Source organism: Tachyglossus aculeatus, chromosome 3 (genome assembly GCF_015852505.1).
Source record: "Tachyglossus aculeatus isolate mTacAcu1 chromosome 3, mTacAcu1.pri, whole genome shotgun sequence".
NCBI classification, from domain to species: Eukaryota; Metazoa; Chordata; class Mammalia; order Monotremata; family Tachyglossidae; genus Tachyglossus; species Tachyglossus aculeatus.
In genome coordinates, this window is record NC_052068.1 from 21,689,059 (window position 1) to 21,977,416 (window position 288,358).

The following is a 288,358-nucleotide window of genomic DNA, read 5'->3' on the forward strand; positions in this document are numbered from 1 at the left end:
CATGGCCACACTTTTGGGGATCTGGCAGGAACTTCATTGACTCTACTGTCTCCTTGGAGGTGAGGGGTCTGTCCTGGGATGCCCGGGTTCTCTCTGACCAATGGGAGTTTAGCCCTGGGTGCTCTTCATTAGTGTACAGTCTTAGAGGATGCTACTCAATTCTAAGCTTCTTCATTAGTAGACATGATCCCTGCTGTTGAGGAGCTTCTGATCCAGTGTGGAAGACAGATACTAAATTATAGGTAGAAGGAATAAAGAGATGGACTCAAGTGAATAGCTAAGTCCTTAGGTGATGAGGAAGTGCTGAAGATGCAGAAGTGGGTCAAATAGGGTCGGGAGATGACAGAATAACTGAGGAAGGCCTCCTGGAGGAGGTGTGATTTCAGAAGAGCTTTGAAGATAGTAAAAGCAGTGGTCTGACAGTTGTGAAAGGGGAGGGAGTTTTTATGACTCCCCCAGACTGACCCCCCTCCCCCCAGACTGAGCCCCCTCCTTCCTCTCCCCCTCATCCCCCTCTCCATCCCCCCGGTCTTACCTCCTTCCCTTCCCCACAGCACCTGTATATATGTATATATGTTTGTACATATTTATTGCTCTATTTATTTATTTTACTTGTACATATCTATTCTATTTATTTTATTTTGTTAATAAGTTTGGTTTTGTTCTCTGTCTCCCCCTTCTAGACTGTGAGCCCACTGTTGGGTAGGGACTGTCTCTATATGTTGCCAACTTGTACTTCCCAAGCGCTTAGTACAGTGCTCTGCACAAAGTAAGTGCTCAATAAATACGATTGATTGATTGATTGATGGTATTTATTAGGTGCTTACTATGCACCAGGCACTGTACTAAGCACTGGGATGGACAGGTACAAGAGCATCAGGTTGGATCAAGCGCTTAGTACAGTGCTCTGCACACAGTAAGTGCTCAATAAATACGATTGAATGAATGAATACAGTCCATGTCCCACATGGGACTCGCAGACTTAACTCCCATTTTACAGATGAAGTGAAAGAGGCAGAGAAGTTAAGTAACTTGCCCAAGGTCACACAGCAGACAATAGGTGGAGCAGGGATTAGAACCCAGGTCATTCTGACTCTCTGGCCCGCAATCTATCCACTGGGCCATGCTGCTTCTCAACTGCTGAGATTGTTGAATCAGTTTCTTCACTGGTCTCCCTACCTTCTGCCTCTCCCCACTTTGGTCTTTATGACACATTACTGCATGGATCACTTTCCTGCACGCAACTGTATGCTCAGCACACAACTCTCAACTCCTTAATACACCTTCAGTGGTTACCCATCTCTCTTCATATCAAGCAGAAACTCTTTGCCATTGACTTCAAGGCTCTCCAGCAATCAATCAGTGGTATTTATTGAGCACTCACTGTGTGCATTGCACTGTACTAAGCACTTGGTAGAGTTGATAGATGTGAGTTGGTAGACGTGATCCCTGCCCAAAAGGAGCTTAAAATCGACATGGGAAACTTAGAGCCTACTAAATCTCTCCATCTTACATCAATCAATTGTATTTATTGAGTGCTTACTATGATCAGAGCACTTTATTAGTGCTTGGGAGAATACAGTACAGTAGAGTTCCTTGTCCACATCAGTTCTATTCACTTACTAGATTTTTTGCTTACTTCACGTTCACATAACTGTACCTCACACTTGAGTTTCACATCTCCAACCCTTCACTCATGCCCTTCAAGCCTGAAATTCCCTCCATCTCCTTAATCACCACTCTCCCCATCCTCCAAGCCCTACTAAAATCTCACAAGGAAGTCTTCCCCGGTTGACTCACAGAACCCGGTCACGTCAACCCACCCCTCCACGCTTACATATTTATGCATATTTTTATTTGTTTATTCAACTATTTAATCAAAAATTTCACCCTGATCTATACATAGCACTTCCTGTTATCTCCTTATTCTTCCTCCTTCACCCAGTATTTGTAAATTACTTTGCCCATCCATCCTATTACACTGTAAGCTCTTGACAGGCAGCGATAGTGTATCTTGTTCCTCTTGAATTCTTCCAAGCATGCATATAGCACTCAACAAATATCACTGGTGATCATGATGCTAGCTGTTAGTGATGGGGGCAGGGGTGTCCTGGTATGAGAGGGGTGACGACCTCTGGGATTTTGGACAGGATGGGGAATAGGGTAGAAAGTGCCTCTACCTTGCCGACTTCATCTCCGGCCCCAACTCTCTCCTGACCCATCGAAATGACCGAAAGTTGCCCGAACTTCCCCTACTCCCCTACAGCCCATGGACAGCATTTGGATACCTGCCATCTCACAGGCCAACATTTCTTAAATATCCTGTGCAGAGCCACTCAGATCCTATTATAACCCTCAGTTTTCACTCCATCAGAACTTTCTCATTTTCTTTTCAAGTTTGCTCTTTCATATTTGATCTCAGCTCAAAGGACAATTTGTTTAGAGTTGGAATATAAACTTGATGGTGCACTCTGGGGCGATTGCGAGTTGGAAAATGTCACTCCCATCTATAAAACTTTCAACTTGGCATCAGCTGCTCTCAGTGAAGATTTCTCACTTCATCAAGTTTGGCAAATAACACGAAAGGGATAACTGGTGTAAGAGCTCTTAGCAAGTAAGTTGTTCCTGTGAGAGAGGGGATTCCGGGAAGGGTCTAGTTAAGTCATGGCCCCAGGGAGTGTGGCATGAGCAGTGCTTGCAAAAGCCACAACCTATGCTTCCAGTTTTTCTGCCTCTTCTGAGCAGTGTGAAAATGGACACAAAAAACTTGGGGCAACTTTGACATCTCTCTGCCTCATCTTCCCATTTTTCCTTCTAAAAATGGAAATTACAGGCCTAAACCTTTGCAAGGAAACATTCAGATTCAGAATTTTGAGCACCCCTCCCCGGAACCCAGCAAGTGTCATAAGCTACTGAATGCATGTGCAGCATCACCTTTACCTCCTCACATTTTCAGATTTTAAATTTGTGGGTCTCGAATTAGCCTTTAGCAGCTGAAGTGGAATGGAATATATAACTTGCTCAGACATAACTTTGAAACGACTGTGTTCTGAGAATAATGAGAACTGAGAAGAGAAGATCTCAAATCAGAGTTACCATGCAGTTGGGATGCCTCTGAAGGCAGACTGGTTCTTCCCAGATCCCAATTTAAGGACTCTCTTGGGCTTTATCACACCCAAACCAGAGCCAGAGGTCCAGGCTCCCACACCACCTTCTCCCCCTCACTCTCCTGCAATGAAGGCTCCATGCCGTAGCTTCTCAGCTTTCATTTCTTTTCTCCAAGCCAACGACTTCAGGGACTCCATTTTATTCCATTTCTCCTAATTATACCCTCTCATGTCATGCACAGCGCTTTTTGCTCCCTCGTTGGACTTATCCACCCCAAAAGACATGCCCCCAATTATCACAGTCCCATTCACTCAGAGGATGTGTGTGTGTGTGCGCGCGCATGTGCGTGTGTGTGTGTGTGTGTTTGAGAGAGAGAGAGAGAGAGAGATATTTAGTTCTTTTCATCTTTTCTAATTTTGCATTGTGCCTGCTGGTACCTCAGAACAGTGCTTTGCACATAGTAAGCACTTAATAAATGCCATTATTATTATTATTATTATTATTACCTTGTTTTGGCATTTCATCTCCAAATTTCCTCCAACCTAAGGTGATCTTTCTGGTCCTGTGGCTGCCAAAAAAAAAAAGACTGTGACATTTTGGTGAGATCTCTTCAGAAACAGACAGAGAGACTGACGAGCCTCTGGTCTGAAGGAAAAGTAACATCACCCACAATGACATGATCAACCCTAGTAAGACTGCCCTCTCCATTTAGTTTCTTTAGCCCCTTTTAGGTATTCAGGAGATAAGGGCTCTCTGGCCCTTCAGACTGTTAGATAAGCTACCCCCAACAAGCTCTCCACTTTTTCCCCCTCCAACGTGGCTTGTGCCAGGACAGCCTGCTCTCCAACAGTGCAGCAGATGGACGGGAGAATTTACATGCTGCAAGTGGTTCTTTCCTGCTCTGCCCTTGGCATGACCCTGTCTTGCTCAAGATATCCTAGGCACCTTCTGCATCCTTATGAGCTCACTCTCTCTGCATACTGGGGCGAGGTGGAGGGGGGTGGAAGGAAAAGCAGGACAAAAGCAGGCTCATTATCTCATTAATTTTCACCACCACCCACTCACTAATCCTTAAAGCAACTGGAGACAACAGCGTCAGTCTGCTCAAGGTGGACTGAGGAGAAATTCCAGAATATTTAACTCCTAGTCCAGTGTCACACCCTCCACCCCCAGTTTATTATTCACCTCCCCACCAGCCCTGCCACGTTTTCACTATTCAATAGCATCCTGAATTCATGCCTCATTCCCAAGAGCTTCAGTTTCACTTAGCTCAGCCTTTCGAAACAGACAACCCTTTCTCATTAATTTTTGTCAGGTTGGATTAATGGCATTTTCCCTTTCTGCTTCGCATTGTGAACTATCTTGCTTATATTTTCAACTGCTCTTGGTCCCCTTGAATTCATTCCTCCGTCCTTCCTGGCAATTATAGCACTTCCAAATTTAGTATCATCTACACATCTCACCCTCACGGATGTTCACAACATTCCTTTCACATCTCGTTAATGAAGATGATAAATAGGACCAGACTCAGACTCCCATCCCCTGGCAGCCCTTATAAGGCACCCTTTATTGTCCCCTGTGTACTACCCTCCTGCCAGATTTCTGTTCCATGGCAGTCCAGACTCACTCAGACTTCTGGGGGATTTGTAGATACCGCAGATCTCTTCCCAATTGTTTTTTTTTTTTTTGCCTTGTGTTTTGTTTTTCAGCGACTCTCTTGGGTTTCAGATGTCTATTGAACGTGTTTGTGCATCTTGTTTCAGTGCCTTAGGGAAGTCCTGTTGGGTCTGGCAGGAGGGGTATCACTGTATCACTGCAGGAAAATAACCTGGGGGTGTGTGTGTGTGTGTGTGTGTGTGTGTGTGTGTGTGTGTGTGTGTGTGTGTGTGTGCGTGTGTATGTGTGTCCCCAGAAAGCTCATTCTTCATCCTCTTGGAAGAGTTCAGTAAATCCACAATCAGACCACAGAGTTTCAGGCTCTCTCGCCACATTTTTCCCTTCCCTCACATCCGCTCTGCTGTTTGTATTCTTTCAGTCCTGACTACAGGAAGTCCTCCCTCTCCTCACTCTTTCCTCTTTGTTCATTCCTCTTTGACTTGCACTGCCTTTTCCCCTGTCTCCTTTTCAGGGTGTGCAGGATCGTTTTCTCTCATCTCCTTCCAGAGCTCATGCTTTCCAACTGTTCCAGGGGTCCTTTTCTTCCTGCTACTGTGGCTCTGTCTTTGGAAATTCTTGAATTGGTCCCAGATTGGAGAAAGAGAGCCCTGAATCACTTGGTGGATTTGCTTTGATGTCATTTTGTAAGTCAATTCAGATAAATCAGAACACTCATGGATTTATGACAAAAGCATCAGAGCCAGACATTTGTACAAGCCCTGGATTGTCCCAGAGCCAAATGGGGTTGGATCATCATCTTTAGTCCTCTCAACCCCAAACATTAGAGCCAATTACCACAGTATTTCTTTGAGAACATTCACATCCCATAACATTCCATAGAAAATTTTGTCCTAAAAGCAAAATAACTTGGATTCACACTAGTTCTTTCTTGCTAAGAACTCCTTGAATTTTCACACATTACCACAATTTATCCACTCATCATTATTATTCCTATTTTCAGGTTGGAGAAATTGTGGTGAGTCTGAGGGCTTTGCTAGTAGGCACATGACCAACAGGACCAGCTTTGGTAGAAAAACCCAGGCCCTGTGATTCCAAATCTAGCGCTCTTGCCACTGAGCCTTTTTTGCCAGAAAGAGCAATTCGTAGTTCTCTTTTCTCCACTCTAAGTAAACATCGGAGGAAACTACCAGGCCCCATCACAACTTCATCCAGTCAGGAACAAAAGATGCTTACAGGTCGTTACCTGATGCCAAATCACTGTACTCTTTCTGGTCCTCAGTTTCCTCATCTGTAGTTGGAGAAGCAGCGTAGCTTAGTGGAAGGAGCAGGGGCGTGGGAGTCAGAAGTCGTGAGTTCTAATCCCAGCTCTGCCACTTGTCAGCTGTGTGATTTTGGGCAAGTCACTTCACTTCTCTGTGCCTCAGTTACCTCATCTGTAAAATGGGGATTAAGACTGTGAGCCCCACGTGGGACAACCTGATCACCTTGTATCTACCCCAGCACTTAGAACAATGCTTGGCACATAGTAAACCCTTAACAAATACCCTAATAATTATTATTATCTGTAAAATGGGACTAACAATATCTGTAACCAACCCACCCACATGAAGGCCTGACAAGAGGAATAAAATAATGGTCTGAAAGAGTATTGCTGTTAGCTCCTCATACTAAAGATAATCACTGCCTCACTAGAAATGCCAGTTCTTGGCTGGTATTTTTCAGGGAAGGGAAAGTGATGCTTGGGCTATCCTAGTGGAAAGTGTGGCATCAAAAGTTGGAGTTATTGCCCGGTGAGATTCACAGGGCTCCCAGATTTACATATCTCTAATTAGAATGCCTTTTTCCTTTAGTACAAGCTCTGCAGAGTCACAGACAGGTATTGATTAAGCATCAGCAATTCTGACTGTGTGTGTGTGTGTTTGTGTGTGTATGTGAGTGAGTGAGAGAGAGAGAGAGAGAGAGTATGTGTGCGAAAGAGAGCAGGAGAGAGAGCCTCCATTTCCCAGGGGTGTCAGAGCAGAGAAGATCTCAGACGAAGGACGTGTGGAAACTGCAGGAAGAGGGGTTCCAATCCGAACACGAGACGGTGTCAGCATTAGAGTAATGATGCTAACCTACTGGTTTAACTTCTTTAAGCTATCATTTACCAGGATGATCCCCGTTAGGTTATGCGTGGTGAGCCATGGGGAGCGGGAGTGAAGAAATACAAAAGGAAGAGGGGACATTGGTGAGACAGAGAGAGGAGAGACAAAAGCTAGAAAGAGGAGTGAAAGCGGAGAGGTGAGGGTCGGCAATAGCCCAGAGGCCTAGAGACCACTGGGCGCTCTTCCTCCCGCACAGCGCTTAGGGCCCCGCAAGCTCTGACCCCGGGTGTCCCCAGACCCCCAAGTAGTTTTCTCTGGGCTGTCGCTGAGTCGGGACAGGATCGGGGCAGGGGCAGGCCAGGGTCAGGTCAGGGCCGGGGCCGCCTCCCGGGAGAAGCAGCGTGGCTCATTGGAAAGAGCCCGGCTTTGGGAATCAGAGGTTGTGGGTTCTAATCCCGGCTCCGCCACTTGTCAACTGTGTGACTTTGGGCAAGTCACTTGACTTGTCTGGGCCTCAGTTACCTCATCTGTAAAATGGGGATGAAGACTGTGAGCCCCACGTGGGACAACCTTATTACCTTGTATCTCCCCCAGAGCTTAGAACGGTGCTTGGCACATAGTAAGCGCTTAACAAATACCATTATTATTATTCTCCCCCGGGACTCGGTGCGGAGGAGGAGCAGGCGGGGCCGCCGGGCGGGGCGGGGGAAGCTCTCTCTCCTCGGCTCACCGATCCCCTCCCCCGGGGCTGGGGTGGGGAGGGGGGCTTCTGGAGTTGCTGAGTCTGGGGGCTGGGACGTCCAGGCCCCTCCTCCTGCGGCCGCCGCAGCTCTTCCAGCTCCTCGGAGCTCTGCGGCGGCCAGGAAACCGGGCGCCGCTGCGGGCTGCGCCCCGCAAGCTCTCGTTCCCGGGTCCGGGCCAGGATCAGAACTGAGGACAGAGCCACCAGCACCGCGGAGAGCATCCTCCAGCATCCTCCCTCATCCTCCAGCATCCTCCAGCATCCTCCAGCATTCTCCAGCATCCTCCCACATCCTCCAGCATCCTCCAGTATCCTCCAGCATCCTCCCACATCCTCCAGCAACCTCCAGTATCCTCCCGCATCCTCCAGTATCCTCCCTCATTCTCCCTCATCCTCCCGCATCCTCCAGCATCCTCCCTCATCCTCCCTCATCCTCCAGCATCCTCCCTCATCCTCCCACATCCTCCAGCATCCTCCCTCATCCTTCCACATCCTCCAGCATCCTCCTTCATCCTCCCTCATCCTTCAGCATCCTCCTTTATCCTCCCGCATCCTCCAGCATCCTCCCACATCCTTCAGCATCCTCCCGCATCCCCCAGCATCTCCGCAGAGCTGGTCCTTGGCCTGTCCAGCACGACGGACAGCGTCTAGCTCCGCTCCGCCCGAATATGGCCACCGAGGTAAGGGGAGATGAGCCCCCTCGGCCTTGCCCACCGCCCCGTCCCCCCGCAACCCCTTCCCGGGGCTGGGGTGGCACTCAGGGACAAAGCTCGGGCCTCGGGGCTGACTTGGAGGGAGGGGAAGGGAAGGAAAACCGCCGGCCAAAGGCGGAGGAAGGGGTGGAGAGAAAACCAGAGAGGGAACCCCCACCTCAGCATTCCCCCGTTCCCCGGGGGTTCCGCCCCCGAGGAGTCCCACACCTCCTCCCTCACCACTTGTTGGCAAGGGAACCGCCGACTGTCGCCTCTTCCAGGGTCCCCGGCTTGGCTTTCCAGGAGAAAGGCTGCAGGAGCTGCGAGCGAGGTCGAATAATAATAATAATAAGAAGAAGAGTAGTATTTGTTAAGCGCTTACTATGTGCCAAGCACTGTTCTAAGCACTGGGGTAGATACAGAGTAATCGGGTTGTCCCACGTGGGGCTCACAGTTTCAATTCCCATTCTGCCGATGAAGTAACTGAGGCACAGAGAAGTTAAGTGGCTTGCCCAAGGTCACACAGCAGACAAATGGCAGAGCCGGAATTAGAACTCTCGACCTCTGACTCCCAAGCCCGTCTCCTTTCCACTAAGCCAGGGTATTTGTTAAGCACTTACTCTGTGCCAGGCACTGTACTATGCGCTGGGGTGGACATAAGAAAATCGGGGTGGACACAGGTCCTGTCCCACGTAGGGCTCATAATTTCCGTGGCTTAGTGGTAAGAGCACAGGCTTGGGAGCCAGAGATTGTGAGTTCTAATCCCGCCTCTGCCACTTGTCAGCTGTGTGACTTTGGGCAAGTCACTTAACTTCTCTGTCCCTGTTAACCTCATCTGTAAAATGGGAATTAAAACTGTGAGCCCCACATAGGGCATCCTGATTACCTTGTATCTTCCCCAGCGCTTAGAACAGTGTTTGGCACATAGTAAGTAAGAGCTTAACAAATATCATTGTTATTATTATTATTATTATTTTACAGATGAGGGAACTGGAGCACAGAAGAGTGAAGTGACCTGCTCATGGTCACACAGCAGACAAGTGGTCAAGCCAGGATTAGAACCCCTGATCTTCTCACTCCCAGACCTATGGTCTATCCACTATGCCACACTCCTTCTTATTTCTGGCCTCGGATGAGAAGTGGGGGAGGAAGGGGTGCGGGGGAGGGGAAGCAGGGCTCTCCATCACCAGTAGCCAGGCTTACCTCCACGCGTTGCTATGCGGTGTACTCGCCCATGGGCTCAGTCATTCTGAAGTTGTTCCAAGAGGAAGCTGTCTCTCAGTACCTTTTCCTGATCTTTTGAGAGGGGCAGGGATGTGGGGAGGAAAGGAAAGTTCAGAGAGCCCCCAGCTTGAGAGCCAAAGCTTCAATTCTCAGGGGTAGAATTCCAGGGGGAAAGGCCTTCTGCACTGCCAAATGCCACCCTAGCCTGTTCCTGCCAGGCAGTCCCTCCTGAGGAAATTTCTCCCTTTCTATCCTGCCCTTCACCGACTGGCAGCTCCATGGATGCAGTTCTAGGACAGCTGGGCGGTCAGCCCCAGGGGGGCCTCTGTGAGATCGATTCCCCAGCAAATGAGGTGAAGTTGTCCTCCTCCCTAGGCAGAACAGAGTCTGCTGCATCTCTAGGCCAAGGGAGGACTTTGGTGTCCAGAAGGTTCGCTTATGCACATTACCCCTCTTCACCTTCACTCATTCCAACCTATAAGCAAACTGGCAATGTAGTCTCCTTCCTTTGTGGGTTTGGAAACTTAGGCACAGGAAAGTCCCTTCCTCAGGTTGTACCAATGAGTCAATTCCAGACGTTCCCTTTTGCCATTCCAGCTTCCGGTGAGTCCAAGGATATCAGGATTCTGAGATTCTCTTCCTGGTTCTCCACTGACCTAGAGAAAACCACGTGCCCCTGTCTCTCTAGCCCTGGGTGGGTTCCCGACTTTGGGGAGGCTTGGGAATTAATGTGGGAAGACACACTGGGCTGTGCCGGTAAGGAGTGAGGCGTCAATACTAAATGTGATTCATATTATTCCTTGCAGAATGAGGTAGATGCAGGCCATGGCTTTTGGGGGACAGTTTGGTGAGGATAAAGGCAGTCCCTTGATGAGGGACTATGACCCCAAAGAAAAGCTGAAATCAGAGGGAGCATTGGAAGTGGCCTCAGGAGGAAATGACGGGGACGATGTCTTGAGGTGTGACTTGGAGGATTGGAGGGAGAAGCACCTCTACATTCTATGAACACCCCAGGACACACCCCCAAACCTTAGTTCTAGGCTACCAATGGAGGAAATGAAAATATCAGGAAAACATGGCGGGGCTAAATGTGGAGGTTAGTCTGTCCTTTGGTTGGACAGTCAGAGCTGGCCGGAGGAATTACGATAGAACCCCAAGAGCCCTGGCAGGCAGCTTCAGGGAGAAGGGTTGGATAAGAAATGGCTTGGGTGGGAATGTCTCCTCCGGTCTTTGAGTCCCTGTACCTTGGCTGGTGGGAGGGGTTATAAGGAAGCATGAGGATGGGGGAAGGGAGACAGTGGAGGAGAGGGATGGGAAGAGTCCTCTGCTTTAAATTGACCTGATTAAGGAGGAATTTAATGAACACATTTCAGTGCAGCAAACTGCAGTGAATGTATGTCATGGGCAGTCGGGGCCCTCCCTGCTGAGTAAGAGAGTAATGAACTGTTGCCTCTGGAGAGAACAAGGAACTGTGGTGAAGCCCCTCTACCCAATTTCCAAAAGTCTTGTGAGATCTCACAATATTCTTTCTTTCTTTCTTTCTTTCTTTCTTTCTTTCTTTCTTTCTTTCTTTCTTTCTTTCTTTCTCTCTTTCTCTCTTTCTCTCTCTCTTTCTCTCTCTCTTTCTTTCTTTCTTTCTTTCTTTCTTTCTTCCTTTCTTTCTTCCTTTCTTTCTTCCTTTCTTTCTTTCTTCCTTCCTTCCTTTCTTTCTTCCTTTCTTTCTTTCTTTCTTTCTTTCTTTCTTTCTCTCTTTCTTTCTCTCTTTCTTTCATTCTTTCTTTCTCTCTTTCATTCTTTCTCTCTTTCTCTCTTTCCTTCCTTCCTTCCTTCCTTCCTTCCTTCCTTCCTTCCTTCCTTCCTTCCTTCCTTCCTTCCTTCCTTCTTATCATATTTATTGAGTGGTTACTGTATGCAGAGCACTATACTAAGCGCTTGGGAAAGTACAATACAACAATAAACAGTGATATTCCTTGCCCACAACCAGCTCACAGTCTTAAGTTGAGAAGACAGACATCAATACATCTAAATAAAATTACAGATATGTACATATGTGCTTTGACGCTGGGAGGGGGGAAGAGCAAAGGGATAAATAAAATTACAGATATGTACATAAGTGCACCCATACTTGTCACCATATCTGACACCAAAAGTCACCAATCAATCAATAAATGGTATTTATTGAGTGTTTACTATGTGAAGAGCACTGTACTAAGTGCTTGGGAAAATGTGAGACAACAGAGGTGGTAGATATGATCCTTGCCCACAAAGACCTTATAACTTACAGGGGAAGATAGATATTAAAATAGATTAGGGAAGAGGAAATAGTGGTGTATAAGAATATTTACAGAAATATTGTGGGGCTGGGGTGAGCATCATCATTACTACCACCACTACAAGCATTTTTTTACTGCTTGCATTATAATAATGATGGTATTTGTTAAGCACTTACTATGTGCCAAGCATTGTGGAAAACCTTGCGCTAAACTCTGGGGAGAATACAGAGAAATAAATTAAGGCCCGACTCTCAGCATACAGAGGAGAGGGCCAGGCACAAAAGGAAAGATCAGTGGATACTGTCCCTCTAAGCTGATCCATCTCAGTCTCCAGGAGGCCCTGGTGTTGCGCTAAACACCACCCCCATTCACTCCTTCAGTTGGATGGAATGGAATAGTTTTCTAATGAGCTTGGGATTGGAAGTTCGTTCATGCATCCTGTCTGACTGCACCAAACCCTGCTGCTGGGGGATGTCCATTAACTCCAACCCCCTAGAGTCCAAACCTGCCTCCAGTTCATGCTTTCCTTGTAACAGGATGAAGTTGTGGATGTGTAACTCACAGGGCCAGAGATCCGGGATACAAGCTGCCTTCCCCAGGCTAGACAGCTTCCCAACCCTTCCTTCCATTCACACCCTCCCAGGCCCTGCCGCCTGATAATTGGTGCTAACAGACTTCTTGAGGTGTTTTTCCTTTCTATTTCAGGCTAATTGCTTCAAGGCAATGCTCTTGCTCAGCTAAGAGCCCAGGGGCAGGTGGGAAGTCTGGCCTGTAAAGGTCGGTGAGAGATGAGAGGCTCAATTCATGGTGTCAGCTATAAACCTCTCCCTCAGGAAAATCCAGGAATGCTCTCCAGAGCCTCCTGCCACAACAGTGGGGGCTGCTCTCATGGAAAGATGTTTGAGGGGAGATGCAGAGATACATAATAATTGTGGTATTTGTTAAGCAGTTAGTATGTGCTAAGCACTGTACTAAATACTGTGATAGATTCAATATAACTAGGTCTACTTGGGGCACACAGTCTAAGTAGGATGGAGAAAAGGTATCGAATCCCCATTTTGCAGATGAGGTAACAGAGGCACAGAGAAGTTAAGAGACTTGCCCAAGGTCACAAAGCAGACCAGTGGCAGAGCCAGGATTAGGACCCAGGTCCTTCTGACTCTCAGGCCTGTGATCTTTCCACTAAATCACACTGCTCCTCCAAGGTAATCAGGGTGGACACAGTCCATGTCCCACATGGGGGCTCACAGTCTTAATCCCCATTTTACAGATGAGGTAACTGAGGAACAGAGAAGTTAAGTGATTTACCCAATGTCATATTGCACAATAGCTCAGTGGAAAGAGCCCGGGCTTTGTAGTCAGAGGTCATGGGTTCAAATCCCGGCTCCGCCACTTGTCAGCTGTGTGACTTTGGGCAAGTCACTTCACTTCTCTGTGCCTCAGTTACCTCATCTGTAAAATGGGGATTAAGACTGTGAGCCTCCCATGGGACAAACTGATCACCCTGTAACCTCCCCAGTGTTTAGAACAGTGCTTTGCACCTAGTAAGCGCTTAATAAATGCCAGCATTATTATTATTATTAATGTCCGTCTCCCCATCTAGACTGTAAGTTCACTGTGGACAGGCAGTGTGCCTGTTATTTTGTGCTATCCCAAGTGCCTAGTACACAATAAGCACTCAATAAATACAAATGACTGACCAGTGGTGGAGTCAGGATTAGAACCAGGTTCTTTTGACTTTAGGCCCCAGGCTCTTTCCATTACTTTGAACCTGGCTGTCTGCCAGGCCAGGGCTAGAGATAGGAAACAGTCCGTGTCGCCTGCAGCCCACAGTCTGGTTGTGTATAGCAGGAAAACTCTGAATTCCTGATCCATGGAGTCTCCCTGCTCTCCATACCCCACAACTTCTACACTGGGCAATGCAGAGAACTGCTGGGACTGGCTGAAAGTAATATCAAATAACTGAGGTATTTGTTAAATGCTTACTATGTACCAAGCATTGGAGTAGAAGCAACATTGCCTAGTGGAAAGAGCATGGGGCTGGGAGTTAGAGGACCTGAGTTCTAATCCCTGCTTTTACCATTCTTCTGCTGTGTGACCTTGGGCAAATCACTTAACTTCTCTATGCCTCAGTTCCCTCATCTGCAAAATGGGGATTTAATACCTTTCTCCTCCCTCCTACTTAGAATGTGAGCCCATATTGGGACCTGATTATCTTGTATGTATCCCAGCCCATAGTTCAGTGCTTGGCACATAGTAAATTCTTAGCAAATGCCACAATTATTATTATTATTGTGTACAAGTTAATCAGGTCAGGCACAATCCCTGTTCCACATGGAGCTCACAGTCTAAAGGGAAGGGAAAACAGGTATTGAATCTCCATTTTACAGATGAGGCAAGTGAGGCCCAGAGAAGTGAAGCACCTTCCCCAAGGTCACACAACAATAATAATGGCATTTATTAAGTGCTTACTATGTGCAAAGCACTGTTCTAAGCACTGGGGAGGTTACAAGGTGATCAGGTTGTCCCTCGTGGGGTTCACAGTCTTAATCCCCATTTTACAGATGAGGTAACTGAGGCACAGAGAAGTTAAGTGACTTGCCCAAAGTCACACAGATGACAAGTGGTGGAGCTGGAATTTGAACCCATAATCTCTGATTCCAAAGCCCGTGCGTTTTCCACTGAGCCATGCTGCTTCACTGCCACAAGCCAGTGGCACATCAGGGATTAGAACCCAGATCCTCTGACTCCTAGGCCCACATTCTTTCCAATAGACAACACTGATCCTTGCTGCTTTTTTCTGTTCTACTAGTAGGAGGCTCTCCAGAGCCTCCTGCCACAACAGTGGGGGCTGCTCTCATGGAAAGATGTTTGAGGGGAGATGCGGAGATACATAATAATTGTGGTATTTGTTAAGCACTTAGTATGTGCTAAGCACTGTACTAAATACTGGGATAGATTCACTATAACTAGGTCTACTTGGGGCACACAGTCTAAGTAGGAGGGAGAAAAGGTATCGAATCCCCATTTTGCAGATGAGGTAACGGAGGCACAGAGAAGTTAAGTGACCATTTCCCTCCTGCAATTTTCCTGGACAAACTCACTCTCTACTCTCCCCATCCCTCCTGGAGTCATCCTGCCCTGTCATGATTCCCAATTAGCCAGATCGCAACTCCTCTCCTCACCCAGAGCTGGCTTGGGACAGAAGCCAGTAGGAGATGTTGGGGTGGGGGAACCAGCGATAGGGAAAGAGCCCCCCTTCCTCCACCCCAAAAAAGAGAGCCAGCCCTGCCGGGGAGATCCTGTCCCTTTCTCTGAACGGTGTTGTTCACTTTGGATTCCCAGGCTTTTACTTCTGAAGCTGTGAGCCCGCTGTTGGGTAGGCACCATCTCTATATGTTGCCAACTTGTACTTCCCAAGTGCTTAGTACAGTGCTCTGCACACAGTAAGCGCTCAATAAATACGATTGAATGAATGAATGAATGAATGAAGTTTGTGACTCTGTCCTCCGGTGGTGGTTAGCATAAACCCGAATGGCTCATGGAATATTTAATGGCAAAGCAATAGGCTCAGAGTCGATATTACAGCTTGAATTTATGCAGGGGGTAAACTGAGTTATTAAGTGTGAGGGGGGAGGGAATGGGTTTCCCCAGGGTGAAGAGTGAGCATCATTCTCAATCTGGGTTACTCTAGTTCTGTTATACGTGTGTCTTCATGGGGTGTGTTGACACACCAGTCTGGTTGCCTGGGCGGATGAGGTGGGAGGTGCAGAGTTGTGTGAGCGCCTTTGCAGAAAGTGTGTCAGGTGTCTGGGTGGTTCATCCGACCTCTGTGATGACTGCTCAGGCCTTCAGCAATATCACAAGGTGTGGTAAGCGGGATGTTTTGCACATAGTAAGTGCTTAATAAATGCCATCACTATTATTATTATGATAATAATTGTGGTATTTGCTAAGTGCTTACTCTGTTCCAGATGCTGTTCTAAGTACTGGGGTTGATACAAAATAATCAGGTTGGACATAGTCCCTGTCCCACATTGGGCTCATAGTCTTAATCCCCATTTTGCAGATGAGGGAACGGAAACGCAGAGACGTGACCTGCCCAGGGTCACACAGCAGAGAATTGGCGGAGCCAGGATTAGAACACAGGTCCTTCTGATTTCCAGGCCTGTGCTTTCGGGAATCGGCAGTGGTATCCCTGGTTCACCCTGTCCAACCTCTTCATCCTCTCCTCTCCATGGCTCATTCCTTCTCAACATGTTTCCCTAGAATGCAGAGTTCTCAGTTGGGCTGGGCATCTCCAAAATTTGGTAGAGAAGCAGCGTGGCTTAGTGGAAAGAGCATGGTCTTGGGAGTCAGAGGCCATGGGTTCTAATCCCGGCTCCGCAGCTTGTCAGCTGTGTGACCTTGGGTAAGTCACTTCACTTCTCTGTGCCTCAGTTACCTCATCTGTAAAAAGGGGATTAAGACTGTGAGCCCCACATAGGACAACTTGATTACCTTGTATCTCCCCCAGCACTTATAACAGTGCTTGGTGCATAGTAAGCGCTTAACAAATACCAACATTATTATTATTATTTGGTGTTAACTTTCGGTCTGCTCCTGAGTCCTGTTCAATATGCCAGGGGTCACCCCTACCCACAACAGAGGTTCCCTATCATAGCAGCTTCCCAGTTCCCAGGATTGGTCTTCTTACACCTGAACCCTCAGTGAATGACCAATTGGTCCCTGCTCATGGCGTGCACTGCCGAGGGTGTGCACTGCTGAAGGCATGCACTGTCAGAGGTGTGGAGGGTGTGCAAAGCCATGGGTGTGCATTGCAGAGCATAGATGCTTTGTTTTATAGTCTGTCTCCCCCTTCTAGCCTGTGAGCCCACTGTTGGGTAGGGATGGTCTCTATATCTTGCCAACTTGTACTTCCCAAGCGCTTAGTACAGTGCTCTGCACACAGTAAGCACTCAATAAATATGATTGAATGAATTAATGAATGTAGCTAGCTTTTCTTCTGGCCCCTTCTCGGGTGCAAATTTCAACAATGGAACCTACCAGTTTCCAGCAAGGCAATGGGGCTTTGTCTCGGGTCTCTATATGTTGCCAACTTGTACTTCCCAAGCGCTTAGTACAGTGCTCTGCACACAGTAAGCGCTCAATAAATACGATTGAATGAATTAATGAATGTAGCTAGCTTTTCTTCTGGCCCCTTCTCGGGTGCAAATTTCAACAATGGAAACTACCAGCTTCCAGCAAGGCAATGGGGCTTTGTCTCGGGTCTCTATAGGTTGCCAACTTGAACTTCCCAAGTGCTTAGTACAGTGCTCTGCACACAGTAAGCACTCAATAAATACGATTGAATGAATTAATGAATGTAGCTAGCTTTTCTTCTGGCCCCTTCCCGGGTGCAAATTTCAACAATGGAACCTACCAGCTTCCAGCAAGGCAATGGGGCTTTGTCTTGGGTCTCTATATGTTACCAACTTGTACTTCCCAAGCGCTTAGTCAGTGCTCTGCACACAGTAAGCATTCAATAAATACAATTGAATGAATGAATAGATGTTTTGTTCTGTAGTCTGTCTCCCCCTTCTAGACTGTGAGCCCATTGTTGGGTAGGGACCGCCTCTATAGGTTGCCAACTTGTACTTCCCAAGTGCTTAGTACAGTGCTCTGCACACAGTAAGTGCTCAATAAATATGATTGAATGTATCAATGAATGTAGCTAGCTTGTCTTCCGGCCCCTTCCCGGATGCAAATTTCAACAATGGAACCTACCAGCTTCCAGCAAGGCTTTGTCTTGGGCTGGGTTGCCAGGGGAAAGATGGAGGAGGTCTCTGGGGCCAGTGTGACACAGAGGCCGGCCCCCAGAGACCTCCTCCGTCTTTCCCCTGCCAACCCAGCCCGTGTGGCACAGATGAATGTGGTCATAAGTAGACTGTGGGGGACCCAGTTTCCAGACCCCCAAGGAAAATCAGGGGCAGCTCAGTCCCTCCCCTGGTAAGAAGGATGATTTACCCTGGGTTTGGCTCTGGGTCTTTGTCTCCCCCACATCCCCAGTGCCGCTAACCTCCTCACTGTACCTCATTCTCGCCTGTCCCGCCGTTGACCCCCGGCCCACGTCCTTCCCCTGGCCTGGAATGCCCACCCTCCCCACATCCTCCAAGCTAGCTCTCTTCCTCCCTTCAAAGCCCTACTGAGAGCTCACCTCCTCCAAGAGGCCTTCCCAGACTGAGCCCCCTTTTTCCTCTCCTCCTCCCCATCCTCCCCTCCTTCCCCTCCCCACAGCACCTGCATATATGTTTGTACAGATTTATTACTTTATTTATTTTACTTGTACATACTTACTATTCTGTTTTTTTTGTTAACGATGTGCATTTAGAGAAGCAGCGTGGCTCAATGGAAAAGAGCACGGGCTTTGGAGTCAGAGGTCATGGGTTCAAATCCCGGCTCTGCCAATTCTCAGCTGTGTGACTTTGGGCAAGCCACTTAACTTCTCTGTGCCTCAGTTACTTCATCTGGAAAATGGGGATGAAGGCTGTGAGCCCCACGTGGGACAACCTGATCACCTTGTATCCTCCCCAGCACTTAGAGCAGTGCTTTGCACATAGTAAGTGCGTAATAAATGCCATTATTATTATTATTATTTAGCTTTAATTCTATTTGTTCTGACGACTTGACACCTGTCCACATGTTTTGTTTCATTGTCCGTCTCCCCCTTCTAGACTGTGAGCCCATTGTTGGGTAGGGACCGTCTCTATTTGTTGCCAACTGTACATCCCAAGCGCTTAGTACAGTGCTCTGCACACAGTAAGCGCTCAATTAATACAATTGAATGAATGAATGAATGAATGCAGTGGCATTTCCTGGAACCTGGTGCCTTGAGCAGCAGCGTGGCCTAGTGGAAAGAGCATGGGGCTGGGAGTCAAAGGATCTGGGTTCTAATCTTGGCCCTGCCACAATGACTCATTCAATCATATTTATTGAGTGTTTTATTTATTGTGTGCAGAGCACTGTACTAAGCTCTTGGAAAGTACAATTCAGCAACAAATAGAGGCAATCCCTGACGACGATGCCTGCTGTGTGATGTTGGGCAAGTCATGTAACTTCTCTGTGCCTCAGTTCCTTCATCTGTAAAATGGGGATTAAGACTGTGAGCCCCATGAGGGACAGGGACTGTGTCCAACCTGATTATCTTGTATCTACTCCAGTGCTTAGAACAGTGATTGGCACATAGGAAGCGCTTAACAAAATGCCACCCCAATTACTGAGCAAGAGACTTCGTTTAATGGATCTTCCTTAAGCTCCATCAGGGCTAGTGGAAAGATGTGGGTTTAGGTGTCAGGAGAACAAGATTCTAGTCCCAGCTCTGCCACAGGCCTGCTGGTTGACCTTGGGTGAGTCACTTAGCCTCTCTGAGCTAGAAAAGGGGTTAAGATCCCCACCTTTTAGGCTGTAAACCCCTGAGCAAGAGGGACTGTGTCTAATTTGATTATCTAGTATCTGCTGCCACACAGAGTTCCTAGCTCATGGTAAGTGCTGATCTCTTGCTGTAATAATGATATCTGGGGCAATTTGTTGAGCGCTTACTAAGTGCAACACACTGTACTAAGCTTTGAGGAAGATACAAGCAAATTGGGCTGGACACAGTCCCTGTCTCGTGTAGAGCTCAGTCTCAATCCCCATTTTACAGATGAGATAACTGAGGCACAGAGAAGTGAAGTGACTTGCCCAAGGTCACACAGCAAACAAGTGGCGGTGTTGGGATTAGAACCCATGACCTCCTGAGTCTTGGGCCCGTGTGCTATCCACTATGTCATGCTGAGATTACACTGAAGCAGCATGGCTCAGTAGAAAGAGCACAGGATTTGGAGTCAGAGGTCATGGGTTCAAATCCCAGTACTGCCAATTAATAATAATAATAATAATAATGGCATTTATTAGGCACTTATTATGTGCAAAGCACGGTTCTAAGCACTGGGAAGGCTACAAGGTAATCAGGGTGTCCCAAGCGGGGCTCGCAGTCTTAATCCCCTTTTTATAGATGAGGTAACTGAGGCACAGAGAAGTGAAGTGACTTGCCCAAAGTCATACAGCTGACAAATGGTGGAGCCGGGATTTGAACCCATCACCTCTGACTCCAAAGCCCGGGCTCTTTCCACTGAGCCACGCTGCTTCTGTAATTATCACCTGTGTTACTTTGGGTAAGTCACTTAACTTCTCTGTGCCTTCTGCAATTGTCAGCTGTGTTACTTTGGGTAAGTCACTTAACTTCTTGGTGCCTCAGTTACCTCATCTGTTAAATGGGGATTAAGACTGTGAGCCCCCTGTGGGACAACCTGATCACCTTGTCCAGCGCTCAGAACAGTGCTTTGCACATAGTAAGTGCTTAATAAATGCCATTAAAAAAATCTCAGGCCCTGGTTTATTGCCACCACCTCCTCCTCCTCCTCCTCCTCCTGCTCCCCTTTCTCCTCCCCCTGCTCCCCTCCTCCCCGCTGTCCCCACAGGCAGCTCACACCTCCCGTTGTGTGTCCCAAAGGTGCACAACTTGCAGGAGCTCCGACGCAGCGCCTCCCTCGCCACCAAGGTCTTCATCCAGCGGGATTACAGCGACGGGACCATCTGCCAGTTCCAGACTAAATTCCCCCCAGAACTGGACAACCGGGTAAGGAGGTAGGGGGATGAAGGCCCGGTGGAGTGGGGTGAGGGCCTGCTAGAACCCCCTGAAGTCCCCGGAGCCTGTGCCTTCCCCTTGGGTCTGAGCAGATCCCAATTAGCCTGGGCAACAAGGGGCAGGTCACGGGACCCTCAGAGAGGCTCCAAATCCCCCCTGGGATCCCTGTTCCTCGTGGGGCTGGTGGAAGGTCAGTCAGCTATTCCCAAATTTGCTAAAGGGAGTTGCCCTCTCTGTCCCCCTCCCAAAGCCTCGGAGTGGACTCTGACAGTCCCGCTGGCTGGCCCCTTTGGCCACAGGCCACAGGGAGGGATCACTCAAGCTGAGAAGGCAGCCCTGCTCTGCTGCTCCATCCTTTTGACTCGGGGTTGTCTGATCCAGGGCATTTGGGGACCCCCATCCCTTTGAGTCTGTTGCAGATCCACCTTCATCCTCCCTAAGTAGCAGGAGGGAGTGGGGCTGAGGGGGATGGGGAGGGGATGGGTGGTATTGGCAAGTGGGGGCACTAGCTGGCCATGTGGCCACACTAGTAGGCCCCATGGGCTTTTTGCTGACTATAATTCTGAAAACTCTGCAAGGTGGATCTGGTCCAGCCCCCTGCCCTCAGGCTGGCCAGCACCATAGCCAACCCTAATGGGTTTGGTTCTGTTCTGTTCTTTCCCTAAGGGCCCCATTACAGTATTTATTGAGTGGCTACTGTGCGCAAAGCCCTGGCTAAGTGCTTGGGAGCTCCTAATAGAAGTGGATCTTGGGCAAGCCACTTAACTTCTCTGGGCCTCAGTTCCCTCATCTGTAAAATGGTGATTAAGCCTGTGAGCCCCACGTGGGACAACCTGATTACTTTGTATCTCCCAAGCTCTTAGAAAAGTGCTTTGCACATAGTAAGCGCTTAACAAATACTATCATTATCATTATTATTAGAAGATGGGGTCTCTGCAGGAGAGACAGACAATATAGTAATTTCAAGATACGAACAAGAAGGAGAGTACCACAGCTCTCTCCCCTCAGTAATAATAATAATAATGATGGCATTTTTTAAGTGTTTACTATGCTAAGCGCTGGGGAGGTTACAAGGTGATCAGGTTGTCCCACAGGAAGCTCACAGTTTTAATCCCCATTCCCAGATGAGGTCAATGAGGCACAGAGAAGTGAAGTGACTTGCCCAAAGTCACAGAGCAGACAAGTGGCGGAGCCAGAATTTGAACCCATGACCTCTGACTCCAAAGCCTGGGCTCTTTCCACTGAGGCACACCCATTTATTCTTTTCCCAGGATTCAGTTTCCATGAAATACGCCCACTATATGGGGCATTCTTCCTCGTCTCACTCACAGGTCACCCGGGCTTCAAGCCCATGCTGCCAACTCACCTGCCCACCCTCAATTCATGAAACCCACCCCGGTGTAATCCATGCTTCGTGGACTTTGGGCCCCCCAGACCATTCATGCTTCTCTTCCTCCAGATTGAGCGGCAGCTGTTCGAGGAGACGGTGAAGACGCTGAACAATTTCTATGCCGAGGCTGAGAAGATCGGAGGCAGCTCCTACCTAGAGGGGTGTCTGGCTTGTGCTACGGCCTATTTCATCTTCCTCTGCATGGAGACCCACTATGAGAAGGTGCTTTCTGATCCTCCCCCTGCTCCCCTCACCTTTCTCCCTGTCATTCATTCATTAATTTAATCAAAAGTATTTATTGAGCGCTTACTGTGTTCAGAGCACTGCACTAAGCGCTTGGGAAGTACAAGTTGGCGACATCTAGAGATGGTCCCTACCCAACAACGGGCTTACAGTCTAGAAGGGGGAGACGGACAACGAAACAAAACATGTGGACAGGTGTCAAGTCGTCAGAATAAATAGAATTAAAGCTAAATGCACAACATTAACAAAATAAACAGAATAGTAAATATGTACAAGTAAAATAAATAGAGTTTTAAAACTGTACAAACATATATACAGGTGCTGTGGGGAGGGGAAGGAGGCAGGGCCGGGGGGGATGGGGAGGAGGAGAGGAAAAAGGGAGCTCAGTCTGGGAAAAAGGGGACCGCATCAACCCCTCACATCCCTTCCTAGCCCCTCATTCCTCAGTCTCCCCCTGTATTTCCCTGACCCTCTCTTCTTGCTCTCTTAATAATAATAATAATAATGGCATTTGTTAAGCGCTTACTATGTGCAAAGCACTGTTCTAAGCGCTGGGGGGGGATACAAGGTGATTAAGTTGTCCCACGAGGGGCTCACAGTCTTAATCCCCAGTTTCCAGATGAGGTCACTGAGGCTCAGAGAAGTTAAGTGACTTGCCCAAGGTCACACAACAGACATGTGGTGGATCTGGGATTTGAACCCATGACCTCTGACTCCAAAGCCCAGGCTCTTTCCACTGAGCCACGCTTCTTCTCTTCATTTTCCCATCTCCTCTGTGTCCATCTCAGAGCCCCTTTCTCCATCCCCTGAGCTGCAGTTTCCTGTTCCTGCTTCAGCTGTTTGGGCTCCTCCTAGCAGGCCCCTCCCAGGTTCAGATCCCATCTCAGAGGAACTCTCTCTCCCTCTGTCTCTCTCTCAAATGTATTTATTGAGTGCTCACTTTATGCAGAACACTGTACTAAACACTTGGGAGAGTACAATAGAACAATACGACAGAAGCATTCCCTGCCCACAGTAATAATGATGGTATTTGTTAAGTGCTTACTATGCGCCAAGCACTGTTCTAAGCGCTGGGGTAGATACAAGGTGATCAGGTTGTCCCACGTGGGGCTTACAGTCTTCATCCCCATTTTCCAGATGAGGTCACTGAGGCACAGAGAAGTTAAGTGACTTGATCAAAGTCACACACCTGATAAGTGGTGGAGCCAGGGTTGGAACCCACGACCTCTGACTCCCAAACCTGGGCTCTTTCCACCAAGCCATGCTGAGGGGACTCAACCCCCTCCCACCAGTGATTCCCTCAACAGCTGCCGCCCCTTCTCCCCCTCACAAACACACACCCTGGTTCTGCCAGCTGGACTCCCTGAAGTCGTCTCCTCTGCTCCTCTGGCAGGTCCTGAAGAAGATTTCCCGCTACATCCAGGACCAGAATGAGAAGATCTTTGCCCCTCGTGGCCTCCTCCTCACAGACCCTGTGGAACGGGGCATGAGGGTGGTATCCTTCTCAGTTGTGGTGGGAGGGACTAAGAGGGTTGAGGGCAGCAGCAGGCCGGGGTCCCTTTTGGAGCATGGGCTGGGCTGGAGCTGGTTTGGTCTCCTCCATGGAGGTGCAGGGAGAGGGGCAAGCCCGCATGGGATGGATCATAATGATTGTGAAGAAATCCCTGTGGAGGCCTGCTGGGATTTCTTTTAGTCCCAGCAACTTACTTGAACAACCAGACAAGGACTCTGCCCTGCAACATGTTCAGACTGTGTCTTTGTGGGTATTTGTCTTTGTGTGTGTGTGTGTGTGTGTGTGTGTGTGTGTGTGTGTGTGAGGTGGGATGAGGCCTTGACCGTCTCTATATGTTGCCAACTTGTGCTTCCCAAGTGTTTAGTACAGTGCTCTGCACACAGTAAGCGCTCAATAAATGCGATTGAATGAATGAATGAGGCCAGGAATCCATTAGAGGGCAAGTCTATCCTGTGGAAACCCAGTTTGGTCCTCGGGGCCCTGAGCAAGATGTGGTGGCCCCAGTTCCTCCACCGGGGCCACCAGTGGAAGCTTCTCCTTCCACTGAGAAGCAGCGTGGCTCAGTGGAAAGAGCCCGGGCTTTGGAGTCAGAGGTCATGGGTTCAAACCCCGCCTCTGCCAATTGTCAGCTGTGTGATTTTGGGCAAATCACTTGACTTCTCTGGGCCTCAGTTACCTCATCTTTAAAATGGGGATTAAGACTGTGAGCCCCCCCTCCGTGGGACAACCTGATCACTTTGTAACCTCCCCAGCGCTTAGAACAGTGCTTTGCACATAGTAAGCACTTAATAAATGCCATCATTATTATTAAAGGGGAGGGAAGGAGGGTGAGGAGGTCCTTTGGAGGAACTGTCCCCAAAATGGTTAATAACTCTGAGCCCTCATATTGGAGAATCCCCCAAGGAAAAGAGGTGTGGGACCCCCAGGGGACACTGCTGAGTGGCTTCCTTGGGCTTGGAGATCTGCCATGAGTTCATTCATTCATTCTTTCAATCATATTTATTGAGCGCTCACTGTGTGCAGAGCATTGTACTAAGCACTTGGGAAGTACAAGTTGGCAACATATAGAGACGGTCCCTACCCAACAACGGGCTCACAGGCTAGAAGGGGGAGACAGACAACAAAACAAAGCATATAACATCTCTGATTACTGGGTTTCCCTGGATTCCCTGCACCCTTGAAATTCAGCTCTCTCCACTCACCACAGGCCTCCAAGTCCAGCCCGGGAAGGAGTTGGAATTCCAATCAATCATTCGATCAGTGGTATTTATTGAGTGCTCACTATGTGCGGAGCACTGTATTGAGCGTTTGGGAGAATACAATGCAACAGAGTTGGAAGACCCATTCCCTGCCCATAAGGCGCTTCCAGTCTAGAGGGGGAGAACTTGGACCGCTACAAGTTCCTACCCACCGTGGATCCTCCGTTCCCTACCCAAACCCAGCAGCATGGCCTAGTGGATCGAGCACAGGCCTGGGAATCACAAGGTCATGGGTTTTAATCCTGCCTCCTCCACTTGTCTGCTGTATGACCCTGGGCAAGTCGCTTCACTTCTTTCTCCCCCTCCTAGACTGTGAGCCCGTTGTTGGGTAGGGACCATCTATACATGTTGCCAACTTGTGCTTCCCAAGCGCTTAGTATAGTGCTCTGCACACAGTTAGTGCTCAATAAATACAATTAATTGAATGAATGAATGAATGAATTGGCTTCAGTTCCCTCATCTGTAAAATGGGGAATAAGACTGAGTCCCATATGGAACAGGGACTGTGTCCAAGCCAATTACTTGCACCCACTCTAGCACTTAGTACAGTGCCTGGAACATAGTAAGCACTTAACAAATACCATTATTATTATTATTGCAGCATGGCATAGTGGTTAGAACATGGGCGTGGGAGTTAGAAGGTCATGCATTCTAATCCTGGCTCTGCCACTTGTCTGCTCTGTGAGCCTTAGGCAAGTCATTTCACTTCTCTATGCCTCAGTTTCCTCATCTGTTAAATCTATGAGCCCCATGTAGAACAGGGACTGTGTCCAACCCGATTTGCTTGTATAATAGTAATAATAATAATTGTGGTATTTGCTAAGTGCTTACTATGTGCCAGGCACTGTACTAAGCACTGGAGTGGTTAGAGAAGCAGCATGACCATCGTGGAAAGAGCACAGGCTTGGGAGTCAGAGGTCATGAGTTCTAATCCTGGCTCTACCACTTAGCTGTGTGACTTTGGGCAAGTCACTTCGCTTCTCTGGGCCTCATTTACCTCATCTGTACAATGGAGACTAAGACTGTGAGCCCCTGGTGGGACAACCTGATAAACTTTTATCTCCCTCTATGCTTAGAACAGTGCTTGGCACGTAGTAAGCACTTAACAAATACCATCATTATTATGCAAGCAAATCGGGTTGGACACAGTCTCTGTCTCACGTGGGTCTCACAGTCTTAATTCCCATTTTACAGATGAGGGAACTGAGGCCCAGAGAAGTGACTCCTGTGAGATCACTCAGCAGGTGGCGCTTAGGACAGTCCCCAGTGTGCGTAGTAAGCATTGAATGGATTTTTATTTATTATGGTACTTGTTTAGCCCTTACTATGTGCCAGGCACTGTACTAAGCACTGGGGTAGATACAAGCAAATTGGTTTGGACACAGTCCCTGCCCCATGTGGGGCTCAGAGTCTCAATTCCTATTTTACAGATGAGGTCACTGAGGCCCAGAGAAGTAAAGTGATTTGCCCAAGGTCACATAGCAGACAAGTGGCAGAGACTGGATTAGAACCCACGACCTTCTCACTGCCATACCTGTGCTCTATCCACTATGCCATGCTGCTTAGTGAAGCAGCGTGGCTTAGTGGAAAAAGCCGGGGCGTGGGGGACAGAGGTCGTGGGTTCAAATCCCAGCTCCGCCACTTGTCAGCTGTGTGACTTTGGGCAGGTCATTTAACATCTCTGTGCCCCAGTTACCTCATCTCTAAAATGGGGATTAAGACTGTGAGCCCCAAGTGGGATAACCTTATAACTTTGTATCTACCCTAGCGCTTGGAACAGTACTTGGCACATAGTAAGCAATTAACAAATACCAAAATTATTATGATTATTATTCTCCTAGCGGTCATTGGTCTGATTGTAGCTATTGCACCGGGTGCGGCATCCCTATGGCCCTTAACGCGGTGGGGTCAGATGGAGATCTCCATCTACGAGGACCGGTGCAGCAGCGGCAGCTCCAGCAGTGGCAGCAGCAGTGGCAGCAGTGGCAGCAGTGGCGGGGGCGGCGGCAGCAGTGGCTGCAGCAGCGGCGGGGCCGGTGGCGGGGCCGGGGGGTCCGGTGGCGGTGGGCCCGGGGGGCGGTGACTGGCCGAGAGTCCCTGCAGGGAGCTGTACTGCCGGGACGAGGGCCTGTCTGAGCTGCGCCGGCTGCGCTACCAGAGTACCCGCTTCTGACTCAGATGCCGCCCCTGGGGAGGGGGAGAAGGGGAGCCCCTTCCCCACCCATCTCCCTCTGGCCCTGTCCGGCCCTGTCCTTCCCTCAGCCTCCACCCGCAGACAGTCTTTTTCCAGCTCTCTCTCCGCAGAGAGCAGCCTTCCCATGCTCCCAGCGCCATGCCCTGGCCTGAGGGGTGCAGGAGGGGATGGGGGGAGGTCAGGGGGAGCCCCCGGAGCAGGGGCGTAGGGGAAATGTCCTATGGGGTGGCTCTCCAGCTGCAGCAGCAGCAGCATCTAGCCCCCCAAAAGCCTCAGGCCTGCTGCACGATACCTCACCTACCTGGGCTTCCAACTGCCAGGCTCGGTGGTCCAAGGCCCAGACGCCCTTTGCGATGCCATTCTCGCCCCGCTGGCTGCGGAGCAATTCCCGTCTCATCTGCTCTCCCACTTTCCACTTTATGCCCACCCTCCCTTGCCTACTTCCCGCCACATCCCCCTGCCTGGGTGAGTGAGGGACCTGGCCCTGGGTGGCCCAGGGACTATCCTCAGGGGCAGAGGGGCATTTGGGGCATCTGGAGGTGTTGCCCTCCCTCCCCAGGGACTCTTCCCAGCCTCCCCTCCTGCCCCTCTCTTTCCCTCCTCCTCCTGTTGTTTGCTTTACCATCCCTAGCTGGGGCACCAGGAGGCCTCTGCTGGACAGGATGAGGGTCTGGGCATCCCTGAGAATGGACTGGGGTGGAAACTGACCTCAAAGAGTCAGCTGCCAGGATCTGCCGGCAGAGGCCACAGTATCCTTTCTGCCTTCCCAACTTCCACTCCCCCTACTCTTGGCACCCAGGGCTGTTGGCCTGGGGTCCCTAGAAATTGGGGTTTGAGGGGCTTGGCTCTGGAGTGGGGGCTCCCTTTTAGAACAGGGAACCAGCTGGGTCAGAGATTGAGGCAGGGGGAGGGGCCCAGGGAGGGGCCTGAATCTGGGAAGCCAGATTCCCAGAAGTGGGAAGGGGGACGGGGTGTCAGAGGTTAACTGGCAGATAGGGCAGGAGCCTCTGGATAAGGAAACTGGGGGAATCTCAGTGGAGAGAGAGAGAGAGAGAGAGAGAGAGAGAGAGAGAGAGAGAGAGAGAGAGAGAGAGAGAGAGAGAGAGAGAGAGAGAGAGAGAGAGAGAGAGAGAGAGAGAGAGAGAGAGAGAGAGGAACAAGGGAAAGTAGTAGCAGGGGTCAGTATGTGAGAATGAGCCCCATCCCTTGCCCCCCCACCCCCACCCTAGACCCCCTTTTCCCTGCTGCCTCTCACCTCCCACCCTACCTCGGGAGGTGGCAGAGGGAGTGTCGGGTGGGGAGCTGCTGAGGCCTCCTGGGGTCTCCACTAATTCCTTCCTGGTGCTCTGCTCTGCCTGTGACTGTTAAGAGTACCCCCCATCCCCACCCCATTTGCATGCGTCCCTGGTGAAACTTTCTACCCGGGCTCCTCAGTAGCCAAGGAATCGGGAGGGGTGGGGACACTAGCCACGATGCTGTCTCCTTGTCTCCCCTTTCCAGTCCCAGCCTGCTTCAGAGACCCCATCTTCCAGCCCTATCCCCTACCTAAGGGGCAGCCCCTCCCCTCCCCTCCTCACACATCCATGCGACCACTCTAGAGTGGAGGTCTGCCAGTTGGAGCCATCTCTCTTGTGGTGAGACCTGGGGCCTCCCTGCTGCCCATCTCGTATGGCGCTTTGTGATGAGGCCCTCCTCCAGGCTGGGTGGCAGTGATTTGGTGGTTCAGTGACTCGCTGGCATGACACTAGCCAGAGGCCTGTCCGACCCTCAAGGTGCTTCCTGGACAGTCTTCCTGACCTCCGCCCGCTTTCTCCAGCCACTCTATCCAGAGGGCATTGCCAGACGCAGGGCGCTGCCCCCCGGGGCCTCCTATCCTGACATGGAGAGGAACTGGCTTTGAGCCCACGTGGGGAGTGGCGAGCCACCCTGCAGCTGATGGCAACAGGACAAAGCTCCTTCGGCAGCTGCAGTGGCAACAGAGACTGGGGGACTGTGCCACGCCCCTCCACCCCGTCCTGCCAGAGCTGGCGAAAGATGCCCCAGTCTGCAGGGAAACACTGCAAGAGGACATTTCTACTCTGCTCCTCGGGCCATAATAATAATAATAATAGTAATGATAATAACTGTAGTATTTGTTAAGTGCTTACTATGTGCCAGGCACTGCACTAAGTGCCGGGTGGATACAACCAAATCAGGTTGAACCCAGTCCCTGTTCCATATGGGGCTCACAGTCTTAATCCCTCTTTCACAGATGCGATAACTGAGGCACAGAGGAAGTGAAGTGACTTGCCCAAGGTCACACAGCTGGCAAGTGGCGGAGTTGGAATTAGAACCCAGGTCCTTCTGACTCCCAGTCCCACGCTCTATCCACTAGGCCATACTTCAGAGTTGGATTTGAGAGGCCCAATACATAGCACAGTGCTTGACACTTTGAAATGGTTTAACAGACACTGCAGCTACTATTATTAAAGAGATAGCTCTACCCCTTCAGCAAGGGGTGCCAGAGGTATCTAAAGAGGGGCAGATTCTGTTTCTGTCATCAGGGGTGTTCCCAGCTGGATCACCATTCCTATGAAGCTGAGAAGCAAGGGGGCTTCCAAGAGAGTTGGGGCTGCCAGTGCCTTAGCCAATCCCAGACTGGGACCTCCCATCCTCTTCCCATCCTCCCCAGTTAAGGGAGAAGATGATTGTGTCCTGGTCCCTCTTTCCCATCAAAGTTCTGTCTGTGCTTTCCTACCAATGTCTGTCGCCCCGCGTGTGTTCTGAAATGTCTTTGCGTGGGGAAAAAAGAAGCCTTTGACAGATAAAGGGAACTGTGGGTCTGCCTCTGTCCCCTCTGTCTCCTGGCCCAGGGTTTCTGGGATTTCATTGTCCCTGACTCACCCCCTCAGGTGGAGCCAAGTATCCCCCAGATGGTGAGATTTTTCTCACCAGATCTCAGGCAGAGGCTTTGACTTAGCCCTTTGACTACCTCCATCGGGGCAAGAGTCACGCCAAGCACCTAATTGTCTTAGCCCTTGGCCCTGAGCTCTGGGTGGGGACCCTGTCTTCTCCCCTGGCCAAGTGTTAACTTCCTCAGGGACAAAAGCAGCCAGGGTCCCTTTGGAGCTATGCCTGTTTCTCCTGCTTTCCCTCCCCACCCTCTCCTCAGTCTCCAGCTGGCTGCCCACAACTCTGTCTTTGGACTCTGCTGGGAGAGAGGGCTCAACCATGCTGTCTGTCCGGGGCCAGATGGGTGTGTCTTCTAGCCAGGGTCTGTCTTCCAGGCACCAATCCGGGGGAGAAATGCTAGGGATCCCTGCTAAGGGACAGATCAGGGTCTGGAGATTATCCCAAAAATTTCCTTATTAGTGGCCTGGACACATAGGGCCTGTCCTGGAACAGAAAAATGATACATCTCCTAGCCAGGGTCCGTCCAGCTACAGGCCAGGGAGAAATGCTGGGGGACAGACCAGGGTCTGGAGATTGTTTGAAGCAGCTGCCTTCTTGTGTTCTGGATACAGAGGTGCTGCCCTGGGGTAGACCAGAGCATCTTCTAGCCAGGTTCTGTCCAGGCCCTAGGCCTGGGAAGGGTGAGGTAGAGGGATGGGAAAGAAATGCCAGGACACAAGTGGGGAAAGCCCAAGTTCTGACGATTGTCTGAGGATGCTTGCTGTTAGTAGCTGGGTTGCAGAGTGGCTGTGAATTTCCTCCCTCCTCTTCCCTCTGCAGGGCACTTTGAGATCCAGAGGCACCTGGTCCCAGCTGAGACCGACCCCCAGACCCAGTCTCTCCTCCTATCTAGGACATTAGAGGGGTGCCCGGGAGGTAGAGGGGGGAAATGTCACAAACACCTCAGCCCTCGGGATCAAGATGAAGCCAGCCTGGGCCAGAGATGTAGCCTCACAGGGAGCTGGAATCCGCCAAAGGTAGGGTCCAACCCCTCCTCACCTTCCCCTCTTCTCTTCCTTCAGGGCTTGATGGATAGTGCCCTGCTAACCCCCCAGCACCCCTGGCATCTTCTGGCTTAGAGAACTGCCAAGGGAGGAGGGCCAGGGGTCTGGAGAGGAGTGGGCAACGTTCCACCCCAAGCTTGAGTCACTGTACCCTTCGGGCCACAAACATCATATGGCAAAAAACGGCTGGAGCCAGACTTCCTGTCCTGCTGTGTCATCAGAGTCACAGGAGAAGGCTCGGAGCCAGAGGAGACAGAGGGCACTGGCAGAGGTCTAGCACAGCATGCAACCCTAAAGTGTGTGTGTGTGTGTGTGTGTGTGTGTGTGTGTGTGTGTGTGTGTGTGTGTGTGTGTGTGTGTGTGTGTGTGTCCTTGGTTTTCTGCACTGCGGTACCAAGGGCTCCCCCCTACCCAACCAGGGACCAGTCTGTGAGTGGGGTATTTGTGTATTTGATGTATGAGTGTGCACATATTTGTGTGTGTGTGTGTGTGTGTGTGTGTGTGTGTGTGTGTGTCGCCTGTCCCGCCGTCGACCCCCGGCCCACGTCCTCCCCCTGGTCCGGAATGCTCTCCCTCCGCACATCCGCCAAGCTAGCTCTCTTTCTCCCTTCAAAGCCCTACTGAGAGCTCACCTTCTCCAGGAGGCCTTCCCACACTAAGCCCCCTCCTTCCTGTCCCCCTCCTCCTCCTTCCCATCCCCCCCCCCGCCTTACCTCCTTCCCCTCCCCACAGCACCTGTATATATGTATATATGTTTGTACGGATTTATTACTCTACTTATTTATTTTATTTGTACATATTTATTCTATTTATCTGATTTTGTTAACATGTTTTGTTTTGTTGTCCGTCTCCCCCTTCTAGACTATGAGCCAGCTGTTGGGTAGGGACCATCTCTATATGTTGCCGACTTGGACTTCCCAAGCGCTTAGTCCAGTGCTCTGCACACAGTTAAGCGCTCAATAAATATGATTGAATGAATGAATGTGTGTGTGTGACAGAGAGAGCTCTGGGCGGAGGGTTTGTATGGGAGCTGAAGAAGACAAAGATGAGTGATGACCAGGACTTGCTGTGGTTCCTGCTGGGTGGAGTTGCCTGGGAATCCGGGGCCTGGATCTTTGGGGAAGCCTAGAGCCTCCCGGCTACCATGGTCCCGGGGGAGATCTGGGCAGAGCTTGGCCCACCTCCACGGAACGGCCTGGGGAGCCCCTTGCCAAGGACCAAGTAGGTGTCGGGGCTGAGTCCCCCAGGAAGTTGGACAGCTCAGCTCTCCGAAACTTCATCCAGGACAAGGCTTCCCGACCCAATGGAGCAGCCAGAAGACAGGGGTCTCAATGGAATAGAGAAGCAGCGTGGCTTAGTGGAAAGAGTACACGGGCTTCAGAGGTTGTGGGTTCTAATCCTAGCTCCGTCACTTGTCAGCTGTGTGACTTTGGGCAAGCCACTTAACTTCTCTGTGCCCCAGTTACCTCATCTGGAAAATGGGGATTTAAGACTGTGAGCCCCATGTGAGACAACCTGATCACCTTGTTTCCCATCCAGCGCATAGAACAGTGCTTCGCACATAGTAAGCGCTTAACAAATACCATCATTATAACGGAAAATCCCCTTCTCCTAATTGCCCCCTTAAGATGCTCCTTTGTCTTTCTCTGGGCAGCCCCAGGGCCTTCCCTGCTGTCTCACTCCAGGGCCTTCCCTGCTGTCTCACTCCAGGGCCCTGGGCAGGAGTCCCCCATTGCAGCCGCTGTTCGCCCCGGGGATCTTTGTGGCCCAGGATGGTCCCCGTGGCTTCCCCGGCCCAGGAGCCACTGCTCCACATTGGATTTTCAAATGGGTTTTGGCACAACCAAAAGCAGCTCAGAGGTCTTTCCCTGGGACCATCCCCAAACCCCGGGGCTGTGGGATACTGGGACTTTTTTTTCCACATTTTAAATAAAAGTAATAATGGCATTTATTAAGTGCTTACTAAGTGCAAAGCACTGTTCTAAGTGCTGGGGAGGTTACAAGGTGATCAGGTTGTCCCACAGGGGGCTCACAGTCTTCATCCCTATTTTACAGATGAGGTCACGGAGGCCCAGAGAAAGGAAGCGACTTGCCCAAAGTCACAAAGCTGACAATTGGTGGAGCCGGGATTGGAACCCGTGACCTCTGACTCCAAAGCCCGGGCTCTTTCCACTGAGCCACACTGTTTCTCCATCTCTGGCCTTGGATTTGCAGCTGCAAGGTTGTCTCCATTTGTAAAAAATGTTTACTTGTTAAACGCTTAATATGTTCCAGGCACCATACAGCGTGGCTCAGTGGAAAAGAGCTTGGGCTTGGGAGTCAAAGGTTCTAATTCCAGCTCCACCACTTGTCAGCTGTGTGACTTTGGGCAAGTCACTTAACTTCTCTGGGCCTCAGTTCCCTCATCTGGAAAATGGGGATTAAGACTGTGAGCCCCACGTGGGACAAGCTGATTACCTTGTATCTCCCCCCAGTGCTTAGAACAGTGCTAGGCACATAGTAAGTGCTTAACAAATACCATTATTATTATTATTATTATCATTACAAGCTAATCAGGTGGGACATGGAGCTCATAGTATTAATCCTCATTTTACAGATGGGATAAATGAGTCGCAGAGAATAATAATAATAGCAATGTTGGTATTTGTTAAGCTCTTACTACATGCCAAGCACTCACTGTTCTAAGCACTGGGGGGGATACAAGGTAATTAAGGTTGTCCCACATGGGGCTCACAGTCTTAACCCCCATTTTACAGATGAGGGAACTGAGGCACAGAGAACTGAAGTGACTTGCCCAAAGTCACACAGCAGACAAGTGGCAGAGTTGGAATTAGAACCCAAGTCCTCTGACTCTCCGGCCCGTGCTATAGCACCGTTACTCCTGACAGTAAAATGCCATATCATCTAGTCACACATAGCAAGTTCATCTGGCAGAGCCACCTCCTAGCAACAGTGGGAATCAGCCAGCACAGCTGCCTTTCCCAAGAGCTACATCAAAATGTAAAATACGGATTTCATTTCTTAACTGCAAAACTGAAAAGGCAATCCCAGGGATTTCAGGGCTAGGAGCTGCCAGTGCCAAATATGCCAAGGGCTTTAAGCTTCCGATCCCAGAGGTGCTGGGGCTACGTGCTGCCATTCATTCATTCATTCATTCATTCAGTGGTATTTATTGAGCGCTTACTGTGTGCAGAGCACTGTATTAAGCACTTGGGAAGTACGAGTCGGCAACATAGAGAGACGGTCCCTATCCAACAACGGGCTCACAGTCTAGAAGGGGGAGCCAGAGAACAAAACAAAACATGTAGACAGGTGTCAAAATCGTCAGAACAAATAGAATTAAAGCCATATGCACATCATTAACAAAATAAATAGAATAGTAAATAAGTACAAGTAAAATAGAGTAATAAATCTGTACATATATATATAAATACATATACAGGTGGTGTGGGTAGGGGAAGGAGGTAGGGCAGGGGGATGGAGAGGAGGAGAGGAAAAAGGGGACTCAGTCTGGGAAGGCCTCTTGGAGGAGGTGAGCTCTCAGTAGGGCTTTGAAGGGAGGAAGAGAGCAAGCTTGGTGGATGTGCGGAGGGAGGGCATTCCAGGCCAGGGGGAGGACGTGGGCCGGGGCTCGACGGTGGGACAGGTGAGAACGAGGTACAGTGAGGAGATTAGTGGTAGAGGAGCCATCCCAATCCCAGAGGTGCCAGGATTATGAGCGGCCAATTCCAGAGGTGCCGGGGTTGAGCTCTGACATGCCCCGGCACTGATTAAACTTTGCTAGATTGTGAAGGGAGGGCGTTTGCTACCAGTAATAGGAAACCATGCACAGAGACGGGGTGTGATTCAAAGTCACACAGGGAGTCAGGATTTTAGCCCAGAGATCCTTATTACCACCATTCTTGCCATTCCACCTGTTATTTTGGGACTGGGGGGTTATGTTGCCAACGTGTACTTCCCAAGCTCTTAGTACAGTGCTCTGCACACAGTAAGCGCTCAACACATTTGATTGAATGAATGAATGAAGAGGGGAGGGGTAGATTAAAAGTCCACTGTAACTTTTCAGGCACTAAGGTTTGGCTGCTGCAGAACACCATTTTACAGCCCTCTAGTCCACAGCTATTGAATCAAGGCCAGCTTCTTATTCCTACCCAAACTGGCCTTCAGAGTCTGGTCCACCCTCTAACCACCCCTCACCCCTCCTAAATCAGTTCCCTCTCCAGACCCCACTGTGGCCTAGTGGATAGAGCACTTGTCTGGGAATCAGAGGACCAGAGCTCTAATCCCAGGTCCATCGCTTGTCTGCTGTGTGACCTTGGGCAACTCACGTCACTTATCTGTGACTCAATTCCCTCATTTGTAAAATGGAAATTAAGACAGTGAGCCCCATGTGGGACAGGGACTGTGTCCAGCCCAATTTGCTTGTATCCGCTCCAGTGCTTAGAACAGCACTTAACAAATACCTCCACAGTTGAACTAGTCCAAGGTGAGAGCTGCCAGTGAAATGGTCATAGTACTGGCACCAGTGGATGGGCGGGATAGAGTCAATCCCAAGGTGTTGATAGCCATGATGGCAGTGTCCACGAATCCAGATTCCCTCCTCCCATTTGAAACCCCGACCAGAAGATGACCTCATGAGGTTCTCAGTGGCTAAACTGGCTCTCATGCTGAACTGAGGGACAGCTGTCTGCAAACGTTTGCCTAGCTGTGCCAACTCCAGGGTGCCCTCGCATGGGGTGGTTGTGCCCATGACCCTTCATGGGCACAGGTTTTGACTGGTTTGGGAAGGGGCCTCATCTTCTCTTGTTCCTTTCCTCTTCTCTCACTCCCTTCTGCATTGTCCTGATTTGTTCCCTCTATTCATCCCCCCTTCCAGCCCCACAGCACTTATGTACATATCTGTAATTTATTTATATTAATGTTTATTTCCCCCTCTAGATTGTAACCTCACTGTGGGCAGGGAGTGTGTCTGTTTATTGTCATATTGTACTCTCCCAAGTGATTAGTACAGCGCTCTGCACACAGTAAGTGCTCAATAAATATGATCGAATGAACAGAAATCCTGAAAAATTGCTACCTAAAGTGGATGGCGTAAATCGTAAACCATAAACTCCCTGCTTGGGTCAGAGCACTAAGTGGGTCCTGTACATAAAAAAAAAAATCCTTCCCAGACACTTTGCAATGTGTGGCACCTCTGCCAACTACCCACGTGATGCACTATGTGCCTCAGATGAATGATGATTGGTAGGGAAACTGGCACTGCACAAACTACAAGCCCTTATCATGAATTCCTCCCCACAGGTTCTAGGTTCTGAAATCTCAGGACCGAGGCTCATCTGTCTTTCCTGACAGGAGACTCCATCTTCATTATCTTCTTCTCCCCCAGTTTCGAGATTCTGATGTGTCTTTGCCTCTGTTCATTTCACTCTCATGCCTTCAGGGTCCCTGATTTGGGGTCTGGTGCTCGCCACGGTGTCCTTGCCCCCTTAACAAAGGCATGGAGGAAGGGGAGAGTAGGGAAGGGTCTCGGCACACAGCAGGAACCTGGAGGCAGTGGAATGTGCCTTCTAGACTGTGAGCCCACTGTTGGGTAGGGACTGTCTCTATATGTTGCCAACTTGTACTTCCCAAGCGCTTAGTACAGTGCTCTGCACACAGTAAGTGCTCAATAAATACGATTGATTGATTGATTGGATTGGAAAGCAGGTGAGGGACCTTGAAGTTGGGTGGTCTAATGGGAGACCACTCTATGGGATAAGCAGTGTGGCTCAGTGGAAAGAGCACGGGCTTTGGAGTCAGAAGTCATGGAGTCTAATCCCAGCTCCGTCAACTGTCAGCTGTGTGACTTTGGACAAGTCACTTAACTTCTCTGGGCCTCAGTTACCTCATCTGTAAAATGGGGATAAAGACTGTGAGCCCCCCGTGGGCTTGTAACCTTGTAACCTCCCCAGCACTTAGAACAGTGCTTGGCACAGAGTAAGTGGTTAATAAATGCCATTATTATTATTATTATTATTATTATTATTCTTAATGGAAAAAGCACAGCCTGGAACTCAGAGGGCCTGTGTTCTAGTTCCAATTCTGCCACTTACCTGTTGTGTGACCTTGGGCAAATCATTTAATTTAGCTAAAATCCATCCCTTCTTCTCCAACCAAACTGCTACCCCATTAATCCAGGCACTTATCCTATACTACCTTGACTACTGTATCGGCCCCCTTGCTGACCTCCCTGCCTCTGATCTCTCCCCACTCCAGTCCATACTTCATTCTGTTGCCTGGATCATTTTCCTATAAAAACATTCAGACCATCTTTCCCCACTCCTTAAGAAACCCTGATTGGCCACCCAACTCCCATCAAACAGAAAAGCCTCGTCGTTGGCTTTAAAGCACTCAATCACCTTGCCCTCTCCTATCTCACGCTACCTGAGAAGCAGTGTAGCTAAGTGGAAAGAGCATGGGCTTTGGAGTCAGAGGTCATGGGTTCAAATCCTGACTCGGCCAACTGTCAGCTGTGTGACTTTGGGCAAGTCACTTAACTTCTCTGTGCCTGTTACCTCATCTGTAAAATGGGGATTAAAACTGTGAGCCTCCCGTGGGACAACCTGATTACCTTGTAACCTCCCCAGCGCTTAGAACAGTGCTTTGCACATAGTAAGCGCTTAACAAATACCATCATTATTATTATTACCTCACTTCACTGCTCTCCTACTACAACCTAGCCCTCACACTTTGCTCCTCTAATGCTAATCTTCTCACTGTGGCTCATTCTTGTCTGTCTCACCACTGACCTCTCGTCCACATCCTGCCTCTGGCCTGGAATGTTCTCCTTCTTCATATCAGATGGACAATTACTCTCCCTCTGTTCAAAGCCTTATTGAAGGCCCATCTCCTCCAAGAGGCCTTCCCTGACCAAGCCCTCTTTTCCTCTTCTCCCACTCCCTTTTGCGTCACCCTTTCTTGCTCCTTTATTCAGCAGCACGGTGTAGTGGATAGGGCATGGTCCTGGGAATCAGAAGGTCATAGGTTCTAATCCCAGATCTGTCACTTGTCTGCTGTTTGATCTTGGGTAAGTTACTTCACTTCTCTGTGCCTCAGTTACCTCATCTATAAAATGAAGATGGAGACTGTCAGACCCACGTGGGACAGGGACTGTGTCCAATTCGATTTGCTTGTATCCCCCCCATGCTTAGTACAGGGCCTGACACATAGTAAGTGCTTAACAAATACCATCATTATTATTAGTATTAATATTATTTACCCTGCTCCCAGCCCCACTGCACTTATAATAATGATGGCATTTATTAAACACTTGCTCTGTGCCAAGCACTGTTCTAAGTGCTAGGGAGGTTACAAGGTGATCAGGTTGTCCCACGGGGGGCTCACAGTCTTAATCCCTATTTTACAGATGAGGTAACTGAGGCCCAAAGAAGTGAAGTGACTTGTCCAAAGTCACATAGCTGACAATTTATGCACATATCTGTAATTTATTATTTATTTATATTAATATCTGTCCCCCTTCTGGACTGTGAGCTTACTGTGGGCAGGGAATGTGTCTGTTTATTGTTATATTGTACTCTCCCAAGTGCTTAGTACAGTGCTTTGCACAAAGTAAGCGCTCAATAAAGACAACTGAATGAATGAATGAATGAATAGTGCTTCGGTTTCCTCATCTGTAAAATGGGAATTCAATACATGTTCTCCATAGGCTTCAGTCTCACTGTGGGACAGGGATTGGGTCTGAACTGATTATTTACATCCATCTCAGCACTTGGCACACAGCAAGTGTTTAGCAAGTACCATTATTATTAGAAGCTATGTGTCAAACAGTCAATTCCACCACTCACCACCTTCAAAGTCCTTCTAAAATCACATTGAATAACAATAATTATGATGGCATTTATTAAGTGCTTACTATGTGCAAAGCACTGTTCTAAGCACTGGGGAGGTTAATAATAATAATAATGATGATGGCATTTGTTAAGTGCTTACTATGTGTACAGCACTGTTCTAAGCTCTGGGGGGGGATACAAGGTGATCAGGTTGTCCCACGGGGGGCTCACAGTCTTAATCTCCATTTTACAGATGAGGTAACTGAGGCACAGAGAAGTTAAGAGACTTGCCCAAAGTCACACAGCTGACAACTGGCAGAGCTGGGATTTGAACCCATGACCTCTGACTCCAAAGCCCGGGCTCTTTCCACTGAGCCACGCTGTGAGGGGCCTTTCCTGACTTAAGCCCTCATTTCCTTTATTTTCCCTCACTTCTGCATCACTTGTGCACTTGGGTCTGTACCCTTCATGCATTTTTATTCTCACTCCACACCAGTCCCAACAACACTTACCAACGTATGTGTAATTTATTTTAATGTCAGTCTCCCCTCCTTGACTGAAAGCTCCCTGTGGGCAGGAAAGGTGTCTACCAATTCTCTTCTCTCTCCCAAGCGTTTAGCACATTGCTGTGAACACAGTAAGCTCTCAATAGATGGATTGATTCCCCAGGCTTCTACGGTGGGGATTGCCTAAACTGTGGGAACACTGATCTCTAAACTGTTGAAACTGCAGCTTTAATTCTACAAATCCTGACCACTTGTGTAGGTGTAGATGAGGGGCAGGTCCTGCTGACCCCTCCTTCATGTGATAAGGTCACTGAGAGCTCAGCAAGCTGAGATAATAATAATAATGATATTTGTTAAGCGCTTACTATGTGCCAAGCACTGTTCTAAGCGCTAGGATGAGAGCCCAGTTAGCCAGACTCCTGCTCCATTAACATTCTGGGTGACAGTCAGAGAGGACAAACTAATGAAACTTCCCTGGATCAGACTTCCATTTAGTCTCCAACAGAGTCCTGCCCAGAAAGAAGTATTCATAGATTCCCAGAGATATATAGAAATAGATTACCCTTTCAGGTGCATACGGCAATCAGTTATTCTGCAGTCATACTGGCTATCGATTTCTGGAATGGAAGAGTGATTGGATATCAGCCACATGAGAGAGTTGCAGAGAAACCAACAAGGGGGTGGCAGGAACAGGAGTCTGGATCCTTCTATTAAATATATAAAGGAAAATTTATAGACTGTGTAAAGGATTATAATAATAATTATTATGGTATTCATTAAGTGCTTACTATGTGTCAAGCACTGTTCTAAGCACTGGGGTAGATACAAGGTAATCAGGTTGTCCCATGTGGGGCTCACAGTCTTAAATCCCCATTTTATACATGAGGTAACTGAGGCACAGAGAAGTTAACTGTAGAAGCAGTGTGGTGTAGTAGCTAGAGCACGGGCCTGAGGGGTCAGAAGGTTAAGGGTTCTAATCCCAGCTCTGCCACTTTGTGCGACCTTGGGCAAGTCATTTCAATTCTCTGGGCCTCAGTTCTCTCATCTGTAAAATGGGGATTGAGACTGTGAGCCCCACATGGGGCAGGGACTGTGTCCAGACCTATTTGCTTGTATTCATCCCAGCACTTTAATAATAATAATGGCATTTATTAAGTACTTACTATGTGCAAAGCACTGTTCTAAGCACTGGGGAGTTTACAAGGTGATCAGGTTGTCCCACGTGGGGTTTACAGTCTTAATCCCCATTTTGCAGATGAGGGAAATGAGGCACAGAGAAGTTGAGTGACTTGCCCAAAGTCACACAGCTGACAAGCGGCGGAGCGGGATTCAAACCCATGACCTCTGACTCCAAAGCCCGTGGTCTTTCCATTGAGCCACGCTGCTTCTCTAGCCACGCTGCTTCTCACATAGTAAGTGCTCAACAAATACCATCTGTCTCGCCTCTTCTAAACTGTAAGCCTGGTGTGGGCAGGGATTGTCTTTATTACTAAATGGAACTTTCCAAATCCTTAGTACAGTGCTCTGAACGCAGTAAGTGCTCAATAAATACGACTGATTGAATGAATTTTTTAGACTGTGAGCCCACTGTTGGGTAGGGACTGTCTCTATATGTTGCCAATTTGTACTTTCCAAGCGCTTAGTACAGTGCTCTGCACATAGTAAGCGCTCAATAAATACGATTGATGATGATGATGAATTAATAAATGAATGAAGGATTAAATATACAAAAGCCCTAAATCCCTGAGTCATTTAGACAGCAGGTATGAAGCAGTGTGGCCTAGAGGAATGAGCGTGGGCCTCGGAGTCAGAGGAACCTGGTTCTAATCCCAGCTTTGCCAATTGCTTGCTGTGCGACCATGACTGAGCCCTGGATCGCTTCCCTTGAACCTGGCTGGCCTGAGGAGTTTCGCAGCTCCTTTCTGTGGCAAATCCAGGGTCTTAGGTAGGCTGGAACGCACAGATCGGAGTCAATCAATCAATCAATCAATCGTATTTATTGAGCGCTTACTATGTGCAGAGCACTGTACTAAGCGCTTGGGAAGTACAAATTGGCATCACATAGAGACAGTCCCTACCCAACAGTGGGCTCACAGTCTAAAAGGGGGAGACAGAGAACAGAACCAAACATACCAACAAAATAAAATAAGTAGGATAGAAATATACAAGTAAAATAAATAAATAAATAAATAAATAGAGTAATAAATATGTACAACCATAATAAATATGTACAACCATAGTCCAGATGCTCAGCTCAGTTTGTGACGTAATGGCTTTCTGGAGCATCTCAGGAAATGACAAAGGGTGAGCGTGGCTAGTGAAACGGCCATGAGACCAGAAATCAGAAGGCCCGATTCTATCCCTGGTCCTGCCACTGGCTCTCTCAGTCTCTGTTTCCTCATATGACGATGATGGCATTTATTAAGCCCTCACTGTGTGCAAAGCGCTGTTCTAAGCGCTGTGGAGGTTACAAGGTGATCAGGTTGTCCACCGGGGCGCTCACAGTTTTCATCCCCATTTTACAGATGAGGTAACTGAGGCACAGAGAAGTGAAGTGACTTGCCCAAAGTCACACAGCCGGGATTTGATGTTAAATGGAAAAGAGATACATGCTTCCCTGACCTTTCCTGACCTACTGCAGAGCACACAGTAAGTGCACAATATATATAATAATGATGGCATTTGTTAAGCACTTACTATGTGCAAAGCACTGTTCTAAGTGCTGAATGAATGAATATTGTACTCTTCCAAGCGCTTAGTACAGTGCTTTGCACACAGTAAGCGCTCAATAAAATCGGTTGAATGAATGAACAAATCTTTCCCAGAGTTTAGTACAGTGCTCGGCACAGAGTAAGAACTTAATAGAAACCAAAATAAAATGAAAATCAAATAATAAAATGCATACGCCGAGAGGAAGAGAGTCAAATGTGACCTGGGACAGTCCATGTCTATCCTGAGGTGGTCTGTGCTGAAAAAAATTGATCCCTTGTTCAGGGTAAACCAGTTAAATGTAATAGACCATTCTTTTCCTAAGAGCAGGCATGTCCACTGACTGATTCCACCCTTGCCCTTTCTGGGGTCCCTTGTGTTCAATTCAACTTTCCAGGTTGTACCATCCAGTGCGGGAGTTAATTGTTGTCTCTTGTTTTTCCACTCTTTCCCTCTTGTTGCCTTTTTGGCCCACCCAGGGAAGGACCCACTGAACCTAACTGGATTTATTGCTTGAAAAAGTTGTGTAGAGAGCAGTGGCTAAGAAGAGGTGTGGGATGACATTAATCCATGCTGTCAACACAGAGACCTGAGACAACTGTGTTTCCTTCCTTCCACATTCCCCACTTTTTTTCCCACTGTTGTTTGGACCACTTACCCTGGCTTTTCACCGGGTGGGGGGATGGGAGTAGTCATTCAATCATATTTATTGAGCGCTTACTGTATGCAGAGCACCGTACTAAATGCTTGGGAAGTACAAGTTGGCAACATATAGAGACGGTCCCTACCCAACAGTGGGCTCACAGTCTAGAATGGGACTGAAGAGCTAGGAGAAGCAGTGTGGCTCAGTGGAAACAACCCGGGTTTGGGAGTCAGGGGTCATGAGTTCTAATCCCGGCTCCACCACGTGTCTGCTGTGTGACCTTGGGCAAGTCACTTAATTTCTCTGTGCCTCAGTTCCCTCATCTGTAAAATGGGGATGAAGGCTGTGAGCCCCACATGAGGCAACCTGATCACCTTGTATCCCCCCAGTGCTGAGAAGAGTGCTTTTCACATAGTAAGCACTTAACAAATGCCATTATTATTATTTTATTATTATTAACTCTAAGGCCGGTGGGGGAGGCATTTGGGGTGGGGTGCGGGAGGGATCTTCTAGACTGTGAGCCCACTGTTGGGTAGGGACCATCTCTACATGTTGCCAACTTGTACTTCAAGCGCTTAGTACAGTGCTCTGCACACAGTAAGCACTCAATAAATATGATTGAATGAATGAATGAATGAATCTCTGCTGGACTCCTGGGCATGATGCAGAGAGAGAGAGAGAGAGACAGAGAGAGAGAGAATGTGTCCTTGTACTTGCAATAAAATCAGCTGGGGAAGTTTTATCTACTTTTGGAGAAGACAAAATCATCTCCCTCCTGTTTCTGAACTGTCCTCTAGACTGTAAACTCGTGAGCAGGGAACACATATACCAACTTATTTATATTGTACTCTCCCACGCACTTAGGACAGTACTCTGCACAGAAGTGCTCAATAAATATGATTTAATTCATCGATTGATTGATTGAACAAAGCCCGAGTTTCCCACTTGGGAGCAGAAGGCAAGCTTTTTTACTATGTGGGATATTCAGGTCTGGGGCTACGCTGGGCTACGCTGGGCTGATGCCGAGACAGGCCAAAGACAATGCTATCCACATCTTGGTCTCAGTCCCTAGAATCGCACTGTCCTTTAGGTGCAGGGCTGGGGGTGGGATGGGGTTGGAAAAGATCCAGGTGGGCGTTGATGGCCACAAGACTCACTTTACTGTCTTCTCTATCTCCGAAGGCAGGCAAATCATAGTCATTCATTAATTCAATTGTATTTATTGAGCGCTTAATGAGCGAAGCACTGTTCTAAAGCACTTTGGAGAGTACAATATAACAGACACATCCCCTGCCCACAGCGAGCTTACAGCCTGGGGTGTGGGGGACAGCATTAATATAAATAAATTACGGATATGTACATAAGTGCTGTGGGGCCTGGAAGGTGGCGATGAATAATGATCACTCTGGCTCTCAGTGGGGACGAGCCCCAGACTGAGACTTGTGACCATCAGTCACATGGTCATTACAAGGACCATCACAAAGACCATCACAACTCACAAGGAGAAGCAGCGTGGCTCAGTGGAAAGAGCACGGGCTTTGGAGTCAGAGGTCCTGGGTTCAAATTCCGGCTCTGCCAATTGTCAGCTGTGTGACTATGGGCAAGTCTTCACTTCTCTGGTCCTCAGTTACCTCATCTGTAAAATGGGGATGAAGACTGTGAGCCCCCTGTGGGACAACCTGATCACCTTGTAACCTCCCCAGCACTTAGAACAGTGCTTTGCACATAGTAAGCACTTAATAAATGCCATTATTATCAGTCTCCTCTTCTTGCAGCCGCAAGCTTAAGCTGGTTCCTAATCAAGTGAATATTCAAACTCTTTGCTTTATGTTCTTGTCCAACATCGATTCAGCTGTCCGTATGCCTCCATTTCCCATCTTACTGTGTGAGATCCCTCAGGGGAGGGATGGCGTGCATTGAGAAGCAGCGTGGCTCAGTGGAAAGAGCCCGGGCTTTGGAGTCAGAGGTCATGGGTTCAAATCCCAGCTCTGCCAATTGTCAGCTGGGTGACTTTGGGCAAGTCACTTCACTTCTCCATGCCTCAGTTCCCTCATCTGGAAAATGGGGATTAAGACTGTGAGCCCCACTTGGGACAATCTGATCACCTTGTAAACTCCCCAGCGCTTAGAACAGTGCTTTGCACATAGTAAGCGCTTAATAAATGCCATCATTCTTCTAGACTGTGAGCCCGCTTTTGGGTAGGGACTGTCTCTATATGCTGCCGACTTGTACTTCCCAAGCACTTAGTACAGTGCTCTGCACACAGTAAGCGCTCAATAAATACGATTGACTGATTGATTGATTTAATCCATTTTGGATAGTGTGCAGTGTACCCTGTTGAGTTAGTTCATTGAGAAGTGGTTTTCTTAGTGATGAGGAGTTCCTCTCTCCTCCCCACCGCCATATGTGAACAGCTCTAAACGTTTCAGTTTGTGTGGCCAACTGGACAGCCCTTTGACCTTGCAGCTGGGAGCCCTTGGCTCTGCTTGAAGGATGCTGGGAGACTTTGAGCCATCAATTTCATCATCTGCACCTCAATTCCTCTATCTAATAATAATAATGATAGTAGTTTGCACTTACTCTGTGCCAAGCACTGTACTTAGAGCTGGGGTAGGTGCCAGATGATTAGGTTAGACACTTCTAGACTGTGAGCCCGCTGTTGGGTAGGGACCGTCTCTATATGTTACCAATTTGTACTTCCCAAGTGCTTAGTACAGTGCTCTGCACACAGTAAGCGCTCAATAAATATGATTGAATGAATGAATGAACAGTGCTTTGCACATAGTAAGTGCTTAATAAATGCTATTATTATTATTATTATTACTATTCTATTTATTTTTTAATGATGTGCATTTAGCTTTAATTCTATTTGTTCTGACGACTTGATACACCTGTCCACATGTTTTGTTTTGTTCTCTGTCTTCCCCTTCTAGACTGTGAGCCCGTTGTTGGGTAAGGACCATCTCTTGGGCAAGTTAAGTGACTTGCCCAAGGTCACACAGCTGACAATGGGCAGAGCCGGGATTTGAACCCATGACCTCTGACTCCCAAGCCTGTGCTCTTTCCATTGAGGACACGTGGGACAACCTGATCACCTTGTATCCTCCCCAGTGCTTAGAACAGTGCTTTGCACATAGTAAGCGCTTAGCAAATGCCATCATCATCATCTATATGTTGCCGACTTGTACTTCCCAAGCGCTTAGTACAGTGCTCTGCACATAGTAAGCGCTCAATAAATACGATTGAATTAATGAATGAATGAATGAACATCTGTCCCAATTGGGGCTCACAGTCTGAAGGAGAGAGCAGGTAATAATAATAATAACTGTGGTATGTGTTAAGTACTTACTATGTACCAGGCACTGTACTGGCAAATGAGGTAACTGAGGCCCAGAGAAGTGAAGTGACTTGGCCAAGGTCACACAGCCGACAAGTAACAGAGTCAGGATTAAAAACCATGACCTTCTGACTCTCAGGACTGTGCTCTATCCACTATGCTATGCTGCTTCTCAATGGATCACCAATCTCCCCAACCTCAAAGCCCTAACAAAACCATATCTCCTCCAAGAAGCCTTCTGAGGTTGGCAAGAGCCTGGACTGTCTCTATATGTTGCCAACTTGTACTTCCCAAACGCTTAGTACAGTGCTCTGCACACAGTAAGCGCTCAATAAATACGATTGAATGAATGAATGAAAGAGCCTAGTGGCTTTGGGAGTCAGAGGTCGTGGATTCCTAATCCCGGCTCTACCACTCGTCTGTCGTGTGACCTTGGCAAGTCACTTCACTTCTCTGGGCCTCAGTTACCTCATCTGTAAAATGGGGATTGAGACTGTGAGCCCCATGTGGGACAGGGACTGTGTCCAACTTGATAAACTTGTATCTACCCCAGAGCTTAAAACAGTGCTTCACACATAGTAAGCACTTAACAAATACCATAATTATTTATAATTATTATTATTGCTCTGCCCACAGTAAGTACTCAATAAATACCATTGACTGATTAAACCCCTATTTGTGCAGATGAAAAAACTGCGGCATAAAGAAATTGAATAACTTGCCCAAGGTCCCACAGCAGGCAAGATATGGAGCTGGGATTCAAATGCCGGCTCCAGAGTGAGGTCTCTGTGTTTTCCAGTAGGAACATTCTCTTCAAATAGGCAGGGAGAGGATTGTCCCCGGCTGACTTCACTGGGGCTTGGAGTGGGAGGAAGGAGATGAAGGAATCCTCAAGAGCTACTCTTCCCTGGGGCCTGCGAAGACCCTCTCTCTTCCCACCCGGTAAGGGAGCAGGAAGCACCAGTTCCTCAAACACTAGATGATGATGATGATGATGGCATTTGCTAAGCGCTTACTATGTGCAAAGCACTGTTCTAAGCGCTGGGGGGGATACAAGGTGATCAGGTTTTCCCACGTGGGGCTCGCAGTCTTAATCCCCATTTTACAGATGAGGTAACTGAGGCTCAGAGAAGTTAAGTGACTTGCCCAAGGTCACACAGCAGACATGTGGCGGAGCCGGGATTCGAACCCATGACCTCTGACTAGAGGTCTTGTGGCTAGACTGTGAGCCCACTGTTGGGTAGGGGCTGTCTCTACATGTTGCCAACTTGTACTTCCCAAGCACTTAGTACAGTGCTCTGCACACAGTAAGCGCTCAATAAATACGATTGATTGATTGATTGATTAACTTGTTACTGCACCTCCTTAGACACCAGAGAAACCCTGGGGTTATCCGGAGCTGTCTGCTCTGAGCATACTTTGGCCATTGTTTCATTGGCTTGGGAGGAAGCCATTCTGCAGCCTTGCATCATCTCAAAAGGACCGATGTAGCACTGAGAATTTCCAAAGCCCCAGAAGGAAATCGGCTGCTGGTCGGAGACATGACAGAGACCAGGGCTTCCTGACAAGGGGCCTGGTCTTCATGGCTTTGGCCAAATCTCACTCCACACCCCTCTCCCGGCACAGAATCCCTAGCCAGCCTGCCAGATCCTCCCATTGTTGTTCAGGCCTGGAAGAAGGACCAAAGTTGGTTTCCTCAGTAAATACGATCGATTGATTGGTCTGTGGTGTGACTCTGGGCAAGTCACTTCACTTCTCTGGGCCTCAGTGACATCATCCGTAAAATGGGGATTGAGACTGTGAGTCCCATGTGGGACAGAGACTGTGTCCAACCCGATTTGCTTGTATCCACCCCAGTGCTTAGTACAGTGCCTGGCATATAGTAAGCGCTTAAATACCACATTTATTATAGATTGATTGCTTGGAGCAGGCTAGTGTGCCCACCTACTCCCAGGGAACTCCCAGGCCTGTAATTGCAGAATTGGATTAGTGGGTTAGTGAGCTCCAGATTGGCTCCCCGACTGACTCCTTCTGTGGCTTTGTCCTCTCGGCTCCACAGTCAAGCCAACTTGTGCTTCCCAAGCACTTGGAACAGTGCTCTGCACACAGTAAGCGCTCAATAAATACGACTGATTGATTGATTGATTGATTGGGAAGGACAACCTCGGTCTCCCCTGCTTGTCGATGGATTCTTTGGATGAACACGAGAGGTCAGTGACGGTTTCCCTGTGTAGACGTAGATAGATCATTTGATGCCCCAGAAGCATTTCACCAGCTAGGCGCTAATGTACAGGATATAGTTTATTGGCATCATTTCTCTGAAGAAGGGGCTGGAAGACTTAGCAGGTTAAAACTTTAACACTTTAAAAATCAAGAAGTCCAAAGAATTCTCCCCTCCCCACCAAGACAATCCCAAACACCTGAAGTACGGGGTCAGGCAGAAACAGCACAGGCCAAACCAGCAGGACCATGGTACATCATCAAGTCAATTGAGCAAGCCGCCACCTGGGAGCCACCATCTTTGTTAAGGGCAAAAAATCGTACGGAAAAAGAGAAAGTTGACAACACTGACCAATACAGATAAACTAGGGCCGCCTTGGGATCTGGGGGAGGGGTGGAGAGGAGTCCTCGTTCTGTTTTCTCAGAAAACATGCAAAGAAAGAATTCACAAACAACTCTGTTTACGAAAATATCATCGACTTCCAAGCTTCTCTTTCCCTTTCCAAAGATGGCCGCCCGGCTGTTCAGTCAGTAACTCTGAGGGGCCATTGCAGCTACTGGATGTGGAGAGTGAGAGAAACAGGCAGAGGGAGAGAGATTCAGTTTCCACAAAGGTTGTTAGTTTTTCTTTATTGTCGGGATTTAAAGTGCATATAACTGAAGGCAAAGTCCAAGGCCTAAAAAAAAATAGGAGGCTTGAGAGAGAAACTCAGAGATTCTAATGGCGGCAGAGGGATATCCACCCAAAAAGGCCACTTGAGCTGCAGAGGGAGAGAGGGGTAAGAGAAATTGAGAGAAATGGAGAAAGAGAAAGGAAGGGAGTACAAGAGGGAGAAGAGAAATACCAGTTCAGGCAGAGGTTAACAAGAGTTAATTTATTTCCCAGCTCGGAGCAGGCCGGCTGAAATGGACAGGAGCACGTTCTTTGGAAGAAATCATTTTTTAGGCAGATCCCGGTGCAGTTAGCTGCTCCGACCAAAGGACAATGTACAGCTAGGCTCCTGACCGGCACGGCAGGGAGAACTGCTGCTTGCTCCTTCTCCCTCCTCCCGCCACCCTCCAACTTCCGACGTCAACTGGGGGGCATCTCCTCGGCATGGGGACCGACCATGCCCTTTTGGGGAATGATCTAGGGTGACCCCCCGCCCCCAGACTGTAAGCTCGTTGTGGGCAGGGTACGTGTCTGTTTATTGTTGCATTACACTCTCCAAAGAGCTTAGTACAGTGCTCTGCACACAGTAAGTGCTCAATAAATACAACTGAGTGAATGAGTGAATGTCCTCCCATCACCTTGCAAAAGCAGTGTGAGGTGGGGGTTCCCTAATCCACAGCAATTCCTGGAGGTGCTCTCAGTTCCGTTTCCCTTCTGGCCAGGCTGCCCCTGGGGCTCCGAGCTTCATCCCCGGGATCCTGGAGCCCCCACTCACCCACACAGGCAGTGCCATCCTCGTTGGGCTCGTAACCCCGACTGCACCTCTTGTTGGCACGGCAACGGTAGCTCCCGTAGGTGTTGATACACACTGGCTTGTCCCTGGGGCACACGAAGGGGAACTGGATACACTCATCGCTGTCTGAAAGCAGAGAGAAGCTGCTCTCTGGTGCTGGGGGCCAGGTGCCCCTGTTGCTGGGGGGCTCAATACACAGTCACTGGATGAACAAACAAATAAAGGCTTCTTTGGCCCATCCTGATCTGGGCTAGGTGGCTCAGGTCTGATCACCGTTATCACCAAATGACAGGCCCTGGGCTTGCTAAGAGACTACTAACAGCCCAGACTTCCTGTTCTCTGTCCTCTGTGAACGCTCTCCATCATCACCATCATCCTCACCACCATCACGTCATCATCTTCACCATCACCATCATCATCGCCATCACTAAGAACACCCCAGCCTTCTGAGCAAGTACCTCGCTATAACCAAACTTTGTGGCTACCAAGAAGACATCAACAAGCATAGTTCAACGATCACTTTAAAGATCAAAAAAGAGCCTGTCCAATAAATCTCACTCAGGTCACCACTGTGAGGGGTGGCAACCCTCAAGCAGCTCAAGAAGCCCCCAGAGAAGCCAGCTAGCCCCAAGGGACCCCCAGAAACTCCACCTTGATCAGGGCCTAGGGCTGGATGCCCCATCTCGACTGAGTTTCCAAGCTATTGTTCTTTCGGCTGTTCAATCAGCTATTTTATTGGGGTTCCCTCCTCTTACTAAGTGACTTCTTCCCTGGAATCCCGGCTCTGCCACTTGTCAGCTGTGTGACCTTGGGCAAGCCACTTAACTTCTCTGTGCCTCAGTTACCTCATCTGTAAAATGGGGATTAAAATTGTGGGGCTCACCTTGTGATCACCTTGTATCCTCCCCAGCGCTTAGAACAGTGCTTTGCACATAGTAAGCGCTTAACAAATACCTTCATTATTATTATTATTATGGTGACTCTCTGCACTCCCTCACCTGTTACCTCCACCTAAGCTGTCTCGGTAAGGATGCTGTCCCCTTCAGGTCAAGGTCACTGCTTGGAATCAAGGGGACTGTAGGGATGGGGAGATAGTGTATGTGTGTGGTGGGGGGCATTGGGTGTGTTGTGTGTGTGCATCTCTGCACATGTGGGTGCCCTTTTGGAGGTCTTGTTGTCAAGTCCCCAGGCAGTCCCAACCTTCCTTGCATGGATAATAATAATAATAATAATGGCATTTATTAAGCGCTTACTATGTGCAAAGCACTTGTCTGGCTTCCAGGTCTACCCTCAATCCAAGTAACCCTCCTCCCAGCTCTTGGCTCGGGCGGCCCCGATCCCTGCCTTCCTTGCAAGGCCGGACTCTCATGGTCTCCGGGACCTGCCGGCAACTCACCCCTGCAGCGTCCATTTTCTTGCTGGGCGAATCCCTGGCCACACTGCGTTGTGGGAGAAAACAGAGGCACTCGTGGGTCACGTTACCCCCATGCTGCCCCTTTGCAAGACCCCAGGCCAAAGGAGCTGCCCTGCAGGCCCCGGATCTCAGGTGGCTAATCTGAGGAACGGCTGGAGACGGCCTGTTCCTGCCCAGACTCCACCTGGGAGGGATTCAACATGAGCAAATTTCAGTCTTCCTCAGAGTAGGATTGGAGAGCCAGGAACAGGAAACCCAACTGCAAGGCTCTCTTTCCTCTGTCCCCGTGGCCCTCTTCCCCAGTCTGGGCTCCACACTGAGGGAGGATCGCCACGGCTTCAGTCTTACAGAGCAGAGGGTTCCCAGCAAGCCTGGGCCTCAGCCACTTGCTCCACGTGAAGGGAGAAATTGCCAGAGGTACTGCTTTCTACTCAGGGCCTGGTGTCAGTGGGGAATGGAACATGGGGCCCTGTCTGGTCGGGGGCAGGCTCCTATTGAGGACAAATATGACCTGAGCCCCCAAGTCGGATCCTGGCCCCCTGGCCTCTCCCCAACTCCCTCCCCGGGGAAGGCCAGAATGGATTGGGCCCAGACCCCAGCGCCCACCTCCAGGGTGACGGGCTGGGGGAGCTCATCCTCTTCTGGCGGGTAGGGGATCTCCAGCACTGAGTTCCTCTCGTTCTTGGCCACTGCACGGCTCACAACCCTGCCGTCGGGCCATGTCACCTCCACACTGCTGGCCTCGTCCTGCCCTGAGGGGAAGACACAAGGGAGAGGTGACTAGGGCTGCTCCCCCATCCCTACACCCACTCCAAGTCTGCCCAGCTCACCTCCACACTGGGCTCAGCCTGCAGAATTTGGGGCACCTGGGACAGTCTTAGGGGTGCAGCCAAGATGCCCCATAGTGGTATGGACAGATGAACAGCTCTCTGCCCAACCGCTGACTCCCTACTCCCCCAAAGAATTCCAACTCTGGCCGCAGGCAATTAAGGAATTCCACTGAACCGCAGGCTTGGCCAATAGGAAAAGAAAACAGGTGAAGAGTAGAAATGTGCAAGGGGACATTTGCCCCCGGATCACCGCCAGTAGTAGACTTGATGCCACAGTGGGAGAGAGAATGGATAAAGTTGAGAACAATGGAATGCTGGAAAAGGGGCAGGGATGGGCTGGCTCAGGGGCAAAGGTAATAATAGTAATAATAATTATGGTATTTGTTAAGCACTTACTATGTGTGAGGCACCGTACTAAGTGCTGGGGGGATGCAAGAGGTGGGAGTATGGTTGGAATAAAGGAATGGAGGGCAGGGGAAGGGCAGGGCCAAGGCCAAGGCAGGGCAAGGACGAGGGATGAGGCAGGGGCAGGGAAAGGAGCAGGGGCCGGGCCTGGGAAAGGGGGGTCAGCTCCTGACTGCCACCTCCACCTGGGCCAAAGGGATTTGGAATTCATCAGACTAAACCAAGAGAGATTACATGAGAAGCAACAAGACCTAGTGGCTAGAGCATGGGCCTGGGAATCAGAAGGACATGGGTTTTAATCCTGACTCCACCATTTGTCTGCTGTGTGACCTTGGGAAAGTCACTTAATTTCTCTGTGCCTCAGTTCCCTCATCTGTAAAATGGGGATTAGGACAGTGAGCCCTATGGGGGACATGGACTGTCCAACCTAATTATCTTGTATCTACCCCAGTGCTTAGAACAGTGCCTGGCACATACTAAGCGCTTAACAAATACCACGGTTATTATTACCATAATATCAAGCTGAGATGATTTTCTCACCCTTCAAATCCACCAGACCACCCCTCTCCCCATCTTCAAAGCCTTCCTAAAATCCCACCTCCAACAAGAGCCTTCCTCATGTCCAAACACCCTGTGACATCACCCCAATAGCCACCTTCAGCACTTATTCATTCAATAGTATTTATTGAGGGCTTACTGTGTGCAGAGCACTGTACTAAGCGCTTGGGAAGTACAAGTTCACAACATATAGAGATGGTCCCTACCCAACAACAGGCTTATATTATGAATGTATCCTATTTGATAATTTATTCTTATTCATTCATATTTATTGAGCACTTACTGTGTGCAGAGCACTGTACTAAGCACTTGGGAAGTACAAATAAGCAACATATAGGGACAGTCCCTACCCAACAATGGGCTCACAGTCTAGAAGGGGAAGACAGACAACAAAACAAAATGAGTAGACAGGTGTCAATACCACCAGAATAAATAGAATGATAGCTAAATACACATCATTAATAAAATAGAGTAATAAATATGTACAAATATACACAAGTGCTGTGGGGAGGGGTAGGAGGTAGGGCAGAGGGAGGGAGTTGGGGTGATGGGGAGGGGAGGAGGAGGAGAAGAAGAAAAGTGGGGGCTTATAGTAGTCATATTATTTCATCCTCGTTCTTCCTCCAGCTTCTGCTACTAGCCAACACGATTTGTATTGCTTCCCAGCTGAATTAGAGTCATAGTATTTAGTAAGCACTGATAATTTGCAGAGCACTGTACTAAATGCTGGGTAAGAATTCACAGGTGGGAATTAGAGCCCCTCAAGGGGCTCATGATCTAAAAATATAACGGGAGAGGGGACTGAAGTCAGACACACATGGAGTGATGAGACAATAGAACAGAAAAATGAATTCAAAGACAAGCACACATTCATTCATTCATTTGTTCATATTTATTGAGTGCTTACTGTGTGCAGAACACTGTACTGAGTGCTTGGGAAGTACAAATCAGCAACTTATAGAGACAGTCCCTACCCAACAACAGGCTCACAGTCGAGAAGGGGGAGATACAAGTTGGCAACATTTTTCATGCAAAAATGAAAACAAAAATCGGTAGGGTGCTGGGCTAGAGGAGAAGAATTTCAGGTTCTTTGTGACTCAGAGCCCAAGGTGCAGCTGTAGCCTCCAAGAAATTATAAGATCCTTGAGGTAGGAAATGTTTGTTTGGCTTCTGTGGCATTTTCCTAAGAGCTTAGTACAGAGCCTCACATTAGTGCTCAATAAATACCAGTGGTGGACAAGGGCCTGATATGAGCCCCTAGAGCTCCCTTCTCACTAACTGCAGGGGATAATGGGATAATGCCACCAGGAGCTGGAGTGCACAGTCTCAGGTGGTTGGAAAAGGACAAAGGCAATCAAGACAAACAGAATTGCTCTTTTCAGAAGAATTACAAGCAAAGCAGACAGAGGGAATAGAGTCGACGGAATATTTTTGCACTTTAATAAAGCAATTGGTATGTGGACCACCGGATTTCCCTTGCTCAAATGAGCCCTGGCTTGAATACACACCCTCGTCTTGCAAATAACAGAAAGAGCAGACACAAAGGGCACTCGATGTAAATGTCTCTGGTGAGGGAAGATTTGGGTGAAGAGGCCAGGGCGACAGGGGTGGTGTGGGGTTGATGAGTGGGGATTATTTAGCACCTACTTAATCTCATTTCTCTGTTCGCCATCAGCTCCACGGCAGCTCCCCTGGATCAGAGCTTTTGACCAGAAAATTCTCTGTCTGCAGAATAATTGCAGGTAAACCATTCATTCAATCGTATTTATTGAGCGCTTACTGTGTGCAGAGCACTGTACTAAGCGCTTGGGAAGTACAAGTCGGCAACATATAGAGACGGTCCCTACCCAACAACAGGCTCACAAAATGTATCCCTGTAGCCTTTAGAAGAAAACGTTTGGAGGCCTCAGAGGAGAGAACCCCAAAGAGGAATTCTTACATTAGAAGCATGGCCTAGTGGAAAGAGCCCATGCCTGGGAGTCAGAGGACCTGAGTTTTAACACTGGCTCTGCCACTTGACTGCTCTGTGATTTTGGGCAACCCACTAAACTTCTCTATGCCTCAGTTACTTCACCTGTAAAATGGGGACCAAGACTGTGAGCCCCACGTGAGACATAGACTATCTCCTACCTGATTATTGTGTATCTGTCCCAGCACTTAGTGCATTGCCTGGCATATAGTAAGTGCTTAAGATCTGCTAATTGTCAGCTGTGTGATTTATTACACTATTTATTTATTTATTTTACTTGTACATATCTATTCTATTTATTTTATTTTGCTAATATGTTTTGTTTTGTTCTCTGTCTCCCCCTTCTAGACTGTAAACCCACTGTTGGGTAGGGACCGTCTCTATATGTTGCCAACTTGTACTTCCCAAGCGCTTAGTACAGTGCTCTGCACACTGTAAGCGCTCAATAAATACGATTGATTGATTGATTGATTTGGGCAAGCTACTTAACTCCTCTGTGCCTCAGTTACCTCAGCTGTAAAATGGGGATTAAGGCTGTAAGCCCCCTTTGGGACAACCTGATCACCTTGTAATCTCCCCAGCACTTAGAACAGTGCTTTGCACATAGTAAGTGCTTAATAAATGTCATTATTATTATTATTTAGACTGTAAGCTCATTGTGGGCAGGGAATGTGTCTGTTGCATTGTTAAACTCTCCCAAATGATTAGTACAGTGCTCTGCACACAATAGGTGCTCAATAAATACAACTGATTGAATGACTGATATCCAATCCTGAGCTCAAGCTTCTGGGAGCCTTGGCAGGGTGGCTGTTTCCCGAGCTGGGCAAATTCTATTTATTCTGATGACTTGACACCTGTCCACATGTTTTGTTTCATTGTCTGTCTCCCCCTTCTAGACTGTGAGCCCATTGTTGGGTAGGGACCGTCTCTATATGTTGCCAAGTTGTACTTCCCAAGCGCTTAGTACGGTGCTCTGCGCACAGTAGGCACTCAATAAATACGATTGAATGAATGAATGAATGGTGGGAGGCTGACAGTAGCAGCAGCAAGGAGTGGGAGAGTCTCATTCAGAAGCCAGGCGGTAAGGTAGGGGTGGCCAAAGAGGCTCAAATGTCCTCTCCTAGGAGCTCCGCGTAGAGTAAGCACTCAATAAATATGATCGATCACTTCACTGACTGAAACACGTTGAGGAGAATCAGACCTCCCTTGCTCTCTCTCCTTCTGTGTCTGTCACCAGTTCATGCTCCCCCTTTTCATTTTTAGATTGTAAGTCATTATATTCAGGGAACATAGCTGCTAATTCTGTTGTATTGTACGCTCCCAAGTGCTTAGTATGTGCTCTGCAAATAGTAAGCACTCAATAAATACGATTGATTGACTGATTGTGAGTTCAACCGAGAGACAGGGTCTGTGTCTAATTCTCACCTGTGTGTTCTTTCCCAGTGCTTACTTCAGCGATCTGCACACCGTAAGCACTTAAAAAATAGTACTACTCATGGATTCTAATCCCGGGTCCACCACTTGTCTGCTGTGTGACCTTGCGTAAGTCGTTCAACTTCTCTGAGCTTCAGTTACCTCATCTGTAAAATGGGGATTGAGACTGTGAGCCCCACGTGAGACAGGGACTGGGTCCAACCTGATAAACCTGTATTTACCCCTGCACTAGTACAGTGCTTGGCACAGAGAAAGCACTTGACAAATACCACAATTACTATCATTATGAGAGGTGGCTTGGCCTATGTGGATAGAGCACAGGCCTGAGACTCAGAAAGACCTAGGTTCTAATCCTGGCTCCACCACCTGCCTGCTGTGTGAACATGGGCAAGTCACCTCACTTCTCTGGGCTTCAGTTACCTCATCCGTAAAATGGGGATTAAGACTGAGCACCACATGGGACAGGGACTTGTCCAACCCAATTTGCCTGTATCTACCCCACTGCTTAGTACAGTGCCTGGTAAAGAGTAAATGCTTAAAATTACCAAAGTTATTAAATATAACAATTACTACTTCTACTACTACTACTACTACTACTACTACTACTACTACTACTACTACTACTACTACTACTAGTCTGGGACTCCCTATGCCTTCCACCTCTACCCCAGGGTTGCTGAGCTGAGAGAAATGCTGGTATTCACGGGCAGAAATTCTGGCATTTCCTGCTAGGTCAGCTTTTCCTCTGCCTCTTCTCCATCATCATCATCAACATCTCTCTCTCTCTCTCTCTCTCTCTCTCTCTCTCTCTCCCTCTCCCTGACCCCATCTCTGATCCAATCCCTGTCTTCATTTCCCCTGCAGCATTCATTCTCCTCCCTGAATGCCTTCCCCGCACGCTCACTGCTTTGTCCAGCTGCCTGCACCAGTCTCATTTCCAGTGACGTGTTCTCCCAAACCAGCTTGGACTCTTCTTCCTTCCCACCCTCCCACTCCCCTATTGTCCAACTTCCCTCCCCCTCTATTTCTTTTCTCTTTTCTCTCCACTTTCCCACCCTGACCCTCCTGGGATCTCTTTTTTTTCACCCAACCTCAGTCTTCCCAAGATCTCTGTTTCAGCTCTTCTCCCCATTGTTTGAATCCCAGCCACTCTCTCTCTCCCTGTTCTTCAGGGTCTCCATCAGCCTCTTCCCTTTGCCTCTTCCTTCCCATCTTTTATCCCTTCTCCTTCTTTATCCCCGGGCTTCTCTTCTTTTATTTCTTCTTGCTCCTATTTCTTTATTACACTACCTCTTCCTGTCCCCTCTTTCTCTCATCCTTCTCCACTTCCTCCCAGTCTCTTCCTTCTCTTTCTGCCTCTCCTCCCACAGCCCAAGACCCTGTCTTGTGAGTATTTCTCATTCTCATTCTCTATCACTCTTTCTCCTCCCTGTCTCCCTCCTCTCCATCTCTCTCTCTCTCCACTCTCTCCTCTCTGGCTCTCTGTCTTTCTTTCTCTCTGCTCCCATCAATCAGAAAGCCTTGATTTCCTCCCCCTACTCGGCCTGCCCATCCCCACCTGCTTGTGAAGGTGACACTCTGGGGATCGATGATGGCCTCAGAGTTGTTGGGAGGAGGATGCTTTACCCTCCTTGTGTGCTTGTGGGAGTCACTGTCTGCTGAGCTGACTTGGAGGGTGTCACAGATGCCAGACTAAGCCTGGAGCAGACCCGGGGGTGTTCCAGGGACAAAAATAACAGCTCTCATCATGGCAAGACTTCTCAGCTCAGACACCTAGACTGCTCCCTTCTGGGCTGTGGGCTCGTGTGGCACCCTGCCATTTGAGAAGGGGCCCCCGGGTAGTCTTCCTATGTTGGGGGAGTAGATTCAGAGAAAGCATCTTGGGCTATTTGCAGGGCTCCTCACAGGCCCAGTGAAGCCTGTTCCACTCCCCTTTCCCCCTCAGAACTCCCCTCCCAGCTGCCCCTGGGAATCAATCAGTCAATCAATGCTATTTATTGAGCACTAACTGTGAGCAGAACACTGTACTAAATGCTTGGGAGAGTACATTACAACAGAGGTGGTAGGTGCGTTCTCTGCCCACAAGGAGCTTCCAGTTTAGAGGGAATGAATTCAGCGGACATGCCTGACAAGGAAATCACTCAACCACTTTGGGCAGTGGAGAAGCTGCTGGACAAGGTGGAGAGTATGAGCGGATGGGGTCTCAGAGCTGGCTGGGTTGGGGACACGATGGCTTTGACTCCTAGGCATAAGGGGAAGTCCGCCGCTCTGATGGTGCTGGGCACTGGCACCTGCCCATTTTTCTGGATGAGCCACTGTCTCAGGCCACTATTATTTAAACAGTCTGGAGCTGGGGGAGAGGACAGCTCAGTTCCAGGTGGGGGGTCCTGCTTGACTTCTAGGGGCCCAATCGCAATGGGAGCACACACATCTCTTAAGTTAGCCATCACCTCAAACAGAACCATGAATGGGGGCGAGGTGGCATCAAGGAAAGTCTATTAGGTTCTGGCATGTCTGTCTCCTGCCTGGGGAGGAGGAGAGTTAGGGGAGGCTTTGGAGGGGATGGCAGTGACTGAGAAGGCAGTCAGGATGAAGGAACTGGAGTGACTGATAGGGGAGGGAGCAATGGAGGTGGGGAGGAAATCTTGTAGACAGGGTGAAGAAGCTGCAGACAGGGTGAAGACCAAATAATAATAATAATAACTGTGGAGTTTGTTAAGCGCTTACCATGTGCCAAGCACTGTACTAAGTGCTGGGGTAGATACAACATAATCAGGTCCATCATCAGGTCCCTGATTCCTCCTACATGCCAAGTAGGAGGAAGAAGAGGTATTGAATTCACATTTTGCAGATGAGGGAACTGAGACAGAGAGAAGTTAAGTGACTTGGCCAAGGGCACGTGGTGGAGCTGGGATTAGAACCCAGGTCCTCTGATTCCCAGGCAGAAATCTGCCGACAGGGTGGAAACCCTGCAGACAGGATGGAAACTCCATAGATGAGTGGAGACCTCAAAGGTAGAGTGGAGACCCCCTAGGTAGAATGGTGACCCCCATAGTCAGGGAGGAAATCCCACAGCTAGGGTGGCGTCCTCGTAAACAGGGAGAAAGCCCCGAAGGAATAGGAGGAAAAGTGGCATCAATTATGAAGACATCCCAGGTGAGAAGGGAGGGGTCCCAGAAGCAAAGAGCATCCCAAGCTCACCAAACCCTTAATATGCCCCTGGTTGCAGGCCTTGTCTGCTTAGCAAGACTCAGGAGACCTAGGACAGAGTCAACAAAGCAGCCCCATAGACAGCATCCCAACCTCCCAACAATTTCTCCTCCAGGCTCAATCAACCAATCAACTATATTTATTGAGCGCTAACTGCGTGCAGAGCATTGTACTAAGCACTTGGGAGAGTACTATATAACAGAGTTCGTAGACACGTTCCCTGCCCAATCAATCATTTGTACTTATTGAGCGCATACTATGTGCAGGACACTGTTCTAGGCACTTGGAAGAGTACAATACAAGGGAATTAGCAAACGCACAAAGAACTTCCTGTGAGTCCCAAGGGGAGGGGTCCCTGGCCAGCAGCGGGCAAAGACAGTAAAGGATAGTGAGGGTAGAACACAGAGAGACCCCCTAGATCCCAGATATCTGGCTACATGTTTTGTTGTCTGTCTCCCTCTTCTAGACTGTGAGCTCGTTGTTGGGTAGGGACCGTCTCTATATGTTGCTGACTTGTACTTGCCAAGCGCTTAGTACAGTGCTCTGCACACAGTAAGCACTCAATAAATATGATTGAATGAATGAATGAATGAATGAATATCCTACCGGCCTTGCCCAGTTCTCTAAGCCACAAGGCAATCACATTGCCCTGTCATAGCCCAAACAGAGCAACAAAGCCCAGGCCTCAGAATGCGATTTGCCTGCCCTTTCACCACCCCACCTCGCTTAGGATCACTGACCACCCGCCCTCCTAGACTCAATTATCTCCCATTCCCCTCACCACTGCTTCTCCACCTCCGCTGCTGGACTCACCCAGGCCGAAGTGCGCCACGGGCTCCATCTCACACAGGTAGCCCGAGCCACCGTCGATCACTCTCAGTTGCGCGCCACTCCTCCTCGTGAAGAGCACCACCTTGGCCCCTCGGGCGAAGGCTCCGAAGCGGGTTCGCGGCACCACTCGCAGCCAGTTGTTTTTGAAGCCCTGATGGAAAGGGAGATGGCGGGGCGGGGGAGGGGGCTCCGATCTTCATCCCCAGCAACCAGCCCCGGTGGGAGGGAGGGAGGGCTGCAGGGTCCCAAGGGGGAGGGGAGGAGGGGCCTGGGTGCGTGGCGAGGAAGGGAAGGAGGAAAGGAATGGTCAGAGGTGAGAGGAGGGTGAAATGAGAGAAGGAAGAGGAGCAAAGAAGAAGAACCCTGGCTTGAGGATGTGGAAGAAGGACAAGAGCTGAAGTGTAGGAGGAAGGGCAGGGTGAGGAGGCAAAGCGGAAGGAGAGAACACTGGGCCCAGAAGACAGAAGAGAGAATGGAAGGCTCTAAGAGGAAGGGGTGGGGCTCCTCGAAGGCAGGCCTCAAAGCTTTAATTACCCTTTAATTCTTTCAGGGTCCAGGATCCCACTCCCTGCCAAGTCAATTCCCCCCAAACAGCTCTGGGAATTCTCATCCAGGTCAGAATTGGACCTTGGATGTCCCCTCCGTACCTGGTTCCCTCTGAAGACCGACAGAGGCTGCGCCATGGACTCCCCGTGGGATAGGATCAGGTCCAGCACCCCATCTCCATCAAAGTCTGTCACCACACCCCCTGCAACAACAGACACCTCACCTCCCTGCCCCTCACTTGGGTGGCTGGGGCGGGGGTGGCACGGCAGGGTGCTGAAAGCCTCAAGGACTTTGATATCTTGGGCCAAACTGTTGAGGACTGCAGTCACAGACAATGCACGTAGCCCTGAGAAGCAGTGTAGCCTAATGATTAGAGTACAGGCCTGGGGGTCAGAAGGACTTAGGTTCTAATCCTGGCTCTGCCACTTGTCTGCTGTGTGACCTTGGGCAAGTCGCTTCGCTTCTCTGTGCCTCGGTTACCTCCTCTGTAAATGGGAATTAAGATGGTGAGCCCCATGTGGGACATGGACTGTGTCCAACCTGATTACCTTGTATCTACCCCAGTGTTTAGAACAGTGTCTGGCACATAGCAAGTGCTTAATGAATGCTATTAAAAAAAAAAGTAGCCAGTCAACCCAGTGGTCCAGGGGCGGATCTGGTCTGAAGCTTCACTGGAGAGTTGGGGGAGTTGTTCAACCAAAAATTTGGGAGGGGCAAAACGGGAGACTCTGGATTTGAAGACCCTGCGTTCTCCCAGACTGAGCACCCTTTTTCTTCTCCTCCTCCCTATCTCCCCCTGCCCTACCTCCTTCCCCTCCCCACAGCACCTGTATATATGTTTGAACAGATTTATCACTCTATTTTACTTGTACATATTTACTATTCTATTTAGCGTGGCTCAATGGAAAGAGCACGGGCTTTGGAGTCAGAGGTCATGGGTTCAAATCCCGGCTCTGCCAATTTTCAGCTGTGTGACTTTGGGCAAGTCACTTAACTTCTCTGTGCCTCAGTTGCCTCTTATGTAAAATGGGGATTAAAATTGTGAGCCTCCCGTGGGACAACCTGATCACCTTGTGACTTCCCCAGCACTTAGAAAAGTGCTTTGCACATAGTAAGCGCTTAATAAATGTCATTAATATTATTATTATTTAGCTTTAATTCTATTTGTTTTGACAACTTGACACCTGTCTACATGTTTTCTTTTGTTGTCTGTCTCCCCCTTCTAGACTGTGAGCCCGTTGTTGGGTAGGGGCCATCTCTATATGTTGCCAACTTGTACTTCCCAAGTGCTTAGTACAGTGCTCTGCACACAGTAAGCGCTCAATAAATACGATTGATTGAATGAATGAATGAATGCTGCGAAGAGCTCAGCAGGTGTTCAGGGCATCTGGGAGGGACTGCTAGCTCACTGACCCTCTCAGACCCAAATACTTCATTCATTCATTCATTCATTCACTCACATTTATTCATTCATTCATTCAATCGTATTTATTGAGCGCTTACTGTGTGCAGAGCACTGTACTAAGCGCTTGGGAATTACAAGTTGGCAACATATAGAGACGGTCCCTACCCAACAGCAGGCTCACAGTCTACAAGGGGGAGACAGACAACAAAACATATTAACAAAATAAAATAAATAGAATAAATGTGTACAAACAAAATAAATAGAGTAATAAATACATACAAACATATATCCATATATACAGGTGCTGTCGGGAGGGGAAGGAGGTAAGGCGGGGGGGGATGGGGAGGGGGAGGAGGGGGAGAAGAAGGAGGGGGCTCAGTCTGGCAACTGAGTCCCTGGAGGTGGAGATCAATGAGGCTCAGTCTAGACGAGGCTGTCTAGGAGTCCCAGAAACAGATCTCCCACTTATTCCTCTTCGTGTCGGCCAAACCTATCCATCCCAGGCAGGCTAGGTGACCCGGAGGGGGCTGACCCTGCTGAGGTACTCTGGACTATTCATTAATTCAGTCATATTTATTGAGCGCTTACTGTGTGCAGAGCACTGTACTAAGCGCTTGGGAAGTACAAGTTGGAAACATATAGAGATGGTCCCTACCCAACAGTGGGCTCACAGTCTAGAAGACCACTGTCTTCATGAGAAGACACAGGGAAGGGAGATGCAAACCGAGTAGGGTAGGTGTCTCAAGACCCCTCTCTCACCTGTACCCCGGCCCTCGGGCTCCAGGGCATCCCCGGGATTGAGCTCTTCGATGAGGGGGTCTGCATGTTCCCGGCGGATGACCCTGTGGGAGAGGAGATGAGGAAGCATCAGCAAAATCAGCCCCCTCCCCTGCTTACCACGAGCCCCCACCCCCGCCCAGCATCCACTGTTGGGTAGGGACCGTCTCTATATGTTGCCAACTTGCACTTCCCAAGCGCTTAGTACAGTGCTCTGCACACAGTAAGTGCTCAATAAATATGATTGAATGAATGAATGAATCAGGCACCCCTAGGCTGGTTGGGTCTCCCCTTCTCCCTACCCAATCCCTAGTCCCCAGAGGGACAGGAGTGGTCTCTAATTCCCACTTGTGCATCCTTTCACAGTGCTTGGTAGAGCTCTGCACATAGAAAGCACTTAATAAATTCTAAGACAACTCATTGTGATCAGGGAATGTGTCTGTTTATTATTATATTGTACTCTCCCAAGCACTTAATACAGTGCTTTGCTCACAGCAAGCACTCAATAAATACAACTGAATGAATAAATGAATGAATATCTAATAATAATAATAATAATAATAATAATAATAATGATGGTTTCTGTTAAGTGCATACTATGTGCCAAGCACAGTTCTAAGCACTGAGGGTATATACAAGTTAAGCAGGTTGTCCCCAGTGGGGCTCACAGTCTTAATCCCCATTTTATGGATGAGGTAACTGAGGCGCAGAGAAGTTAAGTGATATGCCCAAAGTCACACAGCTGACAAGTGGTGGAGGTGGGATTAGAACCCATGACCTCTGACTCCCAAGCCCGGGCTCATTCCAATAAGCCACGCTGCTTCTCTACAAGCACTTAGTACAGTGCTCTGCACACAGTAAGTGCTCAATAAATGACTGACTGAATGAATGAATATCTAGTGACAAAGACAGTAATGTTCCTTCCAACGGCTCCAGTGTGTCATCTTTCCCGACCCTGGGAAAGAAGGGCTTAAGGTTTGTGCTGTGGGCACACACATACTGCAGATCAGAAATAATAATAATAATAATAATAATAATAATGGTATTTGTTAAGCGCTTACTATGTGCAAAGCACTGTTCTAAGCGCTGGGGAGATACAAGGTGATCAGGTTGTCCCACAGGGGGCTCACAATCTTAATCCCCATTTTCCAGATGAGGGAACTGAGGCCCAGAGAAGTGAAGTGACTTGCCCAAAGTCACACAGCTGACAAGTGGCGGAGCTGGCATTTGAACCCATGACCTCTGACTCCAAAGCCCGGGCTCTTTCCACTGAGCCACGCACCCCGCTTAATTTTTCTGTTTTTATAGAAATAGTGAAAACCTCCTGCTGGTCCAGCAGTAGAAAGAGCCCAGCTCTGGAATTAATAAACCTGGATTCTAATTCCAGCTCGGTCTGTTGGGGCTACGCCATCAGTGATGAGGGCTTCTAACCAAAGAGGCACCTAAGTTATTCCGCCAGTTGGATAGGTCCAGGGGGAATCCTGAAAAATAGCTGGCTAATGTGGGCAGTGAGGACTCTAGAGGCTACCAAGGGTTAACAATCATTCAATCAATCATATTTATTTAGTGCTTTCTGTGTGCAGAGCACTGTACTAAGCGGTTGGGAGAGTACAAGAGAAGCAGCGTGGCTCAGTGGAAAGAGCACGGGCTTGGGAGCCAGAGGTCAAGGGTTCTAATCCCGTCTCCACCACTTGTCAGCTGTGTGACTTTGGGCAAGTCACTCAACTTCTCTGGGCCTCAGTTCCCTCATCTGTAAAATGGGGATTAAAACTGTGAGCCCCACATGGGACAACCTGATCACCTTGTATCCCCCCCAGCGCTTAGAACAGTGCTTCGCACATAGTAAGCGCTTAACAAATGCCATCAGTATTATTATTATTATTACAATAAAATAGAGTGGGTAGACACAGTCCCTGTCCATAACAACTTCCAGTCTAGAGGGGTGACAGACATTATAATATTATTATTATATTGTATTATTGTTATATCTATTTATTTACTTATTTGCATTAATGTCTGTCTCCCCATCTAGACTGGGAGCTCACTGTGGGCAGGAAGTGTCTGTTGTCACAGTGTACTGTCCAACGTACTTAGTACAGTGCTCTGCACACAATAAACACTTAAATACAATTGAATGAATAAATATGACTGAGTGAATGAATGAATGAATTACGGATAGAATAATGATTATAGTAATTATAGAACTTGTTAAACCCTTACTATGTGCCAAGCACTGTTCTAAACGCTGGGGTAGGTACAAGGTACTCAGGTTGTCCCACATGGGGCTCACACTCTTAATCCCCATTTTACAGATGAGGGAACTGAGGCCCAGAGAAGTGAAGTGGCTTGCCCAAGGTCACACAGCAGACACATGGCAGAGCCGGGATTAGAACCCATGACCTTAGCCACTTAGCCCCTTAGCCACACTGTCCAGTGCTTAGAACAGTGCCCAGTGCTTAGAACAGTGCTTTGCATATAGTAAGTGCTTAATAAATGCCATTATTATTATTATTATTATAAGTTCAGAAGTGGGGCTGAAGGTGGAATAAATCAAGGGTTCTAGTGCAAGGGTCACTCAGAAGGAAGCGGGAGAAGAAGAAATGAAGGCACGATAGGGGAAGGCCTCTTGGAAGAGAAGCAGCATGGTCTAGTTGACAGAGCATGTGCCTGGGAGTCCTAGGTCCTGGGTTCTAATCCTGACTCTGCCACTTGTCTGCTGTGCGACCTTGAGCAAACCATTTCACTTCTTTATGCGTCAGTTGCCTCATCTGTAAAATGGGGATGAAGACTGTGATTCTCATGTGGGACAGGGGTTGTGTCCAACCTGATTACCTTGTACCTACCCCAGAATTTAGAATAGAGCCTTCTACGTAGTAAGTGCTCAACAAATATCATAAAGAAGAAGAAGGAGGAAGAGATGTGCTTTTAATGAGATTTTGAAGGTGGGGGGAATGATCGTCTGCCCCCCTCTAGACTGTAAGCTCCTCCTCTAGATTGCAAGCTTAATTTAGGCGGGGAATGTGTCTGCTTATATTGTACTCTCCCAAGTGCTTAGTACAGTGATCTGCATAAGGTAAGCACTCAATAAATACGGTTGAATGAATGAATGATATGAAGGATATGAATGTAGGATATGAAGAGGGAGCATCGGCTTTATGCTGTGGCCACTTGCACTGCAAAAAAAGCTACACAGGGATTTTGCAAAGTGTGACACTGCCCAGACTGAGCCCCCTCCTTCCTCTCCCTATCCTCCCCCTCCCCATCCCTCCTGCCTTACCTCCTTCCCCTCCCCACAGCACCTGTATATATGGATATATTTTTGTACGGATTTATTACTCTATCTTATTTGTACATATTTATTCTATTTATTTTATTTTGTTAATATGTTTTATTGTCTGTCTCCCCCTTCTAGACTGTGAACCCACTGTTGGGTAGGGACCATCTCTATATGTTGCCAACTTGTACTTCCCAAGTGCTTAGTACAGTGCTCTGCATACAGTAAATGCTCAATAAATACGATTGAATGAATGAATGAATGAATGACACTCCTGCTAGCCTACGCATGTATTGCGCTCCAGGCCCCAGCAGGATCACGACCGGCAGGGATGAGAGAGTAAATGGCACTGCTCAGGCCAACAGCACTTTCATTCATTCTTCTCTCTGTGAAATCTCAGGATCCTGGCTAGTCCAACACTTTTTTTTTATGGCATTTAAGTGCCTACTATATGTCAAACACTGTTCTAAACACTGGGGTAGATACATGTTAATTAGGAGGGACACAGTCCTTGTCCCTCATTGGGCTCACAGTCTAAGTAGGAGTGAGAACAGGTATTTAATCCCCATTTTACAGTTGAGGAAACTGAAGCACAGAGAAGTTCAGTGACTTACCCAAGGTCACAAAGCAAGCAATCGGCAAAGCTGGGACTAAATCCCAGGTCCTCTGAGTCCCAGACCCAGGCTCTTTCCACGCTGCTTCTCTTGATAGGAAATTCTATAATTTGGATTGAAGGGACGGCAACTGGCTGAGAAGACTGGGGGAGGGGGACGGAGAGCCTTGACTGTTGTGCTGACCTGTGGACACCCATTCTCAGATGGGGCCACCCAAGGGCAGTCTGGACTCTTGAGCAATTACCCAATTAATTTGCTCCAAAGAGAAACCCAAAAGGATACTTTAGGCTCCCAAAGAGGGATTTGGGTCTGAATTATTAAACTGGGCTCCTCCATGGAACAAATCAGCAGGACAAATGACCAATCTTCCATTGGTCCTGTACTTCGTGTGAGAGGTGCCAGCCACTGGGACAAATCAGGTAACATGAGCCCCAGATGGAGGGAAGGAACCTGATTAGCTTGTATCTACATCAGTGCTTGACACATAGTAAGTAGTCGGGGGTCATGGGTTCGAATCCCGGCTCTGCCAATTGTCAGCTGTGTGACTTTGGGCAAGTCACTTAACTTCTCTGTGCCTCAGTTCCCGCATCTGTAAAATGGGGATTAAGACTGTGAGCCCCCGGTGGAACAACCTGATCTCCTTGTAACCTCCCCAGCGCTTAGAACAGTGCTTTGCACATAGTAAGTGCTTAATAAATGCCATTATTATTATTATTATCAAATGCTATTATTATTATTATTAGACAAGGGAATGAGGCTGATGGGTCAGAGAGGAGGTTACTGGCTGGGGTGGATCCAGGAGGGGATGAGAGTTTGGGGGATTCTGCAGCTCAAGGATGCTGAGTTGCTCCCATTTTGCTTTGCCAAATAGGGTTTGTGTGTGTGTGTGTGTGTGTGTGTGTGTGTGTGTGTGTGTGTGTGTGTGTGTGTGTGTGTGTGTGTGTGATTCTGAGGTATGTCTGTGCCTACGTAGGTGGAGGTGAAAGGGAACCATTGCCAATTACAAATATGAAGCCCCCACAGGGTGCTTGATAGACGAATGATTTACTGTTTGGGGAGTGGGGATTGGAGCTAATCTCTGCCCTAGAAAAGCAGTTTGGAAAACCCTGTTGGTTGACTGAGTCTCTGGAGAGCCTTGAGGAGGAATTTGATGTGGCCCAAACCACCTGCTCAGTGAATGAACATGGAAGACAGATTGGAGGGAAGACAGCCTGGCTACAGGCAGGGCTGGGGCGGGAGTCTGGGAATCTCAAGAGGAGGAACGTGCAGCCGTTCGGGCAGGAAGTGAGGAGGGCCTGGGCAGGATGTTTGGTTGAAGGAGAAGAAGGAGCTGTTTTGGAGGAGCGGGCTTCCTGTGGCAGTGATTGAAGGAATTTGAGAATAATAATAATAATGGCATTTATTAGTGCTTACTAAGTGCAAAGCACTGTTCTAAGAGCTGGGGAGGTTACAAGGTGATCAGGTTGTCCCACGTGGAGCTCACAGTCTTAACCCCATTTTACAGATGAGGGATGAGGCACAGAGAAGTTAAGTGACTTGCCCAAAGCCACACAGCTGAAAAGTGGCGGAGCTGGGATTTGAACCCATGAATTCTGATTCCCAAGCCCAGGCTCTTACCAGTGAGCCACGCTGCTCTTTCAGAGAAGGGACCAGCGGTACGTTTGTGGGACTGTGTCATGCTTGTACATCCTCAGCACCTGGGTGTGGACCTGGGCACGGACCCCAGGCTGGGAAGTGAGCTGGAAAGGGTACGTGGGGGTGCTTGTGGACTCTCTGTAAAATCATTGCAATCCCTTCCCTGAAACATGCCTGTCACCTGTGTCTGGTGCCCTGCTCCTAGTGAGGTGAATAGGTCTAGGGAGGCGACCCCAATTTCAGTGATACCTGGGAAATAGGGGGTCAAGAGGACTCCCAGTAGGAATCTTGTCATTCTGGGAACCTTAAAATGGAATCGAGGGACCCAGCCCGGTCACACGGGCCGGACAGAAAAGGGTTAAGGCAGCCCCAAGCAGCCAAGCTGTGGGGCAGCAGCCCAGTTGTTAGCTCTCCTCACTGCCTGTCACTGTGTGCTCAAAGCCCACCATCTGCCGTGGGGACCTTGGGAAGCGCCAGAGTTGCCCGTGCCAAGACTCAGGGTGGTGCCCCGGAGACCTGAGTAAACACACCAAATTGTGCCTGAGAATCGGGGGCCTCGTTTAATCTGCTCACTGCCAGCAGCTCAATCAGCCAGGGCCCCTGAGGGAAGGGGATGGGGAAGCTGTCACTGAACTGGGGATGGGACGGTCTTCTGTGGGGAGGAGGGGGGGCAGGGCTCCGGCCGGGGAAGGGGGTAGCCAGGTTCTGGAGAAGCTGCTCCCAGCACGGCCCTGGCCAGCCTAGTAGGGCAATGCTCAAGTTCTGGGGTCCTGGGGAGATGAGGGAGAGACACATCTCAGTGATCAGAGGCCCAAGGCAAGTGATACTTTATTAGCCAGAGAAGAAAAGTAGAGCCTCTGTTAACGAGCAATTGATCTTCTGCAATTAATCTGGAAGTCGTGAATAAGCTTTTTGCAAGGCACCTAATTAGTAAATCTGGTGCCTTCAAGGGGTGATTACATACGGCAGGATTGATGCTTTTGTTAATAATTATATTTTAAAAGACGCTCAGTCACAGCTCTCGCCTTTTATTAAGAGTAGCTGGAGCGTTCCTGGGGCAGGACTGAGGGGTTCTGGGAACTAAGCAATTAGGTAGGATATTTCCAGGGACCAGAAAGCCCTTGCCCTTCCTCCCCATCCCCTCTGGCTGAGCCAGCTGTCCTGGTCATTCCAGGACCAGGGCTCTTCCGGGCCTAGAGACAGCTCTCCCCTAGGAGAATTTACCTCCAGCCTCCTTTCCCTCCTATCAGCCCCTTTTTTGAGCACTTAAGAAGGGCAGAGCACTGTGTTGGGCATCGAAGGATGAAAGTCAGTGCTACGTACTGACTGTGGGCAGAGCACATACTAAGCTCTAAGTGGTAAGTGGTATTTGTGGTATCTGTTAAGTGATATTTGTTAAATGTTTACTAGGTGCCAAGCACTGTGTTAGGTGCTGGGGTAGATACACTACCATCAGGTCAGACACAGTCCCTGTCCCGCACGAGGCTCACAGTCTCAGTAGGAGATAAAACAGCAATAAATAATAATTGTGGTATTTCTTAAGCACTTGCTAGGTGTTAGGCACTGTACTAAGCACTGAGGTAGGTATGGAATAATTATAGTGGACACAGTCCCTGTCCCACATGGAGCCCAAAGTCTTACAGGTATATCATCACCATTTTACAAATGAGGAAACTGAGGCATAGAGAAGTGGAGTGACTTGCCCATGGTCCTAGAGCAGGCAAATGGCAGAGCTGGGAGAAGGACCCAGGGTCTCTGACTCTCAGGCCCCTGTTTTTTCCACTAGGCCTGCTGCTTCCCACTCCATCTGATATTTTGGAAGCTTCTTACTTGCTCACACTCTATTTCTCCTTCTTCTTCCTACCTCCTTCGCCCTAGCATGAACCATCAATCAATGGTATTTACTGAGTCCTTACTATGTGCAGAGCACTGTACTAAGCATTTGGAGAGTACAATATAACAGACTTAGTAGACACATTCCCTGCCTGTAACTAGCTTACGGTCTAGAGGAGGGAACCATGCCATCACTGGGTCAGACCAGTGGTTCACGGAGCCCAACGCTTGCAGAAACTGTGTGATTATGATGGCTCTTCTTGATTTTAGTTTGGGAGAGCACCTCCTCCCTCTGAATCTCTCCTGAGCTCTCACCTCTCCCTCCCAGCATGCCTTCATCTCCTGGCTCGTTATCCTCAGAGAAGGGGTGTCGCCCTGTTTTCCTTGGTCAGGGATGGAGTTGCGGGAGACACCAGAGCCTACAGAGGAAGGGGAGATACCCACCGGAAGAGGCGGTTGATGGAAGAACCCCGGGAGGCAATGTTGTTGAAGAAAACCTCCAGCTCTTGGTCGTTATCGAAGTCGGCTGCAATGACGGTGCGGACTGGAGAGGGCATGGAGAATTTGGGGGTGGCGATGTCCTGGGCAGGCAGAGAGGGGTCACGGGTCAAGAGGGTCCAAGGGGGTCCCTCTCCCACCCACCATCTCTAGCAACAGGGCACCAGTGGCCCCTTTACCCTTGTTAACGAGCTGGGGCAAGATGAGATTACAAAGTTGTCCCCTGCCCGCTTGAGGAGAGGGTGAGCTCTTTTCTTCCCTGGATCCCTGACCTGCCCTCTGCCAGAGAGGTGGGGGAATCTCGTCCCCGCTCAAGGGGTGGGGACCCTGCAGAAACCAGCCCCTGCCACCTCAAACTGGGTTTTCTGCAGGCTCTGTTTGGGTCTCACTCAGTTTTCTTTTGTTTTCTTTGGCTGGGTCACTTGGGATGAGCACCAGTCCTGCCCCATGGGGCAAGGCCCAGGATGTAGAATAGCCGAGTTGGGATACCAGAGGTCTGGGAGAACCAGCCCAGGCGCTGGACGGGGGGAAAGCTGGACTCTGGTCGAGGGGAGTCAGCACTAGAAGACTGATGGGTCTTCATGGCATCTCAGTCCCGGATGCCCTCTGTCCCAAGACGGCCATTTCCCTGAGGAAATCTCCAGGTGATCGAATCCCACCATGGGGCTCAGTGGAGCTCAAGTCTACAGACTCTCTGCAAGCCACTTTGGAGTAGTGCTAAATGCAACCCCTCCCAGGCTTTTCCTCCTTGGGCTCCTCTTCTGCTCTGCTGCTCTCTCTGATGGCCACTCTAATGAGCCTGAGGCGGGGATAGCTGGCAGTCTTCCAGCCAGGGGAAGGCGGGACCCTGCTGGGAAGGCCAGGGGAAGAGGTCACCCTCCATCAGCCTGGTAATGAGGCTTATTGAGAGGTTTGGGGCTTCCAGCAGGGAGAAGACTGGTCAGGGCCACAGGAGGCAATGAGCTGGATAACAGGCAGCCCCCCCACAGCAGCCATTCTCCCCTGCTCTGGCTCTTACCTCCATGGATGCCTCCTGCCCACCCTGGCGGCCCCTTGGGCTCGTTTCCCAGAAATCTGGCCCAGTCTCATGGCCCAGCAATGCAGATGCCCTTCCAGCTTCCAGGAGTCCAGATGGGAAATGCAGGAGAGGGTGGGAACAGTGGCTTCTGCAGCCTCAGTCCTTGCTCCTGGGAACTAAGCCTCTCTGAAGATTGCACTCAAAGATGCCTTACTGAATGGGTGAGGACATAGTGTGATGGCTACTGTTGAGGTCTCATTGATTATCTGCTCTGAGAGAGTGGTTGCCTCCTCCTTTCCCTACCAGTTATCTGGCAATGTCGGCCACTGGGCACAGGAGGGCTGGGTGAGAGAGTGTGGATAACTCAGCACAAGCCATCCCCACTACTACAAAAACAATTCAAGTGTATGCCCTGCTGGCTGTGGGGCATACTTTTACTCTTTTAATCACTTGTGTTGGAGAAATGCTCACCTGAATGGCAAGGGACTAGAAAAGAGACCAGCTGTATTTTCATGGGCACTGTGCGCCCAGAATTCTCCCTGCGTGATACAGTTCTTGTGTCAGTAGTGTTATCTTGGAACTGAAGGGCAACGCTGGTATTGAACTGTGGGTTGCTTCCAGAGCAACCTCCCATCAACTCCCCACTCCCTTCCCCCGCCCCACCCGGCCCCAGGTTCTCTTTTCCCTCCAGCTGTCCCTGCTGTCCCTGTAGGATGGCCTGTAAAACTTCATGATTCAGATGGAATCCAAGTCCTGACATCCTGCCCAATGCTCCAGGCCACTGGTTTTCCAAATGCATTCCAAACAGTGATAGAACGTGCCTGAGGAAGGTTGCAGGAAAGTGGACCCCCTCCCCTGGGTCAGCAGACTGCCCCACACTCAAGTCTGCCCAGGGACCTTGGTGGGGCAAACCTTTGGAAAACTGGCATCAAAATGTCTCTGGTTCCACAGGCCTGGGGAACAGCCAGGCCCTTTCTCAGTCCCCAGAGCAGGTAGTGGGACTCTAATATTCTCACCCCACTAGAGAGGCTTGTGGGACTGACTTTACCATTCTCAGGCCCCAGAGAAGGAAGTGGGACTCTACCATTCTCAGGTGGGGTAATAGGGTGAGGGAGGAGAGAAGAGGAATCCAGAAAAAGGGAGGTCCGCCTTCTTACCCGGAAGCGGGCTTTCCCGTGGCTGCTCATCTGCAGGAAGAGGCGATGTGGCCCATTCCAGTTGCCATAGACGATGTCCACTTTCCCGTCGCGGTTAAAGTCGGCCAGTGCCACCCCTCTTCCATGCTGGTGAGGGTCATCTACCCCTGGAGGGGATAAGGGGGAGGGATGGGGAATCCAGGACAGGAGTCTTTATGTATTATACATGTTTTGGACAGAATCCTCCTGACATCTCTGCCGCCAGGCTGGAGAACAAGTCTCCCATGATGCAGTTTATCCCAGAGGCGGGGCCTCATTCCCAGTAGCTAATAATAACAAAAATAATAATAATAATAATGATGGTATTTGTATGGTGCTTACTATGTGCCAAGCACTGTTCTAAGTGCTGGGGTAGATATAAAGTAATCAGGTTGTTCCATGTGGTACTCACAGTCTTAATCCTCATTTTACAGACTAGATAATGTAGGTATAGAGAAGTTATATGGCTTGCCCAAGGTCACTCAGCAGAAAAGTGGTGGAGCCTGGATTAGAACCCACTTCCACTGACTCCCAAGCCTGTGATCTTTTTACTAAGCCACGTTGCTTCTCAGCGTGCCCATCCTAGCTCTGCTTCCTCATCCAGCAGCAGGACAGGGACAAAGAGATGGGAGTGGGCACAGGCTACCAGAGTCCCCAACTCTGGTGCCTTTGGAGAATCTTTGGAGCCTGAAGAGGCAAGTTGATGACAGAACCAGGTGAAGGAAATGGGTAATAATAATAATTGTGATATCTGTTAAGCCTTACTCTGTGCCAAACATCATGCTAAACCCTGGGGTAGAGTCGGGAGAATCAGACAGATAACCAGTTCCTGTCTCACTTGAGGCTCACAGGCTAAGGGGGAGGGTATTTAATCTCCATTTTACAGATGAGGAAACTGAGGCACAGAGAAGTTAAGTGACTTACCTAAGGCCACACGGCAGGCAAGTGGCAGAGCCAGAACTAAGGCCCAGGTCTCTGCTATTCTCAGTGGGCTACTGAATAACAATAATAATAATGATGGTAATTGTTAAGTAACTGAAGTAGTTACTACAGTCAGACCAGGTACAGTTCTTGCCGACACGAGTCAACCAGCAGTTCCCTGGAGAGCCTGGTCAGCATTTTAATCAATCAATCAATAAATAAATCAATCGGATTTATTGAGCGCTTACTGTGTGCACAGCACTGTACTAAGCGCTTGGGAAGTACAAGTCAGCAACACATAGAGACAGTCCCTACTCAACAGCAGGCTCACAGTCTAGAAGGGATTTTAAGGGATCTATAGTTCACCTATTCACGCACTGGTGTCCTATAAAATATAATAATAATGATGATGATGGCATTTATTAAGTGCTTACTATGTGCAAAGCACTGTTCTAAGCGCTAGGGAGGTTACAAGGTGATCAGGTTGTCCCATGGGGGGGCTCACAGTCTTAATCCCCAATTTACAGATGAGGGAACTGAGGCTCAGAGAAGTTAAGTGACTTGCCCAAAGTCACACAGCTGACAATTGGCAGAGCCGGGATTTGAACCCTTGACCTCTGAGTCCAAAGCCCGTGCTCTTTTCCACTGAGCCACGCTGCTTCACTAGACAATGAGAAGTGCTTCACCTGTCCCAGAACTTGTAAACTGCTCTGTAAAGCTGTTATAGTGGTGTCAGTCTCCTCCTCTAGCTTGCTGTGGGCAGGGAACACATCTACCAACTCTGTTGCATTATACTCTCCCAACCACTTAGCACAGTACCCTGCACACAGTAAGTGCTCAATAAATACCACTGATGATGATGATAAAGCCCTAGGACCGGCCTGTCGGAATTATGTCAGCTGGTGAATAGAATGCACCCTTCTAGACTGTGAGCCCGCTGTTGGGTAGGGACCGTCTCTATATGTTGCCAACTTGTACTTCCCAAGTGCTTAGTACAGTGCTCTGCACACAGTAAGCGCTCAATAAATACGATTGAATGAATGAATCATGGAACTGAACCAATGCCTGTTCAGTAAGTGGGTCAGCAGCATGGCATAGTGGTTACAGAGCACGGGTCGGAGAGTCAGAAGGTCATGGGTTCTAATCCTGGCCCCGCCACTTGTCTGCCGTGTGGCCTTGGGCAAGCTACTTCACTCTTCTGTGCTTCAGTTACCTCATCTGCTAAATGAGGATTAAGACTGTAAGCCCTATGAGGGATAGAGACTGTGTCCAACCCGATTTGCTTGTATCCACCCCAGCGCTGAGTACAGCTCCCAGCAAATGCCATAATTATTATTATTATCATTGAGTCATGAGGCTGGAGGCAGACAAGAATATAAAACACCTGGGGCAGGAAATAATGATAATTATGGTATATATTAAGTGCCTATTTTCTATGTGCCAAAGCACTATGCTAAGTACTGGGATGGATACAAAATAGATAGAATCCCTGTTCTGAATGGATAGAATCAGGTAAAGTGTGTATCTTATCCCCATTTTACAGATAAGAAAACCAAGACTTGGAGAGGTTAATGACTTGCCCCAGGTCATACAGTTGAACAGTGGGATTAAACTCAGGTCTTCTGTGTCCAGCTCCCATGCTCTTCCTCCCCCTCCCCATCCCCATCCCCCGCCGCCTTACCTCCTTCCCCTCTCCACAGCACCTGTATAGATGTATATATGTTTGTACATATTTATTACTCTATTTATTTATTTTACATGTACATATTCATTCTATTTATTTTACTTTGTTAATATGTTTTGTTTTGTTGTCTGTCTCCCCCTCCTAGACTGTGAGCCCGCTGTTGGGTAGGGACCGTCTCTATATGTTGCCAACTTGTACTTCCCAAGCGCTTAGTACAGTGCTCTGCACACAGTAAGCGCTCAATAAATACGATTGAATGAATGAATGAATGAATGCTCTTTTCACTAGGCCACAGAAATGAAGCACAAGGCTACTGTGAGGTAAACGGCCAAGGGTGACTGCTTTAGAGGAACTAAAGGTACTGTGGTCAGATAAGATTTCAGAACCTGGACTCAAGCTCAGGCTTGGTTACAGAACCAGGGCGAGATGAGGGTTTCGTATCTGGATTGGATTTTATCCTCTTTTGACCCTGATTGATTCAACCTTGTTATGTAACGTCACACTGTTCAATTCCAATTACTGTTTATGATTTTACTTCATATTTGAACAACCTTTCTTCAGCTTTTGTAAAATTGTTTTCCTCTCCCTTGCAGGGAAGCCTGCACATCTTATGTTCTTAGAACTCCCAACCAAATCGGGGTCCCACTATCCAGGGACGTCATGAACGATGAAGTTCTGGGACATAATCAGTCTCCCGGTATCAAAGCTATGTTCACCTCAACACAGCTACCCTGTGTGGGACAGGTGAGTTGAATGAGCAGAAGCAGGACACCCAAACAACGACTATATGGAGAGCTGAAACTGGGAAACAGAAAGTAAGCAGGAGGGAGGAACTGTTCTAAGGACAAGGTAAAACAAAGCCTCAATCAATCATATTTATTGAGCGCTTACTGTGTGCAGAGCACAGTACTAAGCACTTGGGAGAGTACAATAAACAGATTTGGTAGACATGTTCCCCGTCCACAAGGAGCTTACAGTCTAGAGGGGACAATGTTGCATTCCAGCTGAAAACTGGGTGCCAGTTGTTGAGAATAGATCAGCATGATAGGGCACAATGCTACCAAGGAAGGAGTGACTCTTTTTTTGAGCAAAAACTTGGTAAGGGGTGAGAGACGAGACGAAAGGAAAAACAGAACCAGTCTCTGCAAGCAACTAATATACCAACACAACAAGGGGTGATCTTTTTGTGTACACAGTGTGGCCGGGAATGTGACTGCCACATTGAACTTTTCAGCCTCACGCACATTCATAGGTGAATTTCAGTCAGTAGTGTCTTTGAATATGAAGTACAACTGAATATATATATACATATATATATAACTATATATATATGTATATATATATATATATATATATAGTTTCTCTCTCTCTCTCCATATATATACATATATATTTATGTCTAAGGAAAAGTTAGGGTTCAGTCTCAGCTTTCCAGGCACAGTTGTCAGCCCCACTGAGGAGCAGGGCCAGACAGCAGAGCCTTAACTGATTCCAGGGGCTTGAGGGGGCACCAAACTTGGAACCAGAATATGGTGGTTGCCATCTGCCTGTGTAATCTTGGGGAGCTCTAGCAGGCACAGATTCCTGCAGGAATGTGGGAGGCTGGAGATCCAAAGAGTACAACACACCCCAGTGGTTTGAACAGAGGTGTTGTTGGCTGCCGTAGGCAATAACAAGCCTTGGCAAACTGTAGGAGAGCCCTTTGGGAAGGGTGGGAGGAATGTTAGCCGAAGGATCCCTGGATTATGGCCCAAACCGCCTAAGCAGATGGCTTAGAGAAGCAGTATGGCCTAGTGGAAAGAGCTTGGAGTCAGAGGACGGGGATGGCTAATTCTAGTTCTGCCACTAGCCTGCTGTGTGATCTCAGGCAAGTCACTTAACTTGTTGGTGCCTCAGTATCCTCATCTGCACAGTGCCTCTTCTTCCTCTTTCTTAGACTGTGAGCCCCATCTGGGACAGGGACTCTGTCCGACCTAATTTTCTTGTACCTATCCTGTGCTCAGTACATAGTAAATGCCTAACACATGCCGCAATTACTATTATTATTATAACTTGAGGATAGAGCCAATTGAGTGAGATGGATTTCAAAGGGCTCTCTCTCTCCGGGTTTCGGGGCCCTTTGAAAGAAAGCACGAGCAGGAAAGGGGGAGGCTTGTAGGTATGGGAGCCTTAAGGTCAGATGGGCTGCTAGGATCGATGGGGACCCACAGACTTCGGGGGCAGAGCTACAAATTGGAACCAGGATCTGGAAAAGCCAAAGGCCTCGTGAGCCACAGAGGTGAAGTGATACCAGGGGTGATACCAGGGGACAGAACAGTTCACTCAGGGGTGGTAGGAACAGCACTGGGGAAAACTAAACAGCAGGGAAGCAGAGTGGCCTAATGGATACAGCATAGACCTGGGATTCAGAAGGACCTGGGTTCTAATCCTGGCTCCACTACTTGTCTGCTGTGTGACCTTGGGCAAGTCACTCAAGTTCTCTGTGTCTCAGTTCCCTCATCTGTAAAATGGGGATTAAAACTGTGAGCCTTATTCATTCATTCATTCATTCATTCATTCATTCATTCAATCGTATTTATTGAGCGCTTACTGTGTGCAGAGCACCGTACTAAGTGCTTGGGAAGTACAAGTTGGCAACATATAGAGACGGTCCCTACCCAACAGCGGGCTCACAGTCTAGAAGGGGGAGACAGACAACAAAACATATTAACAAAATAAAATAAATAGAATAAATATGTACAAATAAAATAGAGTAATAAATATGTACAAACATAAATACATATATACAGGTGCTGTGGGAAGGGGAAGGAGGTAAGGCGGGGGGATCGGGAGGGGGAGGAGGGGGAGAGGAAGGAGGGAGCTCAGTCTGGGAAGGTCTCCTGGAGGAGGTGAGCTCTCAGTAGGGCTTTGAAGGGAGGAAGAGATCTAGCTTGGCGGATGTGGAACAGGGACTGTGTTTAACCGGATTATCTGGTATTCATTCATTCATTCAATTGTATTTATTGAGCACTTACTGTGTGCTACTAGGCACTTGGAAAGTACAATTCAGCAACTAACAGACACAATCCCTGCCCACAACGGGCTCACAGTCTTGTATCTATTCCGGTAATTAGTACAGTGCCTGGCACATTTTAAGCACTTAACAAATACCATAAAAAACACCAAATTTGCCAGGAGGGCTTGCAATGAGGAGAGAAGGAGTGCATATAGTCTCCAGGATTAATATCCCGTTCTTTCTCCAGTGAAATTTCCCAGCCCCAGTGTCTGTGGCCTTCTGCGCTGGCCCATTTCTCTCCCATCTATGAGGCACTCTGACAAGGAGATAGGTCCCTTTCACGGGAATAATAGGTGCCAGGGCTGCACTTTGCGGCAGCATCTGTTTGGGTGATAAATGCCCTCTTGACATGTCTTGTTAAAGCCCTGCAATCATTCTGACTTTCAATTACGGGGAGAGCACCTCTCTCTTCCTCTCCCCTCACTCTCCGCTGCCTGGCCTGGTTCACCGCTCGCCTCTGTTCTCAACTCTTTAGCACCCTTAACCAAATCTCCTGGGGTCTGGGAGCGGGTTTTATGATTTTTGGGAAGCAGAAGAATGAGCTGTCAAAGGAAAGAGCTGGATGAGTTTCTTCAGCAGGAGAATGAGGCTCTAGCAGGAGGGTTTGGTGATGAGCTGTGGGAGAACTCTTAGATTGTGAGTAGGGTGGCCATTTGTCCAGTTTTATACCAGATGGACTGGTTTTCAGACAGTCTGTCCCCTCAGCAGCCACCCTAATTGTGAACTGCATGTGGTTCAGGGACTGTGAGCCCACTGTTGGGTAGGGACCGTCTCTATATGCTGCCAGCTTGGACTTCCCAAGCGCTTAGTACAGTGCTCTGCACACAGTAAGTGCTCAATAAATACGATTGATTATCTTACATCCACCCCAAAGCTTAGCCCAGTGCTTTGCCCTTAGATAGTGCTTAATACTTTCTTGAAGAAATCAGGGGCTGGGTCAGGTCTGCCTTCTCTGGCTTTGCACAGAAGTGGAGATAGAATGGCAGGTAGGAGGGAGAAAGCTGGGCCTGGGAACTTTTTGAGGGAGGAGAGTCCCACCATAATAATAATAATGATGGTATTTGTTAAGCGCTTACTATGTGCAAAGCACTGTTCTAAGCACTGGGGAGGTTACAAGGTGATCAGGTTGTCCCACGGGGGCTAGGGATTGTGGATTCTGGGGGCATGAGTTGGCCTCTCTCCCTACAAGCCCAACATGCTCTTCCTGTTGCTTCAGGTCAGCAGCTGGGTCCCTGCTGCCAAGAAGGATGAGAAATGGGGAGAGCAGGAGGGGCAGGACCAGTGGTTAGGGGAGGGAGAGGGGGTAGAGGGAGGTGGGCACTAGGGGACACTCACCGACACTAGCAGCCACATCGACGAAGGTGCCATCCCCCCGGTTGCGGAAGAGGAAATTGGGGCCGTTTTCATTGTCACAGAAGATATCCGAAGCGCTGTCGCTGAGGATGGGGCCCACGCTGACTCCACGACCTCCTGGGAGACAGCAGAGGGTCCCAAACTGAGAGGTAAAAACTTCGCTTTGGCCCCCACGTGGAAAAGAGTTTCAACTCCCTTCTTCTCCCGGAGTCAGCACACGAGTACCCACAGAGTCAGCAAACAAGTACCCACAAGGCCATCAAGGAGGTTTTCTCCAGTTGGGCATCACTGTGGGGTGCTCTCAGCTGAGCAAACACTGTGGGAATCAGCTGAGCCCGGGAAAATCATCCCAGCCTGGGCCCTGCTCCACCCCACCTCAGAATTTGGGAAATGGAGCTGTCTGGCTCATTAGTACAGGTAGCCCACTTCACCACTGTTCTGGTGAGGAATCTAGACAAGTCTTAGAACCATAGGAGCATTAGCCCACACAGGGCCTCCCCTCCCCCTCCAAAATTCCCCAGCTTTCCTCCATCATCCCTCTCAGAGCTGGAGTGGAATGTTTCCTTGGCCAACAGTGGGTGACTGGTTGTACTGGCCAATACCAGCACCACAGATGCCAGATATAATAATAATAATAATAATAATAATAATGGCATTTATTAAGCGCTTACTATGTGCAAAGCACTGTTCTAAGCGCTGGGGGGATACAAGGTGATCAGGTTGTCCCACGTGGGGCTCACAGTCTTAATCCCATTTTACAGGTGAGGTAACTGAAGCACAGAGAAGTTAAGTGGCTTGCCCAAGGTCCCACAGCTGACAAGTGGCAGAGTCGGGATTCGAACCCATGACCTCTGACTCCAAAGCCCGTGCTCTTTCCACTGAGCCACGCTGCAACCCAGGTCACAGGAAGTCCTGGTGCTCCCAGGTACATGGGCCCAGATCAAAGTGGGCCTGAGAAGAGTGTGGGACAGCCCAGAGCCATCCTGGGAGATGTATCTGAAGGTCTGTTTGTGGAGGGGGAAGGAAAAAGAGAAGGATTTCCAAATCTTTCATAAACAAGAGCTCAGAGCCCTGGCTCTGGGTCACCCCATCCTCTACATTTGGAAAAACTGAAGTGCCCAGTGGGGGAGACGTCTTGCTTAAGGGGACTACAAGCAATTGCAAAAAGAACAGAAAGAGGAGCCAGTGTGGTCGATCTAGCCAAACACTACGCTTCATTGTCCACCATCTCCCCAGGTGGGGAATTAGGGAGGAAATTGGGGAATTGATGCAGGAAAGAGCTGAACCCACTCTTGGGTTCCTGGCAAAAAGCACCCATCAAGGCTGCCCACCTTGGGGGCTCAGATGCATCTGGGATGGAAGGGCAGATCAGCCTTCAATGCTCTCCAGGGAGGCTCTCAATCACTATCTCCTCCCTCACCTCCGCCCTTCCCTATCCCTCCCAACCTTGCCTTTCCTTGCTCAGAGACATGGTGGGCCATCAAGGGGGCCACTGACTGATCCCTTTTCCCTCTCTGCCCTTCCCTCTTCCCTCTTGTCTCTCTGTCTTCTTTTTTCCCCATCACTTTTCTGTCTTCCTCTCTTCCCCCTTGCCTCTTTTCCTTCCTCTCTTCATCCTTTCTTCCCTTTCCCCTCTCTTCCCCCCTTGCCTCTTTTCCTTCCTTTCTTCATCCTTTCTTCCCTTTCCCCTCTCTTCCCCCTTGCCTCTTTGCCTTCCTCTCTTCATCCTTTCTTCCCTTTCCCCTCTCTTCCTTCTTACCTCTTTTCCTCTTCCCCCTTGCCTCTGTCTTCCACTTTCCCCCATTGCTTTTCTGTCTTCCTATACCTTCCTCTCTTCCCCTTGCCTTTTTGCCTTCCTCTCTTCTCCTCACCTCTCTGTTTTCCTTTCTTCCCTTTCCCCTCTCTTCCCCCTTGCCTCTTTGCCTTCTTTTCTTCCCCCTCTCCTTTCTGCTTTCCTTTCTTCCCTCTCTCCTCTCTGCCTTCCGCTTTCCTCTTTTACCTCTCTGCCTTCCTCCCCTGAATTTATATGAATGCTCGTGGAGGCTTGAACTCTCTGGTGCCTGGACTCAGAAAGTAGAGTGGAAGTCTTAGCCTTACTTAGACCCTCTGAAATCCTGGTGGCACCCAGGGACTATGGGCACATAAAGACATTATTTCTGCATCCTCCTGCATCTTCCAATTTCCTCTATGCTACTGGTCCCAAGCTGGGATGCAGTCTCTTCATTCTCTGCAAAGCAGGTTATTTCCCTTTTGAACAAATTTCTAAATCTCTCTAATTAACTAATTGGGTTGGGTTGAAGACTCCTGCCATTCATAAGCTGTAATTACTGGAAATTGCCATGGTAACAACACTACTAATTAGTGGCAATTTATTGCCATAGAAACAAGACCACAACAGAGATGTTACTCACAATTTATTCATTCATTCATCCAATCATATTTACTGAGTGCTTACTGTGTGCAGAGCACTGGACTAAGCACTTGGTAAGTACAAGTCGGCAACATATAGAGACGGTCCCTACCCAACAACGGACTCACAGTCTAGAAGGGGGAGACAGACAACAAAACGAAACATGTAGATAGGTGTCAAAACCGTCAGAATAAATAGAATTACAGCTATATGCACATCAGTAACAAAATAAATAGAATAGTAAATATTCAATGGTATTTATTGAGCACTTACTGTGTGCAGAGCACTTTACTAAGCGCTTAGGAATTCTGTTTTGGAGAGTTCCAAATGGGATCAGGGAGCAAGTGAGTTTGAAATTCTCAGATCCGGAGGTCCTCCCAGGCTGGAGGAAATGGGCCTGAGTTTTTCTAGGAGTCGTGGCTGATCTGACCCATTTCCTCAAGGGCAAACTAATCAAGGGAAACTCAAATTTCAGCCAAAGCCCTGCCCATACTCTGAAGCCTCTGTTTCTCACAGAATCCTCAGGGAGCAAGCCTACTGTCCCATGGAAATAAACCTCATGGAAGCCTAGCGGGATCACGTTAGGAAGGCTTCTACTTCTGGTTCACAATGTAGCACTCTAGGACTCAAGGGCAGTAGTCTTGAGTTAGTTCAAACAGGATAGTTTTTCTAAGAGATTAAGGGAACTGTGGCCTCAGGGCAAGGGTAAATCAGGCTCCTCTTCCTCCCCCAGTCACCACAGTGGAAAGAGGAGCTGCTCTGCTCTGTGAGGGTAATGGCAGTCATCTCCAGGTTGCAAGGAGGAGGAGGAGGATGAGGAGGGGCCACAGGGGAGAAGGAAGTGCCTGCATCTTTTTTGGGGGTTGGGACCGGGAAGCTGCGTGGCCTGATGGAAAAAGCATAGGCTTGGGAATCAGAAGACCTGGGTTCTAAACCCAGCGCCACCACTTGTCTGCTGTGTGACCTTGGGCAAGTCACTTAATTTTTCTGAACCTCAATTCCCTCATCTGAAAAATGGGGATTAAGACTGTGAACCCCATGTGGGACAGGGACTGTCTCCCACCTGCTTATCTTCTAGACTGTGAGCCCACTGTTGGGTAGGGACTGTCTCTATATGTTGCCAACTTGTACTTCCCAAGCGCTTAGTACAGTGCTCTGCACACAGTAAGTGCTCAATAAATGACTGACTGAATGAATGAATGAATCCACCCCACTCTTAGTACAATGCCTGGCATATAGTAAGACCTTAACGAATACTATTGAAAACAAAAAGGAGTCCCTAGAAACCATGCTTGGGCCAGCCATGGTTCTGCCAGACAGGTTGCCCAGTTCACCACTGAGAGGCCATACTCCAGAGGGCTTTTTGACCTCCCTGTGAGTCAGTCCAATCTCTGGGAGCCATCTGCGGGTGCTGAAGCACTGCACTGTCCTCCTAACCTGGCAGAGTCCCACTGGGTCCGAGAGGCAACCCAGGGCATGGCATCGGGGGCCGGGGGATCAGGACCAGTGTTGGAAAAGTCGGAAACACCATCCAACAGGCAGAAAGACAGACTGACATCAGGGACCCCAGGGAAGGCTGAGGAGGGCATCTCGAGGTATGTGTGGCTCCACTCCGAGCCACCTGCTCCCCGCTTTCATAAATTGAGATTGGGTGTGAAGTTTGATTCTGGTAAACCTGGCCAAAAAATGGAATTATAACAGGAAAATTAACTTTAAAATCGTTAAGTGGTTCAGTCAGACGTAGCCAACTGCAGACTCCTTCATTTGACTGGAATCTTTGGCTAGAGACTTTCCTCCTACACGTTCACATTAAGAAAAGGCCAGACTCAGCTACTGGTCAGTCAATCAATCAGTCAATGGTATTTTTTGAGCACTTGTCTGCCCAGGACTAAACTTAGCTTGAGACAGTACAACAGTGTTGGGGGACACGATCACTGCTCTCAAGGAGTTTATAATCTAGTGGGGGCGCGCACACACACACACACACACACACACACACAGAATTTGCAATGATTTCTACAAGGTTAACAGCACAAAACACAACTTGGAATTCGTCATCCAATTAACAGCATTTATTGAGCATTGCTCCTGTGCATGTGTGTTTACCCCAGAACAGTGTTCACAACACAGTCATATATAGTCCTCTAGACTCTACACTCATTTTGGGCAGAGAATGCGTTTACGGACTCTGTTCTTGTGTACTTTCCCAAGTGCTTAGCACAGTGCTCTGCACTCAGTAAGCGCTCAAGAAATACCACTGATTGATATAAATACAGGACCGGTTATAAGCATGTGCATACACAGAGTCTGCTTCACATATACGTAGCCATGCACACAGAGGGAATGACACTGCAGTAGAACATAGAATTGACAGCCCCAGGAGGCTTTGGCTCACAGGTGGAATGGTAAGGGCAAGCAAGGGTCTGGGGGCTTCAGGCAGGGTCAGAGGGCTTTGGGGCTTTTAGGAATGGCTTGTTGGGGGACCCCAACTTGCTAGAGTCCTGGGCTCCCCAGGGGAACAAGGACCTGGAGGTGGCCTAGTGGAAGGAGATGGGTAGCTGAAGGGGGAGGGTTTGGAGGGGAGTTAGAAGGCTGGGAAGAAGTGGGTAGGAGACTGTGATCCTGTTGTTGGGTAGGGACTGTCTCTATCTGTTGCTGAATTGTACTTTCCAGGTGCTTAGTACAGTGCTCTGCACCCAGTAAACACTCAGTAAATACGATTGCATGAATGAATGAATAAATGAAATGCAGCAGCAGCAGCAGGAAATTCCCTGGGCAGGGAATTGCAGCGATGCAATGTCTCTGCTGCCAGGGCCTCTGTGAATTCATCCTAGCGGGCCCAGTCTGGTTTCAAGACAGCAGAGCAATTTAAAGACCAAAGACATTCCTTCTATGTCCAGGCTCCAGAACCCAAGCCATCCAAGCATGGGCGTATCTCAACAATCACCACTCATCTCACCTTCCCCATTTCTGGCTTCTGCGGGCGGCCCAGGAAAAGCTGGGGGAAAGGGGAAGGTCTCTGCCATTACCTCCTCTTTCCTCCTTCCTTCCGGACTCTGCAGCATCTTTCTGCCGTACCTGACTGCAGTGGCTGGGAGGAGCAGGGGAAGGGACCTCTCTTTGATGCCTTTCCTGGACTCAGCTGCTGTTTGGCAGGTACGAGGGGAAGAATCTTTTCCAACGTTTCTCTGCCGTGGTGGACGAAGGGGTTGGGAGACAAGAGTCTTACCCCATCCCTACTCCCACCTTCAGCACCCTCCTCCCCAGATCTTCACATCTGCCTGAAGAATAAAGGAGAGGGTCCCTGATCTCTTGGGGCCCACCCCTACCTCTCTCTGCTGAGTCTTCCTTGCGCATCCTCTTTGCCTCTGCCCTTGGTACCTCCCCGGAGTGACATTGACAGGGAGCGGCAGGGAGGCCCCAGCTGGGGCTGTGCACATCTCTGACTCCTGGCATAATGACTTCCTATAAATCAGGCCCGGTCGCCCCTTTGTTCTGCTTCGCTCCCAGCCAGCAGCTCAACGCCCCGCCCGACACCATAAATCCACCTTCATTTTCTTTCTAAATTTCTTTTAAGGCTTCTTTAATCACCGCCTCGCAGCTGGGACAGATGCTTCTGGAATGGAGGGTGCCCAACCCCTGCTGCTCAGCCCCATCCTCGGGTGTGGGCAGGAAGAGTGTGGGGATACAGGTCTTGGTCAGTGGATACTGGGGTGCGGGGACCTTGGAAGACTGATAGGGCGTGAGAGGGAGGGATAAGTCAGTCGGTCATCTTATTTATGAAGCGCTTACTGTGTGAAGGCCCTGCTGAGAGCTCACCTCCTCCAGGAGGCCTTCCCAGACTGAGCCTCTTCCTTCCTCTCCCCCTCGTCCCCCTCTCCGTCCCCCCCATCTTACCTCCTTCCCTTCCCCACAGCACCTGTATATATGTATATATGTTTGTACATATTTATTACTCTACTTATTTATTTATTTATTTTACTTGTACATATCTATCCTATTTATTTTATTTTGTTAGTATGTTTGGTTTTTTTTTTCTCTGTCTCCCCCTTTTAGACTGTGAGCCCACTGTTGGGTAGGGACTGTCTCTATATGTTGCCAATTTGTACTTCCCAAGCGCTTAGTACAGTGCTCTGACATAGTAAGCGCTCAATAAATATGATTGATTGATTGATTGATTGAAGAGCATTGTACTAAGCGCTTGGGAGAGTACACTATAACACTAGACACAGTCTCTGCCCACAGTGAGCTTACATTCATTCACAGAACAGTGCAGCGCAGTGCATTGCACATAGTAAGCGCTTAATAAATGCCATTACAAAAAAATTCGTAAAGCGTTCCATATTTTTACGATCGAAGGAAGTGAATTCTTCCCTGGGGCTGGGGGCTTTTCCATTTCTGTGGGGCCCCTGCAACCCTTCTAGACTGTGAGCCCGCAGTTGGGTAGGGACCGTCTCTATATGTTGCCAACTTGTACTTCCCAAGGGCTTAGTACAGTGCTCTGCACACAGTAAGCGCTCAATAAATACGATTGAATGAATAAATGAATTCATTCAATCGTATTTATTGAGCGCTTACTGTGTGCAGAGCACTGTACTAAGCTTACAGTCTAGAGGTATAATAATTGTGGTTTCTAAGTGCTTACTACGTGCCAGGCACTGTACTTAGCGCTGGGGTGGATTCGGGCAAATCAGGCTGGACCCAGTCCCTGTTCCACGTGGGGCTCACCGTGGTAATCCCCATGTTACATAAGAGGTAACTGAGGCACAGAGAAGTGAAGTAACTACCCAGGGTCACACAGCAGAGCTGGAATTGGAACCAGGTCCATGCTTTATCCACTACGCCACGCTCAGTGGAGGGTTTCTGGCTGTGAAGCCAGAGGAGGAGGGAGGAGGGAGTGTTCCTAAACACGCCCCTACCCCCCAGCAGAATCCCCACCTTGGACACCCCACATTGTCACTGCGGCTTAGTGGAAAGAGCACGGGCTCGGGACTCAGAGGACGTGGGTTCTAATTCCGCCAACACCACTTCTCTGCTGGCCACTTAACTTCTCTGTACCTCAGTTACCTCATCTGGAAAATGGGGATTAAGACTGTGAGCCCCATGTGGGACAACCTGATTGCCTTGTATCTACCCCAGCCCTTAGAACTGTGCTTGGCACATAGTAAACGCTTAACAAATACGATATTATTATTATCATCATCACCATCACTATTATTATTATTATTATTATTATTATCCCGGAGGACTTGGGGTGCTGTCTGCGCTCAACGTCCCTGGAGGATGCTCGGCGGTTGTAGGAGGGTCGACTGGGTTTTCATTCTAGAGAAGCAGCGTGGCTTAGTGGAAAGAGCCCAGGCTTGGGAGTCAGAGGTCATGGGTTCTAATCCCGGCCCCGACACTTGTCTGCTGTGTGACCTTGGGCAAGTCACTTCACCTCTCTGTGCCTCAGTTACCTCATCTGTAAAATGGGGATGAAGCCTGTGAGCCCACGTGGGACAACCTGTTCACCTTGTATACCCCCCAGTGCTTAGAACAGTGCTCTGCACATAGTAAGTGCTTAGAACAGTGCTTTGCACATAGTAAGCCCTTAACAAATACCAACATTCTTCTTCTTCTTCTTCTTCTTCTTCTTATTATTATTATTATTCTAGACTGTGAGCCCGGTTCCTTCTCCAGCCCAGTCCGCACCCTCCACTCCTCTGCAGCTAACCTCCTCACTGTGCCTCATTCTCGCCTGTCCCGCCGTCGACCCCTGGCCCACATCCTCCCCCTGGCTCAGAATGCCCTCCCTCCGCACATCTGCCAAGCTAGCTCTCTTCCTCCCTTCAAAGCCCTACTGAGAGCTCACCTACTCCAGGAGGCCTTCCCAGACTGAGCCCTCTTTTCCCTCTCCTCCTCCCTACCCCCCATTCATTCATTCATTCAATAGTATTTATTGAGCGCAATATTGTGCAGAGCACTGTACTAAGCACTTGTGAAGTACAAGTTGGCAACATAACCACCTCCTTCCCCTCCCCACAGCACTTGTATATATATTTGTACAGATATATTACTCTATTTTACTTGTACATATTTACTATTCTATTTATTTTGTCAATGATGTGCTTCTAGCTTTACTTCTATTTATTCTGATGACTTGACACCTCACCACACGTTTTGTCTTGTTGTCTGTCTCCCCCTTCTAGACTGTGAGCCCATTGTTGGGTAGAGACCGTCACTGTATGTTGCCGACTTGTACTTCCCAAGCGCTTAGTCCAGTGCTCTGCACACAGTAAGCGCTCAATAAATACGAATGAATGAATGAATGTTGGGTAAGGACCATCTCTCTTTGCTGCCGACTTGTACTTTCCAAGCGCTTAGTCCAGTGCTCTGCACACAGTAAGTACTCAATAAATATGATTGAATGAATGCAAGAATTATGGCTGGAATGTTTCTCTGGGTGCCTTACTCTTAAAATCCTGAGGTCCGGATGCAGATTTGTGTCTCATAAATGGGAAGCTTTGGTTCCTCAGTACTTGAGGAAAAGAGGAGGAAAGGAAGACTCCTCTCCTGCTCCAAGTCACTAACAGTCAATCAATTGATGATTTTTATTGTACTCTTACATTCTGGGCAGAGCATGGTACTAACCGCTTGGAAGAATAGAATAGAATTGATAGACACAATGCCTGACCTGAAGGAGTTGACTATCTAGTGTGCGGGGGAAGGAGCTGGGGTGGGTGGGGAGGGGGAGAACAGATAGATAGATAGATAGATAGATAGGTAGATAGATAGATAGATAGATAGATAGATAGATATTCATTCATTCAATCTTATTTATTGAGCGCTTACTGTGTGCAGAGCACTGTACTAAGCGCTTGGGAAGTACAAGTTGGCAACATATAGAGACGGTCCCTATCCAACAGCGGGCTCACAGGAGAGAGAGAGAGAGAGAGAGAGAGAGAGAGAGAGAGAGAGAGAGAGAGAGAGAGAGAGAGAGAGAGAGAGAGAGAGAGAGAGAGAGAGAGATTGAATCTAAATTTCAATCAGAGAAGCAGTGTGGCTCAATGGAAAGAGCATGGGCTGTGGAATCTGAGGTCATGGGTTCAAATCCCGGCTCCACCAATTGTCAGCTGGGTGACTTTGGGCAAGCCACTTCACTTCTCTGTGCCTCAGTTCCCTCATCTGTAAAACGGGGATGGAGACTGTGAGCCCCCCGAGGGGCAACGTGATCACCTTGTAACCTCCCCAGCGCTTAGAACAGTGCTTTAGCACATAGTAAGCGCTTAAGAAGCAGCGTGGCTCAGTGGAAAAGAGCCCGGGCTTTGGAGTCCGAGGTCAGGGGTTCAAACCCCGGCTCCGCCAATTGTCAGCTGGGTGGCTTTGGGCAAGTCACTTCACTTCTCTGGGCCTCAGTTCCCTCATCTGGAAAATGGGGATGAAGACTGTGAGCCCCCGGTGGGACAACCTGATCACCTTGTAACCTCCCCAGCGCTTAGAACAATGCTTTGCACATAGTAAGCGCTTAATAAATGCCATTATTATTATTATTATTATTTATTATAAAATGTTCTTTCCCAGGCGTTTGGGATGGCCACCCGAGGGAGCGCATTCCCCCGAGAGTTAGCCGGATGGCCACTAGATGGCACTGTGACCCAACTGTGTGGCTCCCGGCGGCCTGGCCTGGCCTGGCCTGACGGGCAGCTGCCTCTCTCATTCATTCATCATGGCATTTATTAAGCGCTTACTATGTGCCAAGCACTGTTCTAAGCGCTGAGGAGGTTATAAGGTGATCAGGTTGTCCCACGGGGGGCTCACTGTCTTCATCCCCATTTCACAGATGAGATCACTGAGGCGCAGAGAAGTGAAGTGACTCGCCCGAAGTCACACAGCTGACATTGGTGGAGCCGGGATTTGAACCCCTGACCTCTGACTCCAAAGCCCGGGCTCTTTCCACCGAGCCATTCATTCAATCGTATTTATTGATCGCTTACTGTATACATATCTATTCTATTTATTTTATTTTGTTAGTATGTTTGGTTTTGTTCTCTGTCTCCCCCTTTCAGACTGTGAGCCCACTGTTGGGTAGGGACCGTCTCTAGATGTTGCCAATTTGTACTTCCCAAGCGCTTAGTACAGTGCTCTGCACATAGTAAGCGCTCAATAAATACGATTGATGATGATGATGATGCAGAGCACTGGACTGTGAGCCCACTGTTGGGTGGGGACCATCTCAGCACCGGCTTTGGAGTCAGAGGTCAGGGGTTCAAATCCCGGCTCCGCCACTTGTCAACTGTGTGACTTTGGGCAAGTCACTTCACTTCTCTGTGCCTCAATTAACCTCATCTGTAAAATGGGGATGAAGACTGTGAGCTCCCCGTGGGACAACCTGATCACCTTGTAACCTCCTCAGTGCTAAGAACAGTGCTTGGCACATAGTAAGTGCTTAATACATCTGTACTAATATATATACAAGTGCTGTGGGGAGGGGAAGGAGGTGGTTATGTTGCCAACTTGTACTTCCCAAGCGCTTAGTGCAGTGCTCTGCACACAGTAAGCACTCAATAAATACGATTGAATGAATGAATGACGAAGCACTTGGGAAGTACAAGTTGGCAACATATAGAAACGGTCCCTACTCAACAACAGGCTCACAGTCTAGAATGGGGAGACGGACAACAAAACAGAACAAGTAGACAGGTATCAAAATCGTCAGAACAAATGGAATTACAGCTATATGCACATCATTAACAAAATAAATAGAATAGTAAATATGTACAAGTAAAATAAATAGAGTAATAAATCTGTACAAATATATGCAAGTGCTTTGGGGAGGGGAAGGAGGCAGGGTGGGGGGTGATGGGGAGGAGGAGAGGAAAAAGGGGGCTCAGTGTGGGAAGGCCTCCTGGAGGAGGTGAGCTCTCAGTAGGGCTTTGAAGGGAGGAAGTAGAGCTACCTTGGCGGATGTGTGGAGGGAGGGCATTCCAGGCCAGGGGAAGGATGGGACGGGCTCCATCACGGGGGAACTGGATGGGATGTCCACTACAGCGACCTGCGCAGCTTGGACGGGCTCTCCAGCTGGATGCAGGGGTCAGGAAGAGCCCAGCAAAAGGTTCCTTCGGAGGGAAGACATCCCACTGAGAGGGAGTCATGGTGTAGTGGACAGCGCATGGGCCTGGGGTCAGAGGTCATGATGATGATGATGGCATTTGTTAAGGGCCTACTATGTGCCAAGCACTGTTCTAAGCACTGGGGGGATACAGGTAATGAGGTTGTCCCACATGGGGCTCACAGTCTTCATCCCCATTTTCCAGATGAGGTAACGGAGGCACAGAGAAGTGAAGTGATTTGCCCAAAGTAACCCAGCTGACGGTGGCAGAGGTGGGATTAGAACCCATGACCTCTGACTCCCAAGACTGTGCTCTTTCCACTGAGCCATGCTGCTTCTCTTAGGTCATGGGTTTTAATCCCTGCTCTGCCACATGCCGGCTGTGCCAGACCTTGGGCAAGTCACTTAATAATAATAATAATAATAATAATAATAATAATAATGGTATTTAGACTGTGAGCCCACTGTTGGGTAGGGACTGTCTCTATATGTTGCCAACTTGTACTTCCCAAGCGCTTAGTACAGTGCTCTGCACACAGCAAGCGCTCAATAAATACGATCGATTGATTGATTTGTTAAGCACTTACTATGTGCAAAGTACTGTTCTAAGTGCTGGGGGTGATACAAGGAGATCAGGTTGTCCCACGTGGGGCTCACAGTCTTAATCCCCACTTTACAGATGAGGGAACTGAGGCACAGAGAAGTGAAGTGACTTGCCCAAAGTCATACAGCTGACAATTGGCGGAGCCGGGATTTGAATTCACAAACTCTGGCTTCCAAGCCCGGGCTCTTTGCACTGAGCCACGCTCCTTCTCTTACTACTCTGTGCATCAGTCACCTCATCTGTAAAATGGGGATAAGAGTGTGAGCCCCATGTGGGACAGGGCCTGTGTCCTGTGAGCCCGTGTTGGGTAGGGATTGGCTCTATCTGATGCTGAATTGTACTTTCCAAGTGCTTAGTACAGTGCTCTGCACACAGTAAGCGCTCAATAAATACGACTGAATAAATGAACCTAATATGTACTACCCCAGTGCTTAGAACAGGGCATGACACATAGTAAGTGCTTAACAAATACCATCATTATTCGACTGTGAGCTCTTTGTGGGCAAGGATTGTCTCTCTTTATTGCTGTATTGTACTTTCCCAAGTATTTAGTACAGTACTCTGCACACAGGAAGTGCTCAATAAATATGATTGACTGACTGAATGAATGAATGAGTCATCCCAGAAGAGATTCTAAATCCCCAGGGACCTACTCCTCAATTCTCCTAGGCAGATATCATTATTCTCATTCTTTTTATCATAGTATAGTATAATAATAATGTTGATAATAACAGTCAGTAATAATAGTCAATAGCCAATAATAATAATAATAACAATGGCATTTATTAAGCGCTTACTATGTGTAAAGCACTGTTCTAAGTGCTGGGGAGGTTACAAGGTGATCAGGTTGTCCCACAGGGGACTCACAGTCAATCCCCATTTTACAGATTAGGTAACTGAGGCCCAGAGAAGTTAACTGACTTGCCCAAAGTCACACAGCTGGCAACTGGTGGAGCCGGGATTTGAACCCATGACCTCTGACTCCAGAGCCCATGCTTTTTCCACTGAGCCATGCTGCTCTTATTATAATAATAATTATGGTATTTATAAGGTGCTTACTATATGCCAGGCACCATACTAAGACTAGGGTAGGTATAAGCAAGACGGGTTGGACACAGTCCCTGTCCCACATGGGGCTCACAGTCTCACTCCCCATTTTACAGATGAGGTAACTGAGGCCCAGAGAAGTAAAGTGATATGCCCAAGGTCACACAGCAGACAAGTGATGGAGCCGGGATGAGAACCCAGGACCTTCTGACTTCCCATGCTCTATTTATTCTGATGACTTGACACCTGTCCACATGTTTTATTTTGTTGTCCGTCTCCCCCTTCTAGACTGTGAGTTCATTGTTGGGTAGGGACCATCTCTATATGTTGCCAACTTGTACTTCCCAAGCGCTTAGTACAGTGTTCTGCACACAGTAAGCGCTCAATAAATATGATTGAATGAATGAATAGCCAATAATAGTCAATAGCGTAGAAAAAGGATCTGGGCAGCAGAGTGAAGTATGGACTGGAGTGGGGAGAGAGAGGAGGCAGGGAGGTCAGCAGGGAAACTGATGCAGTAATCAGGATGGGACAGGATAAATGTTTGGATTAAAATGGAGAGCAAAGGGTGGATTTTAGCAAGGCTGTGAAGGTTGAACTGACAGGATTTGGTGACAGACTACGTAGGCTGAATTGAGGGAGATGAATTGAGGGTAATGCCAAGTTTACGAGCTTGTGAGGAAGGGAGGATAGTGGTGCTGTCTACAGTGTTGGGAAAGTCATGGGGAAAACATTGTTTGGGTGGGAGGATGAGAAGGTCTGTTTAGGACATGTTAGGTCCAAAGGGGTATTTGTTAACTACTTTCTATGTGTCAAACATTGTGCTAAGCACAGGTGTAGATGTAAGATAATCAGGTCAGACACAGTTCCTGTCCCACAATGGGGCACAGTCCATGGGGGAGGGAGTATAGGTATTTAAGCCCTATTTCGTAGATGAAAAAAATGAAGTACAGAGAAGTAAAGTGACTTGCCCAAGGTCACACAGCAGGCAAGTGGGGGAGCCAGAAGAAGGACCCAGGTCCTCTAACGCCCAGGCCCGTTCACTTTCCACTAGACTACACTGCTTCTCAACTCTCCTCAACTCCCACCTGACTAGAAGTGGGTTGTTTTGCTCCTGTAAATTTGGGATTGCTTCATTTTATTGCCAAGGCCTGTCTCCCCAGAGATGTCGGTCAGAGGGAGTCGTGGGATTACTCCGGGAGTGGAGCCTGAGCCTACCTCCCTGCAGCAGCCGAGGGTGGGAGAAATCGTATTCCCAAAGGCCCAAACTGGAATCTGGGACCCCTCCCCAGCTACAGGAACAGTGGCACTGGGAACAAAGGTGGGCCACTGCAAGCCTGTGGGTGAATGACTTTTTTGAGCCCTATTTGCCAGGGGCTGAAACTTGTACTCTGAACATGATGATGATGATGATAATGAGGATGGTATTTGTGAATAATAATAATTATGGTATTTAAGTGCTTACTATGTGCCAAGCACTGTTCTAAGTGCTGGAGTAATTACAAGGTAATCAGGTTTTCCCACGTGGGGCTCACAGTTTTAATCTCCATTTTACAGATGAGGTAATTGAGGCACAGAGAATAATAATAATAATAATGGCATTTGTTAAGGGCTTACTATGTGCAAAGCGCTGTTCTAAGCGCTGGGGGGGATAAAAAGTGATCACGTTGTCCCACGTGGGGCTCACAGTCTTAATCCCCATTTTACAGATGAGGTAACTGAGGCTCAGAGAAGTTCAGTGACTTGCCCAAGGTCACACAGCAGACGTGGGGGAGTGGGAGTTTAAGTGACTCACCTAAAGTCACACAGCTGGTAAGTGGCGGAGGTGAGATTGGAACCCCTGACTTCTGACTCCCAAGCCCGGGCTCTTTCCACTAAGCCATGCTGATAAGGACTTACATCTCCAGCTGCCCCTCCTGCACCAATCAATCAATCCATCAGTGGTGTTTACTGAGCGCTTACTATCATCATCATCATCATCATCAATCGTATTTATTGAGCGCTTACTGTGTGCAGAGCACTGTACTAAGTGCTTGGGAGAGTACAGTACAACAGAATTAGTGGACACGTTCACTGCTTACAGCCTAGAAGGGGAGATAGACATGAATATAAATATATAATTTGTAACATGTAATATTATATATCATATAATTTGTACGAATTTATTACTCTATTTATTTTACTTGTGCATATTTATTCTATTTATTTTATTTTGTTAATAGGTTTTGTTCTCTGTCTCCCCCTTCTAGACTGTGAGCCCACTGTTGGGTAGGGACTGTCTCTATATGTTGCCAACTTGGACTTCCCAAGCGCTTAGTACAGTGCTCTGCACACAGTAAGCACTCAATAAATACGATTGAATGAATGAATGAATATAATAGGTATACTATGTAATATATAATGTTATGCATTATAAATTACTTATTTATTTATATTCATATCTGTCTCCCCCTCTAGACTGTAAGCTCATTATGGGCTTATATATAATAAATTGGTATATATTATATAACATACCATAAATAATACAATATGTATTATACATCTATCTCCACCAGTGCTGCTCTCGGAACGGGGTCACCCCAAACTGCTGGCTGATGATCCTACACAAGACCACGTTTCACCCCAGTTTTCCTCAGCTCCTGCTGCCTCTCTGCAGTACAAAGCCTAATTCATTCATTCATTCATTCAATCAATCGTATTTATTGAGCGCTTACTGTGTGCAGAGCACTGTACTAAGTGCTTGGGTAGTAGAAGTCGGTAACATATAGAGACGGTCCCTACCCAACAATGGGCTCACAGTCATTCCTCGCTGATTCCACACTGGCTCCAACCCTTTCACGGGGAGGAGCTAACTCCTTGCAGGGATGCCTCCCTGTCCTAATCCAAACAGGTCACAGGACAAGGTCTTTCGCATATGTACACCCGCCCTCACCTCAAAGCCTCCCCCAAAGGCCCATCACTTTCCACAGTCCCAATCCCCTCACCTCTGCAGACCAAGTCATAAATAACTGGCCAGCCAGACTCTTGCATAGTCCTCTAGACTTCTCTGTGGGCAAGGAACAGGTCTCCCAACTCTGTTGTAGCATACGCTTCCAAGTGCTTAGTACAGTGCTCTGCACTCAGAAAGCACTCAATAAATATCACTGCTTGACTGATTGAATTCAGATACATTGACTGTTCTGACCTAAATTGAAGCTTCTTTCTGGGTTTCTGTTTCGGCTGGGGCAATTTCTTTCTTTCCGCGGCAAACCCCTTGAGCATTTTCATGGCCCTTGAGATTGGCAAAATCCTTTCTAGTCTTCCCCTGCAGGCCCTGGCCCGAGGGGGCTCATGGACCAGATTGTTTACCAGTTTAGCAGGGAACGTGTCTGCCAACTCTGTTGTATTGTAATAATAATAATGAGGATGGTATTTGTTAAGCGCTTACTATGTGCAAAGCACTGTTCTAATCAATCAATCAATCAATCGTATTTATTGAGCGCTTACTATGTGCAGAGCACTGTACTAAGCGCTTGGGAAGTACAAATTGGCATCACATAGAGACAGTCCCTACCCAACAGTGGGCTCACAGTCTAAAAGGGGGAGACAGAGAACAGAACCAAACATACCACTGGGGAGGTTACAAGGTGATCAGTTTGTCCCACGTGGGGCTCACAGTCCATCCCCATTTTACAGATGAGGTAAGTGGGGCACAGAGACGTTAACTGACTTGCCCAAAGTCACACAGCTGACAATTGGCGGAGTCTGGATTTGAACCCTTGACCTCTGACTCCAAAGCCCGTGCTCTTTCCACTGAGCCATGCTGCTTCTCGCAAAGCAGAAGTACCCTCCCAAGCTCTTAGTACAGTGCCCTGCCCGTAGTAAGCCCTCAGTAAATATCACTGATTGATTGATTAAAAACTTGGATACAGAAGAAGGCTAAACGGTCTATAAGGTAGACCGTCCTTGGAGGCAGGGGGTGGATTAAAAGATTTCAAACATGGGATTCCTCCTTGCCCTCCTCCCCCTGCTCCACATGAACCAGAACAGTGCCTAGCATTTCGAACAGTGTCTGGCACATAGTAAGTGCTCAACAAACACCATTATTATTATTATTATTATTACTATAAAAGAGGTGAGGAGGGTAACCATGGAGCTCTAGGATTCGTAGTCGCTGAGTCTGCGAGGTTAGGGGTTTGAGAAGGACTGCGGTTTATGTCGAGAATGGGGAGGCTCACAGATTTATGTTTCCAAGGCCAAGGTGACCGGAGAGGCTGAAGTTAACTGAAGAAGCTGTATGGAACTTTGGCCTTCCAAGAATTGGCACCAAAATTGTGAACAGAAAGAAAGACCTGCCATCAGCAATGTCCCAGCAGCTGATTCTCAGATGTTTTGTCAGCATCTGTGGTTAATTTAGAAAAACACCATCACCAACACCCCCTCCCCTCCCCTGCCTAAGCCTTGAAAGCTGACCCTTCTTGGCAACCATGACAACAGGACCCATGACCAGAAAGGTGTTTAGTGGGCGCTGATTAACCTAAAAATAGTGGTATTATTATGATATCTGTTCAGTGCTTACTATGTGTCAAGCACTGATTTAAGTGCTGGGATAGATACAAGTTAATTAGGTGGGACACAGTCCCTGTCCTTCATGGGACTCCCAGCCTAAGTAGGAGGGAGAACAGGGATTGAATCCCCACCAAGGCACAGAGTAGTTAAGTGACTTGCCCAAGGTCACACAACAGGCAACTTGAAGAGCTGGAATTTGAACCCTGGTCTTCTGATTCCCAAGGCCTGTGCTCTTTCCACTAGGCTATGCTGCTTCTCAGTAACCACACAGTAATCCATCAATCAATGGTTTTTTTGAGTGATAAGTGTGTGCAGAGCACTATACTAAGCGTTTGAGAGAGTTCAAGCCCAAGTGAGCCTAGAGACATGGCAGAAATGTCTGTTTGGCAATAAAGAATACTTCAGATTTCAGCTTTGGTGATTTGCTGACTTTCTCTTCCAGGACCGGTCTAGGTCACGGAAAGGATTTGAGTAAAAGACTTCAGAGAATAGGAACTTGAACTTGTATCCTTTATCCACCCCACCCTCAGCCCCACAACATTTACATACATTTATTTTAATGTTGGTCTCCCAGTTTAGACTATAAGCTCATTGTGGGCAGGGAACATGTCTATCAACTCCGTTATATTGTACTCTTCTGAGAGCTTAGTATAGCGCTCTGGGCACAGTAAGCACTCAATAAATACCACTGATTAGAAAGAACCTGTTGAAGTCCCTACTCTGCCCTCCACCCAGGCTGAACACATCTTATCTACAGGGAACCCCCAAAATAATAGTAATAATGATGGTATTTGTTAAGCACTTACTATGTGCTAAGCACTGTTCTATAAGTGGGGCTCCCCCGGGAGTTGTGGCACTGGCAGGCTAGGGTTAAACACTTGATAGTCATCCCACCCTCAGCCCCACAATACTTCTGTATTTACAATAATAATAATGGTATTTGTTAAATGCTTACTTTGTGCCAGGCTCTGTACTGAGTTCTGGGATGGATATAAGCAAATAGAGTTGGATACAATCCCTGTTTCATGTGGGGGTCACAGTCTTAATCCCCAGTTTACAGATGAGGTAACTGAGGCACAGAGAAGTGAAGTAACTTGCAGACAAGTGGCAGAGGGAATTAGAACCCATGACCTTCTGAATCCCAGGTCCATGCTCTATCCTCTATGCCATGCTGCTTCTCTACTTATCCTTATATGTCACTATTTTTTCCTCTATCTAATTAATTTTTAATGTCCGCCTTCCCCTGCAGGCTGAGGTTCTTGTTGGGAGGGATTGTGCCTACCAATTCTATTAAGATTGTACTCTTCCAAATGCTTAGTAGGTCTCTCATTAATGTGGCTTAGTGGAAAGAGCAAAGGCTGGGGAATCAGATGTTGTGGGTTCTAATCCCAGCTCTGCCACTTATCAGCTGTGTGACTTTGGGCAAGACACTTAACTTCTCTGTGCCTCAGTTACCTCATCTGGAAAATGGGGATTAAGGCTGTGAGCACCATGTGGGACAACCTAATTACCTTGTATCTCCCCCAGCATTTAGAACAGTGCTTGGTACATAGTAAGCACTTTACAAATACCATCATCATTATTATTATAGTGTACATATTATGTATGAAATTGTTATATTGTCATCATCATCAATTGTATTTATTGAGCGCTTGTCAATAAATTATTTATTAATAAATAAATTTATTAATTTATTGTCCTCTCCCAAGTTCTTAGTCCAGTACTTTGCACACAGCAAGTGCTCAGTAAATATAATTGATGTATCTTTATGCTCCATTTCTCCCCCCCCGTTTAATTTAGTTTAATATCTGTCTCCCCAGCTAGATTACAAACTGCTTGAAGGTAGGGAATCATGAGAAGCAGCGTGGCTCAGTGGAAAGAGAATGGGCTTGGGAGTCAGAGGTCTTGGGTTCAAATCCCGCTCCACCACATGTCTTCTGTGTGACCTTGGGCAAGTCACTTCACTTCTCTGAGCCTCAGTTACCTCATCTTTAAGCTGGGGATTAAGACTGTGAATCCCACATGGGACAACCTGATCACCTTCTATCCCCCCCAGCGCTTAGTACAGTCCTTTGCACATAGTAAGAGCTTAACAAATGCCATTATTATTATTATTATGCTATTTATCTCTTTATACTCTCCCTAGCACTTAGGTCAGTGCTCTGCACAGAATAAGCACTCAGTAAATACTATTGATTGACCGATCTAGTGGATCAGTCCCTGTGATGAATCCAAACCTTTCACTGGATTTTCTGAAACCCTCACTTAACAGGGGATGATTTCATTCTTAATCAACCATCGTCATTAAGTGCTGGATAAATGGCACGGATTGATTGATCAATTGGGGCTGGAGGGTGATTCAGGAGGATAATGGGCTGTGGAGTTCTCGAGTCGATTTCCAGAGCAGAGGTCCGCCCTGTCCACATGGCCCTGGTTTCCCCAAGACTTCACTAGCTTAGACTTGTAAGGTTCTATGGTTTGAACCCCTGCTCTCCCAGCCCCACCCCTTCCTTACACTTACCCGTGTATTTATTGACCCCGGCTTCAGCTGCTACATCGTTGAGTGCCAGGATGCCCCGGGTGAGGTCACTGGCCTCTGGATCCATCTCGATGAGGGCATCAGGGCCCACGTTGCCATTGGCGTAGTTGGCGATGTAGATGGAGTAACGACCGGAGCCCTGAAGTAAGAGGCAAAGTCAGGAGGGGAAGGAAGGGAAGGGAGGAGTGAGCAGAAATGAACGTATGCTTTCATTGGCCCTTCGAGTGTTAGAAAGTATGATAGGAGCAAGACACATGTTCCCTTCCCTCATGTTTACAACTGTAAGCTTCTTGAGGGCAGCTGTTGACTTCTTTTGTTTCTCAAGCATCAAGCACAGCTCTCCGGCCTGATGTTTCTGATAGAAGGTTCTGGCGGGGGGGGGTCCTGTGTCTCCAAGCCTTCCTCTCTTTTCCTCATCAATTTCTCCCACCAAGAGCGGGTTTTCTCCAGAGATCTCCGCTTCCTCCTTTACCACTTATGCTGCCATCTCTAGTCAATGGTTCGCAAACCCCCAATACCTCTCGTTCAACCAATCAATCAATCAGTCGTATTTATTGAGCACTTACTGTGTAAACTGTGGTCCCTCAACCAAGCCCTCCATCTCTCCCCACCTCAGTGAGATTGTCACCCATCACGCAATTTCAGTTCGCTGTGCCCCGTGTCCCAGGGGGCTCAGGACTGTCGGAGATGAGGGAGTTGAGCAGCCCTGCAAAAGCTACCAGCCATAGCATCAATCCTTTCATGCGGCTTCTTGGACTTGAAGTCTCAGGACAGAGGTTTATCCATCATTCTCGACAACATCATCATCACCATCATCATTAGTGGAGGAGCAGCATGCCTAGTGGAAAGAGCAGGGGCCTCTAGACTGTGAGCTCGTTGTGGGCAGGGCTGTGTCTTTTTGCTCTTATACTGTACTCTCTCAAGTGCTTAGTACAGTGCTTTGCCCACAGTAAGCGCTCAATAAATACGATTGAATGAATGAATGAGTCAGCGGACTGATATTCTACACTGGGCTCTAGCATGTGATTACTGTTTGGCCTTGGACAAGTCACTTCCCTTCCCTGTACCTCAGTTACCTCATCTGTAAAAGGGAGATTCAATCCCTGTTCTTCTTCCTTGTAAGCCTTGTGTGGGGCTGTGATGGATCTGATTATTTTGTATCTTCCCCTATGCTTAGAATAGTGCTTGTCACATAGTAAGTGCTTAACGATTTATGATTATTATTCTTACTAATATCACCATCATCATCATCACAGACAAAATTCCTGATCATCCTCCTTCCCTTCCATGCAATTCCCCCATAGTCTTCTCTCTTCCTTAATGTCTGTCACTCCTGGAAGACATCCACCCACTCAACAGAAGCAGCGTGGGCTAGTGGAAAGAGCACAGGCAGAGGTCATGGGTTCTGATCCTGGCTCTGCCACTTGCCAGCTGTGTGAGTTTGGGCAAGTCACTTCACTTCTCTGTGCTTCAGTTACCTCATTTGGAAAATGGGGATTAAGACTGTGAGCCCCGTGTGGGACAACCTGATCACCTTGTATCTACCCAAGTGCTTAGAACACAGCTTGGCACATAGTAAGTGCTTAACAAATGCCATCATCATCATCATCATCATCATAAATGGCCACCCCTCACGCAACTCGACTCTTCCCTCACCCCTCTCCCTTCCACAGCATCTTCAGAGCCCACCCCCTTCCCCCGTCCCTACTGCACCACTCTCTTGGAGACTGTAAGTTCGTTGTGGGCTGGGAACATTTCTGCTAACTCTTGTAATAATAATAATGGCATTTATTAAGCACTTACTATGTGCAAAGCACTGTTCTAAGCACTGGAGAGGTTACAAGGTGATCAGGTTGTCCCATGGGGGACTCGCAGTCTTAACCCCCATTTTACAGATGAAGCAACTGAGTTGCAGAGAAGTTAAGTGAGTTGCCCAAAGTCACACTGCTGACAATTGGCGGAGCTGGGATTTGAACCCGTGACCTCTGACTCCAAAGCCCATGCTCTTTACATTGAGCCATGCTGCTTGTGCTGACTCTCCCAAGCTGTACCCAAGTACAGTGCTCTAAACATAGTAAGCGCTCAATAAATACCCTTGATTGATTGTTTGATAGAGAAGCAGCATGGCTCAATGGAAAGAGCACAGGCTTTGGAGTTAGAGGTCCTGGGTTCCAATCCCAGCTCTGCCAATTGTCAGCTGTGTGACTTTGGGCAAGTTACTTAACTCCTCTGTGCCTCAGTTACCTCATCTGTAAAATGGGGATTAAGACTGTGAGCCCCCTGTGGGACAACCTGATCACCTTGTAACCTCCCCAGCACTTAGAACAGTGCTTTGCACATAGTAAGCGCTTAATAAATGCCATTGTTATTATTATTATTATTATTATTATTGTTATTATTGTTATTGTGAATGCTCTGGTCACCTCCCATCTTGGCTACTTCACTTTTCTGTTTCAATTAATGATATTTATAGAGTGCTTACTGTGTGCCAAGCACTGTATTAAGTACTTGGGAGAGTATGACACTCTTTATTAGCCTTCCCTCCTCCAGCCCCTATCCTTTTTCCTCAGCCTATAAAGGTGCAGGCAAAATAAAAGTGCCCTCTGTCTGCTACCATGGCATTATCCAATCCAGTTTTTTAACAGAATTTGCAAAGCGTTTACTGTGTTCCAGGCACTGTAAAAAGTGCTGGGGAAAATACAAGCTAATAATAATAATAATAGCATTTATTAAGCATAAACTATGCACAAAGCACTGTTCTAAGTCCTTGAGAGGTTACAAGGTGATCAGGTTGTCCCACAGGGGGCTCACATTCTTAATCCCCATTTTCCAGATGAGGTAACTGAGGCACAGAGAAGTGAAATGACTTGACCAAAGTCACACAGCTGACAATTGTCAGAGTCGGGATTTGAACCCACGACCTCTGACTCCAAAGCCCGGGCTCTTTCCACTGAGCCATGCTGCTAATCAAGTTGTACACAGTCTTTGTCCAATATGGAGTTCACGGTCTTAATCTCCATTTTACAGATGAGATGACTGAGGCACAAAGAAAAATGACTTGCCCAAGGTCAAAAAGCAGAGAAGTGGTGGAGCCAGGATTAGAATCGAGGCACTTCTGGCTCCCAGGCCCACTAGGCCATGCTGCTTCAGTTCCCCATTGTTTCTCAACCGGATTTAAGCAAATTGTCCTTGAGTCTTGCTCTTCCCCCTCCTCTATCCTCTCATCTTTCCTTAGCTCCTGGCTCATTTTCTTCCGACCAACGAGCACATATCTCCTTGGGCAGCATCTCCTAGTCCTGCCTTTGTCTTCTTTCTCAGTGGCGTTCTTAGCCTGAAATAGCCTTCCATTTGACATCCAACAAGTCATCTTTCTTCTACCCTTGTTTCAAGCCTCATTTCCTCTGGGAAGAACCTAGATGCTTATTTCTCCTGATTTGCCAGAGGAATCCAGCAGGCCAGAGAGATGATTTGGGTAGGTTTTAGCTGAGGGTTTTTATGGTATTTGTTAAGCACTTACTATGTGCCAGTCACTGTTCTAAGCACTGGGGTAGATAAAAGATAATCATGTTGAACAGAGTCCTTGTCCCACAAAAGAATCCCGGTTTTAATCCTCATTTTACAGATGAGGAAACCAAGGCTCAGAGAAGGGAAGTTACTTGCCTAAGGTCAACCCCTCCTCCTACCTCACCTCCCTTCTCTCCTTCTCCAGCCCAGCTCGCACCCTCCACTCCTTTGCCGCTAACCTCCTCACCGGGCCTCGTTCTTGCCTGTCCCACCATCGATCCCCGGTCCACGTCCTCCCCCGGGCCTGGAATGCCCTCCCTCCGCACATCTGCCAAGCTAGCTCTCTTCCTCCCTTCAAAGCCCTACTGAGAGCTCACCTCCTCCAGGAGGCCTTCCCACACTGAGCCCCCTCCTTCCTCTCCCCCTCCTCCCCCTCCCCACCCCGCCGCCTTACCTCCTTCCCCTCCCCACAGCACCTGTATATATGTATATATGTTTGTACATATTTATTACTCGATTTTACTTGTACATATTTTATTTTGTTAATATGTTTTGTTCTGTTGTCTGTCTCCCCCTTCTAGACTGTGAGCCCGCTGTTGGGTAGGGACCGTCTCTATATGTTGCCAACTTGTACTTCCCAAGCGCTTAGTACAGTGCTCTGCACACAGTAAGTGCTCAATAAATATGATTGAATGAATGAATGAAAGGACTAGAACCCAGGTCCTTCTGACTCCTGGGCCCGTGCTCAATCCACTAGGCTAGCAAGAGTTGAAACACAAGAGTTTGGGCTTGGATCGTAGGAAAGGTGGGGAATTAGGGGACACTAATGCAGAGATTTCCTTTTCCAGGTCAACTCCCACTCTCCCAGCCCCTGGCATTCGGGGCCCCATTCCCATCTCCTCCCGACTGGGCCTAGCTGGGGTCTTGCCCTGTCCCTCCGTCAGTCCCTCATCCCGCTACATTCCAAAAACTGCCCCCAGGGAGATCTTCTCAAGTCTGTGTGGATACTAATAACAATAATTGTGATATCTGCTAAGCCTTTACTATGTTCCATGCACTACACCAAGGGCTGGGGTGGATACAAGCAAATTGGGTTGGACACAGCCCCTGTCCCACGTGAGGCTCACAGTCTCAACTGCCATTTTATAGATGAGGTAACTGAGGCACATTCATTCAATCATATTTATTGAGCGCTTACTGTGTGCAGAACACTGTACTAAGCACTTGGGAAGTACAAGTTGGCAACATATAGAGATGGTCCCTATCCAACAGTGGGCTCACAGTCTAGAGAAGTGACTTGCCCAAGGCCACACAGCAGACAAGTGGCAGAGCCAGGATTAGAACTCATGGCGTAGTGGATAGAGCTTGGGCCTTGGAGTCCGAAGCTCATGGGTTCTAATCCCGGCTCTGCCACTTGTCTGCTGTGTGACGTTGGGCAAGTCACTTCACTTCTTTGGGCCTCAGTTCCCTCATCTTTAAAGTGGGGGTTGAAACTGTGAGCCCCACATGGGATATGGACTATATCCAATCCGATTTGCTTGTATCCACCCCAGAGCTTATTACAGTGCCTGGCACACAGTTTGCCTGGAATGCCCTCCCTCTGCACACTCGCCAAGCTAGCTCTCTTCCTCCCTTCAAAGCCCTACTGAGAGCTCCCCTCCTCCAGGAGGATTTCCCAGACTGAACCCCCTCTTTCTTCTCTCCCTCCTCCCCCTCCCCATCCCCCCAGTCTTACCTCCTTCCCCTCTCCACAGCACCTGTATATGTGTATATATGTTTTTATGTATTTATTACTCTATTTTATTTGTACATATTTATTCTATTTATTTTTTTAGGTTTATATGTTTCGTTTTGTTGTCTGTCTCCCCCTTCTAGACTGTGAGCCCGCTGTTGGGTAGGGACCATCTCTATATGTTGCCAACTTGTACTTCCCAAGCGCTTAGTACAGTGCTCTGCACACACTAAGCACTTAATAAATACGATTGAATGAATGAATGAATTGAGGGAATGTTCCTACCAACTCGATTATATTGCACTCTCCCCAAAACTTAGCATAGTGCTCTGCACACAGTAAGTGTTCAATAAATAGGCTTGATTGACCAAGCACTTACTATGCGTACAGAGCTGTTACTAAGTGCTTGAAAGAGTACAATTCAAAAGAGTTGGTAGACATGATCCTTGTCTTCGGCGAGATTCCAATCTAGGGGGAGAACTAAGGATGTAGTGAAAAGCTTCTGATTCTAGGAAGAGAGAAAGCAAGGTGAACAGACTTCAGCCAAGTGGGGAAAACATGTAATAAGCTTGTTGGAATATGTCTCACTGGATGAATGCTAGATCTCCCAGAGTGAGGAATACACCCTCTAACATGTAATAATAATAATAAAAATACAACAAGAATAATAGTAACAATAGTGGTATTTGTTAAGTTCATTCATTCATTCAATCAAATTTGTTGAGCGCTTACTGTGTGCAGAGCACTGTACTAAGTGCTTGGGAAGTACAAATTGGCAACATATAGAGATGGTCCCTACCCAACAACGGGCTCACAGTCTAGAAGCTGGAGACAGACAACAAAACAAAACATGTAGACAGGTGTCAAAATGGTCAGAACAAATACTACATGCCAGGCACTATACCAAACACTGATGTAGATACAAGATAATCAGGTTAGACAGATTTCCTGTCCCACATCAACCCAGTGCCTCAAAAAGTGCTTGGCACATCGCAAGCGTTTAACAAATGCCATCATCATTATTATTAATCAGGTCTCCCCCTCCTACCATACCTAGCTGGTTTACTTCAACCCAGCCTGGACATTTCCCTCCTTCAGTGCCAACTTATTCAATGTACCTCAATCTCGTCCATCTCATCAGCGACCCCTTTCCCATCTCCCCCACCTCACCCCCCACCCACTTCATAATGATGGCATTTGTTAAGCGCTTATGACGTGCCAAGCACTGTTCTAAGCGCTGGGAGGGGACACAAGGTAATCAGGTTGTCCCACATGGGGCTCACATCTTAATCCCCATTTTGCAGATGAGGTAACTGAGGCACAGAGAAGTTAAGTGACTTGCCCAAAGTCACACAGCTGACAAGTGGCGGATTTGGGATTAGAACCCATGACCTCTGACTCCCAAGCCCGGGTTCTTTCCACTGAGCCACGCTGTTTCTCTTCGCTGCTGTCATATCTGACAGACCACTACTCTCCCCACCATCAAAACCTTACTAAAATCACATCTCCTCCAAGAGGCCTTCCTAGTCTAAGCCCTCATTTCCCCTAAAAGGCCTCCCTTCTGTGTCACCTAGGCACTTGGATCTGTCTGTCCCCTTTAACCACTTGATATTCACCCCCACCTTCAGCCCCACAGGATTTATGTCCATATCCATCTGTAACTTATTATAATGTGTGTCTCCCCTTCCAGACATCAAGTGCTTAGTACAGTGCTCAATTGCTTAGTACAGTGCTCTTCACACAGTAAGTGCTCAATAAATACGATGGAATGAATAAATTAAGCTCCTTGTGAGCAAGGAACACATCAACCAACTCTGTTGTATTGTACTCTCGCAAGCCCTTAGTGCTCTGCACAGGAAGTGCTCAATAAATACCACAGATTGATTGATTGAATAATGATGTTTCCCAATCCATTAAATCTCCAGGTCTGAAGGAGCCTAGAAAACTGGAAGGGACAAGTAGAGAGCAGGCCTGGTGGTCCTGGGAGACATGTACCCATTGCTGGAGGGTTGCCAGGCTCAAGTCCCTTTGGGACTCTCCTGTCTCTTTGGGCCTGTCGATGGCCATCCCTTCCTCAACGCCTGGTAAGGTAGGAGTCCAGATGCAAAGGATTCAGGTCAAATCTAAATGTAGCTTTGCAGTCTAGCTTGGCTCCCCATCCAAGTCTCACTTCGTTAAAAAATAAATATTTATATCTAGCACCTGCCTTCTGCCAGGGACTCTAGGCCCCTGCTGTGAAGTTTCACACTGCATCCCAAATCCCCCTCTGTATCATCTCAAGTCTGAGGTGAGCTGCCCCATCTTTCCTCCCCTGCTCCCCGCACTCTGTCTCCCAGGGAGTAGGTCCCCAGGCAGCTGGAGGTGGCCCTGTAATATAATGGCATTTATGAAGCGCCTACTATGTGCAAAGCACTGTTCTAAGCGCTGGGGAGGTTAAAAGGTTATCAGGTTGTCCCATGGGGGGCTCACAGTCTTCATCCCCATTTTACAGATGAGGTAACTGAGGCACAGAGAAGTGAAGTGAGTTGCCCAAAGTCACACAGCTGACAATTGGCGGAGCTGGGGATTTGAACCCATGATCTCCCCTGCTGCTTCTCTAACCAAGCATGACCCCTGCTCCCACGATGATTACTTGCCAAGATAAAGAGCAGGAGTCTGAGAGGGAAAAAGTATCCCCTTAATTCTACAGGTCTCTCAGCAGAAAAAAGCCCTTCCTAAAAATAATGAATAATTAGGTACTTTTTAAATGCGCTTAGAACAGTGCTTTGCACATAGTAAGCGCTTAGCAAATACCATCATTATTATTGTTATTATAAATGCTTACTACGTGCTGTTCACTGTTCTAAGCACTGGGATAGATACAAGATAATTAGGACGGACATGGTCCTTGTCCCACATGGGATTCATAGTCTAATTAGGAGGGGGTAGGTTCTAAACCCCATTTTACAGTTGAGTAAATTGAGGCACAGAGTAGTTACATGACGGCCCAAGGTCGATCAGCGGACAAGTTGACAAAAACTACAATTATTATTATTGTTAGTTGGGGGAGCCAGGATTAGAACCCACGACCTCTGACTCCCAAGACCATGCTCTATTCCACTGGGTGATGCTGCTTCTTTAAACAAGCCTCTGGAGGAGAAAAAGCACTGGGCATGGTCATGCCCAACCCCTCAGCCACCCACCTTTTCCAAAGACAGTGGGGCACCACCCTCTGCCATATTTATGCCTCATTCATTCATTCAATCGTATTTATTGAGCGCTTACTGTGTGCAGAGCACTGTACTAAGCGCTTGGGAAGTACAAGTTGGCAACATATAGAGGACGGTCCCTCATAAGGTACGCTCCACTTCCACATCCAAGGGGGAGCTGGATCCCTGTGGGAGGGGGATGGACAGGTGTGCAGGAAATGATGAACGTAATTTATGTAATTTTGATATATACCTATAATTTATTGATATGATTATCTGTCCCCCACTCTAGACTGTAAGCTCATTGTGGACAGGGAATGCGTCTGCTATATTGATAATAATAATAATAACGGTATTTGTTAAGCGCTTACGATGTGTGAAGCACTGTTCTAAGAGCTGGCGGGGATACAAGGTGATCAGGTTGTCCCACGTGGGGCTCACAGTCTTAATCCCCATTTTACAGATGAGGGAACTGAGGCACAGAGAAGTTAAGTGCCCAAGGTCACACAGCTGACCAGTGGTGGAGCCGGGATTCGAACCCGTGACCTCTGACTCCCAAGCCCACGCTCTTTCCGCTGGGCCATGCTGCATATCGTCCTCTTCCAATATCTTAGTAGAGGGCTTCACACACAGTAACCACTCAATAAATACGACCGACTGACTGACCGACTACCACGTGCCCTCTTTGTGCACCTGGCCGGTAGTTGTCCCTTCCACCCCGACTCCGGGTCCTGAAGTAACGGTTCTGGGGATCCTCTCCTTTGGGAACTCTCTTCTCCTCACTCACCGTCCTGTCCACGCAGGCCACGGAGCGTCCAGCGAAGCGACTGGCCACACCCCGGCGGACGTTGACCTCATCGCTCAGGATGTCTTCCCAGCGGTGATTGCGGAACTTGAACAGTTTGTCGGTGTACGTGGCGACTCCTGGAAAGAAAATGGGTGAGGGGAGGCACGGAGTGGGTAATAATAATAATAATAATGTTGGTATTTGTTAAGTGCTTACTATATGCCAAGCACTGTTCTAAGCACTGGGGTAGATACAAGGTAATGAGGTTGTCCCACGTGGGGCTCACAGTCTTAATCCCCATTTTACAGACGAGGTCACTGAGGCCCAGAGAAGTGAAGTGACTTGCCCAAAGTCACACAGCTGACAAGTGGCGGAGCCGGGATTAGAACCCACGACCTCTGACTCCCAAGCCCGGGCTCTTTCCACTACAGGGATCCCCCTTCCCCTTGCTGCCCACATGATGTCCATTGTGACTTCCAGCTACAATGGCCATTGGGCAAGGAATTGATTAATAAATTGTGGCATTTATTCCGCACTTATCTATGTTCATCATTCATTCATTCATTCATTCAATCATATTTATTGAGCACTTACTGTGTGCAGAGCACTGTACTAAGCGCTTGGGAAGTATGTTCCAAGCAGTGTATTAAGTGCTGGGGTGTATATATGATAATCAGGTCAAATACAGTCCTTGTTCAAAATGGGACTCATAATCTAGCGGGAGAACAGGTATTGAATCTCCATTTTTACAGACGAGGAAACTGAGGCCCAGAGCAGTGAAGTGACTTGCCCAAGGTCACATCACAGATAAATGGCAGAGCCGTGATCAGAGTCCAGGTCCTCGTCTCCGGGGCCTATGCTCTTTCCACTTGGCCATGCTGAATCCTCCCGTGGATCCACCCTCCTCCCCTTGCCTTAAAGCCTTAGCTTGGTTTTCTTTACTTCAGGAAGCAGAGCTGAGCATTTATATTTTCTAAAGCGTCGTCGGTCCTTCCCCATTTCCTCTTGTGGTATTCAACACCCTGATCTTCTAGACTGTGAGCCCGCTGTTGGGTAGGGACCGTCTCTATATGTTGCCAACTTGTACTTCCCAATCGCTTAGTCCAGTGCTCTGCACACAGTAAGCGCTCAATAAATACGATTGAATGAATGAATAAGGGGACCCTAGGAGGCCTCTGAACAACATCAGGGGAGGCTACCAGACTGCTCTGGGCTTCCTGGCTTTACCCCTGAACTGACTGTGAGCCCACTGTTGGGTAGGGACAGTCTCTATATGTTGCCAACTTGTACTTCCCAAGCGCTGAGTACAGTGCTCTGCATACAGTAAGTGCTCAATAAATACGATTGATTGAACAGAAGCCCCACTGCAGCCTGAGAGCGGGCAGACTTCTCCCTGGGTCCTGGGGGTCCCAGGCCAGGCTGACAAGGTGTTCTGTGGTGGCCCCTGTGATAGCCAAGAGGGCCTCCTTTTTATTTTTTTTCTATTTTTTATCATATTCATTAAGCCAGGTATTTGTTATGGAATTTCATTCATTTGATCGTATTTACTGAGCTCTTACTGTGTGCAGTGCACTGTACTAAGAACTTGGGAAGTACAAGTTGGCAACATAGAGAGACGGTCCCTACCCAACAGTGGGCTCACAGTCTAGAAGGGGGAGACAGAGAACAAAACAAAACATATTAACAAAATAAAATAATTAGAATAAATATGTACAAATAAAATAAATAAATCAATGAGTAATAAATCCGTACAAGCATATATACATATATACAGGTGCTGTGGGGAGGGGAAGGAGGTAATGCAGGGGGGGATGGAGAGGGGGAGGAAGGGGAGAGGAAGGAGGGGGCTCAGTGTGGGAAGGCCTCCTGGAGGAGGTGAGCTCTCAGTAGAGCCTTGAAGGGAGGAAGAGAGCTAGGTTGGTGGATGTGCGGAGGGGGGCATTCCAGGCCCGGGGGATGACGTGAGCCGGGGGTCGACGGTGGGACAGGCAAGAACGAGGCACGGTGAGGAGATTAGCGGCAGAGGAGCGGAGGATGCGGGCTGGGCTGGAGAAGGAGAGAAGGGAGGTGAGGTAGGAGGGGGCGAGGGGATGGACAGCCTGGAAGCCCAGGGTGAGCAGTATTTGTTATATGCCAGGCACTGAACTAAGTACCATGGTGGATACAAGATAATCAGGATGGAGACAGTCCATGTTCCACATGGGTTTCACAGTGTTAATCCCCATTTTACAGATGAGGTAACTGAGGCACAGAGAAGTGAAGTGACTTGACCAAGGCCACACAGCAGACAAGTAGCAGAGCTGGGATTAGAACCCAGGTCCTTCTGACTCCCAGACCGGTGCTCTATCCACTAATTAATTATGGCATTTATTGAGCGCTTACTATGTGCAAAGCACTGTTCTAAGCGTTGGGGAGGTTACAAAGTGATCAGGTAGTCCCACATGGGGCTCACAGTCCTAATTCCCATTTTACAGGTGAGGTAACTGAGGCATAGAGAAGTTAAGTGACTTGCCCAAAGTCACAAAGCTGAAAAGTGGCAGAGCCAGGATTTGAACCCATGACCTCTAACTCCAAAGCCTGGGCTCTTTCCACTGAGCCATGCTGCTTCTCTTAGGGCTTAGGACCATGCACTCTCTTTCTCTCCTTTCCCTAATTACTGCAAGGTTTCAGAACTGGGGCAGATAGTAATTCCCATTCTGCCTTCTAATCCTGTGGCCAAAAATAATTCCTGGATACCAGTCACCACTTTGCTCCCCTAAGAAAAGGCACCCCCAAAGAGAACCCGCTTTGGAGGGATTCAATCAATCAATCAATCGTATTTATTGAGCACTTACTGTGTGCAGAGCACTGTACTAAGTGCTTGGGAAGTACAAGTTGGCAACATATAGAGACAGTCCCTACCCAACAGTGGGCTCACAGTCTAAAAGGGGGAGACAGAGAACAAAACCAAACATACTAACAAAATAAAATAAATAGAATAGATATATACAAGTAAAATAAATAGAGTAATAAATATGTACAAACATATATACAGGGATTCATATATGTGTATATATATACACACATATATAGGATATATATATATATCCTATATGTGTGTGTATATATATATATATATACATATATGAATCCCTGTATATATGTTTGTATATAGTATATATATATATATATATATACACACACATATATACAGGGATTCAATATATGTACAGGGATTCAATATGCCCTAGGGAGGGAACTCTTGGGGTTCAGACTCCCCTGAAGCCACGGGGAGCAGAGGTTCTGAGAGGAGCGGGGTTAACTATGGTTCAGTCTCAGGATGATGGGAAGAAGAAACAGCGTGGCTCAGTGGGAAAGAGCATGGGCTTTGGAGTCAGAGGTCATGGGTTCAAATCCCGGCTCCGCCAACTGTCAGCTGTGTGACTTCGGGCAAGTCACTTAACTTCTCTGTGCCTCAGTTACCTCATCTGTAAAATGGGGATGAAGACTGTGAGCCCCCCCGTGGGACAACCTGATCACCTTGTAACCTCTCCAGCGCTTAGAACAGTGCTTTTCACATAGTAAGCGCTTAATAAATGCCATTATTATTATTAAGAGGCAGCAGCAGTTACCAACCACTACCAGGTCTGGGGTTGCAGCGGGAAAGAGAGGGGCTTGTAGGCTGTTCTTTCACTCCTCCTTTCTCTGCTTCCCCAACCGGACAGCTAGACCTCACGGTGCCCACCCTAGCCGGACTCAATTCCCCCAGCATGAGTCCGAGAGCAGGGAGATGCCACTGGCCTTGGGTCTGAGAGTGTGGCGTCTTGGGAAACACCCAGAGCAGCTGGGGAGGGGAATCCATGAGGCTTCCAAGCTCCCTGCTAATACGGAGGGCCTGTAGAGGGAAAGCGGGAGGTGCCACAAGCCTGGAAAAGCCCTGAGCGGAACGCTGGCTTGCTGCATTCCTGAGGCCCATCCGGTTCCTTGGGTTTTAATCAGGCCTGGTTTGGCCCAGGGCTTCGTGGGGCTCCAGCTTCAATTAGCATTGGCCCTGGGAAATCCAAATTGGTCCTAAAGACCGAATCAGCTCTGCATCCCCATATTCCAAGGGGTTGGACAGGTCCAGGGCAGGTCCGGGGGATATGCATGTAGATTGAACTGCGCTCCTGAGTCTGTAGGATGGCAGACCTGAACCCACAAGGTCGTCGAAACCCATCTAGTCTCCTAAGCCCTTGGTCTTGAGGATTCCTGGGATCAGGACAGACTGCTGGAGCTGCTCTTCAGGGCAGCAGACGTCCCCTTAGGCCAGGGCTGCCCTGACCCCAACCCCAAGCAATCACAGCAGCCTGCACAAACATCCTGTCAGTTGGTTCCATCTTCGGAGAAGCCAGCTCTAGGACTTTCCCTTCCACAGACCCAAGGCCATTCTGCCGGTGGCAGCCCCTCCTTATTATAATAATAATAGTGATGGCATTTGTTAAGCACTTACTATGTGCAAAGCACTGTCCTAAGTGCTGGGGAAGTTACAAGGGGATCAGGTTGTCCCATGTGGGGCTCACAGTCTTAATCTCCATTTTACAGATGAGGTCACTGAGGTACAGAGAAGTTAAGTGACTTGCCCGAAGTCACACAGCTGACAATTGGCGGAGTCAGGAATCAAACCCATGACCTCTGATTCCCAAGCCTGTGCTCTTTCCACTGAGCCACACTGCTTCTATTATTATTATAATAATAGTTGTGGTATTTGTTAAGTGCTTATAATATTACTTACTATGTGCCAAGCACTGTACTAAGCGCTGGGGTAGAAAGAAGGTAATTGGGTTGGACACAGTCCCTGTCCCATAGTGGGCTCACAGTTTTAATCCCCATTTTTTACAGACGAGGGAACTGAGGCACAGAGAAGTTAAGTGATTTGCCTAAGGTCACCCAGCAGAGCTGGGATTAAAATCCAGGTCCTTCTAACTTCCCAGGCCTGTGCTCTATCCAATCAATCAATCAATCGTATTTATTGAGCACTTACTGTGTGCAGAGCACTGTACTAAGCGCTATCCACTAGACCATGCTGCTTCCCTCTGTCTCTCCTCTTCCAGTGATTCCTCAGCCTTTGCCCCCACTCAGGCCCTCTCCCCGTTGTCGTCCAGCAGCGAAGCCTCTCTCCCCGTGTCCTGATAGGGGCTGATCTGCTTTTCCACAGTCCCTCCCTCACCCCAGCCACCCACCCCCGGCTTAACAGCTGACCAGGGATGCCCAAAAGAATAAACTAATTAAGGTAAAATGTGCAACAGCAGTGCAGAGCCTTGTAGATCATAAATGGGAACAGCAAAATCAATGGCAGGCCTTCTGCAGGCAGCAGCAGAGCAGCCTAGGCGACAGGAATAATGGGAGCCCGTGATTTAGGAAGAGCAAATGCTCTGGCAGCTGCAACCTGGGTAATTAGGTGTGTCAGGAAGACAGATAAACAGCGAGCTGCGTGGGTCGATGGGACAGGTAATAAACCCCTGGACGCTGGCCCCTAGTCTGTGTCAGGACGTCACATCTCTTCCCGGTCCTCACAGGGCTGCAGTCAGCTCCGGCTGTTCCCGCTGAAGGCAGGGCACGGGCACACAGACCAGAGACTGCGGTCCTGGGGTGGGTGGGGGTAGAGGACCTACCGACTTTCATGTGGAGCCTGTCTGCTGGTGGTTCCTTGAGTTGGCAAGGGAGAACTAGGAGGGAGGCATACTGAGGGGGAGAGAAGGAGGAGGTAACAGTGCTGAGGGCAGGCACAGGAGGTGAATGGTCCCTCCTCCCCTTCCAGCACTGGCTGGCAGCTAAGTGCCAACGTCCCATGCTCAGGGGCAAAGAGGCAAGGAAAGAGCATGAGGGAGGTGGGCACAGGCATTCCTGGGACTCAGAAAAGGTCAATCACTGGCTTTGAACAGAGAGAGGGTGGCCAAGTGGAAGGAACACAGCCCTGGTAGTTAGAGGACCTGGGTTCTACTTCCAGAAGAACTGCCAACTTGTCAACTGTGTGACCTTGGACAAGTCACTTAAGTTCTCTGTGCCTCAGTCTTCTCATTTGTAAAATGGGGATTCAACACTTGCTGTCCATCCTACTTCGACTGTGAACCCCCCGTGGGACATGGAATGTGCTCAACCTGATAATCTTGTATCTACCCCAGTGTTCTTAATAGTAATAACAACAATAATAATTATGGTATTTAAGTGTTTACTATATGCCAGGCACTGTACTGAGTGCTACAGTGTATGGTGCAGTGCATGACATTTAAAATATTACAGTTATTATCTAGAGGGATGCAAAGGGAGGGGAAAAGTCTTTCTCCTCCTCCTCCTGTTCTGCTACTCCTCCCAATTTCAGGGAGGAAGCCAAGCCCCCAGGACCCTGCTAATTTAGTCAGACCATACGTCTACCAGTCCCCAATTTTTTTTATAAATTTCATAAAGGATCATAAGCGACACCAACAGTTTTTATTGAGCATATAAATACTTACTATACTGCTCTGCCCACAGTAAGCACTCAATAAATACCAGAAATAAATCAAAGGCATAAGGGCCGCCCCGTTAGCCCACCAAAAGGGCATGGAGCCCATGATTTCTGCCAGACACGGGCCCTGGGCTGAGCCTTTCTGATTGCAGAATCAGCTCCTTCAGCCCCACCCCAGCTGCCTCCCTTTGGAGAAAGGAGAGAGACTCATAGGAGCAGCAGGAAGGATGACAGTCGATAGGAGGACCTGGAATCGGACCCTGACCCATCTTGGACAATTCCCTTGGGAGGCTACTCAGAGCTGAGGTAGTTGTAATAATAATAATAAAATGGCATTTACTAAGCACTAACTATATGCAAAGCACTGTTCTAAGTGCTAGGGAGGTTACAAGGTGATCAGATTGTCCCACAGGGGGCTCACAGTCTTAGTCCCCATTTTACAGATGAGGTAACTGAGGCACAGAGAAGTGAAGTGACTTACCCAGAGTCACACAGCTGACAATTGGCAGAGCGGGATTTAAACCCATGACCTCTGACTCCAAAGCCTGTGCTCTCTCCACTGAGCCATGCTGCTTCTCAGTGGTAATGGTATTTATTAAATGCTTATTATACACAGAGCGCTGTACTAAACAATGGGAAGGAATGTACATGTGGGAATTAGACATGATGCCTGGAAAAGGGGATAAGGTACTGGATACAGATACATAAGGAGAGGTGAAAACAAGCACTAAGATAGTTTAAAGATAAAAAAAAGATAAAAAATAAATACGTATGGTATTTGTTAAGTGCTTACTATATGCCAAACAAGGATAGTGGGGCCAAAAGAGCAGACTTTCTTGGTCCTGATGGCTCAGAGCAACCACAGCCGCAGTTATTACTACAGCAGCTGCAGCACCCCAGAAGGTTAGGGTAAGGAGCAGGAAGGGAGGAAGCAGGAGTTGCATCTGAGAAGCAGTGTGGCTCAGTGGAAAGAGCATGGGCTTTGGAGTCAGAGGTCATGGGTTCAAATCCCAGCTCTGCCACTTGTCAGCTGTGTGACTTTGGGCAAGTTACTTAACTTCTCTGAACCTCAGTTACCTCATCTGGAAAATGGGGATGAAGAGTGTGAGCCCCCGTGGGACAACCTGGTCACTATGTAATCTCCCCAGCGCTTAGAACAGTGCTTTGCATGTAGTAAGTGCTTAATTATTATTATTATCTAAGGCTGGTTCATTCCACTTGAGAAGCAGCGTGGCTCAGTGGAAAGAGCCCGGACTTTGGAGTCACAGGTCATGGGTTCGAATCCCGACTTCACCACATGTCTGCTGTGTGACCTTGGGCAAGTCACTTAACTTCTCTGAGCCTCAGTTACCTCATCTGTAAAATGGGGATTAAGACTGTGAGCCCCACATAGGACAACCTGATCACCTTGTATCCCCCCACAGCGCTTAGAACAGTGCTCTGCACATAGTAAGCGCTTAACAAATGTCATTATATATATATTTTTTATTTCTTTTAGACTGTGAGCCCACTGTTGGGTAGGGACTGTCTCTATATGTTGCCAACTTGCACTTCCCAAGCGCTTAGTACAGTGCTCTGCACACAGTAAGCGCTCAATAAATATGATTGATTGATTGATTGAGAGATGAGGAGGAAGAGTTGGGAGGTGGGGGCTTGCAGGAGGCAGGACAAGTCATCTGAAAGCCCTGCTTTGAGGCAATTTTGACCTTGACTGGAATGCTCCCGGTTGCTGCCTCAGCCATCAGAATTAACCAGAGATGCCAGTGCTGGTGAGTGAAAACCAAAAAGGAGATGATCTAGACTGGGGGGTGGGAGGGGTTCTGTAAAGGACTCCTGGCACCCCCCCCATCCACCAGCTGTTAATTTCAATTTCAGAGAAGCAGCGTGGCTCAGTGGAAAGAGTGTGGGCTTGCGAGTCTGAGGTCATGGGCTCAAATCCTGCCTCCACCACTTGTCTGCTGTGTGACTTTGGGTAAGCCACTTAACTTCTCTGTGCCTCAGGTACCTCATCTGGAAAATGGGGATTAAGACTGTGAGCCCCACGTGAGACAACCTAATCACCTTGTATCCCTCCCAGTGCTTAGAACAGTGCTTTGCACATAGTAAGCGCTTAACAAATATCATCATTATTATTATTTATTATTGTGTTTTCCTCACCCTCCCAACCCCTGCCCCTGCTGATATCCAAGACCCTCAAACTCTATTTTACTGTAGCCTTGACTCCAGGGACACCTTTCCAGGACCACGAAGCAACATTTCTCTGATTCCCATAATTGGATTTTCTGTAGCTCCAACTCTGAACTGTATTCATCGCTCCCCTGACTACCAAGCCATATTTGTGAATATAGTTCGGTGGGTTGGGGTTTACCATGAATCTAATCTAGGCAACCCAAAACCCTTATATTCTGGGGCTCTGACCCCCAGCAGCATTTGTGAACATGCCTGGTCAGTAAATATAGTTTCAGGATTGAGGAACCAACATATGGGACAGCCTGAACCCCAACCCAACCTTGGAAATACATTTCAGCAGAGAGAAAACCAACAGATGAAGGTTTACCTTTGAACTTAATTTAGGGATAGGGGATTGGATTACTCAGTGAAATGTAATTGGAGGTTCAGGTGCCTGGATTGTGGCTTGGATATTTGGTGCTCCCGAGGAAGACGGGAGGATTCAGTTTGAAGTTTGGGGAGAATGCCAGTCTCTTGTGGCCTAAGAGAAGCAGTGTGGCCTAGTGGAAAGAGTACAGGCCTGGGAGTGAGAGGAACTGGGATCTAATCCTGGCCCCACCACATGTCTGCTGTGTGACTTTGGGCAAGTTACTTAACTTCTCTGTGCCTCAGTTTCCCCATCTGTAAAATGGGGATTAAGGCTGTGAGCCCACTGTGGGACAGGGACTGTGTCCAACCCAATTATTTTGTATAATATACAAGCTTATTACAGTGCCTGGCACATAGTAAGCATTTAATAAATAAGCGCTTAGTACAGTGCTCTGCACAGAGTAAGTGCTCAATAAATACGATTGAATGAATGAACAAATATCACAATTATTTTAATTATTATTCTTATTAATAAGCCTGGAGGATTTTGCATCACCAAATCTACCTCATGGCACCAAATCTATGTACCCTGGAGACGAGATAACAGAGTGTACCATACCCTGCTGAATCCCACTTTCTACTCTGAGTCTTCCTTCCCACTCGAGGCTGGTACACAGGTCTACCACCTAGGCTCAGTGGGACCTGCAGCCTTAGGCTCCCCTCACCATCCCAACGGCTAAGTGCTCTAACTCCCTCCCACTGATGTTGGCCCCCAATTTTTGGAACAATGCTGGGCCTGGGTGGGGTCTGGGAGAAGATGTGGAAAGTGAGGATGGCCAACCCAAAGTGCCCCCAACCTTGAGAGCCAACTTTTCCTTTTCAGCACGGGGGTGAAAGGGAGGCGGGGATTTTTAGATGGGGGACATGAGAACTGGGAGGGATCAGGGTTCCAAAGAGAAATAAGCCAGAAAGTCACAATTTGGAGTCTTTTCACTCTGTCTAAAACCTGAAATGAGCATGTGTTAGAGTTTTACTCAAAGGACCGCCCCCAAGGCTAGAACATTCCTTGGCCCAAACAGTCTTGGGGAAGATTGGGGAGGGGCTTGGGCTCTCCGCCCGATCTGGGGATGGAGCAGCAGAGCACCTGATCCAGCGGGACAGAGAGAAAGCACTGACACTGCCCAAGTGTCTCTGCCACTTGTCAGCTATGTGACTTTGGGCAAGTCACTTAACTTCTCTGTGCCTCAGTTACCTCATCTGTAAAATGGGGATTAAGCCCCACATGGGACAACCTGATCACCTTGTATTCTCCCAGCGCTTAGAACAGTGCTTTGCACACAGTAAGCGCTTAGCAAATGCCATTATTATCTCCATTCCCTATCAATGAATCAATTAAATCATTCAACTGAAAAATTAACTCAAAACCACAGACATCCCTCAAACTCACAGAAGGTCATGAGGAGGCTCAGAGCTAGAGCCTAGTTTTCCAGGCCCCTGGGAGCCCCGGTCCCCAGGACCCTGCTACTTCAGCCAGATCATAGGCTGAGGTTTTACCCTGTCCCTGGAAGGCCCTGACAAGGGAACTACAGACTGGATGCTCAGTCAGAATTTGGATAACTGCAGAGGCACCAACTGTGAACCCCTCCAACCAGCCCAAGGAACCTGCCTCTCCTGGGAGGGAGCGGGGTGGTCTTCTATTGCTAAGGCTCACCCAACCCTCTTTTAGTCCTCCTCTACCCAGATCCTGACCAGCAAAGTGCTTTCCTCAGTTCCACCTCTTTATTTCCCTTTCCATACATCTCATCTCACCAACCACTTCATTTTCCTTTCCCAAATACGTAACACTCTACTCTGTGTCCTCTCTCCCCTAAGGATCCTCCGTTTGAGGCCTGTTGCTTCCTTCCAATTGAGGGGATACCCTGGACATCTCTGTGATCCTCTGACCTAGGCCACATTAAAGGGCTCCTCAGCTCATCAATTAAGTCTTGTAACCCAATTTGTGTCTCAGCTAAATGGAGTAAATCCACAAATATCAGTGTGGGGATGATCAGTAACTTATGGGGCTGGGTTAGAGCTGCAGATTGTTGTTTCTGGCTCCCTTGGGCCTGGAGATCACCCAGCCAACCTGCATTCCCTGCCCCTGGAAATGTACCTCCAACTTTGACAAACTTCTACCCTGACTGGCCCTTCAGAACGTGTGATGAGGCAGACTAAACAGCTTATTCGATGGTATGTCTGAGCCTTGGAGTAGTGGGGCCTGGATTACAATAATTATGGTATTTGTTAAGTGCTTACTATGTGCCAAGCACTGGGCTAAGCACTGAGCCCCTCTTCTCCTCTCAACCCCTATTTCTCCCCCTATAGTGATAACGAGTTGGGACAAACAGGAGTGGTCTGTAGTTACGGGGCACGAGGCCCAGTAATAATCATTCTAGTGAGATTTGGGTGCTTGGCAGGAAAGTGATGGTAACTTCTGGCTCGGTGGAAGGAGGACAGTTGGAAGATAGCAGTGTCACTTGGATAGTGGGAAGGTGGTGGTGGACCTTGGCATGTTATCGGACTGGCTGGGTACCCTGGACCCACAGCCCTGGAGGTAGGATTGGTTTGGAGCTACAAGATATTTCTGAGGCACTATGGAGGGAGTGAGATGAGGTCAGTTGGCCCCAGATCAGATTGCCCCTGGGAAGCCAAGTCAATAACAGGGTTATTGGAATAGTTGGAACACGTTCGAATAATAGAGAATAATAATTGGAATAATAGAGAAGCAGTGTTGCATAGTGGATAGAGCATGGCCTGCGAGTCAAAAGGATCTGGGTTCTAATTCTAATTCTGCCACATGTCTGTTGTTTGACCTTGGGCAAGTCACTTAACTCCTCTGGGTCTCAGTTATCGCATCTGTGAAATGGGTATTAAAATTGTGAGACCTATGTGGGAGAGGGACTGTGTCCAATCTGAATATCTACCCCAGGGCTTAGTAAAGTGCCTGGCACACAATAAGCACTTGACAAATACCCCTTTTTAAAAAAGTCTAAGAGATACCAAGCTGCTCCCAATCCCACACTGGCCCAGTGCTACCTCTCAGGACATCTCTGGCTGCTTAGGTCTGACCAGACTCTGAGAGTGCAGGGGGCAACCTGAGACCAGGCCTGAGAGAGGCCCAACTTGAAACCAGATCTGAGACCAGGCCTGAAAGAAGATTTGAAAGAGGCCCAACCTGAGGCCAGACCTAAGGCAGACCAGACTTGAGACTAGACCCGAGCTCAGACCTGAGACTAGACTTGAGTTCGGACCTGAGAAGGGCCATACCTGAAACCAGGGCCAAGGCCAGATCTGAGAGAGACCACTCCTGAGGCCAGGCCTGATACTAGATCTGAGAGAGACCAGACCTGAGACTGGGCCTATGACCAGAGCTGAGGCAAGGTTTGAGACCAAACCTGAGAGAGGTGCAACCTGAGACCAGGACTGAGAGACCAGATGAGTCAAGGCCTGAGACCAGACCTGAAAGCACACCACAGACCAGATCTGAGGCTAGGCCTGAAAGTCCAGACCTCAGATGGAGCCTGACACACTGGATACTCCTGGCTGAAGTGCAAGGCCTGGGAATTTTTCTCCAATTGTGGATGTTGAGGGGGCCAAGAGCATTTTCTAGCTCACCAATAAGACCTCCCTCCCCATCCTACCCCATCTCTTACCTCATCCTAGAGATGGTCCAGCCCTTCCCACCTCATCCCACTCCCTCCCTCATCCTAGAGATGGTCAATCAATCAATCGTATTTATTAAGCACCGTACTAAGTGCTTGGGAAGTACAAGTTGGCAACATATAGAGACAGTCCCTACCCAAAAGTGGGCTCACAGTCTAGAATGGGGAGACAGAGAACAAAACCAAACATATTAACAAAATAAAATAAATAGAATAGATATGTACAAGTAAAATAAATAAATGAATAAAGTAATAAAGTCCTAGAAGAAGAAAGAACCCTTAGCAATCCAGCTTCATTACTTTTCCTCTGACCCTCCCCACCAGGAACAGATTTTGTGTGTGAGATGCTCTGATGCTCTGCCCTGCCCTGGGATGAGCCCAGCTTGTCTCCCCGTTTGTGAGATGGGCCTTTGGCCAGGGGATACCATAAGCTTCCTTATGGATCTGGAATCTGCTAGAGAGCAGGAGACTGGTAGGAAAGGAGGGATCCAGAGGGAGTGTGCGGGAAGAAGGAAGGGGAGGAGGATATAAGAGAAGGATATAAGAAAAGCAGCGTGGCTCAGTGGAAAGAGCCCAGGTTTGGGAGTCAGAGGTCATGGGTTCTAATCCTGGCGATGCCACATGTCTGCTGTGTGACCTTGGGCAAGTCCCTTAACTTCTATGAGCCTCAGTTACCTCATCTGTAAAATCGGGATTAAGATTGTGAGCCCCATGTGGGGCAACCTGATGACCTTGTATCCACCCCAGAGCTTAGAACAGTGTTTTGCACGTAGTAAGCGCTTAACAAATGCCATCATTATTATAGAGAAGCAGCGTGGCTCAGTGGAAAGAGCCTGGGCTTTGGAGTCAGAGGTCATGGGTTCAAGTCCCGGCTCCGCCAATTGTCAGCTGTGTGACTTTGGGCAAGTCACTTAACTTCTCTGTGCCTCAGTTACTTCACCTTTAAAATGGGGAAGAAGACTGTGAGCCCCACATGGGACAACCTGATCGCCTTGTATCCCCCCAGCGCTTAGAACAGTGCTTTGCACATAGTAAGCACTTAACAAATACCATCATTATTATTATTATAAGGAGAAGGAGGAGGATGAAGGGGAGAAGAAAGAACAGGAAGAGGAGGAAAGGGAGAAGCCAGAGCCAGGTTTCCTACCTGAGAAGGCATTGTTGGTGTTGAGGAAGTAGATCTCCTCCCGCCCGTCCCCATCAATGTCGCAGGCAGTGACCCCGATGGCGTTGCCCTGACGGTCGCGCAGCGCGTAGTAAGGGGAGCCACGCTCATCCACCGCAATGTTCACCAGGCGACGCTGCGCCCGGTCGTACTTCAGGACCAGGTTGGGGCCATTGTACCTGGAGGAGACAGCGGAAGGCAGAGAGTTAGGCATGAGGGGAGGAGGCCGTTCTGCCTCAGGATCCAACCCTCTGATGATCCATATTATTATTATATTTTTCGGGGCCTACTCTGTGTCAAGCATTGTTATTGACATTGGAGCACTGGAGAAGCAGCGTGGCTCAGTGGAAAGAGCCCGGGCTTGGGAGTCAGAGGTCATGGGTTCAAATCCCGGCTCCGCCAATTGTCAGCTGTGTGACTTTGGGCAAGTCACTTAACTTCTCTGGGCCTCAGTTACCTCATCTGGAAAATGGGGATAAAGACTGTGAGCCCCACGTGGGACAACCTGATCACTTTGTAACCTGAACAGTGCTTTGCACGTAATAAGCGCTTAATAAATGCCATTATTATTATTATTATTATTATTCTAAGTGCTGAGGTCTTGTCTTACGCTGTCGAGTCATCTCCAAACCATAGCGACTCCATGGACATGTCTCTCCCAGAACGCTCCACCTCCAACTGCAATCATTCTGGTAGGGTATCCATAGAGTTTTGTTGGTAAAAATATGGAAGCAGTTTACCATTGCCTGCTTCCGCGCAGTAAACTTGAGTCTCTGTCCTCGACTCTCTCCCACACCGCTGCTGCCCAGCCCGGGTAAGTTTTGACTTGTAGCAGATTGCCTCCACTTACTAGCCACTGCCCAAGCTAGGAATGGAAAGGACAGGCCTCTGCTTGACTCTCCCTCCCATAGTGGAGCCCGGTAGAGTGCTGCAAACTCTCCAGGTGTGATCCTGAGAGGGGAAGTGCTGAGACAGACACAAGTTAATCAGAATGGACACAGTTCCTGTCCCACATGGGGCTACAGTGGAAGCTGGGCAGACTCACCTGCCCCATGATTAATTTTCAGCTCTTTGTTCATCATTATTATTATATTTAAGTGCTTATTACGTGTGAAGCACTGTTCTAAGTGCTTGAGTAGATACAAATTAACCAAGTTGGACACAGTTCCTGTCCCACATGGGACTCACAGTTTAAGTAGGGGGGGAGAACAGGTTTTGAACCCTTATTTCACAGATGAAGAACATGAGACACAGAGAAGTCAAGTGATTTGCCCAAGGTCACAGAGCAGGCGAGTGGCAGAGCTGGGAATAGAACCCAGGTCCCCTGATTATGAAGCTTGTGCTCTTTCCACTAGGTCACGCCATTTTTCTGTTCTCAGCAAAATCAACAGATTTTTTTTAATGGCATTTACTAAGCGCTTACTATGTGTCAAGGACTGTTCTAAGTGCTGGGGAGATTACAAGGTGAACAGGTTGCCCCACGTGGGGCTCACAGTCTTAATCCCCAGTTTACAGATGAGGTAACTGAGGCACAGAGAAGTGAAGTGACTTGCCCAAAGTCACACAGCTGACAAGTGGTGGAGCCAGGATTCGAACCCATGACCTCTGACTCCAAAGCCCGTGCTCTTTCCACTGAGCCACGCTGACCCAGTGGGTTTGCTTGCTTCTTTTGACTCAAATTCTCGCAACAAGCTCTCCTGACAGAGCCTGGAACCTCCAGACTTTTTTGCTCCTCTAAATGAGGCAGCCTCAGATCCCCCTATCAATCAGATTGAGCACTTGCTTTATGCAAAGCATTATTCTAAGTGCTCAGGAGAGTACAATATAATTAGTAGACATGATCCCTGCCCTCAAGAAGCTTCCTGACAAATTGCAGGTAGGAGAAGCAGTCAAATTTTAAAGATGCGTACATAAGTGCTGTGGATGTGAGTATCTAAATGCTAAAGGGGTACACCTAGGTGTATAGGAGGGAAAATAAGATGGAGATGAGAGATTAATCAAGGAAGGCTTTCTGGAGGAGGTGTGATTTTAGTAGAGCTTTGAAGATGGGGACAAAGGAGGTCTGCCAGATGAGAAGAGGGAGGGCTTATGCAAGGGGTAAATGGCAAGAGATGAGAGTGAGACACAGTAAGTAGGTTGGTATTAGAGGAGAGAAATGTGCCAGGTGGATTGTAGAAGAAGAGGAGTGAGCATAACTAGTGGGAAAAGAGCTGAATGAGTGTCTTAGTCTCCCTTAGTGACCCAGGAGTTCAAACAATACTCCCCATTTTGCAGATGGAGGTAACAAAGATTGTCCAGGGGAAATGTCTTCTTCAAAATACTCCAGTGGGCAATGAACTTGGGGCTAGAGCCCAGGGACCCTGAATTTCAGCCCAGAGCTCTCTCCACTATCTACTGCTGTTTCAGGGTTTGTCACCCTTCTCTGTTCAAACTCCAACTCAGAAAATGCCCCAACTGGCTTGAATCCTTATCTTTTCCCTTTTTAACCTGAAAACTTTTCTTGAGAGAAATTGAGTCTGTCCACGTTTATCCCCTCATGAGATCACCTGGAGAGAGTCAAAAGGAACTGCGTTTCTAATCCCAATTCCGCCACTTGTGTGCTGTGTGACCTTGGACCAGTCATAACACTTCTCTGTGCCTTAGTTACATCATTTGCAAAATGGGGATTAAAACCGTGAGCCCCATGTGGGACAGGGACAGTGTCCAACATGAAGAGCTTGTATACACCGTAATGTTTAGTACAGTGCCTGGCACAGGGTAAGCACTTAACAAATACCATAAAACAAAACAAAGAATCTGCAGTCTCAGAGATCTGGGAAAGGAGTTGGGCTATCTAGCACCATTATCGACCAGACGCAACGGCCAGGGTCAAAGCCAGTGAGGTCAGTGGTGTATGAAATATAGAGAAGCAGCATGGCTCAGTGGAAAAAGCATGGGCTTTGGAGTCAGTGGTCATGGGTTCAAATTCCGGCTCTGCCAACTGTCAGCTGTGTGACTTTGGGCAAGTCACTTAACTTCTCTGTGCCTCAGTTACCTTATCTGTAAAGTGGGGATTGACTGTGAGCCCTCTGTGGGACAACCTGATCACTCTGTAGCCTCCCCAGCACTTAGAACAGTGCTTTGCACATAGTAAGTGCTTAATAAATGCTATTATTATTATTATTATTAAATGTTGACCGGACCAAAGGCCTCCTTGGCAGCTCCAAGACATGGAAATGGGGGCCTGGTCCCTGAATAGGAAGACAATCAATCAATGGAATTTATTGAGCCCTTACTACCTGCAGAGCACTATACTAAGCGCTTGGGAGAGTCCCATACAACAGTAGACAAGCTTACTGTCTAGAGGGGGAGACAGATATTAATATGAATAATTTATAATATATAATAATAATAGCATTTATTAAGCGCTTACTATGTGCAAAGCACTGTTCTAAGCGCTAGGGAGGTTAGTGCAAAGCACTGTTCTAAGCGCTAGGGAGGTTACAAGGTGATCAGGGTGTCCCACGGGGGGCTCACAGTCTTCATACCCATTTTACAGATGAGGTAACTGAGGCCCAGAGAAGTGAAGTGACTTGCCCAAAGTCACACAGCTGACAAGTGGTGGAGCCGGGATTTGAACCCATGACCTCTGACTCCAAAGCCCGGGCTCTTTCCACTGAGCAACACTGCTGAAAAGAGAGCTGTGGGGTTGGGGTGAATAGCAAATGTCCAAAGGGCACAGATCGAAGTGCATAGATGATGCAGAAGGGAGAGTGAGCCGGGGTAAAGAGGAATTCATCGGGGAACACCTCTTGGAGAAGATGTTAAGTTAATAACAATAATAATAATAATAATGGCATTTATTAAGCACTTACTATATGCAAAGCACTGTTCTAAGTGCTGAGGAGGTTACAAGGTGATCAGGTTGTTCCATGGGAGGTGACAGAGAGAGTGGTGGTCTGGTGTCTTTGGAAGACAAGGAGACTATTAAACACTAAGTCAGCAGTACAGAGGATGGGCAACGGTGTAGGCACACTAACAAAGGGTATTGGAAGCGCTTAGTACAGTGCTCTGCACACAGTAAGTGCTCAATAAATATGAATGAATGAATGCCCAACCAGGGTGGCAGCAGGATGTAATGGGGAGTGCACAGTATTGGGAGACAGCAGGCCTGGGTTTGCTTCCCAGCTCTACCCAAGCTTGGCTCTTGAGTCCTGGCCCGTGGCTGGTGGTTAGATGAGCCATTCATTCATTCAATCGTATTTATTGAATGAATAAATGAATGAATAGTTATTGAATGAATGAATGAATATTTATTCTATTTTGTTAATATGTTTTGTTTTGTCATCTGTCTCCCCCTTCTAGACTTCAAGCCCGCTGTTGGGTAGGGACCGGCTCTATAGGTTGCTGACTTGTACTTCCCAAGCGCTTAGTCCAGTGCTCTGCACACAGTAAGCGCTCAATAAATATGATTGAATGAATGAATATATAGATATATGTATATATGTTTGTACATATTTATTACTCTATCTTCCTTGCACATATTTATTCTATTTATTTTATCTTGTTACTATGTTGTGTTTTGTTGTCTGTCTCCCCCTTCTAGACTGTGAGCCCGCTGTTGGGTAGGCACCGTCTCTATATGTTGCCGACTTGCACTTCCCAAGCACTTAGTCCAGTGCTCAGCACACAGTAAGCGCTCAATAAATACGATTGATTGATTGTACTTCCCAAGCGCTTAGTCCAGTGCTCTGCACACAGTAAGCGCTCAATAAATACGAATGAATGAATGAATGAATGAGTGAGCCAGAAGCACTCTGAACAGTACGTGTTTCCACCATCAGCATCTCCAACTAGGCGGCGGATTGTATTACCATTTTCCTGCTGCAGAGGAGCAAAAGTGGGCAAGGCCACCTTGCCAATGTTAAGGGGCACATTTACTGAGGCCCCATGCCACACTGACCTGGCATCTGCTGCATTCTGGAGACCCAACAGGCTGAAGATAATCTTTCAGAATCTGGGCTGTAGGGTTCCTGCTCCACCTTGACACTCCTGGAGGACCAGTCTGGATGTCCAATTGACCCAGCTCCGTCTGCAGCATCGCCCAGTAACTCCTCACTCACACAGTAATAGTAATAATAATAATAATGACATTTATTAAGCACTTACTATGTGCAAAGCACTGTTCTGGTTACAAGGTGATTGGTTGTCCCACGGGGGGCTCACAGTCTTAATCCCCATTCTACAGATGAGGTAACTGAGGCACAGAGAAGTGACTTGCCCAAAGTCACACAGCTGACAATTGGCAGAGCCGGGATTTGAACCCATGACCTCTGACTTCAAAGTCCGTGCTCTTTTCCACTGAGCCACGCTGCTTCTCTGTGGCTCAGAGTAGGACCTGGTGCCAGTTGGGTGGTGGGCCGGGGACAGTCATGATGGCATTTATTAAGCACTTACTATGTGCAAAGCACTGTTCTAAGCACTGGGGAGGTTACAAGGTGATCAGGTTGTCCCACGGGGGGCTCACAATCTTAATCCCCATTTTACAGATGAGGTAACTGAGGCCCAGAGAAGTGAAATGACTTGCTCAAAGTCACACAGCTGACAATTGGCAGAGCTGGGATTTGAACCCATGACCTCTGACTCCAAAGCCCATGCTCTTTCCACTGAGCCACGCTGCTTCTCATGGCTGACAGTCATAGCTTGTCCACTGACTGGACACCACAGACTGGTGCGGGATGGTAGTGATGCCCACCTGCCCTACACCACCGGAGCCTGGGAAGCTGTCAGATTCCTACTGAATGGAATCTCATTAATCCAACTAGGAAAAATACCCAGTCATCCTGGTTGCCCATCCCATTTCCTACAGCACCACTGTCTCTCCTGGAAAGCAGCGTGGCCTAGTGGAAAGAGCACGGGCTGGGATTCGGGAGACTCTGCGACTTGCTTGCTGTGTGACATTGGGCAAGTCACTCAATGTCTCTGTAGCTCAGTTACCTCATCTGTAAAATGGGGGCAAAATCCTCCTCCCTCCTACTTAGACTCTGAGCCCCAGGTGGGACAGGGACTGTGTCAGATCTTATTACTTTGTATCTACTCCAGTACTTAGTGCAGTGCTTGGCACTTAGGAAGTGTTTAACAAATACCATTTTAAAAAAAGTCACTTGCTAAACACACCCCGGCAAAGGGCAGACAGCACAAAAATCTCTGTGCCTCTGTTTCCTCATCTGTAAAATGGGAATAAGATACCTCCTTCTTCCACTCTTCCCCCCACCTCCTTAGGCTGTGAACCTCATGTGGGGCAGAGGCTGTTTCTGATTTGGTGATCTTGCATATATCCTACAGTACTTAGCATATGATAAGCACATACCACAGGAAAAGGATAATAGAATACAAGTCCATGAGTAATGACCTGCCACTGAGATAATAATAATAATAATGTTAGCATTTATTAAGCACTTACTATGTGCAAAGCACTGTTCTAAGCACTGCGGAGGTTACAAGGTGGTGAGGTTGTCCCACGGGGGACTCACCATCTTAATACCCATTTTACAGATGAGGGAACTGAGGCCCAGAGAAGTTAAGTGACTTGCCCAGAGTCACACAGCTGACAAGTGGCAGAGACAGGATTTGAACCCATGACCTCTGACTCCAAAGCCCGTGCTCTTTCCACTGAGCCACACTTCTTCTCTAGGGTCAAAGGTAACCAGAGGATCTCACATGCCTGGGACCACCAGTCTCCTTTAAAAAAAATATGGTATTTGTTGAGCTCTTACTATGTGCCAGGCACTCTACTAAATGCTGTGGTGGATACAAGCAGCATGGCTCAATGGAAAGAGCACAGGCTTTGGAGTCAGGGTCATGTGTTCAAATCCCAGCTCTGCCAATTGTCAGCTGTGAGACTTTGGACAAGTCACTTAACTTCTCTGTGCCTCAGTGACCTCATCTGTAAAATGGGGATTAAGACTGTGAGTGCCCCGTGGGACAACCTGATCACCTTGTAACTCCCCAGTACTTAGAATAGTGCTTTGCACATATTAAGTGCTTAATAAATGCTATCATTAAGCAAATCAGGTTGGACAGGCAGTCCCTGTCCCGCAGGGGGCTCACAGTCTCAATTCCCATTTGACAGATGAGGGCACTGAGGCCCAGAGAAGTGAAGTGATTTGCCCAAGGTCACACAGCAGACTAGTGGCAGAGTTGGGATTAGAACCCATGATCTCACTCCCAGGCCCGTGCTCTATCCACTGTGTCATGCTGCTTCCACGGTGACCCCCAGCCACTACTGAGCCTTCTGGCTATTGTTCCCAAATCATTAAATCAATCAGTCAATCAACAGCATTTACTGAGCACCTATTATATATATTAAGAGAAGCAGCGTGGCTCAGTGGAAAGAGCCCGAGCTTTGGAGTCAGTGGTCGTGGGTTCAAATCCCGGCTCCACCACTTGTCAGCTGTGTGACCTTGGGCAAGTCACTTAACTTCTTTGGGCCTCAGTTACCTCATCTGTAAAATGGGGGTTGACTGTGAGCCCCCCGTGGGACAACCTGATCACCTTGTATCCCCCCAGTGCTTAGAACAGTGTTTTGCACATAGTACTTAATAAATGCCATTATTATTATTATTATTATTATTATTATTATTATTATATGCAGAGCACAGTACTAGCCCATCATGCCCCACAGCTCCATAACTCCAGGTGTCAATATCTCTAAATGGAATCCCATTAATCCAACTAGGAAAAATACCCAGTCATCCTGGTTGCCCATCCCATTTTCCTACTGCACCACTGTCTCTCCTGGTGTGTGGGTGTATGTGTGCATGTATTTTGTATTCACTATGATGGCTTTCTCCTCCATCCATCCTGCCTTCTCCATTTCTGGCTTCCCCAGCACAGTCCCTCCCCTCTTCTCTTCCCGAGGCAGAGAATAATAATAATAATAATAATAATGTTGGTATTTGTTGAGTGCTTATTATGTGCCAAGCACTGTTCTAAGCGCTGGGATAGATACAAGGTGATCAGGTTGTCCCACGTGGGGCTCCCAGTCTTAATCCCCACTTTACAGATGAGGTAACCGAGGCACAGAGAAGTTAAGCGGCTTGCCCAGGGCCACACAGCTGGCAAGTGGTGGAGCCGGGATTCATTCATTCATTCAATCGTATTTATTGAGTGCTTACTGTGTGCAGAGCACTGTACTAAGCGCTTGGGAAGTACAAGTTGGCTCCCATGACCTCTGACGCCCAAGCCCGGGATCTTTCCACTAAACCACGCTGCTTGTGATTTGGGAACAAGGGACAGGCCTGAAGGGATTCAGAGACTAAGCTCCATCCATCCCTAGAGCTGCTTAGATTCGAATCAGGGATGTCTACTTGGCACGCACCCACTTTGAGTGCTGCTCTCTGCCTTGAGGACCAATCACGGGGGGCTCTCCAGTGCTGCCAGGCTACTGCTTCACAGGATGGAAACCGCCCTCTCTCCTCCTCCCCTTCCCCCGTGCCCCCCGAGAAGTCTGCCACAGGTAGTTGGAGAGAGGGGCAGAGCTGGGGTGGATGGATGAGTCCCACGGGTGATGGCTTAACAAATGCCATTATTATTATTATTATTATGGAGGAGAGAGTCAGGAGGGTAATTGGAATCTGTGCTCTTCAGGCCTGCGACCAGCTGCTAAAGAGCTGGGAGGTGTCAGGTGGGTTTAGCTAGGATTGAAGGGGCTGGGCCCATCACATTCCAGTGATGACTCATTATGATCGGGCAGGGGCAGGGATTTGTCACTGACTTCGGTGTTTTACAGGTTGGCTCTTATTCTTTACCATTTTCCGAGAACCTGCTCTTTGAAAACTACTTTAGAATCACCTTCCTCGGCTGTTTCCCACGATGACCACACTGTAGCATTAGCTGCCCTGTTTCCCAGATTGGGAAATCAAGGCCCAGAGATGGGAAAAGGATGGCTGAAGGTCACTTAAGAGGTCCAGCGGGTGTTGGAGAGAAGAATCGGCCTCCCTGCTCTGCAGGTTATGGATCACTCTACAGCTACCTGCTTTCATTTATTATAAGGGGTAAAAGAGCACAGTAAAAAGGGAGTGGATGGGTGTGATGTCCTGAAACAGGAATTCATTCATTCATTCATTCAATCGTATTTATTGAGCGATTACTGTGTGCAGAGCCCTGTACTAAGCTCTTGGGAAGTACAAGTTGGCAACATATAGAGACAGTCCCTAACCAACAACGGGCTCACAGTCTAGAAGGAGGAGACAGACGACAAAACAAAACATGTAGGCAGGTGTCAAGTCGTCAGAACAAATATCAGTTGGGCAGGAGAAGAGGGATTGTGTGACTCAATCTGGATGGGGCACGGGTGGAGATAAATTGACTTTGTCTAAGAGTGAAAAGCACTGACCCATACAAGGCATTTTACAAGCTAAAAATGTTCCATAGGAAAGGTATGGGACAGTGGAAAGAGTCTGTGTATGTGTATATGTGTATGTGTGTGCATGTGCAGGTGTGTGAGTGCATGTACATATGTATTTTGTATTCATTGCAAGCAGCATCCAGTCTGTAACATGTGGAAGCAGGGTAGGACTGAGTGTCAGGGTATGGACGGAGAGCAGGAGCTGTGATTTTCTGGGGGAGAAAGGTTTGTTTCACCTGTTTACTTGTTTTGTTTTGTTGCCTGTCTCCCCCTTCTAGACTGTGAGCCCGTTGTTGGGTAGGGACCGTCTCTAGATGTTGCCAACTTGTAATTCCCAAGCGCTTGGTACAGTGCTCTGCACACAGTAAGCGCTCAATAAATCTGATTGAATGAATGAATATGTTTGTACAGATTTATTACTCTATTTATTTTACTTGTACATATTTACTATTCTATTTATTTTGTCAATGATGTGCATCTAGCTTTACTTCTCTTTATTCTGATGACTTGACACCTGTCCACATGTTTTGTTTTGTTGTCTGTCTCCCCCTTCTAGACTGTGAGCCCGTTGTTGGGTAGGGACCGTCTCTAGGTGTTGCCAACTTGTACTTCCCAAGCGCTTAGTACAGTGCTCTGCATGCAGTAAGCACCCAATAAATGCGATTGAATGAATGAAGGAAGGAAGGAAGGGATGGTCCAACCCAGCAAGGATGAGGAGCAAGAAGGGAATTGGTGTTGAGAGGTGCCCAGCAGGTAGGGTTCTGAAGGGGAAGGGTCAAACAATAGGGAATGGGAAACTTTTTGCCCCACTGGAGGTTCAAGAGAGGTTCATGAGAAGCAGCGTGGTTTACTGGAAAGAGCAGGGGGTTGGGAGTCGGAGGTCATGGGTTCTAATCCTGGCTCCACCACTTGTCAGCTGTGTGATTTTGGGCAAGTCACTTCACTTCTCTATGCCCTCAGTGACCTCATCTGTAAAATGGGGATGAAGACTGTGAGCTCCACGTGGATAACCCTGTATCTACCCCAGCTCTTAGAACAGTGCTTGGCACATAGTAAACACTTAAATACCATAATTATTATTATTATTATGAGTGAATAGAGAACACTTAAATACCATTATTATCATTATTATTATTAGTGAATAGAGCATGGGCCTAATCCCGGCACCACCACTTGTCTGCTCTGTGACCTTGGGCAAGCTATTTACCTTCTCTGTGCCTCAGTCACCTCATCTGTAAAATGGTAAATAAAGACTGTGATCCCCATGTGGGGCAGGTGAACTTGTTTCTACCCCAGTGCTTAATAAATACCATGAGGGAAAAAAAAAAGGAAAACCCAGAAACCCGTTGGGGTGAAGAAGAGGGCGGGTGATGGTGTTTCCCATGGAGGATGACGGACAAGCCTCGATCCAGGAACGATCACTTCAGGACAGAAAATCCGGGCTAAAGAATTGAGTCTAGTGTCAATGACTTGCACAGTGCCACTTACACTCTTTTGTCCCTGAAGGGGAAGTTCCACCGAGGCACTGAGTGCAACGAGCAGCATGGCTCAGTGGAAAGAGCACGGGCTTTGGAGTCAGAGGTCATGGGTTCGAATCCTGGCTCCACCACATCTGCTGTGTGACCTTGGGCAAGTCACTTAACTTCTCGGAGCCTCAGTTACCTCATCTGTAAAATGGGGATTAAGACTGTGAGCTCCACGTGGGACAAACTGATCCCCTTGTATCCTCCAGCGCTCAGAACAGTGCTTTGCACATAGTAAGTGCTTAACAAATGCCATCAAAAAGAAGTTGGCGGGCAGGGGTATAGCATTCTGCAAAGTGCATGTGTGCATCCACGCATGCTGCTACCCCCATTTTCATCCATGGAAATGTGTTTCCAGGGGCAGCCGAATGTGGCTGCCCACCATTTCATTTCATTCATTCATTCATTCAATTGTATTTATTGAGTGCTTACTATGTGCAGAACATTGTACTAAGCAGCGTGGCTCAGTGGAAAGAGCATGGGTTTTGGAGTCAGAGGTCATGGGTTCAAATCCCGGCTCTGCTAATTGTCAGCTGTGTGACTTTGGGCAAGTCACTTCACTTCTCTGGGCCTCAGTTCCCTCATCTGTAAAATGGGGATTAAGACTGTGAGCCCCCTGTGGGACAACCTGATCACCTCGTAACCTCCCCAGCGCTTAGAACAGTGCTTTGCACATAGTAAGTGCTTAATAAATGCCATTATTATTATTATTATTATTAAGCACTTGGAAAGTACAATTCGGCAACAGAGACAATCCCTACCCAAAAACGGGCTCACAGTCTAGAATGGGGGAGACAGACAACAAAATAAAACAAGTAGTCAGGCATCAATAGCATCAATATAAATAAATAGAATTATAGATATATACACCTCATTAATAAAATAAAGAGTGATAAATACGTACAAATATATACAAGTGTTGTGGGGTGGGGAGGGGGTTTGAGCAGAAGGAGACTTAACTGATTAATATTGGCCCTGGAGAACATCTCTCTGTCTCCCTGTCCACTCCTTTCTCTTCCTGGTGCTTCCAGCTCAGCATGGTGTGGGGAGGGAGACTCTGCTTGGGAAAAAGGCCCCGGAATTCCCTGAGTGAATGTTTCACTGGACTTGCTTGGGGCTCACAGTTTCTGTACCCACTTTGTCCTAGTCTTGACGTCGACCCTGGCTTTCACCACTTGAATCCGGGACCCAGACGACAGCGAGTTCGAAGCTCTGCACCAAGTAAGCACTCCATTAATACCACTGATTGATTAATTGTCCAGGAAAGAAGAGATTCCCAGAGCGGGAGGGGCTGTCAGAGAGGTTTTTGAAGGGGTAGGGGGAGGAGAAAATGAGCCAGAAGCAGAGAAAGCATAAAAATGGAAATTGGGCTTAAGATGGTTGTGGGGAAGGGTGATGGGGGGAAATGTGGGATAGGGTAGAGGGAGGTGTGATGTGTTGAGGTGTGATGTGGGTGTATGTGTGTATCCTAGTCAGGGGAGAAGTCTGTCTCCCCTCCCTGGCTTCCTTTGCCCCCTCTCTACTCTCCTTCCTTGTCTCTTCCCCACAAGCAGCTCCTCCCACCTCTGCATTTTCATTCTTTCACATACTCGCGGGCCTCAGGGACGGTGACAGCTTTTTATTTTGCTTTCCCACTCCAGCTCAGTTTTGCAGAAAGAAGATAAGAGCAGCCCTGAGCTCAGAAGGGATCTTTTGCCCTCTTGGGGGCCAGAGGGAGTCGAGTGGGCTGGGAATATAGATGCCGGAGCTTTTGGGGGAGGTGGGTCCTGTTGGGGGGCAGGAGGATTGGTATAATTGAGAAATATTTCTGGAAGGAGCCTCAGTTTCCTAGCGGGGCGAAGCAGCATGGCAATAGAGCACAGGCCTGGAGTCAGAAGGTCATGGGTTCTAATCCTGGCTCCTCCACTTGTCTGCTGCATGACCTTGGACAAGTCACTCCACTTCTCTGGACTTTAGATACCTCATCTGTAAAATAGGGATTTAGACTGTGAGCCCCACATGGGACAGGAACTGTGTCCAACCCAATTTGCTCATTTCCACCCCAGTGCTTAATATAGTTCCTGGCACATCGTAAGCACTTAACTATTATTATTATTACTGTTATTCCTGTATATGGGGAAAATCAAAGGCAGGGGTGGGGGGAAGGGAAGGGCTGAGATGGATGCCAGGAGTTGGTAGTTGGTCTCCTAGCTAGGCAGCCAACTGTGTGCTGTGGGAGGGCTCTCTTTTCTTATACACATTTTTAGAGTGGATTGTTCAGTCAATCAAGCATTGGAAAAAATGGTCAGGTGGGTTCGCTACAAGACACTCTCAAGGACACAAAAGTGGGAAACATTCCACTTATGGGGCTGTCTGGTGAGATGAAACCCACAGTAGCATGGACACGGGCCGGGCTTGAAATTACTAAACAGAGAGACCCCCCAACTGTGAATTTTCTCCAGCCTCGCCTCTCACAGAGCAGGCCTTGGAAGAGACATCTGTGCATTCCCTGCTCTGAATCCCACACCAGAAAGGGGACGCAATTTTCTGCCCACAAAGGACCTCTTTGATTGTGGGAGAGAAGCAGGCTTCGTTTGTGCTCGGGTGGAATGGGCAGTTCACAGCCCTGGCACGACTGGGCTTGCTATTTCAGTTTGGAGAGGCAAAATAAAATCTATATTTTTACAGGTGTAAACATCGAAGATTCATCCGTAAGAGGATCCTTATTAATCCTTATTGAGTAAGCGCTCAGTAAATATGATTGAATGAATGAATAAATGAAAGAATGGTGCCGTCACTGTTCCACAGCAAAACTAACAATGCCACACTGAGAACATCTTTACAAATATAAAATTACATAATTTCCTGAGCCTTCGCACCTCTTTCATAATGACTTGATGAAGATGCTGCTGCTGCTGCTGCTGATGATGGAGTTTCCCATCCAGAACAATGTGTAAGCCTCCGTCCCGACCCTTCAGGACAGAGAAGCTGCCTTTAGGAATGGGTTGTAATAAGCGGTTTGTGCAACACCACTTACACTCTCTAGTCCCTGCCGGTAGTGCTCTGATGGGACAAGCTTTTTAGGTGGGCAGAGGTTCAGCACGTTGTGACTTGCCTACAAAGCTTTATTACATGCAGAACCCATCCATTTATGGCCAAAATGACCACAGCACATAGCATCGATGCTGGCCAGTGGAGCCATGACTCTGCCTTACTTATTTAGTGGATTATGTTATGTACTTCCTATATGGCAAACACTTAAGGATGCCACATAATAATAGTAATAATAATGATGGCATTTATTCAGCGCTTACTATGTGCAAAGCACTGTTCTAAGCGCTGGAGTAGATACAAGGTAAGCAAGTTGTCCCACGTGGGGCTCACAGACTTAAACCTCATTTTCCAGATGAGGGAACTGAGGCCCAGAGAAGTGAAGTGACTTGCCCTAAGTTACACAGCAGACAAGTGGCGGAGTCCAGATTCGAACCCATGACCTCTGACTCCAAAGCCCGGGCTCTTTCCACTGAGCCACGCTGCTTCTCTTCACATAGGAAGCAGTGTAGCTTCATAGATAGAGCATGGGCCTGGGATATAGAAGAACCTGGCTTCTAATCGCAGCTCCACCGCTTGTTTCTTGTGTGACCTTTAGTTCTATTTGTTCTGACGACTTTGACACTTGTCCACATGTTTTGTTTTGTTGTCTGTCTCCCCCTTCTAGACTGTGAGCCCGTTGTTGGGTAGGGACCATCTCTGTATGTTGCCGACTTGTACTTCCCAAGCGCTTAGTACAGTGCTCTGCACACAGTAAGCACTCAACAAATACGATTGAATGAATGAATGAAAGTTTTATTACATGCAGAACCCATCCATTTATGGCCAAAGTGACCACAGCACACAGCGTGTGAAATGAATGACTTCTCTGGGCCTCAGTTACCTCATTTGTAAAATGGGGATTAAGACTGTGAGCCCCATGTGCAACAGGGACTGTATCCAACCTGATTATCATGTATCTATCTCAGCGCTTAGTCCAGTGCCTGACACACAGTAAGAGTTTTAAAAATACCATGAATTAAGTTAATTAAGCACTGTATTAAGTGCTTGGGTAGGTACAAGATATTCAGGTTGGACAAAATTCCTGTTTCATATGGGGCTCACAACCTAAGTAGAAGGGAGAACAGGTATGGATACCTATTTCATTCATTCATTCAATTGTATTTATTGAGCGCTTACTGTGTGCAGAGCACTGTACTAAGCACTTGGGAAGTACAAGTTGGCAACATATAGCGACGGTCCCTACCCAACAACGGGCTCACAGTCTAGAAGGGGGAGACAGACAACAAAACATATTAACAAAATAAAATAAATAGAATAGCAAATATGTACAAGTAAAATAGAGTAATAAATCTGTACATATATACAGGTTCTATAGATGAGGACTCCATTTATAGATGAGGACTCTAGACTATAAGCCTGTTGTGGGCGGGGATTGTCTCTATTGCTGTATTGTACTTTCCAAGCGATTAATACAGTATTCTGCACACAGTAAGCACTCAGTAAATACAGTTGAATGAATGAATGGGGAAACTGGAGCACAGAGAAGTTAAGGGACTTGTCCAAGGTCACACAATAGGCAAGTGGTACAGCCAGGATTAGAACCCAGGTCCTCTGACTCCCGGGCCCAAACTCTTACCACTAGACCCTGCTGCCATTAAATCCCTAACAGGATTTATTGGTACAAATTAAGCACTGAATAATATTGATGGTATTTAGAGGGAATAAAAGAGGATATCCAGTCCCCTTGCTCACAACAGGCCCCGTGACCCCCCCCAGGGAGGCCTGTGACACCTCTGCAGAGAAGGAATCTGATAGGAAGGGTGACTTGCCCAAGGTCATGCAGAGAAACAGTGGTCCAACAGGGATCAGCCCCTTGACTCTCAGAGCAGTGCTTGGCCATAGCTCACTGAGTGGCCTTCTGGAATACACTTGGATAACAAGACAGAGAAGCTACAAATCCCCATGGGAATCAAAAGAATTGAAGGAAATTCCATGGTTGCGATCCTGTCCTGGGAAAGCCCAGCCACAATAATAATTGTGGTATTTGTTAATCACTTACTATGTGCCAGGCACCGTACTAAGCACTGCTCCTCTGCCGCTAATCTCCTCACCGTGCCTCTTTCTTGCCTGTCCCGCCATCGACCCCCGACCACGTCCTCCCCCGGGCCTGGAATGCCCTCCCTCTGCCCATCCGCCAAGCCAGCTCTCTTCCTCCCTTCAAGGCCCTACTGAGAGCTCACCTCCTCCAGGAGGCCTTCCCAGACTGAGCTCCTTCCTTCCTCTCCCTCTCGTCCCCCTCTCCATCTCCCCATCTTACCTCCTTCCCTTCCCCACAGCACCTGTATATATGTATATATGTTTGTACATATTTATTTATTTATTTTACTTGTACCTATCTATTCTATTTATTTTATTTTGTTAGTATGTTTGGTTTTGTTCTCTGTCTCCCCCTTCTAGCCTGTGAGCCCACTATTGGGTAGGGACTGTCTCTATATGTTGCCAGCTTGTACTTCCCAAGCGCTTAGTACAGTGCTCTGCACACAGTAAGCGCTCAATAAATAAGATTGATTGATTGATAAGCACCTGGTGTTGGACACAGTCCCTGTCCCAAGTGGGGCTCACAGTTTCAACCCCATTTTCCAGATGAGGTAACTGAGGCACCCAGAAGGGAAGTAACTTGCCCAAGGTCACACAGCAGACATGTGGCAGAGCCGGGATTAGAACTCGTGACCTTCTGACTTCCACGCCGTGCTGCTTCTCGCTAGTCTCACCTCCTCTTCGGGCTGCACTGAGGAGGGGGCGGAGGGGCTTGTCACACTGGGCAGCCTCGGCTCTTGACCATTTGCTTCAGCAGAAGAATAAAACACGACCTAGGCAGCAACAATAATCAAATTGGATTCTTTCCTGGAAACAGGCCACAACTCTGCTGGTGCAACTGTGCCGCCGCTTATTAACAAATATGTTAAAAAGTCCAACTGGCAGAGAGGTATCTGTTGGCTTTATAGACTTCAAAGGAAGCATTTGATTCAATCGGGCACCCAGGACTGGGGCTTCAGGCATCATTAAGTGGAATGGGTGGGAAGTCCATAAAGTGAAAAACAGGATTCATTCTCTTTTATTAAAATTCCTGGAAGCTGGGAAGCTAACTACAGGATAGAACAGGAGAGTGTGGAACCAGCGCTTTATTGGGTACAGAGAGGTAGATTCAGTCTTCTCCTTCATCCCAGCTCCTACCAACAATAGTGATGATGAGGAGGTATTAGTTAAGTACTTTTTACGTGCCAAGAACTGTTCTAAGCCCCGGGTAAGTAATAATAATGATGATGATATGTGTTAAGCGATTACTATGTGCCAAGCACTGTTCTAAGCACTGGGGTAGATACAAGGTAATCAGGTTGTCCCACATGGGGCTTACAGTTTTAATCCCCATTTTACAGCTGAGGTCACTAAAGCACAGAGAAGTTAAGTGACTTGCCCAAAGTCACACAGCTGATAAGTGCTGGACCCAGGATTAGAACCCACGACCTCTGACTCCCAAGCCCGGGCTCTTTCCACTAAGCCACGCTGCTTCTCAAAATAATGATGGCATTTTAGACTGTGAGCCCGTTGTTGGGTGGGGACCGTTTCTATATGTTGCCGACTTGTACTTCTCAAGTGCTTAGTACAGTGCTCTGCGCACAGTAAGCGCTCAATAAATACAATTGAATGTTCTAAGCACTGGGGAAGAGATAAGATGATCAGGTTGCCCCACGTGGGGCTCACAGTCTTAATCCCCATTTTACAGATTGGGTAACTGAGGCACAGAGAAGTTAAGCGATTTGCCCAATGTCACACAGTTGACAAGTGGCGGAGTCCGGATTTGAATCCATGACCTCTGACTCCCAAGCCCGGGCTCTTTCCTCTGAGCCACGCTGTTTCTAAATACCATGAAATCAGGTCAGACATAGTACAAGTCTCACATGGGGGTCAAAGTCTAAGGGGGAGGGAGCACAGATATTAAATGGCTAATTTACAGATGAGGAAATGGGGGCACAGAGTAGCTAAGTGACTTGCCCAAGGTCACACAATAGGCAAGTGGTGGAATGGGGTTTAGAATCTAGGTCTCTTGACTCCCAGGCTCTTTCCATTAATAATAATAATAGTAATAATGATGGCATTTATTAAGCGCTTACTATGTGCAAAGCACTGTTCTAAGTGCTGGGGAGGCTATGATGTTTTTTCTGATAGCTGTTTGATGTGGAATTTCCCCAGAGCAGCCCAAACCCCTAAAGGCCTCCAGAACCCCAGAAATCCAGGGCTGATCTGGACCCCCCCCACCCCAGAGTCACTGTAGACAGGAATGGATCCTGGTAAGTCGCATGATCAAATAACTAATGTCAGATCCCCACTCATACTTCACTCTGCTGCCCAGATCATTTTTCTACAAATGGTAGAAAAATTTTTCTACAAATGACAGTCCATGTTCCTCCCCACCTCAGGAAACTCCAGTGGTTGCCCATCCACCTCTGCATCAAACAAAAACTTCTTACCATTGGCTTTAAAGCAGTCAACCACCTTGCCCCCTCCTACCTCACTTTGCTACTCCCCTACTACAACCCAGCCCACACATTTCACTCCTCTAATTCATTCATTCAATCGTATTTATTGAGCGCTTACTGTGTACAGAGCACTGGACTAAGCGCTTGGGAAGTACAAGTTGGCAACATATTCATTCATTCAATCGTATTTACGGAGTGATTACTGTGTGCAGAGTACTGTACTAAGCGTTTGGGAAGTACAAGTTGGCAACATATAGAGACGGTCCCTACCCAACAGCGGGCTCACAGTCTAGAAGGGGGAGACAGACGACAAAACAAAACATGTGGACGGGTGTCAAGTCGTCGGAACAAATAGAATTAAAGCTAAATGCACATCATTAACAAAATAAATAGAATAGTAAATATGTACAAGTAAAATAAATAAAGTAATAAATCGGTACAAACATATATACAGGTGCTGTGGGGAGGGGAAGGAGGTAGGGCGGGGGGGACGGGGAGGAGGAGAGGGAAAAGGGGGCTCAGTCTGGGAAAGCCTAAAAAAAAATGAAACAACACAGAATAATAAACACTAATGCCAACCACTAATGCCAACCACTGAACCTCGATCTCATCTGTCTCGCCTCTAAACTTTCCCACGTCCTGCCTCTGCCCTGGAATGCCCTCCCTCTGCATATCTGACAACTTTTCTCCCCACCTCCAAAAGGCCTTCCCTGACTAAGCCCTCATTTTCTCTTTCCTGTTACCTTTTGCGTCGTCATTAATTCATTCATTCAATTGTATTTATTGAGCGCTTACTGTGTGCAGAGCACTGTACTAAGCGCTTGGGAAGTACAAGTTGGCAACATATAGAGACGGTCCCTACCCAACAACAGGCTCACAGTATAGAAGGGGGAGACAGACAACAAAACAAAACAAAACGTGGTCAGGTGTCAAGTCATCAGAATAAATAGAAATCAAGCTAGATGCACATCATTGACAAAATAAATTGAATAATAAATATGCACAAGTAAAATATATAGAGTAATAAATCTGTACAAACATATTCATTCATTCATTCAATCGTATTTATTGAGCGCTTACTGGGCGCAGAGCACTGTACTAAGCGCTTGGGAAGTACAAGTTGGCAACATATAGAGACGGTCCCTACCCAATAATGGGCTCACAGTCTAGAAGGGGAGACAGACAACAAAACAAAACATTTGGACAGGTGTAAAGTCATTCATTCATTCATTCAATCATATTTATTGAGTGCTTACTGTGTGCAGAGCACTGTACTAAGCGCTTGGGAAGTACAACTTGGCAACATATAGAGACGGTCCCTACCCAACAGTGGGCTCATAGTCTAGAAGGGGGAGACAGAGAACAAAACAAAACATATTAACAAAATAAAATAAACAGAATAAATATGTACAAATAAAATAAATAGAGTAATAAATCCGTACAAACATATATACATATATACAGGTGCTGTGGGGAGGGGAAGGAGGTAAGGTGGGGGACATGGGGAGGGGGATGAGGGGGAGAAGAAGGAGGGGGCACAGTCTGGGAAGTTGTCAGAATAAACAGAAGTAAAGCTAGATGCACATCACTGACAAAATAAATAGAATAGTAAATATGTACAAGTAAAATAAATAGAGTAATAAATCCCTGCTCCCCTCCCCCAACCCCACAGAGTGGCCTAGTGATAAGAGTATGGGTTTGGGAGTCAGAGAACCTAGGTTCTAATCCTGGCTCCACCCATTGTATGCTGTGTGACCTTGAGCGAGTCACTTAATTTCTCAGTTCTCTGTTACCTCATCTGTAAAATGGGGATTAAGACTGTTAGCCCCATGTGGGACAACCTGATTAACTTGTATCTACCCAAGTTCTTAGAACAGTGCTTGGCACATAGTAAGTGCCTAACAAATACCATCATCATTATTATTATGTACATATCCTTATTATTATGTACATATTCTTGTAGACTGGAAGCCCGCTGTTGGGTAGGGACCGTCTCTATATGCTGCCAACTTGTACTTCCCAAGCGCTTAGTACAGTGCTCTGCACACAGTAAGCTCTCAGTAAATACGATTGAATGAATTGAATGACTATCCATAATTTATTTACATCAGGGTCTGTCTCCTCCACACTGTAAGCTCGTTGTGGGCAGAGAACTTGTCTGTTCATTCATTCATTCATTCAATCGTATTTACTGAGTGCTTACTATGTGCAGAGCACTGTACTAAGCGCTTGGGAAGTACAAGTTGGCAACATATAGAGGTGGTCCCTACCCAATAACGGGCTCACAGTCTAGAGGCGGGAGACAGACAACAAATGTTGTACTCTCCCAAGTGCTTAGTATATTGATGGCATTTATTAAGCGCTTACTATGTGCAAAGCACTGTTTGCTCTGCACACAGTAAGTGCTTGGTAAATACAATTGATTTATTCATTCATTCAATTGTATTTATTGAGCTCTTACTGTGTGCAGAGCACTGTACTAAGCGCTTGGGAAGTCCAAATCGGCAACATAGAGAAACAGTCCCTACCCAATGATGGGCTCACAGTCTAGAAGGGGGAGACAGACAACCAAACAAAGCATATTAAAATAAAATAAATAGAATAGTGCATATGTTCATTCATTCATTCATTCATTCAATCGTATTTATTGAGCACTTATTGGGTGCAGAGCACTGTACTAAGCGCTTGGGAATTTATTTTTTGATTGATTGATGGTCATCATCATCATCAATCGTATTTATTGAGCGCTTACTATGTGCAGAGCACTGTACTAAGCGCTTGGGAAGTACAAATTGGCAACATATAGAGACAGTCCCTACCCAACAGTGGGCTCACAGTCTAGAAGGGGGAGACAGAGAACAAAACCAAACATACTAACAAAATAAAATAAATAGAATAGATATGTACAAATAAATTAGATAAATAAATAGAGTAAAAAAAATATGTACAAACATATATACATATATACAGGTGCTGTGGGGAAGGGAGGGAGGTAAGATGGGGGGGATGGAGAGGGGGACGAGGGGGAGAGGAAGGAAGGGGCTCAGTCTGGGAAGGCCTCCTGGAGGAGGTGAGCTCTCAGTAGGGCCTTGAAGGGAGGAAGAGAGCTAGCTTGGCGGACGTGGAGAGGGAGGGCATTCCAGGCCAGGGGGATGACGTGGGCCGGGGGTCGACGGCGGGATAGGCTAGAACGAGGCCTAACGGTGAGGAGATTAGCGGCAGAGGAGCGGAGGGTGCGGGCTGGGCTGGAGAAGGAGAGAAGGGAGGCGAGGTAGGAGGGGGCGAGGGGATGGACAGCCTTGAAGCCCAGGGTGAGGAGTTTCTGCCTGATGGCCACCCCCAGAAGGGAGGTAGACAGGCCAACGTCCCACTTTGGGCCACTGCCCCTCAAGTGAGAACTCAAGGGCCCTAATGGCAGCAGGAGAAAAGCCCCAGCAGTTGGGGCCTGCCAAACACTCCCATCACTGCTCCCTCCTCCAGGTCGCCTATTGGCTTCTAGACTGTGAGCCCGCTGTTGTGTGGGGACCGTCTCTATATGTTGCCAACTTGTACTTCCCAAGCGCTTAGTACAGTGCTCTGCACACAGTAAGCGCTCAATAAATACGATTGAATGAATGAATGAATGAATTGGCTTGAAGCTGCAGAGAGGCAGCTGAGAATGGAGCCAGTGCAGGGAGATATTCTCCCCTTCCTGTTCCACATGACTTCACCACACTCCGCTCCTTGCACAATGCAGCATAATGTCATGATGTCATACGAATGTTGTCCCGAACTCCGTAACCTAAAGCGTTTCCCCAAAGCCGTGGCGGGTTCCTCATCGATGCCGCGTCTGACAGGCTGGTCACTTTCAAATTTCTAATGGGGGCTGCTTCCTCTCTGACGGTTCACCCCTAGGTGACTGGCTTTCTCAGCCTGAAGCCGGTCCTGTGTGTGTGTGTGTGTCTGTGTGTGCATGTGTGTCTGGTGCCAGCGCCAGTGTATAGGGTGCATGCATCTATACATCTGCCACTGATACTGCAGCATGTGTGTGTTTGCCCGTGTGTGTGTGTCCGCCACCCCTGCTTCAGTGTGTGTGGGTGGGACCTGTCTTGGCCGAATTGTTGCCAAATTGTACTTTCCAAGCACTTAGTACAGTGCTCTGCACACAGTAAGCACTCAATAAATGACTGAATGAATGAATGAATGAGCACATCTGTTTCTCTGTCTTTCTCACTCTCTCTCCCCTCCTCCTTCCTCCTTCCTTTCTCTCTTCTTCCCCATCTCTCTCTTGTTTCTGCTTTCTCTATACCCCAATCCTGCATATTCCTTGGCCATCAGTCCTGCCCCCCAAAATTCATCCCCCCACCCCCTAGCTACTCCCCCATTGAGTTCCACTTTAAACTGGAGGGGAAATCTGGTCAGTTCACTGGGAGAGCTGACCTGGTCTTCTAGACTGTGAGCCCACTGTTGGGTAGGGACCATCTCTATATGTTGCCAACTTGTACTTCCCAAGCGCTTAGTACAGTGCTCTGCACACAGTAAGCACTCAATAAATACAACTGATTGATTGGTCTGCCCCGCCTTAGGCTAGCTCTGCTGTAGGAATAACAGAAGGGCTCTATCCATCTTCAGAGTCATCCTGCTGGGGGGGGAAGAAAGTGTGTTTTCTCTGTGGAGGGTTTTAGAGTTTGAAAAATCATTGTATGTGATCCTTGCCCTTGAGGAGGGTGCAATCTAACGGGGAGAAAAGAAGCTAAATTGACAAATCTACAACGGATAAAAGAGTGGAAAAGAGTGAAAAGGAGAGGCAACAGCCCTGGCCAATCAAGCTGGAGGTAAATTTCCACCTTCTCAATCATGAGAAACTTCATTAGGCTAAGGGAGTTGGGTTGGAGAGTCTCCTGAGATCTGGAAGCAGCTATAGGCTCCCCTTGGAAACACCCCAAAGTTTGGGAAGTCTGGAGCAGGGTACCCTCCAGGGACCAGCTCAGGCTGGGCTTGAAAAATCTGGTGTTTCCCTCCCCACCACATCCTGTGGTGTTCAATCAATAAATCAATACTGCTTATTGAACACTTTTTGAGTACAGAGCTTGGAAGAGTAAAATATAACAGAGCTGGTACACATGACCCCTGTCCTCGAGGAGCTTACAGCTAGGCGAAGGCTATGAGCAAGCGGTCAACACTGAGAGGGACGAGATTAAGATACAGTGAATAGGATGGTGTTACAGGAGTGAAGTGGGAGGACTGGGTTGCAGTGGAAGAGATGTGGTCATCGATAACAGTGTTTAGCTTTAAGCTGCTCATCATCAATTGATACCACTGGAGTTCATTCATTCATTCATTGTCAGATTTATTGAGCACTTACTGTGTGCAAAGCACTGTACTAAGCACCTGGGAAGTACAATTCTGCAACAGAGACGATCCCTGCCCACAATGGGCTCACAGTCTAGAAGAGGTGTGTGTCTAGAACCAATCGATCAATCAATCAGTCGTATTTATTGAGCACTCACTGTGTGCAGAGCACTGTACTAAGTGCTTGGGAAGTACAAGTTGGCAAGTCTACAAGTGGGGAGGCACTGTGCTACTGGGCCTTTGTGAGAGTCAGCTAGAAGATAAGTTAAATTTGCATAAGATAAGGTAAGTTTGGAAGAACCAAGATGGCCAGCTGGAGGGGAACAGGAGAAGAGAGTTGATAGGCAGGGAGGAAACTGCTGTAGGAGAGTCTTGAATAGATCATTCAATCTATCAGTGGCATTCATTGAGTGCTTACCGTGTGCAGAGAATTGTACTAAGCGCTTGGGAGAGTACAGTACAAAAGAGCTGAAAGATAGGTTCCCTGCCAACAAGCTTACGGTCTAGAATCTACAGTCTTGAAGCTAATGGCTTAATGGCTAGGAGTCTGTGTTTTATGTGAGATGAAATGAATAGACATTGGAGGTTTAGAGGTGAGGGGAAGGGTATGAGTGATGTGTCCTGAACCACATTTTAAAGAGATGATTTGTGCATCTACATGCCAAATGGACTCAAGAGAGTCGAGAAGCAGCACAGCTTAATAATAATAATAATAATGATAGCATTTATTAAGCGCTTGCTATGTGTCAAGCACTGTTCTAAGCGCTGGGGAGGTTACAAGGTGATCAGGTTGTCCTACACGGGACTCACAGTCTTCATTCCCATTTTACAGATGAGGGAACTGAGGCCCAGAGAAGTTAAGTGACTTGCCCAAAGTCACACAGCTGGCAATTGGCAGAGTCAGGATTTGAACCCATGACCTCTGACTCCAAAGCCCGTGCTCTTTCCACTGAGCCACGCTGTTTCTCTGCCTAGTGAAAGATGAACAGGCCTGGGAGTTAGAGGACTTGAATTCTAATCTGGCTCTACTACTTATATGCTGTGTGACCTTGGGCAAGTCACTTAACTTCTCTGTGCCTCAGTTACCTCAGCTGTAAAATGGGGACTCAATCCTACTCATCATCATCATCAATCGCATTTATTGAGCGCTTACTATGTGCAGAGCACTGTGCTAAGCGCTTGGGAAGTACAAATTGGCAACATATAGAGACAGTCCCTACCCAACAGTGGGCTCACAGTCTAAAAGGGGGAGACAGAGAACAAAACCAAACATACTAACAAAATAAAATAAATAGGATAGATATGTACAAGTAAAATAAATAAATAAATAAATAGAGTAATAAATATGTACAACCATATATACATATATACAGGTGCTGTGGGGAAGGGCAGGAGGTAAGATGGGGGGGATGGAGAGGGGGACGAGGGGGAGAGGAAGGAAGGGGCTCAGTCTGATACTCCCTCTTATCTAGACTGTGAGCCCCATGTGGGGCAGAGACAGTGTCCAATCTGATTATTTTGTATCTACCCCACTGTTTGCACATAGAAAACCCTTTAACAAGTGCCATAATTGTTATTATTAAGGAGGAGAGAGCAGTAAGGAGGTTGTTAAATGTATTTGGCTGGAAGGTGATAAAAACTTGAACCAGGGTGGAGATAGTAAAAATTGAGAGGGAATGAATCCTACTAACCCACTCTCTTCTCCCATTAGATCTGGCTCTCACCTCTTTGTTCCTCTCAAGCTAACTGGAATCCAGGTGCTCACTTTTTCAAAGTCACAGAGCAAGGTCAGGGACAGCTAACATGAGATTTGAGCTGTATTCTGCTTTTTCTCTAGATTTCACTTCCTACCTTTCCCTTTCTTCAGAAGAAAACTGTAGGAACAGGGCCCCAATTAGTGCGCCCTTGGTTCCGTGACCTTTTGGGCATTTGATATTTGCCCCAACCTCAACCCCACAGCACTTATATACATATCTTAAAATTATAAATTGTTTATTTACATTAATGGCTATCTCCCCCTCTAGACTGCAAACTCACTGTGGGCAAGGAATTTGCCAACTCTGTTGTACTGTACTCTCCCAATTGCTTAGTACAATGCTCTGCATATATAAGGGCTCAATAAATTGACTGATTGATGTTGCCTTCAAGTCTAGGGTTTGCAAGAAGTTGAGCCTTGGCCAGTAAAAAAAATTGGGCAATAAAAGTTTTAATAATATCAGGTCTATAGTCTTAGTTTCATTCCTCTCTCTTCGCCCATCCTCTCCTCTCCTCCTCAACAGATTTGTCTTTGGAGTTTTTAACTTGAATCTCTCCTTTCTCTTTCCGTTTCCTTTTGGTTTGGATTTCTTGGAAACTTGTGTTTGTGGGAGAGGGGCAGGCATATGTTTGGGTTTCTCCTAGTCGCAGCTCTGGGAGGCAGCAGGAGGGTTGGGGGTGGTTGGAAAAGGGTGAGCAAACAGGTGAAGGTTTCTACTGGCTGGAGTATCTTTGGAGTTTATCTATGAGGCCAAACTAAGAACAAACAGTGGGCAGGCTATGTGGGCACAAAATCCCATTCCCCTTTCCCTTCCTCCTCCCACAGAACATATGTGGGTTCTGCTGGAAGGTGGGAAAGGGAAGGAGAAGCACAAGAAGCAATGAGATCTAGTGGAAAGAGCACGGGCCTGGGATTTGAGGGCCTGAGTTCTAATCCCAGCTCTTCTATTTGCCTGCTGTGTGACCGGGGGCCGGTCACTTCACAAGCAGCGTGGCTTAGTGGAAAGAGCATGGACTTGGGAATCAGAGGTCGTGGGTTCTAATCCCACCTCTGCCACTTGTCAGCTGTGTGACTTTGAGCAAGTCACTTCACTTCTCTGGGCCTCAGTTACCTCATCTGTAAAGTGGGGATTAAGACGTGAGCCCCACGTGGGACAATCTGATTACCTTGTATCTACCCCAGTGCTTAGAACAATACTTGGCACATAGTAAGTGCTTAACAAATACCATCATTATTACCAATGCTTAGAACAGTGCTTGGCACAAAGTAAATGCTCAATACCTTCATTATTATTCAGCTCTCTTATCAGTATAATGGGGATTAAATACCTATTACCCCTCATATTTAGTTTTGCAAACCCCAGGTGGAACAGGGACTGTATTCCACCTGGTTAATTTGCATCTACTCCAGCGCTTAGTACAGTGCTTGGCAGATAGTAAGTGCTTAAAAATACCACAATTATCATTATTATTGTTACTATTATTGTTATTATTATTAACAAGGAAAGGGGAAGAAGCATTTTCCTTCTCATCCACTCAGCCTGCGGTCACTATCAAGCCTGGGGAATGCCTAGTACCATCATAGTGAAGTGAGGGACGGCAAGAACATCCAACTCTGAGCCCAAGAGAGGGCAGTCAACTCTCATGCCAATGGAGGGGAGAAGGGCTATACAAAGAAGAGATAATATTTCCCCTATCTCTAATCCACATCTATAATAATAACTGTGCTATTTGTTAAGCACTTACTATGTGCCAGGCGCTGTTCTAAGCAATGGGGTAGATACAAGATAATCAGGTTGGACACAGTCCCTGTCCCACATAAGACTCACAGTCTTAATCCTCATTTTACAGATGAGCGTACTGAGGCACAGAGAAGTGAAATAACTTGTCCAAGGTCACACAACAGACAAGTGGCAGAGCTGGGATTAAAACTAGGTCCTTCTGACCCCTGAGTTCTATCCACTAGGCCACGCAGCTTCTCTAATTACTATAATGTCTATCTCCCCTGCCACCAATAGAATGTAAGCCCCTTGTTTGCAGAGCTCACTTCTACCAAATCAATTGTATTGTACCTTCCCAAGCCCAGTACAAAGCACTGCACACAGTAAGAACTCAGTAATTACCACTGATTGATTTAAAGCAGGGGAGATAGTGAGGGCACTGTTCTAGGATCTGTCTGGGTGATGGGGAGAGGAGGATTTGAATCAATGGAGGGGAGAGAGAGAGAGAGAGAGAGAGAGAGAGAGGGAGGAAGAGAGAGAGAGAGAAAGGAAGGAAGGAAGAAAGAAAGAAAGAAAGAAAGGAAGGAAGGAAGGAAGGAAGAAAGAAAGAAAGAAAGAAAGAAAGAAAGAAAGAAAGAAAGAGAGAAAGAAAGAAAGAGAGAAGGAAAGAAAGAAAGAAGAAAGAAAGGAAGGAAGAAAGGAAGGAAGGAAGGAGGGAAGGAAGGAAGGAAGGAAGAGAAAGAAAGAAAGAAAGAAAGAAAGAAAGAAAGAAAGAAAAAGAGAAGGAAAGAAAGAAAGAAAGAAAAAGAGAAGGAAAGAAAGAAAGAAAAAGAGAAGGAAAGAAAGAGAGGGAGAAGGAAAGAAAGAAAGAAGAAAGAAAGAAAGGAAGGAAGGAAGGAAGCAAGCAAGAAAGAAAGAAAGAAAGAAAGAGAGAATGAGCATGCTGCATCCTGGGAGATGAGAGAGGGCAGGAGCTTCACTGAGGAGCGTGTAAAAATTCATTCATGGGTAATTGAGAATTGATCACAGTGGTTTGTCCTGTTGGGAAGACAAGTACTTTAATCTTGTCTGAAGAAAGCTGGACCTGAAACCTCTGAATAATAATAATAATTATAATGATAATAATAATGACAATGATTGTTTTATTTGTCAAGCACTTTCAATGTGCCATGCACTGTACTAAGCTCTGGGGAACAAGGTCATCAGGTCAGACATGGTTTCTGTTCAACATAGGGCTCACAGTCTAAGTGCCAGATTATGAGATGTTGCTCAGCGAAAATTTACGGTTTTCTAATGAGCAAGCAAGCATTCTCATTCCATTCTCCTACTTGCTATTAAATATGGCACAATTTAGTATATATTAAATACGATTACCGTATCGATTGTTATTTGTTTCAATGTTTAATTCAGTAACAACCTGTGTCCTGTAAGGGTTTTTAACCACTTTAATACTGCAGAAAATCTGCCATCCAGTGTTTGATTTTCCAGAGGCTTTCCCAAGTAGCACTGATTCATCCAGCAAACAGTCTCCAGAAAGGGGCTCTTCTGGCCAGGGGTGGGGGTAGGTGGGGAGGAGGGAGGAGGGGCAGTGGCTGAGCACAGCTACACAGCCTATTCAGACTGCAAACACAAAGAGAATAGCCCATTTTGGTTCCACCTGAATCACAGCAACATCCGCTCCCTCTGTCACCACGCGCTAAATGATCTGAAACAGAAATTCAATACACACCTCTGGCAGTCATGCAGAACGCCACGCATTCACATCGCGGCCACATGAACATCCAGGGCAGGAATGCAAAAAGGAGAAATCTCAATTCAAAAAAACAAAATAGCATTCAAGTCAGCAGACCGAAAAACACCGATGTGGCTGAATGGAAGGACACACATCCGCTCAATAAATACTGAGGACTGACTGACACCGAACGGCCTTTCACGCTGCTCAAAGGCCTCCGTTACCACAGCTGACAGCAGCCTGACAATACATCTCTCCTTCTGCTCCTAAAAAGGAACTGGTGCTGCCTGATTCTCTTTGGGTTTGGGGTGGTACCCTGAACCCCAGGGAGGTGATCAGTTCCAGCTCTTCCTGAGGCTCAAGATGCAAGAGAAGGAGGAAAGATGCAAAGGCAGCCCTTCTCCTGAATGACCCAGAATCTTCCAGGGCTGATCTCCCCCAAAGGCAGTGCCTAACCATCTTGGCCCCAACTTGATCTTAAGACCATCCTCCTTATGTCTTATGTCTTAAGACCAGGCCCACATATGGCTGGAGAAGCCAGAACACCACGAGCTCTCTGGAAGACTTAGAGAGAAGCAACTCAACAGCTGAGGAGAGGTTCTTCCTTACTCTGGAGTTTACTCTGCAGTCAAGTGGTCCAAGGGGTGAGGCCTTCTAGGATCGCAGTTCTTGGAGCTTTTTGCAGAAGGGTCGTGGAAAAGGGATTCATAAGGAAGCCCTCCACTGGCTTGGCCTAGGCAAGTGAGGCCATGGCAAAAGCACCCCCGCTCATTTCTGTCACATCACTGGAACGGTGCAGTCAGCTGCTAAAATGAGACGGCTGGATGTCACCCAACAGGCCCGCTTCAATCCCAAGACAGCTTCAAGATACTCCAGGACTGCAAAGGTGACCCAGGACCTCATTGGGAGACCATCTCTGGACCCTTTGGGTGATTCATGGCAGATTGGTGGGCTGGGGGAAATTCCTGGAGACATTTGGGCTGACTCAGGTCCTCTGGACACACCTGGAAGCAACATGAACCTCTGAAAACAATCAATATTTACTACCACTACTAATAATAATGATAGCATTTGTTAAACACTTACTACGTGCAAAGCACTGTCCTAAGCACTGGGGAGGATACAGGGTGATCAGGTTGCCCCACGTGGGGCTCACAGTCTTAATCCCCATTTTACAGATGAAGTAACTGAGGCACAGAGAAGTGAAATGACCTGCCCAAAGTCACACAGCTGACAATTGGTGGAGCTGGGATTTGAACTCATGACCTCTGACTCACAAGCCCGGGCTCTTCCCACTGAGCCACGCTTGCATCAAATGCTACGTTAAGCTCACATTTTCTCCTGCCTTTAGGGACATGTCTACTTGGATGTCTCACTGACATCTCAAACTTAACATGTCCAAAACAGAACTTCGCATCTTTCCACCCAAACCCTTTCCTCCCCATTTCTTTTCAGCATGGCATTGTGGATAGAGCATAGGCCTGAGAGTCAAAAAGTCATGAGTTCTAATCCCAGCTTTGCCACTTGTCTTGGGCAAGTCCCTTCGCTTCTCTGTGCCTCAGTTACCTCTTCTGTAAAATGGGGACTAAGACTGCAAGCCCTATGTCAGACAGGGACTTTGTCCAACCTGATTTGCTTGTATCCACCCCAGTGCTTAGTACAGTGCCTGGTACATAGTAAGCTCTTAATAAATACCATAATAATAATGATTATTATTATTTTCCATCACTATAGACAGCACCACAATCCTCCCTGTCTTCCCAACCCTTAATCTTGGCATTATCCATGACTTATCTCTCCCACTCAAACTCCATATTCAATCTGTCACCAAATCCTGTAGGTTCTACCTTCATAACATCACTAAAATCTGCCCTCTCCTCTCTATCCAAACTACTACAATGTTGATCCAAGCACCTATTATATCCCACCTTGATTACTGCATCAGTCTCTTTGCTGAACTATCTTGCCTCCTGTCTCTTCTTCACTCCAGTCTTTACTTCACTCTGCGGTCTGAATCATTTTTTTAACCCATCAGTCCACATCTCCCCACTTCTTGAGATATCTCCTCACTCCTTGAGGACCTCCAGTGGTTTCCCATTCATCTCTACATCAAAAGGGAACTCCTTCCCATCAGTTTCAACACACTAATTCAGCTTGCTCTCTCCTACCTTGTCTTGTTTTATGCCGTTGAGTCGTTTCCGACCCATAGCGGCACCATGGACACATCTCTCCCAGAATGTCGCACTCTCCATCTGCAATCGTTCTGGTAGTGCATCCATAAAGTTTTCTTGGTAAAAATATGGAAGTGGTTTACCACTGCCGCCTTCCTCTCAGTCAACTCGAGTTGACTGACTCGAGTCTCTCCCATGTCACTGCTGACCAGCATGGATGAGTTTTGACTTGTAGCAGATTGCCTTCCACTCACTAGCTAGGAATGGAATGGGTAAGCCTTTGCTTGACTCTCTTTCCCATAGCTGAGACTGGTAGAGTACTGGAAACTCTCCAGCTGCGACCCTGAGAGGGGCCTCCTATCTTAGCTTGCTGATTTCCTATTCCAACTCAGCCTGCACCTTTGCTTTTCTAACACCAATCTGCTCACTGTACCTTGATCTCATCTATCAAACCATCGACTTCTTGCCCACATCCTCCCTCTGGACTGGAATTCCCTCCTCCTTCAAATATGACAGACTACCACTCTCCCCGCCTTCAAAGCCTTATAAAAATTATATCACCTCCAAGAGGTTGTCCCCAACTAAGCCCTCATTTCTCCTACTTCCTCTCCTTCCTGCATCATCTTTTCCACACCATGGCCCTTCCAGAACCCATCCCCAGTGGGGGACTGGACTCTAGACTGTAAACTCACTGTCAGCAGGGAACACGCCAACCAACTCTGTTGGGCTGTACTCTTCCAAGCACTTAGTAAAGTGCTCTGCACATGTAAGCGCTCAATAAATACCATTATTTGGTTGACTAAATGCATAGCTCTATGAATAACGGATTTGTCTCAGAGACTCACCTGGAACGGGCAGAAAAAAATGCCCCTTCAACCCTGGTCCTGCCCCTCTCCGCCCAAACCACTTCCATGGCACACCTCCACCCCACCTCCATCCCCCAGAGGGATGCTCCAAGACCCTTTAGGGACCACTGCTGGGAAACGGGAAAGAAGCCATAGTGAAAATACAGAGCCTTGATATATTGACTTTGGCAAGTCTCATCTGCCTTGTAGTGCCAATAACATTATGAAAATTGAACGTAATGGCCTGACCTTAATTGGCCTTATAAAGAACACACAAATATAATGAAGTCTGAGCCCTGAACAATCACCTTCTGCCTCCTCTACCAGCCTGGTCAGGTCCCAGCGGGACTCCGGGCACCTCCTTCTCGCTGTTCTCTCAGGGTATGGCCCTGTGCCACTCTCAAACAGTGTGCACATTGCAACCAGAATCGTCTTCCACATCCAAGGCTTCGACCTCTCCGCTCTGTTACTATGATGATCCCAGCACTTGTTTTATCTTGCCTTGGCTACTGCATTTACCACCTCACTGAGCTCGTTACCTCCTGTCACTCCCCACTCAGTCCGTACTTCACTCTGCTGCCTGGACTGGAAATCAGGAGATGCAGGTTCTAGTCCCAGCTGTGTCTCTTATCTACTGGGTGACTTTGGGCAAGTCACTGAACTTCTCAGGGCCGCAGCATGATGTAGTGGAAAGATCATGGCCTTGGGAGTCAGAAGTCATGGGTTCAAATCCCGGCTCAACCAACTGTCAGCTGAGTGACTTTGGGCAAGTCACTTAACTTCTCTGTGCCTAGTTACCTCATCTGTAAAATGGGGATTGAGACTGTGAGCCCCACATGGGGAACAAGGGGCTGGGTCCAACACAATTCACTTGCATACACCCCAGTGCTTATTACAGTGCCTGGAACATAGTAAGTGCTTAACAAATCCCATAACTATGAATTATTATTAAAATGGGGATTAAGACTGTGAGCCCATGTGAGACATGAACTGTGTCTAACCTGATTAGTTTGTATCTACTCCAGCACTTAGAAAAATGCCTGGTACATAGTAAGCGCTTAGTCATGGGTTCAAATCCCGGCTCCACCAACAGTCAGCTGTGTGACTTTGGGCAAGTCACTTAACTTCTCTGTGCCTAGTTACCTCATCTGTAAAATGGGGATTGAGACTGTGAGCCCCATGTGGGGGACAAGGGGCTGGATCCAACACAATTCGCTTGTATACACCCCAGCGCTTAGTACAGTGCCTGGCACATAGTAAGTGCTTAACAAATCCCATAATTATGAATTATTATTAAAATGGGGATTAAGACTGTTAGCCCATGTGAGACATGAACTGCTTCTAACCTGATTAGTTTGTATCTACTCCAGCACCTAGAACAGTGCCTGGTACATAGTAAGCGCTTTCCGATTCCATTAAAAAGCAAACAAAAAACAACTACCCAATCAATCAATCATATTTATTGAGTAGGAAAATCAGGAAGAAGACTCTCATAGTAATCCAGTCAAGAAGGATTAGGCTTAAACCAGGACTGCACTAAGCACTTGGGAGAGTACAATATAACAGAGTTTGTAGACACGATCCCTGCCCACAACGAGGTTACAGTCTAGAGGAGGAGACAAACCCAATATAAATAAATAACTTATGGATCTGAATGTAAGTGCTGTGGGGCTGAGGGAAGGGTGAATAAAGGGTGGAAATCCAAGTACAAGGGTGAATCGGAAGGGAGTGGGAGGAGGGAAAATGAGGGCTTAACTGGGGAAGGCCTCTGTGAGGAGATGTGCTTTTAATTCATTCATTCATTCAATCGTATTTATTCAGCACTTACTGTGTGCAGAGCACTGTACTAAGCGCTTGGGAAGTACAAGTTGGCAACGTATAGAGACGGTCCCTACCCAACAGTGGGCTCACAGTCTTTTAATAGGACTTGGAAGGTGGAAAGAGTGACTGTCAGTTGGATATGAAGAAGGAGGGAGCTCTGGGCCAGAAGCAGGACTTGGATGAGAGGTCGGAGGTGAGATAGATGAGACTGCGGTACAGTGAGTAGGTTAGTATTAGAGTACATAGTGCACGGGCTGGGTTGTAGTAAGAAAATCAGGGAGGTAAGGTAGGAGGGGTATGGGTGATTGAGTGTGTAAAACCTAGGGTAAGGAGTTTAGGTTTTATGTACACGTGGGTGGGCAATGACTGGAGGTTCTTGAGGTGAGGGGAAACATGGACTGAACATTTCTTCAGAAAAATGATCCAGGCAGCAAAGTGAAATATGGACTGGAGTGGGGAGAGACAGAAGGCAGGGTGGTCAGCAAGGAGACTGATGCAATAATCAAGTAGGGCTAGGATAAGTGAGAAGCAGTGTGGCCTAGTGGATAGATCACGGGCCTGGGAGACAGAAGGACCTGGATTCTAATACCGGCTCTGCCACTTGTCTGTTGTGTGACCTTGGGCAAGTCACTCAACTTCTCTGAGCTTCAGTTATCTCATCTGTAAAATGGTGGTTAAGACTGTGAGCTCTTTGCGGGACAGGACCTGTGTTCAACCTGATTAGCTTGTATCCACCCTAGTGCTTAGTACAGAGCCTGGCACACAGTAAGTGTTTAACAAATGCCATAATTATTATCAATACCTTTGATAGCACCACCAAAGTCCCTGTCTTGTAACCTTGGTAGTATCCTTGGCTCATCTCTCCTATTCAATCCCTATACTCAATTCTACCTTCACAGCATCGATAAAATCTACACTTTCCTTTCCATGCCAAGTGTTACCACGTTGATCCAATCACTTATTTTATCCTGCTTTGACTACTGCTTCAGCCTCCTGACTTGGTTCCTTGCCTCCTGGCACTTCCCACTCCAGTTCATACTTCATTCCGCTGCCCAGGCCATTTTTCTGAAAAAACGGTTCAGTCCACATCTCCCCACTCTTCAAGAATCTCCAGTGGTTGCCCATCCACCTTCAGATCAAACAGAAACTCCTCATCATTGGCTTTAAGGCACTCAATCACCTTGTCCCTCCAATCTTACCTCATCGATTTCTTATTTCAATCCAGCATGCTCGCTTCACTTCTCCAGTGTCAACCTGCTCACTCTACCTTAATCTTTTCTATCTCGCCACCGACCCCTCACTCATGTTCTGCCTCTGGCCTGGAACTCCCTCCCTGTTCATATCCTACAGGCCATCACTCTCCACTCTTCCAAAGTCTTCTAAAATCACATCTCCTCCAAGAGGCCTTCCCAACTAAGTCTTAATTTCCCCTACATCCTCTCCTTTCTGTATTATCTTTGCATCTGGATTTGTACCCTTTATTCACCCTATGCTCAGTTCCTCAGCATTTATGTACATATCTGTAATAATAATAATAATGATGGTATTTGTTAAGCGCTTACTATGTGCAAAGCATTGTTCTAAGTGCTGGGGGATACAAGATGATCAGGTTGTCCCACATGGGGCTCACAGTCTTAATCTCCATTTTACAGATGAGGGAACTGAGACACAGAGAAGTGAAGTGACCTGCCCAAACTCACACAGCTGACAATTGGCGGAGCCTGGATTTGAACCCATGACCTCTGACTCCAAAGCCCGTACTCTTTCCACTGAGCCACGCTGCTTCTCTGTAATTTATTTTAATGTCTGCCTCCCTCTCTATGAGCTCCCTGTGGGTAGGAAACATATCTACCAACTCTGTTATACTGTACTCTCCCAAGCACTTAATACAGTGCTCTCCTCACAATAAGTGCTCCATAAATGTGACTGATTGTTTGACTGATAGAATAGACACAGTCCCGGTTACACTCAGTGCGCAGTCTAAGAGGGAGAGCAGAAGGGCATTTTTCAGGTGAGGAAACTGAGGCCCAGAGAGGGAAAGTGACTAATCAAGGTCACACAGTGGGCAAGTGGCAGAACCAGGACTAGAACCTGGGTGTTTGATGATGATGGCATTTGTTAAGCACTTACTATGTGCAAAGCACTGTTCTAAGCGCTGGGGAGGATACAAGGTGATCAGGATTGTCCCACATGGGGCTCTCAGTCTTCATACCCATTTAACAGATAACTGAGGCACAGAGAAGTTAAGTGCCTTGCCCAAAGTCACACAGCTGACGGGTGAATCGATATGTATAGAAGGGCCTTGGGTGGCTGATTGAACCTGGGCTCAGGTGGAACATTGCAGAGAAAGATGTCCCTCCCCAGATTCTCACACACAGAACCAGTAGGAGGAAACAGAGGGTTGGGGTCCCCCTCCAACATCCCCTTTTTAGAGCATTTCTCACTATGCCTCTCTCCCATCTCTCTCATTGCTGACCCTTTTCTCATGTCTTTCCTCCAACTGGAACACCCTTCCCCTTCGCATCTAGCAGACTGCTTCTTCTGAAATCTCATCTTCTCCAGAAGGCTTCCCTGACTAGTCTCTCGTCACCCCTATTTTCCTTGCTACTGACATTCCAGTATTTCTGTACAAGGTAAGCCCTTGAGTGTTCAACCCTTCTCCCTAGTAGCACTTACGTACACAGCTTTAAACTCTGTTGCTTCTCCTACATGTAATTTATTTTAGTGTCATTTCCCCCATTATATTGGCTACTCACTCTCCTACCCCCAAATTTAATCATAATAATAATAATTATGGTACTTGTTAAGTGCTTACTATGTGCCAAGCATTGTACTGATCGCTGGAGTAGATACAGGTTAATCAGGTTGGACACAGTCCCTGTCCCATATGGGGTTCACAACCTTAATCCCCATTTTACAGATGAGGGAACTGAGGCCCAGAGAGTGACTTGCCCAAGGTCACCCAGCAGACAAGCGGCAGAACCGGGATTAGGAACCAGGTCCTTCTGAATCCCAGGTCCGGGCTCTAGCCACTAAGCCACAATCCACAAGGAAGCACTCAATAAATACCACTGATTGATCGATTGATTGCCAGTCTTTCATTCATTCAATCGTATTTATTGAGCACTGACTGTGTGCAGAGCACCGTGATTCCCATTCACTCATTCATTCAATCATATTTATTGAGCGCTTACTGTGTGCAGAGCACTGTACTAAGCACTTGGGAAGTACAAGTTGGCAACATATAGAGACGGTCCCTACCCAACAGCGGGCTCACAGTCTAGAAGGGGGAGACAGACAACACAACATGTGGACATGTGTTAAGTTATCAGAATAAATAGAAATAAAGCTAGATGCACATCATCAACAAAGTAAATAGAATAGTAAATATGTACAAGGAATAGTAAATATGTAAAATAGTAAATATGTAAACAGACGATCCCAGGCCTGGGACGCCCACACGAGCCCCTCTTCACACTTCCCAATTTTCCTGAAAAACCCAGGGGGGAGAAAGCGATTTAGTGGTGGTTGGCCCATCCTTTACCCTTTGACTAGCTCCAGAGCAGTTCAGTTACTGGAAGATGCGAAATTGATTTCGCAGAATACTTATCTTCCTCTCAATTTCAGTGTCTGCCTTTGCCCCCCATTAGTCTTCTGCAGGATGCTGAAGCATTTATGGAACAGGGCTTTCTGTGGAGAGAAAGTGTGTGTGTGTGTGTTTGTGTGTGTGTGTGTTTGTGTGTGTGTACAAGCACTTAGGACAGTGCTCTGCACACAGTAAGTGCTCAATAAATACGATTGAATGAATGAATACACACACAGGGGACGAGGGATGGGGGTGGGGAGCAGATCACCAGGAATCAGCAGATCTTGGACCACCCTGCGTCGGAGGACAGGGTAGCTTCTTAAGACCAAAATTTATTTCCCTTATTTAGAAGGAGGAAAAAAGACCCTTTTATTCTTCTTGATGTATTTAGAAACGACCTTAAAGCGTCTGTGAGGCTGAATGAATCGGTGCATCTCTCCCGCCGCATTAGAAAGCAGCTGCCTTGGCTCAGTCGAGAGGGAGGGAGAGGAAAGGGAGGGAAAAAGTGGTGAAGGTGCAGGGCGGTGGTGATGGGGGGAGAAGAGAGATGGAGGAGGGAGGAGGAGAGAGAGATAGGGAGGGAAATCATGGAGACAGGCTGAAATGAGAGGCCAGAGAGACAGAGATGAGACAAGGAAGAATCAAAGGAAAGGGAGAGGCAAGAGAGAGGCTGGTGAAAGGCATGGAGATTTTGTGGGGCTGTTTTGAGGCGGGTTGGGAGGCTTGCTGTGCTGGGTTGATTCCCTGCGTGGCTGCGGAGGGGTCAGCAAAGGGGGAAGGGGTGGGGGAGAGGGAGAAGCTAAGAGAAAATCTGGTTAAATGGCAGCACTTAAGGCCTGGGTGAAGGAATCCTATTTGCTCCCAGGGAGACGGCTGCAAATTTATATGTCGGCATTTAACACAAAATGCACATGGACCAATCCCAGCAAGGAGAGAAATCTCATGCACTGGATGGCTGACTCTCCCTCCCTCTATTTCTCCCCTTATCCCCCTCCCCTGCCCCATCCCTCGCTAGCAAGTGAGGGGCAAGGGGGGAAGGGGGCCCATTTGCCCTACTTCTGAAGCCCGAAATCCAGCCCCGTCGCCCCCTCACCTCCAATATGGAGAGAGGAAAGCAGGGAAGAATGGCCCAAGAGTCTCCTCCTCATTCTCCTTTGGGCAAAGAGTTGTTGCAGGGCTCTCTCTCTCTCTCTTTCTCTTCTCTTAGAGTGGAGCTTCAGGGTAAATCTTATCTTCACGCTTCAAGGAGAAAGGAAGGAGTTTTAACTCCTTCAGGGATGTGGTCAGACCTGGACCCTGAGTCTAGTCTGCTCTTTCTCCGAGAATGAGGACGATGATGATGGCATTTGTTAAGTGCTTACTATGTGCAAAGCACTGTTCTAAGCACTGGGGAGGTTACAAGGCGATCCGGTTGTCCCACGGGGGGCTCACAGTCTTAATCCCCATTCTACAGATGAGGTAACTGAGGCACAGAGAAGTTAAGTGACTTGCCCAAAGTCACACAGCTGACAGTTGGCAGAGCCGGGATTTGAACCCCTGACCTCTGACTCCAAAGCCCGGGCTCTTTCTACTGAGCCACACTGCTTCTATTTAAGGTACACTAAATAACAGGGAACAAAGCTTAACTCCTATTTCAACTAGATTTGGGCCTTTTTATTAAATATTTCCAGTATTGTTTTTCTAAAATAAAGTCCTTGCATAATTTCAAATCTAGGAGAAAATTGATTGATCACAACTCAGCCCTTCCTTGTGGTCCAGCGGTGACATCTGTATGCTTCCTTCGCCTATGGCTTTTGTTCTGCTAATCATTATTCTTAGTAGTAGTAGTATTTGTTAAGCACTTACTATGTGCCAATCAGTGGTCTAAGCACTGGGGTAGATACAAGCTAATAGTAATTATGGTATTTGTTAAGCGCTTACTACATGCCACACACTGTTCCAGGCACTGGGGTAGATACAAGGTTCTCAGGTTCTCCCACGTGGGGCTCACAGTCTCAATCCCCATCTTCCACATGAGGCAACTGAGGCACAGAGAAGTCAAGTGACTTGCCCAAGGTCATGAGGAGTTATGGCTAAGTGAAAGGCTGTCCAGGCAGATGTAGACTGCTTGATGCCATCTGGCTCGACCCGGAGTGCAGTCAGGGGTGTTTCCCTCAGAACAATCTCTGAGGTGAAGACACTTTCCCCGCCTCACCCACTCTTAGTGGCAGCTCCTGCCCTTTCTAAGACTCCCCTCCTCCTCTCCTGGAAAAAGAGGTAGCAGTGAGCAAAAGGAGACATTTGCTCCAAAACATACAAAGTATTGGTTGGGCCAGACACCCTAACTGTATCTTGAAGGGCATACACACTTGTCACTAAGCAGTCAGGATAGAGAGGATTTGAGTTCCCACTCTCCACTTTCGCAGGCTGGAATCTTTCCTAGTTGTTCCCAGGAATACCTCCCACAGTAGCAGATCCTCAGTTTGTCCTTCCTTCTTCCTCCCTTGCCCCCAGGGAAATCCATTCTCTGGTGGAGGACAATGAGATGAGCAAGCTGTCACTGTCTGGACCCCAAAGTTGATGAGCCAATAGACATTACCTGGCCTCTGTGGCCTGTTTTTGCTCTCAAGTTTGTGTCCACTCGAGATTTGGGGTTTGGATTTAGAATAGAACTGGACCGACCTAACACTCTCCAGGGGTGGGATGGAGAGGTCCGTGATCCCCCCACCCGCCGCCGGAGCAGGTTCTCATGAGCCCAGATCAACCCCGAAGAGAAGCAGTGTGATGTAGTGGATAGAACACAGGCCTGGAGTCAGAAGGTCATGAGTTCTATTCCCCACTCTACCATTTGTCTGCTGTATGACCCTGGACAAGTCACTTCACTTTGGGCTTCAGTTACTTCATCTGTCAAATGGGGATTGAGACTGTGAGCCCCATGTGGGACAGGGACTGTGTCCAACCCTATTTGCTTATATCTACCTCAGTGCTTATGACAGTGCCAGGCACTTAGTAAGCACTTAACAGATACCCCAATTATTATCGTGATAGTTATTAACCCCAAGTGATCAAGGGCCATAGCCAGGTAGTTTAGTCTGTTCGGTCCATAGCTCTTCTCATCCCTACAAGGCCGCCTCGGGCCCAAATCCCTACTGGGGTCTTGGAACCTCCTCACCCTTCCCAGAGTCCCTAGGGATTCATTCATTCATTCAATCGTATGTATTGAGCGCTTACTGTGTGCAGAGCACTGTACTAAGCACTTGGGAAGTACGACTTGTTCGAACCCTAAGGTTCGCCGGGAAGAGCTGGTTCCAAAGTGATCCAAATTGGTTCCCCTCCCAACCCCAAAGGAACGCCATTTGCCTTTCAGCCAGGCCAAAGCAGGGAAGCCCCAGGGCCAAGACCATCACTGAGGCTCCCAGGGTGCCCGGCTTGTAGAATCTCTTTTCCTGGAGCAGAACTGCCTTATGCCCGGTATGTTCAGGGTGGAGGCAGGTGCATAAATGAAAGGGAAAGTTGGTTAATTGTGAAATGAGCTGGGACAATTCCAACCAATAAGTAATCACAGACTAAACGACAACAGACCCAGCGGAGCAGACAAAAAGACATCAGGGCCGTAATGAGGACAAAGGATAAAGGTTGCGGTGGAAAGAAACTTCCAATCATCTGGGATCCTTGCGATTGAAGCAGGTCTCACTTTATCAAGAATTGGGGGCAGTACCGTCAATCAGTCAATCATATTTATTGAGCACTTACTGTGTGCAGAATACCGAACTAAGTGTTTGATAGAGTACAATATAATAGAGTTAGTAGACACGTTCCCTTACAGTCTAGGGGGGTTGTGAGGTGTCCCTCTGATAAAAGACAGGCATTGGCACACTGAGAAGCAGTGGGGCCTAGAAAAAAGGGCACAGGTCTGGGAATCAGAGGACCTGGTTCTAATCCCAACTCAGCCACTTGTCTGCTGTGTGACTTTGGAAAAGCCACTTCTCTGTGTCTCAGTTTCCTCATCTGTAAAATGGGAGATTCAATATTTATTCCCCCCCCTTAGACTGTGAGCCCCGTTTGGGACAGGGACTGATTATCTTGTCTCTCTGCCCCCAATAAGCATGCAATAAATACCACTGATTGATTGATTGGTATTCTTTCATAAATGGTACTTTTTAAGCCCTTATTCATTCATTCATTCATTCAATCGTATTTACTGAGCACCTACTGTGTGCAGAGCACTGTACTAAGCACTTGGGAAGTACAAGTTAGCAACTTATAGAGACGGTCCCTACCCAACAACGGGCTCACAGTCTAGAAGACTTATTATGTGTCAGGTACATATTAAACACTATGGTAGATTCAAAATAATGAGGGGAACACAGTCCATGTCTCACATGGGACTCACAGTCTTAATCTCCACTTTATAGATAAGGTAATAATAATAATAATAATAATAATAATAATAATAATGGCATTTGTTAAGCGCTTACTGTGTGCAAAGCACTGTTCTAAGAGCTGGGGTGGATACAAGGTGATCAACCTGTCCCACGTGGGGCTCACAGTCTTAATCCCCATTTTACAAGTCCTCTGTGACTTGCCCATGGTCACACAGCAGACATGTGGTGGAGCCGGGATTCGAATCCATGACCTCTGACTCCAAAGCCCGGGCTCTTTCCACTGAGCCACGCTGCTTCTCAGGTAACTGAGGCACAGAGAAGTTAAGGACTTGCCCAAGGTCACACAGCAAAAAAGTGGCAAATCCAGGATCAGAATCTAGGTCCTTCTGACTCTGAGGCCCGTGCTCTATCCACTAGGTTATCTGCTTTTCAGTTTCTGAATCTTCTTCTCAGATTGATTAGTGCTTAGTGCTTACCCAGGTGCAGTATTTGGCACATAGTGAGCACTTAACAAATGCCCCCCACCCTCCAAATGGGATCTTCCATGAAAAGAGCCCCTTAGGACATATTCCGTATGCTCTCTGGGAGCAGGAGTAGGAGAGTAATATCTGGAAACTCTTAACCGAGAAGCAGCATGGCTCAGTGGAAGGAGCCCGGGCTTTGGAGTCAGAGGTCATGGGTTCAAATCCCGGCTCCACCAATTGTCACTTGTGTGACTTTGGGCAAGTCACTTCACTTCTCTGTGCCTCAGTTACCTCATCTGTAAAATAGGGATTAAGATTGTGAGCCCCACGTGGGACAACCTGATCACCTTGTAACCCCCCCAGTGCTTAGAACAGTGCTTTGCACATAGTAAGCACTTAACAAATACTATTATTATTATTATTGTTAACCATCTCTTGCACTCAGCTACTGTCTCTGACACATTACTTCTACCTTCCTTACTTCCAGTAAGACCCTTCCTTGTCAACCTCACCAAACTACACCTTCCCCTCCTTTCAAAGCATCTCCTCCTCCAGGAGACTCTCCCCAATTCATCATAATTACATCCCTAATTAATCCTTAATTTAGTCTTCTGCTCTATTATTTCCCCAAGCCATAATTTATTTTCTGTATCCCCCTCTAGATTGTAAGCTCCTTGTGGTAGGGATCTTGTCTACTAACTATACTGTACTCTCCCAAGGGCTTGGTACAGTACTCTGTCTGCAGTAAGTGTGCAACAGATACCATTGATTAAACCCTCTGATCATTCCATTCCATCAATCACCTCAGCACTTGGAGCCCTGCGGTTGGTCTAGTGGAAAGAATACTGGCCTGGGAATCAGAAGACCAGGGTTTTAATCATGGCTCTGTCAGACGATAACAATAATGATAATGATACTAATAATGATAATAATTCTGGTATTTGTTAAGTGCTTATTGTGTGCCAGACCCTGTATTAAGCATGGGGGTGGATACAAGTAAATCTGGTTGGAAAGAGCCCCTGTCCCACATTCATTCATTCATTCATCAATTGTATTTATTGAGTGCTTACTGTGTGCAGAGCACTGTACGATACAACAATAAACAGTCACATTCCCTGCCTACAACGAGCTTACAATCTTGAGTGGGGGAGACAGGTATCAATACATATAAATACAATTACAGATACATACATAAATGCTGAGGGGCTGGGCTGAGCGCTTAGTACAGTGCTCTGCACACAGTAAGTGTTCAATATGGAGAGCAAAGGAAGCAAGTCAGAGCGATGCAGAAGGGAGTGGGAGGTGAGGAAAAGTGGGGTTTACTCTGCCTCTTGGATCAGCCTTCAATAAAGCTTTGAAGGGAGGAGGCTCCCAGTCTTAAACACCATTTTACAGGTGAGGAAACTGAAGCACAGAACAGTGAAGTGACTCGCCAAAGGTCACACAGCAGATATGCGACATAGCTGGGATTAGAACCCACAGCCTTCTGACTCCCAGGCAGGTGCTCTATCCACTGTGCCATGCTGCTTCCCACAACTGCGTGCTGTATGACCTTGAAGGAACGTCTTCTCCAAGAGGCCTTCCCAGACTAAGCCCCGCTTTTGCTCATCTTCCACTCCCTTCCGCATCTTCCTGACTTGCTCCCTTTGCTCTCCCCTCACCCCTGCCCCCAGGTCTTAATAAATATGATTGAATGAAGGAATTAATCAATCGAATGAACTGAACTTCTCTGTGCCTCAGCTACCTAATCTGTAAAATGGGGATTAAGACTGTGAGTCGCATGCGGTACATGGACTTTGTCCAAGCTAACTTGTATCTACCTCAGCCTTAGTACTATGCCTGGAACATAGTAAGTGCTTAACAAATACTTTCTATGTATGCCCGGGCTTGGGAGTCAGAGGTCATGGGTTCAAATCCCGGCTCTGCCAATTGTCAGCTGTGTGACCTTGGGCAAGTCACTTAACTTCTCTGGGCCTCAGTTACCTCATCTGTAAAACGGGGATTAAGACTGTGAGCCCCATGTGGGACAACCTGATCACCTTGTATCTACCCCAGCGCTTAGAACAGTTCTTTGCACATAGTAAGCGCTGAACAAATGCCATTATTATTATTATTATTGTTATTATTATTATTATTATTATTATTATGTGTGTCTTGTCTTGTCTTACGCCGTTGCGTCGTTTCCGACCCGTAGCGACACCATGGACACCTCCTCCAGGAGGCCTTCCCAGACTGAGCCCCTTCCTTCCTCTCCCCCTCGTCCCCCTCTCCATCCCCCCATCTTACCTCCCTCCCTTCCCCACAGCACCTGCATATATGTATATATGTTTGTACATATTTTTTTTTTACTCTATTTATTTAATTTATTTCTACATATCTATTCTATTTTATTTTGTTAGTATGTTTGGTTTTATTCTCTGTCTCCCCCTTTTAGACTGTGAGCCCACTGTTGGGTAGGGACTGTCTCTATATGTTGCCAATTTGTACTTCCCAAGCGCTTAGTACAGTGCTCTGCACATAGTAAGCGCTCAATAAATACGATTGATGATGATGATGATGATGGCTGCAGCCATTCCGGAGTGGGAACATGACTGGCAGGGAAGAGGCCATGTAAGCGGTGTTGGGCAATCAATCAGCAGTATTTATAGGGCATTTACTCTGTGCAGAGCATGGTATTAAGTGCTTGGGAGACTATAATAGAGACTGTTGATATGAAAACTGCCCTCAAGGAGTTTACAGATTTCCTGTGTGGAGGTTCTTGGTCCTGAAGTCTCAGGGCCAAAATTCATCCAGAATTCCTGATGAGGCTACTCCCTCATCTGTTTACTTATTTGTCATTTGTTTATTCACTTTTTAAAATGGTATTTGTTAAGGGTTTACTATGTGCCAGGTACTGTCTCTCTTTATTATTGTATTGTATCGCCTCCTCCTACCTCACCTCCCTTCTCTCCTTCTCCAGCCCAGCCCGCACCCTCCGCTCCTCTGCCGCTAATCTCCTCATCGTTCCTCGTTCTCGCCTGTCCCGCCGTCGACCCCCGGCCCACGTCCTCCCCCTGGCCTGGAATGCCCTCCCTCCACACATCCGCCAAGCTAGCTCTCTTCCTCCCTTTAAAGCCCTACTGAGAGCTCACCTCCTCCAGGAGGCCTTCCAGACTGAGCCCCCTCCTTCCCATTCCCCTTTCCCCCTCCCCATCCCCCCCTCCTTCCCATTCCCCTTTCCCCCTCCCCATCCCCCCCGCCTTACCTCCTTCCCCTCCCCACAGCACCTGTAGATATGTTTGTACATATTTATTACTCTATTTTACTTGTACATATTTATTCTATTTATTTTATTTTGTTAATATGTTTTGTTTTGTTGTCTGTCTCCCGTTTCTAGACTGTGAACCCACTCTTGGGTAGCGACCGTCTCTATGTGTTGCCAACTTGTACTTGCCAAGTGCTTAGTACAGTGCTCTGCACACAGTAAGCGCTCAATAAATATGATTAAATGAATGAATGAATTGTACATTCCCAAGTGCTTAGTACAGTGTTCTGCACACAATAAGTGCTCAGAAAATATGATTGAATGAATAAATGAATGAAAGTGCTGGGGCAGATACAAGGTAATCAAGCTGGACATTGTCCCAGTCCCACATGGGGCTCACAGTCTTAATCCCCATTTTACAGATAAGGTAACTGAGGAACAGAGAAGTAAAGTAATAATAACAATAATAATGCTAGTATTTGTTAAGCGCTTACTATGTGCCAAGCACAGGTCTAAGCACTGGAGTTGGGTAGGGACCGTCTCTATATATTGCCAACTTGTGCTTCCCAAGCGCTTAGTACAGTGCTCTCCACACAGTAAGCACTCAATAAATACGATTGAATGAATGAATGAATACAGGGTAATCAGGTTGTCCCACGTAGGGTTCACAGTCTCAATCCCCATTTTACAGATGAGGTAACTGAGGTGCCGAGAAGTGAAGTGACTTGCCCAAAGTCACCAGCTGACAAGTGGAGGAGGCAAGATTAGAACCCATGACCTTTGACTCCTAAGCCTGGGCTCTTTCCACTAAGCCACGCCGCTTCTCAAATCATGCTGCTTTTCAAACCACAATGCTTCTCAAAGTGTCTTGCCCAAGGTCACACGGCAGACAAGTGGCAGAGCAAGGATTAATACCCTGGTCCTCTGACTCCCAGGAAAGTGCTCTTTCCACTAGGTCACACTGCTTCTCAAATCGCTTGTGAATCTTAATCTCTTTTCCTTACTTTTTTAGAGTTTATTTAGAGTTAATGCTTCCTGCCTTCCCTTTGGATTGCAAACCTTCTGAGGGCAGGGATCATATCCTTTACCTCATTTGTATGATCTCCAAACACCTGGTATAGTGCTCTGCTCTCAGAAGGCACTCAATAATGCTGTTGAAACAATAATCAGGAACTTGAATGAAGGCAGCAGATAAAAGATGGCCATCTGGCAGTTGCAGGAGACAGAAGTGAGATTTAGCAGCTGTACCTGTGACAAAGCAGTTTACTCTGCTCATTCCAGATGGGGAAGATGCCAGAAAAGGTGCCCCAAATACAATCTGTTTCATCTTTTCCTGACTGGATAACCATGATCAGTGGGATTACCTCTTGCAATTAAAATCTCTATTCTACTACAAACATGGGGATTTGGAGCAATAGGGATGAGGTTGTCATATGATCCACTGTCAACCGAAGAGGCCACTATTGGAGAATCCTCTAAACCCCACTAAAATTCCTGGAAAATGTGGAAATGTAATGGAACCCAAGGCTAGCAAGTCTTTCCCAGAAAACACTGTGTGGTACTTGAATTTGCATTCTAGTTTATGTTTCTGGGATTTCAGTAGTCCCAGGAAGTCGGGAACCCCAGCAACTCTTGAAGCATCTAAACCATCTTTTTGTGTCATTTCAATGATCTTCGGATCAAGAGTAGGAAGTTGGGCTCAGGACTTTGTAGTCTGGATAATTTTCTTCCAGAGCAGTGAGAGGGGTACGCTGGGAATTGGAGCAGGCTTATGAATTAGGCCTAGGTTGGCCAAAGAAGCCCAAAATTCCTGAACAGGGGCCTCTCCCTCCCTTCATTCCTTCCTCGCAATGAAAAATGATCAGGAAGGGCAGAATAAAAGCTTCTATTCTTTACTTTCTTGAAGGTTTGTTCACCCTTGTAAGACAATGCTAGAACAAATGCTTCAAAACCTTTTCCTCGTTTATGTCTCAAAGACCCCTGTAATCTGACCCCAACTTCACCGTACTTACCCAGACCTAGCTAGAAGAGATTTTTCTTTATTTAATATTACAAAAGTCAACTATTTTAAACAAGGTCATAATAAGATACCAATATTAAAAATGCTTTTACGATAACCGCACTGTTCTCTCTTCTCTCCCTCCCTCCAAAATGCCATTGTTGTTTCTCTGATTTCAGGTCCACTTTTATCCTTTCTTCTGAAAACCCTCTCAGTTTGACTCCCAACCACCACTTGGAAAAGAGAAACTAAGCTCTGGGGTAGTGCTTCCTATGTTCCAGACACTGTACTAAGTACTGGTGTAGATACAAGATAATAATAATAATAATAATAATAATAATAATAATATAGCATTTATTAAGCACTTACTATGTGCAAAGCACTGATCTAAGCCCTGGGGAGGTTACAAGGTGATCAGATTGTCCCATGGGGGGCTCACAGTCTTAATCCCCATTTTACAGATGAGATAACTGAGGCACAGAGAAGTTAAGTGACTTGCCCAAAGTCACACAGCTGACAATTGGTGGAGCTGGGATTGGAACCCATGACCTCTGACTCCAAAGCCCGTGCTCTTTCCACTGAGCCACACTGGTTGGATGCAACCCTTCTCCCACATGGGGCTCACAATCTTAATTCCCATTTTACAGATGAGGTAATTGAGGCATAGAGAAGTTAAGTGACTTGTCCAAGTTCATACAGACAAGCAGCAGAGCCAGGATTAAAATTTAAGGCCCCCAACTCCCAGGCCCAGGCTTTTCCACTAGGCCACACTGCTTCTCTTGACCAAACACACTATAACTCTTTGCATTCAGTAGATGTTCAGTACTCATGAATGCAACCTAACCTTCTGTTCCATCAGAAAAACAAATCCATGACATCCTTGATCCAAGCATTGTTTCTTCATATCTTTGTTCCCCGTGAGATCCCTAGAACACCCACTCAACCTGAGCAGTGCCGGAAAGTGATGTCTCTCGGGCCAACCCCTGATTTATTTTCTTGATTACATCCCTTGGAATGATTCCTGAAAGGCAGTTACAGGAGAAGCTGTGTGAACAAATATCACATTTGAAGAGCCTCAATTAAAAATGGTAAATTTTAATCAACAACAATGAGACGGTCAGCGGCCCTCTTTAGTTCACCTGCTGCAGCACCTATGAAGAGGCACCTGATTAGTTTGCCAAAGAACATCAAAGCTAATTTGACTAGAATAATAAGGATGAGTTGCTTGACTACAAGCACAAAGCTTTCAGCATTCTGTGGCTGGAATGGATGACTCTCTTCCCAGCCCCAAGTTCTCTTGTTTGGAGACTTGAAATGGCCTAGTGGAAAGAGCACAGGCCTGGGACTCAGAGGACTTGGGTTTTAATCCCGGCTCTGCTAGTTGTTTGCTTTATGTCCTTGGGTAAGTCATTTCACTTATCTGTGCCTCAGAATTCTCAACTGTAAAATGGAGATTAAATATCTATTCTTCCTCCTACTTAGACTGTGAGCATCATGTGGACAAGGACTGTGTCCAACTTGATTAACTTGTATCTACCACAGTGCTTATCACAGTGCTTAGTAAGCATCTAGCAATAGTAATAATAATAATAATAACAACAACAAGGAAGAAATAATGGATATCTTGATTTTGATCATCTTATAAAATGGACATAATTCCATGGTAGAAATCACATACAGAGCTTTACTTTCCATTACAGAAAGATCTTTGTGAGAGTCAATCAATCAATTATATTTAGAGTGCTTACTATGTGCAGACCACTGTACAGAAAAGCTCTGGGCCTGTTACTCCCCCCCTCAAAAATCTCCAGTGGTGGCCTGTCAACCTACGAATCAAGCAAAAACTCCTCACTCTCGGCTTCAAGGCTGTTCATCACCTCGCCCACTCCTACCTCACCTCCCTTCTCTCCTTCTCCAGCCCAGCCCGCACCCACCACTCCTCTGCCGGTAACCTCCTCACTGGGCCTCGTTCTCACCTGTCCTGCCGTCGACCCCCGGCCCACGTCATCATCATCATCATCAATCGTATTTATTGAGCGCTTACTATGTGCAGAGCACTGTACTAAGCGCTTGGGAAGTACAAATTGGCAACATATAGAGACAGTCCCTACCCAACAGTGGGCTCACAGTCTAAAAGGGGGAGACAGAGAACAAAACCAAACATACTAACAAAATAAAATAAATAGAATAGATAAGTACAAATAAAATAAATAAATAAATAAATAGAGTAATAAATACGTACAAACATATATACATATATACAGGTGCTGTGGGGAAGGGAAGGAGGTAAGATAGGGGGATGGAGAGGGGGACGAGGGGGAGAGGAAGGAAGGGGCTCAGTCTGGGAAGCGTCCTTCCCCTGGCCTGGAATGCCCTCCCTCTGCCCATCCGCCAAACTAGCTCTCTTCCTCCCTTCAAAGCCCTACTAAGAGCTCACCTCCTCCAGGAGGCCTTCTTAGACTGAGCCCCCTTTTTCCTCGCCTCCTCCCCATCAACCCCGGCCCTAATTCCTTCCCCTCCCCACTGTATATATTTGTACATATTTATTACTCTATTTTACTTGTACATATTTACTACTCTATTTTATTAATGATGTGCACATAGCTATAATTCTATTTATTCTGATGGTTTTGACACCTGTGTACATGTTTTGTTTTGTTGTTTGTCTCCCCCTTCTAGACTGTGAGCCCATTGTTGGGTAGGGACCGTCTCTATCTGTTGCCGATTTGTACTTCCCAATCACTTAGTACAGTGCTCTGCACACAGTAAGCGCTCAATAAATATGATTGAATGAATGAATGAATGAATACTTAGCGCTTGGGAGAGTGCAATGCAACAGAATTAGTAGACATGTTTCCTGCCCAAAACAAGCTTACAGTCTAGAAGGGGAGACATACATTAAAATTAAATTTATTATAATTTATAATATATAAGACTTTAAGCTCATTGCAGGCAGGGAATGTGTTTGTTATATTGTACTCTCCCAAGCACTTAGTACAGTGCTCTGTGCAAAGTAAAGGCTCACTAAATGCAATTGACTGATTTCATGTGTATATATAAATAGATATTATAATATATAAATCCTCCTACACAATCTTATTCTACTTGCCAAAGTTACTGCTGGAATCTCAATGACAGTTTAGTTCATCAAGAAGCAAAATAGACACAGTTTTCGCCCTTTGACAGTTACGGAAGTATGTCAAGGGTAGCCTCTCTCTGCGGCCTTCTCTGACCTCGTGAATCAGTCAACTGAGGGGCACTACTAATATCAGGCATCTCAGCGGGTTTCACAATGACGTGCATGCGGTGATCCTTAATAACCAATCCATCTCTGACCCCTTCAAGGCTGAGAGGAATCAAACGATGCTGAACCATCCTACAACACTCTTCTTGGTATTTCTTCCTGGGCTGGTAAACCAAAATCCCAGTGAAGAGTGAAGCTTAACTACTGAATGGGTGGTCCTGTCTTGTCTTATGCTTTCGAGTTGTGTCTGACCCATAGGGACCCCATGGAGGCATCTCTTCCAGAACGCTCCACCTCCATCTGCAGTCGTTCTGGTAGTGTAGCCACAGAGTTTTCTTGTAAAAATATATTAGTAGTTGACAATTGCCTTCCTCCGTTCAGTAAACTTGAGCCTCCACTCTCGACTCTCTTCCATGCCACTGCTATCATGCTATCACCAATGAACAGGTGAGTTTTGATTTGTAGCAGATTGCCTTCCACTCACTAGCCACTGCCCAAGCTAGGAATGGAATGGGTAGGCCTCTGCTTGACTCGCCCTCCTGTAGTTGAAACTGGTAGAGTACTGGAAACTCTCCAGGTGCCATCCTGCGAGGGGGAATGGATGGTAAGTGTTTATATTTAGACAGGTAGGTCCAGTTACAAAGGATCTGAGTGGAAAGAATAGATTGGTTTTCACAGGTAGGTCTAGTTACAAAGGATCTGAGTGGAAAGAATAGTAGTGGTTTTCACAGTTCACAGTTCCTGCTGTGAAGGGAAGCAGCATGGCCTAGTGGCTAGGCCAGGCCTGTGAGTCTGAGGGACCTAATCCTCCCTCCCCAACGTGTTCACTGTGTGACCTTGGGCAAGTCACCTAACTTCTCCGTGCCTCAGCTACCTCATCTGTAAAATGGGGATTAAGATTGTGAGCCCCATGTGGGACAACCTGATTACCTTGTATCTACACCAGTGCTTAGAATATAGAGCTTAACCAATACCATAAAAACCCCCAAAAAAGTGATTAAGCAGGAACAAGTGCAGCTCAAAGTGGAGGACACATGAGAATCTTACATAAAACAGCTATTCATGGCTCAAGTGACAGCAGAATGGTGTCAGTTGGTGGTTTCCAACATCACCTTTTCAGTAGCCAATGTGACCTATACTGCCCGCTTTATCCAGCTATTTTCAGGACTCTGGATGAGTCTGTCTACCATATGCAGGGTGCATCAGGTGACTTTTTGGACAGAAACCATTTGGATAAACAGGCAGCATTGCCTAGTGGTTAGAGCCTGGGCCTGGGGGTCAGAAGGACCTGGGTTCTAATTCTGACTCCTCCATTTGTCTGCAATGTGACCTTGGGCAAGTCACTTAACTTCCCTGTGCCTCAGTTCCCTTTTCTGTAGAATGGGGATTAAGACTGTGAGCCCCATGTGGGACATGGGCTGTGTCCTACCTGATTACCTTGTATCTACTCCAGTGTTTAGGACAGTACCTGACACATAATAAGTGCTTAACAAATACCATTAAAACCCCCCACAAAAAACACTTCAGTCCCAGCTGCTACTCCCCTTAGTCTGACTGTTGCACAACTCCCCAACTACCCTCTAGGATGTAAGCTTGTTGTGGACAGGTAATGTGTCTAACAGATCTGCTACATCATACTCTCCCAAGCACTTAGTACAGTATCCTGCACACAGTAAGCATTCAATAAATACCAGTGATCGACTGATGGGTTGTGCAGATTAGACTGAAGGTGCTTACAAAATGCATACAGGGTGCTGAACAGTCAGGAAATTGAGGTCCTTCAATAACAAATTCTCCTGCCTCTCTTCTTCTGACAAACAAATACACCAGGAAACTCGGCTCTGTTCTTGCGAGGGAGTGGAAAGAAGGGAACAGGAGGGGGGATGGAAGAGAAGGGGAACAAGAGCAAGCCAGAGGCTCGAGGCAATGACAGAAGGGAAATCCAGGGCTAGGAATTACTATGGGGGACCAATTTGGGGCTGGGAATGACAACGGGGCTTGGACTGCCAGCCCAAAGACAGTCGGCTTGGCAGACGTAGAGGAGATAAGGGAAGAAGGACCTCAGGGAGAGGACCTCCGGGAAGAAGGACTGGGATGAGAGCCTAGAAAGAAGGCAGAAAGAAGAGTTCATAAAAACCAGGTTCTTTTCCCTTATCTCAGCTATTTCTGATTACTGGTGAGCCTCTAGAGGAGCCTGATTATTTTTTATTTCTTGGAAGTCATCTTTCACAAAAGACCAACCGACAAAGAAATCCAACATTGATTTAAATATGCAATTGTGGGCTTTGGTTGCCTGAGAAAACAGGTGTTTGAAGATGATGACAATAAATCCAAAGCTATGCTTATTGTCTAAAAGGCTGTTGTAATCCTCACTGTGCAAGATGGGGCTGATACATGGACAACAGTGAAGAAATACCTCAAGCTGCTAGAGTAATATCATCAACGTTCCCTGGAGAAAATACTTAAAATAGTTTGAAGACACAGGCACGGACTCTCCAAAGCATATAGCATCAGCATCCAGGAGTTGGTCACAGGGAAAACAACATCATTAAGATGCCCAAGCATACAGACTTTCAAAACAAGTCTGATTTTTCCGACAGAAAATAAGGGGAATCTAGAGAGGGGAAGACCAAGTGTTTTAAAGCTGTTCTCAAAACCAAGGAATGGGTGAAATAAAGAGAAATAAATATGGGACAGTCAATTAAGGGATTGAAACCTTTGGTTATGATGAGGGATGGAAAAGTGAATTTGACAGAAACAATGAAGCGAAAACACTGTTAACGACCCAGGAAATGTGCAATTAGGTCTTGACAGAGTTGCTGATGTAGATGGCAAGTTCCTTGAGGGCATGGATCAAGCCTACTAATTTTAGTGTACTCTCTCAAGTGTTTAGCACAGTGCTCTGCACAGAGTAAGCACTCAATAAATACTATCTATTAATAATAATGATAACAATAATGATAATAATGGTACTTGTTAAATGCTGACTATGTGCCAAGCACTGTTCTAAGCACTAGAGTAGATACAAGTTAATTAGGTCAGACACAGTCCCTGTCCCACTTGGGGCTTATACTCTCATTCCCATTTTACAGATGAGGTAACTGAGGCACAGAGAAGTTAAGGGATTTACCCAAGATCACACAGAGGGCATGTGGCAGAGCCAGGATTATAACCTCTCCCCCTCACCTCCCCATCACCCCACCCCCCTCCCCGCCCACAGTTCTATTTATTTTTATTATCATCATCATCAATTGTATTTATTGAGCGCTTACTGTGTGCAGAGCACTGTACTAAGCGCTTGGGAAGTACAAGTTGGCAACATATAGAGACAGTCCCTACCCAACAGTGGGCTCACAGTCTAGAAGGGGGAGACAGAGAACAAAACCAAACATAGTTTTACTAATTACGTGTATTTACAATTCTATTTATTTATAATGATGCTACTGATGTCTATTTACTTGTTTTGATGTCTGTCTCCCTCCTTCTAGACTGTGAGCCCATTGTGGGCAGGGATTGTCTCTATTTGTTGCTGAACTGTACTTCCCAAGTGCTTAGTTCAGTGCTCTGCACACAGTAAGCGCTCAATAAATATGATCTAATGTATGAATGAACCCAGGTCTTTCTGTCTCCCAAGCCCACGTTCTATCCACTAGCCACTCTGATTGATTGGCCAACTTCAGCTCCATGGACAACACATTCATAAAATTACCATCTTTGATTGATCAAAGAGAATCAGTCCCTCACCCATTCCAAGCTATTCAAGCTGCAGTTCCCACCATCAACATTATACAAAGATTTACTTATTGAGGGTCCATTTTGTGTAAAGCTGTGGGGAGTTGAAAAAGACTGTGATCAGTCCCTGCTCTCCATTGGTTTAGAATCTAAGGGGGGCGGCAGGGTAAACACAAATACAAAAGCATACTAGATAACAAGTGCAATTGTCAATTAATCAAACAATCAGTGGTATATATTCAGTATTTACTGTGTGAAGACCACTGTTCTAAGCACTTGGAAAAATAAAATGGAGTTGATAGGCATGTTCCCTGCCTGCTCTCAAGGAGTTTATAACCTAGTGAGAGGAGGTAGGGAGGTAAAACAGTGCATGAAAAACAGAACAATACAAGTAAACTTTTTTTTTTTAATGGTATTTGTTCAGCGCTTACTATGTTCCAGGCACTGAACGAAGCACTGGAGGAGATAAAAGCTAGTTAGGTTAGACAAAGTCCAGGTCCCACATGGGGCTCACAGTCTTAATCCCCATTTTGCAGATGAGGTCACTGAGGCACAGAAAATTTAAGAGACTTTTCCAAGGTCACACAGAGCAGACAAGTGGGGGAGCCGAGATGAGAACCTAGGTCCTCTGATTCCCAGATCTGTGCTCTTTCCATTAGGCCATGTTGCTTCTCAATATATTATATTAGAAAACTATATCCAATTTATAAATTTGTATTTATATTTGTGCTGTTGTGTAGACTTTTCTAACCAGAGATAGATGTGGTCGTGCCATATTTCCCCCGGTGCTCCCCATACCTAATGCTTCTTTTTGGTCTAATTTGATTGCTGATTTGATCTGCTTTTTCCTCTGTCCTGATTCTGGTTAATAACAATTGTTCTATTTGTTAAGTGCTTACTATGTGCCAGGCTCTGTACTAAGCGCTGGGGTGGATACAAGCCAATTGGGTTGAATACAGTATCTGTCTCACATGGGGCTCACCGTCTCCATTTTATAGATGAGGTAACTGAGGCACAGAAGTCAAGTTACTTACCCAACATCACACAGCAGACAAGTGGCAGAGCCAGGATTAGAACCCATGACCTTCTGACTCCCAAGCCCATCCTCTATCCACCACCCCATGCTGTTTCTCATAGTTAAACAGCGGTGCTGTCTTGTCCTCAGGTTTTCCAGTTGGTGGGTTCTCTGAAGTCATTGATTGATTGATTTATTCATTCAATCGTATTTATTGAGTGCTTACTGTGTGCAGAGCACTGTACTAAGCGCTTGGGAAGTACAAGCTGAGATGGTCCCTACCCAACAGTGGGCTCAGATTCATTGATTGATTCATTCATTCATTCAATTGCATTTACTGAGCCCTTACTGTGTGCGGAGCACTGTACTAAGCATTTAGGAAAGTTCAGTACAGCAATAAAAATAGACAATCCCTGCCCACAACAAGGTCACAGCCTAGAAGGGGGGAGACAGACATCAACACAAGTAAACAGACATCACTATAAATAAATAAAATTACACACATATAAATAAATGCTTCGGGGCAGGGAGAGGGGGGAAGAGCATACTTCCCATATTGATTCCGAAGAGAACCCCACAGTTTGGTGGAAATAGCCATTGTTCAGTACTGATACATGGAAGATGTTTGGAATCTTGTACTTCAGCTCTGCCTGGAGGCCCCAAAATCGAGGATGGGATTGGGGTTTTGCTATGGTCTTGATGGCCCAGGAAAAGTTCCCCTGTTATGTAGGTGAGCCTGTACCATCAGCTCTTTTAATAATAATAATAATAATAATAATAATAATAATAATAATAATAATAATAATAATAATAATAATAAATAATAATAATGTTGGCATTTGTTAAGCGCTTTCTATGTGCAAAGCACTGATCACTAAGCTCAAAGTGATCAGGTTGTCCCACGTGGGGCTCACAGTCTTAATCCCCATTTTACAGATGAGGTAACTGAGGCTCAGAGAAGTTAAGTGACTTGCCCACGGTCACACAGCAGACATGTGGAGGAGCCGGGATTCAAACCCATGACCTCTGACTCCAAAGCCCGTGCTCTTTCCACTGAGCCACGCTGCTTCTTATGCTTCTCACTGGTTTCCCTACCTCTAATAGGTTCACCTGGGTGAGGATCTGGGTTTCTGTTTACTGTGTGTGTACTTCCCAAGTGCTTAGTACAGTGCTTTGCACACAGTAAGCGCTCAATAAATACGATTGAATGAATGAATGAATGAGGCACCAGGGCTGACGTTCTGGTCCTTTTTTCTTCTGGAGGTGGGTTTTTGAGCACAGGAAAAAGGAACGAGAATGAGTGTGTTCTGCAACATGCTTCTGCTGCAGAAAAAGAAACCAGCTAACAGCACTGAGAAGCAACGTGGCTCAGTGGAAAGAGCCCGGGTTTGGGAGTCATAGGTTGTGGGTTCTAATCCTGGCTCCTCCACATGTCTGCTGTGTGACCTTGGGCAAGTCACTTAACTTCTCTGGGCCTCAGTTCCCTCATCTGTCAAATGGGGATTAAGACTGTGAGCCCCACAAGGGACAACCTGATCACCTTGTATCCCCCCAGCGCTTAGAACAGTGCTTCGCATGTAGTAAGCGCTTAACAAATGCCATTATTAATTAATTAATTAACACTATGCTGGTGTAATACATTCAAGAAACAAGACATAACATCAACTTTACTACTAGACTGTGTATTTTCTTCTCAGCAATTAGTGCTTTAACACAGTAAGAATTTAATAATTACTATTATTGCTACTACATTCAATCAATCGTATTTATTGAGTGCTTACTGTGTGCAGAGCACTGTACTAAGCGCTTGGGAAGTACAAGTTGGCAACACATAGAGACTGTTCCTACCAAACAGTGGGCTCACAGTCTACTACTACTTTCACTACTACTACCTGTTTAATGGCAGGATAATCAGCGAGGGTTATATTATATGTATACATATATATATGTATATGTGTTTGTACATATTTATTACTCTATTTATTTTATTTGTGCATATCTATTCCATTTATTTTATTTTGTTAGTATGTTTGGTTTTGTTCTCTGTCTCCCCCTTTTAGACTGTGAGCCCACTGTTGGAAAGGGACTGTCTCTATATGTTGCCAACTTGTACTTCCCAAGCGCTTAGTACAGTGCTCTGCACACAGTAAGCACTCAATAAATATGATTGATTGATTGATTGATTGAGGGTTCTAATCCTGGCTCCGCCGCTTGCCTGCTGTGGGATCTTGGGCAAGTCACTTAACTTCTCTGTGTCCCAGTTTCCTCAACTATAAAAAATGAGGATTCAATACCTATTCTCCCTCCTACTTAGACTGCGAGCCCCATGTGGGACAGGAACTGTGTCCGACCTGATTATCTTGTATTTATCCCAGGGCTTAGAACAGTGCTTGATGCATAATAAGTGCTTACTATTATAATTGTTGTTGTTATGGTTATTGTTACCAAAGAGTCCTTGATGCTTGAAAACAAAAGATATTGTCTAGAATCTTTCCTTGATCGTGCACTTTATTCAAATCTCAATCCATTGTATTTGTTGGGGGTAAGTCTGAACGTCATAGCTCATGCCTTAGCAGTTGAGTCGGGTTCAATGAGGCTGATGGTAAAACAGCAGCCATAAATGCTAGGGCCTTTGAGAGAACATCTCTTGCATCCCTACACACTTTATCCACGAAAATTCAGTAATGCACTTTGCTAGAACGCCTTGCCTTTTGGGGAGGGGGGACATTTGACCTCAGTGCCCAAACCCTGTTCTCTAGTTATGCATTAGTGTCATAATAATAATGATGGCATTTGTTAAGCCCTTACTATGTGCCAAGCACTGTTTGACGCACTGGGTTAGAAACAAGGTAATCAGGTTGTCCCACATGGGGTTCACAGTCTTAATCCCCATTTTACAGATGAGGTAACTGAGGTACGGAGAAGTTAAGTGACTTGTCCAAAGTCACACAGCTGATAAGTAGTGGAGCCGAATTAGAATCCATGACCTCTGACTCCCAAGCCCGTGATCTTTCCCCTAAGCCACGCTGCTTCTCTAGTGTCATCCCCCAGAAACACACACATTGATATACCCAACCTTCCTTCCCCGAATCCTGGTCCAGTAAGGCAGACCATTCTGGATTCCTGGAGTTTTCAAAATTGTTCACACCACACCCCACGTGTCAATATTGAATAATATTTGTGGCATTGGTGAAGTGCTCACTATGTGCCAAGCACTGGGCTAAGCTCTGGGATAGATAAAGGATAATTAGTTTGGACACAATCCCTGTCCCACATGGGTCTCATAGTCTAAGGGGGAGAAAAAAACACTGAATCCCCATTTGACAGATGAGGAAGCTGTTCCTAGAGAAGCTTCTCTGTTCACAGAGAAGCAGCATGGCTCAGTGGTAAGAGCACAGGCTTTGGAGTCAGAGGTCATGGGTTCAAATCCTGGCTCCGCCAATTGTCAGCTGTGTGACTTTGGGCAAGTCACTTAACTTCTCTGGCCCTCAGTTACCACATCTGTAAAATGGGGATTTAGATTGTGAGCCCCACATGGGACAACCTGATCACCTTGTATCCTCCCCAGTGCTTCGAACAGTGTTTTGCACATAGTAAGCGCTTAACAAAAGTCATCATTATTATTATTATAAGTTAAGTGACTTACTTCTAGACTGTGAGCCCACCGTTGGGTAGGGACTGTCTCTATAGGTTGCCAACTTGTACTTCCCAAGCACTTAGTACAGTGCTCTGCACAGAGTAAGCGCTCAATAAATATGTTTGATTGATTGATTGACCAAGGTCACGCCCCCTGACTCCAAAACCTGGGGTTTTTCCACTAGGCAATGCTGCTTCTCAAAATAGTGAACCCACAAGGCCCCAATGGGGTAGACTCCCAAGCTCTTAGTACAGTATCTTGCACACAGTCGGTGCCCAGTAAATAACCATGAAAATGAAGATATAGGGTTCACACGAAAATCAACATGGGAGCCCAGAAAACTCACAGAGTGTGAGCCCCGGGCAGAGCACCAGGCTGTAGAGAAAGGGAGAAAGCAGCAGAGAGGGTCATCTTGAAGACGGCCATGAGAATTTGATGAAATTTTGACCAAAGCTGCTAAACGTGACCGTTCTCGCTAGCGCACACCACTAACTCTACTGCTCCATAGGATGAACATTGTGAAAAGATGTCCTGAACCAGAGCAGGGGAGTGAATTGAATCTCAGATTCTTTCCAGGAGCTGAGGGGGCAATAGCTCTCTGAAGGAGGAGTGGGAACATGGTTTGGCAAAGAGCGGGGTGAAAACTGTTCCATAGAGGAGGAGTGACAATTCCAATGACTTGGAGATGGGAAATTGATTTGGGAGTGAGGGGGAAGCAGGTGGGCTGGGGAAGAACGAATCGCACAAGCTGGGTGCCAAGAGAAGATGATTTTTGGCTGTGGGAGAGATGGCTGGTACCGAGTCAGACTGAAGCTGGGGTTGTCTAGGGACAGAGCTGCTCAGTTTATCAGTTTCCAACTTGCGTGGTGGGGGGTGATTTGCTGTGATTTCATGTCAGTCATGTACCCCAGCTGCCCCTTAGAGAGGGCATATGACTGTGGCCATTGGAGGTCATCAAGATGGTGAGTGGCAGCAGTCCTGGCTAGCCCAGAAGTTGGGCCAATGGCTGTATGTAGTGTGCTTGCCCCCTTTATTCATCCCCTCTCCCAGCCCCACACCACTTTTGTAATGATAATAATAATAATAATAATAATAATAATAATAATGATGATGGCATTTATTAAGCATTTACTATGTGCAAAGCACTGTTCTAATAGCTGGGGAGGTTACAAGGTGATCAGGTTGTCCCACGGTGGGCTCACAGTCTCAATCCCCATTTTACAGATGAAGTAACTGAGGCACAGAGAAGTGAAGTGACTTGGCCAAAGTCACCCAGCTGACAAGTGGTGGAGCTGGGATTGGAACCCATGACCTCTGACTCCAAAGTCTGTGCTCTTTCCACTGAGCCACACTGCTTCTCCAGTAATAATAATAATAATAATAACAATAATAATAATAATAATAATAATAATATTTATAAAGTGCTTACTATGTGCCGAGAACTGTACTAAGCACTAAGCGCTGGGGTGGATACAAGCAAATCAGCTTGGACACAGTCCCTGTCCCACATGGGGCTCACAGGCTCAATCCCCATTTTACAGATGAGGTAACTAAGGCACAGAGAAGGGAAGTTACTTACCCAAGGTCACACAAAAGACATGTGGTGGAGCTGGAATTAGAACCCATGACCTTCTGACTCTAGGGCCCACGCTCTGTCCACTATGCCATGCTGCTTCTCCTGTCATATCTGTAATTTCTTTATTCATATTGATGCCTGCCTCCCCCTCTGGACTGTAGGTTCCTTGTGGGCAGGGAATGTGTCTGTTATATGGTCATTTTGGACTCTTCCAAGTGCTTAGTACAATGCTCTGCCCACAGTAAGTACTCAATAATTACAGTTGACTGACAGCAAACAATTCAATCATATCGATTGAATGCTTACTGTGGGCAGAGCACTATACTAAACACTTGGGAGAGTATAATCTATCAGAGTTGGTAGAAACGTACTCTTCCCACAGTGAATTTACAGTCTAGAGGCAGGAAGTGAAACAAGGTGGGCAAACTCTTGGGTGTGCCCCCGAGGGAGGATGGTGCGCATGCACACACACAAACACATGTGAAAATGCCCCAGCTCCCTTTTCACTCATTCAATCGTATTTATTGAGCACTTACTGTGTGCAGAGCACTGTACTAAGCGCTTGGGAAGTACAAGTTGGAAACATATAGAGACGGTCCCTACCCAACAGTGGGCTCACAGCTCCCTGTGTGCAATCAGAGAACACGGACGATCAGAAGGCTCCGGTAAGCCTCTTCTAATGCCATGCCAGCTGCCGTTGTGTGGGGGGTGCAGGGGGAGGAGAAAGGGGGGCACACAGCTCACTGCCTTCATCTCCATCTCCATCCCCTCCTGGCAGCCCTTCTGAGCCGGCAGACCAGGAAAGGCCTGGAACGATTTGTCTCAATTAATGGGATTTCCACAGTGGCAATGAGGGTGTCCCTTCTATAATAATAATAATAATAATAATGATGATGGCATTTGTTGAGCACTTACTATGTGCAAAGCACTGCTCTAAGCTCCGGGGGGGATACAAGGTGATCAGGTTGTCCCATGTGGGGCTAACAGTCTTAATCCCCATTTTCCAGATGAGGTAACTGAGGCTCAGAGAAGTTAACTGACTTGCCCAAGGTCACACAGCAGACATGTGGTGGAGCTGGGATTCGAACCCATGACCTCTGACTCCAAAGCCCATGCTCTTTCCAGTGAGCCACGCTGCTTCACTGCACTTCTAGCCTGTGAGCCCATTGTTGGGTAGGGACCGTCTATGTTGCCGACTTGTACTTCCCAAGCGCTTAGTACAGTGCTCTGCACACAGTAAGCACTCAATAAATATGATTGAATGAATGAAGAGTGCCGTCAGCACAGCCCAACTATAGAGGAAGCTGGGGCTTAGGGCTAGAGCTCAGGGTGGTCTTGGGACCTGAGGGTCAGAGCAGGATGGACGGGCACATTCTCGGCCACTAAGAAGGTAGGGGCAATGGGATGCTTGGAGGGCCTGTTACCGGGCTCTGATCATTTCTCATCCTATCCTCACCCATCCTATCTCATCCTATCCTATTTCATCTGATCATCTCATCCTGTCCTGACTGGATTATTGCATCAGCCTCCTCTCTGATCTCCCATCCTTCTGTCTCTCCCCACTTCAGTCTATACTTCACACTGCTGCCAGGATCATCTTTGTGCAGAAACGCTCTGGGCATGCTACTCCCCTCCTCAAAAATCTCCATTGGCTACCAGTCAACTTACGCATCAAGCAAAAACTCCTCACTCTTGGCTTCAAGGCTGTCCATCACCACGCCCCCTCCTACCTCACCTCCTTTCTCTCCTTCTCCAGCCCAGGCCGCACCCTCCGCTCCTCTGCTGCTAACCTCCTAACCGGGCCTCATTCTCGCCTGTCCCGCCATCGACCCCCGGCCCATGTCCTCCCCCCGCGCCTGGAATGCCCTCCCTCTGCACATCCACCAAGCTAGCTCTCTTTCTCCCTTCAAAGCCCTACTGAGAGCTTACCTCTTCCAGGAGGTCTTCCCAGACTGATCCCCCTTTGTCCTCACCTCCTCCCCATCCCCCCCCACCCTACCTCCTTCCCCTCCCCACAGCACCTGTATATATGTTTGTACAGATTTTTTACTCTATTTATTCTACTTGTACATATTTACTATTCTATTTATTTTGTTAATGATGTGCATCTAGCTTTATTTCTATTTATTCTGATGACTTTGACACCCATCCAGATGTTTTGTTTTGTTGTCTGTCTCCCCCTTCTAGACTGTGAACCCGTTGTTGGGTAGGGACCGTCTCAATATGTTGCCAACTTGTACTTCCCAAGCACTTAGTACACTGCTCTGCACACAGTAAGCGCTCAATAAATACGATTGAATGAATGAATGAATGAATCTCTGACTCCCTCTGGGCCGGGGGCAAGCTGCTTTGGGCATCACCACAGCCTAGAGAGCCTCCCGATGATTTGACTTCAACACGTTGGTAAATTCTTTGATATCTGTTTCCCGTATTAGAGTGTAAACATTTTATGGGCGAGGAACAGGTCACTTCTGCATCTGTACTATCCAAGCACCTAATATGGTGCACTGCACCAAAGGGGTGCTCAGTAAATGCTAGTAATAGTGGTAATACTATTTATTAAGTGTTTTCTGTGTGGCAAACACTGCACTAAGTGCTACAAAAGGAAACCTGGTTGAGAATTTATGAAAGAATAAAATTGGGCTTAATGTAGGCGGGGAACGTGTTCTATCAAATCCACAGCATTCCCTAGTGGTTAGAGCAAGGGCCTGGGGGTCGGAAGGACACGGCTTCTAATCCCAGCTCCACTACTTGCCTGCTGTGTGACCTTGGGCAAGTCACTCCTCTTCTCTGTGCCTCAGTCACCTCGTCTGTAAAATGGGGTTTAAGACTATGAGCTTACTATTGACTGAAAAACCAACCTGATTCCGTGGCTTAGTGGAAAGAGCCCGGGCTCAGGAGTCAGAGGTCATGGGTTCTAATCCCGACTCCGCCACGTATCGGCTGTGTGACCTTTCTCTGTGCCTCAGTTCCCTCATCTGTAAAATGGGGATTAAGATTGTGAGCCCCATGTGGGACAACCTGATCACCTTGTATCCTCCCCAGCGCTTAGAAAAGTGCTTGGCATGTAGTAAGCGCTTAACAAATGCCATCATTATTATTATTGTATCTACCCCAGAGCTTAGAACAGTGCTTGACACATAGTATATGCTTAATAAATGCAATCATTCATTCATTCATTCAATCGTATTTATTGAGTGCTTACTGTGTGCAAAGCACTGTACTAAGCACTTGGGAAATACAAGTTGGTGACATGTAGAGGTGGTGCCTACCCAACAACGGGCTCAAGGTCTAGAAGGGGGAGACAAGACAACAAAACAAAACTTGTGGACAGGTGTCAAGTCATCAGAACAAACAGAATTAAAGCTAAATGCACATCATTAGCAAAATAAATCGATCATCATCGTCATTGCATCGTACTTTCCCCAATGCTTAGTACAGTGTTCTGTCCACAGTAAGCACTCACTAAATACCAGTGATTGATAAGAAGCAAAAACAGGGATAGTACTACTATTACTACTACTACTGCTATTACTGAAACTGGGTTAAGCAGCAACCCAAAGAATGACTGACTCTCTTGGAAAGGACCCAGAGAATTCTAATCCAGACAGCTATGTGTGTAGGTCATCTGGCCTAACCTGATTTAGGTTTGTCCCAGAGGCTCCGTTCAATCAGCTCTGCCTTGCCCTGAGAGACCAAAGCCCCCGATGAGCCCAGAATGGGCATTAAGAGAAGCAGCGTGGCAGAGGTCATGAGTTCAAATCCCAGCTCTACCAACTGCCAGCTGTGTGACCTTGGACAAGTCACTTAACTTCCCTGTGCCTCAGTTCCCTCATCTGTAAAATGGGGATAAAGGCTGTGAGCCCCCTGTGGGACAACCTGATCACCTTGTAACCTCCCCAGCGCTTAGAACAGTGATTTGCACATAGAAAGCGCTTAATAAATGCTATTATTATTACTAACCCTCTCCTGCAAAGCTGTTTTCCTCCTCCTCCCCTTCCAGCCCCAGATCAGCCCTGAACCCCGGGGCCCACCCAGGATTTTGTACTCTCCCAAATGCTTAGTACAGTGGTCTGCACACAGTAAGTGCTCAATAAATATAACTGATTGATTGACAACCCCAGTCTCCAGGGAGGTGACCAAAGGGACCCCTTTCTACCCCTGTTTCCAGGGCATCACATTATGCCTTGCTCTGGGTCTGTTGTCCCTTTAGTACAATGGGGCTGGGACTTCCCCACACGGCTCCACAATGGTGGAATTCACCACTTAACTCACAGCCCCCCAAAATTCAGTAGGGAATTAGAATTGTGAATGTGAGAAGGAGCAGGAAAAGGAGGCAATCCACAAGGAAGGGTGAGTCCTAGCAGGATCTAGGTGTCCTACATTCCTGTAGCAGGATTTAATAATAATAATAATAATAATAATTGTGGTATTTGTTAAGCACTTCCTGTATGCCAGGCACTGTACAAAGCGCTGGGGTGGGTACAAGCAAGTCGGATTGAACACAGAGCAAGGGCCTGGGAGTAGGAAGGTAACGGGTTCTAATCCTGGCTCTGCCACTTGTCTGCTGTGTGACCTTGGGCAAGTAACTTGATTTCTGTGTGCCTCAGTTACCTCATCTATAAAATGGGGATTGAGACTGTGAGCCCTCTGTGGGCCTTGGACTGTGTCCAACCTGATTTGCCCATATCCACCTCAGTGTTTAGTACAGTGCCTGGCACAAACAAATACCACAGTAGTAATAATTATAATCCCTGTCCCACATTTTGCGTAGGTAGGCAGGCAGGGCTGAAGCACACCAGGAACTGCATGCAAAGGTGTTTTATATGCAGGACTTGTTTGTAGCCAAAGTGAATGCAGCATAATGCCGATGATATGCTGCAGTGTCATTCATTCATTCATTCAATCCTATTTATTGAGCACTTACTGTATGCAGAGCGCTGTACTAAGCACTTGGGAAGTACAAATTGGCCACAGCCCAGGTGACAGTTGCCCAGATAGCCATGTCTGCCTGTTACCATCCACATTAGCTAACCATCTTTCAGGATTCCCAAGCTCAGTGGAAAGAGCATGGGCTTTGGAGTCACAGGTCACAGGTTCAAATCCCGGCTGTCAAATCCCAGCTGTCAAATCCCAGCTGTCAAATCCCGGCTGTCAGCTGTGTGACCTTGGGCAAGTCACTTAACTTCTCTGTGCCTCAGTTACCTCATCTGTAAAATGGGGATTAAGACTGTGAGCCCCCCGTGGGACAACCTGATCTCCTTGTAACCTCCTCAGCACTTAGAACAGTGCTATGCACATTGTAAGCACTTAATAAATGCCATTATTATTATTATTACACCTCTCCTCCTTTCAGAATGCCCTAGAAAATTATTTGTCAGTCAGTCAGTCACTGTACTAAGCACTTGGGAGAGTACAATACAACAGTAAACAGGCATGTTCCCTGCCCACAAGGAGCTTACGGTCTCCTCCCCCTCTCCATCCCCCAGCCTTACCGCCTTCCCTTCCCCACAGCACCTGTATATGTGTATATATGTTTGTACGTATTTATTACTCTATTTATTTATTTATTTAACTTGTACATATCTATTCTATTTATTTTATTTTGTTAATGTGTTTTGTTTCGTTCTCCGTCTCCCCCTTCTAGACTGTGAGCCCACTGTTGGGTAGGGACCATCTCTATATGTTGCCAACTTGTACTTCCCAAGTGCTTAGTACAGTGCTCTGCACACAGTAAGTGCTCAATAAATATGATTGATTGATTGATTGATTAGAGGGGGAGACTAACATTAAGATAAATAAATAAATTGCAGATATGTACCCAAGTGCTGTGGGGCTGGGAGGGGGGATGGATAAAGAGAGGAAGTCAGGGGGACGTGGAAGGAAGTGGGAGAAGAGGAAAGGGGGGCTTAGTCAGGGAAGGCCTCTTGGAGGAGATGGGCCTTCAGTAAGACTTCGAAAAGGGGGAAGTGCTTAGAACAGTGCTTCACATAGTAAGCACTTGACAAATTACCATAAAAAAACTGCCTTGCCACTGATGGCACCACAGCTCATCCACCTGATTCCTAGAGCCGGACTCTCTCCACTGGACAGCAGCAGGGAGGGTGTAGTAGAAGGAGACGTTTAGGAGGGAAAGGTGGAAGTTTCAAGGCAAGAACACTAAAGCAGCAGCAGCAGCATGGCGTAGAGAAGCAGCGTGGCTCAATGGAAAGAGCTCGGGCTTGGGAGTCAGAGGTCATAGGTTCAAATCCCGGCTCCACCAACTGTCAGCTGTGTGACTTTGGGCAAGTCACTTCACTTCTCTGTGCCTCAGTTCCTTCATCTGTAAAATGGGGATGAAGACTGGGACAATCTGATCACCTTGTATCCTCCCCAGGGCTTAGAGCAGTGCTTTGCACATAGTAAGTGCTTAACAAATGCCATCATCATCATCATAGGGGATAGAGCATGGGCCTAGGATTCAGAAGGTCATGGATTCTAATCCAGGCTCTGCTACTGGTCTGCTGTGTAACCTTGGGCAAGTCACTTCACTTCGCTGGGCCTCAAACCTCATTTGTAAAATGGGGATTGATACTGTGAGCCCCACTTGGGACAGGGACTGTGTCCAGTCCGATTTGCTTGTGTCTACCCCAGCACTTACTACAGTGCCTGGCACATAGTATATGCTTAACAAATACCATTTTAAAAAAGGTCACATGTGCCACTTTGTAATCATTCATTCATTCATTCAATCATATTTGTTGAGCGCTTACTGTGTGCAGAGAACTGTACTAAGCACTTGGGAAGTACAAGTTGGCAACATATAGAGACGGTCCCTACCCAACAGCGGGCTCACAGTCTAGAAGGGGGAGACAGACAACAAAACAAAACATATTAACAAAATAAAATAAATAGAATAAATATGTACAAGTAAAATAAATAGAATAATAAATATGTACAAACATATATACAGGTGCTGTGGGGAGGGGAAGGAGGTAAAGTAGGGGGATGGGAAAGGGGAGGAGGGGGAGAGGTAGAAGTGTTAATAAGTTTCCAAACCAGAGAAGGGGGCTAACCCCCAACTTTCTTCAGACCCTCCCCACTCCCTCTGAGGTCTGCGGAAACACAGACATCAAAGAACTCAGCTGTAGGAGCTACAGCGGAGGGTGACAACACTGATCATCAAACAATCGGACATAAAGGCTTCTGGGGCCAAATCCACATCAGACAGTGGACAGATCAACTGATAACTAGACTGTCCTGTATAAAACTGGGTGACTGGCCACTCTACCTCTCTACTTCTTCTACAGCCTATCCTCAAATTCTGCACTCTACAGCATTGTTCTGAACACACTCATTTTCTTGGAAATTTGGAATTTCTGTGATTCTTGGCAAAAATTCAGATCTTTAAAGTCTGTGAAGGAGAAAGTCAGGCCAAAGAGAGACCAGAAAGTGTGATCTGTCAGGTGGTGATGGAGACAATGGGAGAACCTGGGAGTCAGAAGGTCATGGGTTCTAAATCCAAGCTCTGCTGCTTGTCTGCCATGCCCTTGGGCAAGTCACTTCACTTCTCTGTGCCTCAGTGATCTCATCTGTCAAATGGGGATCGAGTCAGGGAGCCCCATGTGGGACAGGCACTGTGTCCAACCTGATTTGCTTGTATTTGTTCATTCAATTGCATTTATTGAGCACTTACTATGTGCAGAACACTGTACTAAGGCTTGGAAAGTACAATTCAGCAATAGAGACAATCCCTGCCCACACCATGTTTACAGTCTAGAAGTGGGGAGACAGGCATCGAAACATGTAAACAGGCATCAATATAAATAAATACAATTAAAGATATGTACATATATACTCAAGTGCTGCAGGGCAGGGAGGTGGGGGTAGAGCAAAGGGAGCTAGTCGGAGTGATATGGAGGAGAGGGGGAGCTGAGGAAAATGGGGCTTATCCACCCCAGTGCTTAGTGCAGTGCCTGGCATACAGTAAGTACTTAACAAATACCATAATTATTATTATTATTACCACCTGACAAATCTCCCTAACAGCCATCTTCAACATTTTGCTCTCAAATGGCTTCTTCCCCACTGCTTTCAAACATGCCCATATCTCCCCTATCCTAAAAATCCCTCCCTTGACCCCAAGTCTCCTTCCAGTTATCGCCCCATCTCCCTCTTCCCATTCTTCTCCAAACTTCTTGATTGAGTCGTCTATACCCACTCTCTCAAATTTCTCTCCTCCAATTCTCTCCTTGGCCCCCTCTAATCTGGCTTCCATCCCCTTCACTCCACAGAAACGGCCCTCTCAAAAGTCACCAGTGATCTCCTTCTTGCCAAATCCAATAGCCTGTACTCCATCTTAATCCCCCTCGACCTCTCAGCTGCCTTCAACACTGTGGACCAGCCCCTTCTCCTGGAAATGTTATCCAATCTTGGCTTCACTGACTGTCCTCTCCTGGTTCTCCTCTTATCTCTCAGGCCGTTCATTCTCAGTCTCTTCATGGGCCCCTCCTCTGCCTTCCACCCCCTAAATGTGGGGGTATCTCAAGGTTCAGTTCTGTGTCCCCTTCTATTATCCATCTACACCCATTCCCTTGGAGAACTCATTCATTCCCACGTTTTCTACCACCTCTCCACCTCTGCAGTCCAGCACTTCCTCTTATCTTCAAGACATCTCTACTTGGATGTCCTCCAGTCACCTCAAACTTAACATGTCCAAAACAGAACCACTTTAAATACCATTTATTTAAAAATGGTATCTTCCCACCCAAACCCTGTTCTCCCTGACTTTCCCATCACTGTAAACGGCATCCTCACCCTTCCTGTCTCACAAGTCCATAACCTTTGCATTATCTTTCGTTCCTTGATCTCATTCAACCCACATATTCAATCTATCACTAAATCCTGTCCATCCCACCTTCATGACATGGCTAAAATCTGCCCTTTCCTTCCTATCCAGACTGTTACCACATTAATAAATCATTCATCTTACCCCACCTAGATTACTGCATCAGCTTTCTTGCTGACCTCCCAGCCTTCTGTCTCTTCCCACTGCAGTCCATACTTCACTCCACTGCCTGGATCATTTTTGTACAAAAACGTTCAGGACACGTCACCCGGCTCCTCAAAAAAGTGGTGCCCATCCACCTCCACATCAAACAAAAACTACTCACCATTGGCTTTGAAGCACTCCAGCAGGAATTAGAACCCATGTGTTCTTTACCCCTTCACTCCCCCACCCCTCATACACACTGAAGGGGGTGTGCTTTTTTTTAAAAAAAATAAAAAACACAGTTCATCTCAATGCCTTTATTTTCACACTTAAGTACTGGAAATAATGCTCAAAATCTACACTACCCAGTATGAATGGTCAGTTGTTAGGATACACCCCAAGTCAGATTGTTTTGCCCTCCATATCATAATGTGTAGCTCATTACATATGGTTGGAAGAGATAATCTGAACCAAAATGACTGAATGAGTATGGTAAAATCATCAAAGTAAATAGAGATATTCTGGAATTCTAATTTTTCTTAAAATCCTCCTGAAGATGTTAGTTTAACAATGAATGTAAATGGTTTGATTCACAAAACAAATTTGCCCCTACAGTAAAGAATTGGTATAATAAACTGAATTGCATTTGTCTTTTATTTTTAACCATTTCCCCAATTCATTCATTCATTCTATCATATGTATTGAGTGCTACTGTGTGTAGACCATTGTACCAAACACTTGGGAAAGAGCAATGCGGTGATAGAGACAGTCCCTGCCCACAATGAGCTCACAGTCTAGAGGAGGGGAGATAGACGTCAATACAAGTAAACAGGCATCAACAGGCTCCCTTCAAAGCCCTACTGAGAGCTCACCTTCTCCAGGAGGCCTTCCCAGACTGAGCCCCCTCTTTCCTCTCCCCCTCCTCCTCCTCCTCCCCACCCCCCATCTTACCTCCTTCCCCTCCCCACAGCACCTGTATATATGGATATATGTTCATACGTATTTATTTCTCTATTTATTTATTTTACTTGTACATATTTATTCTATTTATTTTATTTTGTTAGTATGTTTTGTTTTGTTCTCTGTCTCCCCCTTCTAGACTGTGAGCCCACTGTTGGGTAGGGACCGTCTCTATATGTTGCCAACTTGTACTTCCCAAGCGCTTAGTACAGTGCTCTGCACCCAGTAAGCGCTCAATAAATACGACTGAATGAATGAATGACTCCCAGGTCCTCTGAATCCCAGGTCCCTGCTCTTTTCGTTAGGACATGCGGCTTCTCTTTGGGTTCATTTGTCATCAGTCATCATCACTGTTCTTCGGGCCTCTTGCAAACACTCTCGTTCTAGTCAATTTATGATTATTTTCACAAACCGGGGCCAGAGAAAGCACTAATTGTTGAACTCAGTTACCAAGTCTCCATGGAAAGCAGCAGCCAAACAGCAAAAAACTACTGCCTTAAGTTTCATCTCCTCTTTCTGCTCCTTCCCAAGGTGAGGATAAGAAGGAGGCATAATTTCAAAGGTGGATAATAATAATAGTAATGATGGCATTTGTTAAGTGCTTACAATGTACACTATTCTAAGCGCTGGGGGGATATAAGGTGATCAGGTTGTCCCACGTGGGGCTCACAGTCTTAATCCCCCTTTGACAGATGAGGTAACTGAGGCTCAATCAATCAATCAATCAATCATATTTATTGAGTGCTTACTGTGTGCACAGCACTGTACTAAGCGCTTGGGAAGTACAAGCTGGCAACATAGAGATGGTCCCTACCCAACAGTGGGCTCACAGACATGTGGTGAGCCAGGATTAGAACCCATGACCTCTGACTCCCAAGCTCAGAGAAGTGAAGTGACTTGCCCAAGGTCACCCAGCAGACATTCATTCATTCATTCAATCGTATTTATTGAGCGCTTACTGTGTGCAGAGCACTGTACTAAGCACTTGGGAAGTACAAGTTGGCAACATATAGAGACGGTCCCTACCCAACAGTGGGCTCACAGACATGTGGTGAGCCAAGATTAGAACCCACGACCTCTTACTCCCAAGCCCGTGCTCTTTCCACTGAGCCACGCTGCTTCTCTAATGATGACACGCAGGATGCCCAAGTCGGGTAGGGTGGGGGAAGGGGACACAGCTGGAGGCAGAGGGAGACTTGAGGGATGGCAGGCACCCAAGGTGAGAAGAAAGGAGGACTGGTATAGGTGCATTGTCAGCTGCCTATGTTGCTCTCCAGCTGGTCACGACATTGAAAATAAGTCCGTGCTTACGGGGTGGATGGAAATAGGACAGAGTGGAGTTTGAACACTTACTGGGGAGGAAGGGTCCAAGCTGCTGTTCGTGACAAGAGCTCCCAGCTTCCCCCCACCCCCTGCTCTGAGTGTGAGGCTGCCCAGCTGGCAGAACTAAAAATAACCCTGGGGGGCATGCAATGTGGGTCATGCCATAGGTACAAAGACACCTAGGCCTGGCCCTGGGAGGGGGAACCCAGCTCTGGGCTCATCTCTCCCGAAATAATTGATTTGGCTGCAAAGAAAGGCAAGTCTCGCCGTTCATGCCCCAGTCCTTTTGAGAATTGGAAATTACAAAGGAGGAGAGAAAAAAAAGACCTGCACATTTCCAAAGAATTGAGCATGTGCAGAAGGTGGAATGCTCAAGACAGAAAGATTCATTCATTCATTCATTCATTCAATTGTATTTATTGAGTGCTTACTGTGTGCAGAGCACTGTACTAAGTGCTTGCGAAGTACAAGTTGGCAACATATAGAGACGGTCCCTACCCAACAGTGGGCTCACAGTCTAGAAGGGGGAGACAGAGAACAAAACAAAACATATTAACAAAATAAAATAAATAGAATAAATATGTACAAATAAAATAAATAAATAGAGTAATAAATAAATAAATAGAGAAATAAATGGGGGATGGGGGGAGGGGCTGGAGGGAGCCTGTCCTTGAGAACCTCTTCCATCATGGTCATGGGTTCGAATCCCGCCTCCCCCACATATCTGCTGTGTGACCTTGGGCAAGTCACTTCACTTCTCTGTGTCTCAGTTCCCTCATCTGTAAAATGGGGATTAAGACTGTGAGCCCCACATGGGACAACCTCATCTCCTTGTGTTCCCCCCAGCGCTTAGAACAGTGCTTTGCACATAGTAAGCGCTTAACAAACACCAACATTTATTATTATTATTATTATTATTCCATCCTAGAATGCATCCCGGCATGTACCCGTGAAGCCTAATGAACATGGTGTACAAGTTTGCACCCCAGAGTACACACCTCAGTCCCAATCCCTAACCGGGTCATTCATTCATTCATTCATTCAGTCATATTTATTGAGTGCTGACTGTGTGCAGAGCATTGTACTAAGCGCTTGAGTACAATACAAAAATTAACAGACACATTCCCAGCACACAGCGAGCTTACAGTCTATGGATTGGGGGGAGACAGACATCAATACAAATACATAAATTACAGATATGCACATAAATGCTGTGGGGCTGGGAGGGGGGAAGAACAAAGGGAGCAAGTGACACAGAAGGGAGTGGGAGAAGAGGAAAGGAGGGGCTTAGTCTGGGAAGGCCTCTTGGAGGAGATGTGTCCTCAGTAAAGCTTTGAAGGGGAGGAGAGTAGTTGTCTGTAGGATTTGAAGAGGGAGGGTGTTACAAAGCCAGAGGCAGGACATGGGCTAGGGGTCAGAGGTGAGATAGGTGAGAGAGAGGTAGAGTGAGGAGAGTGGCATTAGAGGAGCAAAGTATGTGGGTTGGGTTGTAGAAGGAGATTTAGTGAGGTGAGGTAGGAGGGGGCAAAGTCGTGGAGTGATTTAAAGCCAATGGTGAGGAGTTTTTGCTTCATGCGAAGGTTGATAGGCAACCACTGGATTCAATATCTGTTCTACTTCCTACTTAGACTGTGAGCCCCATGTGGGACCTGATTATTTTGTATCTACCCCCAGCAATAGTACAGTGCTGGGCACATAGTAAGTGCTTAACAAATGCCACAGTTAAGGAGGTGGGGCCTAACCCTTTGGCAAGAGCCCCTGGGAATGGCCTTCCCCAAGCACACACCCCCTCTCAAGGATCGAAGGACCCCAGTTGTGCAACCCCCTGGATTTTCAGGTAGGTGGGCACTGATTCTCCAACTCTGAGAGAACCATATTGAATCCCACCTTTCCAGTTTTGTCTATGGCCTTTGCCCCCTAAGCCGCCCCCAACTTAGCCTGGGAATAAGGATGACCTCCTAAGCCCAAGATGATTCTTGGGACTGCTAGGCCAGTGATCCCTGACATCATTAATTCTGTGACCTGTCAGCAGGGTGGAAAGGTGTTGGCTGAGTGAGAGCGTGGGAGTCCTAATCTGCACAAAGCACACACTCCCCTACTTAGACTTTGTCAAATGAGGTTGATCTTGGGTGGCATCGTTCAAGCTGGTAGCAAAGAGGTGCCCCAAATCGCCAGGGATCCCCTGCAGAAAGGCAGCAGGTCAATCAATCAATCAATCGTATTTATTGAGCGCTTACTGTGTGCAGAGCACTGTACTAAGCACTTGGGGAGTACAAGTTGGCAACATATAGAGACGGTCCCTACCCAACAGTGGGCTCACAGTCTAGAAGGGGGGCTCACAGTCTAGAAGGTCTTGCTCCAAACTCTCCAGGGTACTCTCACCTGTCCCCATCCTGCTTGAAAATCTCCCTCCACTCCCTGACCCGGTCCACATAACATGCCAAAACACCCATCCTGTTAGAAACAACCCCTGTCAGCTTGGACACAGTTAACGGGGACTTTTCTGAGCCGCCAGAAAGGTGAGTTGCCCTGTCGCTTAAATAACTCTCTCTCTCTGTCTCTGCCCATTCCCTCTCCACTTCATCTGCCTGCATTCTTGCCCGGATGAACTCTTATTTGGGACCTGCAACCAACTCTGCCTGTCCACACCTGTGGCCTTGCCTGTGCCACAGAACAGGATCTCAAAGTGCCTCATCGGGATTGTACTTTGCATAGAGGAATGACAAAATGAGAGATGGTGATGGGATGATGCTGATGGTGACAGAATGGAGTCTGGCCTTAGGCAAAGGTGCCACAGTCCTGCAGGCTCCTTGACAGTGGGGAAGGTGTCGACCATCTCTATCATATTGTACTCTCCCGACCACTTAGTTCAGTGCTCTGAATACAGTAAGCACTCAATAAATACCATTGATTGACTGACTGGTTGATTGCAAAATGGCCCATCAGAAATTAGGGCCCAGGATAGAGGAATAATGCTGGCTCTGTGCTCTCCTGTCTGACCAATCTACACTTCTCCTCCAAATCCATGCCCAGTAGGAAACTGGGCTCAATCAATCCAAAGTATTTCTTGAGTGCCTGCTGAGTGCAGTGCACTGTACTAAGTTCTAGGAAGAGTACAATAAAAGTAAAAGACACAATCTTTGCACTCAGGGAGTTTAATAGGAGAGACACAACCTAATTTACAGGTTAGAGGTTACAGAGAACGAAAAGATGCCTAGGTGGAAAAAAAACATGTTCAAATGGACTACATAAATCAGTACATACACAAGTACTGAGATGGTAGTTAGGAGGCAAAGACTTGGGGAAAAAATGAATCAGGGAAAGAGGAAGTGGGCTTTCAGGCTCACTCTCAAAAAGCAAATCTGGCCCTCCAAGGAGGGGCACCCCAGTGTCTCTGATGATGATGATGATGGTGGTGGTGGTATTTGTTAAGTGCTTACTATATGTCAAACACTGTTCTGGGTTAGATGCAGTCTAATCAGATTGGAAACAGTCTCTGTCCCATATGGGGATGACAGTCTTAATCCTCATTTTACACATGAGGTAACTGAGAAGTTAACTAACTTACCCAATGGCACACAGCAGATAAGTGATGGAGCCAAGATTAGAACTCAAGTCCTTCTGATGCCCAGGCCCATGTTCTATCCACTAGGCCATGCTGCTTCTCCGAACACGCTGACCTCCATCCCTCTCTCAATTTCTCAATTTGGCTCAAATGGCCATTGGTTGCTGAGAGGGATGGGAGATGTCAGACTAGAGAAGCAGTGTGGCTTAATGGAAAGAGCCCGGGCTTGGGAGTCAGAGGTCATGGGTTCTAATCCTGGCTCTGACACTTGTCAGCTGTGTGAATTTGGGCAAGTCACTTAACTTCTCTGGATCTCAGTTACCTCATCTGTAAAATGGGGAGCTCCACATGGGACAACCTGATGACCTTGTATTTACCCCAGTGCTTAGAACAGTGCTTGGCACATAGTAAGCGCTTAACAAATACCAACATTATTATTATTATTATTATTATTATTATTATTATTATTATTATTATTGCTACTGGGGATTCTCCTGGAAGCTGCTTCTTCCAAGCAAGGTGGACACAAATCAGGAGGTAGGGAGCAGACCTCCGAGAGTCAGGAACACTCTGGAGTTGGCTCTTTTCCTCTTGAGTGCGAGGAAACTCCCGAGCCCTAGCTGATCCAGAGAGACAGTTAACTAGACCTTCAACTGCTGGGAAACATGACGGGGGAGCGGAAGCATGGGGCTCAAGTCCGAACTGCAACCTGGCCCGGAGGGGACAATATATGCCACTCGAAATCCTGCACCTGCAGTTTAGCAGGTAAGCCGTTCGCAGGTCCAGGCAGTCTCCCAGCAGCAGCTGCCGAGCTAAGCAGGGCCTCTTCCTCTGCCTGATCACTGTGCAGAACACACGAGTGCTCATTTCTGGTCTTCCCTGAGTCAAACGCCTGCACACTCTCTCCATCACAATTAACTGAGGACTCTGGAACACCACACAAACTCACCGGCAATATGAGCAAAATCAATGGCATTGATAAACAGGGTCAGGTTACCCCAAACTCCCAACGGTGAGCAGACAGCTCTCCAGCCCACAGCATGTGCTGTCTTCCCGGATGAACAGATCACACTGCGACCTCCACCAAAGCCCCACAACTCAATTGACCGATTGACCAATTCGCAATGGCCGAGTATCTTGCTTTCATCAACTGTGCAAATCCTAGAGAGATTCTTCCACCGTGCAGTCAGGAAAAATGTATCACACCTTGACCCCACCAAAGCTCCACAAGGCCAACTGATAGATTGACCGATTAACAACGGCTGAATATATCACTTTCCTCAAATGTGAAAAACCTAGGGAGGTCCTTCTCCAGTTGAGCCTCAGAAATCCTAAATGGGAGAAGTGATCTTGGGGACACAGGGTCTCTATTAAAACTCAAGTCAATAATAAATGTTCCTGAATGGTTACTGAAATGGAGGGATGGTCAGAGAATGATTCTCAAATGGTTGGTGCTAAGTGGAGGGGAGATGTAATAATAATAATAATAATTGTGGTATTTGTTAAGCACTTACTATGTGCCAGGCAGTACAAACCGCTGGGGTGGATACAAGCAAATCGGGTTGAACACAGTCTCTAGGTCTTAATCCCCATTTTACAGATGAGGTAACTGAGGCATAGAGAAGTGAAGCAACCTGCCTGAGGCCACACAGCAGACAAGAGGCAGAGGCAGGATTAGAATCTCTGACCTTCTGACTGCCAGGCCCTTGTTTTATGAACCAAATATTGTCCTGCTGCCGATGCTCAAGGATCCACAGTTGAAAAATTTTCATCCTTGATCTGAAAGACGGCACACAGAGCATGCTCATTAAGTTTATGGATGAGACCACCCTGGGTGGGGATAGCCAGCACTTTGAAAGAGAGGATCAGAATTCAAAATGACTATGGGATGGCCCCCTTGTATTTGATGAATGAAGCGCAGATAATACCATACAGAGGGAGGACAAATAATCGGCTCAAATTCAAACTGGGGAATGACTGGCTTTATGTCTGCCTGAAAAAGATCTAGGGGCTCTCGCAGCCCAGCCAAAATCATACCTTTCCTTGCCCGTCCAGAAAGGGATAAATCTGGTTTATATTTATTTTTATGTGGGTCTATTGATGTTAACTGAACAGGTTCTCCGTCAGGTGCAGCACCAAACTGGACTGCTTTATTGAGTTATGGCCCCAAATACAGCGATCGCTTCTCCCCTCAAATAAAATCTTCCCCAAAGGAAATCAACACATCCCTCAGCCTTCCCTGCTCTGCCCCTATAACTTTCCCCCAGTTTCCCAGCATTCTCCGTCCCCGGTCCCCATGACCGCAGACCATTCACTCCCCATTTCTTTCCCTTCGTACTGTCATTCTCAGCCTGGAGCGCCCAACTCCCCCAGCCTCTGATTGGCTTCTGGTTCCTTTAACTTGCCTTTTCTTGAAGGCAGAGGGAATCATCCTTAACACGAAAATTTTGCAGCTTCTCCATTGTGGATTTAAGCCCTTGTGTTCCTCCCAACGCTCTGCTCCCGGCCTTCATGGGCAACGTGGGAATGCGGTTTGGGACCCCTTTGGAGTCAACGACTGGCCAGATAATAATAATAATAATAATGGCATTTGTTAGGTGCTTTCTATGTGCAAAGCAGTGTTCTAAGCGCTGGGGGGGATACAAGGTGATCAGGTTGCCCCACCTGGGGCTCACAATCTTAATCCCCATTTTACAGACGAGGTAACTGAGGCTCAGAGAAGCTAATGACTTGCCCAAGGTCACACAGCTCACATGTGGCAGAGCTGGGATTCAAACCCATGACCTTTGACTCCCAAGCCTGTGCTCTTTCCTCTGAGCCACGCTGCTTCTCCAGATCTCCCTCCAGGTTAGGGAGATGGCAAACTGGTGAAAGGAACACTCCAAACTGGGGTCTTTCAATAGGACTGAAGCCTGAGAGAACCAGTTGACAATCCTCTTCTTGTGCCCGGTCCTGGTCAGTCAGACTCCTTCCATGGCCAATTGATTGAGTAATCATATTTACTGAGCACTGGAGCACTGTACTAAGCACTTGTACTAAACAACAGATTTGGTAGATGTGTTTCCTGCCCATAAAGTGCTAACAGTCTAGAAATGGGGAAAGACATTAAAATAAATTACCATTACATACATAAGAGCCGTGGGGCTGAGGGTGAGGTGAGTCAAGGGTACAATCTAAGTGCAAGGGTGATGGTGCAGAATGGAGAGGGAGTAGGGGAAATGAGGGCTTAGTTGGAGATGGCCTCTTGGAGCAGATGTGGTTTCTTAAAAGACTTTGAAGGTTGGGAGAGTGATCGTCCGTTGGATGTTAAGGGGGAGGAAATTCCAGGCCAGGAGCAGGATGTAGGCGAGAAATTGGTGGCAAGATAGATGAGGTTGAGGTCACCTGGAATAGAAAGGGAGTGACTTGCCACAGAGGTTCTTAAAGGTGTGGCTGCTTAGCCTTCTTTCATCTGAAGGGTTGTCACCCAGAGAAGAAAAACTACACAGACGTTCTCATCTCATCTTGGGAGGCCTCAATTCCTCCTGCTTCTGCTGCAGTGCGAGGCACTCGGGTTAGCTGTGAGGAAAGGGACTGAGAGGACCAATCAGTTCTGGATTGGGTTCTGGAGGGGGGCTGTGAGATCATCTGCTGAAAAGCAGGGGACCTGGGACGGCTCATAAGCAGCACGGCCTAGTGGATAGAGCACACATCTGGGAGTCAGAAGACCTGGGTTTGAATTTTAGCTCTGCCAAATACTTGCTGTGTGACCTTGGGCAAATTACTTAACTTCTCTGTGCTTCAGTTCTCCTGCTCTCCCTCCAATTTAGACTGTGAAGCCCTTGTAGGACAGGGACTGTGTCCAATCTAATTTACTTGTATCTACTCCAGCACTTAGAAAGCCCACAGAGTAAGGGCTTAACAAATACCATAAAAAAATTTTCTCTTGCAGCCCGGGAGGTGTACGAAAGCAGAGCTTTGCAGCCACCTCCATGGGCCATCGCACACCTGTAAATACATTTCAGCTTTACCCAAAAAACCCAGAGCTGAGAAGTAGCCATCCAACTGTGCCTCCCCAGGATCAGAGGATGAATGCCCTTCCTTTCGGCCACTTCCCTCTCTCCCCCTCAGCCAACATGTACCATCAGTCTTCTGTGAGTGCCTCATCCACCTGTTTGGTTTGGTAGTGCCCGACAGCTGCAGAACTTTCTTCCCTTTGTGGCGGCATCCTCATGGTCCACCGGGGAGCTCTTCATGGCCCGTTGGCAAACCATAAAATACCCTCAGAACAGCTGTAGACCAGGTGACCACCCATGACCCTGTGAGTCTCTGCCATTCCTACCTACGGATGCCCAACCTTTCTCCATTACTGTTCATAGCGATCCCTTCTGCTCTCACAAAGGACAAAAGGTGGAAAGACTCCTCCCTCCCTTTTGGACTGTGAGTCCTGGGGACTGCTTATCCCATCTGTTTATCTTGTATCTAACCCAGTGTTTAGTACAGTGCTTGGCACATAGGGCAAGTGCTGAACAAACAGCACTATGATTCTGATGATGATGGTGACTGAAGGGAGCTGGGAAGCAGTGAGGAACAGAAGAGAGAAGTGACCAAAAAGCTGTCAGCATGGGACGGCAGCCACCATCAAAGAGCCAGGGCAGGAATAGAGACGAGAGAAGTGATGCAAAGCCTGTCCTTAGATCATCATGGATGCATGAGTGCACTCTGACCTCTCCATTTCCTAGCTGAGATAATAAAGCTGCCATCATGAACTGAAAAGAGCAGCTTTTATAGTCCTTCCCAGGAGTAGGCTGGACAGGGCTGGAGACAAGATCTCCTCTGTTGTTTCTGGCCCTTGTGCATGGCTTAGTGGCTGAAGCACGGGTCTGGGAATCAGAAAGTCATAAGTTCTAATCCCGACTCCGCCACTTGTCTGCTGTGTGACCTTGGGCAAGTCACTTCACATCTCTGTGCCTCAATGACCTCATCTGTAAAATGGGGATTGAGACTGTGAGCCCCACATGGGGCAGGGACTGTGTCCACCCGATTTGCTTGTATCCACCCCAGTGCTTAGTACAGTGTCTGGCACATAGTAAGCGCTTAACAAATACCAGTTATTGTTATTATTAATAGTATTACTACAGCCTGTGACTTTGCTATCTTAAAGCTTGCCTTTGAGATATCAGCCGATGGGATCATTTTTTAATGAGCCTTGACTGTCTTTGCTTCTTCCCTTGAGGTTTAGCCTGTTCCCTTGGGTGAGCCCTGGACTTCCTATGTGGGCACCAGGAGTAGGGCTTCTCTGCTTCTAACAAACAGAAGAGGGAGACAGGACTGGAGCTGATGACTTGAAGAGTTCCTAGGTATTTGCACCCCAGCCACACCCCAGCTGGTCCGCTTCTCTCCTCTCAAGCCAACCTACTCTACTCCTCAACTGGTATTCTTCCCCATTGCTTCATACAGTACTCCTCATATGCCTCATTCTTCTTCCTCCCTCTGCTCACACCCTCCCTCCTTCCCGGAATTGCCTCCCACTTTACTGCTCTGCCCACCTTCCAAGTCCTTCTGAAATCACATCTCAATCAATCAATCAATGGTATTTATTGAAACCTTACCATGTACAGAGTAGTACTAAGCACTTGGGTGAATTCAATATAACAAAGTTGGTAGACACGTTCCCTGCCCACAGTAAAAATGATGGCATTTATTAAGCGCTTACTATGTGCAATGCACTGTTCTAAGCACCACAATGATCTCCTCCAATCAATCAATCAATCAATCGTATTTATTGAGCGCTTACTGTGTGCAGAGTCCCCAGTGGTTTGTTAATCTCCCCAAGTTATATTCTCCCAAAAGCCATTTCAGCCTTCTTGTGCCTCCCAACCTTCTGGAAAATTTATGTCCGTAATTTTATACTCTATCAATTCTCCCTATCTGTAACTTATTCTAGTGCCTGTCTCCCCCACTAGACTGTAAGCACCTTGAAGGTAAGGAACATGTCTCCTAACTCTATTATACCTTCCCAAGCACATACAGTACATCATGTACAAGCAGCATAGCATAGTGGTTAGAGCATGGGCCCAGCAGTCAGAAGGTCATGGATTCTAACCTGGCTCTGCCACTTGTCTGCTGTGTGACCTTGAGCAAGTCATTTCACTACTCTTTGCCCCAGTTACCTCATCTGTAAAATGGAGATTGAGACTGTGAGCTCCAGGGGGGATAGGGACTGTGTCCAACCCGATTTGCTTGTATCCACCCCAGCACTTAGTACAGTGCCTGGCACATAGTAAGCTAAGTATTTGTCTACACCTGTCTACATGTTTTGTTTAGTTGTCTGTCTCCCCCTTCTAATAATAATAATGATGGCATTTGTTAAGCACTTACTATGTGCAGAGCACTGTTCTAAGCGCTGGGGAGGTTACAAGGTGATCAGGTTGTCCCACGTGGGACTCACAGTTTTAATCCCCATTTTACAGATGAGGGAACTGAGGCACAGAAAAATGAAGTGACTTGCCCAAAGTCACACAGCTGACAATTGGCAGAGCTGGAATTTGAACCCATGACCTCTGACTCCAAAGCCCATGCTCTTTCCATTGAGCCATGCTGCTCTTCGACTGTGAGCCTGTTGTTGGGTAGGGACCGTCTCTATATGTTGCCGACCTGTACTTCCCAAGCGCTTAGTACAGTGCTCTGCACACAGTAAGCACTCAATAAATACGATTGAATGAATGAATGCTTAACAAATACCACAATTTTTTTTAACACTGTACTAACAGCACAGTGCTCTGCACACAGTAGACTTTCAATCAATCAATAGATGGCATTTAGTGAGCTGTTACTACATGCAGAGCACTGAATTAAGTGCTTGGGAGAGTACACTACAACAGAGTTGGAAGGCATAAGCCCTGCCCACAAGACACTTAAGCACTTAGTACAGGGCTCTGCACACAGTAAGCGCTCAATAAATACTATTGAATGAATGACACTTACAGTCTAGAGGGAAAGGCAGGCATTAAATAAATTGTGGATATGTATATAAGGGTTGCAGGGCTGAAGGTGGGATGAATATTGCTTAGTAATAATAATAATAATAATAATAATAATAATGATGATGATGGCATTTGTTAAGCACTTACTATGTGCAAAGCACTGTTCTAAGGTGATCAGGTTGTCCCACGTAGGGCTCACAGGCTTCATCCCCATTTTACAGATGAGGTAACTGAGGCTCTGAGAAGTTAAGTGACTTGCCCAAGGTCACACAGCAGACATGTGGCGGTGCCGGGATTTGAACCCATGACCTTTGACTCCAAAGCCCATGCTTTATATATATACCTGTATATATGTATATATGTTTGTATATATGTATTACTCTATTTATTTTACTTGTACATATCTATTCTATTTATTTTGTTAGTATGTTTGGTTTTGTTCTCCGTCTCCCCATTTTAGACTGTGAGCCCACTGTTGGGTAGGGACTGTCTCTATATGTTGCCAACTTGTACTTCCCAAGCGCTTAGTACAGTGCTTTGCACACAGTAAGCGCTCAATACGATTGATTGATTGACTGATTGATTTTTCCTCTGAGCTATGCTGCACAGTGCCTGGCACACAGTAAGCGCTTTACAAATACCAGAATTATTATTATTATGTATCTTAAAGGGTAGAGATCCAGGTGGTAGGAAGATGCAGAAGGGAGAAGTCCATGGGATGATTGATTAGGGAGCGACGCAACGCTCCAAAGTGCTGCAAGCCCAGAGAGTCACTGCTGACACCAAGAGCCAAAAGATCCGAGGGAAGCCCTGCAGGAGGAGTGTGGTCCCAAGAAGGGGGTTGACTGAAAACTCGTCGTGGGCAGGGAACGCGTCTTTTATACTGCATTGCTCTGCTCTCAGTAAGCACTCAATAAATACAACTGACTGCTGCAGTCGGGCATTGGGGTGAGGTGTCAGGACAGACAGGCAGGTCCCGCTGATCGCCACAGCCTCCCCTGCTCCACTTCCCGCTGCTGCAGGCGTAGCCCAGCAATCCTGGAGGAAAATGAGCAAGCTGCCTTCATCGGGACCTCTTCTCCGCCTACCTACAGCTGCAGACCTAGAGAGCAACTGACACACCAGATGCAATTATCATAAAACTGAATTTGCATTCTGCTCAGCCCAGTCTAGGAGTATTGGCGCAGGCTGATCACATGGATGGATGCCAGGACGACCAAGGAAGTATTCGAAGTTTCAAGCCAGGTGTTCAAAACCTGGATTTGAAACCCCCCAAACCCCCCCCCCATCCCCCCATCTTACCTCCCTCCCTTCCCCACGTCACCTGTATATATGTATATACATTTGTACATATATATATATATATATATTTACTCTATTTATTTAATTTATTTGTACATACCTATTCTATTTATTTTATTTTGTTAGTATGCTTGGTTTTGTTCTCTGTCTCCCCCTTTTAGACTGTGAGCCCACTGTTGGGTAGGGACTGTCTCTGTGTGTTGCCAATTTGTACTTCCCAAGCGCTTAGAACAGTGCTCTGCACATAGTAAGCACTCAATAAATACGATTGATGATGATGATGATGGATTGGAAATCTTACGCCCCTCTGTGACGTTTGCCTTTGACCTTGGGCAGGTAATATTTAGTGCTCAAGAAAAATCTTTGCAGTTATCCATATGCATATCCAGATTCCCAGACCTGAGGGATGGGTCACAGATCCCCATTCCCCACCCCCCGGAAGTTAACTCAGAGGGAAACTGAGGCAAGTGACCTGCCAATGTTCAAAGGGGGCTTTGGAACATAACAGAGATGACAACTCAGAGTCAGGCCCACTGAACTCCGGGTTTCAGCTGCTCGGGTCTCAGCCTTTTGGTTTTTTTTGTTGTTGTTGTCTGTTTCAAATGGTATTTGCATGGCATAGTAGATAGAGCATGGGCCTGGAATTCAGAAGGTCATGGGTTCTAATCCTGGCTCTGCCATTTGTCTGCCGTGTGACCTTGGGCAAGTCACTTTACTTCACTGGGCCTCAGTTACCTCATCTGGAAAATGGGGAGTGAGACTGTGAGCCCCGCATGGGACAGGGACTTTGTCCACCTCGATTTGCTTATATCCACCCTGTCGCTTAATAAAGTGCCTGGCAAATAGTAAGTGCTTATTATTAGCATTATTATTATGCTAATTATTATAATAACGCTAATAATAATAATGGTATTTGTTAAGCACTATGTGCCAGGCACATAGTGAGGGCACACCTCCTCCAAGACTTCTCCTCCCTGGGCTTCAAGGCTCTCCATCACCTCGCCCCCTCCTACCTCACCTCCCTTCTCTCCTTCTACTGCCCAGCCCGCACCCTCCGCTCCACCACCACTAATCTCCTCACTGTACCTCGCTCTCGCCTGTCCCGCCATCGACCCCCGGCCCATGTCATCCCCCGGGCCTGGAATGCCCTCCCTCTGCCCATCCGCCAAGCTAGCTCTCTTCCTCCCTTCAAGGCCCTGCTGAGAGCTCACCTCCTCCAGGAGGCCTTCCCAGACTGAGCCCCTTCTTTCCTCTCCCCCTCGTCCCCCTCTCCACCCCCCCGTCTTACCTCCTTCCCTTCCCCACAGCACCTGTATATATGTATATATGGTTGTACATATTTATTACTCTATTTATTTATTTATTTATTTATTTTACTTGTACATTTCTATCCTACTTATTTTATTTTGTTGGTATGTTTGGTTCTGTTCTCTGTCTCCCCCTTTTAGACTGTGAGCCCACTGTTGGGTAGGGACTGTCTCTATGTGATGCCAATTTGTACTTCCCAAGCGCTTAGTACAGTGCTCTGCACATAGTAAGCGCTCAATAAATACGATTGATTGATTGATTGATTGATCCGAGAGGCCTTCCCTGACTCAGCCGTCTCATTCTTTTCTTCAACTCCCTTCTGCGTCACCCTGACTCACTCCCTTTATTCATCCCTTTATTCAAGCGCTTAGTACAGTGCTGTGCACACAGTAAGCGCTCAATAAGTATGATTGAATGAATCCCCTCTCCCAGCCCCACAGCACTTATGTATATATCTGTACTTTATAATGATGGCATTTATTAAGCGCTTACTATGTGCAATGCACTGCTATTTATTTATATTAAAGTCTGTCTCCCCCTCTAGTTTGTAAGTTTCTTGTGGGCAGCAAACGTGTCTGTTATATTGTAATCTTGTATTCTCCCAAGCACTTAGCACTTAGTCAAGGAAAGTATCTGGGTTTCCTCTGCATCTCCTAAATCCAACGTCCCAGGAAAATCACCAAATGAATACAGAGGGACATGGGGCTGACTGCATGAGGTTCACCGAGCAGAAGGGTGTACTTACCCTGCCACCACGATCTCGAAGTCCCCATCATGGTCCACGTCGGTGACAGCCACGCCGTAATTGAGCTGGGTGGGGTTGCTCTCATAGTCCGGAGGCAAGACAGAATTGGTGACGGCGGTGAACATGGGTTCGGCCCTGTGGGATCCCTCGCTGGATGGAGGTGACCCCAGCAGGAGAAGCGGTGGCAGCAGCAGCAGCCTCAGCATCTGAAACCCCAATAGCGAGCGCTTAGGCCTTTGGCCAGTCAGTCGATCATATGTATTGAGCACTTAGTGCTTGGGACCGTGGCTCAGTGGAAAGAGCCCGGGCTTTGGAGTCAGAGGTCACGGGTTCAAATCCAGGCTCCGCCACTTGTCAGCTGTGTGACTTTGAGCAAGTCACTTCAGTTCTCTGGGCCTCAGTTACCTCATCTGTAAAAGCGGGTTAAGACTGTGAGCCCCCCGTGGGACAACCTGATCACCTTGTAACCGTCCCAGGGCTTAGAACGGTGCTTTGCACATAGTAAGTGCTTAATAAATGCCATCATTATTGTTATTACAATGTAACAATATAACATTCTCAGGGGATGTGACAAATGCAGGCAGAGCAGAGCAGGGCCCGTCAGCAGCTTCCAGGCCTGAGTCAGGATGGGAGGAGGGTGAGGCCTAGGTGTTAGGGTGGGTAATAATAATAATAATGATGATGGTATTTGTTAAGCACTTACCATGTGCAAAGTGCTATTCTAAGCTCTGGGGAGGTTACAAGGTGATCAGGTTGTCCCACAGGGGCTCACAGTCTTAATTCCCGTTTTACAGATGAGGTAACTGAGGCCCAGAGAAGTGAAGTGACTTGCCCAAAGTCACACAGATGACAATTGGTAGAGCCAGGATTTGAACCCATGACCTCTGACTCCAAAACCTGTGCTCTTTCCACTGAGCCACACTGCTTCTCTGGGTAGAGAGGGCCCAGGGCTCGAGTGGGACTGGGTGGGGGTCACCTCATGTTCGTGCAGCATACTCATATTAAATGGGCAATATTCAGCATGCACAAGGTTATCACAAAGGCCCCTTGAGTCCCAAGGCCCAAGATGATCTGACCCAGAAAGATGTGGGCCACCCCCGGAGAGACGGGACCCGCCTGTTCTAGGTAACAATAATAATACTAATAATAATAATAAGAAGAACAATAATTGTAGTGTTTGTTAAGTGCTTACTATATGCCAGGCACTATACTAAGTACTGGGGTGGATACAAGCAAATCGGGTTGAACACAGCTCATCCTGGCTGGGGCTCACAATCTTTATTCCCATTTTACAGAAGAGGTAACTGAGGCACACTTCATTCAATCATATTTACTGAACACTTGCTGTGTGCAGAGCACTGTACTAAGCATTTGGGAAGCATCGTGGCTCAATGGAAGGAACCCGGGCTTTGGAGTTCAAATCCCAGCTCTGCCACTTGTCAGCTGTGTGACTTTGGGTGAGTCACTTCACATCTCTGAGTCTCAGTTACCTCATCTGTAAAATGGGGATGAAGACTGTGAGCCCCACGTGGGACAACCTGATCACCCTGTAAACTCCCCAGCGCTTAGAACAGTGCTTTGCACATAGTAAGTGCTTAAGAAATGCCATCGTTATTATCATTATTATTATTGCTTAGATTCTAGAGGAGGTCACACAGCGGACAAGTGGCTGAGCTGGGATTAGAACCCGTGACCTCTGCCATTGTCCAGTCTGTGGTCTGGGCCAGGCTGAGACCTCTTCCTCAGCTAAATCTGATTCCCAGCATCACTAGGAAGGACCCAGGTCTTTAAATGGCAGGACGTAAGCAGAGGGCAGTGATTTGAGAAGCTCGCTGGCTGAGTGTGTGGGAAATGGGCTGGGGTTGCCGGGGGTGGCACAGGAGCTACTTCCTCACTCAGGAAGAAGCAAAGTGGCTTATTGTCAAGAGCCCGGGCTTGCTGGTCAGAGGTTGTGGGTTCTAATCCCTGCTCCACCACTTATCAGCTGTGTGACTTTGGGCAAGTTACTTCACTTCTCTGGGCCTCAGTTGCCTCATCTGGAAAATGAGGATAAAGACTGTGAGCACCTCGTGGCTCCCAATTACCTGTATCTACCCCAGCACTTAGAACGGTGCTTGGCACGTCTACATCTGGCTTCTAATGATGGCATTTGTGAAGCGCTTACTATGTGCCAAGCACTGTACTAAGCACCGGGGTAGGTACAATATAATCGACTTAGATACAATCCCTGTCTGACCTGGGACTCACAGTCAAATAATATTTCACAGTTAAGGAAACTGAGGCATAGAGGAGTAAAGTAACTTGTCCAAGATCACATAGCAGGTAAGTGGCGGAGCCATTCATTCATTCATTTATTCATTCAATCGTATTTATTGAGCACTTACTGTGTGCAGAGCACTGAACTAAGTGCTTGGGAAGTACAAATCTGCAACATATAGAGACAGTCCCTACCCAACAGTGGGCTCACAGTCTAGAAAGGGGAGACAGAGAACAAAAGCAGCGTGAGAAGCAGCGTGGCTCAGTGGAAAGAGCACGGGCTTTGGAGTCAGAGGTCATGGGTTCGAATCCCAGCTCCGCCAATTGTCAGCTGTGTGACTTTGGGCAAGTCACTTAACTTCTCTGGGCCTCAGTTACATCATCTGTAAAATGGAGGTTAAGATTGTGAGCCCCCTGTGGGACAACCTGATTACTTTGTAACCTCCCCAGTGCTTAGAACAATGCTTTGCACATAGTAAGCACTTAATAAATGGCATCAAAAAACCCCAAAACATATTAACAAAATAAAATAAATAGAATAAATACGTACAGATAAAATAGAGTAATAAATACATGCAAGCATATATACATATATACAGGTGCTGTGGGGAGGGGAAGGAGGCAAGGCGGGGGGATGGAGGGGGAGGAGGGGGAGAGGAAGGAGGGGGCTCAGTCTGGGAAGGCCTCCCAGAGGAGGTGAGCTCTCAGTAGGGCCTTGAAGGGAGGAAGGGAGCCAGAATTAGTGTTTAACAAATACCATCATTATTATTCCTGTCATGTGGTCCCACCAAGTCCTGAGAGGAGAGAGCAGTAGAACTCCACACCAAGATATCTAGCAGCTCAGGAAGCCCCAGATTGGGGCTGGGCCACCTCCCAGGGGTTCAGCCCAGGAGAACTGGGCGGATTTAGGAATCCTTGGCAGCTGGAGAGGTGCCTCTCGCTGGCCCAGGTCCCAGGGGCAGCAGAGGGAGTTTAGCTCTTGGCAGCCGTCTGAGGCAACTCTCTCCCAAGAGCTTCTGGGCCTCTCATTAGGAATGGGGAACGAGGGCTATTGCACTCAGCCAAGGCACACGCACACTCAGGCAGGAGCTGGTTGGCACTGCATCAGTCACTTGGAGAAATTAAACCATCCCGTGCGTGTTTTATTATAAATTAATTATGTATAATACTTTGTATAATTCATTATTATATCTCTAACATAACTCAGAGTGTCGCCAAGGAGCCTGGGGCCATGGGAATGAGAGACTAGTACCCAGGAGACAGCAGAAGGGGGCCAGGGCCTTTAGGGAGGGCAATGAAGGAACTCCGTCCCTCTCCAGAGGGCACAACAAAGCTCTTCTCTGGGACACAAGATCCAGAAGAGAGTCCAACGTTCCCAGTGGACCAACTGGCATGGATCCATCAGTGCCCAAAAGAGGAAGGGAACCCATTTTCCTTCAGAAAGGCAGTTCACCTCTTGGTGATGGAACAGGTCTTACAGCCTATCATGGGGCTGGGATGGCCCTAGAACAGTGGGGAAATCTCAGTGAGGGGGTGGGATGAGGGAGCACATTAGCTACATCTGGCTTCTAATGATGGAGTTTGTGAAGCGCTTACGGGCACTGTACTAAGCACCGGGGTAGGTACAATATAATCGGGTTAGATACAATCCCTGTCTGACCTGGGACTCACAGTCAAATAATATTTCACAGTTAAGGAAACTGAGGCATAGAGGAGTAAAGTAACTTGTCCAAGGTCACACAGCAGGGAAGTGGCGGAGCCAGAATTAGAACCCACTTCTTTTGACTCTCAGGCCTGTGCTCTTTCCCTGGGCTGTTCCTCACCTGTTCTGAGCTCCAAGTAAACAGGTAGCCACTTTTGAGTCCTGCTATATGTATTCTTCCTGTCATAGCTTTGCTCTTTCTCATTCATTCATTCAGTTGTATTTATTGAGCACTTACTGTGTGCAGAGCACTGTACTAAGCGCTTCCTGCTCCCATTATTTATAAATCACATGTATCTGTTATCCAACCCATTAGATTGTAAGATTCTGGAGGGCTATAATCATGTGCTTTGCTTTTGTTGTGCTCTACCAAGTGCTACCACAGTGTTTTGCACTCAGTAGACACTCAGTAAATAACAAAAATGATAAGCATGACTTAGTGGAAACAGCATGAGACAGATTCAGGAGGTGTGGGCTCTAACCTTGGCTCTGCCACTTGACTCCTGTGTGATCTTGGGCAAGTCATTTAACTTCTCTGTGCCTCAGTTTCCTCATCTGCAAAATGAGGATTCAATTACTGCTCTCTAGACCATAAGCATCCCGTAGGACAGAGACCATGTCCAAACTGATGTCCAGTATCTATGCCAGAGCTTAAGACAGTGCTTGGCACAAAGTAAGCCCTGAACAAATACCACGATGATGAGGATGATGATGAGGAGGAGAAATGGTGTGGTGGAGGGAAATCTAGGAGTTTCCAATCCACAAACCTCCTCCTCTCTTGCTGACATTTCCTGGTCAGAATCTCGGAGTCAGTCAGGGCCTGTCTTGTTCTAGAGCTCAGTAGAAGGAAATGAGCAGAGATCAGGGTCCAGAAAGCAGAGTCCCTTGTGCCCTTGAGTAATTCAAAGTGTTCATGAGCCCAGCAATATTGCTTTGGAAGCCTGCAGCAGTAAGGAGTAGCTCTCTCTTTCTTCCCATCTGTGCTCAGCTGATGAACATACCCAAGCTGCTTTAATTAGATCAAAGGCACAAAGGACTTATCTTTGGGAAAGGAGAGGGCGACAAAGCCATTTGAAGAAAATTCACATGTGTGCAAATGCCAGACCCCTTCACTCCCCACCCATATATCAATAACTGAAGAGAATTATACAGAGACAGGCCAAGGACGCGGAGGCAGAAATGGACCCAAAGGCTTAGTGAAGAGTGCAGATGTCTTCTAGAGGAGAACCACTTCTCAGGATAGGAAATTAATCAGCCAGTGGTATTTTAGACTGTGAGCCCACTGTTGGGTAGGGACTGTCTCTATATGTTGCCAATTTGTACTTCCCAAGCGCTTGGTACAGAGCTCTGCACACAGTAAGCGCTCAATAAATACAACTGATTGATTGATTGGTATTTACTGGGCACTTACTGAGTGCCAAGCAGAAGCAGCGTGGCTCAGTGGAAAGAGCATGGGCTTTAGAGTCAGAGATCATGGGTTCAAACCCCAACTCTACCAATTGTCAGCTGTGTGACTTTGGGCAAGTCACTTAACTTCTCTGTGCCTCAATGACCTCATCTGTAACATGGGGATCAAGACTGTGAGCCCCCCATGGGACAACCTGATCACCTTGTAACCTCCCCGCACTTAGAACAGTGTCTCGCACATAGTAAGCGCTTAATAGATGCCATCATCATTATTATTATTACTAGGCACTCATGAGAAAACAACACAGTAGAATTGATTGACATCAATTGACACAAGGAGCTCACAGTCTAGATGGGGAGACAGATATTGGAATAAATGACTGGGTGGGGAATGGCAGAATATAAGGATATGTACATAAACACTATAGGGCTTACGGTGGGGTGAATATCAAATGCCTAAGGGGTACAGGTCCAAGTGCAGAGGTGATGCGGGAGGAAAGGTGAAGGTGAGAAATGAGGGCCTAATTGTGGAAGAGAGATGTGATTTTAAAATGGCTTTGAAGGTGGAGAGAGTGGTGGTCTGCCAGATCCAGAGAGAAGTAGCATGACCTAATGGATAAAACACGGGCCTGAGAGTCAGAAGGCCTGAGTTCTAATTCTGGTTCTGCCACTTATCTGCTCTGTGACCATGGGCAAGTTGCTTAACTTCTCTGTGCCTGTTTCCTCATTTGCAAAGTGGGGATTAAATACCTGTTCTCCCTTCACCTTAGACAAGTGAGCCCCGCTTGGGGCAAGGACTGTGTCCCACCTAATCATCTTGCATCTACCCCAACAGGTAGTACAGAGTCATATTTAACAAATGATAAAATTATTATTAGCAAAGAGAGAATGACCACCTGATGGGTTGAAGCAAAGGGCCAAGAGCATCCTCACAGGAAGAAAAGACCACTTTTGAGTCGGGAAGCAGAGTGAAGGACATCAGTCAGATTGAGGCTATCTAATCTGATGGCAATCCTGAGGAGAAATGGACCTCCCTTTTTGCTTTTTTCAGGGTGGCACTTTGTACAAGTCTCTCTTCATGATGGTTCCTGAGGCCTATTGATAAGGGAAGCTCAAAGTTCAGGGTGTGGAGGCAGCTGGAGGAGCTGATGACTGAGCAAATGTTGGGGGATTATAAGGCCCAGAATGTGGCCATATGACGGGGAAAGGTGTGACCGAAGGTCAGTGGAGGAATGGAAGGAACCGTGAATCAGGGGTGTCCATGTCCTCACTGTACCTCATTCTCCTCACTGTACGTCGTTCTCGCCTGTCCCGCCGTCGACCCCTGGCCCACGTCCTCCCCCTGGCTTGGAATGCCCTCCCTCCGCACATCCGCCAAGCTAGCTCTCTTCCTCCTTTCAAAGCCCTACTGAGAGCTCACCTCCTCCAGGAGGCCTTCCCAGACTGAGCCCCCTTTTTCCTCTCCTCCTCCCTATCCCCCCAGCCCCACCTCCTTCCCCTCCCCACAGCCCCTGTATATATGTTTCTACAGATTTATTACTCTATTTATTTTACTTGTACATATTGACTATTCTATTTATTTTCTTAATGATGTACATCTAGCTTTATTTGTATTTATTGTGATGACTTGACACCTGTCCACATGTTTTGTTTTGTTGTCTGTCTCCCCCTTCTAGACTGTGAGCCCGCTGTTGGGTAGGGACCGTCTCTACATGTTGCCAACTTGTACTTCCCAAGCGCTTAGTACAGTGCTCTGCACACAGTAAGCGCTCAATAAATACGATTGAATGAACGAACGAATGAATGAATGGAGCTCTTCAAAGGGAAGTTGGAATCGCCCAAGATTTGGGGATAGGAGGGAGGATCAGGCTGTGATAATCACAGAAGAAAAAGTGGAAGCCCCCATTCTTGAATGGCAGGGTGATTGAACACAGAGCAAGCTACCCAGGTCAGTTAAGGAGTATCAACCCCTAGAGAGTGTGAATAAAAAAACAGATAACTTCTGTCCTGGTTGATTTAGGGATCCACCTGGCTGGACAAAGAGGGATGGATCAGATGATCTGCTTGCGACCTCTTCCAGCTTTAATATCCAACATTGTCTAAGGGTTGGCAGAAAGCTGCTCCTTTGACACACACACTGCTTCTCTTTGCACAAAACTGAGAGTCCGAAGACCCAGGTTTGAACCCCAGCTCCCCAGCTGTGTGACCTAGAGCAAGCCACTTAACTTCTTTGGGCCTGTTTCCTCATCTATAAAATGGAGATCCTATACCTGTTCTCCCTCCCTCTGTGACCTTGGGCAAGTCACTTCTCTTCCGTGTGCCTCAGTTACCTCATCTGTAAAATAGGGATTAAGACTGTAAGCCCCATGTGGGACAAGGACTGTGCCCAGCTGATTACCTTGAATCTCCCCCAGTGCTTAGAACAGTGCTTGGCACATAGAAGCACTTTAGAAATCTGATTATTATCATTATTATCATTATTATTAAGAGCCCCATGTGGGACAGGGACTGTGTCCGATTTTATTATTCAATATCTACCCAGCGCATAGCACAGTGCTTGGCATAGAGAAGCAGCATGGCTCAGTGGAAAGAGCCCGGGCTTTGGAGTCAGAGGTCATGGGTTCAAATCCCGGCTCTGCCAATTGTCAGCTGTGTGACTTTGGGCAAGTCGCTTAACTTCTCTGTGTCTCAGTGACCTCATCTGTAAAATGGGGATTAAGACTGTGAGCCCCCCGTGGGACAACCTAATCACCTTGTAACCTCCCAGCGCTTAGAACAGTGCTTTGCACATAGTAAGCGCTTAATAAATGCCGTTATTATTATTATAGAGGAAGTGCTTCACAAATACCACGATTATTACTTGTTATTATTATTATTACAATTATTACTTTGCACAGGCTGCTTCTCCAGCCTGACTATAAATAAAATAGAAGGTGGTGATAAACAGGGAGGGCAGCAAATGACCATCATGCTCCCTAACTGTTTTCTCTGTTCACTGATCTGTGAGTAAAATAAGGTCCTGCCAAGAGGAGGAAGAGGAGCATATACGGGTGTTGTTGGGGGTGAAGGGACTGTTTGGGTCTGGGGCTACATCTGCGTGTGTAGGTGGGTGGGTGGGAGGGTGTTTGAGAGGCTGGGAGGGAGGAGGCTGTGAGAAAAGGAACAGAGAGCAAAGCGGGGGAGAGACAGAGCTGCTTGCTTCGGAAATTGGCACATTTCATTTGAAATGTTAGTGTATCCTGCTTCTCTCTGTTAAATGGAAATGAATCAGTCTCCACTAAAATTCCATATAGAATTTGCCAGTTTTTGAAGTGGAAAAATCAGCACCCCTGGGAGGAGAAGAGAAGATTTCCAAGTCACCAACGTGGGAGTTACAAGGGGACGGGGAGACTGAGAGCAACGCTAACACAGATCTGTTAATGAATAGTGCAGGACACATTTGGCCTTGGGGATGGCTACGAGGGGTTGGGAAGCAGGAAGAGGAAAAGGTTGATTAAGAATGGAATCGTCCCCTGTTAAGTGAGGTTTTCAGAAAACTCAGTGAAAGATTTGGATTAGTCACAGGGATCGATCCACTAGATCAGTCAATCGATAGTATTTACTGAGTGCTTATTCTGTGCAGAGCACTGACCTAAGTGCTAGGGACAGTATAAAGAGATAAACAGCATGATTCTCTACCTTCAGGCAGTTTGCAATCTAGCTGGGGAGACAGACATTAAAATAAATTAGATGGGGGGAGCAATGGAGCATAAAGATACAGCAATCATATTTACTGAGCACTTACTGTGTGCAAAGCACTGTACTAAGAACTTGGAAGAAGACAATATAACAATTTCATACATAATATGTACACTATAATAATAATGATGATGGTATTTGTTAAGTGCTTACTATGTGCCAAGCACTGTTCTAAGCGTTGGGGGAGATGCAAGCAGCGTGGCTCAGTGGAAAGAGCCTGGGCTTTGGAGTCAGAGGTCATGGGTCCAAATCTTGGCTCCACCAATTGTCAGCTGTGTGACTTGCAAGTTACTTCACTTCTCTGTGCCTCAATTACCTCATCTGTAAAATGGGGATTAAGATTGTGAGCACCACATGGGACAACCTGATCACCTTGTATCCCCCCAGCACTTAGAACAGTGCTTTGCACATAGAAAGTGATTAACAAATATCATTATTATTATTATTATTATTACAAGATGATCAGGTTGTTCCACATGGTGCTCACAGTCTTAATCCCCATTTTCCAGATGAGGTAACTGAGGCACAGAGAAGTTAAGTGACTTGCCCAAAGTCACACAGCTGACCGATGGCAGAGCCAGGATTAGAACCCACTACCTCTGAATCCCAAGCCCGGGCTCTTTCCATTAAGCCACGCTGCTTCTCAGTTACATACCTAACTGCTTCAGGGATGATGTGACTATCCAAGTTTAGGGGCTAGGGAAGTGCTGAAGTAGCAGAAGGGGATGGGATAGGGTGGAGAGATGACTATTAATCATGGAAGAATTCTTGGAGGATATGTGAGTAATAGGAATTCATTCATTCAATCATATTTATTGAGCACTTACTGTGTGCAGAGCACTATACTAAGCACTTAGAAAGTACAATTTGGCAACAAAAAGAGACAATCCTTGCCCACAATGGGCTCACAGTCTAGAATCCATACATTATGGGTACAGGTCTTAGTCCTTATTTAAATTTTGCATTTAAGGACATATATACTAGTTTTGTTAGTTTACAACAAACATTTGCCTGTTCCTTTTTCTCCACTAGGTCATGAGCATTCTCTACAGCAGCTCTCTCTAACCCTTGCAGAATGTTGCATGCAGTCATGCAGGTCCTGGGCTCTCAATAAATAGTTGAGCATAATGGTGGTGCCGGGTAATTTGGAGGTACTGTAGGATTTGTAGGTGATGCTAGCTTCAAAGGTGATTATGACTTAGAAGGGTACCTGCTTTCCCCCTACCTGAAGCCCCTCTCTCCCTGCACCCAACACTTCAAATACGCCAGACCACAATGCTTCCACAACACACAGACCCACCTTCAAAGCCCTTCTGAAAACCATTTCCTCCAGTATACTTTTCCCAGTTCAACACTTGTGTAAACACAGACATCTCTAACATTTCCATATCTATCAATTTACCAATAGGCCTCAATAAATACCATCGATTGACTGTAAGGAGCTGGCTCCACCGCTATTCTACTGTGTGACCTTGGGCAAGTCACTTAAGGTCTCTCTGCCTCAGTTACCTCATCTGTAAAATGGGAATTAAGACTGTGAGCCCCCTGTGGGACAACCTAATCACCTTGTTACCTCCCCAGCGCTTAGAACAGTGCTTTTCACATAGTAAGTGCTTAACAAATGCCATCATCATTATTATTATGTGGGATATAGACTGTTCAACTTGAGTAGCTTGTATCTACCGCAGCACTTAGGACAGTGCCTAACACACAGTAAGGCCTTAACAAATAGCATTTAACAAAGGGAACCTAGAGGCCCTGATCTCCTCCAGTGGTTGATTCTGGCCAGGTCTGACTGATGGTTCATTCATTCATTCAATCGTATTTATTGAGTGCTTACTGTGTGCAGAGCACTGTACTAAGCACTTGGGAAGTACAAGTTGGCAACATATAGAGATGGTCCCTACCCAACAGCGGGCTCACAGTCTAGTTACAGATCAGGATGATTGGCCAGTACGCAGTGAGAAGGAGTCTGGGACTGGTGAGTAGCAGAGTATGGATAGAGAAAGCTGCCCTATGGAAGAATTCTTTGGACACAAGGAGGGAGAGGAGGGGAGAGGATGCCCAGGGAAAGGAAACTGACCTCACTGAAGCTGCTGGAGAAGTAGAGTCAGGGCTGAGCTGCCCCTAAAGCCCAAGGCTCTGTACTAAGCGCTTGGGAAGTACAAGTTGGCAACATACAGAGACGGTCCCTAATCTAACAACGGGCTCACAGTCTAGAAGATTCCCGAGCTGGGCAAGTGGCCCGCCCAGCAACACGTCCTCACACGCCCCCACTATGACACTTCCCCCAAGGACCTTTCCAGGAGGACGGAAAAAATCCTCAGAGGGAAACTGCCAAGTACATTTGGACACCTCGAGGGGTGGGGGTGAAAGAAACGACCCCGGGGGTTTTCTACAAAGTTGCTTCTCGGGGAACTTTCTGTGCAGAACCACTGTTCCGGGAGAAAATGCCTGCCCACCACCTACCAGCTTGCAGGGGTTAGGGGTTGTGGGGTGGGAGGTTGACGGAGGATGGGGGATTTGTGGCAAGGTTCTGAGGTTAAGGTCCCCTGGATTGTGGTCGAAGAACGAACCTCCCCAAGAACCCCACTGATGAACAATGCTTCCCCTCCTGATGCTTTCTCTTCCTCCTCCTCCACTTCCTCCTCCTCCCGAGGATAAACTTTCGATCAATCAATTGTATTTATTGAGCGCGTACTATGTGCAGAGCATTGTACTAAGCACTTGGGAAGTACAAATTGGCAACACATAGAGACAGTCCCTACCCAACAGTGGGCTCACAGTCTAAAAGGGGGAGACAGAGAACAGAAACAAACATACCAACAAAATAAAATAAATAGGATAGAAATATACAAGTAAAATAAATAAATAAATAAATAGAGTAATAAATATGTACAACCATATATACATATATACAGGTGCTGTGAGGAAGGGAAGGAGGTAAGATGGGGGGATGGAGAGGGGGACGAGGGGGAGAGGAAAGAAGGGGCTCAGTCTGGGAAGGCCTCCTGGAGGAGGTGAGCTCTCAGCAGGGCCTTGAAGGGAGGAAGAGAGCTAGCTTGGCGGAGGGGCAGAGGGAGGGCATTCCAGGCCCGGGGGATGACGTGGGCCGGGGGTCGACGGCGGGACAGGCGAGAACGAGGTACAGTGAGGAGTTTAGCGGCAGAGGAGCGGAGGGTGCGGGCTGGGCAGTAGAAGGAGAGAAGGGAGGTGAGGTAGGAGGGGGCGAGGTGATGGACAGCCTTGAAGCCCAGGGTGAGGAGTTTCTGCCTGATGCGCAGATTGATTGGTAGCCACTGGAGATTTTTGAGGAGGGGAGTAATATGCTCAGAGCGTTTCTGCACAAAGATAATCCGGGCAGCAGCATGAAGTATGGGGCAGCAGCATGAAGTATGGAAAGTATAAACTTTCCATGAAGATACCCATCCCCTGGGCCATCTGCTCCTGGAGCTCTTTCTGAAGTATAACATATATATATATATATATATGTTTGTACGTATTTATTACTCTATTTATTTAATTTACTTGCACATATTTATTCTATTTATTTTATTCTGTTAATCTGTTTTATTTTGTTCTCTGTCTCCCCCTTCTAGACTGTGAGCCCACTGTTGGGTAGGGACTGTATATGTTGCCAACTTGTACTTCCCAAGCGCTTAGTACAGTGCTCTGCACAGAGTAAGCACTCAATAAATATAATTGATTGATTGATAACACCCAACCTCGAGGCACTCTCATTTGTAACATTGCCAAGATCCGCCCTTTCCTCTCCATCCAAACCGCTACCCTGCTCGTTCAAGCTCTCATCCTATCCCGTCTGGACTACTGCATCAGCCTTCTCTCTGATCTCCCATCCTCGTGTCTCTCCCCACTTCAATCCATACTTCATGCTGCTGCCTGGATTGTCTTTGTCCAGAAATGCTCTGGGCATGTTACTCCCCTCCTCAAAAATCTCCAGTGGCTACAAATTAATCTGCGTATCAGGCAGAAACTCCTCACCCTGGGCTTCCAGGCTGTCCATCCCCTCGCCCCCTCCTACCTCACCTCCCTTCTCTCCTTCTCCAGCCCAGCCCGCACCCTCCGCTCCTCTGCCGCTAAACTCCTCACCAGGCCTCGTTCCTGCCTGTCCCGCCGTCGACCCCCGGTCGACCCCCGGTCGACCCCCGGCCCACATCATCACCCGGGCCTGGAATTCCCTCCCTCTGCCCATCCGCCAAGCTAGCTCTCTTCCTCCCTTCAAGGCCCTACTGAGAGCTCATCTCCTCCAGGAGGCCTTCCCAGACTGAGCCCCCTCCTTCCTCTCCCCCTCCTCCCCCTCTCCATCCCCTCCGTCTTACCTCCTTCCCTTCCTCACAGCACCTGTATTTATGAATGTTTGTACATATTTATTACTCTATTTATTTATTTATTTTACTTGTACATATCTATTCTATTTATTTTATTTTGTTAATATGTTTCGTTTTGTTCTCTGTCTCCCCCTTCTAGACTGTGAGCCCACTGTTGGGTAGGGACTGTCTCTATATGTTGCCAACTTGTACTTCCCAAGCGCTTAGTACAGTGCTCTGCACACAGTAAGCGCTCAATAAATATGATTGATTGATTGATTGACTGGGGAAGAATCACACATACACACACACACACACACACACACACACACACACACACTTTAAGTCCTATCTCCCCAATCTGGATCAAACCTCCTCTGCTCCTGATCATATGAACCCACTCCTGGAATTTTCAATCCAACAGTCCATCACTTGGACGTGGGAGGCTGAAACAGAAGCAAAGGACACAGTTTCTGCCCTCAAGGGATTACAATCTAATGCTCACAAACTCTGGACTTTTTCCCCCACTCTTGGACGTTTATGCTACTCCACCACTCTAGGTTACCTGCTTCTTAGGATACCCTTAGAAAAACTCTCCTTGATGCATTTATTCTATTTCTACAAATTCTATTTGTTCTGACGATTTTGACACCTGTGTACATGTTTTGTTTTGTTGTCTGTCTCCCACTTCTAGACTGTGAGCCCGTTGTTCGGTAGGGACCATCTCCGTATGTTGCCATCTTGTACTTCCCAAGCGCTTAGTACAGTGCTCTGCACACAGTAAGTGCTCAATAAATACAATGTAATGAATGAATGAATGAATTTATTGCTCTCTCCCATGCTCTCCTGTTTAACATCCTGGTCCTCTGCTCATTTTCAGTGAGTTAGAGCCAGGCTTTCCTACACTTGGAGACAGTTATTATTACGTCAGCCCTCAGCTTCCACTTTGCTAAGTGAAACTATCTCACTTTAACCTTTCCTTCAAGGTCTGATTTTCCAATCCTTGCATCATTTATGTTCTGCTCCTTAAAATCTCCTCCCCATTCGCCACCTGCCAAGTCTTTTTAAAAAGACTAGGTAGATCCATTAAGTGACACGCCCCAAGTCTCCTGCTTATTTCCTGGAGGCTTTTGGATGGGGTCTCTAGATCTTCTGACTCTTAGTCAAAGGCTCACACCAACTGAGAGCTCACCTCTTCCAGGAGGCCTTCCCAGACTGAGCCCCCTTTTTCCTCTCCTCCTCCCCATTCCCCCCGTCCTACCGTCTTCCCCTCCCCACAGCATCTGCATATATGTCTGTACAGATTTTTTACTCTATTTATTCTACTTGTACATATTTACTATTCTATTTATTTTGTCAATGATGTGCATCTGTGAGCCCGCTGTTGGGTAGGGACCATCTCTATATGTTGCCAACTTGTACTTCCCAAGCGCTTAGTACAGTGCTCTGCACACAGTAAGCGCTCAATAAATATGATTGAATGAATGAATGAATCTAGCTTTACTTCTATTTATTCTGATGACTTGACACCTGACCACATGTTTTGTTTTGTTGTCTGTCTCCCCTTTCTAGACTGTGAGCCCATTGTTGGGTAGGGACCATCTCTGTTGCCGACTTGTAATAATAAGGATGATAATAATAATAATAATAATGATGGCATTTATTAAGCGCTTACTATGTGCAGGGCACTGTTCTAAGCGCTGGGGAGGTTACAAGGTGATCAGGTTGTCCCGTGCGGGGCTCACAGTCTTCATCCCCATTTTACAGGTGACGGAACTGAGGCACAGAGAAGTGAAGTGACTTGTCCAAAGTCACACAGCTGACAATTGGCGGAGCTGAGATTTGAACCCATGACCTCTGACTCTGGGCTCTTTTCTATAGAGCCACGTTGCTTACGACTTGTACTTCCCAAGCGCTTAGTACAGTGCTCTGCGCACAGTAAGTGCTCAATAAATACAATTGAGTGAATGAATGAATGAATGAACTGGCTCTGCTGCCACCAGGAGCTGAGAGAGATGATGCACAGGAGTGAATTTCTAGGAGGATGGTTTATTCCAGCTGAAGCTACATATTGGTCTTGGGATTTCAGCCTGCAAGCAGCCAGTGCTTTCACCATACCAGGAAGAGTTTTGGCAACAACAATGTCTGGAAGGAAGATGATCATGATAAATAGCAACCCAATTCCAGAAAGATCACATTCATTCATTCAATCATATTTATTGAGCGTTTACTGTGTGCAGAGCACTGTACTAAACACTTGGGAAGTACAAGTTGGCAACATAGAGAGCCAGTCCCTACCCAACAGCAGGCTCACAGTCTAGAAGGGGGAGACAGACAGCAAAACAAAACATACTAACAAAATAAAATAAATAGAATAAATATGTACAAGGAAACTAAATAAATAGAGTAATAAATATGTACAAACATATATACAGGTGCTGTGGGGAGGGGAAGGAGGTAAGGCGGGGGGATGGGGAGGGGGAGGAGGGGGAGAGGAAGGAGGGGGCTCAGTCTGAGAAGGCCTCCTGGAGGAGGTGAGCTCTCAGTAGGGCTTTGTAAATTAAAGACCAGAGAGATGGCTAAAGACGACAACTAAATAGACAGGGTTTCCCTTTAAAGTGATGAAGAAGGCTGGTGGATCTTGAGGGCTGAACATTGGAACAGGAGCAAGGACTCTATATGTTGCCAACTTGTACTTCCCAAGCGCTTAGTACAGTGCTCTGCACACAGTAAGCGCTCAATAAATACGATTGATGATAATGATGATGACTCCTGGGTTCTAGCTCTGGTTCTGCTGCCACTTTGATTGGGGAACTAACGTGGTTCAGTGGAAAGAGCACCGGCTTGGGAGTCAGAGGTCATGGGTTCAAATCCTGGCCACCAATTGCCAGCTGTGCGACCTTGGGCAAGTCACTTAACTTCTCTGTGCCTCAGTTACCTCATCTGTAAAATGGGGATTAAGACTGCGAGCCCCACGTGGGACAACCTTATCACCTTTTATTCCCCTCCAGTGCTTAGAACAGTGCTTTGCACAGAGTAAACTCTTAACAAGTGCCATCATTCTTCTTCTTCTTCTCGGTCATTTGATTTTCTCCAGTGGAGATTACAACCCTAGTCCCCTCTGAGACCATGCTTCAGTATCTTCTTACTGGTTACCCTATTTTTGCTAAATCTCCTAGTAGAAACATCTGATTCCTCTCATAAATGGGCATTTTTTTATTTTGGCCATTATCTGATGAAGCACAAAGTTCCTCACCAGGAAGTTGGATTAGTTTGGGGAGCTGTTCTGGATTGAACCCACTGGTGAATGCTGTAGAGTTTCCAGTCCTCTACCAGGCCCGACTATGGGAGGGAGAGTCAAGCAGAGGCCTATCCATCCCATTCCTGGCTTGGGCAGTGGCTAGCGAGTGGAAGGCAATCTGCTACAAGTCAAAACTCACCTGCGCTGGGCAGCAGCAGCATGGGAGAGAGTCAAGGGAGGAGACTCAGGGCAATGATAAACCACTTCCATATTTTTAACCAAAAAAACTCTATGGATACCGATTTACCGGAACGATTACAGGTGGAGGTGAGCATTCTGAGAGAGACGTGTCCATGGCGTTTCTATGGGTCGGAGATGACTCGACAGCATAAGACAAGGCAATGGATGTAGGGTGCGGTTAAAACAGGCATCTAAGTATGACCTTGCAGAGTGGTAAGTAACAAAGACTCGGGAGGAAGAGTAGAGCAGTATAAGAGAGAGAAAGAATTAGAAAAACCATTTAAGGACATGGTAAAATTCAGGCTCAGATAATGTTTTCTCGCAGCTGAAAAGTGGGAAATTACTGCTGAGGACAGACTTGCGTGGTGCACTGCCATCAAAAGGAGAGTGACTCTCTTTGAGCAAATGCTCATTAAGGAAGGAGACAAGGAATCAAAAGAGAAAACAGTGCCAGGAGTAGCAAACACCAAACCTGACAACACAGCAAGGGATAGCTTTTCAGGTGTGCAACGTGGCCAGGACTGAAGATTCCACCTTTGCCTTTTCAAACACACACACGCACACTAATAAGTGCACTTCATGGCCAGTGGTGTGTTCTTCGAATACAAAGGACAACTGAATAGAGAGCTAGAGAAATCTTTTCAGGGCCAAGGAGTAGGAGCTCATGGAGGGAAGTGGGGACGAGCAAGGTAGAGAGGAGGATAAAGATGCATTGACTGGGAGCCTAGAGGGGAGGGAAAACTTGGATATGGACATTGCTAACTGGAGTAGAAGGAATAATCTACTAAATTTGACAGTATGCTTGCAAATCCTTCTCACAGAAGAAATTTGGGACTCACTGTAATAATAATAATAATAATGACGGTATTTGTTAAGTGCTTACTATCTGCCAAGAGCTGTTCTAAGTGCTAGGGGTAGATACAAGGTGATCAGGTTGTCCCATGTGGGGCTCACAGTCTTAATCCTCATTTTACAGATAAGGGAACTGAGGCACAGAGAATTTAAGTGACTTGCCTAAAGTCACACAACTGACAAGTGGCAGAGCAGGAATTCGAACCCACGACCTCTGACTCTGAAGCCCAGGCCCTTTCCACTAAGCCACGCTGCTTCCCAGGGCAGGCTGCAAGGACCAGCAGAGAGGATCAGAAGGAACTGAGGAGCTCCATGAACGTCCTAGAGAGATATCTTTGAAACCAGAGATCTCAGTGAAGATGAGCTGAAGAAGGATGGGAGAAAGGGACAGCTGTTTGATGGTGGAGACATATTAGGTTGCAATAATAATCATTATGAATAACAATTTGGGTATGCATTAGGCCAAAGCATTGCTCCAAGCACTGGGGTTGGTACAAGACAATCAAATGGGACACAATCGCCTGTGGAGTTTGCTTGCCAAATCCAACGGCTCATACTCTGTCCTAATCCTCCTCAACCTCTCAGCTGCATTCGACACTGTGGACCACCCCCTTCTCCTCAACATGCTATCCGACCTTGGCTTCACAGACTCCGTCCTCTCCTGGTACTCCTCTTATCTCTCCGGTCGTTCATTCTCAGTCTCTTTTGCAGGCTCCTCCTCCCCCTCCCATCCCCTTACTGTGGGGGTTCCCCAAGGTTCAGTGCTTGGTCCCCTTCTGTTCTCCATCTACGCGCACTCCCTTGGTGACCTCATTCGCTCCCATGGGTTCAACTATCATCTCTACGCTGATGACACCCAGATCTCCATCTCTGCCCCTGCTCTCTCCCCCTCTCTCCAGGCTCGCATCTCCTCCTGCCTTCAGGACATCTCCATCTAGATGTCTGCCCACCACCTAAAGCTCAACATGTCCAAGACTGAACTCCTTGTCTTCCCTCCCAAACCTTGCCCTCTCCCTGACTTTCCCATCTCTGTTGACGGCACTACCATCCTTCCTGTCTCACAAGCCCGCAACCTTGGTGTCATCCTCGACTCCGCTCTCTCATTCACCCCTCACATCCAAGCCGTCACCAAAACCAACCGGTCTCAGCTCCGCAACATTGCCAAGATCGGCCCTTTCCTCTCCATCCATACCGCTACCCTGCTCATTCAAGCTCTCATCTTATCCCGTCTGGACTACTGCATCAGCCTTCTCTCTGATCTCCCATCCTCATGTCTCTCCCCACTTCAATCCATACTTCATGCTGCTGCCCGGATTATCTTTGTCCAGAAACGCTCTGGGCATATTACTCCCCTCCTCAAATATCTCCAGTGGCTACCAATCGATCTGCGCATCAGGCAGAAATTCCTCACCCTCGGCTTCAAGGCTGTCCATCACCTCGCCCCCTCCTACCTCACCTCCCTTCTCTCCTTCTCCAGCCCACCCCGCACCCTCCACTCCTCTGCCGCTAATCTCCTCACCGTACCTCGTTCTTGCCTGTCCCGCCATCGACCCCCGGCTCACGTCATCCCCTGGGCCTGGAATGCCCTCCCTCTGCCCATCCGCCAAGCTAGCTCTCTTCCTCCCTTCAAGGCCCTACTGAGAGCTCACCTCCTCCAGGAGGCCTTCCCAGACTGAGCCCCTTCCTTCCTCTCCCCCAGCCCCCCTCTCCATCCCCCCATCTTACCTCCTTCCCTTCCCCACAGCACCAGTATATATGTATATATGTTTGTACATATTACTCTATTTATTCATTTATTTTACTTGTACATATCTATTCTATTTATTTTATTTTGTTAGTATGTTAGGTTTTGTCTCCCCCTTTTAGATTGTGAGCCCACTGTTGGGTAGGGACTGTCTCTATATGTTGCCAATTTGTACTTCCCAAGCTCTTAGTACAGTGCTCTGCACACAGTAAGCGCTCAATAAATATGATTGATGATGACGAGTTTTTTGTTTTTTTCACGGTATTTCATTAAATTGTATTTATTGAGTGCTAACTGTGTACAGAGCACAGTACTAAGCGCTAGGAAAGCACAATTCGGCAACAGATGGAGACAATCCCTACCCAACAATGAGCTCACAGTCAAGAAGGGGGAGACAGACAAGACAAAACAAGTAGACAGGCATCAATAGCATGTGATTAAATTCTTTGCGTCAAATACCATTCTAAGCACTGGAGTAGATGAAGGCTAATCAGGTTGGACTCAGTCCATGTCCCACATTCAATCAATTGTATTTACTGAGTGCTTTACTGTGTGCGGAGCACTGTACTAAGCACTTGGGAGAGTACAATATAACAATGAACGGACACATTCCCTTTCCACTACAAGCTTACAGTCTAGAGATGGGGCTCACAATATTAATCCCCATTTTATTGATGAGGAAACTGAGGCACAGAGAAGTTAAGTGACTTGTCCAAGGTCACAAAGCAGGCAAGTGGTGGAGTGGGATTAGAACCCAGGTCCTTCCGACTCCCAGGCCTGTGTTCTCTCCATTAGGCCACACTGCTCCTCTAATGAGTTTTTATTTGATGCTTTTATCACCAAATCACCTTACATTGGCTGTTTTTATTTACTCCCCATAACATCACTGCGAGGTAGGGTTCAGGTATTATTATCCCCATTTTACCGATGGGGAAAATGAGGCATGGGGAGGTTAAGTGTCTTGCCCAAGGACACATAATGGACAGGTGGCAGAGCAGGGATTAGAACCTAGGTCCTCTGATTTCCAGGGCCGCAGCTTTCCCACTATGCCACACAGCCTCCCCAGTGCAATTTCCCTGCACACAATCAGCACATTCTCCTCTTTCTGAGCTCTTTGCTTCTTATCACCTTAATTCTCATCAGGGACATTTCTACTTTGGGGAGAAACAAGGAAATACATTACCCCTTTCCTTGCCAATTGCACTGAAGTCCTTTCATTTTGCAATTATTAATGGAGAGGGAGAGAAGGAGAAATCACAAGAGCCCTCAAGAGAATCACAGGATAAATAAGTTAGAGAACTACCAAGTACAATATGGTGTAAAAAATAGGTGTCAATCCTTCTCTCGGGTTCATAACTGACTCAGCATTGTGTGAGCGAATTTCCCCCTGTTCTGGACCTCAATTTCCCGGCAGAGTCCAAGATACCCAGTGTCTCAGAGAGATGAGTGGATCATGTCCTATGGATTTCTCCCACAACATCTGCAGGGGTTACTGAAAACTAACTTGGCTGATGCTGAATTCTTCATATGAAAGGCTGAGCACTGAAATGAAAGATGCCACATTGCTATTTCCAGAAAAAGCCAGTTCCTAGAGACCAGTGGAGAAGGAAAGTGAGAACACCTGGAAAATACCTAAACGTGGGTTTATTTCACCCCAGTCACATAGCCAGTCAACTTCAATCTGTTCAACGATTATCACCGGTGCCGTAAAATTGGGTGGAGAAGGAACGGAACTACAAAGTGGGCTTTATTTTGGTGACACTTGTGGGTTGGAAAGCGCTTCACTAATATAACTGTCAATACAGTTCAGAATTGATTTTCTACCCAAACAAGACAGAAAAATGGGTAGGGGGGAGGGTGCCATGGACTGACCAGACCCTGGCTGTCTCAGTCATTTCTTCCCTAAAGTGGCCCCTTAGCATTCATGTGGTGGATCCCAGTGGCCTCTGGATTTCTCAGTCCCGGCTCCCGGTTGTTAATAATAATGATGGTATTTGTTAAGTGCTTACTATGTGCCAAACAGTGTTCTAAGCCTTGGGGGCGGGGGGGGGGGGGGGTTACAAGGTAATCAGGTTGTCCCACGTGGGGCACACAGTCTTAATCCCCATTTTTCAGATGAGGGAACTAAGGCACAGAGAAGTCAAGTGACTCGCCCAAAGTCACACAGCTGATAACTGGCTGAGGCGAGATTAGAATCCATGACTTCTGACTCCCAAGCCCATGCTCTGAAGGAAGGAGGCCCCCCAGTTTCCACTGTCAATGGCAAAGGTCCTTCAGGAACCAATGGCTTCGCCCTGCAATTCCATTCTCTGCCAATTCATTCAATCGCATTTATTGAGCGCTTACTGTGTGCTGAGCACTGTACTAAGCGCTTGGGAAGTACACATTTGCAACATATAGAGACGGTCCCTACCCAACAACGGGCTCACAGTCTAGAAGGGGGAGAACGCTCTCCTAGGTTCCTTCCTCAGACTCCTATGACCTTGTCACTGTACTTGTCGGGCGCAAACAAAGATAAGAGAAACTGGAAACAACAAGAAGGGTCATTTTACACTCTCTGCACTCAGGATTCTTCTGTGGCTAATTAAAGTAATATGTCAAAACGTCCCTTGAAAGAGATCTTTAAGAATATGCCCGTTAAGTAAACAAGGTTTTACTAATTAATAACACTCTTCCCCATTCTTCACTCAAGTGCACTGCAGGGCCTTCTCTCTCCCCCACCAGAGAGCCAGGAGGGCTGAGGGGGGTGCAGTGTGGCAAAGTTTCCAGCCAAGTCCCTTTCCCATCTGGATTGGGACAGAGCCAGTCATGTGGCTACTCTGCAGCTCACCGTTTCTCCTCTGGATGTTGATCAGGTTTCCTGAGCCGGAACCACCATGCGGGGATTGGAATTTTTCCAAAAAGTAAATGCTTTGTCTCCCAAGAAGCCAACAGGCTTCTTTCAAGGAAAAACCCCACAGCTCTCCATAAATAAGTACACTTTTTGGCTTTTAAAGTTCATATTTTTTGGTTTTTCTTCTACAGAGGAATCACTTTGGCACACAGGCAGCCCTCCCTCTTCCCTCTCCCCTCTCTCATGTGAGACCTAAAGAGTTACCGATAGAAAACTGGAGATGTAGAGATAGGAAGTGACTTATCTGGGATCTCACAGCAAGTCACTGGCAGAGCCAGGAATAGAACCGAGTTCCCAGTTTCTTCTGCCCTGCTCTATCCATAAACCAATTGTCTCTGCCTTTAAACTCAGCGCTGCAGTGGTGATGATTACTGCTTCAAGCCAAAGCCAAGGGCTCAAGAAAAGCTGAAATTATCAAGAGAAGAAAGTTGATTGTACTTCAGCGATCAGTGGTCCGAGACTCCTCAAGACCGTAGAACACGACTTTGGCTGAGGGAAGGAGAAGACCCTCAGGAATTTGACCACCTCTAATTTCTATGATGCTAAGTGTAGATTGGGATTCATATCCCTAGATTGTGGGACAGACGTTTTCAGGCCTGGATTTCTGTGTCCTAAGGAAACGAAGAGGAGGGCACAAGCTGGGCACGTAAACCATCTCTGCAGGAAGAGGGGGGCTTGGTGGGCACAGACATTGTCAGCATTCTTATATCACCGTGCTCCTGGGAAACCTTTTCCCAGCAGAAAAATCCTTCACCAGGAATCAATAGTCCAATGTTTCCCTCACATCCTGATTGCAGGCGGGGTCTGAGTAATCCCCCCCCCCCCACCCCCCAAAATAAGAATGACTGTGGCAAAAGGGAACTCCCTCAGAAGGTCCCTGCCCACCACCCTGGGCCCCCAAACAGGGGCTTTCTCCAGCCTCCTCACCTCCACCCCCTCTTTCTCTAATTGGGAGGAAGTGGACCCTCAGAACTGAAAACTAGGCCTTAGCTTTGAGAATCCATCCTGCGAGAGGAAGAGGAGGAGATAATCTCTCTGGTGTGTGGGGGGAGCGGGGGTTGGAGGGTGCCCAACCCCAGCTGAGCAGGCAAATTCACCAGAAAGCAAGTGCCAAAAAGGGATCAGCCTACTGCTCATGATAACTGCCTTCAGCCCATAATCGACACCGGGATCAAGACTGGAAGCCATAGGCTGGCTGGCCTCATCCAAGTCATCCCTGGGCAAATAGGGCTCCCAAACCTGAGGGGACTTTAGTTATGGACTTCCCAAACCTCGTTTCGGGGAGGATTCTGGCCTCTCCTCTCACTTTAGAGAAGCAGCGTGGCTCAGTGGAAAGAGCCCGGGCTTTGGGGTCAGAGGTCATGGGTTCAAATCCCAGCTCCGCCAATTGTCAGCTGTGTGACTTTGGGCAAGTCACTTCACTTCTCTGGGCCTCAGTTCCCTCATCTGTAAAATGGGGGTGAAGACTGTGAGCCCCCCGTGGGACACCCTGATCACCTTGTAACCTCCCCAAGCGCTTAGAACAGTGCTTTGCACATAGTAAGTGCTTAATAAGTGCCATCATTATTATTATTATTATTACCTTGGAAGTTCTGGAATCTCCAATGGGAAGTGCCCACCTAATGCTTCAGGGCCTAGGGGAACCTAAAGAAGTGGTACACTACAGAAACTAGAGTTTCTCTAGAAACTAGACTCCCCAATATGGTTTGGGGTTCATTCATTCAATAGTATTCATTGAGCACTTACTGTGTGCAGAGCACTGTACTAAGCACTTGGGAAAGTACAATACAACAATAAACAGACACATTCCCTGCCCGGGGTTTGGGGAGTCACCTCAAGAGTGAAAGTCCCCATTTTTTTAAAGGAAAAATGGGGACATCCTGCCCTTCAAGTTAGGATTTTTCAGGAAGCCTAGGTGGTTCTTTATCATCAGTCATCAGTCGTATTTATTGAGCGCTTACTGTGTGCAGAGCACTGTACTAAGCGCTTGCACTGTACTAAGCGCTTTACAGTAGGAACAACTGAGCACCCTAGGTTAGGATTCATGAAGCTATTTTCTTGGGTGCGATGACCAGAGAACCAGGCCAGCATCTTCAAGTCAATACGTCGGTTTCCCCGCTTACTGAACACTTAAAGGACTAGATGCAAAAAATGACAAGAGCCTAGAGCCCTCTGCTGGGGCAAAGTCCCTCTAAAATTTCCAGGTCAGCACGGTAGTGGTGGGTGTGTTCAGATTAGCTCCTGAGAATCCTACACATCACAGAACAGTAGCTCACTCAATCACAGAGGAGACTTTTTGCTCACATCTTTGATCTCTGGAGCCAACCCCTGAAACAGCACAGCACCACATTACAGCAGGTGTGACCAGACGTAGACATTAGGAGTCATGGGACTGACGGGTGTTTTTCGGCACAGGTCCCCAGTGGGATACCCAGAAGATGTCGGTTACAGACACAGGAATCAACCGGGGGCTAGAGAGTTTCGTTCTCTAGAGGCTTTTCGGACAGGGAGTTAATGCCCACTCACTGACTCCAGTGGACGCAGCCAGGCCCCAGAGCATAGAACACATAGCGGTGACCAAGAATGGGATGCAGGGAACAGGATACCCCTGTGAACCAACTGCCATCCAGTGAGTCTCAGGTCAAGAGAGATGGCTAAGATTACTCCTTCCCTCCTTCCCAAATGCAGATCTCCCTAGAGTCCATTTCTATAGGAGAGCACTGGCCTAGGAAATGGAAACCTGGGCCAGGAGTTAGGCCGGGAGTGATACCCCAAATTCTTTCCTACAGCCTCTTGGCTACATTTCAGAACTTACTGGGAAAAGGGGTTTTTCTTCATCAAGCTAATCAATCATGAAAAATCGTATAGACACGAGCCATATTTAACATGACTCGCGGCCCTCTCTCCACCCAGCATCTCCTACTCTGATTAACGCTTGAGTCCCAGATTGGCTGAATGCAGCTGAATTAATCTCCACTCCTGGTTTTAGAATAAAACATCTCCATCTCTGGGAAGGGAAAAACACAGGAGGCGGGGACATGGCCCAGAACCAGAGACCTGAAGCAGGGGAGAGAGCCCCAATGCTCATTCCCCTTCCCTTCCGAGGAGCCTTGACCCTCAGCATCTGAAAGTCACCCGGAGTGCATTGGGCATCTTCTCCTAGGACCCGGGGGGGGAATCTCTGAAGGTGAGCCAAGAGCTCAGCCCCACCCTCCCATCCCACTGCCATCATGGCCTCCACAACCTTCTCTTCCCAGTGACCTCACAAGGCCCTTCCCAACACCTGACACCCGACCTGTCGCCTCCGGCCCAGGGAGGCGAGCACAATTTGGCTAACAATCCGTAGCCTGTCCGGGCCTGGCCCTGTGAAGCGGGCACAGACCCCAAAGAAGCCCAGCTAGTACTCAAGACACCTCTCCCCCAGCCTCAAGTTCTCCCCACAGGGCTGGGGTTGCCCGCAGGGGCTCGTCGGAAGGCTCCGAAACCTCGGGGGCTTCCATTAATCCAGGCTGGGGAGGCCACTCTCCCAATGGCAGGTCAGCTTGCTCCAGCCCAGACCAGCCCCTGCCAGCCCTGCAAAGTCTTTAAGGAACAGCACTGCTCCTGACCTCAGCTGGGAGGATCCAATCCGGGCTGAGATGACTCTGGATTCTGCTCGGAGTTCTGATGCAGAAGCTGACCTCGACAACCCATGCACAGCTCGGGAAGCCCGTTGCATTGCTGGACGCTCCCCCACAAGTCCATCTCTCCATCCTACCCCCGACATCCCCCCCACCATTGGGGGGGCCCAGCTTTGTTTCCCCAGCCAGCTCTACCCCTGCCCTCAGAGCCAGGATAACCCTCAGTCCGGGGAGCAGAGACTGGGTCGGGGGCCTCAGGAAGCAGCAGAGTGTGGAGTCGGTTGTCAGCAGCCCTCCATCACGCAGCTTCCAGCCTAAGGGAGCTTGTCTTCCCCAGGGAGGGCACCAGTCCTGGCTGGCTACTTTTGATGGTTGGAGGCCCTCACACCTTGACCCGTGAGGCTCTCAGCCCCACAGCAGGGAACCGAGACCGTCCTGCCTACAGGAAGCCTCCTCTCTCTCCTCCTCATTTCCCCTCCCATTCCTAGTTCCCCTTCCCCAAACCCCTGACCTCCAAAACTCTCCCCCTCACCTTCGCTCTCGGGACTTGGGATCCCATCTCCTCGACCACTCCCTCTCTCGCTCTTTCCCCCTTCTAGGCTGTGAGCCCACGGGTAGGGACTGTCTCTATATGTTGCCAGCTTGTACTTCCCAAGCCCTTAGTCCAGTGCTCTGCACACAGTAAGCCCTCAATAAATACGATTGATTGATTGGTTGATAGAGAAGCAGCGTGGCTCAGTGGAAAAAGCCCAGGCTTTGGAGTCAGAGGTCATGGGTTCAAATCCCGGCTCCACCACTTGTCAGCTGTGTGACTTAGGGCAAGTCACTTAACTTCTCTGGGCCTCAGTTCCCTCATCTGCAAAATGGGGATGAAGACTGTGAGCCCCACGTGGGACAACCTGATCGCCTTATAAATTCCCCAGCGCTTAGAACAGTGCTCTGCACATAGTAAGCGCTTAATAAATGCCATTATTATTATGGATTGATTGATTGGACCTCGCCCTCCTCGTTCCTGGAGAGAAACGGGGCCCCCCGCCCCCCTCCCACCAGGCTTCGGGCATCCCGGGGCCACTTGGCAAGTTGGAGGGCGAACCCCGGCGTCCCCGGCCCCGGGGGGGAAGGGGAGCAGGGAGGAGGGGAAGGGGAAGGGTATCGGGGGCAAACTTTCCCCAGCCCAAGGGATACGGGGATGGATGGGGTGAAAGAGGGGAGGGAAAGGAAAAGGGGGGGTACTCACTGATGCCATCCTCAGCCCCAGCAGGGCGCCGGGGCGAGGGGGGGCACGGAGCCGGGAGCTCACCGCTCCGTCCAAGTAGTCGGTCTGGTCTGGCCCCGGCGCCGCCGCTCCGCTTTATACGATTCCAGTCGAGCGCCCCGGGGCTTATGTAAAGGCCGGGCGGAGGCGGGCAGCCAATGGGAGGGCAGGGCGGGGTGCGACAGGGCCGGGCCGGCCAATGGGAGAGCAGGGCGGGGTGCGACAGGGCCGGGCCGGCCAATGGGAGAGCAGGGCGGGGTGCAACAGGGCCGGGCCGGCCAATGGCGAGGCGGGAGGGAGGGATGGGCGGGAACGGGCCTGATTTAGGAGCCGGGATTGCGGAGGCGTCGAGGGCGGCTCCGGCACCGGCTCCGGACCCGCCGAAGGGATGCTCTCCGCCGGGCCCTCACCTGCAGGCCGATGGAGAAGCCCTCCGTTCCCCCCCCCTGGGGCTGCAGGGGTCCGCCCCACGCCCTCCCCCAGCGGAATTGGAGTCCCGTATGTCCGTGTCCGTATGCCCAGCCTTTCCCGGGGGAGGCCCGCGGATGTGCGGGTGCCTCCCGGCCCCGCACAAAGGCTCGGAGCCGCAGCTCCCCCGCTGATAAGGATCGGCCGTCTGGACCAGCCGCCGCTCGGCGCTGGTGGCCACACGGGCCGCGGTGCGGAGCCCGAGCGCCGCCACAGATCTTTATCCCCGGAGGGGACGTGCCCGGGGGCCCTCCCGGGACCCGCTTAGTATGGAGGGGAGGGAGGGGAGGGAAAGGGAGGGACCGCCGCCGCCACTGGAGGGAGAGGAGGAGGAGGAGGAGAAGGGGCGGGGGGAGCGGGAGGAGGGGGAGAAGGAGGAGGGGGAGCGGGAGGAGGAGGGAGAAAAGGAGGAGGAGAGGGAGACGGTGAAAAAGGAGGAGGACGAGGAAGAGGAGAAGGAGACGGTGGGAAAGGAGGGGGAGGAGGAGGAGGAAAAGGTGGTAGTGGAGGAAGAGAAGGGGGAGGAGGAAGTGGAGGAGGAGGAAAAGATGGAGGGGAGGAGGAGGAAGAAGAGGAGAAGTTGGAGGAGAAGGGGGAGGAAAAGGGCGAGGGGAGGAGGAGGAGGAAGAGGCGGAGAAGTTGGAGGAGGAGAAGGAAAAGGTGGAGGAGGGGGAGGGAAAGGTGGAGGAGGAGGAGGAGGAAAAGATGGAGGGGAGGAGGAGGAAGAAGAGGAGAAGTTGGAGGAGGAGGGGGAGGAAAAGGTGGAGGGGAGGAGGAGGAGGAAGAGGCGGAGAAGTTGGAGGAGGAGAAGGAAAAGGTGGAGGAGGAGGAGGGGGAGGAAAAGGTGGAGGAGGAGGAGGAAAAGATGGAGGGGAGGAGGAGGAAGAAGAGGAGAAGTTGGAGGAGGAGGGGGAGGAAAAGGTGGAGGGGAGGAGGAGGAGGAAGAGGCGGAGAAGTTGGAGGAGGAGAAGGAAAAGGTGGAGGAGGAGGAGGAGGAGGAAGAAGAGGAGGAGAAGTTGGAGGAGGAGGGGAAGGAGGAGGAGGAGGAGGAAAAGGTGGAGGAAGAGGAGGAGGTGGAGGAGGGAAAGGTGGAGGAGAAGGAGACGGAGGAAAAGGTGAAGGAGGAGAAGGAGGCGGAGTCCGGCTGAGCTCTCCGGAACCCCTTGCAGGCCGATCCCGAAGTCCGCCCCGAGCCGCTTCGGAGCCTGGGGCTGAGTCCGCACAGAGCCCGGACAGGGCCCAAAGACGCCCGGCCCCGTCCGGCCCCGCCGCTCCCCCTGGCCCTCCAGCCTTCCCTCCATCCCTCCCTCCGTCCCTCCCTCTGTCCGGCCCCGCGCCGCCCCCGGCCCCCCAGCCCTCTCTCCAGGACCAGCACATTTCCACGGGGACCAGAGCGGTTTATTTATTTATCATTTCTTCGACAGAAGGAGACGGAACTGGGAAATGGACCAAGTTAGTAGGAGGGGAGCTAGATTAATTTTCTATTTAAGCCCATTTAAACCTCGTGACTAAACCCAGAGGGGACTGTCTGGTCTTTTGGGCATCCTAGAGTTCACTTCAAGACGAATTAGGGGGCCTCTCAACTACTCCTAGTGGAATCTTTGTCCAGTGCTCTGCACACAGTAAGCGCTCAATAAATACGATTGAATGAATGAATGAATGAATGAATGAATGAACCGCTCGTGAACCATCCACCCCGCCCTCGGGCCCCAGAGACCTTCAAGGCCCAAGACCCTGCTGGGAAGGGGAACAGAACTCAATCAGTCAGCCGGTAAATTAGATGTATTGATCACTTACTGTGAGCAGAGCATTATGCTAACCATTAGGGAAGAGAACAGCACAACGGAGTTAAGTCATCACATTCCCTGTCTACAAGGAGTGTACAGTCTCTAGACTGTAATCTCATCTGTTTCTAGATTGTAAATAGGCAGGGAACATGTCCGTTAATGCTGTTGTATTAAATTCTTCCCGGCACTTAGTACAGTGCTCTACACATAGTAAGCGCTCAATAAATGCCACTGATCGACTGACTGACCGGGGGGGCAGAAATTAAAATAAATTACAGATAATTGCACTTGTGTTGTGGAAATGAAGGTGGATATCCACCTGTTTACTTGTTTTAATGTCTGTCTCCCCCTTTCTAGACTGTGAGCCCATTGTGGTCAGGGATTGCTTCTATTTGTTGCTGAATCGTACATCCCACACGCTTAGTGCAGTGCTCTGCACATTGTGAGCGCTCAATCAATACGATTGAATGAATGAATGAACAGCAAATGGAGGTTCTCATCAAGTGCATAGTCAAGTCCACACCCTTCGATTGTCTGCTGAAGCAGACCATGACCAATCCTTGTTCGGACCCCTGAGAGGGAGAAGGGAATATTTGAGGGTTTTCAGTTGGCCTGTTATCTCACAGAAGACGAACTTCTCTTCAGCCCACACTCACAGCCCCAGTATTCATTCATTTATTCAATCGTATTTATTGAGAGCTTACTGTGTGCAGAGCACTGTACTAAGCGCTCAGGAAGTACAGGTTGGCAACATATAGAGATGGTCCCTACCCAACAGTGGGCTCACAGCGGCAGTTGACCAGGGTACCTTCATTGGAGGGAGCCAAATCTGTAAGTTCTTGCAGTGACTCCAAGAAGGACAGTCGTACAGAAGCAGTGTGGCCTAATGGCAAGACCACGGGCTCGGCAATCAGAGGACGTGGGTTCTAATCCCTCCTCCGCCACTTGTCTGCTGTGTGACCTTGATGCTACTGATGCCTGTTTACTTGTTTCGATGTCTGTCTCCCCCCATCTAGACTGTGAGCCCGTTGTGAGCAGGGATTGTCTCTCTTTGTTGCTGAATTGTACTTCCCAAACACCTAGTGCAGTGTTGTGCACACAGTAAGCACTCAATAAATACGATTGAATGAATTGAACGAATGAATGGCCTTGGGCAAGTCACTTCACCACTCTGGGCCTCAGTTACCTCATCTGTAAAATGGGGATGAAGACTGTGAGCCCCATGTGGGACAGGGGACCGTGTCCAACCTGATTACCTTGAATCTACCCCAACGCTTAGAACACTGCTTGGCACATAGTAGGTGCTTAAAAATACCATTATTATTATTTTTATTGTGCCAAGAATGGACCCTTTCGGGTTTCTGAGTTGACCACTCTGCTCTGACTCTGGAGCAGAAAGCATTAAATGCCTTCGGAAGCTCATCTCCCTACATCTCAGTGCTTGTCACGTCGACCCTGGGCTGCACACTGCAAGAACCTTAAGATCCTTGCACCGCATCTGTTCCAGCAAAGCTCCCCAATCAGACCCATATTCTCCACTCGGTTGGGCAGCAGCGTCTGATAGTAATTAACTAGTTTCGCTCAATCCTGGAGCGTTTGAGCACACCTTTCCTGGCTCCATTCTCACCTCCCTCTCCGCTGTGCCAAGTTGTGAGCCGTGGCAGCAGCTGCAGATTTTTGCCTCATCTAGACCCAGTCAGATTTAGTAACCAGCCCTGTAATTATCAGCATTACCTATATAGAGTTGTCTACGATCTTTGCACAAAACACTCCATAATATTATCACACCGTCCTGCAACCACCCAGGTAAGAATTCGACAAACCTGTAGGGAAAATAAAGGATTAAGTTGAAAGCTTTATTCCAGGAGGGTCTCCAGGGAATCCAGTCTGGATTCATTGCAAGACCTGATGAGGAACATGAACATGCCAAGAGGAACTGGCCCCATCCACCTGATCACCCATCCATTTTCCTTGCCTGCTTCAACATTTGCATCTTGACAAAATCCCTTTCCTGAATCACCAGTAGTGTTCTGTGCCCTCCCTGCTGACCGGTTTATAGCAGAGGTGCAGGGTTGGAAGCCAACTGCGAGACTGACTAGACGGGGCAGTTGCCCCACATGTCACATCCTCAGTATCAATCAATGGTACTTACTGAGTACTTACTATATGCAGAACACTGTACTAAGCGCTTGGGAGAATACAACGCAACAGAGCTGGCAGATATTCCCTGCCCATGACGAGCTTGCAGTCTCATCCGCAAATGTTTCGTTTTCCCCTCTCAGGGGTCCGAACAAGGATTGGTCAAGGTCTGCTCTTGCTTTCAGCAGACAGTCGAAGGGTGCAGACTTCATTGACTGTGGATTTGATGTGAGCCTCCATTTGATGTTCATCCCACCCTTGTTCCCACAGCACTTTGCATATATAGCCATAATTCATTTTAATTTCTGCCTCCTCCTCTAGTCAGCCAATCAATGGTATTTGTTGAGCGCTTACTATGTGCAGAGCACTGTACTGTTTGGGCAAGTTTAATACATCAGAATTAGCAGAAATGTTCCCTGCCCATAAGGAGTTTACAGTCTAGAGACTATAAACTCTTTGTGGACAGAGAAATTGTCCACCACCTCTGTGGTACCAGAAGAAGCATGGCTTAATGAAAAGAGCACGGGTTCAGCTCCTACATAAACCTTTCTAGAATTGCCCTTCAGTATGAAGTAGATACTGCTGATGGTGAGATTATATCCATGGGTGTGGGTTTCACCCTTCCAATGTCTTGCACACTTATCCATTACACTTTGAAAATACACCCCCTCCCCGCAGAAAAACTATGGTATGTGTTAGGTGCTTACTATGTGCCGAGCACTGTTCTAAGCACTGGGGTAGATACGAGTTAGAGAATAAGTGTGGCATAGTGGATAGAGCACTGGCCAGAAGGACCTGGGTTCTAATCCTGGCTCCAGCACTTGTCAGCTGCGTGACCTTGGGTAAGTCACTTTACTTCTCTGTGCCTCAGTTACCTCATTGGTAAAATGGGAACTAAGACTGTGAGCCCCATTTGGGACAAGGACTGCATAGGGACCGTCTCTATATGTTGCTGACTTATACTTCCCAAGCGCTTAGTACAGTGCTCTGCACACAGTAAGTGCTCAATAAATATGATTGAATGACTGAATGAATGAATCCAACCTGATGGATGATCTTGTATCTACCCCAGTGCTTAGAACAGTGCTTGGCACATAGTAAGTGCTTGACAGATACCATCATTATTATTGTTATCAGGTTGGACACAGTCCCTTACTCACATGGGACTTGCAGTCTTGATCCCCATTTTAAAGGTAAGGTAACTGAGGCACAGAGAAGTGGAGTGATTTGACCAAGGACACACAGCAGACGTGTGGCAGGGTCGGGATTAGAACTCAGGTCCTTCTGACTCGCAGGCCTGTGCTCTATCCACTACTTTTCCTGGCCCCAGGTGTATAGGCTGAGCCTCTTTATAGCAGAGGAAATAGTAAAAAGAGCTAAGATGACCAGTTTCTCCCGAAACTGCTATCAGAAGGAGAGCCGAGCGTGGCAACAGACTCCCTTCACTGCTTGTCACCCCTTCCCGTCCATCAAAGATCTTTCATTTTTGTTTTTTTCTTGTGCCTTCCCCCCCTCCCACCCCATCTCGGACTCCATGAAACATCCATCACTTGCAGAGCTTTGCTAAAGAAACAGCATCATCTGTATCCTCCATATTTCTGAGTGCCTTTCTCTCTGGAATGTAGAGCACTTTATGGAAAATCACCAGTAGGAAGAGGCCTGGGTGTAGTCTCCCCATTATAGAAGTGGGGAAACTGAAGCAGCAAAAATGTAGAGTACATAGTCTGGGATCACAGATTGCAAAACAGTGACAGAGTAAGGACTATTTCCTTAACCTGAAGATAAAAGGAACAGCTAAGGAGTGGTAAACTTTTGGGACTGTAAACAAGTTGGTAATCAACTAAGCAGTATGAATGGAGACTTTTCTGGGCTGTACAGAGGTTACTGGGTTGGTCTGTTCCCTGGAGAAAGCCCCTTGGTACCTGAGCAGTGGATTCTGTCCACTTGTGAATTGTCCAAATATACTTTCACATTCAGAAATGTCTAACAACTAGATGACCTCATTTGCACCATTCATCAGGATCTTAACACAATTTGGAACAGTTCAATCTCCCGTCAAGAAATAATGGTAATGACTTGGTGTAACTTAATTGCAGTATCACATTTAAGTTTCTGTGGTTTCATTTCTGCCTTCTTAGAGTGATTTTCAGGACTCCAAATTGTTGGAGGAAGAATTTATATCCCCAGCTCTCCCAACTTCCTCCTTTGCAAGGACAATGAGCCATCTTGAAAGCTGACCGAGTTAATAGTAGTTGTAGTTGTAATAGTCATTTCTTATTGCAAAGCATTGTACAGAATGTAACACACAGACAAGAGTTAGACACAGTGTCTTGGTTTTGTTTGGTGGACCCTTATGCAGAAATTTGCTCCTAATTGAGAAGAGTAGCCCTGGGAGAGCAGGTGTTTCTTCAGTCTAGATTGGGAGTGCATGACTGGGGACTAGGAGGCTGTAGATAGAACAGGACAACCTGCCACTCCAGCAGTTTGGCTACTTGACCTGTCCCCTCTCTGGATTAAGCCAGGGCCCGAACTATAACTTTGATTTGGGGAAGGGGTGGGCCTGTAATAATCGTAATTGTGGCATATTTAGTTAGGTGCTTAGTATAAACCGAGCATTGTACTGAGTACTGGGGTAGATACAAGATAATCAGGTCAGACACTGTCCCTGTCCCACCTAGAGTCCAGATTCTTAATAGGAGCAAGAACAGATACTTAACCAAAGCCCCTTTTACAGATGAGGAAACGGAGGCACAGAGAAGCTAAGTGACTTGTCCAAGGTCACTCAGCAGGCAAGTAGTGGATCGGGGATTAGAACTCAGGTTCTCCGACTCCCAGTCCCATGGTTGGTCCACTCGGTCCTTCTGCTCCTCCAAGGTTCAGAGCTGCAGCAGCAGGTAGCTGTGCTTTTTGAAATCGCTTCCTGCAAAACGTGTCTGCTGGGGCCAAATAAATGCTAGCACCATCCTGCCCCTCGTGCTTCATCCTTTCCTCTCCTCTCTTCCCCGACATATGTGAGAGGCTGTATGTCTGGGTCTGCCTGTCTCTGTGTCTTTCAACCCACAAAGAGCAATCGTTCTCGCTAGTATAATTAGTACAAACCATTAGACCAGCATCTTGTGGTTAGATCACTGACGACCTGCCTTCTTGCAGCCACCCAACCCTCTTTCCCCGTCTCCCTCTTGCTTTCTCATCCATCTCCTAGCCATTCTCCCACTCAGTTTGGATGGGGGCTGGCTGCCCTCATTGGGAGCTCACTTAGTCCCACCACAGATGTGAGGGCTCCAGAAAACACAGAGGGGACCAGGGGCTAAGGGTTCTGCCCAAGTCTCCTCCCCGCCCCCCCCCCCCAGCCAGAAAACTGGGTTTAGAGCCTGCAAAGCCGTCCTTCTCAAACTGCTGGACGGACTCCTCTAGCACCCAATAAAATAAAGCTGCAGTCTCTTGTCATGTAATTGACCCGGGGAAAACCATAAACAATGCCACTGGGCCAGACGGCGATTCCTGCAGCCCTGGATTCTGTCTGCCAGTAGCAACAGAGTGATCAGAGGAGCCTTCCCTCCCTACCCCTCCTGGCATGAATCCTTATGTTTAGAGATGCACAGCCTTGCTTTCCCTTCTAAACCCCTAACTTTCTGTCTAGTGTCCAGTGAGTGTATCTGATGGCGATGACGGAGGTTGCCTGATGAAACCAACAGAACCAGCTTCATTCCTGGGATTTGAAGACCGAGAACCTGAAATAAGGAATGGATAATAGGGCTGGTGGTTTGGGTATTGCCCTTTACACTCTCTTGCCCCTATCAGGCATGTTTCCTAGAAAACTCTCCTAAACCTACTGCTTAAAATGGTCCGCGAACAAACTCCCTAGTCTCACTATCTGCTGTGTGGAAAATATTTTCTTTGTTTTGAACCTATCATCTTCAAGCTTCAAAGGGCACTCCTCAGTAGTGGTGTTGTGGAATTTGATGAATAATTCCACATTCATCCACTGTACAGTCTTCACAATTTTGTAAATTCTCATCATGTCCCCCATTCAATCTTTATCTTCCTGGATTGAAAGCAAACTCACCTTTTCAGCCTGTGTTAATAAAGAAGTTGCAGGCTATAGTTATGGACAGGATTTACTGAACGTTAGCTGTGAAGAGAGCACTGTGTTAGGAACTCGGGAACATACAATAGCAGTAAAGGAAGCATCTAATAAATAATTAATTACCTCTCCGTTTCAGCATTGGAATTCTAGGGAAGAGGTGCTCTAAGGAAATCAATCATACTTATTGAGCGCTTAATGTGTGAAAAGCACTTTACTAAGTGCTTGGAAGAGTACAACACAACAATATAACAGACACATTCCCCGCAGTCTAGAGGGTCTTTGGAGGGGTAAAGCCTGGTATGGATGCAGGTGGATGAAGCGTTTGGGGAAATGCATCTTCTGAGAAAGGGTTCCTTGGAAAGAGGGGTTGTCCAGCCTGTGAGGAATAGTTAAGGGTTGTATGTAGGGCAGGGGGAGTGTTTATTTCTTTAATGGTATTTGTTAAGGGCTTACAGTATGCTAGACACTGTACTAAGCGCTGGGATAGATACAAGCTAATCAGGTTGGACACAATCCATGTCTTAATCCCTGTTTTACAGATGAGGTAACTGAGGCAAAGAGAGGTTAGGTGACTCACAAGGCCACACAGTAGACAGGTAGTGGAGCTGGGATTAGAACCCAGGCCTCCTGACTTTCAGGTCGGTGCTCTTTCCAGTGAGCCTCACTGCTTCTCAGTAAAGGCTTGCAGTAAAGGGTTGGAACAGCTTCAGGACTGTGAGAAATGTGCAACTGTGAGGGATCTGTCAAGCCCACGATCAACCAATCAATCAATCTGTTATTTTTTTGAGTGCTTAATGCGTGCAGAGAGTACACTACAACAGAGTTGGTCCAACCCTGTTAGCTTGTATCTACCCCAGAGCTTAGAACAGTGCCTGGCACATAGTAAGCACTTAACAGATACCAATAAAAAAAATAATGGTTAGTAGTCACGTTTCCTGACCACAATGAGCTCTAGAGCCCTTCCTGTCAGGGTCATCATCATCATCATCATCAATCGTATTTATTGAGCGCTTACTATGTGCAGAGCACTGTACTAAGCGTTTGGAAAGTACAAATTGGCAACATATAGAGACAGTCCCTACCCAACAGTGGGCTCACAGTCTAAAAGGGGGAGACAGAGAACAAAACCAAACATACTAACAGAATAAAATAAATAGGATAGATATGTACAAGTAAAATAAATAAATAAATAAATAAATAAATAAATAGAGTAATAAATATGTACAAACATATATACATATATACAGGTGCTGTGGGGAAGGGAAGGAGGTAAGATGGAGGGGATGGAGAGGGGGACGAGGGGGAGAGGAAGGAAGGGGCTCAGTCTGGGAAGGCCTCCTGGAGGAGGTGAGCTCTCAGTAGGGCCTTGAAGGGAGGAAGTGAGCTAGCTTGGCGGATGGGCAGAGGGAGGGCATTCCAGGCCCGGGGGATGACGTGGGCTGGGGGTCGATGGCGGGACAGGCGAGAACGAGGTACAGTGAGGAGATTAGCGGCGAAGGAGAGAAGGGAGGTTAGGTAGGAGGGGGTGAGGTGATGGAGAGCCTTGAAGCCCAGGGTGAGGAGTTTCTGCCTGATGCGCAGATTGATTGGTAGCCACTGGAGATTTTTGAGGCAGCAACCCAAATGTTGTTGTTTTTTGCTGCCGAGTCATGTCCGACCCATAGAAACGCCATAGACACATCTTTCCCAGAACACCCCACTTTCATCTGCTATCGTTCTGGTAGTGTATTCATAGAGTTTTCTTGGTAAAAATATGGAAGTGGTTTACCTTTGCCTCCTTCCGCACAGTAAACGAGTCTCTGCCCTTGATACTCTCCCATGCTGCTGCTGCCCAGCATGGGTGAGTTTTGACTTGTAGCAGATTGCCTTCCACTCACTAGCCACTTCCCAAGCTAGGAATGGAATGGGTAGGCCTCTGCTTCACTCTCCCTCCTGTAGTTATGACTGATAGAGTACTGGAAACTCTCCAGGAGTGACCCTGAGAGGTAAACCCGAATGTAGATAAACTCAATTCCCCTAGTTTTTTGGCATCCCCTACCCCATTTGGAGGGTCACAGCACAATGGCTGTGATGCCATGCTTAGAGATTCAGCACATGTGACATTGTCCTCTGAGCAGTTGGGACTACACCTCCGAGAAGCCCCAGGGGCAATCCTTCAGGGCGTCACTCTCTTCAGGTTTGGTGCTCAGCGAAGGCCAGAGCTGGCACCAGGTTGGTTTGGATTGGGTCTGACATGACCTAGTTAATCAATCAATTAATCAGTGCTATTAATAATAATAATAATAATGAGATTTATTAAGCACTTACTATGTGTAAAACACTGTTCTAAGCACTGGGAAGGTTACAAGATGATCAGGTTGCCTTATGGGGGGCTCACGGTCTTAATCCCCATTTTACAGATGAGGTAACTGAGGCACAGAGAAGTTAAGTGACTTGCCCAAGGTCACACAGCAGACAAGTGGCAGAGCTGGGATTATGAAATGCTTACTATGTGCAGAGTACTGTACTAAACACTTGGGGGAGTATAATATAACAGAGTTGGTTGACCCATTCTCTGCCCTCCAGGAGTTGTCAGTCCTAGATTTCTAGCCCCCATGGGGGCCCACTCAGCCTGAATCAGACTCACCTCTAGAAAGAGAAGTGCACTGCTCTTTGGCAATTTTTCCCTTGGATTTGAAGGTTTTTTTCATGATCACAATTCTTGGCATCCACCTGAGACCTACCATACTCCTTCCCTGGTGAGTCTCCTCTACTAGCCACTAATAATAATAATAGTAATGATGATGATGGCATTTGTTAAGCGCTTACTATATGCAAAGCACTGTTCTAAGCACTGGGGAGGTTACAAGGTGATCAGGTTGTCCCATGGGGGGCTCACAATCTTAATCCCCATTTTACAGATGTGGGAACTGAGGCCCAGAGAAGTTAAGTAACTTGCCCAAAGTCACACAGCTGACAATTGGTGGAGCCTCTTTCCATTGAGCCATGCTGCTTCCAAGACTGTGAAATGGGCAGTAGAAGTCAAGGTTAGGGAGGGGATTCAGTTTTTCCCCATTAGCTTGACACAGGCCCAAGTACCTCTCACCTCAACCTTTGAGTCATGATGTTTAATAATAATAATAATGGCATTTATTAAGCGCTTACGATGTGCAAAGCACTGTTCTAAGCACTGGGGAGGTTACAAGGTGATCAGGTTGTCCCAAGGGGACTCACAGTCTTAATCCTCATTTTACAGATGAGGAAACTGAGGCCCAGAGAAGTTGTGACTTGCCCAAAGTCACACAGCTGACAAGTGGCAGAGCTGGGATTTGAACCCATGACCTCTGACTTCAAAGCCCGGGCTCTTTCCACTGAGCCACGCTGTCTGGGCCTGAGGCTGCTGTACAACAATGAGTATCCCAATAACTCTCACCCAAAATCCTATTTTGTGGAAAGGGGCTGCAGGAGGATTCACTTACAAGTACCAGGATATTTCCCCTCCAGGGAATGCCAAAGTCCACCTCCGTAGGCTCAGTTATCAATCAATCAATCGTATTTATTGAGCGCTTACTGTGTGCAGAGCACTGTACTAAGCGCTTGGGAAGTACAAGTCAGCAACACATAGAGACAGTTCCTACCCAACAGCGGGCTCACAGTCTAGAAGGGGAGACAGAGAACAAAACCAAACATACTAACAAAATAAAATAAATAGAATAGATATGTACAGGTAAGATAAATAAATAAATAAATAGAGTAATAAATATGTACAAACACATATACGTATATACAGATGCTGTGGGGAAAGGAAGGAGGTAAGATGGGGGGGATAGAGAGGGGGACGAGGGGGAGAGGAAGGAAGGGGCTCAGTCTGGGAAGGCCTCCTGGAGTAGGTGAGCTCTCAGTAGGGCCTTGAAGGGAGGAAGAGAGCTAGCTTGGCGGATGGGCAGAGGGAGGGCATTCCAGGCCTGGGGGATGACGTGGGCCGGGGTAGTTATGGTACGGGGTAGAGCAGAGAATCTGATGCCATTACTTTGGGTTTTTTCTTAGCTCCTGAATCCTTTGGCAATCCCTGTTCTGTCCCATTCCTTTTGGGACAATGTGCTACAGGAGTCAGATAAAGAATCCTTAGAGGCAGTTTGAGGCTATTGGAATTTTGAGAATTCTTATGAATTCTCCTTGATCTTAGAGGGCACCATGGAACTTACTCCAGATGGTTCCAATCAATCAATCAATCAATCAATCAATAATATCAAGGGAGTACCTACTGCAACCTACCATTGCAGAGAAGCAGTGTGATCTAATAGATAGAGCACAGGTCAGACGTCAGAAGGACCTGGATTCTTATTCTGCCACTTGTATGCTGTGTGACCTTGGGAAAGTCACTGCACCTCAGCTGTAAAATGGGGGTTAAGACTGTGACCCCCATGTGTCACGTGGCTGTGTCTAACCTGATTAGCTTGTATCCACCTCAGAGTTTAGTGCAGTGCCTGGCACATAAAAGCTTAACATATATCATTAAAAAAGAATGAAAAAAACACAAACATGGTGCCAAGTGCTCTGAGTCCAATAGAGTTAGTAGACACACCTTAAAAATCAATTGATGGCATTTATTGAGCAAGACGCTGCACTAAGCACCTGGGACAGTACACTAGAATTAGTAAACATGGAACCTGTCATGAAGGAGTTTACAATGTAGTGGGCTCCTGGGAAACAAGGGAGCAGAACCCCAGGGAATGAAATGTGGGCTGGAAATTCTCCACAGTCTTTGCCCAAGAAAAGAGAGTTTAATAATAATACTGATTATGCTCATTTTTGTTGACCACTTACTACATACCAAACACTGTACTAAGTGGTGGAGTACATATAAGATCATCAGGTCCCATAAGGGGTTCCCAGTCTAAGTAGGAAGGAGAAAAGTTATTGCATCCCCATTCCGCAGATGAAGGAACTGAAGCACAGAGAAGCTAAGCAATTTGCCCAAGGTCACACAGCAGCTAAGTGGCAGAGCCGGGATTAGAATCTAGATCTTCTCCTAGGCCCAGGCTCTATCCACTAGGCCCTGATGCTTTTCTGTGTTTATGGAACACACAACTGAGGTGTATTCCTTCATAAATGGACTTCAGGTCTACCCATGATGGCTTGAAGTTGAGCTTTAAGGTAGATCTGCTATTCACTGCACCTTCAACCCCACAGCACTCTTGTGCATTATCCATAATTTCTTTTATTGTATTCTCCTCCTCCAGATTGTAAGTTCTTCAAGGCTAAGGAAAGTGTTTACCCCCTCTGTTGTACTGTACTCTCCCAAGTGCTTAATACACTGCTCTGCACACAGTAGGTGCTCAAGAAATGTCATTGATTGATTGATTAATTTATCCTACAGAAAAAGCACAGGCCTGGCAATCAGAGGGCCTGGGCTCTAATCTTGAATCTGCAACTAGCCTGCTGTTTGACCTTGGGCAAGTCACTTAACTTTTGGCCTTAGTTTCCTCAGCTGTAAAATGGGAATCAAATGCTTATTCTTCCTCCTACTTAGGCTGTGAGCTCCAAGAGAAGCAGGGACTGTGTCCAACCTGATTATCTTGTATCTACCCCAGCATTCTGTACAATGCTTGGCACATAGTAAACCCTTAACAAGTACCACAATAATTATAATTATAATCATTATTATTATTTCCCTCTGCCGCCACAAAGTATCCACTCCCCCCACCCCTTCTGTGTTCAGTAGCCATCCTATTTGGCATATGACCTAGCTTTGAATCTGGACAGGGGCATTTTTCTCCTCCAGCGTGCATGTCCACCTCTTCCATAGCACCCGGCTATGAGCCAAGATTCTTGCTCATACATATACATATATTGGAGGTATACTCTACTAGACAGGGTTTATTCAGGTTGGATCTTACAGGATTTTAACTCCATTACCATGTTTTGATGGGCCTAAGAAGGAGCTGGATGGTGCTTTTTAGCATCAGGATTGGAAAGCTCTGGGCTCCTTAAAGCCCTGCTGCTAGTTGTAGCAAGGAACAAAGTTTGCAGCATGAATAGCAGCAGAAGCAGAGCAGGTGTCACAAATGAGCACCGAGTCACTGAATAGCACCCAAATCGGGGAAAATCCCAGGAATAGATTTCAAATCATTACAAGGCCAGTGGGAGTGTCAAGGCATAGAAGACACAAAGGGGATGGAGAATGGGAGCAGAGTAGCCTGTGACTGCTTCAGGGAAGATGCCATAAATCATCCATTTTGGCAAGCCAGCCAGGAACCCTGGCCAGTCAATACTGAATACACCTACAGAGCAGGGCCCACTGCAAGCTAAATGGACACATGATGAAGAGAGAGTGAATCACAGTGAATTATCTCATATGGCTTGGTCAGAGACCCTGAACCTCCACCATTCAACATCCTCAGAGCTGGGTGGACACAATGACTTATATGAAGCTTTAAAACAGCTGCTTGTTCTTTCTCTTTCTTTCATTTAATTTAGCACTTTTCACTGGCAAAATGCTGGGTCTTCACTTTCATTAGTTATCAAATAGAGAGCCTTTACAGCATGAGAGAAAGTCTCTGGAGGAGAGGAGCTTGGAGGGGCAGAAAATGGATCCTTTGTGGAATTGAGGCAATTTAACCTGGAGAAGAGAAATAATAATTTCTGATCTCCTAACCTTCTGCCTCTCCCCACTCCAGTTCATACTTCTCTCCACTGCCCGGACTATCTTTCCACAGAAACGTTCGGGGCATGTCACCCACCTCCTCAAAAATCTCAAGTGGTTGCCTATCCACCTCCATATCAAACAAAAACTCCTCACCGTCGGCTTAAAACTCTCCATTACCTTGCTCCTTTCTGCCTCACCTCACTTCTCTCCTTCTACAACACAGTCCGCACACTTCTCTCCTCTGGTGCTAGCCTTCTCACTGTGCCTTAATCTTACTTGTCTCGCCACTGACCCCTGGCCCACATCCTACCTCTGGCCTGGAACGCCCTCCCTCCTCAAATCCGCCAGAAAATTATTCCCCCCTCTTCAAACCCTTATTGAAGGCACATCTCCTCCAAAAAGCCTTCCCAGAATAAACCCAACTTTTTCTCATCTCCCACTCCCTTTTGCATCTCCCTGACTTGCTTCCTTTGCCCTTCCCCTCTCTCCCCACCCCTCATCACTTAACAATAATAATAATAATGACATTTTTTAAGTGCTTACTATGTACAAAGCACTGTTCTGAGCTCTGGGGAGGTTACAAGGTGATCAGGTTGTCCCAAGGGGGCTCACAGTTTTAATCCCCATTTTACAGATGAGGTAACTGAAGCACAGAGAAGTGAAGTGACTTGCCCAAAGTCACATAGCTGACAATTGGCAGAGCTGGGATTTGAACCCATGACCTCTGACTCCAAAGCCCGGGCTCTTTCCACCGAGCCACACTGCTTCTCTGTATATATCTGTAATTATGTTTATTTATATTAATGTCTGTTTACTTGTATTGATGTCTATCTCCCCCCGCCCTAGACAGTGAGCTCATAGTGGGCAGGGATTATCTCTCTTTATTGCTGTATTGTACTTCCCCAAGAATTTAGTACAGTGCTCTGCACACAGTAAGCACTCAATAAATATGATTGAATGAATGAATGAATGAGTGAATAAGTAATTAATATTAGTGGTGGCATTTGTTCAACATTTACTGTGTGTTGGGCACTGTAGTAAGCGCTGGGGTGGATACAAGCAAATCGGGTTGGGCATAATCCCTGTCCCACATAATAATAATAATAATGACATTTATTAAGTGCTTACTATGTGCAAAGCACTATTTAAAGCACTGGGGAGGTTACAAGGTGATCAGGTTGTCCTATGGTGGGCTCACAGTCTTAATCTCCGTTTTACAGATGAGATAACTGAGGCCCAGAGAAGTTAAGTGACTTGCCCAGAGTCACACAGCTGACAATCAGCAGAGCCAGGATTCGAACCCATGACCTCTGACTCCAAAGCTTGGGCTCTTTCCAGAGCCGTGCTGCTTCTCTGGGGTTCATGGGGCTCATGGTCTCAATCTCCATTTTAGAGATGAGGTAACTGAGGTACACAGAAGTGAAGTGACTTACCCAAGGTCACACAGCAGACAAATGCGGGAGCCGGGATTAGAACCCATGACCTTCTGACTCCCAAGCCCATGCTCTATATGCTACTCCATCTTGCTTCTCATAAGCGACAGCTGAGAATAACTTAAAACAGACCATTGTACTTGGGCGAGTAGAATACAATAGAGTTAATAGAGTTGGTAGACACCATCCCTGCCCTCAAGGAGCTTAGAGTCTAACACAGAAGATAGAAATGAAAATAAATTATGCTAGTAGTGTGGTTTAGTAGAAAGAGCACGGGTTTAGGAGTAAGATGACCTGAGTTCTAATCCCAGCTCTGCCATGTACCTGCCGTGTGACTTTGGACAAGTCACTTAAACTTCCTGTGACTCAGTTACTTCATCTGTAAAATGGGAATGAAGAGTGTGAGCCCTCCATGGGACAAGGACTGTGTCCAATCTGATATCTTCTATCTACCCCAGTGCTCAGTATAGTTCCTTAATATAGTTCACCAATCAATCAATTGTATTTACCAAGCACTTACTGTATGCATAGCACTGTGCTAAGTGTTTGGGAGAGTACAATAAAACAGAGTTGGTAGACACAATCCCTGCCCACCACGAGCTTACAGTTTGGCAGGACATACAGACATTAAAATAAATAAATTACTGATATGTATATAAGTGCTGTGGGGTTGAAGGAGGTGTGAATAAAGTCCAAGTTCCTGACACATAGTAAGTGCTTAACAAATGCCGTTTAAGAAAAAAAAAGAACTTATCTATACCCTCCTCAGCATTCATGTATAGGTGTGCACTCAACTATTTATTTTGACCACTTTAGTTGTAAATATTTTGGGGGAGCAGTGTGGCCAAATTTAGCGAGCATGGGTCTGGGGGTTAGAGGACCTGAATTCGAATCCTGGCTCCACCACTTGTCTGCTAAGTGACCTTGAGTAAGTAACTTAACTTCTCTGTGCACCAGTTCTCTCATCTGCAAGGGGATTCAATACTGGTCCTCCCTCCTACTTAGAATGTAAACCCCAAGTGGGTCTTTATTATTTTGTATCTACCCCAGCACTTAGTACAGTTTTCTGCCCAAAGTAAGCACTTAATAAATGCTGTTATTACTGTAATTATTGCTATTACTATTATTGTTGTGTTTATCTCCCTCTTTAGAATGTAAGGTCTTTGTGGGCAAAGAGCATATCACTTTTTTATTCTGTATTTCCCAAGCACTTGAAGTACAGTGCACTGCATCAAGTGGGTGCTTATTAAATACTCCTATGATTACTCCTACTTCTACTAAGAAAGGTGACCAGAGACCTTAATTCAACTGACCGCAGAACGAGGAAATATATATTAATTAGACAGGAGCGGTTTAGATTACATGCAATGTACAGTGCTCTGATAGAATAAACACTCAAAAAATACTATTGATTGATTACTATTGAAAAATCAGTAGTATTTTTTGAGTGCTTATTGAGTGCATGGGAGAGTACAGTAGAGCTAGTAGATTTGATCCCTGTTTACAGGATATGGGTGTATGAAGCAGCGTGGCTCAGTGGAAAAAGCCCGGGCTTTGGAGTCAGAGGTCATGGGTTCAAATCCCAGCTCCTCCAATTGCCAGCTGTGTGACTTTGGGCAAGTCACTTAACTTCTCTGTGCCTCAGTGACCTCATCTGTAAAATGGGGATTAAAGACTGTGAGCCCCACGTGGGATAACCTGATCACCTTGTATCCTCCCCAGTGCTTAGAACAGTGCTTTGCACATAGTAAGCGCTTAACAAATGCCATTGTTATTATTACGAAGCCAGTAACCAAGAGAAATTAGGATAACCAATCAATCATATTTATTGAGTGCTTACTGCATTCAGAACACTTGCAAGAGTCCAGTACAGCGGAATTGGTAGGCTTATTCCCGTCCCTCAAGGAACTCACAGTCTAGAGAGCAAGACAGACATTAAAATAAATTATGGACAGGTATATAAATGTTGTGTGGCTGAGGTGGGGTCAATAAAGGATACAAATCCAAGCGCGAGGGTGATGCTGAAGCAAGAAGGAGTAGGGGAAATGAGGGCTGAGTCAGGGAAGGCCTCTTGGAGGAGGTGTGATTTTAATAAGACCTTGTAGGTGGGGAGACAGATGGTCTGTCGGATAACAGAGAAGCATATCTGTTGGAGAAGCAGCATGGCGTAGCGTATAGAGCACGGACTTGGGAGTCAAGAGGTCGTGGGTTCTAATCCCGGTTAGTCCAGTGCTCTGCACACAGTAAGCGCTCAATAAATACGATTGAATGAATGAATAAATGCTACTTTTCTGCTGTGTGACCTTGGGCAAGTCATTTCACTTCCCTGGGCCTCAGTCCCCTCATCTGTAAAATGTGGATTGAGATTGTGAGCCCCATGTGGGAAAGGGACTGTGTCCAACCCGATATGCTTGTATCCACCCCAGTGCTTAGTATACTAAATGGCACACAGTAGGTGCTTAACGAATACCATAATACCAAACCATTTCTAGACGGTGAGCCCACTGTTGGGTAGGGACCGTCTCTGTATGTTGCCAACTTGTACTTCGAGAAGCAGCGTAGCTCAGTGAGAAGCAGCATGGCTCAGTGGAAAGAGCACGGGCTTTGGAAACAGAGGTCACGGGTTCGAATCCCAACTCTGCCACATGTCTGCTGTGTGACCTTGGGCAAGTCACTTAACTTCTCTGAGCCTCAGTTACCTCATCTGTAAAATGGGGATTAAGACTGTGAGCCCCACCTGGGACAACCTGATCACCTTGTATCCCCCCCAGCGCTTAGAAAAGTGCTCTGCACATAGTAAGCGCTTAATAAATGCCATCATTATTATTAGTAGTAGTAGTAGTACAGTGCTCTGCACACAGTAAGCGCTCAATAAATACGATTGAATGAAATACCATTAACTATTATTATTATGAAAGGGGAGGGAGTTCCAACCTAGAGGCAGGTCATGGGGTCAGGGCAAGATAGATGAGATCGAGGTACAGTGAGTAGGTTGCTGTTAGAGGAGCAAAGTGAACTTGCTGGGTTGCAGTCGGAAATTAGGGAGGTAAGGTAGGAGGGGAGCACCTTAAAGCCGATGGTAAGGAATAGAATAGCTATCCACATGACTGTGTTGGTTGTGGGAAAATGAACCCAAAGAGAAAGGGCCTCCTTTCCCCAACACCCAGGGAGCCGCTGGCAGGACTGGGAATAAAGATCACGGACCCCACTGAAGCCGGATTCCTGCTTAGTACCTTGAGCCTCTCCAGCCTGTTTTCACTCTATTCCCAAGAGCCTCCACAGCAGCCAGTGAGTCAGGCAAGATTTCTCCGGGGAGGAGGAATTTCAGTCTGTGCCAAGTTGTTTTCGCAAGATTTACAGAGGAGTCTGGGGCAGGAGCTCACAAGATGTGGGACTCAGTACCTCATTTTGCCAGACTTAGGGGAAAGTGAGTAGAGCTGGGGAAGATGGATAGACAATGAGGTGCTGAGAAGCCAAAGTGTGGAATTTTAGTTTTATCCCCTGGGAGTCACTGCCTTCTTGCCATCTTATCATGCTCCTCGGGGATCCTGGGGAGAGGGAAATGGGATCCTCTTGCTTCATCATCATCATCATCATCAATCGTATTTATTGAGCGCTTACTATGTGAAGAGCACTGTACTAAGCGCTTGGGAAGTACAAATTGGCAACATATAGAGACAGTCCCTACCCAACAGTGGGCTCGCAGTCTAAAAGGGGGAGACAGAGAACAAAACCAAACATACTAACAAAATAAAATAAATAGAATAGATATGTACAGGTAAAATAAATAAATACATAAATAGAGTAATAAATATGTACAAACATATATACATATATACAGGTGCTGTGGGGAAGGGAAGGAGGTAAGATGATGGGAGAGATGCTGGAGCTGAGCTGCCCTGTCTCTCATCCACAAGTGACAGGTTTAATACTGTCTGAAGGGAGAAGGGGAGCAAACAGACAGCTTGGACCTTGATATTGTGCCTCTCTATGTGCGTTTGTATAATGTTATTCTCTCTCTTAACGAAGTAGCATGGCCTAATGGATGGAGCACGGGCTTGGGAGTCAGAAGAACATGAGTTCTAATCTTAGCTCAGCCACTTGTCTGCTGTGAGACCTTGGGCAAGTCACTTAACTTCTCTGTGTCTTAGTTACCTCACCTGTAAAATGGGGATTAAGACTGTGAATCCCATGGGGGACAGGGACTGTGTCGAAGCTGATTAGCTTGTAAAAATAATAATAATTATAATATTTGTTAAGCACTTACCGTGTGCCAAGCACTGTTCTAAGTGATGGGATAGATACAAAGTAATCAGGTTGTCCCACGTGGGGCTCACAGTCTTAATCCCCATTTTACAGATGAGGTAACTGAGGCACAGAGAAGTTAACTGACTAGCCTAAAGTCACACAGCTGATAAGTGGCAGAGCTGGGATTAGAACCTCTGACCTCTGACTCCCAAGCCCTTGCTCTTCCCACTAAGCTACGTTGCTTCTCCATCTACCCCGGTGCTTAAAACAGTGCTTGGCACATAAGAGTTTAATAAATGCCATCGTCATCATCATCATCTTCCAACACTTGAAAAGAAGACTATACATTCCTGGTCATGGGCCCCTGCACCAGTGTGGCTTAGAGGATAGAGCACAGGCCTGGGCATCAGAAGGACCTGTGTTCTAATCTCAGCTCTGCCATGAGTCTGCTGTGGGACCTTGGGCAAATCGTTTCACTTCTCTGTGCCTCAGTTATCTTATCTGTAAAATGGGGATTAAGTGTCTGAGCCTCATGTGGGACAGGGACTATATCCAACCTGATTAACTTGTATCTACCCCACCACTTAAAACAGTGCTTGGCACATAGTAAGCGCTTAACAATTGACAACCATGCCCATCACCCCCGTCATTTGTTCCAGACATTTAACTCCCTCCTCAGGCCCCCTGTTCCTCCCTTTCCTCCTTCCCTCACCCCCATCGATCTGGCCACCTACTTCATTAGAAAAATTAACACCATCAGGTCTGAACTCCCCAAAGTTACCCTCCCCCTTCTCCATCCCCCCTGCTTTCAACCTCCTCCTCTACTTTCCATCCTTCCCAGCAGTATCTTCAGAGGAGATCTCCTCCCTCCTTTCAAGTGCCACCCCCTCCACCTGTGCTTTGGACCTCATTCCCTCTCATCTTATGAAAACTCTCACCCCTTCCCTCCTCCCCTCAACTTCCACCTTCAACCGTTCACTCTCCAATGGCGTCTTCCCCTCTGCCTTCAAACATGCCCACATCTTCCTCATCCCAAAAAAACCCTCTCTTGACCCCAATGCCCCCTCCAGTTATCGTCCCAGCTCCCTCCTACCCTTCCTTTTCTAACTCCTAGAGCGAGTCATCTGCACTAGCTGCCGTGAATTCCTTAACTCCAACTCTCTCCTGGACCCCCTCCAACATGGCTTCTGAAACTGCCCTCTCAAAGGTCACCAATGACCTTCTTGCCAAATCCAATGGCTCCTACTCTATCCTAATCCTCCTTGACGTCTCAGCCGCCTTTGACACTGTAGACCATCTTCTTCTCCTCAACATGTTATCCGACCTTGGCTTCATGGACTCTGTCCTCTCCTGGTTCTCCTCTTATCTCTCTAGGCATTCATTCTCAGTCTCTTTTGCAGGATCCTCCTCCCCCTCCCATCCCCTAACTTCAGGGGTTCCTCAAGGCTCAGTTCTTGGTTCCCTTCAGTTCTCCATTTACACTCACTCCCTTGGTGAAATCATTCACTCCCATGGCTTCAACTATCATCTCAATGCAGATGACCTACATCTCCTCCCCTGTTCTCTCTCCCTCCCTCCAGGTTCATATCTTCTCCTGCTTTCAGGACATCTCACCTGGATGTCCGCCCGCCACCTAAAACTCAACATGTCCAAGACTGAGCTCCTTATTTTCCCTCCCAAACCCTGTCCTCTCCCTGACTTTCCGTCACTGTTGATGACACTATCATCCTTCACTTCTCACAAGCCCTCAACCTTGGTGTCACCCTTGACTCTGCTCTCTCATTTACCCCACATATCTAATCCATCACCAAAACTTGCCAGTCTCACCTTCACAACATCACCAAGATCCTCCCTTTCTTCTCCATCCAAACTGGTACCTTGTTGGTACAATCTCTCATCCTATTCCAACTGGATTACTGCATCAACCACCTTTCTGATCTCCCATCCTCCTGTCTCTCCCCGCTTCAGTCTATACTTCACTCTGCTGCCCGGATTATCTTTCTACAGAAATGCTCTGGGCATGTCACTCCCCTCCTCAAAAATCTCCAGTGGTTGCCTATCAACCTTCACGTGAAGCTAAAACTCCTCACTATTGGCTTCAAAGCTCTCCATCACCTTGCCCCCTCCTACCTCACCTCTTTCCTATCCTACAGCCCAGCCCACACACTCCGCTCCTTTGCAACTAACCTCCTCACTGGGCCTCGTTCTTGCCTGTCCCACCATTGACCCCTGGCTCACGTCCTACCTCTGGCCTGGAATGCCCTCCCTCCTCACATCCATCAAACTAGCTCTTTTCCTCACTTCAAAGACCTACTGAGAGCCCACCTCCTCCAAGAGGCCTTCCCAGACTGAGCCCCCTTCCCAGACTGAGCCCCCCCTTTTCTCTGTTCCTCCTCCCCTCTCCATCACCCCTCCTCCCTCCCTCTCCTCCACCTCCTTCCCCGCCCCACAACACTTGTGTATATTTGTAAATGTTTATTATTCTATTTATTTTATTAATGCTGAATATATATCTATAATTCTATTTATCTATTCTGATGCTATTGATGCCTGTCTACTTGTTTTGTTTTGTTGCCTGTCTCCCACCTTCTGAACGATGAGCCCATTGTTGGGTAGGGATTGTCTCTATCTGTTGCTGAATTGTACTTTCCAAGCGTTTAGTGAAATGCTCTGCACTCAATAAATACTATTGAATGAATGAATAATAATAATATTATTATTAGTATAACAGCACGTGTCTGTTATATTGTGTGTTGTACTCTCCCACACACTTAGTACAGCACTTTGAAGACATTAAGCACTCAGTAATCCCAGCGCTTAGAACAGTGCTTGGCACATAGTAAGCGCTTAACAAATACCATCATTATTGTTATTATTAAATACGATTGATAGACTTATTGATTGATTCAGAAGTCCAAGTTATTAAATCAACACAGTTGAATGAGAAGAGCTGATTGAGGGCCTGCAGCAGCACTCCCCCTGCTGGCAGAAGCCAGCCACTGCGCCCGCCTACTTTTTGGGGTGCATTAATCATAATTTTAATAATTTTAGTATTTCATTCATTCATTCCATAGTATTTATTGAGCGCTTACTGTGTGCAGAGCACTGGACTAAGCGCTTGGGAAGTCCAAGCTGGCAACATGTAGAGACGGTCCCTACCCAACAACGGGCTCACAGTCTAGAAGAAGCCCACTGTTGGGTAGGGACTGTCTCTATATGTTGCCAGCTTGGACTTCCCAAGAGCTTAGTACAGTGCTCTGCACACAGTAAGCGCTCAATAAATACAATTGATTGATTGATTGATTGATTGATTGAAAGAGCCCGGGCTTTGGAGTCAGGGGTCGTGGGTTCAAATTCTGCCTCTGCCAACTGTCAGCTGTGTGACTTTGGGCAAGTCACTTCACTTCTCTGGGCCTCAGTTCCCTCATCTGTAAAATGGGGATGCGAGCCCCCTGTGGGACAACCTGATTACCTTGTAATAATAACAATAATAATAATAATAATAATAGTAATAATAATAATAATAATAGATTTATTAAGCGCTTACTATGTGCAAAGCACTGTTCTAAGCACTGGGGAGGTTACAAGGTGATCGTGATGTCCCACCGGGGGCTCACAGTCTTCATCCCCATTTTACAGATGAGGGAACTGAGGCCCAGAGAATGTATTTGTTAAGTGCTTACTATGTGCAAAGCACTGTTCTAAGCGCTGGGGAGGATACAAGGTCATGGGTTCAAATCCCACTCCGCCACTTGTCAGCTGTGTGGCTTTGGGCAAGTCACTTAACTTCTCTGAGCCTCAGTTCCCTCATCTGGAAAATGGGGATGAAGACTGTGAGCCCCCCGTGGGACAACCTCCTCACCTTGTAACCTCCCCAGCGTTTAGAACAGCGCTTTGCTCATGGTAAGCGCTTAATAAATGCCATTATTATTATTATTATCAGGTTGTCCCATGTGGAGCTCACAATCTTAGTCCCCATTTTACAGATGAGGTAACTGAGGCCCAGAGAAGTGAAGTGACTTGCCCAAAGTCACACAGCTGACAATTGGCAGAGCCGGGATTTGAACCCATGTCCTCTGACTCCCAAGCCTGTGCTCTTTCCACTGAGCCACGCTGCTTGCCAGGGAGAGGGATGGGGGCTATCACAGCACTAAATGCAACCACAAAACCCAGTCTGTCTCGCTCCCTCCTCTCCCTAGAGAGCGAAACAGACCCTGGGCTATTTTGAAAAGCAGATTCTGGAGCTCCTCTGATTTGCTTTGCTGGCGAGACCATTTTGGTGACTTAAACTTGGCTCAGTGGAAAGAGCACGGGCTCGGGAGTCCGAGGTCGTGGGTTCGAGTCCCACCTCCGCCACTTCTCAGCTGATTTGGGGCAAGTCACTTCACTTTTCTGTGGTCTCTTACCTCATCTGTAAAAGATGTGTAAAAGGCTGTGAGCCCCACGTGGGACAACCTGATTATCTTGTATCTACCTTAGCACTTAGAACAGTGCTTGGCATGTAGTAAGCACTTAACAAATACCACCACTATTATTATTTAGAAGTTGTTCCTCCATCCCTGAAAGCAGAGTGAAAGCAGTCAGCTGCCACCCGGACCCTCAGAAGGATGATCTACTACTCTATTTAGTTTACTTGTACATATTTACATGTTTGTACATATTTATTACTCTATTAATTTATTTGTACATATTTATTCTATTTATTTTATTTTGTTAATATGTTTTGTTTTGTTGTCTGTCTCCCCCTTCTAGACTGTGAGCCCACTGTTGTGTAGGGACCGTCTCTATATGTTGCCAACTTGTACTTCCCAAGCGCTTAGTACAGTGCTCTGCACACAGTAAGCACTCCACAAATATGATTGAATGAATGAATGAATTTACTATTCTATTTATTTTATTTTGTTAATATGCTTTGTTTTGTTGTCTGTCTCCCCCTTCTAGACTGTGAGCCCGTTGTTGGGTAGGGACCGTCTCTATATGTTGCCAACTTGTACTTCCCAAGCGCTTAGTCCAGTGCTCTGCACACAGTAAGCGCTCAATAAATATGATTGAACGAATGAATGAACGAATATGGATTGTCTCTCTTTATTGCTGAATTGTACTTTCCAAGCACTTAGTACAGTGCTCTGCCCACAGTAAGCAATACAGTAATCAATTGTATTTATTGAACACTTACTTTGGACAGGGCACTGTACTACGGTGTTTGGGAGAGTACAACACAACAATATAATAGACGCCTTCCCTCTCCACAACAAGCTTACAGTCTGGAGGGGGAGTCTTGTCTTATGCTGTTGAGTCATCTCTGATCCATAGCTACACCATGGACAGAGAAGCAGCGTGGCTCAGTGGAAAGAGCACGGGCTTTGGAGTCAGAGGTCACGGGTTTGAATCCTGGCTCCACCACAAGTCTGCTGTGTGACCTTGGGCAAGTCACTTAACTTCTCTGAGCCTCAGCTACCTCATCTGTAAAAATGGGGATTAAGACTGTGAGCCCCACGTGGGATAACTTGATCACATTGCATCCCCCCCAGCGCTTAGAACAGTGCTTTGCACATAGTAAGCGCTTAACAAATGCCATTATTATTATTATTATTATTATTATTATTATATCTCTCCCAGAATACTCCACCTCCATCTGCCATCATTCTGGTAGTGGATCCACAGCATTTACTTGGTAAAAATATGGAAGTGGTTTACCATTGCCTCCTTCCGTGCAGTAAACTAAAGTCTCTGCCCTCGACTCTCTGCCATGCAGAAGCAGCACGGCTCAGCGGAAAGAGCCTGGGCTTTGGAGTCAGTCGTCATGGGTTCAAATCCCAGCTCTGCCAATTGTCAGCTGTGTGACTTTGGGCAAGTCACTTCACTTCTCTGTGCCTCAGTTACCTCATCTGTAAACTGGGGATTGACTGTGAGCCCCCTGTGGGACAACCTGATCACCTTGTATCCCCCCAGTGCTTAGAACAGTGCTTATCACATAGTAAGTGTTTAATAAATACTATTATTATAATTATTATTATTATTATTATTATGCCACTGCTGCCCAGCACAGGTGAGTTTTGCCTTGTAGCCAATTGCCTTCCACTCGCTAGCTGCTGGCCAAGCTAGGAATGGAATGGGTAGGCCTCCGTATTACTTTCCCTCCCGTAGTCGAGACTGGTAGAGTACTGGAAACTCTCCAGGTGAGAGGGTAGAGGGGGAGATAGACATTAAAATAAATAAATCAATTAAGGATAGGTACATAAGTGCTATGGAGCTGGGGTGGGGTTGGGGGGTGCATAAAAGGAGCAAGTCAGGGTGACACAGAAGGGAGTGGGGAAAAAAGGAAATGAAGGCCCAGTCAAGGAAGGCCTCTTGGAGGAGATGTGCCTTCAGTAAGGCTTTGAAGACGGGGAGAGTAGTTGTCAGATAGGAAAAGGGAGGGCATTCCAGGCCAGAGGCAGGAAGTGGGGAAGAGGTCGGCGGTGAGATAGATAAGACTGAGTAGCAGTGAATAGGATGGCATTAGAGAAATAAAGTATGCAGGCTGGGTTGTAGTAGAAGAGTAGTGAGGTGAGATGTTCATTCAATTGTATTTATTGAGCACTTACTGTGTGCAAAGCACTGTATTAAGTGCTTGGGAAGTACAAGTCAGCAACATTTAGACACGGTCATCATCATCATCATCAATCATATTTATTGAGCGCTTACTATGTGCAGAGCACTGTACTAAGCGCTTGGGAAGTACAAATTGGCAACATAAAGAGACAGTCCCTACCCAACAGTGAGCTCACAGTCCATACACAAAAACGGGCAAGGGGATTGAATGCTTTAAAGTCGATGGTAAGAAGTTTCTGTTTGATGTGGAGCTGGGTGGGCAACCACTCTGAAAGTTCTTGAGGAGTGGGGAAACTTGGACAGAACGTTTTTGTAGAAAAATGATCCAGGCAGCAGAGTGAAGTATGAACTACAAAGGTGAGAGACAGGAGGCAGGGTGATGGTGGTGGTGGTCATTTCAATGGTCTCGTTTTGTGGGCGTGCCTTCCACGCTTGGGGTTCAGGCCTGACAAAGCTGAAGTGTGAAGGCCTGGCCTATATCTCAGCATGGCTAAGTGTCAAGAGCACGGGTTGGGAGTCAGAGGTCGTGGGTTCTAATCCCAGCTTCGCCACTTGTCAACTGTGTGACTCTGGGCAAGTCACTTCACTTCTCTGTGCCTCGGTTACCTCACCTGTAAAATGGGGATTAAGACTGTGAGCCCCACGTGGGACAACCTGATTACTGTGAGCCCGCTGTTGGGTAGGGACCGTCTCTATATGTTGCCAACTTGTACTTCCCAAGCGCTTAGTACAGTGCTCTGCACACAGTAAGTGCTCAATAAATACGATTGAATGAATGAATGATTACCTTTTATCTACCGCAGCGCTTAGAACAGCGTTCAGCACATAGTAAGCGCTTAACAAATACCATTATTATTATTATTATTATTATTATTATTATTATTATTATTATTATTATTATCTCACCTTTTGAGGGAATCACTACCACAGAAGAAGCCATGAGGAGCTGGATGACTGAAAGGAAATCAGTCAATCAATCAATCAGTGGCATGAAGAGAACACTTACTGTGTTCAGAGCACTGCACTTGGGTGAGTACAATACAACAGAGTTGGGAGATGTGTTCCCTGCCCACAAGGAGCTTGCAGTCTAGAGGGGGAGACAGATGTTAATATAAATAAATTAATTAATTACGGATAATGTACATAAATGTTGTGGAGCTGAGGGTAGGGTGACTACCAAGTGCTAAAAGGGTGCAGATATAAATGCATAGGTGATGGAGAAAGGAGAGGGAGTAGAATATAAGAGGGCTTAATCGGGGAAGGCCTCTTGGAGGAGATGTGACTTTAATATTGCTTTGAAGGTGGTGAGAATGGTAGTCTGGTGTATATGGAGGAGAAGGGAGCTCCAGATCAGAGGCAGGACATGAGAAAAAGGTCGGTGATGAAATAAACAAGACTGAGGCACAGAAAGCAAGCTGGCTATAGACAAGCAAAGTCTGTGGGCTGGGCTGTATTAGGAAATCAGCGAGGCAAGGTAGGAGAGGGTAAGCTGATAGAGTGCTTTAAAGCTGAAGGTAAGGAGTTTCTGTTTGATATGGAGGGAGATGGGTAACCACTGGAAGTTCCTGAGGAGTGGGGAAATATGAACTGAATTCATTCTTAGAAAAATGGTCTCAGCAGCAGAGTGAAGTGTGGATGCCGTGAGGATAGACAGGCGGCAGGGAGGTCAGCGAGGAGGCTGATGCAGTTGTCAAGGTGGGAGAGGAGAAGCAGCGTGGCTCAGTGAAAAGAGCCCAGGCTTTGGAGTCAGAGGTCATGAGTTCAAATTCCGGCTCAGCTGTGTGACTTTGGGCATGTCACTTCACTTCTCTGAGCCTCAGTTACTTCATCTATAAAAGGGGGATTAAGACTGTGAGCCACCGTGGGGCAACCTGATAACCTTGTAACCTCCCCAGCACTTAGAACAGTGCTTTGCACATAGTAGGTGCTTAATAAATGCCATCATCACTATTATTATTGTAGGATAAGAGCTTGGGTCAGTATAGTAGCAGTTTGGATAGAGAGGAAAGGGCTGATTTTAGCAATATCAGGAAGGCAGAACCAACAGGATTTAGTGACAGACTGACTATTGAATTCAAAGAGCGTGGGTCTGAGATTCAGAGAACATGCGTTCTAATCCTCACTCTACCACTTGACTGTTGTGTGAATTTGGGTAAGTCACTTAACTGCCCTGAGGATTTTTCCTCTTTAAAACTGGGTTTCGAGCTGTTCTCCTTCCTACTTAGACAGTGAGCCCCGTCTGTAGTAAGGACTGTGTCTATCCTGATTAACTTGTAACTAACCCAAATAGCAAATAGCAAACACTAATAAATATCACAATAATTAGAGTTATTATTAGACCTAAACACTAGGTACTGTGCAGTATGGTCATTGCAGCAGGAACTTCAAGAGTTCAAAGGACAATACCAAAATCTATTTTATGAATTTATTATTAATATAATATTACTATAGCATTATACTAATATATCATATAATAATAATATTAGTAATAATAATAATTGGGGTATTTGTTAAGGACTTACTTTGTTCCAGGCATTGTACTAAGCATTGGAGTAGATAGAAGATAATTGGGTTGGACATAGTCCCTGACCCACATAGAACTCCAAATCTCAATCCCCCTCTTACAGATGAGGTGACTGAGGCACAGAGAAGTTAAGTGACTTGTCCAAAGTCACACAACTGACAAACGGAAGAGACAGGCTTAGAACCTACAACCTCTTACTCCCAAGCCCGAGCTCTTTAGAGCAAAGGGAGCAAGTCAGGGCGATGCAGAAGGGGTGGGAGAAGAAGAAAATTGTGGGGGCTTAGTCTGGGAAGGCCTCTTGGAGGAGATTTACCTTCAATAAGGCTTTGAAGGGGAAGAGAGTAATTTTCTGTCAGATTTGAGGAGGGAGGGTGATCCAGGCCAGAGACAGGACTGGGCTAGGTGTCCTTGGCAAGATAGGCGAGATCAAGGCATAGTGAGAAGGTTATCACCAGAGGAGCAAAGTGTGCGAGCTGGTTGTAGAAAGAGAATAGCAAGGTGAGGTAGAAGAGGGCAAGGTGGTGGAGTACTTTAAAGCCAATGGCAAGGAGTCTTCTTTTGATGCGGAGGTGGAGAGACAACCGCTGGATTAGGAACCTCTTTCAACTCATCAGCCTAAGAGCTTACATGAAGTCTTTGAGATCATCCGCCAAGCTCTGCTGAATGGTGACGAACGCTCTGGAAACGATAGCAGACGACACGCGGGTGATCATGAACCGCTCCACAGAATCTGAACAATGCGAAGTACTGACAATAAACCTAAACAAAAATGAGTTTCTAGACCACTACACGCTAGAGAAACCCTGCACACAGCTGAAGATTTTCATCAGGATGCAGAACTTAATATTGGCACTGAATTCTGCTCCTACCGAGGTAATATACTATCTGAAGATGCACGGGGAGACAAAGCTGAAAACTGAATCAAGAAATACAACATATCTTTGGGGAGATTGACAGAGAGAGTTCAGTGACAATAGGGCATCAAACCTCCTATCAAATTGAACGTTTACAAAGCTGTAGTGGGGTTCAAGCTTCCTTAAGCAGAAGCAGTGTGGCTCAGTGGAAAGAGCATGGGCTTTGGAGTCAGAGGTCATGGGTTCAAATGCCGGCTCTGCCAGTTATCAGCTGTGTGACTTTGGGCAAGTCACTTAACGTCTCTGTGCCTCAGTTACCTCATCTGTAAAATGGGGGTTAAGACTGTGAGCCCCCTGTGGGACAACCTGATCGCCTTTTAACCTCCCCAGCGCTTTGCACATAGTAATCGCTTAATACATGCCATCATAATTATTATTATTAAGGCCGTGGGATTTTAACATCTCATCTCTCAAGCGGATTGCTCCATATTCCCTGATATAATCATGAGCAATATCAAATGGCCATATCATTAGCAATTAGATCCTGAAAAGGAGCCAGCTCACCAGCAAGGGGACACAAATATTGTCTGGGTGGTATGTGAGAAAAAAGGTGCCAGTAGCTGGGTACCCAATCTGTTGCCGAATAGCAAACTGGAAAATGGGACATCCTGCAAATAGGGAGAATTTACCATAAAGAGAATCAGCATGGCTTAATGGAAAGAGCCTGGGCTTGGGAGTCAGAAGACGTGGGTTCTAATCCCAGCTCGGCCACTTGTCTGCTGTGTGACCTTGGGCAAGCCACTTAACTTCTCTGTGCTTCAGTTACCTCATCTGTAAAATGGGGATGAAGACTGTGAGCCCCATGTGGGACAACCTGATTACCTTGTATCCACCCCAGAGCTTAGAACAGTGCTTGGCACATAATAAGTGCTTAACAAATACCATCAACATCATTATTATTATTATAAGGCATCTTTCACCATTTAATAACTGTTAGTACTAATGATGATTCTTCCAGTGACATCCAACCTCAAATCATGTGACAAAGCAGGGACTAGGGGGAGGAGACTGCAGCACTGACTAAGCCCGGCATGAGGCAATTAGAAGAGACGCTGTTCTTGAGCAGAGGCTTGAGGTAGAACAGGATGGATAAATTAAAAAACAATGACAGGCACTGCAAGGAGTAAGCACGTGACTGCAGCAAAAGATTCTCTTAAATGCACCAGGTGGAGTGATGAATTGGTTGTCCACAGGTCTTTCCAGCCATACCTGTCCCTTGGGCTTGGAATTCTCTTTTCTCCCATATCCTCCAGACCTCAATCCTCCCTATCTTCTAATCTCTCCTAAAATCCCTCCTCCTCCACCAAACTTACCCTAATTATCTACACCTCAATTTTTAACAACGCTTCAAGGGACTCTGGCACTCATGTATCATTTATTTGTGCCTTCCCCGGATCATCTGTCATATACTTAGTCCATATGCACTTATTGTTAGTATTCTTATTATATTATTAAGTGCTTATTATGGGTCATACACTGTGCACTGGGTAGCTGCAAGTTAATCAGGTCAGATACAGTCCCTTTCCTGCATGGGGCTCAAAATCTAAGTAAGGGGTAAACAGGCATTAAATCCTCATTTTACAGATGAAGATATTGAGACACATTTTTGATGGAGACTCCCATGATTGATGAATATTCTGTATCACTCGTTATAGGGTGAGCTCCTTGTAGGTAGAAAACCTACCATAAAGGCTGGGTCTGGGAGTAAAAAGGGCCTCGGTTCTAATCCTGGCTCCTCCACTTGTCTGCCGTGTGACCTTGGGCAAATCACTTGATCTTGTGCCTCAGTTACCCTATCTGTAAAAAAGGGATTAAGACTCTGACCCCTATTTGGAATAGGGACTGTCTCCAACCTGATTAGCTTGTATCTACTCCAGAGCTTAGAACAGTGCTTGACACATAGTAGGTGTTTAGAAAATACATTATTATGATTATTATTATTATTGTACTTCTGTTGTATCTCCCAAGTGTTTAATGTTCAGTAAATACCATTACTCTTTCTACTACTTTTTATTAATACTATTCATTAAGTGGTTATTATGTGCAGGGCACCAGCTCTGGGAGACAACCCACAAGTTCTCATTAGACACGGTCCCTGTCAGTCATTAAATCATATTTGTTAAGTGCTTACTGTGTGCAGAACACTGAACGCTTGGGAAAGTACAATACAACAATAAAAAGTATCAATCCCTGCCTACAGTGAGCTCACAGTCTAGAGAGGCTTTGGTGGGGCTCACAGTCTTAATACAAGTGGAAAGAAGGGACAGGAGACAGGCACATCAGGAATGATGAAATGTTAAAACCCAACACAAACCAGTACCCCAAATCACAACAATATCTGGAGGGCACTGTGGCTAGAGGAGGGGAATTTCAGACTCCCTGAGGTTCAGAGTTCACAGCACGCCTGCAAACACCAGTTTTCCTGGGATTTTGTGGAGGCCTCATACTGAATGCATGTGGGAGCAGTTTTTATCCGCAGCTGGGAGGGCAGAGAGCATGCTGAGAGCAGGGACCCTCAGTGATAGGAGGGAGGGTAGCAGTTACCACAGATACTATTACAATTATCAGCAGCATGATCTTTGACTGAAGAACAGCTACATCAGTGCATAAGCACACACACAGAGACACAGACACACACACACTCACACACACACTCACACACCTGTAAGGAGATCTCAGAAAGGGTATAATGGCATAGGCTTTGTCTGCAATGAAAATCCAGTTGAAGATGAAGCTGAATTTCTTTGGTCTGGTTTCAGGACTCATTCATTCACTCAGTCAGTCAGGAGCAGGTAGCAAGGGGCAAAAGCAATCTGTTTTTAATAATAATAATGATAATAATAATGATGATACTTATTAAGTGCAAAGCACTGTTCTAAGCACTGGGAAGTTTACAAGGGATAAGGTTGTCCCGTGTGGGGCTCACAATCTTATTCCCCATATTACAGAAGAGGTAACTGAGGCCCAGAGAAGTTAAGTGACTTGCCCAAAGTCACACGGCTGACAATTGGCGGAGCCGGGATTTGAACCCATGACCTCTGACTCCAAAGCCCGGGCTCTTTCCACTGAGCCCCCAAATCTCAAACCAACGTTTCTTAATAAGGCAACTAATAATAATAATTGTGGTATCTATTAAGATGCTAAGCACTGAACTGGATTCAAGAGAATTCAATTGGAACCCGCCTGTGTTCCACAGTCTAAGGGGTATGAGAGTAGAAATATTACCGCCCATTTTACAGATAAGACAACTGAAGCACAAGGAGGTTAAGATCAAACAGCAGGCCACTGGCTAGAACTCAAGTCTCTGCCTACCAGCCCATTTTACTCTTTCCACTAGTCCTTGGCTTCACAGACTCCATCCTCTCCTGCTTCTCCTCTTATCTCTCCGGTCGTTCATTCTCAGTCTCTTTTGCAGGCTCCTCCTCCCCCTCCCATCCCCTTACTGTGGGGGTTGCCCAAGGTTCAGTGCTTGGTCCCCTTCTGTTCTCGATCTACACTCACTCCCTTGGTGACCTCATTCGCTCCCACGGCTTCAACTATCATCACTAGGCTGATGACACCCAGATCTACATCTCTGCCCCTGCTCTCTCCCCCTCTCTCCAGGCTCGCATCTCCTCCTGCCTTCAGGACATCTCCATCTGGATGTCTGCCCGCCACCTAAAACTCAACATGTCCAAGACTGAACTCCTTGTCTTCCCTCCCAAACCTTGCCCTCTCCCTGACTTTCCCATCTCTGTTGATGGCACTACCATCCTTCCCGTCCCACAAGCCTGCAACCTTGGTGTCATCCTCGACTCCGCTCTCTCATTCACCCCTCACATCCAAGCTGTCACCAATACCTGCTGGTCTCAGCTCCGCAACATTGCCAAGATCCGCCCTTTCTTCTCCATCCATACCGCTACACTGCTCGATCAAGCTCTCCTCCTATCCCGTCTGGACTACTGCACCAGCCTTCTCTCTGATCTCCCATCCTCGTATCTCTCCCCACTTCAATCCATACTTCATGCTGCTGCCCGGATTGTCTTTGTCCAGAAACGCTCTGGGCATATTACTCCCCTCCTCAAAAATCTTCAGTGGCTACCAATCAATCTGCGCATCAGGCAGAAACTCCTCACCCTGGGCTTCAAGGCTGTCCATCACCTCGCCCCCTCCTACCTCACCTCCCTTCTCTCCTTCTCCAGCCCAGCCCGCACCCTCTGCTCCGCTGCCGCTAATCTCCTCACCGTGCCTCGTTCTCGCCTGTCCCGCCATCGACCCCCGGCCCACATCATCCCCCGGACCTTGAATGCCCTCCCTCTGCCCATCCGCCAAGCTAGCTCTCTTCCTCCCTTCAAGGCCCTACTGAGAGCTCACCTCCTCCAGGAAGCCTTTCCAGATTGAGCCCCTTCCTTCCTCTCCCCCTCATCCCCCTCTCCATCTCCCCCATCTTTCCTCCTTCCCTTCCCCACAGCACCTGTATATATGTATGTATGTTTGTACATATTTATTACTCTATTTATTTATTTATCTTGTACGTATCTATTCTATTTATTTTATTTTGTTAGTATGTTTGGTTTAGTTCTCTGTCTCCCCCTTCTAGACTGTGAGCCTGCTGTTGGGTAGGGACTGTCTCTATGTGTTGCCGACTTGTACTTCCCAAGTGCTTAGTATAGTGCTCTGCACACAGTAAGCGCTCAATAAATATGATTGATTGATTGATTGATTGACAGGGACTGTCCGATTTGCTTGTATCTACTCCAGTGCTTACAGCAGTACCTGGCACATAGTAAGCACTTGAAAAATGCCATCGTTATCATTATTATTATTATTATATAATCCCCATTTTATATATAAGGTAACTGAGGTGCAGAGAAGGTAAGTGACTTGCTGAAAGTCACACAGCAGACAAGCAGAGAAGCAGCGTGGCTCAGTGGAAAGTGCCTGGGCTTTGGAGACAGAGATCATGGGTTCAAATTCAGGCTCTGCCGCTTAGCTGTGTGACTTCGGGCAAGTCACTTAACTTCTCTGCACCTCAGTTACCTCATATGTAAAATGGGGATTAAGACTGTGAGGCCCCCGTGGGACAACCTGATCACCTTGTAACCTCCCCAGCACTTAGAACAGTGCCTTGTACATAGTAAGAGCTTAATCAATGCTAGGGAAGCAGCGTGGCTCAGTGGAAAAGAGTGTGGGCTTTGGAGTCAGAGGTCATGGGTTCAAATCCCCGCTCCACCAATTGTCAGCTGTGTGACTTTGGGCAAGTCACTTAACTTCTCTGTGCCTCAGTTACCCCATCTGTAAAATGGGGATGTAGACTGTGAACCCCCTGTGGGACAACCTGATCACCTTGTAACCTCCCAAGCACTTAGAACAGTGCTTTGCACATAGTAAGCACTTAATAAATGCCATCAAAAAAAAGTGGTAGAGGTGGAATTAGAACCCCAGTCCTCTGACCCCCAGGCCTGTGCTCTTTTCACTGGACCACGTTGCTTTTCCTTCTCAAACAATACTTCTTGCTCTGTGCAGAACTGATCACTCTGAAAGCACATGGAATTAGGCATTGTGGGATACTGACAAGGAACAAGCAAAAAGGGGTTCTTGTCTTCAAGATGCTTAGAGTCTAAGCCAGCCAGCCTGTTTGGGCCACAGAAAATTAGCCAAAATCAAGAGACTTGGGTTCCGGCTCTGCCAGATTTACAGTGGCTCCTTCTGGGGCCTCAGTTCCCTAATCTGTTCAGTGGGAATAATTATCTCAGCTCCCACAAAAGAGTAATACAGTGATGACAGGGAAATGCTTAATAAGGGATATAATGCATTTTAATTTTCTGGCAAGAAAAGGAATAACCTGAGAAATAAAAGAAAAGAGATTCTTTAATTGCTTGAAAATATTTGCTCCCGTTCCTAGCTCTGTTTTGCCCCCAGTAGTAGTAATAATAATCATGGCATGTGTTAAGTGCTTACTGTGTGCCAGGCACTGTACTAAGCACTGAGGTGGATCCAAGCAAATCGGGTTGGACACAGTCCCTGTCTCCCGTGGGGCTCACAGTCTCAATCCCCATTTTATAGGTGAGGGAGCTGATGCACAGAGAAGTGAGGTGATTTGCCCAAGGTCACACAGCAGACAGGTGGCAGAGTCAGGATTAGAACTCATGATTTTCTGTCTCAGGTCTATGCTCTGGGCCTAAATAGTAATAATGATAATAATAATAATAATAATAATAATAATTATGGTATTTGTTAAGGGCTTAGTATGTGCCAGGCATTTTACTAAGCTCTGTGGTAGATAAAAAGCAAATTGGGGTGGACACAGTACATGTCCTACTTGGGACTCACAGTCTTTGTCCCCATTTCACAGATGAGGGAACTGAGGTCCAGAGAAGTTAAGTGAGTTGCCCAAGGTCACCCAGTAAGCTCTGGCAGAACGGGGATTAGAACCCAGTTCCTTCTGAATCCCAGGCCAGTGCTCTATCCATTAGGCCATGCTGCTTACTTAATTAGCAAACTCTTAATACTGTATTAAGCACTTTGAATTAGACACAGTGGGGAATTAGACACAATCTGTGTCCCTTGGGGGGCTCACAATCCAAAAATCAAAAGGAGAGGGGACCTGGACCAGATACGTAAGGAGAGTTTTTATTTCTGTGTCATTATAGCACTTCTACTTTCGATCGGTTTGATTCTCCCTGGGATGTGGGGCCTCACATTTTGGAAATAGATAAGCCAAGGCTCAGAGAGCAGAAGTGACTTCACCAAAGTCATGTACTGTGTCATTAGCAAAGTCACAGTGAAGACCTTAAAATTCTTGTTCTGGGCTCTTCCTTCTGGAGTCTAGTGCCTCTCCTGGGACCTCCCTTTGAATGAAATGTTCCACGCTAATCCAACTGATCGGAGGGTGATTCAGGCTCCCACCCGCCCTCAACTTTCTCTGCCAGCACCCCCACAAAAAAACCGGTCTTTAGTGGGTGATGAGCCAGGCTCGACCTGGTGAGGAGAGAGACAAATCCATCTTGGCATCGAATCTAAAATCTCTCGGCTTCTTCACGTGCTGCCTCTTGCCAACTAGACATAACCCTTGAAGTTCCGTTCCTTCAATTTTCTGCTGGGCCAGGTGCTTTTCAAAAATTCCTCTTCCTCCTTTAGGTGGAATGGGAGACTTTTCTATTGACATTTCCTAAATCAATCCATTAGTCCTCCCTCCTCCTATCAGACAGATAATTGCTCTCCTCCACTTCAAAGTCTTATTGAAGGCCCACCTCCTCCAAGAGGCCTTCCCTAACTAAGCACTCCTCTCCTCTTCTCCCACCCCCTTTTTTGGTCGCCCTGATGTGTTCCCTTCATTCATCCTCCTTCCCATCCCCCAGTATATATATATATATATATATATTTATCATCATCATCATCATCAATCGTATTTATTGAGCGCTTACTGTGTGCAGAGCACTGTACTAAGCGCTTGGGAAGTACAAATTGGCAACATATAGAGACAGTCCCTACCCAACAGTGGGCTCACAGTCTAAAAGAATATATATATTCTTTATATATATATATAAATAATTTATATATAAATATATATTTATATATAATTTATTTATTTATTCATTCATTTATGTTAATGTCTCTCCCCCTCTAGACTGTGAGCTAATTGTGAGCCGCGAATGTGCCTGTTTGTTGTTACGTTGTAATCTCCCAAGCGCTTAGTACAGTGCTTTGCACACAGTAAACTCTCAGTAAATACGATTGAATGAATGAATGAATGAATGAATATTAATTGAACACTTACTGTGTGCAGAGCACTTTGGAGAAGATGATACAACAGAGTTGGTAGGCACTTTCGTTGCCCACAACAAGCTTACAGCCTAAATGCCTCTCAGCATTTCTGCGCATTGGAACAAGGCACTGTGGGTGGTACTTCCAAAGCGCTTAGTACAGTGCACTGCACACAGTAAGCGCTCAATAAATACGATTGAATGAATGAATGGAAAAGGGCCAGGTACCAGACTGCTGAAACCCAGAAAAGATAGGGGAACCCCAATTCGCCCATCCCCTGGACACCCCCAAGATTATCCCTTTCTCTCCCCCTCTCTGTCCCACTGTCCTGCACCCAATGACCTTCCCCTGCAGACTCCTAGCCCCTCCAGTGGGACAGCCAGCGGCTGCAGACTTTGGGTGGGCTCGTGAAGGTTAATGAGAAGAGGGCCCGACGGCCTCCTGTCACCCTGTGTCGTGCCTCAGAGCCCCACTCTGATCTCTTCCTGTCGCCGGGACATCATTAGAAATGTTAATTATTAATTATCACTAAAAGCCCTTTTTGCTGCATTGCTGTTCTTGATCGCTCTCGCTATCTCTCTTTTTCCCCCTCTATCTTTCTGTAACTGGATCCTGGCTCTCAAATCTCCTGCCTTTCAGTCCCCTTCATTCTGCTCACCTCTCTACCTGCTGCCAGGAGCGGGAGGGGCTGGAGTGACCCTGGGCCCAGTCTCTCTTCCTTTTTCCTTAGTGGGGAAATCCAGGTGTTGGACTTTCGGGGGCCCATGACACTGGAGAGGGCAGGAATTGAACTTTAACAGTAAATTAATTATGGTATTTGGTAAGTGCTTACTACGTGCCAGGCACTGTACTAAACTCTGGGGTGGATTCAAGCAAACCAGGTTGGACACAGTCCCTGTCCTATGTGGGGCTCACAGTCTCAATCATTTTAGAGATAAGTGAGGGACAGAGAAGTGAAGTGACTTACCCAAGGTCACCCAGTAAGCTCTTTATGGGCAGGGAATGTGCCTGTTTATTGTTGCACTGTACTATCCCAAGCAAGCGCTTAGTGCAGTGCTCTGCACACAGTAAGCACTCAATAAATATGATTGAATGAATGAATGAATTGGTGGAGGTGATATTAGAACCCATGACCTTCTGATTCCCAGGCCTGTGCTCTCGTCCACTTCACCATGCTGCTTTTACTATACCATGCTGCTTCAGTTTTCAGTATCCTTGACAAACCTCCTTACTAATCTTTTGTATCTGCAGATCTTCCTCAGGTTTGGAAATGACTTCTTGGCTGGATTGAATATCCAGCCCCCAAATGCAGCAAGCACAGCCTTTAAATAGGGAAGATAATTTCTGGCCCAGCACCAAAAGAAGGGAAAATGTGCTTCTGGGCTGGGGAAGCAAGCCATCTGAATGAAAAGGAAGACAGGAGTGAAAGAAAATGAGGAATCCCTCAGACCTGTCTCCTGACAAGTCTTTACCTGCCCGAGAAATGGAGGAGAGGGTGGCAGGAGATCTTAGAGCAGTTTGTGAGTTCAAAGGGTGAGGAGCTGATTGAAAGTAGAGGATGCCGCGGGAAGCCAGACATGAACAGATGTGTTTGGTGTGATGAGTTTGGATTCACAGACTGCAGTCATTGTGGTATTTGGCCTCAGCCCAAATATAATAATAATAGTAATTGTGGCATTTGTTAAGCACTTTCTGTGTGTACTAGTCACTGTAATAAGCTCTGGGGTGGATACAAGCAAACCGAGTTGGACACAGTCCCTCATGGGGCTTCCAATCTCAATCTCCATTTTACAGATGAGGTAACTGAGGTACAGAGAAGTGAAATGACTTGCCCAAGATCACATAGCAGGCAAGTGGTGGAGCCGAGGTTATCTATCTATCTGTCTATCTATCTATCTATCTATCTATCTATCTATCTATCTATCATAGACATATGGGGAGAGAGAGACAAACAGACAGACAGAGAAAGGGAGAGATAGAGACCAAGGAAGAGAGAGAGAGTGTGTTGTTTTTTCTGGTTTGAAGATAATGGTATTGATGGTGATCACTACCTACGTGTGGCTGGAAAGACCAAAGCATGACTGATAGTCATTCATTCATTAATTCATTCAATCATGTTTATTGAGAGTTTACTGTGTGCAGAGCATTGTACTAAGCACTTGGGAGAGTACAATGTAGCAATAGACACATTCCCTGCCCACAGCGAGCTTACACTCTAGAGAGAGCATCAGTCCAGTTCACACTACCCACACAGAAAGATTATCCTTTGCTGCGCTATGCCATTTGTAGAGCACAGAAATGGGTGTCAGGAGATCTAGATTTTAGTCCCAGCTCCTCCACTTGTCTGCTGTGTGACTTGGGAAAGTCACTTAATTTCTCTATGCTTCAGTTTTCTCATCTGTAAAATGGGGATAAAATACCTGTTCTCCCTCCCTCTTAGCCTTTGAGCCCCAGTGGGAACAGGGACTGTGTCTGCTCTGATGATCTTGTACTTACCTCAACAGTGCAGTGCTTGGGTTATTCGTTCAATCATATTTCATTCAATCATATTTATTGAGTGTTTACTGTGGGCAGAGCCCTGTACTATGCACTTGGGAAATTACAACAATAAGCAGACACAATGAGCTTTACGTCTAGAGTAGTAAACACTTAATACATATGATTATGTTTATTATTTTTACATCATCTGCTGTGTTCAAATCTGCCTCTTGTCATCATGGTCTTCCCAAAAGCCACAAGTGCTGAATGTCCCTTCCAACCTGCTCTATCTGCCACGGCCCATTGCTGCACTGTATCATTTAAGATTGTGTTTCACTGCTGACTCATGTAAGAGAAAGAAGTGGCCTCCCCACCTGTAGATGCTGTGGGAGGAAAGGGTTCCCCCGAGTCCATCATCATCAATCGTATTTATTGAGCGTTTACTATGTGCAGAGCACTGTACTAAACGCTTGGGAAGTACAAATTGGCAACGTATAGAGACAGTCCCTACCCAACAGTGGGCTCACAGTCTAAAAGAGGGAGACGGAGAACAAAACCAAACATACTAACAAAATAAAATAAATAGGATAGATATGTACAAGTAAAATAAATAAATAAATAAATAGAGTAATAAATATGTACAAACATATATACATATATACAGGTGCTGTGGGGAAGGGAAGGAGGTAAGATGGGGGGGGGGGGGGGATGGAGAGGGGGACGAGGGGGAGTCCAGAGCTCCACAGAGACTCTCCAGCTCAGAAAATCAAGTGGCTCAGAGGCCACTCGTGGAGCAGAACTGGCCAGAGAAAGTAGGGGCACAGCCAGAGTTAGCTCATTTCAGCTCACTGTGGGCCGATTCCTCACTCGAAATAGTAACCTGTATTCCATCGTCTCAGAAGAGCAACCACAGTAGAAAGCTGGGGAAGGGTTGGCACTTGACTACTCCCTCGATTTTGTAGTTAAAAATCCATCTCAAATTGCATTACGCTCCCACCCACCCCCCCAAAAAAAGGCAAATATCCTCCAAGTGGCCTTCCCTGACTCAACACTCCTTTCCTCTTCTCCCACTCCCCTCTGAGTCACTCTGACTTGCTCCTTTTATTCATCCTCTCCCCCAGCCCCTCAGCACTTTTGTACATGTCCGTAATTTATTTATTTATATTAATGTCTGTCTCCCCCCTAACGATGGTATTTATGATGGTATTTATTAAGTGCTTACTATGTGCAAAGCAGACTGTAAGCTCATTGTGGACAGGGGATGTGACTGTTTATTGTTGTAGTATACTCTCCTAAGTGCTTAGTAAAGTACTCTGTACACAGTAGACATTCAGTAAATACGTTTGACTGACTGACTGACTGACTGACTGCATTTCCCTCCATTGTGGGTCAGGGAGTGGTCCAATCTGTATCGATGCCAGTGGTTTTTTTTAAATGGCATTTATTAAGTGCTTACTATGTGCAGAGCACTGTTCTAAGCACTGGTGTTTAGTACAGTGCCTGTGGAACGTAGGAAAAACTTGAAAAGTAACATTATTATTATTATAATTATTGCATTTGGGAAGACCATGATGATAGGAGGCAGATTTGAAGACAAAAGATGATGTAATAAAACATATTAAGCTATTGTATTATTATTAGCAGTAATATTAATAGGAATAATAAAGCCACCACCCCAGGAATAAACCCACGGGGGAGAGACTCAGGAAGCAACTTATTCATTCATTCATTCATTCAATCGTATTTATTGAGCACTTACTGTGTGCAGAGCACTGTACTAAGCGCTTGGGAAGTACAAGTTGGCAACATATAGAGACAGTCCCTACCCAACAGCGGGCTCACAGTCTAGAAGGGGGAGACAGAGAACAAAACAAAACATATTAACAAAATAAAATAAATAGAATAAATATGTATAGATAAAATAAATACATAAATAGAGTAATAAATACATAAAAACATACATCCATATATACAGGTGCTGTGGGGAGGGGAAGGAGGTAAGGCGGGGGGGATGGAGAGGGGGAGGAGGGGGAGAAGAAGAAGGGGGCTCAGTCTGGGAAGGCTTTCTGGAGGAGGTGAGCTCCCAGAATTTAGAACAGTGTTTTGCACTTAGTAAGCGCTTAATAAATGCCATTATCATCATCAGTTGGGCCTTGAAGGAAGGAAGAGAGCTAGCTTGGCGGATGTGCAGAAGGAGGGCATTCCAGGCCAGGGGGATGACGTGGGCGGGGGGTTGACGGTGGGACAGACGAGAATGAGGCCTGGTGAGGAGATTAGCGGCAGAGGAGCGGAGGGTGCGGGCTGGGCTGGAGAAGGAGAGAAGGAAGGTGAGGTAGGAGGGGGCGAGGTGATGGACAGCCTTGAAGCCAAGGGTGAGGAGTTTCAGTCTGATGCATACGTCGATTGGTAGCCACTGGAGATTTTTGAGGAGGGGAGTAATATGCCCAGAGCGTTTCTGGACAAAGACAATCTGGGCAGCGGCGTGAAGTATGGATTGAAGAGGGGAGAGGAGGATGGGAGATCGGAGAGGAGGCTGATACAGTAATCCAGACGGGATAGGATGAGAGCTTGAACGAGCAGTGTAGTGGTTTGGATGGAGAGGAAAGGGCAGATCTTGGCAATGTTGCAGAGGTGAGACAGGCAGGTTTTGGTGACGGCTTGGATGTGAGGGGTGAACGAGAGAGCGGAGTCGAGGGTGACACCAAGGTTGCGGGCTTGTGAGATGGGAAGGATGCTAGTGCCGTCAACAACTTAGACTTTACAATAGCACTCTGCTCCTTCCTGCCCCATTTCAAGCTCACCTCACCCAGGACTGACTAACTCCAAGTCACTGCTCCCCAGGTAGGGGAAATGTTGCTGACCCTCAGAGAGTTTAAGGGGTGTCAGCCCCCTAGGAATTCACTTGGATTTGTGAGGGAAATCGCTCCATTGCCTAGCTCTTCCTCATTTCTGAGAGCCTACTCACCCAAGGCAGAGAAAAACATCCACCGTATTTAAGGATAAATCATACTGTGCATTGCAAAAGCCATTATGATTGTTTCCTGAGAGATTCCTCACAAAGCCTCTGAGATTGATTGAAATTATTATCCCTTTTCAGATTCAGGGTCCAGTTCCAAGGGACCGTGGGACAGCTACCGTCATGGCATAATCAAAAGGCAGATTGGTAGCCCGAGGCTGCAGAACTCTGGGCTGGTGGCTGGCCTACTGACTGATGTAGCCAACTCTTTATGTCTCAGCATTGTGATGTATTCTCCATGGCCTATAAATTCCAACACAACTTTATGTTGCAAGGGTGACTCAAACCCTGGGCAAGAGCCCCAGGGGGGACAGAGACTAGACTGTGAGCCCATTGTTGGGTAGGGACTGTCTCTATATGTTGCCAACTTGTACTTCCCAAGCGCTTAGTACAGTGCTCTGCACACAGTAAGCGCTCAATAAATATGATTGATTGATTGATTGCCAACTTGTACTTCCCAAGCGCTTAGTATAGTGGTCTGCAAACAGTAAGCACCCAATAAATACGATTGAATGAATAATTATAATAATGATAATTGTGATATATGTTAAGGGCTTATTATGTGCCATGCACTGTCCTAAGCGCTGGGATGGATACAAGCCAACTAGATTGGACACAGTCTAAGTAATAATAATAATAATTATGGTATTTGTTAAGTGCCTACTATGTGCCAAGCACTGTACTAGGCGTCTGGTCCCTGTCCCGCTTGTGGCTCACAGTCTCAGTTCCCATTTTTCAAATGAGGGAACTGAGGCACAGAGAAGTGAAGCAACTTGCCTGAGGTCACCCAGCAGATGAGTGGCCGAGCCGGGATTAGAACCCATAACCTTCCAACTCCCAGGCCCGTGCTCTATCCACTATGCCGTGCTGCTTCATGAATAGTCATATCTATTCTATTTATTCATATCTATTCTATTTATTTTATTTTGTTAGTATCTTTGGTTTTGTTCTCTGTCTCCCCCTTTTAGCCTGTGAGCCCACTGTTGGGTAGGGACTGTCTCTATATGTTGCCAACTTGTACTTCCCAAGCGCTTAGTACAGTGCTCTGCACACAGTAAGCACTCAATAAATACGATTGATAATGATGATGATGCTTCTCTAAGTAGGAAGGAGAACAGGAATTGAAGCCCTTTCATCAGTTGAGGTAACTGAGGCAAAGAGAAGTGAAGTGATTTACCCAAGGTCATTCAGCAGTTTCCTCATCTGTAAAATGGGGATGAAGACTGTGAGCCCCATGTGGGACAACCTCATCACCTTGTATCCTCCCAGCGCTTAGAACAGTGCTTTGCACATAGTAAGCGCTTAATAAATGCCATTATTATTATTATTATTATTATAAGTGGCAGAGCTGGGATTAGAACTCAGGTCCTCTGACTCCTGAATCTATCCTAATGCTTGGTACTTAGCACTTAGTAAATACCATTTAAAGAACTGGTGTTTTAGCAAGTGTTACAGGCACCAATGCCTGTGCTGTGTAAAATCACAAACCCTCTAGCCTCAAACCCTCTAGTTGGGGGCTGGCCCAGCTCCAGGACTGTGGACAACAGAAAACAGCCCACCCCACTGATGAGCAGCAATTGGAGAAAGTCTGGTTTGGCAGTTGGGAGATTTGGGGTAAGGAGAAGAGGGCCTTCCCAGACTGAGCCCCTTCCTTCCTCTCCCCCTCGTCCCCCTCTCCATCCCCCACATCTTACCTCCTTCCCTTCCCCTCAGCACCTGTATATATGTATATATGTATGTACATATTTATTACTCTATTTATTTATTTATTTATTTATTTTACTTGTACCTACCTATTCTATTTATTTTATTTTGGTAGTATGTTCGTTCTCTGTCTCCCCCTTCTAGACTGTGAGCCCACTCTTGGGTAGGGACTGTCTCTAGATGTTGCCAGCTTCTACTTCCCAAGCACTTAGTACAGTGCTCTGCACACAGTAAGTGCTCAATAAATATGATTGATTGATTGATTGATTGCTGTGCTACAGAGAGAGGAGAGGCAAGGAGGCAGGGCTGCCACCAGTCCATCTTCCCGCCACTACTGTCCCATCTTATATTGTACTCTCCCAAGTGTTTAGTCCAGTGCTTTGCACACAGTCAGCTCTCAAAAAATGCAATTTATAGCTGTGTGTATAGCTATAATTCTATTTATTCTGATGGTATTGACACCTATCTACTTGTTTTGTTTTTTTGTCCATCTCCCCCTTCTAAACTGTGAGCCCCTTGTTGGGTAGGGACCGTCTCTATATGTTGCCAAGCGTTTAGGACAGTGCTGTGCACACTGTAAGCACTCAATAAATACAATTGAATGAATGAACAATTAAATGAATGCATGAATCTTGGTCATGTGATGGCCACAAGAAGGGAGGGGGCAGGCTCCTCCTCCCCCTCCCATCCCCTTACTGTGGGGGTTCCCCAAGGTTCAGTGCTTGGTCCCCTTCTGTTCTCGATCTACACACACTCCCTTGGTGACCTCATTCGCTCCCACGGCTTCAACTATCATCTCTACGCTGATGACACCCAGATCTCCATCTCTGCCCCTGCTCTCTCCCCCTCTCTCCAGGCTCGCATCTCCTCCTGCCTTCAGGGCATCTCCATCTGGATGTCTGCCCACCGCCTAAAACTCAACATGTCCAAGACTGAACCCCTTGTCTTCCCTCCCAAACCCTGCCCTCTCCCTGACTTTCCCATCTCTGTTGACGGCACTACCATCCTTCCCGTCTCACAAGCACGTAACCTTGGTGTCATCCTCGACTCCGCTCTCTCATTCACCCCTCACATCCAAGCCGTCACCAAAACCTGCCGGTCTCAGCTCCGCAACATTGCCAAGATCCGCCCTTTCCTCTCCATCCCAACCGCTATCCTGCTCGTTCAAGCTCTCATCCTATCCCGTCTAGACTACTGCATCAGCCTTCTCTCTGATCTCCCATCCTTGTGTCTCTCCCACTTCAATCCATACTTCATGCTGCTGCCTGGATTGTCTTTGTGCAGAAACGCTCTGGGCATGCTACTCCCCTCCTCAAAAATCTCCAGTGGCTACCAATCAATCTGCGCATCAGGCAGAAACTCCTCACCCTGGGCTTCAAGGCTGTCCATCACCTCGCCCCCTCCTACCTCACCTCCCTTCTCTCCTTCTACAGCCCACCCTGCACCCTCCGCTCCTCTGCCGCTAATCTCCTCGCCATACCTCGTTCTCGCCTGTCCCACCATCGACCCCCGGCCCACGTCATCCCCCGGACCTTGAATGCCCTCCCTCTGCCCATCCGCCAGGCTAGCTCTCTTCCTCCCTTCAAGGCCCTACTGAGAGCTCACCTCCTCCAGGAGGCCTTCCCAGACTGAGCCCCTTCCTTCCTCTCTCCCTTGTCCCCCCTCCATCCCCCCATCTTACCTCCTTCCCTTCCCCACAGCACCTGTATATATGTGTATATGTTTGTACTTATTTATTACTCTATTTATTTATTTATTTATTTTAACTTGTATATATCTATTCTATTTATTTTATTTTGTTAGTATGTTTGGTTTTGTTCTCTGTCTCCCCCTTTTAGACTGTGAGCCCACTGTTGGGTAGGGACTGTCTCTTTATGTTGCCAACTTGTACTTCCCAAGCGCTTAGTACAGTGCTCTGCACACAGTAAGTGCTCAATAAATACAATTGATTGATTGATTGATTGACATCCCCCCTCTCCCCGCCCCACAGCACTTACGTATATAGCTGTGATTTTATTACTTTAAGTTGATGTTTGTTTATTTGTATTGATGTCTCTCTCTCCCCCTTTAGACTGTGAGCTCTCTGTGGGTGGGGATTATCACCCTTTATTTCTGTATTGTACTTTCCCAAGTGCTTAGTACAGTGTTCTGCGCACAGTAAGCACTTAAGTATAATTGAATGAATGAACGAATGTTAGATGGGAACCTGAGGTCGTGTAAATTCTCATCCCGCTGGGGACTCCCTGCTCCGCCCTGCGCCAGGCTGTCTAGCTGGGCCCAGGAGCCCAGAGGGGCGATTATACTCTGATCACACGGAGGGCTTGGCCCGGCTCTGACCCTGACTCTGGGATCCTGGAATCTCGTCCTCGTCTGTCCTGCAGAGAAGAGATGCTGAGGCCTCAGCAGGAAGCATTTTCCCTCGTTGGGCCCAGCGCCTGTCCGAGTAGCAGATGTTCCAAAACAAACAATGTCTTTGCTGTAATCCACTGGTCCTAGCTAAATGCCACTTGTGCCTCCCTTAGCATTCGTCCACAGTTGCAGCTTTATTTCTGTCCTAAGCAGTCAAGACCTGGGGCTGCGCAGCTGTTAAACAGCTGCTGGCTTTCCCACACAGTTTGATGTATTGAAGTTCCAGGTAAGCGCACCACGCTGTACTGCAGAATTTGGTTGGGAGCCAACCTCTGGAAGAAAGTCAAAGGTGCCCCCTGTTCTCTTCAACACAGGGTATCGGGCAGAGGAATGGCAAGGGCAGCAGAGCCATTGGCATAGATCAGAAACTGGTGCAAAATGGAAGTGGGGGGGGGAAGCAGGCATTTGTAGCATGGACAGGGAGAAACCCCAAAGGCATCGATCCCCTCAGTCAATCAGTCGATCACTGCTATTTATTGAGCACTGAACTAGACGTTTGGAGGCATATCATAGAGTTAGTAGACCAAACAGTGTTTGGCACATAGTAAGCGATTAACAAATACAATAATGATAATGATAACAATGACCCCTGCCCTCAAGAAGCTTACAATCCAGGAGGAGACGGACATTAAACTAAATTCCGGGTAGGAGGAAGTAATGGAGTTTAAAAATCTATATCTATCTATCTATCATCTATCCATATCTATCATATATCTATAGATATCTCCAACCTCCTCTGCAACAATATGTTTTGTTTTGTTGTCTGTCTCCCCCTTCTAGACTGTGAGCCTGCTGTTGCCAACTTGTACTTCCCAAGTGCTTAGTACAGTGCTCTGCACACAGTAAGTGCTCAATAAGTACGATTGAATGAATGAATGAATAGGGACCGTCTCTATATGTTGCCAACTTGTACTTCCGAGGCACTTAGTACAGTGCTCTGCACACAGCAAGCGCTCAATAAATGTGATTGAACGAATTAATGAATGCACTTTCAAAATTTGCCGAGTCCTTGGACTGGTCCCAAAGAAGGTGAGCACTTGTGTACATATCTGTAATGAATTTATTTTTATTAATATCTGTTTTCCACTCTAGACTGTAAGCTTGTTGTGGGCAGGGAATGTGTCTGTTGTTGTATTGTATTCTCCCAATCACTTAGTACAATGCTCTGCAAATGGTAAGCACTCAATTAACCAATCAATCAATTAATCATATTTATTGAGCGCTTACTGTGTGCAGAGCACTGTACTAAGCGCTTGGGAAGTACAAGTTGGCAACATACAGAGATGGTCCCTACCCAACAGTGGGCTCACAGTCTAGAAGGGGGAGACAGAGAACAAAACAAAGCATATTAACAAAATAAAATAAGTAGAATAAATATGTACAAGTAAAATAAATAGAGTAATAAATATGTACAAACATATATACAGGTGCTGTGGGGAGGGGAAGGAGGTAAGGCGAGGGGGAAGGAGAGGGGGAGGAGGGGGAGAGGGGCTCAGTCTGGGATGGCCTCCAGGAGGAGGTGAGCTCTCAGTAGGGCCTTGAAGGGAGTAACTTGAAGGGACTCAGTAAATACCATTGATTGATGGGTCATGCTAGGGTGAGGGAGGTAGGAAGAAGAAGGTGAAATAGAGTGTGAGCAAGTAATAAGCATTCAATAAATACGATTGATGATGATGATGATGATGATGTTGGGGTCCGGGGCTAATGACTGGACAAACGGCCCTGGCAGTGCCCCAGGTTATACTGATTTAGGGAATCATCCCATTAGATTGTAAGCTCCTTGTTGGCAGGGAACATGTCTACCAACTCTCTCCCAAGAGCTAAGTACAGTGCTCTGCACATAATAAACACCGGTGAATATGGTTGATTGAAAAAAAGTAAGAAGCTTCTGAAATATCAGATGGAGTGGGAAACAGCAGGCCTAGTGTGATTGACTGTCTGACTGAAGATGGCTGTCACCTCCCAAGGGAAGGAGGAGAGAGGAAAGTGCTACCTAGTGCCAAGCTGAGCTTCTGCACCTGAGAGTGAGGAAACCCTGGAACCCTATCCCTTAGATGAGAAGAGAGATACGAAGATGAAGCTGGCAATTGCCGTCCAACTGGCTCATTCATTTATTCATTCATTCGATCATATTTATTGAGCACTTACTGTGTGCAAACCACTGTACTAAGTGCTTGGAAAGTCCAATTCAGCAACAGAGACAATCCCTACCCAACAATGGGCTCACAGTCTAGAAGGATAATAATAATGATGGTATTTGTTAAGCGTTTGCTAAGTACCAAGCACTGTTCTAAGCACTGGGATAGATACAAAGTTATCAGGTTGTCCCACGTGGGGCTCACAGTCTTAATCGCATATATATATACGTATATATATATATATATATACATATATATATATGTTTGTACATATATGTTTGTACATATTTATTACTCTACTTATTTATTTATTTTATTTGTACATATCTATTCTATTTATTTTATTTTGTTAGTATGTTTGGTTTTGTTCTCTGTCTCCCCCTTTTAGACTGTGAGCCCACTGTTGGGTAGGGACTGTCTCTATTTGCTGCCGACTTGTACTTCCCAAGCGCTTCGTACAGTGCTCTGCACACAGTAAGCGCTCAATAAATACGATTGATTGATTGATTAATCCCCATTTTACAGATGAGGTAACTGAGGCACAGAAAAGTGAAGAGACTTGCCCAAAGTTACACAGCAGACAAATGGCCGAGCTGGGATTAGAACCCACTATTTCTAAATCCCAAGCCCCGGCACTCTCCACTAAGCCACGTTGCTCCAAGTCCCAAGTTGCAGCTCCGGCTCAGACCCCTCCCTCTCGAACACGTTTAAAAATTTATTAATTCTGAGTGGTTCCAACAGATCTACCCTTTCAAAATCTATCAGACAAGTTTTGATCGCTTCCTAAACAATCTAGTGACACGCGACACCCAATCTACTCTGTAGAGTATTAAGTTCCTGCTTGCCTAACCGGAGGGCCGGTGGGAGAATTTCTTAATGACCAGGCTCCTGCATGGAGAGGTTGAGAACTCAATAAACCTGGGAATAAACCTCGGAGCCTGTTAGGTTGTTCAAAGTCATCAGTGTAACAGCACCGGGACTGGTCCGGCCATTTGGTAGAAATCCCCAATTCATCTCTCATCTTCCCGCCTCAAATCCTCATCAACCGCCTCTTCAGCACTTCCTTGTCATTTAGGCATTTGAATTCTCACCACCCCTGCCAGGAGCATTTTGACACATATCTTTATTCAGTATCACTTTCTCTTTAATGTAGTTCATTTTAGTGGTTATCCCCCTGCTAGATGGTAAACTCCTTGAGGTCAGGAATCAGTGTACACTTTTATTATCAGTAGTAACAGTAGTTGTAATAATAATAATGATAATAATGGTATTTGTTAAGTGCTATGTGCAAAGCACTGTTCTAAGCACTGGGGAGGTTACAGAGTGATCAGGTTGTCCCATGGAGGGCTCACAGTTTTAATCCCCATTTTACAGATGAGTTAACTGAGGCCCAGAGAAGTTAAGTGACTTGCCCAAAGTCACACAGCTGACACAGATGGCAGAATAATCTAATCCAGAAAGTCAGGAAAAATGTAGTAACGATTATTAAATTCAATCTCGCTTTCAAATCACATCCCCCCCCGCCCTACA

The 288,358-nt window shown here is 47.2% G+C and overlaps 2 protein-coding genes and 2 non-coding genes across 5 annotated transcripts; 1 reads left to right on the forward strand and 3 right to left on the reverse strand.

The window, feature by feature from the left end:
• Positions 1-8,038: 8,038 nt before the first annotated feature.
• GOLGA7B (golgin A7 family member B) lies at positions 8,039-29,963 on the forward strand. The gene is made up of 8 exons (XM_038743352.1): positions 8,039-8,231; positions 20,271-20,396; positions 21,865-22,017; positions 23,432-23,533; positions 26,723-26,862; positions 26,914-26,969; positions 27,242-27,469; positions 29,896-29,963. The coding sequence occupies exons 1-8, from the start codon at positions 8,220-8,222 to the stop codon at positions 29,961-29,963; spliced, it is 885 nt and encodes a 294-aa protein (XP_038599280.1). The 5' UTR covers positions 8,039-8,219.
• Positions 29,964-48,246: 18,283 nt separating this feature from the next.
• On the reverse strand, positions 48,247-236,558 carry CRTAC1 (cartilage acidic protein 1). Of its 2 annotated transcripts, none has more exons than XM_038743651.1 (15): positions 236,498-236,558; positions 209,240-209,445; positions 123,364-123,560; positions 109,515-109,651; positions 100,286-100,442; positions 80,050-80,184; positions 73,037-73,182; positions 70,808-70,944; positions 62,990-63,072; positions 60,927-61,027; positions 60,262-60,430; positions 51,649-51,794; positions 51,025-51,067; positions 49,611-49,754; positions 48,247-48,740 (listed from the first exon to the last, which is right to left on the reverse strand). In XM_038743651.1, exons 1-15 carry the CDS (start codon positions 236,504-236,506, stop codon positions 48,712-48,714), a joined length of 1,839 nt encoding a protein of 612 aa, XP_038599579.1. In that variant the 5' UTR covers positions 236,507-236,558; the 3' UTR covers positions 48,247-48,711. The 2 variants fall into 2 exon arrangements, with proteins under 2 accessions (XP_038599579.1, XP_038599578.1); XM_038743650.1 differs by having other exon boundaries at positions 48,247-48,944.
• On the reverse strand, positions 174,598-174,735 carry LOC119925967. The gene has a single exon (XR_005449887.1). It is a non-coding gene; the product is annotated as a small nucleolar RNA SNORA7 (small nucleolar RNA).
• Positions 236,559-246,846: 10,288 nt separating the features above from the next.
• LOC119926020 lies at positions 246,847-246,984 on the reverse strand. Its single transcript, XR_005449939.1, has one exon. It is a non-coding gene; the product is annotated as a small nucleolar RNA SNORA7 (small nucleolar RNA).
• Positions 246,985-288,358: the final 41,374 nt, after the last annotated feature.

Coding starts and splice junctions, on each gene's coding strand:
- GOLGA7B (XM_038743352.1), top strand. Junction 23,534..26,722: donor TGGAACGGGGCATGAGGGTG/GTATCCTTCTCA, acceptor CGGTGGGGTCAG/ATGGAGATCTCCATCTACGA. Junction 27,470..29,895: donor CGCCACATCCCCCTGCCTGG/GTGAGTGAGGGA, acceptor TCACCCCCTCAG/GTGGAGCCAAGTATCCCCCA.
- CRTAC1 (XM_038743650.1), bottom strand. Junction 61,028..62,989: donor GCCCGAGGGCCGGGGTACAG/GTGAGAGAGGGG, acceptor CTGTTGTTGCAG/GGGGTGTGGTGACAGACTTT. Junction 48,945..49,610: donor GGATGGCACTGCCTGTGTGG/GTGAGTGGGGGC, acceptor CTCCCTCTGCAG/CTCAAGTGGCCTTTTTGGGT.